The sequence below is a fragment of the Astatotilapia calliptera genome, chromosome 14, assembly GCF_964374335.1.
Source record: "Astatotilapia calliptera chromosome 14, fAstCal68.1, whole genome shotgun sequence".
NCBI classification, from domain to species: Eukaryota; Metazoa; Chordata; class Actinopteri; order Cichliformes; family Cichlidae; genus Astatotilapia; species Astatotilapia calliptera.
The window spans coordinates 13,419,972-13,641,352 of NC_137435.1; the positions used below are offsets into that span (position 1 = coordinate 13,419,972).

At 40.2% G+C, this 221,381-nt stretch overlaps 7 protein-coding genes, 1 long non-coding RNA gene and 1 pseudogene across 27 annotated transcripts; 6 read left to right on the forward strand and 3 right to left on the reverse strand.

Annotated features, from left to right (window-relative positions):
- Positions 1–23,285: 23,285 nt before the first annotated feature.
- Positions 23,286–92,711, forward strand: LOC113035891 (roundabout homolog 2). 4 transcript variants are annotated; one of them, XM_026191741.2, is made up of 26 exons: positions 23,286–24,056; positions 35,766–36,092; positions 54,507–54,664; positions 56,686–56,806; positions 56,883–57,024; positions 60,294–60,421; positions 63,861–63,985; positions 66,226–66,397; positions 66,853–67,058; positions 71,774–71,855; positions 72,092–72,257; positions 77,405–77,571; positions 77,917–78,038; positions 78,250–78,466; positions 80,299–80,417; positions 81,309–81,486; positions 82,730–82,948; positions 83,896–83,938; positions 84,033–84,169; positions 84,237–84,539; positions 87,102–87,240; positions 89,038–89,360; positions 89,561–89,677; positions 90,062–90,232; positions 90,551–90,672; positions 92,089–92,711. In XM_026191741.2, exons 1-26 carry the CDS (start codon positions 24,002–24,004, stop codon positions 92,098–92,100), a joined length of 4,071 nt encoding a protein of 1,356 aa, XP_026047526.2. In that variant the 5' UTR covers positions 23,286–24,001; the 3' UTR covers positions 92,101–92,711. The 4 variants fall into 4 exon arrangements, with proteins under 4 accessions (XP_026047526.2, XP_026047527.2, XP_026047528.2 ...); XM_026191742.2 differs by having other exon boundaries at positions 23,287–24,056; positions 56,886–57,024; XM_026191743.2 differs by having other exon boundaries at positions 23,292–24,056; positions 84,252–84,539.
- An 8,818-nt stretch (positions 92,712–101,529) lies between these two features.
- Positions 101,530–104,513, forward strand: lim2.3 (lens intrinsic membrane protein 2.3). 2 transcript variants are annotated; one of them, XM_026192834.2, is made up of 5 exons: positions 101,530–101,764; positions 102,408–102,600; positions 103,862–104,011; positions 104,100–104,234; positions 104,310–104,513. In XM_026192834.2, the coding sequence occupies exons 2-5, from the start codon at positions 102,426–102,428 to the stop codon at positions 104,369–104,371; spliced, it is 522 nt and encodes a 173-aa protein (XP_026048619.1). In that variant the 5' UTR covers positions 101,530–101,764; positions 102,408–102,425; the 3' UTR covers positions 104,372–104,513. The 2 variants fall into 2 exon arrangements, with proteins under 2 accessions (XP_026048619.1, XP_026048620.1); XM_026192835.2 differs by having other exon boundaries at positions 101,576–101,764; positions 102,412–102,600.
- A 255-nt stretch (positions 104,514–104,768) lies between these two features.
- Positions 104,769–109,455, reverse strand: hspa8b (heat shock protein family A (Hsp70) member 8b). 2 transcript variants are annotated; one of them, XM_080288878.1, is made up of 9 exons: positions 109,314–109,455; positions 107,633–107,842; positions 107,344–107,549; positions 106,997–107,149; positions 106,325–106,880; positions 106,006–106,208; positions 105,716–105,914; positions 105,403–105,635; positions 104,769–105,310 (listed from the first exon to the last, which is right to left on the reverse strand). In XM_080288878.1, the coding sequence occupies exons 2-9, from the start codon at positions 107,835–107,837 to the stop codon at positions 105,125–105,127; spliced, it is 1,941 nt and encodes a 646-aa protein (XP_080145004.1). In that variant the 5' UTR covers positions 107,838–107,842; positions 109,314–109,455; the 3' UTR covers positions 104,769–105,124. The 2 variants fall into 2 exon arrangements, with proteins under 2 accessions (XP_080145004.1, XP_080145005.1); XM_080288879.1 differs by having other exon boundaries at positions 109,227–109,348.
- A 7,067-nt stretch (positions 109,456–116,522) lies between these two features.
- On the forward strand, positions 116,523–120,333 carry LOC113036756 (zona pellucida-like domain-containing protein 1). Its single transcript, XM_026193219.2, has 10 exons — positions 116,523–116,662; positions 117,167–117,282; positions 117,380–117,606; positions 117,705–117,889; positions 118,014–118,086; positions 118,166–118,263; positions 118,342–118,422; positions 118,534–118,705; positions 118,815–118,917; positions 119,686–120,333. The coding sequence occupies exons 1-10, from the start codon at positions 116,649–116,651 to the stop codon at positions 119,763–119,765; spliced, it is 1,149 nt and encodes a 382-aa protein (XP_026049004.1). The 5' UTR covers positions 116,523–116,648; the 3' UTR covers positions 119,766–120,333.
- LOC113036584 (zona pellucida-like domain-containing protein 1) lies at positions 119,921–122,277 on the forward strand (annotated as a pseudogene).
- A 4,619-nt stretch (positions 122,278–126,896) lies between these two features.
- Positions 126,897–144,127, reverse strand: sytl2b (synaptotagmin-like 2b). 4 transcript variants are annotated; one of them, XM_026192381.2, is made up of 20 exons: positions 143,976–144,126; positions 142,560–142,712; positions 140,945–141,108; positions 140,527–140,638; positions 139,505–139,553; positions 139,308–139,410; positions 138,816–139,221; positions 138,529–138,734; positions 134,628–137,117; positions 133,285–133,398; positions 133,153–133,203; positions 132,764–132,858; positions 132,556–132,672; positions 131,415–131,584; positions 130,868–130,970; positions 130,606–130,767; positions 130,328–130,412; positions 128,533–128,635; positions 128,237–128,442; positions 126,897–127,673 (listed from the first exon to the last, which is right to left on the reverse strand). In XM_026192381.2, the coding sequence occupies exons 1-20, from the start codon at positions 144,020–144,022 to the stop codon at positions 127,525–127,527; spliced, it is 5,085 nt and encodes a 1,694-aa protein (XP_026048166.2). In that variant the 5' UTR covers positions 144,023–144,126; the 3' UTR covers positions 126,897–127,524. The 4 variants fall into 4 exon arrangements, with proteins under 4 accessions (XP_026048166.2, XP_026048168.2, XP_026048167.2 ...); XM_026192383.2 differs by having other exon boundaries at positions 143,877–144,016; XM_026192382.2 differs by lacking the exon at positions 133,153–133,203 and having other exon boundaries at positions 143,976–144,127.
- Positions 140,548–142,114, forward strand: LOC145420112 (uncharacterized). The gene is made up of 2 exons (XR_013901406.1): positions 140,548–140,653; positions 141,931–142,114. It is a non-coding gene; the product is annotated as an uncharacterized LOC145420112 (long non-coding RNA).
- A 1,852-nt stretch (positions 144,128–145,979) lies between the features above and the next one.
- picalmb (phosphatidylinositol binding clathrin assembly protein b) lies at positions 145,980–172,287 on the reverse strand. Of its 12 annotated transcripts, none has more exons than XR_013901400.1 (24): positions 172,038–172,185; positions 171,296–171,957; positions 166,514–166,656; positions 166,309–166,384; positions 166,116–166,218; positions 164,496–164,589; positions 164,174–164,285; positions 163,959–164,065; positions 163,830–163,871; positions 162,675–162,760; positions 162,431–162,554; positions 162,181–162,314; positions 155,881–155,981; positions 155,553–155,705; positions 155,104–155,187; positions 153,273–153,365; positions 152,933–153,043; positions 151,183–151,299; positions 151,045–151,075; positions 150,823–150,922; positions 149,782–149,841; positions 149,308–149,412; positions 148,814–149,013; positions 145,980–147,390 (listed from the first exon to the last, which is right to left on the reverse strand). XR_013901400.1 is itself a non-coding variant. In XM_080288880.1 (24 exons), the coding sequence occupies exons 2-23, from the start codon at positions 171,423–171,425 to the stop codon at positions 148,827–148,829; spliced, it is 2,199 nt and encodes a 732-aa protein (XP_080145006.1). In that variant the 5' UTR covers positions 171,426–171,957; positions 172,038–172,182; the 3' UTR covers positions 145,980–147,390; positions 148,814–148,826. The 12 variants fall into 12 exon arrangements, 6 of the variants coding, with proteins under 6 accessions (XP_080145006.1, XP_080145007.1, XP_080145011.1 ...); XM_080288880.1 differs by having other exon boundaries at positions 148,814–148,919; positions 172,038–172,182; XR_013901401.1 differs by lacking the exon at positions 155,104–155,187 and having other exon boundaries at positions 172,038–172,184.
- A 12,215-nt stretch (positions 172,288–184,502) lies between these two features.
- Positions 184,503–189,084, forward strand: zpld1b (zona pellucida-like domain containing 1b). Its single transcript, XM_026193083.2, has 10 exons — positions 184,503–184,859; positions 185,488–185,708; positions 185,819–186,000; positions 186,379–186,451; positions 187,021–187,118; positions 187,416–187,496; positions 187,682–187,853; positions 187,937–188,039; positions 188,236–188,265; positions 188,455–189,084. Exons 1-10 carry the CDS (start codon positions 184,721–184,723, stop codon positions 188,628–188,630), a joined length of 1,275 nt encoding a protein of 424 aa, XP_026048868.2. The 5' UTR covers positions 184,503–184,720; the 3' UTR covers positions 188,631–189,084.
- Positions 189,085–221,381: the final 32,297 nt, after the last annotated feature.

Consider the following 221,381-nt stretch of genomic DNA (forward strand, 5'->3'; position numbering starts at 1 on the left):
CTCTGTTAGACTGAGATCTGGTGAGTGTGGAGGCCATTTGAGTACAGTGAACTCATTTTCATGTTCAAGAAAACAGTTTGAGATGATCCGGGCTAAATGACAATGGTGTGTTCCTGAAAGCATCTATCAGAGGATGGGTACACTGTAGTCATAAATGGTCAGCGGCAATACTCAGGTGTTTAAATGATGCTGAGCCTGTCCTCTGAATATTATAGCTAGAACTGAGACTCATCATATAAGGAAACATTTTTCCAGTCTTGTTGTTTAATTTTGCTGAGCCCAAGTGAACAGGCTTCCTGTTCTAAGATGGGTTGCTGTAGCCCATCTGCTTCAAGGTTTGGCATGTTGTGCATTCTGGCATGCTTTTGTCCATACCTTGGCTGTAACAAGTAGTTATTTGAATAACTGTTGCCTTCCTATCAATTTGAAGCAGTCTGGTCATTCTCTGATGCCAAACAAGATATTCTCACCGGTTATGTCATGTTCAAAGTTGCTTAAATCACATATTTACCTCCCATTCTGATGCTCGCTTTGAACTTCAGGTCCTCCTGAACATGCCTAACTCCACTGAGTTGCTGCCATGTATTTAGCTGATTAGATATTTGGATTAATGAGCCACTGAACACGTGTACCTATCAAAAACGTCCGATTGGTGTCTGTGCAAACATACAATTCACCCCACTGAATATCAAGCCAGACTAAATTAACTACTAGCCTCAGAAATTCTTGGTGTGACGATGACTGACGAAACTGATCACACTCTCACCACTGAGGGATCTTATCTTGAGTGCAGTGACAGCTGAAAACCACCACATCAAGCCTCAAGTCATATTTTATGAACTATACAGCGTATTATTCTTTCATATCACCAAAAGCCACAATGACACTCAAGGAATATGTTGGACTGAAAAGAATCAAACCAGCCTAAAAAAATAAGGTCATATACACTATAATGTTTTCTTCCTTAACAGTCTGTTAAAAGATTTAAAAGCGGGTTTGCAAAAGCAACGAGAAATGTCAAACTTTAATGAAAGAGGGATTGTCTGCATTTGTTTCATCCAGTTTCCCCCGTAAATGGACCGAAAACTTTCTCTGCCCTGCACAGGATAAAAATGCAGAAAACCGACATGCTGTCGCAAAAGCAGAAACATTAGGAAACAAACTGCACAAGCCGCATGGCCTTCATGGCCCCCCGTCTGAGTGAAAGTCTGTATTTGACAGGTGTGGTCAGACGTGTGCTTTGCCACACTCGAAACTGCAGAAGCGTGGCCTCACACACACTGACACATGCTGGTAAATCTCTGCAGCGAGGTCAGAAGTCCAACAACTACAATGTTTCACAATGGTATGAAGGGGTAATTCATGAAATTACAACAAAATGCCTGCGTAAATCAGCGTTATCTCTGGTTAGGTTGCTACAAATTTATTTCCTATTTAGACATGTAGCAGATGTGAATTGACTTGGAGTTACTCTATATTAATCTGACAGCCGTTCACTGTGCCTGCAGGTGCATAGTGGGGGTTTAAAACTCTTTCAATAAAAACAGATTAATACAGCAGTGAGCGTGAACCTAAACAGTAAAGCTACATCAGAGAAGAAGAGTGAGTTCACTACGAGCAACATTTTTCCCGTTAGCCATAGACTGATTTGATATAAACATGTTGATTACAGCAGTTGCAAGTAAATCCTAACAAGTTCTGGTGGCATGCCTGGTCTTGTAACACTGAAAAAATAATAATGTCCTCACAGGAACTTTTACACAGATCCATTTAAATGTAATTCCCACTCATTCATCATGTATTATTTCATGCATTACAAGGTCTAATTCAGAGCAGAATCGCGTGTCACAGGTGAGTGTTGCACAAAGTCTACCCAGCCACTTCTACAGGAGTAATGTAATGTGGTCACAGACCCAAGCTGTTCTCACAATAAATGCATTACCAGGTGAAATATTCATGCAGGTGGGTCAATGTGTTGCATTTTTAATGGAATATAATGGATTTATTACATGATATTAAGCTCTGTGATATCACTCCATCATCTTAGCATGCACCAAGGTTCACCAGTAAACACGCTTGATGGGCGGCACAGCTCATTCAAAGGCTGAAACATGTTTGTGTTGTTTTGGTTTTTAATTTATTTTCGTCTGTCATACAGGAAGTTAGACACCTGATTTATTTATGTGCTTCTCATATTGCAGAGTCTGTTGTCCTCCCTCTGTTGGATCTACTGAAAACCCTTTGTGAGTGCCATCTTATCCATACAGAATACACACGTACAGTACGATTCAGTGCTATTCAGCCTGACACAGAAGTCTATTTAAAATGTGTTGGTGGCCTCATCCCATGATTCACTGAGCGTTTCTTCTTCTTTCACCTTTATTCCACCTACTGTTTATATTTACATACCACTCTGCATTTAATCAGTAGTTATTATTAATCTCCTACTCCTATTGCTACTACCTGTAACTAGTTCTGCTGGCAGTTTCTTCCTGTTTAAGGGGAGTTTTTCCTTCCAGCTATCGCCAAAGGAGTTGCTCATAAGGGGTCTTGAGGGGGTCTCTAAGATTGTTGGGGTTTTTGACTGCACCTTGAGGCAGGTGTTGTGATTTGGCAGCATTATAAATAAAACTGAATTGAACTGAGATTAATTCAACTAAAGTTTTTATTTTTGTTGATGTAGTAGTTACGATATTAAGATATTTACAAACTGGTTTTACACCAGCCTGAGTTGAGTATTAACTGCAGACTTTTATGTTCACGTTGTGTGTCAGTGAGTGGGAAAGATGTAGAAATCATAGACGCATCAGAAAAAATCGATGTAGCTGTCATGTGTGAGTAATTGATTCTGGTGTGAAAGAAGCACTGGTACGAAACTGCACAGCTTGCATGTTAAAGCATACAGTTCCCCTTCAATGAGCAACATTTCCAGTGGGTCAGATACATTTTAGACCTTAATTCAGCAAAAATGTTGGACGACTCCCACACCTGTGCTTCCATGCAGTGTGTGCACGTGATAAATGGCTGCACAAAAGACCCTGAAATGACAGAATCTAATCTTGGCTGGCGTTTAGTCCGAGAAATATTTCTATGGTTGATTTGTGTCTCTTTCTGTGGCTATCTATATGAGGAAATTTCCTCCCGACAGTTTCCCTCAATGTGTCCATTGTTAAGACTGTCAGAGGTGCTGCTATCTCGCTGCCAGGTTGAGAAAACGGGCTTAGCCTTGACTGTACACTTCTAGATCACATGACTGGACATCTTTGCACTTTGCTCTCCTCGGAGACTGTAAAACACTATATGATGGATTGCTTGGATTTCTACAAAGTGTTCAGGGCAGCTGAGTCTTTTGTGCCACCCAGTGGAGAACACCCAGAACACAGGAGCAGCGCCTCTGTGTGTTTACTCATCGCCTCTACCTTTTTTGGCTGGAGGAAAAAATAAAAGCATGGACAGGTCAGCAGTCCCTCACAGGGCTTATACAGATTGACAGACAATCTTTCAGGCTCATGTTTGTACCTGTTGGCAGTTTTTAGTGTCAGGTCCTGACCTGAATGTCTGTGGACAAACACCCAGAGGAAATCCACGTGACAGCACGCTGAGAACATGTCCTCTTAGAAAAGGCCACAGCAGGGATTCCGCCTATTGACTTTATTGTTAATTCACAGTCTTTGACCACTGAAACTTCACTTTATATCCTACTCACAGAAGAAGACTTTAATGCCATGAAGTATTTTTAACAGAAATCAGTGGGCTGAAGGTGCTGTTCTTGATTTTATTTTGATCTTTGGTTTAATCATATTTCATTCTAACAGGGTTTGGTGTCTATTAAGATTACAGTGCTGTGTCAGTAAGAGTGGGTGGTTTTATTTTATTTCAACCAGAGCAAATCAAATCTCAGCTTTAATATAGATCTCATTCCCAGGCTAATGCATAGTCTGTCACTGTCAATAAAGCAGATAGAAGTCTTGCATATAAAACTTCACCTAACACAAAAGTATAAGCATCAAATATAATTCAGCTACCTAATGCAAACATGTAGAAGTGCTGTATATATTACCGGAATATTATTACTATTAGTGATCAGTAAAAAATTTTGTCCACAATAAATAGCTTTAAAATTAAAAATGTAATATAGTAATAATAACAATGCTATAAAATGTGGTAGAGCAGAAGCATAAATATCCTGCCTCCCACTTTTTGACCTTATCATTTAAATGTTGCAGCGGAAACTGAGACTCATCATTTTCATGTTTCTATTGTCCAATCTATTGTGACTCATTGATAACTGTAGCCTCAGTTTCCTGTACTTGGCTAATACATGTGGCACCCAGTGTGGTCCCCTGATGCTTTAAAGGTTCATTATGCTTTTTCAATCAGAGATACTCTTCTGCATCTACGTTTGTTGTAACAAGTTTGGGCTAATATTGCCTTTCTATCAGCTTGAAGCAGTCTTGCCATTTTCCACTGATCTCTGGCATCCACAAGGCATTTTTGCACAAAGAACTGCCACTCACTGGAAATTTCCTCTTTTCTGGACCATTCTCTGTAAAGTCTAGAAAATCCCACTAGATTAGCAGTTTTGGAAATATTTAGAGCAGCCTGGCACCAACGACCATGTTCAAATTCACTTAAATCAACTTCTTCCACATTCTGTTGCTCGATTTGAACTTTAAACACGTCTAAATGTTTTGAGTTGCTGCCACATGACTAGATGATTGCATATTTCTATTGAGAAACAGATGAACAGGCATACTTAATGAAGTGACCAATGAATGCATTTAATATAAATTATTGTAAAATGCAAAGTAAGTTTTTGCTGAAGGAGCCTGAACCTTCCACATTATGAAAAACCTAAAATAATGTTAGCTAGTTAGCATTATTTATCACAGACTTCAAATTTTTATATTAAAAACGGAATCTGATCTCCATCAGCTAAAATTAAAACGCTCTCTGGCATCGCTCTTTTTTCTAAAGTGCAAAACTGAAAAGTTGTTTATCTCACCTCAACACTTTGTGGCCTTGATGTGATTTGTAGAAATAGTTATGACTGATGAAAGCAAGCATTTCATTGGTGGCAGATCTGAAGAATAAGAGTCTGAAACCAACACTGGTTTCTCAAACCTGCCAATTTCTGTAAGTGTGTATGTACTAAATAAAGTTAGCATTAGAGCTAAATGCTAACATTATCATGACAACATGCACAGTGCTGTTGCTAACGCTAACTCAAATATTAAAGCACGCAAAGAGGCATTTACATATTTCAGGACTAAAACACCCAGTTAAGGCTGTTTAATGAGCTAAGTGTATAAAATAGGACAGAAGACAGCAGTGTTTCCATCTGATAAAACAGTGCATCCACAGTGTAAATAAAAGGCTCTCTTGCCTTTGAATATTTTTATTTAAAATGAGCATATATAGCATTTGGACAATTGACATTTGGGGAGCAGGAAATGTGCATTTTAAGTTCCTCGAATAGCATCTGAAATAATTCAAGCCCTGTGAAAGAGTCTAATGTTTCTATAGCATTTCATGCTCCACATTAACCCCGGCCTCAAATCAGAGAGAAAACAAATATGCAAATGCTTTCTAGATCCACACATAATCAAATTTACAGTTTAGTATCGCTGATAATACATTTGTTCTTTACCCCTCTGCGATGCTGTTGACTTATTGTGTTATGCTGTGTCACATTCACTGCATGTCGTGGCTTAATTTCTATTTCCCCAACTAAAACGGGATCTTACAGATCTTTGAACATTTCCGTGGAGCAGCTTTGGCCTCCTTATATGTCCTGATAGAGAAGCGGCTTTTCATTGATAACTGCTTTTCTGACAACCCTCTGCCCATGCTGCAATTTTATTTGAAAATGAATAAATAAAGATAATGATAATAGCTTTTTGAGGGATGTGATATTTCGAAGAATGGCATTAAATCCACCTACACTAGATCTTTGTATACACAGACAATGGTTACTTCAATGACCTTTTCAACAGCCAGGCCTTCATAAAATGAAAGCAACACTTTAATTTGTGCTGCATAGGTAACTTTTAACATCTCCCCACACTAAAAGCAGAGACATTTAAGAAACATTACTTTATACTGTGCCTCCAATCAGCCTAATTGTTATGCTCGTCAGCAATAGTCCACACTTTCTTTAGCTAGCAGCTGCTTTTTCATCCTCTTTCTGTCCTGACCATGTATGTACCTGCCTTTTTCTGTTTGTTGAGCCACTTAAGATTGACCTATGATTCATTCAAGAAAAAAAAGGTCCTAACTCGAGGGATAAACGGGTATTGTGGTAAACATAACAGGCATCTTAGCACAAAACCAATATATCTTTAGGCAGGTTGTTACCAGCAGCCTGTGGCAAAAACTACATCATTTGTTCTCTGATTCCCAAAAAGCTATTATCTGAAAACCTGCTATATTTTTAGACAACAGGACAAGTGGAGGACAAACGAATAAGTGTCCATAGTAAATGAACAGCATCTGAAAACTATTTTAATTCAGGAACAGGAAAATAACACCTGACACAGGACCTGAGAGATGCATCTAACCTTATCAGATACATTGTCAGTGGAAGGCTGGCTGTCAAGAAGCCACTTATAAAGAAGGAAAACAGGACGAAAACACTGATGTATGCCAAATATTTCATGGATCAGTCATGGATTGACCTCCCTAGAAATTACAAGAAAGCTTGCCTGAGAGTGTTCAGGTTGTGCTGAAGAATAAAGGTGGTCATACCAAATATTTCAAGCTTGTTAGGATTGTAAAAGCTCAGTTTTTTCCTTAAATACTGTATTTCTGTGCTTTTTTACACATTTTTAAAAAATAAACTGCTCCACTTATTTCCCATTTTCCAAGCAAATATTAAAAAAAACAAAGAGTGGCACAGCTCTGTACATTTGCATACAAAGACTAACTCCTCCTTTGTTCCCGATAACATGCTGGAAACATCAGAGTGTAGAGATGACAGGAGTTTGAGGAATTCTCACTGTTAGAGCTATTAGTTTACTGTGGACATCGACTGCTTCCCTCCTACATTTCCATTAAAAATGTATGAGTCACAGTGACAAGCTCATATTGTGCAGCCTGGACACAGCACTCTAACAGAAGCTGTGTGTGTGTGTTTGTGTGTGTGAAGCTGGATGTCTGCCACAGGTTTTCTGATATGAACCCTGAGTATAATAGGCCCTCTATCATTTATCACTCTTTATCGTCACTACAGAGAAGATTAGATTTTGACGAGCATACAGAATATACAAAATGACCTTGTTTGAGCCGGAGACATGCATCTAAGTTTTGTTTTTGTGTTTTTTTCCCTCCAAAGGGAGATAATACAGTTCTACTTGTGCAGCACAGTGTCTCACATTCCCAACCCTTCTCTGTAAGTTTGAATGTGCAATTTACATTAATTGTAGTCAGAAGTAAGTCTACTGTAATGTGAGTCAGGAAAGTCATGCTGTGAAAGTGCACCATCCTTGTTCAGTTTCTCTCCAAAGGCTGAAAACATTCTGATTTAATCTTAATAGGCAATTTGCTTCATGCTAGCAGTGCATCTGTTTGAGCTCTCCCTGTGATGCCGCACGTGTCAGAGAGCCTGAAATAAAACAAATGCTCCTATCTGAGACTCGCCTTCCTAACACTGAACCCAAATCTGTTCCTTCAAAGTATTTCCTTCAGACTAGATTAAACTCCAGGGGTAACAAAAACAGCACATAAAGACATTCCTAATATGAGAACTGCCCTCTGAGCTTTGTCAATTGTACTCTGAGTCAATTAAAATGTCTGTCCTTTACAGCAGCCCCTTCTTAATAACTTCTATCTGAAAGTTGCTGGCAGTGAGCTGAGATAGATAGAAAAAAGTGCACTCGCTGTACATGTCGATACAATACTGGGCAAAATGACACATTTCAGTACAGATGCTGCTTGTGCAATGGGAGGAGAAGTCTCTGAAAGAGCCCAATTTTCTGTTTTTTCTTTTGTGAAAAAATAAAAGAGTGATTGTTTGAGGAAAGAAGGAGACACGCTGTCACAGTATCAAAAACCTGGGCTTATTATGTGTCATTATTTTCTCAATTAGACTATTACATACCTAATCATTTGGTCTATAACATTGTGTCATAAAATGGTTAAAGGAATCTGTGCAGCTTCTGAGTATCATGAGATAAAAAACTACATGTTTAAATGTTTTGTTTTGTTTGACCAAAACCCAAATAACTACACTGTAAAAAAATTGTAATATAAAAGTGTTTTTACTGTGTATTTTACAGTTTTATATTGTTTTTTTAAGAATATCATTAAATTTACATAAATAGACTGTGATTTTACATTTCAAGTGTAAATTAACGTAAAATCACTGTAAATGTAATAAAACACAATTTTCTTGTTTTTTAAATGTATTTGTCTGTACATATGCATATTTAGATTGTCAAAATACATTCACAAATGTATCATAATTTCACAAATATTTGTCTGTTATTTGAAAGATTAAATTCAAATGTAATGCTATGGAAAAATATATAAAATCAAAATTTTTTTACATCAAATAATTATTATTATCATTGTTATTTAGGGCGATCGTGGCTCAAGAGTTGGCAGTTCGCCTTGTAATCAGAAGGTTGCCGGTTCGAGCCCCGGCTTGGACAGTCTGGGTCGTTGTGTCCTTGGGCAAGACACTTCACCTACCACCTACTGGTGATGGCCAGAGGGGCCGATGGTGCGATATGGCAGCCTTGCCTCTGTCAGTCTGCCCCAGGGCAGCTGTGGCTACAACTGTAGCTTGCCTCCACCAGTGTGTGAATGTGAGAGTGAATGAATAGTGGCATTGTAAAGCGCTTTGAGGGTCTCGAAAAGCGCTATATAAATGCAATCCATTATTATTTAAACCAACTGTATATTTCTGTACATTTAAGTATTATTATTCATATTGCTGCATTCATTGACCTTGTTTATAGGTAATTTCATTGTTTGATCACATTAAAATGTTCCTACTTTAATATTTAAAAGCACTTGAAAAAGGCAAAATCCCATGTACAATTAGGGCAACAAACTGTATTGTCATTACTGAAAATAACCGTATTTTTATGAGAAAGTTATTTTCTGTTATTTTCTGGTATTAAAATAACACCCAGCTGCTGGAATATTACTGTTTTTTTAGGATTTTTTTTTTTACAGTGTACAGTTTACTGTTGCACAAATGAAGAACAGCTATAGATGCTCTGGAAGCCGTTTTGTTTCCTGTATTTACAACTAAAAATTGCCTTTGTTAGCACTTTGTTTGCTGCACATTCATGATCTCTCCTGTGGACCTTATCCTAAAGGTGCTCTATTAGATTGAAGCCTGGTGACTGTGTAGGTCATTTGAGTACACTGAACTCACTGTCATGTTCAAGAAATCAGTCTGAGATTATCTGACCTTTGTGACTTAGTGTGTTATCCTGCTGGAAGCAGCCATCAGAAGATGGCGACAGCAGCAATACTCAGGTAGGTTGTAGATACTTAGTTAGTACTAAGAAGCCAGAAAACATCCCTTACACCAATACTTCTATAACATTATTCAGCCAGAGAACAGCTCCTCATGGGTATTTTCTCCTTTTGAGAGTAATGTCTGTAATCCTTAGAGATGATTGGGTGGGAAGATTCCAATATCTCTCAATCCAGCCTATTAAATCCCATTTTCTCCCAATTCTGATTCTCAGTTTGAGCTTCAAAATGTTGTTGTCTAAATGCTCTGACATGCTGCCGTGTGATTGGCTGATTTTATATTAGTTAACAAACAGATGAATAGGTGTAACTAATGAAGTGGCTATGTAAGACCAACTAAATTTCAGTGCATTATTTGTTTCCAGTATGCTGCAATGCATGTTTGATTCTTTATACTAGGAACTGCTGAGCAGAACCTTCGTTGGCCTATAATGAAATAAATCAAAATTCAATATGTCAACACTTTGCTTTTCCCCCAGTTTTTCAAGCGATTTTTGCACATCTATCCACTCGGATGTTACGTTGCGCATGTGCTGTTGTAAAAAAAGTTTCTGTTTGGTGGTTCTTCCTTGTAGGTGATGTTTGTGTATCATAACCGTACAGCAGAAAAGTGCCCCACAGTGTATTACCTAAGCCATCGTGCAGTTCCTTTATAGATGTTTTCATGATCTTGCAGATTTTGGCATCCACAGCTCACATTGTTTTTGCTTTCTCTGTTTCAAACATTGGAAATTTCATGTTGAAAGCACTGCGGTGACTTTTAATATCCTCTCCCTGAATTATAGGGATCGGTTTTTCAGATCCTTGGTCAGTTAGCACATGGTTATCGACTGTTACCACAAGCTTTGAAAAATCTGCTCCTTCTTAATGATAATTCATGACCTGCTTTACTACCTGCTTTTAATTGCTAATGAATTAAATTAAAATTTGTTTTTTAATGTATGCTTGCTGCAGGGTTTCTATGTAGTTCTTTTTCACTCATCAAAAGTAAATTGATCTGATGGCCAAGCTTCTGTGATTATTGAACTGTAAGAAATATTCTGATATAAATCATGCAAATTAATGTGATACAAAAATGCCAAATGCAATGCAAGCTTAAAGCAATAAAAGTAACAAACCCCCCCAATAATGATAAAATGTACATAACTCTCAAAAACCAAAGAAAACTAACTGTTAAAATTACATCTTCAAATTTTTATAACATTTTTATGGCTTCACATTCACATTACTGTTACATTACTAAAACATGGATATATTTAAGATCCATTGTTCATAATTTTGTTCCCAAAATGATAGAATTGTAAGTAATTCTATCAGTTTACTTTGAATAAGTCAGTTTCTCCATTTTCTAATTAAGTGATAATGAAAATCTGTTGGTAGCATCTCTGCTGTTGTTTCCTGCATGCACGCATGCTGATATTTATTGATGCCTCTGGGTTTTGTGAGCAGATTATTAATTTCCCAATAATGAGATATTCTTAGAAGGGACATTTGACAACTAGTGCAAGCATGGAAACCAATCAGAGCTGTAGCAGTGCTGGTACCTCGGTGAGATTATGCAGCCTCCGTGTCAAAGAAAACAGGTGCACTTATGAATTGAGGCCAGCAGAGGACTCCCCTGAGCCTCTGCTGGAATCAGCTGCTGCTTAGTGTGCACTCTGAAAAGACCCTTTCCTCCCTTTTGTTGTTTATTCTTTCACTCCTTCGTGAGCCTTGTTGCACAAGGTCATTGTTGGCTTCACACAACTGCTGCAGAAAACACACAAAAAAGAAAAACAGAGAAAAACATGTCCACGCACAGCACATGGTGTGTGTTTTATATCTGGCAAATGTATTACATATTACATATGTGATACACTGACAGTATTATCACTGTGAAACATGGTGGAGAAGCAAGACTTGAGGCCCGTGATGCAATCTGGCAGATGAGATAAATGGGCTCTCAAATATAAGTGGCAATTACATGAGAGTTCTATTTGTACCAAGCAATCAGTGGCTGAAGATCTGGAAACTGAGAACACTTTTTTCCCTTCATTTCTGCAAATATCAGATTCAGTAGATACTGTTAAGTGGAGCTCATCGAATCTAGTCTGCGTTTCACAATCCCGTAAAACAAGTTACATTTTAATTGCTTTTCCATAAAACATGATTTCCCCTAAAACAACAGGAAAAAACTTACACTGCAAACTGCTGTCTGAGCCCCTGAATATGTATATAACAAAAAGCTCAGAACCACGTATGTTATCGTATGTTATGGCGGGACGTTTGTGACAGAAATGAGGCGCTGATGATGTGAATTTTAAGCTGTAAATATGCATGCATGGATGTATGGATTACAGCTTGTGTAGCAACAGAGATAAGACAAGGAGATGGAGCCAATTTTCTGCCTGGAAAAGAAAGATATAAATGCAGACATTTTTATTTTTACTTGAGAAAAATAGACCAATTTTTGACTACTACTTACATTATTTTGGTCTGTATACATTCAGTTTATTTGCCTATATATTCCAACTACTATAGCTTCTCTCCCAGCGTCCCTTTGCTCTGTAAGCAGATCCAATCAATGAATTGAAACATGCCAAAAACAACCCTTTTTCTCCAGCAAGTTTCTGCTGTTAATCAACCTGCTGACCTGTAATCTTCTGACTTGGAGACATCCCAAGGTTGGTTTTTCGTGTTACTTATTTAAAAAAAAATAACTTCAACACATCATAATTTGTGTTTAAGAGATACTTCTGGAGTGATAAACACGAACTGTTCTCACCTTTACCTTGAAACGATCAACCGAATGAATAAACTACTGAGAATTCACTTGACTCATTCTGGTAAAAGACGCAGATTTACTCCCCACCGTATATTCTTGGGTAAAGCTTAAATTTAAAGGTTGAATTTTTTTTTGTAGTTAGAAGAAAACATTCACAATGAAAGCAAGTTTGTTTTCGGTACATCTTTGTTGCATCTTTGCATAATAATAAACACAGTACTAACCACGATGAAAGTTAATTTGATTGAGCCCCCTGTAAAAACTGAGAGATGGATGTGCTTAGAGTGATTCAAAGCTCCAAGAGGAGCAGCTACAAGTTCTTCCTGATGTATATTTACAGCCTTTAATCAATGTGATGTTATGCAGTCATATACAAAAGAAGCTTTCACAGGACTCGACGCGGTTCTTAGAAAAGTTTCTCTCTGATTCAGTTGCTTGTAGAACCACGTTTAGCACCAATAATCTGAAGTAATTGTGTTCTGTGTGATTTCATCAGTCTCTCACATCGTTGCAGAGGAATTTTCGCCCACTCTTCTTTATAAAGTTGCTTCAGTTCATTGAAGATTGTTGGTATTCGTTTATGCACAGCTCTCGCACGACAACATTTCAATCAGGCTCAGGTCTTTGATCATGGGTCATTGCAGGAACGTGATTTTCATCCATTCTGTTGTAGATTTACTGCCCGTGCATGTGATCGTTGTTGCTGTTGGACAGGCTCACATTTGACTCTTGAGGAGCTCATGGTTGACTCAGTGACTGCGAGGTGCCCAGATCCTGTGTCTGCAAAACAAACCCTCCAAAGGACCTTGTTCCAGACGTCTTGTGGTTTGTTCAGTGACTTTGCAAATCTAATCTAACGGTTTCTCCTGCCAACCCATGTGAACAAGTCATACTTCCGCAGTCTTTTTCTTTTCGTGCTGTTGTTTTAAGATTTATCTCTTGGGATTTCTGCAGTTTGTCTGAGCGTCACATGGGTGAATTTTCTGGGACATCCACTCTTGGAAAAGTAGCATTCACTTACACCTGAATGCTAGAGATCAGCAAACTCCCAAAACCTCTGCGTTTATACAGGTGCTCACACTTCAAGTCAAGTGATTAGCTGGCAGATTTTGGCTGCCTCTGACACTCTTAATTCCTATGGAAGCAGTAGATCTGCACTTAGCTTTTTCCCCACAGAGTCCTGGGAAAGCCTTCTTTTTTAAACAGGACTGTGGTTGTTAAATCCGCCCCATCACGTGACACAAGCTGTGTTGAAATCAATTTTCGTAAGTTCAAACAACTAACAAAATTCAGTAAATAGATGAATCAAATAATCCGATAAATCAAATAAACCGGAAATTAAATACGACTGAGGCTTGAGCAAACAAACCATCTTAATGAAGCTGAAAGAACCAACAAAACTACACTGTCAGTGCTTCGTTTAATTAAGCCAGAAGAATGGCACAACATCAAATTTTCACGCAGCTTTTTTGCTCATGTTTTTTATGTTTAGCTGATAAGTTGCATCTTTTAGTAAAACTAACGTCCAACAGATTCTAATGTGGATCCCCAGTAAATCAAAATTATGAGCTGGTAACCGAATCTCCTCCTAATATGAAAGTCATTAAAGGAGCAGTAATGAATTAATAAGTAAGACTTATGAGCTGGTAATTCGACTTTATTTGTTTTCATAAAGACTAACTTTTAATCTATTTAGGCATTATAAGAGTTCTGATGGAGAAGATGTGACTACTGGGAAAGACAATTATTTAAAGTGAAGGCAGCACACTGCAAATTATTGATCTCTGCAGTGCCTGTCTGTCATTCTGTCTGAAGTGCATGAATGATGGCTTGGGATTAAAAATACATGTTAAATGAGCAGATAGAAGCTGTAACATTCATCACACAGTGCACTGTACTGTAAGCAGCCGCATGCAGGCTCCTTTTATATAAGCTTATCAGATGCAGCAGGAGCCAGGGCTCCTCCAGGGCTCTTCCAGCCACGTGCTCAGTTCAAACCACTCTAAAACAATATAATGTGACAGCACCATTTAAGAGCGTGACAAAGGGGGAGCCACGTTGCCATGTATTGCTCCCTCTGCTGGTCAGGGTCGCAGCAGATTTAAGAAGACAAAAAAAAGCTCTTGAGTCAAATGTTGGTGCAGTAGTAGCTGCTTACCTTTGCACTCTGGTGCATTGAATGTAAATGACTTTCTGCTGTTGGCCCCGTGCTGCTGTGACACTCAGCCTATAAATAAACTCTACAGTCCCCCCGGCTATTTTCTCACACACACATACACACACCGGGGAAACAAAACCCCTGCTCCTGTGACTAATGAAATCTGCTGACAAGATATCTTAGCAGGTCAGCAGCTAGAGGACCCTCGATCATGTAAAAAGAGATAAGAGGAGCTTAATTAGTGGCAGCGAATGGGATCCAAACATCCTGAGAGGGATGTCAGCTTTTATCAGCAAGATTCGAGATTTTTCTTTTTTTTTTGGTAAGTGCTGTGGCTGCTGCGAAAGTGAAACAGTATGGAGTTTGTCATAATGAGATGGAGCCAGACGGTGATCAGAGCCACATAAGGTCAGAGCCGGGGGGGTGGTGAGAGGCCGACAGCTGAATCTCACATTCTTCACCGCAGTTAGACAGACTGCCACATCCCACCATCTGTACCTCCCTGTACTGTCAGCACGCACATATACACACATATACTCACACATATACACACACACCTACAGCAAAAGGGAAAAAAAGACCAAGTGTCACCTTAAATCCTGCTTAATCCTAAAAGGGGAAAAAAGATACTGAGTAGAAAGAAAAGAAAAGACCCCCTTGTTGAGTGTTACAAGGATTAACACGCACATATATACACACACAATCTTGGGAAATCTATCTATCTATCTATCTATCTATCTATTAGGGGTGCAACGATACTCGTATCGATATTGAACCGTTCGATACAGTGCTTTCAGTTCGGTACGCATATGTATCGAACAATACAACATTTTTAATTTATTTCATCAACTTTCCTTCTGACGATGCTGTCTGTGTTGAGAGCTCAGTGGATCTCCGTTCGACTACTCTGCCTAGGCTGCACTGTCGAGCGCAGATCCACTGAGCACAGCGCAAGCTAGCAAGACAGAAGCTAAGCTCATTGCAACATGGCAAATTGAACCTCCCCCACCCTCATTCAGATCTGGCCTTTGGAACTATTTTGGTCTTCATGTGAAGTATGACCCTTACGGAGCCCCGCAGGGGACATAGGAGAAAAAGAAAATTAAGACGGACTTTTGCGAGATCTCGCAAAACTAACTCGGGATCTTGCAAAAGTTTTGCGAGATCTCGCAAAACAAACTCGGGATCTCGCAAAAGTTGAATTCCAACAATGGCGGCAGCTACTTAGTTGCAATATTACTCTTTCTGGGTCACAAAATACACTTTTAAGATATTTTGAGGCATGAATGTAGTTGTGTAAACGTCAGATATCTGCTCGGTTTACAAGACATCACATATTTGCAAAAGTGCTCCGACGTTTTCGGAGATCTGACACCCACCATCTTGAAGCTAACGGGAGGTTGAGACCTACTACAGCCGGGAGGAACACCGCTCTCCCGGCACATCGTGCCTTGACCTCCCGGTTGGCCTCCGAAGAATGCGAGATCCCGAGTTTGTTTTGCGAGATCTCGCAAAAGTCCGTCTTAATTTTTTTCTTAATTTTTTTTTCTCCCATGTCCCTTGCGGGGCTCCATAGACCCTGAAGGTAAGCGCGTCATGGACAAAAGTAAAACAGTATGTTGGATGTGCCACGCAATGCTCAATTTGTGGGAACTAGTGCGTTAGCGCAGTTAGCTTGTTAACGTGTTGACGCCGTCCAGCCCCATGCACGGGGCGATCCGCGGTAGCTCGTTAACTGAGATTTGCCGTGTTGTGGCATTAACGTCATTTCAGATTAACGCTGACAGAACTAGTGGGAACAAAATTAATATGACTGCACATTTACGCCGACATCATCTTAGTGCAAAGACAAGTGGAAGCAGACAAAAACAACAAGCACGCATGCTACAAACTTTACCCGAGTCGTTTAGACAGCCGTTAGCACATGATTCTCCTTATGGGGACATGATATGTTTAATATGCTGCTGAGAATATAGCCCAGAAGAAGAGTATAGTATAGCTTTTATTTTGGAAAGAGCCATTTCTCTGTAATAAACTCTCTTTTCCAAAGATGAGGGATTTCTCGATCAGATAGATTTATTATTTTATCCCTTTGTTGTTTCAGCAACATTAAATTTAAAAACTGTACTTTTGAGTTAAAATATATATTTATAATTTTAATAAATGACAAATTAAAAAAGCATGAACATTTTTTGTATCGAAAAAATATCGAACCTTGACACCAAAGTATCGAACCGAAACAAACCGTGAATTTTGTGTATCGTTGCACCCCTACTAACTATCTATCTATCTATCTATCTATCTGTCTGTCTGTCTGTCTGTCTGTCTGTCTGTCTGTCTAACTGTATATGAGTGTGTTAGAACAACAAGTTCTTCAAAACTTAAGCTAATAAAATAATCTTACATTAATCTTACATTAACTTTGACTTTAAAAACTCATAATTAACACCTGGCACCATTGTAAAAGTTCCCATCAAGTTCTCCCCATACTTTTTGAGTTTTTGACGCTGTCTGCGTGACTCCTTTTTTGTTTTACAGTTTTTCTCGATTGGTTTGGCTCATTTCTTGAAACCGTGGACAAATCTCCAAACCACCTTGCAATTGTTCACAACAGAATGTCATTTCTCATTGGTTTTATCAAATTGCAAATGCTTTAGTACATGTCTCAAGTGACTCTGTGCTTCTTTTCAAATGATTATGTACAAGTAGCTACAGTTAGCACAATGAGCCCACATTTAGCACATTTTCCAAATAAATAGATCTTGGTGATCTAAACTGATTAGTTGATTTTTCAGTGAAATGGTCACTCACTCCAAAACATATCAGCATGGTTTCAGTGTGTAAGTCATCATATGCACAATTGTCTGTTCAACTGTCAAAATTAGTCAGAGATATAATACCATGAAAGTATGTCTTGGAACATTTGATAAAGTTACGACAGTACTTGACAATCAATCAGGTGAAAGTAGAACTAACGAAGGAGCAGTTTCCCACATCTCAGATGACCATGAAACAGATTTACGGGGTACCATTTGAGAGAAACTGACGGAGTGAAAGGGCTGCGGTACCAGTATGTGCATGTAAGTCAACTACTGGTTGTCTATCATTGTAACACTATTACAGTAAGACATGGTTACCACTGTTTTTTTGTTTTGCGTTATCCTTTTTACCTTCAGAATCCAGCTTTGTGTGACTAGAGCATTTTGCCTAGAAATTGTCTTCAGTTGTCCACTCCCTGTTTTTACAGTACTTTAGATCCTCCCTGCAGTATCTGTCTCTACTTGACTGATTAGATTTATTTCTATTCTATTGTAGAGAATAATGGCATTAGAAGGCAACGAAACCCCTCACATCCTAGTGTTCGTTGATGAAGCTGGCTTCAACCTGGCCAAAGGTCGAAGGCGTGGCCGTAACATCATTGGCCACCGAGCCACTGTGGATGTCCCAGGCCAGCGAGGAGCAAATATAACAATGTGTGCCGCCATATCAGAAAGAGATGTGGCCACACACATTCCCAGTTTAGGGCCCTACAATACGCAAAAGCTCCTCAATTTTTTGGACCACCTTTATACTGATCTGATCCCAGAAAATGAGAGGTGAAGAAGGACCTCAGCTACCACATTATGTCTGTCACGGCTGCCGAGGCGAGCCGTGTGGAGTTGGAAGAAGGACCCAAGATGCAGGCAGTGGATGAGATACCGGTGGTTTTATTTACAGAGGTGTAGTGGCAAACAAACAGTGGGGCATAACAAATAACTAAAGACACCTAAACTGGGAGAACTAAAAATAACAGACCTGGGAGCATATGACAACGGGATGAGAAGCAGAGAGACGCAGACGACGAACAGGACACCGTGGAACACAGGGCAACAGACTGACACGGCGTTACACAGACAAACCGGCAACAGGCTGGAGAACACACAGGGCTTAAATACACACACCAGTAATCAGGGGATGAGAGACAGGAGGGCAACACAGCTGGGAGGAATCTGAGCTGACGGGACAGGGGAAACGTAAACTGAGCACACTCACATATGACACAGACCTTCACAATAAAACAGGAAACTCAGACACATGGAACCAGACAAGACATTGAACTAAACAGACAGATTCACAAACAGATGGGGTGACACCATAGACAGACAGATACAGACGCGGACTCAGAGGCAGACTGAATATAACACATAGAACTTAAACAATCATCATCAAGAAAATGATAACGAACTAAAAGCGCTGGGTCACCGACCCAGGACCATGACAGTGTCATTGTGTGGGATAATGTGAACTTCCACCACGACCCACGCATCAGAACCTGGTTCACCACCCATCCCCGGATGCTGATGGAGTTTCTTCCACCTTACTCTCCTTTCCTAAATTGAGGGTTTTTCTTTTCAGCTTGGAGGTGGAGGGTGTATGAGCATCAGGCTCAAGACCAGAGGGCCCTGCTGCATGCAATGGATGCTGCATGTGAGGACATCACAGGGGATCAATGTAGGGGATGGTTGAGACCTTCACGCCGTTTCTTCCCTCGCTGCATCGCAAGGGAAAATATCCGTTATGATATGGATGAGAATTTATGGCCTGACAGTGAGCAGCGCGTCGATGGCCAGGGGGATGAGGATGGTGGCCAGGAAGGAGAGGGTGACAATGGCGACCACTGAAAATATTACTGTACTATAGTTCTGAAACCTTATTTACAGTATGGTAGGCTAGAGTTCTTTTTGTTTTTTTTTGTTTTTTGTTTGTGTTTATAACTGTTCACATTTACAGAATCCTGCATATGTTTTCTTTTCACAGTATGTTCTCTAATGTTAACATTTCTTTGTACGGATAAGTATGTTTACAGTTTCCTTGAGTATGAGTGGTTTACTGGAGGCTGATTTTACTGTAACATCTTTTAGTTTTATTCATAGTGGTATTCTGTTGCTAGACCTGTGCCTCAGTGACAGAACGTCTAAGCATTTTGACTTGCAGTGCTTAAACAATGCCAAAGGTATAATGCATTTTGGGGGCATTGACTATTTATATGAGAAGGATATTTAGTTTTGACACATGGATAAACTCTTTTGGGAGAGGTGTGAGCTTTTGCAGGGGATCCATGGTGTTGTGCTAAACCATCCAGGTTATTTTGACAAAAGCACTAAATGAATGCACATGTGCCAAGGCAATTGAGAAGGATCTGTGCTATTTTGACTGTACTGACCTTTTATATGGGAAAGGAATCTGCTTTTGAAGCATGGACGAAGAGTTTGGGGAAGGATATTTGATTTTGCTAGTGAGCTATACTGTTGGGCAGAACTGTAAGACTGTTTGGCCAAATGACCTTATGGTTTTGAGATTGTCATCTCGGTTTCAAGAAATGACCCAAACCAATCGAGAAAAACTGTAATATCAGTGGTCACACATAATTCATTCAAATTTTCTTTTTCACATTTTCCCCAAAATTTTGTTGTAATTACAACACATTCAAACAGAAACCCGGCCAGTGTCGAACGTTATTGTTGAATGAGCTCCACGACCTTCTGAACACAATAGGTGCAACACTCTCTCCCACAGCATCTGCTCCTTTAATTGAAATGTTTCAAAGCTGAGCTGATCAGCAGGCATGTACAAATAACTACAGCCTTGGCTGAATGTCTAATGACTATCACTGATTATTCACTAATGCGCTGAAAAACAAACTGATTCATAAGAACTCCGATTTAATGAAAGATGCACAAACAAGTAAAACAGGGGAGTTTCGGAAGTACTCCTGTATTATCTTTGCATGTTCACAAAGGAGAAAGGAAAACATCAAAGACACAACTCTAACTACATCTAAGCAGAATGTTGTTAATCGGGTCAGCATTATTTACTGATGACTTCTCTGAGGTTTTCCACGGAAAATAAGATCTTTATTTCCACCTGATACCTCCAGGACTCTGGCCACTCTCTTGTTGAGATGCCTCTGTGTTATACCTACTTCGCCATTGTGGCCCTTAATAAGGTCCACACTTCCACAGAAGCAGAGATCGAATCTATTGTGGGGCCCCTCTTTGTCTCCTGCCATGCAACAGACATCTGGACCCCCTCTTCTGTTGCACAATTTCCAGTCCTATTGAAAGGGACAAAGGAAAGCAGGCATCAAGCATCCAAAAGTCACTCTCAATCATGCTGGACTTTCACAACCTGACATGAGCACAATGAGGTGGAGGGAGATGAAGCAACAGCACCGAGGAATGGGTCTGGGCCCCGCCCCAAGGGAGCTGTTTGTGTCCAGAGCTCCCTGAGAGAAAGACCCCGGCCAAACTCTAGAGGCTACAGCAGGGCCAGATTGTGGAAGAGTGGGTGTGAAACAGCAGCTGCTGAACAAATCTCGACATGAGGGAGTGGATGACAAACAGCAAGACTGAGATGATGTGAAGTGGAGAGGACGCAGGACATGTTAGCACACACGGTTGACGCTCTCTGTCATCATTATCAGCCTCAGCAGCAGCGACAGTGATGATGAAAGTGAGAGAGTGATTATGGCTGTGCTGAGGTGTTGGAGTGATTACGGATAAACAATGGCAGTTGTCGCGAATTCAGATTGTTACTTCTATGTCGGAAGCACCTCTCATTAGGGGCTTTATAGCAAAAGGGGAAAATGCACAAGCAAGCATGAGGAACAAGTTTCATCTTTGTGAGCCTCCAGAAACTGAGACTCATGCATGTGAAGTGTCAAGAAAAAGGAACTAATAAAGTGAATACAACAACTAGTGGCTAAAAATGACTCAAATATCAATTTAATAGGTGATAATAGAAATGAAAAAACTCAATTTAAGTTTTAATCATTAAAAACTTTACCTCACTGACACTGTTTTGGTGTCACTTTAAAGGAAAACAGAGCCTTTTACTTGAATAAATTTAGCTTTTATTGAGGTTGAGGAAACTTAAAATAGCATTGTGCAGAGCATGGAGTCACAAATCAGTGTTCCTGAGCAAGACTCTGAATCCCAAAATGCTTTTATGTCCATGTCTGCCCAGACTCTTATAACATCTGTAGTGATGACTGATAAATAATTAAGTTAATGTTAGGCGGCATGGTGCAGTGGTGTGGTTAGAGCACGGTCTGGGCTTGAATCCACCTGGTGCTGAGCCTCTTCTGTGTGGATTTTTCATGTTCTGCCGGTACCTTGTTCTCCCACGCTTCCTCCCACAGTCCAAAAATATCCATGTTAGGTTACAGGCTGATTCTAAATCGTCTGTAGGTGTAAATGGTTGTCTGTCTCTCTGTGTTTGCCCTGTAATAGACTACCATCTGGTCCAGGTTGTATCCCTGGATGGAAGTTGATGGAAAACAAAAGTGCCAAAATTAGAAACATCCTGAATCAGATTTATGAAAAACTATTCTACTGTATTTAGGGCTATTGTCCTAAAAGCTCCCTGAAAAGCCTTAAGTTGATTCAACACACTGAAGTACACAGAGTACTAATGGAAGCTAGAAAGAGAGATCATATTTCTCTCTTATTATTGTCTCGTCATTGGCTCCCAGTTAAGCCCAGATTTAACTTGAAAATCCTTTTCCCCGCATACAAAATCTTAGATGATCAGACAGTATCATATCTTAAAGACCTCAGAGTATCATATGGTCCCAACAGAGCGCTTCCTTCTCAGAGAGCAGGCTTCTTGCGGTTCCTAGTTTCTAAAAGTAGAACAAACTACCAGGCTCCTCTCTCCAGCTCCCAGTTTGGGTTCAGGAGACAGACACCCTGTCTACTACTAAAATGATGTCTGGATGGCCGGATCAGGTGGCCATGAAACATCCCTTAGTTATTCTGCTGTAGTCTCTGCTTCTGCTGAGGACCCATGACGCTCTGAGTATTTTCCTCCACTTTCCTCTTATTATTTTCACAACTTCATGTCAGTAACTGCTGTAGTCTGTCCTTTTTCTATTTATCATCTCTCTGTCATCAGCGAAATCTTTTCTCTTAATCTCAGACTGCTCCTGCACCCACTGTACCGTTTGGGCTTGATTTTCTTGGAGATTTCTTCCTGTGAAAAAGGACTTCTTCCTTCCCACTGTCCTCAAGTGCTAGCTCAGTAGAGATGGTCTGATTGGCGGTGTTTCTTGTGTAACATTGGTCTATATATGTCTTTATCTTTCAATATAAAGTGCTGCTCGATGACTGTGGCTGTGAACTAAAACTAAATAAATAAAACTGAATTTAACTTGTCCTGCTGTTACCAAGTTACCGCACGGATTAAATGACCAGAAAAGCGTCAACACTTCAGCACTTTATCCTGGGATGTTGATCTAAAAATGTCTGTAGTTTTTCATAGATTATTGAGCTGCAGCCAAAATTAATTTTTATTACTAAAGGAACTTTTGACCTGAATCACCAAAATTAAAGGAAGTTATATCTTCCAGGTCCAAGTATTTGTTTGTTACAAATTTGAGGACATTTTTATTCAGGCGTTAAAGAGATGGATGGACTCACAAGTCAAAAATGCAATGCAGTTCTGGCCAAGCTATGCTGATGCCAAGGCATTAAAAATCCCCATATTTGCCATGTAACTTATTCTACTGAGAGTTTAGATCTTGGAATCTGAACATTAAGTCTAGGATTTACCCTCTAACCCACTCGTTCTGGTTCTCAACCTTTTTGTGTGACCCTGAAATTGTAATGCTGCCCTACATTACAACCCAAGAGCATTTCTATTGGCTTACATTAATATTAGACATAAAACCACCTTTAAGATCTTCACATTATTAGCCATAATTAGTTTTCAGTATTTTTGTCATTAGCCAATATAGACATTAAAAGCACACCCTTTACCTGAAACACAAGTATCATTTCTAATAAAAGTGACTTCCACACTGACGCTTATACTACCACAGTTCATAATAAGACCAGCAGCTGTGCCCCTTCTGCAAGTTTTATTTCACGCTCCCGTCCTGTGAGTACACTTTGAGAGCGCAGATGTCGTGTCTGTCTCTTTAAAACACAGACTCCTGGAGGTTGGCGAGGATTGTTGCGGATCTGGGAGTGCGCAGCTCGGCTCGGCATGTTCAGCGCTTCATATTCGCTCAAACTGACGCTGCAACCCGCAAGTGCCCGACTCTGAGCAGAGGAAGAGGAGAGGAATTGTTTTATTTATGACCGGGCTAAATATATTTAAGCCTCCCCACCCCCTCTTTTTTATTTTATTTTTTTTGTTTTTTTTGTTTTGTTTTCGGCAGCAGCAGAGGGAGCATCTTAGGAAGAAGTCGCTGTGCGTGTGAGCGACCATGCGGACACTAAGAAGTGATGCTGCTGAGTTTTGTTATTAGGTTTCTCCTCCCGGGCGGTGCTGATGCTGATGCTGATCCTGCTGCTGTCATGGGTTCCTGGGAGTGACATCAAAGTTTTTTTTCGGGCTGATCTCAAACGTTTGAATATTCCAGCTGAGACTTCGTTTTCAAAGCCATCAGCTCGGCCAGTTTTCTTTAGTAAAATCCGTTTTTTCTTTTCTTTTCTTTTCTTTTCTTTTTTCCATGACTGGAGTTTTGGTTTAACTGATCATTTTGACGCTGAGTCCCTCAAGAGAGCTGCAGACTCCGGCGGATTTGGCACCGGGAGAGTGAGGAGATGAACGTTGCCAATTTACTACTAGTGACTGTCTCCTTCGTCAGCGTTTCTTCAGGTAAAACGATGTTAATTCTACAAAAGTCTCGTATAACTGGCTCTTTCTCACACGCACACGTGCACGCGCACTAACAGCTCATATGGCGTGACTGCCTCCTAGTTGTGCTTGGCTTTTCTTATCGTGTTTTCTGTCCCTCCAGATGGGTGTAGATGTTGTGTTTAGCTTCATTTCAAACACCCCTACAGCTGTGGGAACTGAACACATCCTCCCCAACAACAGATGGATTTTAAACTGGAAATGTCACATGTGCATTCATTTTTATTTCATTATTTTAATACCACCGATGAATGCCAGCAAGACTCTCATGTTCTCAGTGTCCCCTTGGTCCCTGAAGTGGCCACACAGCGAAACCATTAGACCACAGCAGAGGTCAAAAGAAGCTCCACTCAAGCAAAAGCGAAACCATTAAACTCTCACTTTTAATCCAGCTGTGAGCGCAGAAATTGTGAGGGGTAGTGCAATAACCTGACAAGCCACCACCCTCCAGGCGTGCTTATAGAGGCGCACACACATTACCAAAGATGCTTTTAAAAGATCATTTTTGATTACCTTTGACAAAAGGATTATATTTTAATCGTTGCTCTAGTAACAGCTTAAATTTCCAAGCCTTAATCCAAAGCATAAATAAAAGCAGGGCTCAGAAAAAAAAAACAATTCATGAGAGTGCAGATGTTTTGTTTTGTTTTTTCATTCTCAATGGGGCTAAAAAAATTTAATGTTAAGGAAATTAAATTTCGACTCAGTGGACATGAAAGGAAATAAATCTCTCTTGATTAAATGATGTATTTACATTTTAGACCAAAGCCTCATTAATACTGGATTTGCACAGCCAGTGGAAACACTGATATTTTAGAGTTCAAAGAAAGATTAAAAAAAATACACAGACAGTTCTGGAATTATTTAAACTAGACCTCCAAAGGGATCCAGTGGTGCTGCTGTAGAACTTTTTGTTGTATAGTTTACTTGGATGGCTTCACTGACAGTTTGTGACACTGATGTTATTCAGGATTATATTCGATTTAATAACTGGACTCAAAGATGGTTAATCCTGAAAACAGTCCTCAGAAAACTTTTAGAGTTAATGATGGAAACATTTAAAACCCTTGTGTACAGTTGCAACAATGTCTACACATATCCCCAAAATTACGTGCAGAGAAAATGCTTCACAGGAAACTTTTTGTTGCTTTTTTGACAAAAATGATTATTAAGCCTTTAAAGTAACACATTCAGTTTGGTTTACAACATCTGTTTGAATCATTATGACGTCACAGGCCTAGAGACTGGTTGGCAACCTCCAGTTACAAAGAAGAAGAAGAAAAAATACGTGTTCTTATTTAGTGATTGGTTGCTGAAGGTTACTGACTGTAGCAAAAGGGCGTGCTGCATCAAAATCCTCCAAACAATTGCTTTGGTTACTAGCAAACTGCCACATTCATTAGTTAGCATGGAAGAAGCTAACTTATTTGCAAAGACTTGCTTTGAAGGCAAATGTTTTCCGTCTCTTGGTTGGTGACTGTTTGCAAACAAGTCGTCATCTTCCCTGCAAGCACAAAATTCCTCTTTGCAACCAATTTCACCTCGCCATTTATAGCAACCACTCACCTGTCTATACATTTTTAACTAATCACCTGTTGTTTTGTTTAGTTCTGACCAACTCTGGGGGGTAAAGGATTTGTCTTCTGCTGCTAAACTGTGCTTGCACGCTTGTTTATGGTGGCAAGTTATAGCACCCAGGGGTTTTACTCGCATTGCTGGTAAATGTTAAAGTTTTGGGCCATAAAACCAAGCGCAGCTCTATTTTACAATGTCTTCAGTCATAAACAAAAAAAATTGCTTCAAACCCTGAGCTCTTTAACCCCAGTAACTTTGCTTGCAACCCACATTGCTTCATTATTGTAAACTGGAACCACCTCTGAACATTAAAGGTACTTCTCAACACCCACACCATCTGCCCACATCTATTGATCTGGAGTGGGTATTTCCTCTTGTCCCGCCTCTACGATACAGCGTGTTCCCATATGTATTTTCATAAAAGCATTCGTGAAAAGGATTCGAACAGGCTTCATGACTCCTGCTTGAACCGCGCTCAGACAAAAACACCACCGGTACACACAGCCTAGCAGTTTTTCACAAAGCCTCCGTGTGATTGCGAACAACAATGGCCTGCCTCACAATGTGCATGTAATTCAGCCCAGCAGCTCGCCTCTCACGCAGACATGCAAACCGAACCTCAATTAATAGACTTCAATACGTCTCATTGAAATTTCTGTTATCTCGAGCTGTATTCAGACTCAGCTGTTGTGGTGCTTGCTGCAGAACTAATCGATGCTAAACAATCCTTAGCTGGTGATTTGTGTCCGCTCCGATCCCTGCGGTCATTACTTAGCGACAAATGTGGCTCAGGGCTGACTAAAGCTTCCTATAGTACTTCTTGATAAAAAGAACACAGATGATGAAACCACTGCAGAGGGGAGGTAGTCGTCTAATGTGCCACAGCCTCGAGTCATGTTGCCGGATGCTGATGATGTCCCACTTCTGGTACAGTGGCTGATGACATCATTTAGAGTTTAGATGATGGAAGAGGAGGACGGTTGCTAAACAAAGGCTTCAGTTCTCAGTCTGATGCCAGAAGAAAATCAAACCCGACTCATCGGCTTTGAAATGTAGTCTGCTGTGACATGTTATCACCCTCCCGCAGAGATTACTTGGCAATGTCACAAGAACTCCTTGAATGTTTTGGCCCTTTTAAGTATGTAAATGAATTGAAATGAGAAAAAAAAGAAAAGAAAAAGACATGAGTGAATTTCAGCAGACAGCCACGAGCCCCAGCTACAAGCTGCCAGCCTTCTGCTGCTGTCTCACTTTAACTTTCGTGTAAAGTTCGCCTCTGAGCTTTCTGCAGGTTGTGTTTCTGTTTTTGTTTTTCCCACCAGATATAAAGCTGTGAGCTGAGACAGGTCCAGGTGTTTTCGTGTGTGTGTGTTTAACTCCGAGCCTGGGTGTTGATAAAAGGCTCTGAGATATGAAGCAAAACAGGACGTCCCCTCGGTGTCTCTGTTGTTTTCACACATTAGCATGACTGCAGTACACTTCTGCCCCTGGGGAGGATGCGGGGTTAATATTTGTAAATACTAATTAATGAAAGCAGCCCCCAGCCTTATGAAACACCACAGCTAGGAGCCAAGAAACGCCAGATATAGCCCGAATAACCAGCTTGTAAAATGCAATCGTGATCTCCCTCTCAGCTCCTACCCGGCTTACTTTGCGTGTTAGATGAGGCAGAGATGTAGGAGACGCCTTGAGCAAACATGTGGGCGTGTGTCAGAGAGAGAGAATTAGGACCAATGCAATAACTTGTCTATCAGATCTGCCTGTGGCATTAATGAGCTTTCATTAAACTGTGGTTGCACGCTTTCTCTGGATTTCTTTCTCGGTTTTTTGTTTTTTCCTTTTCTTTGTGTATAAAAGACATCAGTTGCAGTTATTACAATTATTCCATCTAATCATCATGGATGATTCATCACGGATCATCAGTTCATAACGAGTTAAATCTGTATCAGCTCTAAATCTGCTTAGATTTTTTTTAATACCACTGAAAAGAAAACAAAAAATCCTGCATGAATTTATGTTGTGTGTTGCAGATACTGGACATGATAACACTCACAAACCACTTTTTTAGGTACGCCTGTTTAACTGCTCAGTAATATAAATATCCAATCAGCCAATCACATGGCAGAAACTGTGCATTTAGGCACAGCTTAAGATGTCCTGCAGTATAGTTCTGTTTATATGGCATCAAGTAACAACAACAGTCACCTCAAGGCACTTTATATTGTAAGGTAAAGAGAAAATCCCAACTATCAAATGATCAGAATGGGGAAGAAATGTGATTTAAGTGACTTTGAAGGTGGCATGTTTCTAGGTGCCAGACATGCTGGCCTGAGTATTTCAGAAACAACCGTCTCGAGGGTTTACAGAGGATGGTCAGAAAAAGAGAAAATATCCAGCGAGTGGCAGTTCTCTGGGTGAAAATGCCTTATTGATGTTAGAGGTCAGAAGCGAATGGCCAAACTGCTTTGAGCTGCTGGGAAGACAACAGCAAGTCAAATAACCACTCGTTACAACCAAGGCAGACGAGGAGCGTCTCCGAACGCACAACATGACAACCCTTGAAGCATGTGGGCTATATTGCTAACCCCAAGAACTTCCAACAGCTCAAGTAAAACCAGGTTACTTGAATGTATGGTGCTATTGTGGTTATTGCTAAAATTAGCCTGTTTTATCATATTTACTTAAGGTAGAACTTAATTAATATTCTGAGAAATGACACTTTGACACCCCGAAGGGTTCAGGTTTCAGGTCAGTGCGTACATGTGTCGTAAATGTTTCGCAGCTGCACTGGGCTGTCTTTTTCAGGAAAACAAAGCTTTAAGCTCCACTGTCAGCAGTGTTACTTTGTAATACGTCAGTAATGGCATTACATTTCTGTTTAATGCACTAATGTCAGGCAACACTGCTCCTAAATTAAGTAATCATATTACAGTTACTCCATCCATTTTTTTGCCTGGTTACCAGAAAAGCAGTTTCAGCAGAGATGCTCAGACCCCCGCACCAGAGGGACATAATCTCTCCAGCATGATAAAAACCTAATGTGCCTTTATGTGTACACACACATGCACATAACCTTTAATTTTCTGTGCATAGGTACAAACATTACAAACTGTACTCTGACTTTTTCCACATATACAAGTTGTTTTTATAGGCCAGAAGCCTGGGGTGGGGGAAGTCATAAGGTCAACAAAAGTCCAGTCTGCAATGTCTCAAGATTTTCTCCATCACTAAAGAAAATCTTCTCATCCAAGCAATAACACGACGCACAGTGAGATAAATGTGCGCACCTCTGACATTGCGAGACAAAATCTTTGTTGCCGTCATCCGCAAGCAAACACAGAGAACTTCATCTTACGGAGCTTTTTCAAAAGCTGCTGTTCATGTGTGGGCAAAAAAGCCAGGCTGTAATCCACCATCCACTTCTGCAAAAACTGCATCAAAGCTTCCCAAACACCAAGCTACTGACAGAAAACCCCCGATGCAAAGTGATGCTCCACATTTGAGCGTGCCAGTGCCATAACCCGAAGCTTGGTTTTTGAAAGGGTAACAAAAGCTACGATGAACCGGCTTACAGCACCACACCTGGTTTAACATGAGTGGTGGTGGTTTGTGGGCTTGTTTTTGCTGACTTTGCTGTTGGTTTGTGGTGACTTTAAAGAAGGATCAATTTTGAATGGATTTATGCTGATCCGTGGCCATATATAACATCAAAGTGTCTGAGACTTCCGTGGCAGTGCAAGATAATGTCACAAGTAGTGAAACAAATTACTCTCTACAGGCAGTAGATAACTTTTATGCAAAACCGCAATGTTCTTTTTAAAAAATAAATAAATAACAAAACTGAGACTGAATATTGGACCCTAAGTGTAAATAGGCACACTTTTCAATATTTTTAAGAGCTGATTATAAATAAATGACCATAAGGATACTGATACGGCCGATATTTATTGAAGCGTTTCATTTAAGAGCGAAAATATCTTTTTTCATGTTGAAGTGTAAACATGTATCAGATGGAATTTACTGCATTTCTCTCTGTAAAGCACCTCTTGCTCTGATACATTTGTGTGTTTACCGGTTAGCCTTGAGAGTATTACAGAGTGTGATAACCTTGCAGGGGGGCGGCACACTCTCGTTTAAATAAAGCTCCCGTCATATTGGACGTCAGCTCAAGGTTGACTGCCATTCACGCTTATGGCTCAACTTACCTCCGCATTGCCCCTCATGCTTGCAGAAGTTAACATGTTTAAAAGCTTCTCATTGATTCGTCCGCTCTGACGCCGCAGCGCAGCGATGAAACGCGTTTAGTGGCTACAGGGGGCCTAACAAGGTTTTGTTTTCTGCTTTAACTTACAATTGAGGGTTGCTGGATCAACATGCACGTTAAATTGGATATTTCACCAGTGTGGAGCTGATATCTGCCGGTGTCCTGTTGATTTTAGCTGTACTTTCTGCTGAGAGCTTTAACCCTCGGTTCTTTAAAATAGCTGCTCTCATAAATGGGAGTCTGTGCACTAAATGCTGCAACAGACTCATGTCAAAGCTTTGCATTTTCTGTGCTTATTTTAAAAGTCTGCCATACAGCGTGCTTAGCCAGTGCACTTTCTAACTTGTTCATCTCTTGTAAATTAAGTCATTTCACACCAGGATGCGCCAAATTAAAAATTTTCACACAAATCAAGTCACACTCTAAATTCCCCTATGCACTCGGAGATCTCCGAGGACCTGCTGGCTCCAATGTGCCGTGTTTATGATCCGACTAAAAACATACCTTCTCTGAGGTCCCCATTATCAGCGGTGACATTTATTTTTCCACGACACAAACAGGTTGACAGAGTTTCTTTTTTTGCCGAAAGGTGCTTTCAACCGCCGCACCGCAATCTTCTTGTCACGAGGCAAACGTTGCTGTGAAAGTATTGTTTCTCACAAAGAAAATGTGCTGCTGTCATGCTCATAGCGGCGTAGACTTTTCACTGATTGCACACTTGTCGCGGGAGCAGGTTGCTGCTTGTCACTTTGGCCACCTGAAGCTGTTTTGCTGTTATTTTTCTGCTTTGACGAGACTATTTTGTCTGTAACACATCAGCATGGTGCCACGCTGATTCTGTTATCTGTAGTAAGTGCCCGTTGACTCTTATTAATAATACCAAAGCTGGCTTTGGTTGGAAAACGTTGCCTCTAATGCACTTTAAGACACAGCTGGGCTGAGTTTCCCAAAATGAAAGCACTGAATTTGATTTCAGGATTTTGAAAAGTATCCTATTCAAATATGAGAAAACGAAGACAAAGATTTGTCACAGTGACATTTGGCTATTCAAATCAACTGAATGGGGCGAGGGCACAGTGAGTACAAGGACAGCTCAACATTGCAGAATAGAGAGCTTTAACTACGGTATTATACACTCACAATAAAGGGATTGAAATGACCCCTGTTAACAGTTGATAGCATTATTAATGGCAGACGGATGGCTTTATGCAGTAGGCGAAATGATGAGGTAATCGCTGAGATTAGCTGGTATTACTGTAAATATACATAATGTCATTTGTCTGTATTAATCTGACTTCTTATCTGTTCTTCTTGGAGACATAATTGTAGATATTCACAGAAATAAACGGCTCCAAGAGTTTTTGTTATTAGCAAAGCTTTATTTAGTTTAGATAATATTAGATGAGACTTCATCACCCCGAAGGAGCTTTGTCTTGAACACAAAATTAGAAATACATAGGGCACTCATTCAACATCAAAATGTCCTCTGCAAGAGAGGTCCCGTGTGCATCTGTTCCCATGCCACGATCCATCAAAATGACAAATATTATACACATAAGCGTGTCCCACAGAGGAAAAAACGTGTTCCACTCAAACTGCATTAAAGAAAGCATTAAAGCTGCACCGATATATTATTGATGTGAAGAGTGGATGTGCAAAAGGGTCACTCTTAGTGAGAAACCCACTGAGAATCACCAGCCAACAGCACACTTCCTCTCAACATGTTCAGCTCATTGTTTAGCTCTCCTGTCCACAGTGTTGTACAGTTCATATCAGCCAACAGTTTTTACCAAAAATGCTCTTTTTCATAAACCTGCCAAGTACCGTACTGAGTGATTGATGCTGCTAGCAACTAGCTGCAGAACAAAACGGGGCATCTTGTAGCTGATGAGCCAGTGCGCGATTTCACTCCAGAGGTGGTGAACAAAAACGGAGCATAAAGGATGTTTTGACTTGTGTCTGTCAAGTGAGCTTTGTTCTATAACTTCAGGATTTATTAAGAGTTACTTGTCACATGTTAAAGTTGCATATACCAACATTAGATGTCATTTTCCTTGCTCTCTCTAATTTTCCAATACAGTTTGAGTTTGCTTTGAAAGTGCACAGAGTTCATCCGTCCATGTTTGATTAAATTGAAGGTCTGTCTTTTATTAAAGATTTGCCTTCAACAATAATTGAACAGTAAACAGTAGAATTTAATAGTTCGTGTTAGCAGAGACGGGTCTTCCAGCGGAATCTGCATGAATATTGAAGATACTCATATTGTCTAGACGGAGGAATAATCACACGTGGGGCATCGGCTTTTCACCGGAACAACACTTAGTTTTTATTATTGAACTCTCGCGTGCACTCTGCAGCATAACAGGAAGCATCCTTTCAAAATAAAATCACAACAGATGACAACGAGGGCATACCTATTAACTAGCTCAACACCCCCACTTGCACTCACGTTGTCAGCTTTACATGCATTCCAAAAGAAACAGTTTTTCTTTACTATTTGTTTACACTCCAAACATATATTTCTCAAACTTCAATAACTTCCCCTTTGTTGCTGGCTTTGTCATAACATCGGCCACCATCAGACCTGTCGGACAATACTCCAATATCAAATTTCCAGCATTAACTGTTGATCTCACAAAATGATATTTGATATCGATATGCTTACACCTCTGTCTGTTAACAGGATTCTTTGCCAATGCAATAGTCCCTTGATTGTCCTCAAAAATCTTTGGCGGTCTCTTTTGATGCTCATACATGCTTTGCAACAGTTGTGTCAAGTACAAACATTCTTGTGTTGTTGCTGCCAAAGCTATGTACTCTGCTTCACAAGTTGACAAGGCAACAGTTGGCTGCTTCTTTGTTCGCCATGACACCAAAGTACCTCCTTCATTCAGGCTTACCTGTAGTACTCCTCCTGTCAGTCACATCCGCAGCCCAGTCTGAGTCACTGTGACCTTGTACTCTCAAATCTTTGTCACTTTTCCTGTAGCACAATGTCTTGTCTTTTGATTGTTTCAGGTACCTTAGAACATGTTTCACAGTAGTCCAATGTTCCACAGCTGGTTCTTTGAAGTGCTGTGACAGCTTACTTACAACAAAACTCAAATCTGGTCGTGTGCAAGAGGTCAAGTAAATAAGGCTACCTACTGCCTCTCTGTACATTCTGACATTGTTCATTTTCTCAGCATCATCATTGTAGTTCAACCTTTGTTCACAAGGAGTTGATCTTGGTTTACAGTCTTGCATTTGAAATCTTTCCAGTATGTTTTCTACATATCTCTCTTGTAACATTTTTACACAATCTTGGGTTTGCTCAAAATCAATACCAAGAAAATGTTTGAGTTTCCCCATATCTTTCATTTTGAATCTTGCAGTTAGCATTTCCTTCACAGTTTTCAAAACCCTTTCATCACTGGCTGCAATAATAATATCATCAACCCATATGATCATGATCACTTTTTCTTTTCCTGTTTTCCTTGTGTAAACACAATGATCTACAGGACTCTGCATGAAACCGTTCTCTATCAAATAGTCATGTAATGTCAGTATCTGGTTCCTGTGAACTGGTACTGGGGCTTTCCCTGTTCACGTTTGGTCTCTCCCTCACCTGTATGTCTTCATCCTCAGATGTCGTATCAGTTTGTGTTTGCTTTTCCTCATTGTGTTTGGTTACAAACTTAACCAGCCTAAACTTTTGCACTTTGGCGCTGTCTGGGAAATAAACCTTGTATGCTGGACTGTTTTTGTTGTAGCCTACAAAAATCCCTTTTGTACACTTAGAATCCAGCTTACCCTTGTTTTGCTTGTAAGCATAACAAGCAAAACATATATGTATATATATATATATATATATATATATATATATATATATATATATATATATATATATATATATATATATATATATATATCCTTTGAAATGGCTCTTAATCTAATCAGAATCCATTGTTTCCATAATGATGGAAATCTGGCCGGTCGTTTCAGTCGCACGTACACTCTACCAGCTTGACTTGGAGAGATGCTGTGCTCTATGGGCCCAAAATTACGGAAGCGTGAGGAACACGGAGGAAGCTTGGAATTTATTTTTTGATATATGCACCACTGAGCAACTCGTGTTCAAATAACTGAGGCACCATCTTGTCATCAATGCAACATGCACCTGAACCCGTGGATGTGGAAAGGTGGAATCTATTCAAATATGCTTGCACTACGCGGTGCCGGTTTAAGGGTTTTGTTTTGCTTTTTTTTTTTTTTTTTAAACAAGAGTTACTCATTAAAAGTGCCTCAGCAGTAGAGCTTGGCCTTTTACTGCTTTGACCTTTACTTTATGATTTATATTTCCACCTCAGTTGAAATGCAGCACTGAGCTCCTGGGACCTCTTTTAAGAAGTCTGGTCTCTCTCAAGTACATGTATACATAGTGCTTTTTAAAAATAAAATAAAATGCAGTTATCACTCAAGAGGAAGTGAGCACAGAGTGATGTAACTGTATTACATGATCTGGGATTAGAAATCCTTTATGTGCTTGCAAACAAGGTTCAACACCAGGACATCGCTGGGCTGCAGATCCTCCCTTTATCAAATATTGTTCCAATGTCTCAGTTTCAATATAATATATATTATCCTGTGTATAATATAACAATATAATATATGTAAACAAAGTGTGTTTTCGCATCAGTACTCAGTAAAGGTGCCATATCTTATTTTAATGGCTCTGCTAGCATTCATCCACATCCGCATTAGTGTTTTGAGCTGTCCTGGTTTGTGACCCTGGCGCTGCGAGTGCTCGGATCGCGCTTTAGATGTTTACTTCAGGTTTGTGCCATAGCAGCGACTTCAGCCCATGAAAAAAAACACAACAACCATAAATCTGCTTATAGCTAAAAGTGAGGATTTATCCTGAAGCCTCCTGATTTAAGTGTAATGTAGCAGCAGCATGTGTGTCATTAGGTTAGGTCCTGTCTGTTCCTCTCCAATGATAATGTAGGATTTCCATGCAGTCTAGATTATGTGCTAAGAATAATGCCTCAGAAAGAGCAGCACAATAATCAGTGGCACAGTGACCATTTCATTTTCTCTCTTTCTTTCTGCCTTTTTTTGTGGTTGGGGGAACTTGAGCGGCAGACCATCTGCTCCTCAGAACCGAACTAAAAGCGGAAGTCTTTTGAATTATTCATTTTTTAAAACGAAGCACATTGTTAGACATTTGGTCGTGGTCTAAAAGCTTACCTTGGGTCCTGAAGAAGTGTGACTTTCTCTCACAACCGAGCGAAGATAGTAATGGATCCCCCAGAGAGAAGGGGATATGGGAGTTATCTAAGTATGTCAGTCTGCGTAGCTTCTTCCTTTAACTTTAGTCTTTTTCCTTCAAATGCAAAGACCTTGTCTTATACTCAACGTTCAGCCAGCTATCATCTCTACCACTATCATGCCTGACACAGAGATTGGCTATTACCATATCATATGGCTGATTGAATCCTCTGTGCTGCCGGTGGCTTTGCTGGTGGCTTTCTCTGCAGCGTATGTACACTGTGTCCTGCTGTTTAGAGAATATAGAAAGAGCAGATAGATGTCAAATTGATTTATTTATCTGAAACGCACAGGTTGTTGTTGTTGTGGGAAAATGTAGCATCTTACTTTGAACTTCAAACAGAGATTACTGATGATTTTCCCCTTCACCACACAAATTTATCAAGCATCTCCGAAAGAAGCTTTTTCTCTCCTTTCAAAAAGGTTTTGCTTTTGTCTGTCCTCTCACAAAGAAACTGTTTCCATGAATGACAGCAGGTCATCCCGATAGATAACATCTCACCTTCATCTCGGCTTCACAGGGTCTCGGCCGCGTTTTGAAGACAGCCCGCCGCGGATTGCGGAGGACCCCTCGGATTTGATTGTCTCCAAGGGGGAGCCTGCCACCCTCAACTGCAAGGCAGAGGGCCGCCCCATCCCCAGCATTGAATGGTACAAAGATGGTGAACGTGTGGAGACAGACAAAGATGACCCGCGTTCTCACCGCATGCTCCTGCCCAGCGGCTCCCTTTTCTTCTTGCGCATCGTGCACGGCCGACGGAGCAAACCAGACGAGGGCGTTTACACCTGTGTGGCCCGCAACTACCTGGGAGAGGCCATTAGTCGCAACGCTTCACTGGAAGTTGCCGGTAAGGCCTTGTGTTATCGATCATCGTGCTAACAGTGTTTGTGGTTCCTTTTGCATTATATCTTGATATGTATGTTATGTGTACACAGATGCCTCACAGTTGTGTCCCAGATCTTTTTGCAGCTGCCTGCCAACTTTGTGGAGGTTTACTGGAGAAGTGGTGCTTAAAAATAATGACATGAAATACACAGACAGTAGGAAGCGACTTCTAAAAATATTGAGGTGTAGCTAAAATCAGTGATAAGCAATGGCCTGTGGATTCGTCCTTATTTTTTGGCTACTTTGGCAACAGTGATGCAATTTGTCTTGAAGTCTGTGTGTGTTAGTTGTTTAATAGCACTTTTAGAAGAGGCAGGCATGCAATCATTTTGTGCCACATTAGGCAGCTTAGCTACTATCCATAAATATTAAGATATAACAATACACAACACATGAAAATAATTTCAGTTTTTGGAAGTGAAACTGTGGTATATAATGTAATGGGTGCAGCTGAGTGTGGATGCTGACCATAGTTAGTGGAGTTTGTGACATTTCATCTTTAATCAAACATCTGGATTTATTGAATGATGCATCTGTGGCTCCATTCTGCACTATTGTGTCGACCAAAATCTCCACAGATGCAAAACTGTTTATTACACATTTGCTAAAAAGAAGGCAAACTCAGTCACCCATTGCGGCTGATGAAGCTTCAGTCCCCCAACTCCGTACTCATCTGCAGAACAACACCCATCTTTGACAGCTCGTTCTTTGGCTGCAGCTTGCACTGTTTCTGCATAACTGCATAAAATGTGTTTTATTAGTGCTGTTATCAGTGAAAAATGTGCCTTCAAAAAATATTAGCAAATGTTATATTTGATAGTAGCAGTAGTACGGTTTTTCTTTATTGTATTTTTCATTTCATGATGTGTAAAATGTTTTCTGCCTGGGCTGCGGGCAGGTAAATTCATCTTTACGAAGCCACGCTGTTGTGATGTGAATTTCAGCATTGTCCTTAAAAGTTTTTGAAAAGATTTCCCTGGAAAAGACGTTGTCTTGATGAGTGCATCTGTTGTTCTAAAAGCTGTATCATTCCATCGCAAATCAGCAAATTTTTAGAATTTTCTCCAAGTTGCGCAAAAAATTCTATTCTCCAAAGATTAAACATTTATAATAAGCACTGTGAATTTCCAGCTCCACACCTCAAACACTCTTTAAGACATATTCTTTTGAAAAATGCTCAGTTGACCCACACCACAAGGCAAACATCTAAACATTTATAAGAGCCTGCACATTTCTGCAACAAATCTTTGGACACCTGAAGCCAAGATAAACTTGTACCTGAATGATGGGAAGAGAAAAGCATGAAGGAGGCAAACGGCTCATTATGCGAAGCATATCGCATCATCTGTCAAACATGATGGGGGAGACGTGACTGCACGGGTATGTATGGCTCCCAGTGGAACCGAGTCACCGGTGTTTATGGATGCTGTGACTGCTGATAGAAGCAGCAGGATGAATTCTGTAGTGTACAGGGATATACTCTCTGCTCAGATTCAGCCAAATGACCTTCATCCGAGATTAAGAACAACTATTATATTTTACATTTTTTTGAGTTTCTTCAGTTACTTTTGAGTCTCTGAAAAACAAAAGATTTTTTTTTAATCACTTGAATCAAAGTTGAAAGTTTGCGCTTCAATCAGATCTTGATTGCTTAATTTAGAACAGTGTAGTTGTGTACGGAGGCCAACATTACAAAAAAGTGCAATTATCTGCTCACTTACGGAGATGAATGTAACTGTTCAGGAGATGCATGGTTGTATGTTTGCCATGCTTCTTATACTCTGACACTATTGTGTCTACAGATCACTGTGAATGAGACTTTTGTCTGAGAGCCGAAGCGCCCAGAACCATCAAGGAGGTCATCACGTTTCTCACTCCTTTTTTTTGTGAGACCTCACCATTTAGAGGAATTAATCCAAAAAAAAAAAAAAAAAAAATTACAATACGTATGATTATGTGTACAAACATTATAATTGTATGTGATAGAATTAGAGAAATTGGTACGTACTAAAGTCAGTCTCCTAATAAAGCATTTCTGGGTTGATAAATACTATTATAAAGGGTGTTTGTAGCTGATTTCAGCCTGGCATGGTTCCTGTAACGTGGCTTTGAATTGTGCTTCTGTTGGTTTTCAAAGTGCAAGGTCCCCGCAGCTTCTCAAACAATTGTGACTGAAATTAGCAGCACTGATTGGCCATTTTGGTAATTGCAAGCAAGCATACACCCAGCATGACCCATGGAGCCAAATTTTAGGAAATAATGCCAGGCTGACATAAATTATGCTTTGATAAAATAAGATCATTATGTTGCTATAGTTCAAGTCTACAAACTACTTAAGGAAAACCTGAGCCAAAAAAATAAAAAAATGTAGATAATCATTATTTGCTAATTACTCTCCCTCCCTTTTCTGTCTTAATGGATTTAACATTTAGTGAAGGAAATGCCAGAAAATTCCCCATTACAATTTCCTAAATCTAAGTTCACGTCTTCAAATGTCATTTTGTCAAACTCCTCATATTTGAGCAATCGGAAGTGGTGAAATATGAGGATTTTTACAGCCGATACAGAAGATAAGGCATTACTCATCTTTTCTGTTGGGGCTGCACTGATAAATGTTTATGTCGGCTGTACTGGACTTCTCTGTGGCAGTTAGATTGCCATCTCCTCACCTCAGAGTCAGTGTGTACAAACAAGATCAGGAGAGTATGCCTTTAAAGCTTTGTTATTTGTTAGCTTGCTGCTGAGCAGTACAGAGTGTGAGCTTCCTCATCTGTTGGTGGAAGTGCACTGAAGTAGAAAAAAAGACTCCCTCATGGAGCCGTGTCTGTTATTTTTTCTCCCCCGTCCAGGACACGTGCCATTGTCTTCCCCCTCTCCTCGTTGCGCCGGCGTGGCTCGGCCCTGGGCTGAACTGCGGCTCTCTTTGGCACGAGAATATGGATTAGTCAGTGGGTTGATTAGGGGAAGGAGCCTAACAGATTAGCAAGGTTGAATTGTCCTCGTTAAAAAACACAAAACAGCAATTTGAGCAAGGCCTTATCTGCCTCCATACTGAGGCTTCTTTTCCAGCAGTGTGTGTGTGTGAGCGCTCACGGCTGGCTGACCTCATCTGTGGCTTGGGTCCAAAAATAGGGACAGCCTCCTCAGATATCCTGCATATTGACAACCATAAGTGTCTGCAAGTAATGCAGATATCCAAGCTGGGAGGAGATATAAGGCTGTCATATTGCCTCTTTTGAGTTGCTGATAATAAATGTAGCTTTGTGTGCTGCTGATTACAGTGCAGTCATACTGGTGAAGGGATGATTCACCTGCAGGCACCGAGTGACTAACAGTATTAATAAGTGCCTGTTTTGCTCTAATCTCAGTGCCTGCAGCCTACCAGGGCATATGCTAGGACAGCATGATGGTGGTCTTGGATTCCCCCTCCCGTCTGTGTGAGGTTGTGCTGACTGTGGGGTAAATAGTGACCCAATTAGCACTGGCATCGGGGGCGGGGGGAGTCTGCAGTGTTAATGAGAGGCCAGTTTTAAGCTGGTGGCCTTGCAGAAATGTGTGTCGGTTGTGGCTCGGTGGCAGGAGTCTGAGAGACAACAGGTGGGAGGAGGAAGAGCTTAAACCTCCCACTGAGCAGAAATGAATACTGATGCATCTGTGTGAATGCTGCAGCTCAGAACAGGGAGCAGGAGTGCTGACACTAACCTGGTTTTCACCACATTAATTACTCATTTATTGCCGGTGAATGATGCATAATGCATTTGGCTGCATGACTAAGACTTTTATCTGTAGTGCACTAGCCACATGCCGTACTTTTGCTTGAACTACTTGGGCAAATTGTTCTTATTCCTCTGAACTGCAGGGTGTCATGGATAACTGTAGGGCTCGAAGACTTGTAGAAGCCCACGTGAATCATATTTGGAAACATTTTTGGAACGTAAGCCACATTTTTTCAGAGCACCACTGCTACAAATTAAATTCTAGCTGATCACAGAAAACTAAATTAGAGATGCTTAACATTGTGCCCATTGTTTCATCTTTCTGTTCATTCACACTGATACGTTTAAATTCTTTCACAGAAGTATTTGTTTGCTGACACTGGGGTGAAGCACATTTCCATTTTATTATTTTTCCACATTTTTTCCGCTGTGGTTGGTTTCATTCATGCAATGCTTCTTCCCAGGGGAAACCATGGATGTGTTAAGAGAGCTGACTATGGGCGCGACCCAGTGGCAGGGTACATATCACATGGGCTAAAAAGCCCTTAGGAACAGAATTGCTGGTTCAGGGCCTAGCGGCTTCTAACTGCATGTCATTTCCCTGCTCTCTTGTCTGTCAGTCTCTGCTGTGCACGGTCAAATAAAGACTAAAGGCTGCCAAAAACATGTAAAATAATAAAAAAGACAGCTAATAATTTGCTGTCACTCACCAATTTGCATTTTATGTGGGCGACATTTCTTTCCAGAGTGTCACAAATTGAATAACTGAATTTAATTATTTCTTAGCATAACGCTCTTTAGATAGTTTAGTTTGAAGGTTGGTTTGAAATGGTTCAGGGACTGATATTTTGCCCATCTGTTCTGCAGTCAAATTAGGGAAGACTATGGTTGGAGCCTGTGGTTGTGGCCAATGAACTTGTGATATTGTTACTTTTAAAATGATGGCTTTGAAGTTTGGGACCAGGTGTGCAATTACATGGAGTCAGGTGCTGTCTTCAGAACAACTTTGTGATCAAGTCAGTGTGCCATCAATTTGCAAATGAATGGGTTAAAGTTGGCATAAACTGTGAAAATCCAATGAAAATTGCAAATCCGTTGTTGTCTACATGCACAGAAATAGACCCTGTGCACGAAAAAATGCTAACTTCCCATTTTAAGACTGGATGTAGGGTTGTACATTTCCGGTAGCTTTATTTTGCGGTCAATCACTACTGCGAAGATGGACTCCAAAATCATGTCCAAAACACGAAAACTGAAAGATCGCGTTAAGGTACGAAGAGCAGAGGTGGGAACACTCACCACTGCTGTGTCATAAAAAAATCAAATGATCAATTTTGACGATTGAAGCGTGTAGATCGATTGGTTGTTTACATCACTCAACATAAGCAGAATTGCGTTACAAAATGAGAAGACACATTGTCCAGATTCAGAAGCACATCTCTGTATAGTGACAGTTCTTATGATTTAAACAGGCAAATGTTCAGCATTCAAACTACAGGTGAACAATAGTCAAATGTTTCTCCCGTTATGTCGATATCAGCTAGCCAAGAACACACTTAACACAGCATTTTTTTTAACAGCTCATTGTGTTCTGCGTCCTGATCAGCTGCAGACCACTGTCCATCTCCTCTGTGCCGGCTCTCCTGTACAGTACAGAATCGCTACATCGATCGCTGATTCATTGATTCATTAATGATTCATTGACGTTGAATTCTCTCGCAGCTGCTTTATTCCGTGTTCTGGAACTGAAAACAGGGTTTGATCTTTGGTTTCATTCTATAATACTGGACTTATTTTTCTACAAAGTTTTGAACTTTAGAGTTTTAAACAAGAGAGAAAAGTGTGAAAATGTTCATGCCTGTCTGAGAAAAGTGTATTAAGTGTGTAGTGAGGGACTTTACGGTCTTAAAACATCTAATTGTAAAAAATAAAGTTGGCTACTTTGCGGATTTCACCTATCGCTGGTTATTTTTAGAACATAACACCCGCGATAAACGAGGGACCACTGTATACAAACGCTGAGAAATATAAAATTTGAATCCTTTTTCTCTTTTGTTCTGAGGGGCGGGGGAAAATATCGACACATCGACGAACATCATCTACAGATATATTCGGTAAATGCCCAAGACATCTTGAGAAATGTAAATCGCCGCTTGATTCATCCATTTGGTTGATTTGTTTTGGAAAAACCGACCGTAAACAAGGAGCGAATATCACACCTGAAACGAAGCGCTCTACAGGAGTTTCCCCACTGGAAGTAGCTTATGCCAAGGTGCACATAATCTATTCACATTCCCTACTATGAGTACAAATTTGAAATAGAAATTCATAAATTCCTCAACAAATACTGAGTAGTTGCTACAGGATGGCAATTTAACTGAAAAATGATGTAGGCTTTACTTTCATATTGAGATTTTGCAGACATGTGACCACGTGACTAAATGAGTATTCTGCAGCTGGTTGCAACTGATGGGACAGAGACAGAGTGCACTGAAACATGTCCACTAGAGGGGAAAACATAACAACATTAGTGAAATCTATTTGCACTGAGATACAAACGTTTCTGTGTGAGCTGTGCTAAGAAGCTATCTTAGCAGGCTATGCTAGCAGTTAGAAACTAATGCTAGCAAATATCTATCGAACAATTGTGTAACAGCAGCAGTTCTGAAACCGAGGCTGAAATCTCCTTATAAATGTGTCGTTGTTCCAGTTTTTCATTTGTTAAAAAACCTTTCTATAACTAAGCTGTTAATACTTAGTTAAAGCATGCTAGTGTTGTATGTTTTAATGTTTAAACATTGTTTTGCTAATGAGTAAACTGGAAATGCAACAGGATAATGGATTTTAATCTCGATCCTATTTTGATCAGTTGATCAGTAAAAAGATTTTTCTCCATATTTAGCTCATCCGGTCGAGGCTCCATCCACCCACAGTTAATAAGAATTGCTACTGCTCCTGTAGCATTGGTCAGAATCTAATCAAACTTGCACATAGTGATCACTTAATAGGTATTCACCAAAATATTGCTCAAGGTCAAGGTAACATTTAGTTGCAGTAACTTGTGAATTATAATGGATTTTGAGCCTAGTACATCACTGACGTGTGTTCTGGTCCTTATTCAGCCTCTAATTTTAGAAGCAGTGTGTGAATGATGGCTCAGAAATGAAGGCATGTACTCCAACATGATTTGGAGAATCAGCTATAAGTGGTGTGCTCTTAAAATGTTAAAATAATTTCCCTGCTAGAACTACTAAAACCGAAGTTTGGATATACAATTAAAGACTTAGCTTTTCAATTTGACACCTTTTGAAAACTGTTCGGGGTCATTACCCCATTGTTGTTGTTGCAGTACTTTCCAGTAGAAGAAAAAGGCCTGATCACATTAGCTACTAGCCATTTTAAGATGTAACAGGTTTTCTTTGCAGAGCTCATGTTTCCACAGAAACTCTAAGAAAGAGGTTTCTATAGTAGAACACTTGAAGTTGTGGCCCTCGGGCCTCCGGCCTCTGGGCCTGCGGCTCGGTTCACTCTGGCACAGCTGGCTGCTGGCAGAGCTGGCGGGCACGCCACTGCAGCCCCCTCTGGCTTCTGCTCCATGGCTACTGGGTGACCCCTCATCTGGGGCTCTTTCCAGGAGGGTGGCATGGATGCCCCTCCGGTGGTCCTCCTTGGGCTCTCACGCTCTGGGGCCTCTGGATGTCTGGAGGCTGGATCTCCTCCATGCCTGCACTGTTAAAAAAACGGTAATATTCCAGCAGCTGGGGTGCCAAAATACTACCGTAAAATAACAGAAAATAACTTTCCCATGAAAATATGGTTATTTTCAGTAATGAAAATAGAGTTTGTTGCGCTAATTTTACATGGGATTCTGCCTTTTCTGCCATATTGCACCATCAGCCCTTCTGGCCATCACCAGTAGGTGAAGAGTCTTGACCACGGACACAATACCGAGAGTGTCCGAGCCGGGGCTCGAACTGCCAACTCTTGAGCCACAATCGCCCTAAATAGCAATGATAATAATACTTATGTGATGTAACACAAGCTTATAGGAATCATGTTATATACTTTTCCATAGCATTACATTTGAATTCAACAGTTCGATCTTTCAAATAACGGACAAATATTTGTGAAATCATGATACATTTCTGAATGTATTTTAACAATCTAAATATGCATATGTACAAAAAATATATTTACAAAATGTTATGTTATGTTATGTTGATGTTATGTTATTTTACCTTTGACATGTAAAATCACAGTCTACTTATGTAAATTTAATGATATTCTAGAAAGACAGTACAAAACTGTAAAATATACAGTAAGATACTTTGACATTACGGTACTATTTTTTGGAACAGTGTGCTTCATGCCCTGGGGGACAGGGCTATAGCTCCCTACATCCTCTAGCAGACCATTACATGGGGAAACCTTTTGAATACAAGCGCTCTGATCCACACAGGTGTGCACACGGGTGTTCACTGTTCATAGACATAAACTACACCTTTATTGGCTGCTATTTCCAAGCACATTATGTGCTGTCGGTCCTGCTTGCTACACAACAACATTCAATATTTAGTATTTACTGCTATTTACACTTAGCTAGATTAACGTGATGGTGTTGTGTTTAGTATGTTTCTCTGTTTTTTGTTTTTTTTGCTTGTTTTCTCTTCTTTTTCTCTCAACAGGTGATCCAGGAGATTTTTTTTTCCTCTTTCCCTTTTTAAGTGCCCTTTCTCACTGTCCCTCTTCCCTTCTGTTTTTCTTTTCCTTCATCTTTCAATCTCCCTTTCCTATCCCTCAGTCATGTCTGTCCCGTCTGTAACAACTGAAAATAAAATAAAATAAACAATAACAACAAAGGTTGATCAAATGGACCAATACGGCAAGGCCGTGATGATCCATTTGGCAAAGTAAATCCATTGGGTATCCTTGGATTTGGACAAAACCTGGACCCAACTGTTCTGTCTAATTACAGGCCCATCTCAAAGCTTCCTTTTCTATCTAAAGTTTTGGAGAAAGTGGTCTATCTACAGTTGCAGGCACACCTCGATTCTAATATGATCTCAGAAAAATTTCAATCTGGTTTTAAATCATTACATAGCACTGAGACAGCACTTTTAAGGATTTTTAACGATATTCTCTTAACTATGGATTCTGGCAGCCCTGCTGCCCTTTTACTGTTGGACTTGTCAGCAGCTTTTGACACGGTTGACCACGACATCCTGTTATCACGGCTAGAATCGCATGCTGGCCTAAAAGGATCTGCCCTTCAGTGGTTTCGCTCCTACTTGACAGAAAGGTTCTTTTATGTCAATATGGGCCCCCACAACTCCAAATTAGCTCCTCTTAAATACGGCGTTCCTCAAGGCTCTATTTTGGGTCCCGCCCTCTTCGCACTCTATTTGCTGCCATTGGGCTCCATCTTCTCGCGGTACAGCATTTCATTTCATTGCTTTGCGGATGTTCTACAGATTTATCTACCTTTAAAATCAGGATCAGATCAACCGCAGCTCTTATTACGCTGCCTTGACGACGTTAAACAGTGGTTATCATTAAATTTTTTACAGCTAAACGAAAACAAAACTGAGGTTGTCATTTTTGGCAATTTCAATCATATCGACAGCACGTTGGGTACCCTCTCCTCGTATTGTAAAACACATGTAAAAAAACCTCGGAGTTTACATTGATGGTTCTTTTAAATTGAATAAGCAGGTGAGTGCAGTAGTTCAGTCCTGTTTTTTTCAGCTAAGACAGCTAGCCAGGATAAAGCCATACCTTCCGGCTGACGTCTTCGAGCGCATCATCCACCTTTTTCTTACTTGCAGATTGGACTACTGCAATTCATTGTATTATGGCCTAGATCATGCCACCATCCATCGCCTTCAGATGGTTCAAAATGCTGCTGCTCGCCTGCTAACCGGTACCAAACGGAGAGAGCATATAACCCCAATTTTAGCCTCTTTACACTGGCTCCCTGTCCCCTACAGGATCCAATTTAAACTCTTACTTTTTGTTTTTAAGTCACTCAACGCCCGAGCACCCCCCTACTTGTCAGAGCTCCTCTCTGCCTATGCTCCAGGAAAACCCACGAGATCTAGTTCAAAACTATTGTTGTCCATTCCACGGACTAACCTCAAATCTCGTGGTGATAGATCCTTCTCTGTGGCAGGTCCCAGACTTTGGAATAGTCTCCCCTTTAATATTAGATCTGCTCAAACTCTTGAGCAATTTAAATCTTTACTAAAGACACACTTTTACGCTCTGGCTTTTAACACATTATGACCCAAGCATTTTGGATTTATCTGAATTAGTTAGTATTGTTTCAATTCTTCTATTTTATTGTTTCTATTGTTATTATTGTATTACACTGTAGTTTTTAATTTTATTGTTATTGTTAAGCACTTTGTGCAGCATCGGCTGTTGGAAATGTGCTATATAAATAAATCTGACCTTGACCTTGACCTTGTTGGTCTTCAGACAACAATTCTGACAGCTGAAGAACCAAATGGGATAGGCAAAAAAAAAAAAGGAAAAAAAAGAAGAAGTTGTGGCCTTGATTCACACAAAAGAGATGAATATGTAAAGTGTAGCAGAAATGACTGCTGGCTTCACTGAACCATGAGATCTATCCATAATTCATTAAAATTATCTAAAAATTTAGAGTTCTGTCTTCAGGACTATTCCTATTTGATGCAAATTTGCTGTTTAAGTAATTATTTTTATATTATACTATGCATTTTTTGCACCTGTGGTCCAGAAGTTATGGTTTTTGTGTAGCTGCTGTTGCTCTCTTCCAGAGTACCTTGTAGTAAGGAACGTGCACAGCTGCGAAATGCCAACAGCAGTCATAATTCTGCCTTTTTTCCGTCTCTTTTCACCGTAGTGCTGCCAGTAACCGGCTGCCTTGCCTGCCTGTTGAAAAACCAGAATAATGAGACGGTAGGAGTGGACTGAAATCCATTCCCTTATTCTTCCAAAGGGGAAAAACAAGGGGGGGGGGGGGGGGGTAGTAGTTGTGCCTATTTAGAAATCATGAATGTGAATGTCTGGCTGTCTCGGCAAGGAGAAAGTCACATGGTGTGCCAGGATTAGAATAAAGTAGGACAAATAAAAAAATAAAACTTGCTTAAAAGGCTTTAGAGCCAGATGTTCCTCTTACTCCTGATGAGGGATTATGAAGGAATCAAAGTTCTGCTTGCATCTTGCTTCTTGGCTTCTCCTGCTTTCTGTTTTCCTTTCAGCATAAAGAATGTGCAGGTATTATCTCTGATGAATACAGTTTATAGAATATTTGTTTTTTGGTGCATGAAATCAGTCAGGCTAAATTTTAATATGCAGTTGTGCAAATATGAACCACTGGCATGATTTATATGAATCCTGTCAGGGATTACTAATATTGCAAAAATGTCTTCACTCAGTGCCGATTTGTAATTGAAACAGCATTGCATTTTTGGAAAATGGAAGGATTCATGACCAAGTCTTTGTCATAATGGCTGTTTGCCCTGGAGTGCCTTCTCATCACCCATCAACACCATCAGACAATGGGTGGATTAAAGCAATCTCTCTTCGCTGTAGGCAAAGTCTCCATTAGCTATGACAGGGCAGTATCACAGCAATGGGATTAGACCACCTCCCTAACGGCTTTTCTGCTCTCCGGAATAAAAGAACAATCGAAGTCAAGCAGCGGGTCGTCTGCAACTCTCCGAAATGTGCGCTTGCTGCTGACCTTTTACCCTTCTGTCCACCCTCCCTACCTGTCAGCCATGAAAACACAGAGCTAGTTGTGCGTTCACACATCTGTCAAGGCCAATGCTGTCTACTGTGTCTCCTTCCCACACTCGCTGTCACCTCATGTTTTGCACAAAACCTCTGCAGATTCCCCCCCCCCCCCCCCCCCACTCTCCTGTCTCTCACACTCACGCGTCATGTGTTGCTTTTTTTCAGCCGCTGCGTATAAAGAATCCATGGACTGCTAGTCATCCATATACAATATGCAATACAAAGGCATTTTCATATGATTAATCGCTATTGTTCATGTTTCCAAAAAAACATTAACAGATGGCCTTTCTGCAGTGTTTAGCTCTCATCTGCTCAAGTCTATAATATCACTTAAAAATCAAGTGATGAATATTTTCGGGGAGATTAAGTCTCTTAATCTGTATATCCCTGAAATATTAAAGTAGTTGAAATGAACGGGCGCTCCTGGAATACTCAGCACATAAAAGAATATACCACCAAAAGTCATTTAGGTCTGCTTTTGTATTGTCTAAGCTGACAGAAAGTGCCTTGGGGAATATGAGGATTTGTCTGAGCAGAGGCAGGGTCAACTCTTAACTGCCCTGCAGTAACCACACTGCTTGTCTGAGCCCAGTGTGAATGGATAGAGGAGAGAGTGTGGGGCCTGGTTTGGAAGATTGCTTGCTAGACCCAGTCGCATTATGTCTGAGAAGTTATATTAGGGACAGCAGCCCCTCAGGAGATGCGGTTCATCTGTGTTTCTGAAGAAGTTTGTCGATTTCGTGGTGGGACCGTCATTGCATACAAACATCCATGGGAAACTGTTTGGCATGGCAGCCTTTAAAGTCAGAGCAAGGAAGGATCACATTAACTTGAACTTCAAAGAACATTTCGGAGCTTGTGTTGTAGTGTTTGGGGGTAATGATGGCAGAAATTCTGCTCTCTGGCGTTCGTTTCGACCCTCAAATGTCCCACTTTCTGTGAGACTGTGCCTGGGGACTCTAGGACTTAAATGCTAAAGGTGTGTACGTGCATGGGCTTTCTGTGCGAACTCATGTCTGTGTGTGTGTGTGTGTGCATATGTACAGTTCAGGGATTAGCTCCTTGCCCATAACTTTTTCACTTCAGTCACTGTGGCAGTGAAACAAAGGCCTCAGTGCTCCTATCTCACCAGGCCTTGCAGACTGAAGTCTAAAAATAATGCAGCACTTTCAATTAGCCCTTCAGCTCTGCAAAGCATTTCAAATATGCAGCCAAGTGAGCAGCTTCAGGGTTATTTGATGAACAGACTGTTGTAAGAAATATCGTTTTTGGTTGTACTCCATCCATTTTAATATCTTAGAAAACCCAGACATATTCTGTGAGTAGTTTTCAATTCACGCTGATTGCTTTTAGTCAGTGGTGGGATTGGTAATTTGTTTATTGAACACAAATGAGCTCACTCGTACGCCTCAGAATTTGTTCAGTTTACTGCATTTTTAAGCAGTAGACTCAGACCAAAGGTTGTCATGATGCCAGTATTTCAAAGTCGTTGCTGATACCAAAGAAAATACTTGATACCATTGTCAATACCACATAGGAGTGGGAAAAAAGAATACCATCTTTGATCTGATTGCTCTTAGCAATACCAGAGGTACCAAGGTGAGGTGCTCCAACCTGAAGTTGTGCCTTTTTTCAGCTTCATGGACATGAATAATAACTTTTTATGTAATTGAACACAAATTTATAAGTAATGCATTTCAATAGGAAACATGTTTTGTGTCAGAAGCAGGTTTCCAGAAGCAGCCGAGAGATGATTGCATGGCAGCAAGGGAAAAAAAAGTTTTAAACGAAGTGAAAACGTATTGTATTTTTCTAAATCTAACCAAATCGTTTAACAGCTAAACTTAACCGAACTGCACATTTGTTAAAAAAAAAGTATGACTTGAACTTATGTAACAGGCATGAAAGCCAACAGAGCTTACTCCTCCACCAAACATCCAACCACTAAATGTGGACTCTTTTTTTTGCCTTTTAATGAGTACATATGAAACTATACTGATGTTCAGGGGACACAAAATAATTGGGAAATTCATGTTGAGGAACACGAAAACAAAATTCAAACAGCACAATTAAAAAACATAATGATCATGACTAGATCGCGACCTGCCACAGACCATGCCCTGCAGCAGGATATTGTGCCCAGGCCACACTGGCAGAGTGCTGCAGACCTTTCTGGATCAAGAGCAAAGTTAGTCCCTATATGCTTCCTATCCAAGATGCTGGGTTGGTGCACTAATAAGAGGCAGACACAACCAATGATCCACAGCCGTAAGCTGCACTCATCCAGGAATGAAGAGCGACAACAGAGCCAACTTGTAGGGCAGGGATAGCTCAGTAGGTAGAGTGGTTGCCCCATGATCGGAAGGTCGGGGGTTCGATTCCCCTTAACAGCTACCCTGAGGTACCCCTGAGCAAGGTACCGTCCCTACACACTGCTCCCCGGGCGCCCAATGGCTGCCCACTGCTTCACTGAGTGAATGGGTTAAATGCAGAGAGCAATTTCCCCACGGGGCTCAATAAAAGTACAATAATGTACACACTTTCTTCTTCTTCTTCTTGTACATACCTCATATTAAACACCATGTATATATTGTATCTACACATATGATAGTTTTGGTCTATATATAATATTGTGTTTCTTTCTTTGTGTTTGGTTTTGCTGAAGTTCCCAAATGTTGTGTTGGGAATTTTGTGGAGGGTATTTTTCTTTGTAGCAGATCTTTGGTCCGTGGATACATAAAGAGCTTCTGTACCGCATTGATTGACTGTGAATAATAATTAGTATATCACTGATGGTAAATGAGAAATTTGATGATTTCAAAGGGGTCAGAAGTCTTAATTTCCAAAAGACTTCTCACTTCAAATCTCGTAGCATGAAACAAAAAGAAATTGGGGGAAAAAAATGATTTCAGTCGGTAAAGAGGGTAAACTTCCTCTTTGTTTTCAATGCAATTTAGTTACAATACAGCCTGAGTTAAAGAGAGATGGGCAGAGAAGGTAAATGAATTGACTGTCTGGCACTTGACTAAGTATTGAATATTTATTGCTGATTACCCCAAGACAATCGTGCCTGTTGAACAAGAGTGAGAAATGATTTTCCGTCTTTAAACAGCTGCGATAAAGTGATTTCAAATGAGATTTTATTCAAGCCCAGTGGATCTGAATATTGATGCTGTATTAAAAGGCCAGGGCTACCATGTCAACACGGACCTGTCAGGCATGCTGGTGGATAATTAATGTTGCATAGATTTAGTCAGGTACTCAGAGTAATTGGCTGAGAATAAACTAAGTGCAAGTCGATTTAAGGTGGCTTACAGAAATGTCACAATTCTCAGTGACTAAAGACGCCACTAGCTTCCATATGCCACTTTCTGCAGCTCAACAGTTTACAGTGAAAACCAGTTTTATTGGAAATTTAAAGTTCTGCCAATCTTAATTTTCACACAAGTGAAAAAAGCTGCAAGTCATTTCAGATTAAAGAAATTAATATTTTAATATAATTTCTTTTTTAAAAACACACATAATGATATTTCGTTAAGAAGCTGTTGAATAACAAGGTATGCTTATTTTAGGTCCAGACTGAAACATATTTATTCTGCAAGTTAATAAACCAGAAGCAATCTATAAAAACACAGAGAAAAGCAACTTTTAGCTCTGCAAGTTTGTTTTGGCAGATCCTTACACTAGCTGCCCTTCATGACACAACCCCAAAGGGATTTGTGTCTTTTCTTCTTGAATTCTTGAATTACTTTTTGCTTGTTAAGTGAATGTGTGAACTACTACTACTATGGAGCCACTCATGCAAAAAATAACAGGAGTAGAAAAAGATTGCAAAAGTGTTATGCTATAATTCTGAACAAATGAAAAAAAAAAACACCTTGAAAAGTATTAATTTAACAATCCAAGAGGCAAAATATTTTCAACCGAGATAAGAGGGTTTTAGTATTCTAATAGTGGGATTGCAAATACTTACAAATGACCAAAGGTTTTTGAAATAACCTCTAAAAAAGCAAGAGATTAGCTCTGATATGCAAGTGATGGCCACTGGGATATTATGTTCTCTTGACTTGCAGCAGGCAAACTTATTACTTAGTGTTTCCTCTACCATTGCATCAGAGTTAAGGATGTGTGACCCCCTGACAACCACCAGTGGTTTACTCGTGGATGTCAACCACCTAATGAATGGAGACTTTAAACCTAATGAATATAACCAATGATGCTACCAGTGCTCGACACTCAACTTTAACTGTATGTTGACCAGTAACGCCGTTACTTTTTTTCAGTAACGAGTAATCTAACTAATTACTATTCCTATCGTTACAGTTAGTAACAAGAAAATGCTGTCCGTTACTGTTTTTCAACCGCATCTTATATCAGTTGCACGGAAGTAGCTGTAAGTAATCTGGGCGCTACAGCTTTAAGCTGCTGCGCGCGCTCCCGCGGACGGTAATCACGATCACTGTCTAGCACAACACCTGGAGCTAAGGGGGCAAAACAGTCGCATGAGTGCTGCTGTTTGACTGAGGAAGAATAAAGTAGTCGGCCAGTCACATGACCACTTAAAGACAAAGCAACAAGGTGATATATACCAGTTTTTAAATTGTGTTTTGAGATGTGAGAGATTTGTGATGTTTAGCGTGTTTGGAGTGTGTAGTTAATGTGTTGTCTTGTGTAGTTAGTGTGTAGTGTTGTAGATAGTTTTGTGTTGTGTGTCAGAACAATGAGGCAACTGCTGTCTCCAGGTAGAAACAGGAGGAGTGATACACTTTGCTGCTGTCAGACCTGCAGGCTGTGATGTTCTCCTTTACAGTGGACAGAAATTATTTTTTGGAGTGGCACAAATAATTTGTGTGGCATCTTATTGAATGCAGAACAGCTGATTGTTCTGTAAATAGTTTGAAATGGTTATTTTAAAAAAGGGTAAAAAGTTAATGGATGCAAATAACTTTGTTTGCAAAACATGCATATGATTTTAAAATTGACAATTTATATTTGTATTTAAAGTTATGAAATATGATTCATTAAACATGTTTGTGGTTGTTACAGTAAAAATATAACCTTTTCTACTCGGATTTTATGTTTTTTGTCTGATTTTAGATCAGTTGTGTTAGTACAGTGTGTCAAAATGAAAACTGTAAATTCAGACACGTGAGGTTGTGCTGAAAAGAATGATACCAAACAGGGCAAAGTAAATAGTTTTTAAAGGTAAAATGTGGAGGGAAAATCAAAAGTAGTGAAAAATGGCCAAGTATACCCTGGACCCCAGAGGGTTAAACGTTTTTTTTTTTTAAAGTAACGCAATAGTTATTTTTCAAGTAATTAATTACTTTTAGAATATTGTAACTCAGTTACTAACTCAGTTATTTTTTGAAGACGTAACTAGTAACTATAATTACCTTTTCAAAGTAACTTGCCCAACACTGATGTTGACACTTATTTTGAAAAAGCTATAAGCAAGTTTTTATCAATTGTGACTCAAAGGCAGAGGTGAGTAATTAATTTTCCCAAGGGGCCTAATTGTAACATCGACTAGCAGTTTATAAATAGAACCAAATAATATTGAGCAGCATTGAATTCAGCTTATTAGTGCAGCCCTCCACAGCAGTGCCAGTTTCTCATGTGGCCCCTTGAGAAAATGATTTGGGAAAATTGGCCACCCCTACTCTAAGGTAAATTTGGGCTTTCATTGCTGGAGTGTTGGCTAAACTTGCCAAAATCAATAACCCTAACCCTAAGTGCAGGGCAGAGCCAGAAATAGCCCGATATTCAGAAGAAGGCTCTTATCATTGATGAGTCAGCCACAGCAGACATTCAGAGAACATCAGTTCTTAGCACTTGATTGGAGCAAGTGAACTCACATTTCTTTTTTTTACACTTGTTTTGCCTTGTAAAGACTTAAAAAAAAAACCTTTCCAAATGTCTCGCTTGGCCAGCAGAGAGGTGTTAAATGATTTGTGTTTGGTCTGTTACAAAGGCAGTCATTGAGTGAAGATTGGCAGAAAAGCCCAAGATCTTTTATCTTTGCATCTCAGAAAGATCGATGAAATATTCATTACCGTGTAAAAGCAGACCGATTGATTATACTGGAATAATACACTTTGGTTCAGAAAGGATCCTGTAGGAGTGTGTCTATTGAAAATGCGAGCCTGTCAATTCAGTTCAATTGTACAGCAGGTCTCTTGAGAGTGTTCAGTTCGCAGCTCTCACTGAGGCTTTCATCTGTCAATCACAGCACAAGATTAGAAGATATCAGAGGTCGCCGTGTCAAAGTTCTGTCGTCATCCACAGGGTGGCGGGAGCTCAAACTTTAGAAATGACACGAGCGGAAAGGCTTTGCTCGGTCGGTGCTGATTTCTCTTGACTCAGAGATGTGCTGAAGATTTGTAAGATAGCTCTTGAATCAGAGACACAATCCTCTCGTTGATTCAGAGGCACTATTTCTTCTTTCTCTCCCCTGCACACGGGCTAAATTATGAATGTGCTGTTATTTGTTTACTCCATGTTGGAATGAGAGATGTGCATTATTCATCTGTTCTGACAGGAGAGACATCAGAGTAGGATGCAGGCTTTAAAACCAAGCACAGACTAACAAGGACAATGCTGGGGATGTAAGCAGTCAGGCACATGCAGACACAATAATTGACTTTCTCTATAAAAAAAAAAAACGTGTTCAGAAAACTCTCAGCAGAAAAATGGTTCACCTGGGAGAAAGCAGCCTTAATTACTTCCAAGACAAATTGGTGCTTCATTTGTTGATACTGGTTATATGGCTGTGTGCCTGTTTGCTGATCTGTGAGTCTGATTTCCAGTCTTTGTTTTAAATACATTACTCATACAGGGCCTTCTGAAGCTAATTAGATTTCTTTGTGTTTTCTTTTTAGTCCTGAGAGATGATTTCCGGCAGGCCCCGAGTGACGTGGTGGTAGCTGCCGGTGAGCCTGCTGTGTTGGAGTGTGTACCTCCACGAGGTCACCCCGAGCCCACCGTGTCCTGGAAACGCAACAACGTCCGAGTCAGCACCAAAGATGAGCGCGTCACTGTAAGTTCAACAATCATTAGAAAAAACGTTCATTTTTTGCGAAAAATACAGCGATTTGTAAACCCGATAAACTCCACTGCATTAATCTTTACATCTCTGGATCATCTCAAAAATCAAGACCTCAGAGGTCAAAGTAGGCATAGCTGGTAACCTAAACCTAACCATATATTTGGGAGAAAGCCAAAATTTACTTTCTTTTGTAAATATTTTTTGATCTGTGTAAGTAAGAATGATGATTTTCTTTGTTCTCTGATTGCAAAGACTTTGGGGAGTGACTAAAGAAAACAAAATTTTAAGCTTGTGTGCCTAGGGTTAGAGTTCTGCCCATCACCAATGATGACTCAGACCTCAAACGGTTAACCAGTTTTAAGTTGGATGCAGTCTCACCTCTGGTAAAAATCTCACTCCAGAATGTTTTCAGTTGTCCTGCTAAACAAACAACCAAAAACATCATACCAACCTCCCTGGCAGAAGAGGTAGAGGAAGATGGATGTCTGTTTTTTGGATTTTGTCATCAGACAGTGATCACGAGGGGCTGCGCGGACATCTCAAAATTATGATGATTGAACATGTGCCCCAGGCGGTGGATTTCAGGTGGCCTTCAAAGCTAATAGATCCAATCTTTCCTGCATGTCCTGAGCCTGTCTCGGGGTCTCCTCCCTTTAGGACACGCTTCAACCACCTCATCTAATCAGATGCCTAAACCACTTTAACTGGCTCTTTTTGGAGGAGTAGCGGCTCTACCCTGAGCCTCTCCCAAATGACAGAGCTCCTAAATATTGGGGAGGAGGGATTGGTATATCCACGAGAAAGAAAGACGTACCTGTGGGCTGTCCTGTGGGCCACCAGCTGAAGGAGGAGTCATAGGAGTTTGGTGCTTTGTGGATCAGGTGGCAGCCAGAGGCACAGTGATCGGATCCTTGTTACTTTCTTACTGATTCGTTTATTATAGACCTGCTGTAGTTTCCAATTCCTAACATCCATGATCAATAATTCTGGATATAAATCCAATGAAAACCAACATCGAACTGTGCTTAATAATGGCCATAGCCTTTATACATGAAGTGTGATAAATATTATTGGTCTGTGCTGTGAGGCTCAATTGTTGCCAAAAACTATTAAAAATACAATAGAGACCTACATTTGAAATGAACACGATCCCTGAAGTTTATTTTGAGTTAATCCCACATACTCTCTAGTGATGTGAGTACTTTGCAGTGCTCCAAATGCGTATGAATCCATCTCTGAAAATAGTTCACAAAGGTACAGTTTCACTTCTGACTGAGTCACACTTAATTAAAATCTGTCTTTCATTATTTTACTTAAAAAATTAAAAAAGCAATAAACATCTGTGATTTATTACAGAGTCACTACAGACTGCAAAGGTAGACTTTGAGTACCTGGGGTAGGAATAAGTTGAAATTTTAAGGTTAAAGAGGTTTTCAAAAAGGAAAATGACCAAACAAAATTAATTTAAACTTTAACATGTACAACTGTGAGCAAAGACCTGTGTGGATAGATTCTGGTTTGTCTTTCTTTCCTCAGGACTGATAAATATTCCCTCAAATGGTCTAGAAAAACTCTGTTGTACAGGTGGGAGAGATATCAATTCAGACTGACAACAGTTTCTGTTGACTATCATTTAATGCGGACACCTTCGTACGCTGCAGAGCGTAAAGTGTCTCTGATTCTGCTGTCGCTTTTCTTCTGTCCTCTCATGTGTAAAAACAACAGCTGGACACAATCTCTGGTTGCTGAAAAATAGATTTGGAACTGTGAGAAGTCACAGGCGGATGAAAGATATTGTTTACGTCAGTAGCTCAAGCAGGAGCTTTAAACTGAACTTAATTTCAAGTAAATCTGTGCTGAGAACCTCAAGCATAAGAATGTAGGTAGAAAATAAACATCACAGCAACGTATACACGTACACCTACAGTGACTCATACAGTGTTTTGAATATGAGCGATTAATGATCTTTGCATCAGTGCAAACATAACTAAACGTGCCATTGTGTTTTTCAGATGCGTGGTGGCAAACTGATGATCTCTCACACCAGGAAGAGCGATGCAGGCATGTACGTCTGCGTGGGCAGTAACATGGTTGGAGAGAGGGACAGTGATCCTGCAGAGCTGGTGGTGTATGGTGAGGTTCAAACAGTTACGTAGTCAGTCCTTCGAAGAGCATAAAGTGGTCATGTTTAAAGGCATCTGTTGTCTAGCAGAGCGCCCCGTGTTGGTGCGAAGGCCTGTTAACCAGGTGGTCATGGAGGAAGAGACTGTTGACTTTCTATGTGAGGTCCACGGGGATCCTGCTCCTACTGTGCGATGGCGGCGAGAAGAAGGAGAGCTTCCCCGCGGGAGGTGAGCTGATGGGCATGACCGCAGACAAATAGAGAGACAGACTGTTGATGCACACACAGCCTGAGAGCACTCTTGTGTTAACACACGTGCCCCAGAAAACGTAAATATGTGCAGGAGCTGTTTATTAACTCATGTCTTTCTGTCACATATCACACCCGCATCACATCGCACTTCTGAGGCAGCAGCGCGCCTTCTCCCTCAGACTGATTCCACCTCGCAGCCATAATGAACACATCGAGAAATCATTCCTACCGTTCTCTATAAAACCGTATAACACCGTTCATTTTGTGACAGGTGATCACACCAGTCAGGCATAAGATCCCAAACAGATTTTTGTATTATGTCTTCATGCAGCTGTTTTCTCAGATTTATAGTGTTCATATTATTTATGAACACCTCTCTCTTACAAGTCATTCCTACTTTTACTCTCTTTAGCAATCTCTCTTTAGCAATTTTGTTTTTAATCACTCTTTTTTTAATCTATCTATCTATCTATCTATCTATCTATCTATCTATCTATCTATCTATCTATCTATCTATCTATCTATCTATCTATCTATCTATCTATCTATCTATCTATCTATCTATCTATCTATCTATCTATCTAGACTAAATACATGACTATTTGGACAATTGCAATTTTTGTAACTATATCTGCACACCACCACAGTGGCTTTTAAATCAAACTATCAAGCTGTGATTGAACTGCAGGTTTTCAGCTTTGATTCAACAGGATTGACAAAAGTACTGAATTAAGTGTTTAGGAATTAAAACTTCTCCAGTTTTCAGAGGCTGGATCATTTACTGACAAGCATTTCCATGGCCACATGAGGCCGGCTCTGTTGTTATACCATCAAAAATTAAGCAGTTAAAAGTCCTGGAATTGATTCCAAGTAATGATATTGCATTTGGTATCTTTTCACTGGAACTATCAACATGAGAGCCAAAGAGATGTGTATCCAAGTGAAGGAAGGCAAAGTTTTAAAAAAACAAAATAAATCAGAATAAGAGAGACAGCAAAAACTTTAGCAGTGGCCAGATCAACATTCTGCTACATTCTTTAAAAAAAACTGGCCACCTTAGAAATACTAAATGGACTGAAAGACCACAGATGGAACTGAAAAATTACTTCCCTGAAAATCCAACTAAATCAAAAGGTAGACTGTCCATGTCAAGTTTGCAATGAGATGCCTTTGTGAATGGAAATACAGAGAACAATAAACCACTGGTTACACTCAACAGGAAGAGCAGCAAGGCCAGATTAGACTCTGAAAAAATTATTTGGACAGATGAAGCCGAGATGTATCAGAATGACCGGACGAGAAAAGTATGAAGAAGCATACTTTGGCGGTCTGATCCAGCGTACCACATCATCTGTCAAACATGGTGGAGGCAGTGTTAAGGCATAGGCCCGTATACCTGCCAGTGGAAACATCACTAATGTTTACTGATGATGTGAGCGCTGCTAGAAGTAGCAGGATGAATTCTTACGTGTACAGAGATATACTTTCTGCTCAGATTCAGCCAAATGCTGCAAAACTGGTTGGGCCGCACTTCACAGTACAAATGAATACTAGTCTAAAGCATACTGCAAAAACAGCCCAAGAGGTTCTCAAGCCAAAGAAATGGGATAATGTTCAATGGCTAAGTCAGCCATTTGATCCCAATCCAACACAGCGTGCTTTTCAGTTACTGAAGACAGAAACAAAGGCAGAAAGACCCACAAACAAGCAGCGAGTGTAGGCGGCTGCAGGAAAGGCCTGGCAGAGCATCTTAAGGGAGGAAACACAGCGTTTGGCGGTGACCATGAAATCTAGACTTTAGTTTGTCACATTAATTCTGAGCCTCTGAAAAAAGTGGATTTTGTGTAAAAACCAGTTTTAATTCTTGATCAGTTTGTGTTAAACGCCTTGAATTAGTGATGAAAGTCTGTACTTTAGTCACATCTTGTTTCAAAACTTCATAAAAAATGAAAAGACTGCAAGAATTTAATGGAGAGAAGTTTCATGCTTTCTTATGGTAATGGCGCTATAATAATCATTTTTAGCCAAAACTGATAAATAATTCTATTATTTTGAAACTTAACAGCTTAATGACTTAAACAGCAGAGATATGAACTTCACATAAAGAATTTTCACATTTTATGTAGATATAATTTTACTTACTTATTTTCAATTTAGTGAGTTAATGCAGTCCTGCTCCACAATGGCTGCTGCTGTTAGAGTCTTTTACAGATTACAGCTTAATTTGAAGCTTGTGATAGCAGCCACTAAAGGGATGTGTTACTGGAAATGGGGGAAAGCTAACTGGCTTTGACTATTTTCCAACAGTTTCACAAAACTGTGTCAAACATATGGCCCTTGATTTATTAATTATTATATTCTTATATTGAACATGACCTGCACACACTGGGGATTGTAGCAAAATGTGATAGTCGGTAATATTTCATAAATGAATAAATATTCATATTAAGTATGACAGGTCTGTGATTTTTCTGTGAATTGGGAAGTCTTACTTTAAACTTGGTGATCCCTGCATAAGCCTGGTGTAAGAGTCTTTATAGAGACATTTTAAAATGCTACTCATATACGTCTCATTAAACGTGTCCATATACTGTATTATCCATTAATGGGAGACCAAATGCTTAAATGTATGTCCTGAACAATTTTGGCAAAACCTGCACAAAAAGCAAAGTCACGGTGACTGCGGTGTAAGAGTTTATTTGTCCACTTGGCAACAGGATGATGAAGATTGTTGTTTCATGTTTGCAAAGAGCCTTTCTGTCTTTCATCTTTTTCCATTTCATGTCTTCCTTTGGTTGCTCACTGATCCATGAAATAAATGGAATTTAAGCAGATTTTACTCTTTGTGTTTCAGTAATTGTACGCCTTGCGTAGACAAAGAGAGTTACACTGTACATAATATAAATAATTCTGCTCTGTCTTTATATTTAATCTACTGCCCGTACAAAACCAAGTGAAAAATCCTTCGATGTGTTGAGGTAATCTCATTTCTTTCTAATTGATTTTCATCAGTTTCAGTCATTTTCCTGGAGCCTGTGACAATATCTAAAGCAGATAAGACACATTGTTCCACCGGTTTCAAGATAATGCCACCTGATAGCAAAGAAATCCTTCTAAGGACAAGAAATTCCATTACCCCAAACCACTGGCAGAATTTTTCACTTTGTGGAGATTATTATGGTTACTTATTTATTTATTTTGCTATGCATCCGCCAGATCTTTCATTAACTCGCTTTTTATTCACAGGTTTGAAATCCGCAACGGCAACAACCTCCGTTTGTTCCGCGTGAAAGAGCAGGATGAAGGGACGTATACCTGCACATCAGAGAACAGTGTGGGCAAGACGGAGGCTTCAGCCATGCTGCAGGTGCACGGTGAGAAGCACATCATGCATATTGTATACAAACTCACACACACACATATACACACTCACACACTTAGACATGCATAAAAAAGCTCTCAATTCAGGGCCATTTTCACGTATAAGGTAGAGTCACATGGCAGCTGCATCATGCAAAGCCTGTTCCCACTTGATGTCCAACGCTCACTGTGTTATATCAGTCCCTGTCCAGCGGTGCTGCCAGGAGCTTATGCTAAACCGTATGGATTACGCCATTTGACAGATGTTTGGAAGATGTGTGGGTTAACTCACTGCCAGAGAGCAGTCTCAATATTAATAAGACATGACTCCCCCACCTCCTCTCTTCCTGTCTCTTTATCTCCCTCCTCCCTCCTCGTCCTTTTCACTCACTCGGTGTCTTGGTTTAAATAGTCTCAGACGACTTCATCCGCTAATGCCTTTTTCAGTGTAAATGAAATCCGAACCAAGCGGTTTTCTGTTCACACTTTTCTGTTTTGTTTCTTTGTGCTTTTACATGCTATACTTTCCGTTTAGTTGCTCAGCGTTTCATCCATCTCATTAATTCTCCATCTCTCTCCGTTTCAAACTCTATCATCATTCCGGTCGGCCGGCTCTGTGAGTTCACTTTCCATCTAATTCTTCTCCACAGAAGGGCATTTATGTTGCTCATTTGTCTAGAAAAAAATATTTTCTGTATGACGTTCTTAATGGTTTTTAAAAGCAACTATAAATGCCTAATGGTGTAAATGAGTTCCTCCATTAGGTACTGACATGTTGACAACATGCCTGTTGCTGCAGTCAGGCATTAAGTAAGCCCCAGACACAGTGACTTAATGTACAGCAGATTAAGGACTCCTATCAAACACACATCTGCTGTGTTGAGAAGAGTGTAGCACCATAGTTTCTAAATCCTTCTCTCTTTTGCAGCTGGAGGAGTTCAAAATGCAGCTGAAAGGCTTTTAATTACAACTAAACTGAGGCTGAAATAACAACGTATTTGACCTCATCCATTATTACAGAGCACTTAAACTAATATTCTATCATTAGACTTAGTACTAGCAATATGTTTGGTGGAGATGCATCAAGCTTTTGACCATCAAGATCACAATTACCTTGATATTTATTGTGCTTTTGTCAAGCGCCTAATTTGGGTCAAGTTTCAAAAACAGTGTTGCCTACATTTCCCACAATACTCCTCAAACTCCAACTTTTTTATGAATTTGTTTTTTTGTGTAAGCTTCTAATTTTGGCCTTTAGTCAAGATAAGACTGATGGCATCAATATGACATCATTAGGCTTATTTTCTCAATAAATCAGGTCCAGATCAAACTCACCTTCTTATTTCTGCTTTATAAAACCCCAGTAAAGGACACACAGTACTTGCAAAAGGTACCCTTCATGTCTTTATATTTAGCTTTGAAAGAGCCAGATTTTCCTGTAATATTTTGAAAGTGGTCTTGTGCATCAGTTCTCCAGGCTTTCTGAAGGTCATTCAAGGGTTTTCTTTGGACACTGGTTGATTTTTCAATCATTTTCAGCCCAGTCCTTGGAACTGACCAAGAAAGAAGCACCTTAACACTGACCTATGAATCATTTAAGTGCAGAAAAAGACATCAAACTCAAGGAAACCAACCACATGTCTGCACAGAGATTTTGAAGAACCGATTTCAAATAGTATCTTTAGGCACTTTGCTGCTTGCAACCTGCTGCAAAAACACATTACGTCTTGTCATGTCTTTATGTGAATTTAGGAAAAATGGCAAAGATAGCAAAGACTGACAGGCATAAAATAGAATTTTTGCACCAACAAGCTGGCTGGCAACACAGTGCTGGAGATTTAAAAATAGATTTAAACCAGTTGAACTATCATGTTTCAGCTAGACAACAGTAACACACAGTTAAATCTCTAATTGGGACATAAAGCCAAGAGCTCATATTCCCAATATCCTTTCTCCCAGACGGACTACTTTGCACCAGCTGCTAGACTTCTAACTAAAACAGGACTTACAGAATTAAACTGATATACATTGCAAATCTTATTCAAAATCTACATAAAATCTTTAAAATGGTTTAGAGTCACTTTAAGACTCCATGATAAAAAACAGCCACAAGTAGCGCCAAAGTGAATATGAAATAAATGAGAGCAATCTTGTGCTATATGTGACTAACACATCAGATCTGCTGAAAGACATTATAACATCTGAAGAAAGAGAAAAAAAACTTCACAGAAAGATCATCACAACACTATAATGATAAAAGATGTTCTGCGGCTGGGAAAATGCTCTCGGTGAGAATATTAAGACACGACACAGATGACTCAGTTGTCTTGTGTATTGAGCCAAATATGCATTTGTGCGCCCTAATACAAGTGTGTGTGTGTGTGTTTGTGTGTGCAGCTACATATGCACCATATGCACTATGCAGAGATTTGTAGAGAGGATGCATCCAGGCTAGAGAAGCTTCCCATTTGGTGGGAAGTGAGAGCCAATTATTCAGGCGGGGGCAGAATGCAGTGGTCAGTGTAAATCTACAGAGGATGTGATGATGTGGATAACATGGTGATCTGACCCAAGCTGGAAATTGGCAGCTCTTCTCAGACCTTTCCCAAAATAACTCAGTAAATGTCATCAGAATGACGCTGGCTTTTGCTGCCATGATTTTCTTTCATCCCCCCCCCGCCCCCCATTTTTCTCTTTAAGAGGACATGGAGGTGATTTTTCTCATTAAGGACGAGAGGGTGATAATGATGAGTATGTAGCAACAGATCAAAAAACTCAGAAGGTCAAAGAAAAGACTCTTAAATCTCACTCGTTAACAGCTAACGAGCGCTTTATCGATCCAGCTCGGGGTTAACAGCGGTTTTGGAAAATAACTAAACCGAGAGACGTTCAGTATTTCAATATCATTACGTTTTATAGATCCACTTTATTATATTACTTTATTTTACTTCACTACATTTACTTGGCAACTGTTTGCTTCCTTCCTGCTTCATTAAGCAACTTAGGTCTTCAGAGTTCCTCTTTGGCAGTTTCTCATCCTGGCTTCCAAATCGAATATATATTTAAAACTGGTTCAAGCAGCTACAACTGCTTAGAAGCAGTTTGTTTGCTGCTGTGAAAATAATGTGCCGAATACAGCGAATCAGCAAGTATGCGCCCTTATGGATGGCACAAAGAGTAAGAAACTACCATTTTGCTGTGTTTGCATTCCTAAGGAAAAGGGGGAAGTAAAGAAATATTGTTGCTATAGTGTTGGCGTCTTTAAAATGGTTTGCCATATTGGATTCAGAATGGTTCCTTCCCATTCAAATTAAATGAACACTTTCCCACTGATAAATTATAGAGGAGAAAATTGGGTTGGCTTTTCAGCAGAAAGGGAGCGTTCATAAAGCAGGCCATTTCATGCACAAGTATGACTTTTAATGGGTGGTCACACTCCTCCTTCTCTTCCAGTACCACCTCAGATTGCTACAAAGCCCCGAGACCAGATTGCCACCCAGGGGAGGAGCATCACCTTCCAATGCGGCACCACGGGAAACCCTCCACCTGCCATCTTCTGGCAGAAAGAGGGCAGCCAGGTAAGAGGCTGGAGCAAAGCACAAGGCGCTCTCTAATGCTAAATACTGCAGCAGCAGAGACATCCAGGACACCAAATGAGTGAATATAAATACATTTGCTCCCCTAACAAGCCCGGGCTTGCTCTTCATGAGCACTTGGCGCATTCTTTGTAAACTTTACTTCAAGTATTCTTTATCACATCAATAGTCAAGAGTTTCACACCTTCTTTGTTTAAAAGGCGAGAACGACTCACCACAATGTGAGCAGGTTTTTTTGTCTGATTTAATCTTACTTTTTCTGACACCTCTTTTTTAGAGTTGCCCACATTGATCAAGACACATTTTTCCAGGCGAAATAAGCGAGAGGCGAGCGAGATAATGCAGCACATTTGCATTTGGCTCAGAGATATGCGCAGAGACAAAGTGTTGGAAGACATTGCGTTGGCGAGAAATCTTTCTCCTGTTTGCGTGCCACTCTGGTTTTGGGGGAGTCGACAGGAGAGGGAAGAGAAAGTAGAAGAGACTGAAAGAGGGCTTCCGGGAAGCACACCAGGTGTGGAAATTGCTTCTTCAGGCCAGGATTGCAGACGAATGCTGCCCTCCTTCCACATTATTCCTGACCACAAATGCCATGTTGCTTAATGGCAGCTGGGTTCACTGACTCAGGAGTGGAGGAGAAGCTTCAGGTGTTTTCGGAAAGGTTCCACAGAGCAAACAGGAAGTTGAGCTACTGATTTTGTGAATAAGCTTCAGTCGGCAGGATAGGTTGATGCCTTGCTTGGCTGTTTGTAGGGCTTTTTGCTGTATATGTGGGATTATCTGTAGCCTTATAACCTCGGTCCCTCCACTGGAGTCTAAGCCTCTTAGAGGAAATGAAATGGATGGCTGAATGGATTGATGCATCCCTCCCCCTTGTTCCCATCCATCTCACTTACAGGAAAACAAGATGGGATAGCTATAAAATGTCAGTTTCACAGGCATCATCCCCCCCAAAAAAACAACACAACAACCAGAGTCTTTCAGGGTTTTTTCTTTTTTCAAATGTGAGATTATCATTAGAAGTTAATAGTTTGAGCCCCGGATTCGGGTGAAAACATGTAAAATAATGTGTCAAAACTAATTTGACAACAGTTTTACTTTAATGATTTATTAATTCTTTACACAATTCATCAACTAAAAGTAAGGATCCACAGCTCATCTCTGGGAGGATGTAATTAATGGAAGATGTACTAATTAGCAGTAAAAGTACAAGCAGAGCTGAGTCTGATGGGAATGTCATTAGCTTTGCAGGTTTTTATTCATTAGGCACGGCGACAAATTTCATTTTGATCTTATGGTGGTGTTGCATGAGAAGTTACAGGATCACCAAATAATAATAACTAATCTGGAGCTGCACATGAATATCTGTAATATTTTTCAGGGACTTGAGTCCATGAGTTATTCGTTTAAGGTGGGATCATAAATTCATTTTGAATTCAATTTGATTCCGTTAATTCACAACAACAGTGGCTTCGAGGCACTTTATATTGTAAAAAAAAAAGGACTTATAATAATACAGAGAAAACACCAACAATCCGATGACCCCCCCTATGAGCAAACACTTGGTGACCATGGGAAGGTGAAGCTCTTGAATCTTACCTGACTTAAATGTGGCCAGTGCTCCACTTCAAGGTCACCTCCATCAGCACCTCTGGGACACTTTCAAATGTGCTGCTATTTTTAGAGTTCTCCAAAATCTAAAACGTGGAGCGATATAAGTCCTGATGTGTCCAAGCCTGAATGTGGTGCACAGGGTGAGGAGTGGGATATCAGTGTGTGTGTGTTTTTTTTAAACTTTTTTGGCAATGTTAGTGAGGTTGTCCTGGAGTGTATGAGAAGAACATTGGCAAAAGAAAAATCTGAACTGCAGTACATGCTTTTGTGCATGACTCAAAGAGAAAGAATGAAGCTTCCACAGACTGATCTAAAAATAAAACATATGCTTTTGATGAGTGGATTTCTGGGAATTTGTGATTGCGGCTGAACATAGCCTTTTAAATATGATGCTTTGGCTTTGTTTTTCAGTTTTATTTGCGTCCACATTAAAGTTTTCCTTAGACACAACCAGCCATTTCAAACAGCCAATTTGAGCTGCAGGAAATTGCGACTAAAATTGTTCTAGTCCTATTTCCTTTTCTATAAACTTACTCAAATAGCTGAGGTAAATGATTTGACAATAAAAACATTGATTTACTTTTTGCTGCATGCATTTTTCTGTTTAGATGTTGTTGTTCCCCGGCCAGCCGCCTTCCCAGTCTGGTCGTTACTCTGTTTCCATGAATGGAGAGCTGACCATCACAGATGTCCACCCTGAGGACTCGGGCTTTTATATCTGCCAGGCCATCAGTGTAGCAGGAAGTGTTCTGACCAAGGCACTGCTGGAGGTGGAGGGAGGTAAGACCTCAATAGGTACAGTTACTTTTAAACCTGAGGGGTTGATTCTTTGTTCTGCACCATCAGCTAATGAGGGGAAAACATATTAATTACTTAGTAGGTGCACAACAATGAGGCTCATGCAGACAGAGACGGTGCGCAGTTAGAGACCCCATGCTGGATGAGCAATGAATTGAAGGCTTAATGTTTTCCCACAGGCAGCTTGTAAGCACCAGATTTAAGCTTTCTTTTACTCCTTATACAGCCTATTGTTTTCTGCTTACTAAGCATCTTAAGTATTTTTACCCTTTGCTCTCCAGCTGCTGGCGACTTTATAAAGCCGTCCTTCCTGCAGACCTTTTATATGCCTTCCTAATGTTATCTGTCCGTCTTGACTTTTCTGCACTGTGATCTAATTGGAACAAGGATATCACCCCTAACATAATACTCCGCCTCTTCTTCACTCAAACTGGCAGGTCCTTCAGGTCGTATCCCGCCAATCATTCGCCAAGGCCCAGCCAATCAGACCGTATCTCGGGGTGCAACGGCACAGCTCTATTGCCGTGTAAATGGAGGTACATCAGTCGAGATTTCATGGGAGAAGGACGGAGAGAGACTTCAGGGAAATACACCTCAACTGACCTTGATGGAAAATGGCACGTTGCAAATCGCAGACGTAAAGGTGTGTATGTGTTTGGGTGTGTGCGGATGAGGCATTTGTTGGAAAGGGCACGTAACAAGTGACTTCTGAAAGGCAGTTGCTCTTAAATGGAAGGAGCGGAAGGAAAGACGGAGTGTGCACGGAAAGATGGAAATTATATATAAAAAAAAAACTGTGGAGAATAAAATACCTGTGTGATCTCTGACTGTCTGTCACCTTCCCCGCAGCCCTCATAGTAACCCATTTCTTCCTCATTTCCATCAGCAATTCCATTTCTGTTTGTAAAATTAAAGTGAGTCTGAGTTAAAAAGACCAATCTCTCTAAGGCGGTGCGTATCTCTCCAGTGTAATTATGTGCTCATGCGGTGTGTAATTGTAATGTTAATGAAGGTGCTTGTTTGTAAATGCTAATGTGTTCTGCTTTGATGGAAGAGCAGTCAGAAACCCCTTTGTGCTATAACCCCACCTGGAGGTCAGCGAGCCTGTGCAGGACAGAGCAAAGGCAGCATCATTTACATTAATTGACTGGCGATAGATGATTCATCATCTAACCGGCTTTTAATTAAATCTCCTGGCTGGAATGTGCTTATTCACGTCCTCCTTCATCCTTTTTCTCAGCAGTGGTGCTCAGCTAACTTGGAGCATTAAGGTTTGGTCCGGTGCACCGCTGAGGCAGGGGAAATCTGCCATGCCAATGTGCTCAATGGAACAGAAGAGATGCATTAGTGTGGCATCAAGGGGTTGACAAAGGGGGGGAAAATGGGGACACGGAGATGATGAGTGAGGGACTAAATATATTTACCCTGCTGCTGCCCAACCCACCATCAATATTTTAGCTGTAGTTGGAGTCATCTGAAGAAGTTCACCTGCCCACAAGCTGTGCGGTCTGTCAGCCAGAGGTCAACACTGCGGTGGATGATCTCATACGGTCTGAGGATAGTTCCAGCAGACTGGCTCTCAGCCAGGACACGGCCAGAGCGAACAGCAAGCGTATCAGTGAAGCATGCAGGCACATACTGTACACTTCATAACATAAAAAGAAGGTCGGGTGGGGCGTAGTGTCACTCGGTGACAGTTGCTTAATGTGGATGGAGTGTGCGTGGCTTGCATTTAATTGCACAAACATGGCTGCTTAATTGGGTCCAGTTTCACCTGGAGCTTAAAGGTATAAGTGCCAATTTTTACATTTTTTAAATATTTTTTAAAACGTGTTTTTGCTTTTTTGTAGCAAACCTTTAAATATGCCTTTTGAATAATTTATTGAAGCGTAGGAGCTTAAAGCTGAACAACAGTTGCAAGCAGGTCTAGCATTTTAAATTTGTCAGCGGCATTATCGTATTTTTATCTTAACAATAATTCAAATGTCTGCGCGTGCTGTGAGAAAGGCTGGCTCTTGTGACGGAGCTGAAATTTATTAAAATTATCACCTTATTCTGCAGCTGCACTCAACTCTGAAGATAATCTTTTTTTGGGTGTCTTTCACTGTGTTAACTGTGCTGGTTGCGTCTCACTGCTCTCATCAGCATCTCGCACTCGTTGTCAGTGAAAATGCACCAAATGGCAGACACCTCCAAATAAGCGTTGATGTGCTACGTAACCGATGGTTGCAGACATCACAGAGAAGTGTGTTGTATGCGTTTATAATGTCATCGCTAATATAACGACACGTATGAGTTGTTTACTGCTCGCTTCTTATTTAAATGCTTTTGCAGGCTGAAGTGAGACACTTAATAGTTTCCTCACAAAAATGTCCAAAACAACTGATAGAAAGATCTGCATTTATATTTTGGTACTAATTAGACTCTAGTACAATTGCTGTAATGATTTCCAGCGGAGGGTCAGCTCACCTCGCAGAAAAACAGCACATTATGTGAGAAATACAGCATTAACAATGAAAGAATAATTATCTGGGTTTAAATGAAGCAGCCCTCTCAAGGACATTAATATTCTGTGTATAATTATAAAACTGCTCTTCACAGAGCATCGAATGGACATCATTATGAAATTTCAGTCAGGCAACTATCATTTGCAATAAATTATTGCATCAACTGAAAGAGCATATAAGTGGGCAGTTGGGGTCACCCAGGAAGTCCCGGAGACCGTGGTTTCTGCGGTTTTCGCTCATTCTTTAGTTTAGCTTTCAATCACTTTGGTTTTTGTTCGCTGTTTGGTCAGATTTAGGCACCATCCTCTTGATCAGACTTAGGAACTGTTTGTGTTAAAAGCTCTCTGCTTGTATCGCAGGACTGAAGCCAAAGAAGAAAAAAGACTGCAGCGGTTTTGACTATGTGGCAGCATTTAACATCGTAGGAGTTACAGTGATCACACTGCTCAGTAAAAACTCTTGCTAACATCTATTAATCCTAAATAAATACATCCTACATAAGATATCTTGTTATTCTGATGTCATCAGAATTTAATCACAGTCTTGTAATAGTTGATGTCGGACACAACACAGCATATAATGCTTCTTTTGGCTGCTCCCTTATTCACAAGGGGTCATCACAGCAGGTAGCTCAGCATGTTTGATTTGGCGGATTCTAATGACAGATGCCCTTCCCCACAAGGATTTGTGTCTCCGCCCAAAATCTGATCACAGATCTTTAACTTGGTTGGCAGATGCATAAAGCGCTACTGCACTGAGCCAATGCACAAGCAATATATAATTAATCACTGCTATTTTCATCACATAAGCAAATAAACACTATTACACCAATAACGATCACTGTAGCCATTATTTATGATCATTTTGTTGTGATGCAAAACTATTAATTGCTAAAGTTGTTCTAATTAAAGCTAAAGCTACTTTCAGCTGCTCCCTCATTTGTAAGGGGTCGCCACAGCGGGTAATTCTGCATGTTTGATTTGGCAGATTTTCCCGCCAGATGCTCGTCTTGATGCGGCCCCAAAGAGAGACACAGCAACACATTAACTAAAGTTGTTTAAACTCTCGATTTATTAGCTATTAAGAACTAATGCTTTCTCAAGTGAGAGATTGTTACTGACATAAAATGTTTAGCAAATTCAGTGTAAGGTTTATGCCATCAAAATCATTCTTTTTATGTTTCTGTAATAGTTAGTCTGCCAGAACATACAAAATGACATTTTGCTAAAATATAATTACCATAATAATCTAATTATTTGGGGGGTTTTTTCAAAAAGGAGAAAATTATAGGAAAGCACATTGCTATTTATTGATTAAAATGCAAAATTACATTTATTCATTTTATTCATGAAAAGAAAAACTATATTTATAGTGGCTGAATGTTACTTTTGATTAATTTTTGACTTTGTTGGCTCAAATTTGGTAAATTAGATTCGAAATCGCATCAAAGTTAAAACTGTTTAAGTCTTTCCTTTTAAGCTGTGATGAGTTAGATAAAGAGAGGTCACTTGGAAAAAAATGAACATGATTTATTAAGATACAGAATTTGATTAACAAGCTGTGTGGCGATTAGACTCTGATAAACCATCACAGCAGGATGGTTTATCCGAACAATGATAGGAATTATGATAGGACTCCACTAGAGTATAGCTGAGGGTGAAGATGAAGATGGAGGCGTGGATGGGGCGCTGAGTGACCAGGGTGAGGTAGAGATGGGGGAGGAGGAGGTGGGCTGCAAGGGCCTGAAAGGCAGAGTGACAGAAGATCGCTGAGATTTAAAGTACGCTGACAGAGACATGATTGGCTCTTAAGAGACATGCAAGAAAATGATTGGACTAGATGGACTATAGCGATGCTGGCATTGAATTTGACACTGTGGGAAAGAGGAAGTGATGTAATAGACCCAGGAAAGCAGGCAGATGAGTGATTACTGATATTACTCACACATAAGCTTCATTATAATGTTAAATTCCCCTAAAAAGGTAAAGTTACAAAAAAAGTGTTGATGAAAGAGAGATGAAGGCAAAATATGAAAGTAAAGCTTTTGATTAATAATTAAACAGACAGAGATGGACGAGCTGCTATCCAACTCAAAAGAAGAGAAACATAGCAAAGCCCAGGAGTCACTAAACAAAAGCACAAATTAAAAAGGTTAATGACCAACAACACAAACAGCTCACGAGCTTCAAAACCAAAAAAGCCTCTCTAGCACTGGAGCTCTCTTCTCTCTGGTCTTAAGTACTTTGGCTCAATAGCTGAGTAGAGTCAGTTGCACGAAAGTGGGTGGCATCTACTACTGAAGAAAGAACAAGACACAGCGCCAAGGTCAAAATCACAGCAGGCCCGTAGCAACAGTTAGAGCGTGCTGTCTGCAAGCTCCTCGCTCCCTGCAGTATTTACATGTAGCAACAGGGCAGAGATGAGTATGAATCACCCTTGGAGCTTACAGGTGGATGTTGGGGTGGTGAAGGGGTTGAAAGAGCAGGTAATGATGCGGGGTAGCAGCAGTGACACGCTACATTTACAGCTTAAACAAACCAATAAGGGAGGATGAGTTTGGTGTGTGATGTATGAAAAGCTGTGCAACTCAAGCTGCCTGAACTAGCTTGCAGGCTTAGCTTCTTTATTTTTGATTTACTTCACTACTGCTGTGGTGGATGCTATGGCTAGCTCATGCCTTATATAACTTCTTCTATGTATGAAACTGCTTTTTGACATGTCGTAAAAGTCTAGTGGAGTAGAAGCATAAAATGAAAATTAGCAGAAATTGCTGAAAAAGTGAAAGTGTTTGTGGCATTTATTGTGTTATTTTTTTTCAAGTCTGTCTCAAATGCTGACTGCTGTTTAACAGGACACGGACTCGGGTATGTACACGTGCGTGGTTTCCAGCACCACAGGAGAGTCGAGCTGGAGTGGGATGTTGACTGTCAGAGGTACTTAGACTGAAACTCGCCACAGTCTCTCTGTCTGTTACACTTCACACTCTGTCACTCCTCAACTACACCTCCTTTCCCAAGAAACTACTTAGTCTGCCAGTGTTCTTCATAGGAGCACAATCTGTAGCTTCCACAAGACAAAGTACAGTTTGAGATAAAATGTTAATCAAACTTAGCCCACTGATATGATGTAATTATGTTTTTTTTGTGTGTGTGTGTTTCTGTAATGAAAGATGGAGGTTCTTCAGTGTCCAGAGCTTCTGAGTTCATCCAGCTTCCAGGACCTCCACAGAAGCCTGTCATAACAGAGGTGACCAAAAACACAGTCACCCTCACCTGGCAGTCCAATCCCCATGAAGGCGGGGCCGCTGTCACCTCCTACATTATCGAAGCCTTCAGGTGAGTTTTCAAAACAGGAGCATACTTTAGTTTTTCAGTCTTTTGTGGACTTGTCTCAGTTTATCTGAAATTTCTAGATCACAGCAAATACAGGCTAACTATCCATCCATCCATCCATCCATCCATCCATCCATCCATCCATCCATCCCTCCACATTAAACTAAATGCAAAAACAAAGCTCTGGTCAAATGTAAAACACGACAAAGCTTTTTAAAAATGTGTTATAGTAGTAAAGCTTATTAATAACTTTTTGCTTTGCTGTACATAGATTTAAACCCTTAATAATGGTGAATTTCCTCTGCTTAACCATTTCCACTCTCAGATCTTCTTCTTCTTGTCTCACAGACATTGTCTCTATTTGTACCCTTCACTAAATCTGGTCTGAAAAGAAACATGACTGACCAAAGTCTCTCATCATGGGTTAGATTTTCTAAAACCTCAAATCAGAGGAAAGGCAGAAATCTTTTTCACACTCAGTCCTCTTTGAAAAAAAAAAAACTGCTGAAAGGTTTTTATGCTTTTTGATGATGTTGGGGTTTTTTGTCCAGTAATGGTCACATGTTGACTTGCTGAGGTCAGGTCTATATTGAGTCAGAATGTCATTAATAGAAGATGAAGAAAGACCATGAAAAACTACTGGTGCTACCAGACGCTTTAACAAGTGTAACTGGTGAAATGTGTTTTAAAGCTCTAAATCCTTATACTGGTAGCTTTGCCTCTGCACTCCACTATAACAGATTATAGTGGTAGAAATACAGACTTTCAGCTTTAATTCAAAAGGTTTCACAAAAACTGTTTAGTAGTTACAGACATTTTCATATATAGAGTCCCCAATTTTCAGAGGCACACGATTAACTGCACTGACGAGCAGTTTCGTGGCAAAGTGAGGCCTGTTCCCTTGTTACTTCGTGGCAAATGAAGTCATGTGAAGTTCATTAAAAGTGTAATTATATTTGTATTTTCTACATTTGGCTGTAATTTTGATTATGAGGCCTGAAGAGATTTTAGTGCAAGTTAAGGCTATTACTGGATGGAACCCCACCCCCACCCACCCAAAATAAACCAATTAGAGACAGCAAAAACTTTTGGAGTGCCCAAATCCACTTCTTTTTCTTACGGCTGCTTCCTTTCGAGGTTGTCACAGCAGATAATCTCCCTCCCTGTCCCCAACAGCGCTCTGCATGTCCGTTTTACTGCATGCATAAATCTTCTTTGTGGTCTTCCTCTTCCTCCTGCATGATAGCTCCATATGCAACATCCTTTGTCAAATATATCCATTATTCCCCTCTGCACATGTCCAAACCATCTGAGCATTGCCCCTCTAACTTTGTCTTCCAACCGCTGAGGTGAGCCGAGCTGTCCCTCTGATGTACTCACTTGTCATCCCAGTCACGCCTAAGAAAAATCAACTATGCCACCTCCAGCTTGGCCTCCTGTCTCCAAATCATACATCATAGACGGTCTTATTACCATCTTGTTAACCTTCCCTTTTACACTTGCTGCTATCCATCTGTCACAAATCACTAAAGACAGCTAAAATGAGTGATGACAGAATTATTTCCATGGTTAAGAAAAAACAAAAACAAATTACAAACACTTTCGATGTGGTAGCTTTATCATTGCTGACAACCAAAAGACGCCCTCATGAATGGAAATACAAAGTTTACAACAAGGTTCAAGCCAGAGGTTAGACTGAATATTTAAAAAGACTACAAACCTTTCTAAGAAATTCAAATGAACCAGAATGAGGGGAAAAGAAAAAAATTGCAAAAGAGAGAACAGGTCACGATCCGACGTGACATCACCTGTCAAACATAGTGGAGGCAATGTCATGGGCGTGTATGGCTAACAGTGAAACTGGATCACTGATGTTTATTGATGATGTGACTGCTGACCAAAGTAGCAGGATGAATACAGGTGATGGACACAGGGCTATACTCTGTGCTCAGATTCAGGCAAATTCAAATGGAGAAATGGAAAACTCTTCAATGGCAGAGAGACCCACAAACAAGGACAAACTGAAAGGAGCTGCAGTAGAACACATATTATTTTGGGTTTTGAATTTTATCTACTTAATTTATTTATTACCGTAATATACTGTCTTCCTGACTTAAAGTTAAACAGGCAGCCTCGACTTAACTTTCCACCCTTGATAAAGGTCTCACTGTCTGACTGACTCTTCCCAGATAATGAAGTCTTCTTCATTTAGACTCATTAGACTTTGGAAATGACTCATCTCTGCCTGAGGGAGAGACACTTCTGTTACCACACGTTGCAAAGTGAAACCCACCACATCAGTGTTTAGCCGCGGCTTTTCCGAGGAGAGCCATAGCAGCCCTAACAACCAACTAGAGTCCTGAGCGAGACAGGGAGAGTGAAAGAGGAGACAATTACTGCAGTGGTCAGCTTGGCAGCTCTGTCCTGTCCTGGGGCAATGGCAGGAGGGGATGTGAGCCGAGCTGGAAGTTCACTCATTATAGAAACAGGACGGGGGGTACAGAAAAAGTGTATAGACACAAACATGCACGCACACGAGCACGCATATATTTCTTTCTGTGCAGGCAGAAAGCTCAGTCTGGCACACTTGCACACAGAGCTGATAAAAATCCATTCAGTGCTACACGCTCCAACTCCAATGAGTTGTTTGTTTTTGTGGATCAGAAGGAACAAAGAAAGAAACACTTTTATGATTGCAGTATGCCTTTTTATACCAAACATAGCAAGAGTTATGTTTTTGATTTTAAAAGGGAGGCAGTCTAGATGGAGTATTTACTACATAAATGCAGCAGTTACATTTTCCTTTTTCACTGAAAACAAAACCACAAAAAAAGGTTAAAAAAAAAAAAGAAATGCGAGTCTTAAATGGCAAAACTGTTTCTCTGGAGAACATTTGTTGAGAAAAAAGCCACAGAAGAAAGGAGAAAAAGCTGTGACCTGCTTGATGTAATTGCCTCGCCATTTCCTCCTCCATGGAGTTGAGGAAAATGTTAAACTGCACTCATGCTGCTTGATAGTGCCCGTACCTGCACAGCATAAAGCTGTTGTATCCTCGCCGGGCTCATTCAGTAGTCATCATTATAACCTGCTGCAATTAAAGACGGAATAAAACTTTGTTAGCAAGCTGAGAGAAGCAGCTATGAGGGTTTTTTTTTCTTCCAATGAACAGAAACTCGTGAATCCAAGAAGCGACTGGTGATTTCTTTAATTTGTTTGCTCATTCAACAGAGGCTGCTGAAACATTTCTTGTTCACGTGCCTGCTGAGCGTCAAGCGAGAAGATTGATATCTGTTCATTTAATATGGGGCTGCAGCCAGAAGAAGATTAGCACTGATTTGCATTAAGACTGTGGTGTCAGTTTTCTATTTTAGTTTTCTTTTTAGGAGATTAGAAGAAATTATTCACTGTTTTCCATTTTAAATATCACAGAGGGAGGGGGGTTGGAGCCTATCCCAGCTGTCATTGGGTGATAGTCGGGGTACTCCCTGGGTAGTCTATCATAGGATTAAAATACAGACACAGACAACCCTTCACAGCCATACTTGCAGCCAAGTTTTATTCACCGATTAACCTAACACATGTGTTATTTTACTGTGGGAGGAAGCTGGAGTAGGCAAGCACATGAAAACCACACAGATTCAAACACAGAACCGCTTTGCTGTGAGCCATCAGTGCTAACCACTGCAGCACTGTAAAGAAATGCACTTAAGATCCCATGTTGCCTTCAGAACTGCCTTAATTCTTCATGGCAGAGATTGAACACGGTGCTGGGAACATTCCTCTGAGATTTTGGTCCTTATTGACATGATAGCGTCACACAGTCACTGCGGAATAAATCTCCTGTTGGGTAGTGACAGTACTCAGGCAGGCTGTGGTGTTTAAACAATGTTCAGTTGGTACTAAGGGGCCACCAGCAGCAGCCTGAACCATTGATACAGTACAAGGCAGGATGATCAGTCCTGTCATGATGTTTATGTAAAATTCTGTCTCTACCATCCAAATGTTGCAGGAGAAACTGAGCCCCAGACAACACTTATCTACTCATTTTGTCCACTTTAATTTCCTGTTTTTTAGCAGTAGTGGAACCTGCTGTGGTCTTCTGCTGCTGCAGCTAATCTGCTTCGATGTTCAGAGAGGCACTTCTGCATGGTTGTAACAAGTGTTTATTTGAGTTAGTGTTGGCACCCTGGCTGTTATCCTGTGATCTCTGACATCAGCAAGATATTTTCGCGTAGAGAACTGCCGCTTACTAGATATTTTATCTTCTTCAGACCATTCCCTGAAAAACAATAGTAATCCCAGCTCGTCTGGCACCAACAAGCATACGATATTTAAGGTCACTTATATCACCTTTCTTCCTCATTCTCTTGTTTGGCTTGAACCTTAGCACATCATCTCGACCTTATCTCCATGCAGAACAGCTTTTACTTACTGCTTTGTGATTGGCTAATTGGATATTTTTAAGAATAGGTGTACTTAATAAAATAAGTGTATCTAAAGTATATCTAAAAAAAATAGATATGAAACTGCTTAAAAGAGATTTAACTTTTTTTTTTTGCATTTTTGTTATTTTCTTTCTTCTGACAAAATAATTTACCATTTAATTAAGAAGAGAAAAAAACAGCTATGGCTCATATTTATAGCTTTCTTTCTCCGGGTTATTTCTATTCTTGCTTTGAGATATCACACTTCATTTTCTTATGCTCGCAAGATAAAAAAATGTATTTACCCCTTAATGAGGGTGACTACCGTAACTGCAGTTGCCATATTTCCTAAGTATGCAAAATTCAGATCTCTCCTGACATCTCTCCTGGCTGCTCTACTTTCATCTGTCTGTGCAATTAGGGCATGAGCAGAAGAGCTGTGATCAAGCCTATTACCTTGTTATCTCATGGTAACACGACAGATAACGAGAGAGAAAAGAAGCATCTCTTGAAGCTGTTTATTGTAGTCCTCGCGCCAACTTTACATGCAGTTATCCGAACTCTTTCAGGCAGCAAACACGCTCCCGATAAAGACTTGACCTACCCTTTAAGTCATGTTCACACACTCTTGTTTTGATCTCAGTCGTTCACTCTGACAGTCAGATCTTCATCACAAGAAATTCAATTTTAAGATAGTCGTTTTCTTTGACGTTATCCGTCTTGCAGCCAATCAGTGGGCAGTACCTGGCAGACCGTAGCGGACCATGTGAAGCAGGAGAGGCACACTGTTGTCGGACTCTTCCCCAACACCGTTTATCTCTTTATCGTCAGAGCAGTCAACTCATACGGCCTCAGCGACCCCAGTCCGATCTCCGAGCCTGTCAGGACACAGGGTGAGTTACATAAGATGAAAGACAAAAAAATCCTTTTTTGATGTAATGGTTTTCATTAGATTCTTCACAGTTCAGTCTTGGTTTCAGTTTCCATGAGGCAGTATATTTTAGATACTGGATGTAGAGCTGAGGCAGAGATAATGTGCTACATGCTTTGGAAAAATAAAACTTGCTTTGCATGTGCAGTCTCAAAACTAATTGCTTTCTCAGTGTGATGCTCTTCTGCCGGGAGCAATGTTGAATTTCATCAAAAAGTTGTTCCCTGCTTTTGCTGAATTTCTGCTATTCAGCTGTTTTGTTTTCATGTTGCCAGGCTGGACTGATTAGATTTCTTTGCTGTCTTAGATGGGAGTCCGACTGAACAGGGAGTGGACCACAGACAGGTGCAGAGAGAGCTGGGAGAGGTGTCTGTCTACCTGCAGAAGCCGATGGTTCTGTCTCCTACGAGCGCCAAGATTTCTTGGAGTGTGAGATTAATACTGATGGGTTTCAAAGTCAGCTTGTAATGTGTGGAGGACAGGCTAATCTCCAAACATTAGCTTCAGAAACTCTGCTCAGCATTATATGACGCCAATAGATCAACGTGTAGAGAAACAGCTGGTTACGCTTCCCTGCTTTTGATAACTGATTTAAATGTGAGACCATGTTTTTGTGCTTTTTGTCTTCCACCTTCTTTAGGTTGCCCGTCAGTCACGGTACGTTCAGGGTTACCGTATATTTTATCGAACGATTGGCAGCTCCTGGCTGGTCCAAGATGTGGAGGCCACATCTGACTACAGTACCATCTTAGCAGATCTGCACAGTGGTACCGAGTACGAGGTCAAGATCCGGCCTTACTTCAATGAGTTACAAGGGCATGACAGCCTCATGGTTCTCCTGCGTACCTCGGAGGAGGGTAAGGAATGTGTATTAATAACCTAATCAGTAGCAAGTAATGCTAACTAGTAGTAAGCAAGTACAGTACTGTGCAAAAGTCTTAAGACACCCCACAGTTCTTTATGTTTGCACAGCAGCCAAACTCTATTGTACTTTTTCTAAGTGGTCTTGACTAATAATCCTTTCTCAAGGTCTTTCACAGTTTTTCTTTGGACATTAGCTGCTTTCTAACTCAGTCCAGTCCTTGTACCTGAGCATGTTCAGAGCTTATTAAGCCACTTATTCATTGACTCATTCAAGCATAAAAAAGGCACTGAACTCAAAGAATGAGCCATAACTTTGGAAAGAACCAATTTTTTACTGTATTTTCATGCACTTGGTTATTAGCGGCCTGTTGCAAAAACCTATACAGATCTACATCAGAGGGAGAGTATCTGAAAGCTATGTCCTTATGAGACTGAAAAAAATATCCAGACCTGACATAGGACCCAGAAAATGCATCTCAACCTTCAGTTGATCGCTGAAGCCTCGTCCCAAATGGTCTCAGTGGAAGGTTGGCTGTCAAAATGCCATTTTTAAGGAAGAGAAAAAATGAGAAAAGGCTGAGCTGTGCCAAATTACACAAGAACTGAAAACCAGCGGAGACGTCTTATGGAGCAAAGAATCCAAATTTACTTTTTTTTTTTTGTTCAAATCATCGGTTTATACAGAGGATGTCAGGAAAGAGGTTAATGTGGACAGAAATCTGTAGAGGCTCTGTCATTACTTGGGGCTGCATTTCAGCCAGTGGTGTTGGGAATCTTGTCAAAATTGATGGAATTATGAACATGGATGGAAGTACCATCAGATTTTGATCTACATATCAATATCGTGTGGAAATTAAATCAGAAGACTACTTAATGAAATTAAAAGAAATCTTGCCTAACAGAGTTCAGGCTGTGTTGAAGAATAAAGGTCTTCATTCCAAATGTTGACTTTCAGGCTTGATACAATTTTACAAACTCTGTTTCTGTCTTATATTTTACTCAGTTGCTGCACCTGTTTTTCATTTTCCCAGCAAAAATGTTGAAAAAATTAGGAATGGCTCATGGCTTCCGGACAGTAGCATATGTGTTTAAACAAATTTGAGATACCAGTTAAATCCTGTTTTGTTTCTTTGTAGTCGATGTGAAGCAACAGCCAGCAGCTTAGCTTTGCATAGAAACTGGAAATAACAATAGTTAGCCTGGACTCAAAAACTCATAGATAGAGGTTTAATAAAAAGTGGTTAGTATTATGTTAGTTTAGGAGCTTTAGAGGTATGATTTTAACCATAATCTCTAGATCAAGCCGCTTGTGTCCAGCTTTTGTTGAGCAAGGTGAAGGACTGCTGCCAAGAAAGTAAAATAACATGTTTCCTTCCAAAACTGATTAAAGCTCTTTCATTTATTATGAACTATTTTTTATTTATAATATTTAGTCACATTTATCAATGTGGAGGGATTTATTAGTTACACAGTTTAAAGTGCTTTAGATGAGGCAAAGAAATCCTTTAAAAACAGTATTTTTCCAGTGGAGTTAGATTATCAGACAACAAAGGAATGAATGAGTTCTAATTAATTTAGCAAAAAATCTGAAATAACCTCCTAATTTTGAAAAATAAAGACACTGTTTAATTTTCTTATATAGAATGCTTATAAATAAGTAATTAAGGATTATTTTCTTTCAGGTTTTTCTAGTTTCTATAAATTATATCTGTTATTTGCAGGAAATTGTGCAGGAATTATGGACCTGTAAACACAGTCTTATCACAGCTCTGGTATGTATTAATAACTATAGTAACATCTCATTTTTTCTTATCTCTGTTTGCAGTTTTGTGTGCCCCTCCACAGGCTGTATCAGTGGTGCAGCTCACCAACAGCACCAGTATCAGCGTGTCCTGGGAGCCGCCGCCTCATAATATTCAGAGCGGCATAATTAGAGAGTACAAGGTGAGGCCGCATTTTACTGTTTGTCTTCTTCTCTGGTGTTTATTTCTGTTGTTAAGCTCGTCAGTAAAGCAAATTGTTCTTTCGATTTGCATCTGTGTGCAGGCATTACTCAGTGTTTCCTAGGTTTGGTTGTTTAGATGCTTGTGAAAAACACAGATTTTAATGAACAATTAGTAATTAGTCATTGCCTTTTATGTGTTGCCAGTACTTGCGATGCTGCTCGGTTTTGTGTCATCAGATTCTCGGCTGAACAGTCACCATCCCTGTCATCTGTTAGCTCTGTGAAAAAAAACAGAGTTCTCATTATCTGTCTCTTAGAATGAGCGCAACACTGATTACTAATCATCAGGCTGCTTATGCAGAGCGTGGAAAAAAACATCAAAATAGAACATGGAGTACTATTGTTTTGATTCCCTCTCGCTGTCTTGTGTCTACACGTAGACAGTTATGAGTCTGATCATGAGAATCCATATTCTTCTGAATGTGTGATGGATCATCAGCCAAAGGCAGGGATCATATTTAATCCCCTTAAATATTTCAATTTCTCAGAAATACACCCAATATTTTGTTCAAGCCCTCAAAGGCTGACGTAAGAAAATATTGCACGGTATTACCTGACACATTTTCATTGTAACTCCCAGTGTCTTCATCACAAATGCTCTATAGGAGATTTAGAATAAATAAAAGGTTTACTCAGTGTTGATGAATGTGGACAGGTGTGGGGATTATGGCAGAGGTGGTGCGAAGTCTTGGAAGGGAAGATTTTACATACTAAGCACTCCTTGTACCTGTTGCTTATATCCTATGGATAGTAGTCTTGTACCATTGTAGAGCAACTTTCATGTGCGAGTTGCCTAAATTGTGAGGACCTTAAACTTTGGTGTCACACAGGTCTGGTGTCTGGGCAGCGGCGTTGAGCAGGAGAACCAAATAAACCGAACCGTGGATGGAGCAGTCCTGTCCATCCTGCTGACGGGCCTGCTGCCTGAAGTCCGTTACACCGTGATGGTGGCTGCTGTCACCAGCCTGGGTGTGGGCGCTCAGAGTCCGCCTGTCAGCCTGCTTCTCAGTGAGTCAGTCAAACTGTTACAGTTACTACACACGCCGAAATATGCCAAGACGCACTCTGCAAGCTGACTTTACCACATGTAAAATGTGTATGTGGAGAGTTGACTGCGCTGCATGAATACGATTAAAGCTGGTGCATCACCAACACTAACTTTTGCAGGTGTTTGTCACGAATTTGAGTCAGTAGTTGTGATTGCATAATAAGTTTGCCATTTATTTTGTTTAGTTTTGTGTCTCTGTGGCTCTGCTTTTTAATTTACTTGGCTATATTAGTCACATAGTCAGAGAAGATGTGTTGCTTCCAAAGAACATGTTTTGCTTCCAGTGTTTCCTGAAATGTTTTTCTTTTACTTGTAACCCTTTTACAGAAAACATGGGAAACTTACCTATTTGAGTTATTGATGAAAGTTAGGTGAGATCTTCTCACTTCTTCTGTTGGATCTAACTTGGCTTATCAAAAAGTCTAAAAACACCAAAGGTGGAAAAACTAGCATGTCTTCTATGTCTTGTTTAATCCGTACCAACACAAGTTACAGTTTTATGATACAGTCAAACTAGGGAAAGATAATTTACAACCTAAAATAATTGCAACCATGTGTAGTGAACTTGGGACTCTCCACCAGAGCAACAGATTTTAAGCCCTATGGGAGTGTCCGACAAGAGGGTCATGGACCCCCTATTGATCCTCTACCTAATCACACGAGCCAAGGTGTTAAAACAGGTGTGGGTCACAGACAGCCAAGGTTTCGGGTGAATCCACTGTGAAACCTGGCCCCACCCTATTTCCTGAGGTCAAATGGCCCAGGATGTGAGTGGGCGTTAAGGCATCTGGGAAAGGATCTCAAAACTGGATTATAGATGGCAGACTAATTATATATGGCTAAGATAAACTGCTTGTAAGTTGTAACTTTCCACCTGTTGTTCCTTTGGGGCGTCTCCGGCACATCTCCTAATGCGTGTCTGTGCAGGCAGGAAGTATGTCCACAAATAAAATCAATATAACTTCCTTCACGTTTAACCAGTTTTCAAGTGCTTTAATGCCCCAATTTGATCCTAATCCCCTCGACTGTGCTGGCCCATTAAAAGAAGAATTTACTCAGTTTACTATTTAATCACCCTGAATGATATGTGAGGAAACAAAACCATTTAAAAAGCTTGTTTTTTTTCTACTCTGAAGTGACTGACAGCTCTCTGCTTTGGCTGTGTATCATGTGGCTCCATTAACTGGATCGCTTCTCTTTCAGCTCCCCCGCTTGAGAAGACTTCAACGACCGTGACTAAGGGCGATGACCTCAGCATAGCAGAGCAGATCACAAGCGTCATCCTCCAGCCAGCCTTCATCGCTGGGCTGGGTGTGGCTGCGTGGTTGGTGCTGATGGGCTTCAGCGGGTGGCTATACTGTCGCCACCGAAGGAGGAAGCAGCTGGGACACTATACCACATCCTTCGCATACACCCCAGCAGGTGAGGGGGGGAGGAGGGATTAACTATGACTTACTTACCTGCTTTAGGTAGAGAAAAAAAAGTAAAAAGCAGGAGAGGTTATCGTCACAGGACTCGAGATGATTTGATGAACCCTGTCACAGACGACTCATTATGTAACGGAGACATAAAAGAGAAAAAAAGACGCAAACCATCAGATTTTGTTTTCATCCAATGACAGTGACAAAGTTCTTAATAGACCTCCGGGGATATCTGGAGCAGTGATGAATGTTTTCAATTTTAGTTTGTACTTTGCAAAGCGATGCCTGCACTTTAATCGCATATTCAGTTAATTAAAATATATTTATTCCCACTGGGTAGTCTTCATGGCAGGAGCAAAGGGAAAAAAAGAAAAAAAAACCCTCAAGAGACACTCTGAAGCATATGTAAAAAGCTCAGCGCACACTTTACTTGATGCCCTTTGGCTCAGAAGCACACAGCACATCAGTTCTCAGTTCTTGTCTGACTTTGAGATGTATTTGCTCAATAATGGCTCAAGGCCTTAGGAGCAAATATGCAATTTAATTTTCGCATTAATATTTCATAATGTTGCATGTATGTCTTTCACTTTATGGTATGGATTTCTTTATTTAATTAAAAATGGATTTTAACCATCCCTAACTCCAGATACAGCAGCAGAAAAATGACATCTGCATTTTTATGTATTGCAGGCATACGCTATATAGATCTGCTGTGTTCCTCTTGGTGTATGTAGGTCAACAGTGCACCCTCATAAAATATCAATTCAAATCTGCTTTCTTAAACCCCCGTGTGGGATAAACTGTTTATTTGGTTATGGAGCATGATAATTCGGTCCAAAACATCTTTATCTTTCAGTGGCTCTTTGGGAAAAAAGGGGCTTAAAGCAAAAGCTTTATCTTCTTTGCTGTTTTCCAAATTTATAACTTTGCTCTTTTTTCCTCTTGCAGTTGGCTTCGCTCACAGTGAGGGATCAGGAATCATTAATGGAGGGTAAACTCTACGTTATGATTTGATTCATCAGATGATTAGTGTCACTGTGTGTTTCATAGAAGCAGTATTGATATAATCTCATCTTTCTTCCCAGGCCTGGCTTGTTGGGATCAAATATGGGCAACTACCCCTGGCTGGCAGACTCTTGGCCCACTCCAAACCTCACTCACAACAGCAAAGACTCGGTCAACTGCTGCTCTGGCAAACTGGATTCAGAGAGATATTACAACAGTAAGAGCTCTCTGATGTGAAATGCTAGAGTGCTGAATAAAAGATTGTCCTTGTTAATGTAACATAGTCATTTGCTGTGCAGCTGTTGGGATCATAAACTACCCAAACCAGTCAGAGAAGCACAGCGCGGCGTCCAACGACAGTCCCATCTACAGCACCATCAACACAACGGCTGAAGACGACCTCCTGGCGTACTACGACACCTACTCGAGCACGTCCTACAACAAGGGTCCAGACCCTTACAGCAGCAACCCAATACTGTCAAACAGTGGGTTTGGAGGTCTGGAGCAGGACCTGGATCATTGGACCATAAAGTCTGGTCACTCTGGATCTGAATACGCCAAGCTTCAGTACAGCAAGAAGAGCAATGGTAAGAATTTTGTGGAAGCGGAAAAGATCAAAAAATGTATCTTTGGACAGCTTAACTGGAAATGTCTGTCTGGCTCTTTATACGCAGTCATGAGAAAAATAATTTTCTGTAGTTGTGGTTATGGCATCATTATGCTTCTTGAAAATCTGTTGAGACGGTTAATGACCATTTGAAAATCACACATTCATTTAATTTTGCGGGAAAGAAAACACCTGTTCTGTTATTCAAAATGGATCATTTGTAACCACCTTAACCTTTTTAAGATGTTTTAATTACGAGATTGCACAGTAATGAGATCTTTTCTTGGACGATATAGAACGACATGATTACACGGGAAGGTCTGCATTCATCTTTTTTCATTTTCTGAACGCACTGCAGTTCCATAGTAATAAGTTAACTTCATAAAACTGTGTAGACTTGTGATTACGTGTAACAATCTGAGACGTTGCTTGTGTAATTACATTTATTAGAGCTGCCTTTTTTTTCTGTAGCTTGACATTGGCCAATAGTGCTTTGTTTTATAGATAGTTTATATGGCTGCCATAGTGCAATGTTTTCATCTCTTTTCTTATATGCAAGTGTTGTAACCACCTACAACACGTATACTTCCACCCACATGTGAAAGCTTGGGCAGCTTCATTAACTCACATATGATATATACAGGGAGTGCAGAATTATTAGGCAAATGAGTATTTTGTCCACATCATCCTCTTCATGCATGTTGTCTTACTCCAAGCTGTATAGGCTCGAAAGCCTACTACCAATTAAGCATATTAGGTGATGTGCATCTCTGTAATGAGAAGGGGTGTGGTCTAATGACATCAACACCCTATATCAGGTGTGCATAATTATTAGGCAACGTCCTTTCCTTTGGCAAAATGGGTCAAAAGAAGGACTTGACAGGCTCAGAAAAGTCAAAAATAGTGAGATATCTTGCAGAGGGATGCAGCAGTCTCAAAATTGCAAAGCTTCTGAAGCGTGATCATCGAACAATCAAGCGTTTCATTCAAAATAGTCAACAGGGTCGCAAGAAGCGTGTGGAAAAACCAAGGCGCAAAATAACTGCCCATGAACTGAGAAAAGTCAAGCGTGCAGCTGCCAAGATGCCACTTGCCACCAGTTTGGCCATATTTCAGAGCTGCAACATCACTGGAGTGCCCAAAAGCACAAGGTGTGCAATACTCAGAGACATGGCCAAGGTAAGAAAGGCTGAAAGACGACCACCACTGAACAAGACACACAAGCTGAAACGTCAAGACTGGGCCAAGAAATATCTCAAGACTGGTTTTTCTAAGGTTTTATGGACTGATGAAATGAGAGTGAGTCTTGATGGGCCAGATGGATGGGCCCGTGGCTGGATTGGTAAAGGGCAGAGAGCTCCAGTCCGACTCAGACGCCAGCAAGGTGGAGGTGGAGTACTGGTTTGGGCTGGTATCATCAAAGATGAGCTTGTGGGGCCTTTTCGGGTTGAGGATGGAGTCAAGCTCAACTCCCAGTCCTACTGCCAGTTTCTGGAAGACACCTTCTTCAAGCAGTGGTACAGGAAGAAGTCTGCATCCTTCAAGAAAAACATGATTTTCATGCAGGACAATGCTCCATCACACGCGTCCAAGTACTCCACAGCGTGGCTGGCAAGAAAGGGTATAAAAGAAGAAAAACTAATGACATGGCCTCCTTGTTCACCTGATCTGAACCCCATTGAGAACCTGTGGTCCATCATCAAATGTGAGATTTACAAGGAGGGAAAACAGTACACCTCTCTGAACAGTGTCTGGGAGGCTGTGGTTGCTGCTGCACGCAATGTTGATGGTGAACAGATCAAAACACTGACAGAATCCATGGATGGCAGGCTTTTGAGTGTCCTTGCAAAGAAAGGTGGCTATATTGGTCGCTGATTTGTTTTTGAATGTCAGAAATGTATATTTGCGAATGTGGAGATGTTATATTGGTTTCACTGGTAAAAATAAATAATTGAAATGGGTATATAGTTGTTTTTTGTTAAGTTGCCTAATTATTATGCACAGTAATAGTCACCTGCACACACAGATATCCCCCTAAAATAGCTAAAACTAAAAACAACTAAAAACTACTTCCAAAAACATTCAGCTTTGATATTAATGAGTTTTTTGGGTTCATTGAGAACATGGTTGTTGTTCAATAATAAAATTATTCCTCAAAAATACAACTTGCCTAATAATTCTGCACTCCCTGTACTTAAATGCCCTTTTATATCCAATATCCTGGGCTTTGAATTGGCTTATTGAAAGGTGCTTTGTGAATAAGCCTGCCATGCTCTGAAACTTTGAAACATACTGTGTGAATGGAAAGGTATGCGGAGGTTAAGTGCTTCATTCCTTTTGATATCCAGTGATTCTACAGAAGCTTAAGGTGCCCTTGAAGATATAAAATGGTCAGTAAAAGGAAAATTCTTTGAGGCGCTAACAGCTGTGGACACAGAAAGGACGTATTTAAAAACCTTTACTTAGCAAGCAGTTTGAGCTTTAGTGTGGAAACGAGTAACACAACGATTATGGCTCACACATTGTTTGGGGTTTTTTTTAGACAAACTGGTAAAGCAGAGGTCTACTGGGACATCATCCAAGTCAGGTCCTCTCACCTGGGTGGATGTCTTGTCTCTACCTCTTCCCACCAATAAAGATGGACACCATACAAAAACACACAAAGAAGATGAGCAGCACAGGTGAGACAAATCACTGCACTGTTAAATGTCAGGTTGTTGTTAAGGCCACTTCTTTACCCCCCTCCAAGAACAGTGGCATTTATTTTTGTGTGATCAGTCAGTTTATTTTTAGCATGGAGGCCTCTGCCTTCACCTATATGACAGAGGCAGTTAAGGCAGATGGATATCAAAACTGCCCTAGAACTGTGCTGTGACTGCCAAGCAAAACTTGAGTGAAGTTTGGAGTCTGGGGAGTTTTCACATTAACAGCTGTGTCTGCGGGCAGTGAGTAGATCGTGCTTTGGGGCTGCAGAAGGGAGCGTCCACTCTAACTAGTTCTGACAGATTAGATTGCGGACATATCGGAGGGCTGGTCTGACTGTGCCGTGTCTTTCCTAACGACATTAGCCACCATCTGACAGGGTGGATTAGTACTTTGCCTTTTCAATGACACATCGTTCATTAAATTAGCCCTGACGGCATTGAAGTGACAACAGAAATTATGGAGGTGGCTCTGGTCTTCGGGAATGCTACACTGGACTTGAAATTAGGTTATTATTTTTTTAATATATATTATTATTGAAGGGTCTTTAAGTTGCAGTATAAAGCGCCTTGAGGTGACTGTTGTTGTGATTTGGTGCTATATAAATAAAACTGAATTGATTTGAATATTTTTTATATATATAGTAGTGTTAGTGGTATTTCTGTGCACAGTTATTGGAAGTATCTCAACACCAGATGTTTGTTTTGACATGTTACAAGCTTGTGTGATCTAGCAGCTTGACATTTGTGTGTTTTAGTTTGCAGATTATCACAAAATCCTCATAGACGGAAAAATCAACAAGTAAACGCACGCATCTGTAGTAGCTGTAAGCGCAAAACACTAATTATATGTTTAAAGTCTAAAATCTTGGCTCATTTCAGCTTCTTTTCTCAACATGCTGGTCTGTGAAGCCTCTGCTATGAGGAAAAAAGTAAACAGTGAATTTAAAAAAAAATGTTGTTTTCCATAATTTGTTCAGTTTCTAACGATCCCACTTCAACAAAAGTAAGGCTGGCATTAAGTTCTAAATGAGCTGATATTTTACTTATAAGTTCAAACATACCGAATGTTTGAACTTAGTTGTCTGTGTGAATAAAATGCAGGTTCATGGGAGTAAAAAAACATTACATTGCTTTTGTTTTTCTGTCGCCACAGCAGGTAGCTTTACATCTCTGATTGTTTAATACTGTGCGGTACTTTGTAAAAGTCTTGAGTCATCCTTCCTTTCTAAACTGCTGGCTTTCTGGAGGGTTTTCAAAGGTTTTTGGTTTTTTACCGTGGCGTGTTTCAGACTACTCCTTGTACCTGACCACTTTCAAAGCAACGTTTTTTGGTTGCTTGGTGCTTGCCACAACTCAAACGAGAACTTGAATGGACTAATGAACCCAAAGAAGAGAGGCACAACAGTGAGTGTCTACAGCCATCTTTAAAACATGGTGGACACTCTGTCATGGGTTGGAGCATTCCAGCCAGTGGTGTTGGAGATATTGTCAAAATTGATGGAATTATGAACACAGAAAATTATCATCAGCCTTTTATCAACCATCTAATACCATCCTGGCAAATTATAAAGAGATAAAGGGTGGCTCAAGACTTTTGCACAAAACCGTATGATACTTAAAATATTCAGTAAAACATGATTAGTTTAAACTGATGACACGGATTGGTGGTTAGTTCAGCCATTCACTCACATCTGGACTGTTGTTTATAAGCTAGTTTTTATATGTGGTAATTTCCTCAAAGATGCACACTCACTGCCTTCTCTTGTCCCTTAGCTCTGAGGAGGAGGACGATGACTGGTGTCCTCCTCTGCCAGCCAGAACCTACCTGATGGACACTTCCAGGGAGGAACTCCCCAGACTGCCCTCTAAACCAGATGAGCTGTCCTACACTGCAACTTTGACATCTCCCCACCAGCAAGATGCATCCAAGCCTAATGACAGTCCACGGCTGCAGCATTTTGACCTCTTGGCACGTCACCACTTGGTCTCCCAGTCTAACCCCGATCTGTTTACCAACATGAAGGCCCAGGATGGCAGTGAGGTATACCGCACTAGCCAGTGGGTAGATGATTTCAAGGGGGAAAGCCTTGGTAAAGGTCAGTTTGAATTCAGCTTAATGCTTCACAGCATCCACACACAACCACATAGTGTCATGTATAATTTAGTTTATGATGTAACTAAACGGAGAGAATTTGTACACGAAAATCATGTTGCATTTATTCAGAGTGGCGCTCAGCGTTTCTTAGTTTTCCCTGTTCGTGTTCCTGAGGATGACATCAGTGTTCTTTCCCGTCAGGACAATTTCCTGTTACAGCTGCAGAGTCGAGCCCCACAGCCCCGGCGCACAGATCCAAGAGTAAGAAGAAAACGCCCAAGGATGGACCAAACAAGAGAGATCTGCAGAGTGAAGCAGGTATGATGTGCTCCACCGCATGCTTCTAATTTCTGTTTTAGGCTGGAAAAACGAATGAGGCATATTAACCACTCTGGCAGCTTGGCTCTCTGGAGTGCTCTGTTAGAGTGTTCGGTCACCAATTAAGACTGTGTATAAAAATGATTGTAGCCTCCAGATCTGAAAAGAGAAGCCAGTGAGGAAGTGGCTCAAATGTGAATTCTTTCTAGTGGCCAGCAGGGGGCGAGTCTCACAGGTTCAAAAAGAAGACAGTGGTATCCTCTCATCTAACTCTTGGCAAGAAAGCAATTAAGCGTCTTTTCCCCAAAATGTCAAACTATTTCTTTAAAGTCAAAATACTCTGTTTATTTATTTTTTTAATCATCAATTATCAATCATGCGCAGAGTTCCCCCCTCCACCGGCTCCTCTCCGCACAGATGACTCCCTGCAGCTCTTGGCTGATGTGTTGAGCCGCAGTCGAGCAGACAAAGAGGGGAGTGACTCACCCACTCTACAGAAGAGGGGAGAACATTTCTCACCCGAAAGGAGAGGATCTACAAAGTGGTTATCGCAGGGTAAGCACATAATGCAGCATCCTGGAGCATCATTCAGCAAAAAGATAAAAGAGCAACATCTGTCTTTGCATCGCATGCCGCCTAGCTTCAACAGCTGGACCTCAACTGATATGTATTAATGTTATTGTGATGCTCCATGCAAATCCCTTTGGGCTGAGAAAGAAACAACTGCCACCGAATGTTTGCACACTTATCATCCCATAGTCAAGCAGCCTTGCTTTTAGTAGCAGGGGGTCTATTTGCACTGTGCTCCATCACTCTGGGTTTAACCTATATAAATACAGCTGTGACTTTGAGTTATCTGTTTGTCATCTGCAGATGAGAATGTAATCCCGTACGGACAGTCAAGCATCGTGCCCAACGTCCAGACGTCAAACTACGGGTCCCTTGGTGGAGGAGTGTTTCAGCAACCATCTAGTGCTGGTCTTAGGAGAAATGAGGTACACTGGGGCTGAAACCACTGAACAGACATAGCCTTTATAATGTGGTGCACAGTCCGTTCAACAGCAACCTGAGGGCAGGCTGAGACAGTGAATGGCAAAAGTTTACTGCAGGTTTTAGAGGAGAGATACAAATAGTTATCTAAAACTCAAAAAAGTACTGCAGTTTCTCAGGAAAATCTCTGAATCCAAAGTAGAAGTATATATCTATAAATGTGGTGATTTTTAAACAACCTAAAAAAGACCTACAGACAGGTGAATAGATACAGTTGAAATAATTCTATGCTTTACCAATGAGTATGCAACGCACTCATTCCCTGAAATCTGTCTTTTTCTAATTAAAGTCGCTATCTTTAGGCTTAAAAGTTTAGCCTGTTTGTTGTTTGCTCAGTCACAGCCCTAGAGACTGCGTGACTGAGCTCTGACAGCCACAGGTCACTAGGGAAAAAACCTCTCTGTGATTGCTCCCGTAGTTTGCATAGCTAACTAACTGTGAACAGCATGACACAAACTAAAAATGCAGAATGTTTGCCTTCAAAGTTACAGTTGCACTTTTTTTTAAAACATCGTGGTTGCATAGACAGAATAAAAGATGGATGTGGCTCCAGTGATGTCATCCTTGAGATTATCGTTTTTACCGATGTGACAAAGAGGAGTAGTCTGGCTGTGAAACTGCTTGCTCATTGGGTCAAACACAAGTTTCTTTCCAGTTTCACTGCCACTCAGTGTGCAGACGTGTGACTGTCTGCTAGCTACTAAAGAAATTACAAGAAGGTTTTTGGTTGCGGCTAATTTCACTTTGTGACTGCCAGCAATCACTGGCCAACAGAAATGAATCAGGGGACACACATTTTTCCCAAACGACCAAGAGGTTTGCCAACTGGTCTCTAGTCCTGTGTGAGTGAGGCCTTAATTGTAAGGAGTGTGGTGAAGTTGAAGTGCCCAAATATAATCCTCTTACTTTCTAGCCATCCCCCTGCCTGGTATGTCCACAATCACTTTTCAAATCTCATTTTCGGAGCATGATTTGGTGCCTGTTATTGAGATATGATTCAATATATCTGGTGTATTTTTTTTTTTTCAGCGTCTTTGGGAATAAAATGTAATATAGTTGGGAACATTTAAGAAATACATCTAAAAAAAACACAATGTCATCTGAGTTATTGTTTTTGGGATTCCTCAAAGTATATTAATTTTAGCAATTTGTCTTTTTTAAACAGTTTTTTAAAGAATGAGCAGTTTTCATGCACTACCCACTAAACAACTGCAGATAAAATATCATATATAGCCTCAGCTTTCAAAAAGATCATTCAATCATTCAGGCTCGTGCTTGTTGTAAACTGTATTTAAATGATGCTGATCTGTGCAGTCATACACTGTTGTCCCATTAATCTTTGTTGTGTCTTTTCTTTCCAGAATCTCATGTAGACAGTCGCCGATTACGCCATGTGACACCGTCCATTTTTCCTCCCTGATTTCCCGTCTTTGCGAACCATCAATCTGTTGCCATGGTATCTGCTGAAAAACTGAAGACAAAAGGGAACGTGTCGAGGCTTGCCATCTGCCTTTTCACAAACTATTTCTATTCTTTTTTTTTTAATCTTATTTTATTGGTTTAATCTTTATTTTTTGTGATTTCCGTTACTCCTCCTCTGTGTATATAGACATCTTTCCAATTTTTTTAAAAGATATGGTTAAATATATTACAAAAATCTGCAGATCTGCGGGAAAATATTGTATTTTTAACAAATTGTGGGGGTGGGTAGGGTTGAATCCAAGTATTACATTGTTGTACAGCTGATTATTGAATGTATCTTCTGTTTACTCCTGAACCATCAAACCATACTGATGGGAGACGTCACGAGGCAGATAATGTGCTAATAACCCATCATGTCGGTGTGCGTGCGCGTGCATGTGTGTTGTGTTTGTGTGTGCTACTGTTTTTTCTGTAATCTTTGTGTGACTGTGTACCGTGGTACTCCTGTAGATCACCGGTGTGTTCATTTTTAAACCGACCAATAAAGCATTTGTTAGAAAAACGTTTCCATCTATCTCTGAGTTATACTGAATGATGGTGATCTGTGCACACTCGGCCCTCTTTATGTGCACACATGAGTGAGCGTTGATTTAATGCCGTATTTTTGCTTTTCGATAACGATATCCACAGTCATCATTAAAGAGTCACCAAACTGTGTTTAACGGCCAAACTCATAATGAGTATTTGGTAGCGAAAGATCAAAATAAAAACCTTATTAAATCCAAGCGAGTCTGAGGGGTTCATATGAGACAAGAAATTTACCATGAAGTTAAAAAGCTATGCTAAATCAAGCATGTAAATTATTAATTAAACAGCACACATTTTCTAAATGTTTAAGTGGAATGAAATGTGTGCCTTCTTTTGTTCTTTCTCTCCAGGACGCAGGAGCTTTGCTGTGTGATACAATAGTATCCCGAGAAGACTGCTGCTGTGAATTGGCTTTGTGCAAATAAAATAAATTATTAACACCTGCAAAGCTTCTCCTCACCTGTATGTTGTGTTTTACTTAAATTAGTACATCTCAGCAGTACTAACACAGTAAACTGAGGTGGTAAACAGTAATATATGCACTAATCAATAAATAACAATACGCTTGCATTTAGTTTAAAGCCGCTAATATGGGAATGTTTGTGAATGTTTATCTTCAAGATTACCTTTTTGATCAAACTTATAGGTGGAGCTGGATTGTGGGACTCTCAACCATTCTTGGTACAGCCACTGTAGAAAAAAAAGAGGTTTGGGAGCACAATAACCACAATAACCAAAATTATTGCAGCGGTGTGAAATGAACTTGATCTCACTGCCTTTGAAATGGTTGATTGAAAAATGGGGATCAGGTTTGTGCGACTACTCTTAGTTGATGCCTTTAAATAACTGTGGAGCATCAAGATGATGACAGAACAGCAACAAGATTGCATGGGATCCATTTAACAGTTACATGAAATCTGTTTGTGGTATTATGGCAATTGACATCTGTTGCTGTCTACGTGCACAGAAATTTGCATTAATGTGAATTCTGCAAAGCAATGTAACTGCAAAGTAACACAGACCACTTATTTTTATGTAGTCTATGAATATTACCAATTAGGGACCAGCTGAGTCAAGTCCCCAATTGCCAATAGACACGTTGCAGATAGGTTATGTTCATCGGTATAGTCTGACTCAGTGAATGTGTTGGCAATCCGTCTGCATTTATAAATAAGATGGCAATTAGTCGCAAACTTCTCCAATCTGCCTGAGAGCAACTGCAGTCGGTCCAAGTTAGACTGTAATTGTTTACACAGAGGTTGCTTCCCACCAGGCGACCTGTGCAACCTCCAATCAAAAATGATATCCCATGAGCATGCAACACCCTCAGCCTCTGGGTAAACAGTTGGTCACTGCAAGTATTTGCAAAATGCAGTAACCAACAGCACCTGCCGACTTTTCCTAGTTCCTTGGAGGTTACTGCCCTACTTTTTCTCTAGTGTGACTAGGCCAGTAATTATGGCTGTAGGCTCAGGCCACTGGAGGAACTCCAGTGCACTGAGAATTTCTTAACTCCCTTTGTTTTCCCTATGAGGCTGCTGCATGTCATTAACATGTTGTGTGGTGTGCATTATTGTCCTGTTTGCTATATGTTGTCTCTTTATGCTTCTCTTACCTCTTCATTCAGTCAGTTCCTGTTAAAGGACAGTTCTTTCTCCCCACTGCTGCCAAGTGCTTGCTGACTGAATTCAATTGTTCTCAATTTAGCCTTGTTTATACACACCTAATACTTAACAACAGTCCTCTCAAGGTTCCTTGGAAGTCTATAGATTGCTGGGCTGACCTTGTGAACGATAAAAATAAATTCGAACCAAACTGAAAGAAATCCTCTTGGACTTTGTATGTTTAAATAATGATTGATAACGATTAAAGACACCCTGAATAATTTAAACACAACCATTTTGTAATGCAAGCAATGTGATCAGGAGAAGGTTTTAAAGAGCAGAGTGAGGAAAAAGGAAAATGGCGAAATGTCCCTGAGGTTTGAATGAACTTGGATATTGTTATATCATGCTCCCTGTAAAATGTCTAATACTACACTGTGTGTGATTTGATGCCTTCTACGGATTGCAGTATTCTGAAAATGCCTGTTTTTGAATGCGGTTTAATGAGCGGAGGAAGCCTTCATCTTTCTGTATGTCTCCTGAAACGTGACAGCAGCGAGATATAAAAGGCTTTTCCTCGTGTCTGCACCGTCAGCTGCTGCATGTGCCTCTTTTGTGCAGATCTTATTAGTGGAAGCACTACAGTGTTTTGGCAGGGAGACAGTGGATGGCGTGGAAAGCGAGTTGGACTCCATTGCCTTCGGCAAATACACGCTGGGTCCCACCAGGCTAGGATGATAATGGTAATCCGATGCAATTTGAAGAGGTTATGCAATTTAGAAGGGTTTGACAAATTTATGCTTTTAGCCCTGTTGCGTGGATTAGGGTCTGTGTGGTTTGCTGACCCCTCCCACACGCACACAGGCTCAGTTTGTAAAAGAGACCACTTCACATGTATCTAAAAATGTACAACATTAGGTCGACAGTAGATTTGTCATTTTTAGCTGTAGAACGATACTTTCCCTTGTTGGAAATGTAGTTCTCTCTTCTCGTCTATATAAAAAAGTGCACATGCATGATAACTACAATATGAACAACTGGAAATTGGAGCACAAAGTGGCTGTGATGTACGAGCAAAAGTAACCCGTCTTGAATAGGGACTGAAGATGAATTTGAAGAAGCTTTCCCAGAGTAAGGTAAAAACAGTTTAAGTGTTTAGACCTGTTCATGCATCAATGTGTACACAACAGAGTGCTTTAGTTAACAATAGCAAACACTATTTTTTGTATAGGGGATTTTTAATATGTGAAGGGCAATAGTAAAAATCCAATCAATGTGGGATTAATTGTCATCTGCAGGCGCACATCATGTATTTGAAGTAAGGACCCAAAAGCGGACAGTAGGACTAAATTTAGCCAAAGCAAACCACATTTTAAGGCTGCACAAAATCAAACAAAACACAAAACAAAAGGCAAAGACTTTCACTAACACTAAACTGGGAAGAAACTAAACACTAAGGATGTGAAACATGAAACCTGAAGCTGAGAACGTGGAACATGGATGAGACACATTGGGGGAGAACTAACGATCTGGCAGAGGACAAGAGGAGACTGGGAAGAGACACTGAGTGATGAGAGCGAAAAAGACAGCTTAGCAACGAGACAAGACTGACTTCACAGGGAGGCATCAATGACTAACACAGGAAACAAGACACAAGAGGATGGGGAACAATGAGGGAGGAATTATTCTAACACAATGTATAACAGAAGAAGACTAAATATACCAAGGGGAGAACTACAAGAAACAATATACACATTACACAACCGTAGGATTCATAAGCAAACAAAACTAGAAAACCCACTAAACTCAAAACACTGGGTCACAGACCCGGGACTATGACATTAATACATTAACCTTACTTACTGTATGGAGCATTGGATACCCAAACTGCAATGTAAACCTAATATAGGTAGGTAAGTTAGTGTGCATTTAAGAGAAAATTAAGAGTACAGCACATTGGTATATTTCTGTAAGTCAAAATGCAGCTAATGAGTCAGTGTTTGGTGCAAGATTAAATAAAATGCACCACCTAGTGGTAATAACTGAGTCAAGCATGTGATGGCCTTTGACTCAGTTATTACTCAGTTACTATTATACTATTTACCTTTTCCTTTACATGGTTCCCAGTAAATGCTCGAGAACTTAAATGTGTGAATGCTTTTTGTGAAATTAGGATTAAATTCAGAGCAGGTCCACTTGTATTTATAGCAACTAAAAGTACAGACATATTAGCTTGTTGTCCTTTGAAGCTCATTGTCAAGGGGGATATGAAGATAACTGCTGCTGTGCTACTTGATTGAAGATGTCACAGCAGCAGACATGTTAGTACCAACACATTTAACATGGGTTCAACCTTTGAGTTTTATAGATTGCATTAAAACCTAAATTTGCTCTGAATAAACATAAATATGTTAAAAGGGGTTTGCGTAAACCATAATAAAATGATTGAAATGCAAACAATCCTCAAACAAAATATTTCATAAATGGATTTTATCCTATTCTTGTGCTACCAGTGGTCCTGTGCAGGCCAAGCTCACTAATGAACAATGCTGAACCAGGCTGCTGAACCAGGCTGCTGAATCCATTTTCATTGTGTACACCTGTGTGTGCTCTAAATGACCTTTATGGAAATAACCAGTGACTCTGACTAAAGAAATTAAATAACCACCTTTACATAAACTCCACCCACTTATTTTCTTACACATTATGCTTAAATAAATTCCATCATTGTTCAGCATGACTCAAACTATTAACTACTGTTAATTAACTACTATTGTCATGTTTTTATAGCTCTGTTATGTGGGGTTAAACACGATTTGGATACACCAGATGGGACAGAGCTGAGATTGATATAAAATATGATTCAGTTTGAGGAAGTTAAATTGTTTAGATCTTTTTTATTATCTTATGTATTTTATCTTGTTTATTGTTAGAGAGATTGTGCTGAGTTTTTAAGAATTTAGGCGTCTCCTCATGGGCCTAAATCTACATGTACATATCACAGTGTGACAGTTTCCCTCCTGTCCTTATAAAAAAAGTTCAAAGGTTGTGTTTTTTTATTGTGTTGTGAATAAGAACTCTGCCTCCTGACATCTGACCCACGTTAACTCATGGACTGAACATACACACACACACACAATGGACAACTGTACCCTCAAACACACAATAATAACATGGACTGAACCACCACTCACAACCACTAGCACTTTATATAGCCTCTGTAGAAATTATCCACACCCTCACTTACCTTAACTGCACTACTGTATAGCCCTGTGTAAACAATCATTCTGTACATACGATAATTTTTAACCCTACAACTGTTTACAACTTGCATAGTTCCCATTTCTGTATAGCTGTATATCTCAGATTCCTGTAAAGTTATTTATTTCATATTCTGTATAGTTTTTCATATTTATATCCTGTCCATATCCTGTACATAGCTTGTACTCACTACAGCCTGTACATACTTATAGTTATAGAATATTCACAACATGCTTCATACCGTGTACATTATAACATACCATAATAGACCCATTTCTGTAATATACTTACATATCTATATTATTGCTAATATATATTGTAATATATCTATATCACTAAGCACTTCTGGATGGATGCAAACTGCATTTCGTTGCCCTGTACCTGTGCATGTGCAATGACAATAAAGTTGAATTCTATTCTATTCTATTCTATTCTAAGTAACCGTACCAATAAATAATTAGTTGTGTGCTACGTTAACGTCTGCCTTCACTCTTTCCACATTGGACACTTGCTAGGTGTAACTCTTGTTTGTCTTTTCTGAACTGAGTGGTTTCTGTCATATTTCAGACCTGCCTCCAGAACAAAGTGACTCGGTGTGCATCACAAGTTATTAAGGGTGGCTACGCCTAACTGGAGAACCCACTGGAAAAAGCCTGAGACCTATTTTGCTTTTTGGCCTTCATTCGATACTGAGGCGTCAAAACACACCATCAACGATACAGGAAAGGAAGAGCTAAGACAAGAAATATGCCAGACTTGGAATGACTTTGCTTTGCTTTACTTATTTATTCCAAACTCTTGGAAAACAAACTCTTCATAATTGACCCTCTGATTGTGCTCCTGATTAGAAACTCATCTGTCCTGACTCTTTCAACAGTAACACCTTTTCGTATAGAATATGCTACACTATCAAGCAACCGAATGAAATATTAATTTCTGACACGCAACCCTCTCTTTTACAGCCCGCTCTTTCTGCCAGGTGCTACAGCAAAGATAAACCACTTGTGCTGCAGCTTCTTCACCCACATTATACAGTTTTATTAGCCACACTCATCACGCTTTCACGCCAACTGCATCCATATGGTCCAGCAATTTATTTTGTTTATTTCATCTATAATTAAATGAATTCCTCTGGGCTCGCTAGTGCTAAATATATATATATATACATATATATATATATATATAAAAAAAAAAAAAAAAACACCCAGCACGCCCCTGCGGGCGGTTTATCCTTCAAGCTCGGGTCCTCTACCAGAGGCCTGGGAGCTTGAGGGTCCTGCGCAGTATCTTAGCTGTTCCCAGGACTGCGCTCTTCTGGACAGAGATCTCCGATGTTATTCCCGGGATCTGCTGGAGCCACTCGCCTAGCTTGGGAGTCACCGCACCTAGTGCTCCGATTACCACGGGGACCACCGTTACCTTCACCCTCCACATCCTCTCGAGCTCTTCTCTGAGCCCTTGGTATTTCTCCAGCTTCTCGTGTTCCTTCTTCCTGATATTGCTGTCATTCGGAACCGCTACATCGATCACTACGGCCGTCTTCTTCTGTTTGTCTACCACCACTATGTCCGGTTGGTTAGCCACCACCATTTTGTCCGTCTGTATCTGGAAGTCCCACAGGATCTTAGCTCGGTCATTCTCCACCACCCTTGGGGGCATCTCCCATTTTGACCTCGGGACTTCTAGGTTATACTCGGCACAGATGTTCCTGTACACTATGCCGGCCACTTGGTTATGGCGTTCCATGTATGCCTTGCCTGCTAGCATCTTGCACCCTGCTGTTATGTGCTGGATTGTCTCTGGGGCATCTTTACACAGCCTGCACCTGGGGTCTTGCCTGGTGTGATAGACCCCAGCCTCTATGGATCTTGTACTCAGAGCTTGTTCTTGTGCTGCCATGATTAGTGCCTCTGTGCTGTCTTTCAGTCCAGCTTTGTCCAGCCTCTATCTGCCGGTGGTACATACCGTGCAGGGGCCTGTCCTTCCATGATGGTTCCTCGTCTCCCTCCTCTTTCTTGGGTTTCTGCTGCCTGAGGTATTCACTGAGCACTCGGTCAGTTGGGGCCATCTTCCCAATGTATTCTTGGATGTTCCTTGTCTCATCCTGGACTGTGGTGCTGACACTCACCAGTCCCCGGCCCCCTTCCTTCCGCTTAGCGTACAGCCTCAGGGTGCTGGACTTGGGGTGAAACCCTCCATGCATGGTCAGGAGCTTTCTTGTCTTTATGTCAGTGGCTTCTATCTCCTCCTTTGGCCAGCCTATTACCCCAGCAGGGTACCTGATCACGGGCAGGGCGTATGTGTTGATGGCCCGGATCTTGTTCTTACCATTCAGCTGACTCCTCAGGACTTGCCTGACCCTCTGCAGGTACTTGGTGGTTGCAGCCTTTCTAGCGGCCTCTTCATGGTTCCCATTTGCCTGCGGGATCCCCAGGTACTTGTAACTGTCCTCTATGTCTGCAATGTTGCCTTCTGGTAGTTCAATCCCCTCAGTTCTGACTACCTTCCCTCTCTTTGTTACCATCCGACTACACTTCTCCAGTCCGAACGACATTCCAATGTCATTGCTGTATAGCCTGGTAGTGTGGATCAGTGAATCGATGTCTCGTTCACTCTTGGCATACAGCTTGATGTCATCCATGTACAGGAGGTGGCTGACAACTGCTCCGTTCCGTAGTCGGTATCCGTAGCCAGTCTTGTTAATGATCTCACTGAGGGGGTTCAGGCCTATGCAGAACAGCAGTGGGGACAGAGCATCTCCTTGGTAGATCCCGCACTTGATGGTAACTTGTGCTATGGGCTTGGAGTTGGCCTCTAGTGTTGTATGCCACATCCCCATTGAGTTCCTGATGAAGGCTCTTAGGGTCCCATTGATCTTGTACAATTCTAGGCATTCCAGTATCCAGCTGTGGGGCATTGAGTCATAGGCCTTCTTGTAATCAATCCAGGCAGTGCACAGGTTGGTCAGTCTGGTCTTGCAGTCTCGGCTGATTGTTCTGTCTACCAGTAGCTGGTGTTTTGCACCTCTGGTATTCTTGCCAATTCCTTTCTGTGTCCCGCTCATGTATTGACCCATGTGCCTGTTCATCTTAGCCGATATGATGCCTGACAGGAGCTTCCATGTAGTACTGAGGCAGGTTATTGGTCGGTAGTTGGAGGGGACCGGTCCCTTCTTGGGGTCCTTGGGGATCAGGACCGTCCGGCCTTCAGTTAGCCATTCCGGGTGTCTCTCGTTAACTAGCAGCTGGTTCATTTGTGCTGCCAGACGCTCGTGGAGTGCAGTCAGCTTCTTCAGCCAGTAGGCGTGAACCATGTCGGGCCCTGGTGCTGTCCAACTCTTCATACTGGAGACCCTTTCTTGGATATCTGCCACTGTGATGGTTACTGGACCCTGTTCAGGGAGGTCGCTGTGGTCTGCCCTCAGATCCACTAGCCACTGAGCATTGCCGTTATAGATATATATATATATATATATATATATATATATATATATATATATATATATATATATATATATATATGTGTGTGTGTGTATATAAATTTATTTAGATGATCATAATTTGTACTTTCAACATTTTAGTGGAACTAAAATGATGATGAGATGGTTGATTTATCATCTATGTTATGAGCCTTATAAAAGTTTTTGTGAGTTGTACAATTTGAATTTTATGAAAGTCTATATTGAAGAGAGAAAGAGCCCAATATTTATTAAAAACAAAACTTTAACATGTGAATAATGGGCAAAATGATTTACCAAAGTCACATTACATAATTCAACACTGCAGAGGATTCTGTTTCTACATTTTGCACTATGTTAAATAATCTCTCTTTCAACAGTACTATGGTTGAGCAGCGCAGGCCACGGGTTTGCTGTGTATGGTTGTGGAGCATTTTGAATTAAAAGCCCTGTGTCATCAGTATTGCTGAGATGTGCGCAGCGCTTTAACGGTTTTGTATTTTCAGCAGATTCCCTAAAACACAAAACTCATCCTCTGTGATTGGTTGTGGCTCAGCATGCTCCATTGTTCCGTCAGCCCGTTTGTTCGCTTGGTTTCCTATGCACAAACAAAACTTTCCTGCCATCCTGGGCAATATTGGGCTCCTCCGTGCTTTGACAACCCGAATTATTGGAATCTCTGACTTTTTCTAAGGGGAAAAAGAGGTATGTGATCAATATGGAAACACAGTGCAATTAACTGTATTTTGTATGGAATAAGAAAGTCCTTTTTAGTGTTGTTTGAATTAAGTTCAGTGGGTGAATCCTTGCTTCTCTTAAATTTCACTTCAATTAAATTTAAAACAGAGTGGAAAAGCCCACTTTATATAAAATATTTAAACAATATGCCATGTGTTACGGATGCACCACTGAATCTAGATGGAATAAAATTCCCGAGCTCGTGTGCATCATTTACACACTGTTCACTGTACCATGTTTGGCAGACTTGGGTATAATTTAACATAAATATATCTGGCTTTGAAAAATGTTTAGCAGCCCTGCATGTGCTTTTAAAGATATAGACACTTCCTGATGCAGCAGAGTTAGAGGTTAATGATTTGTCAGATTGAGCCTGCTGCTTGTTCATGTCTTATAAGACGGTTCTTTTTTTCTTTTTCATATATATGCAATCAGATCTGTCGATAGCTCCAGCATCGCATTTGTGGCATGCCGCTGAATGTATTTAGATATTGTTTTATTCATGCCCACTGTTACTCCTCTCTGTAACAGGAAGTACTTGCTCTAATTGGTATAGCCGGGGCTCAGATGTGGTGGTGAGGCCTTGACCTGTTTTTTGTCTACGTGTCAGTCAGTGTTTTTTGGCAGGATGTACAGCTTCATGGGAGGTGGGTTGTTCTGTGCCGGAGTTGGAAACATACTCCTCATTGTCTCCACGGCAACTGACTACTGGATGCAGTATCGGCACTCCAGCAATTACATGCACCAGGGCCTGTGGCGGTACTGTGTGCCTGGGAAATGCATGACACATACAGACAGTATTGGTAAGACCTGCTGGTTGTCTTACACTGCATGTCTACAGACAGGCTTACCCTCATTAATACGTCTTAGTTGGCTCACAATTAGTCCAGAACCTTGATCAACACTGGAATACTTCCCCTCTCTTCTTTATGAGTATGGAGAACCAAAACTTCCAAAATAAAATAAAATAATATACTTTGGTGTTACAAAAAACGATGAAAAAAAAAAAATTTCTTTGTTATTTAATCAATATATTTTGTTAGTTCCAATTTTCACTATGGTTACTCCCTTTAGGTTCATGGGTAGGGATGACTGAAACTTAAAAACCCAATCTGAAAAACAAACAAAACCAAAATGTAAAAATAAAAATTAATTAATCAATAAAATGAATAAATGACTCACTGACTGAAAAATATCACAGTAGATGAAAAAATAATACATATAGCCATTAACTAATTGTAAAATGCCAAAACATTTATGCTTTAAATAGCACCAGCAATTATTTATCTCTAAAATTAAGTGGTTAATAACATTTATTAATGAATATAGATACATTCATTTTAAAAACATTTCCCCTTTCCTTTTTACCTCTGTTTGCATAAATATAAAATTATTTGACTTTGAAACCCACCCTGAGAAAACATCACATCTACACTTCTTTATGTGCACTCATAAAAGCGTGCACAGTCCAGACAAACTGCTTTATTTGTTGGCAAACATTTCTGAACCTAGTGTTGATCGACAAATAAAAAAACTCCCTGAACCCACAACATATTTTGATGTTTGGTAATAAAGTAGGAATGCGGGGAGTGATGTAAAAAGAGCATTAAAAGTAAGGGAACTATTTCAAAATTGAAAATAATATAATAAAGACGCGAAAGGCTTGCATTGAATTATTTATTCATTTATTTCTGGCTTTGGCACTTTCAGTCCTCCATACAGGGGGACTGCGAAATTGTGCTTCCACCTCAAGTAGGTTGCGAGTCACACTAGTGGCACAGATGTTATTAGGAAATCTATTTTTGGTGGGGAGCCTGTGTGTGAGATTTCTTCATATGCTTTTATTTGCACCAGCAACACAACATAAAACAGCTTTCCATTTTCTCTCTTACTTCATCACATTTTTTGACATGCTCTAGATGGCAAGCTAGATCTGTCTCCTACATTAGGACAAGCACAAATACAGGCAACATATAACTTCACAAACTGAATGTGTAACAAAGAATAAACATACTTCTAAAGTCTGCATTTATTAAGTCTGGCCTGTCTCACTCTGGCTCACAGCATACTGGGATGCCACCCGGGCCTTCATGATCCTTTCCCTGCTGGCTTGTTTCATTGGCATTGTGATTGGCGTCATGGCCTTCATCCACTACTCCTCCTTCGACGGGTTTGACAAGACATTTGCAGCTGGCATCCTCTTCTTTATCTCCTGTGAGCTCCTCACATGCAGTCATATAAAAGCTTTCCTGGTATAGCAGAGAATTAGCACCTCCGGTACTTACGCTATCTTTTTGTGCAGGCTTCTTTGTGTTGCTGGCGATGGCTGTGTACACAGGGGTGACGGTGAACTACTACGGCAAACGTTATGGCAGCTGGCGATTCTCCTGGTCCTATATAATGGGCTGGGTGGCAGTGGTGCTCACGTTCTTCTCAGGTTTGGATCTCATGATGCTTTAAGTGTTATGTGTTTTTTATTTTTAACTGAACTATTTACCCTACCCTGTTTCAGGTATCTTCTACATGTGTGCCTACCGGATGCACGAATGCCCAAGAAACTCTAACTCGCGCTGACCTGCCGAACACTTCAACATATGTTCTCACACGTGTACCAGCAATGGTCCATAACCTGCGACCAAGAGGAACCAATACACCCCCATGAACTTTCCAACATCTTAAGTAGTCACGACTAAGCAAAATAAATGAGAAAAATGTTGTTGCCTGTCTTGTCTCTGCTCTATTATTGTGCACACTATCAGGACCAGCAAATAAACTTTGATGGTAAACTACCCACAAAAACACAAAGGAAGCCTTGAAAAACTACAAGCATGTCTGCTTAGTCATCGGCTTTGATGCAGTTTCAGATTTAAACATGCAGGCTGAAAGCCATGCCTGAGAAAACACTCCATAGTGCTGCTCAATTTCACAGAAAAGCTTTGAGGCAATAAATAAATGACTCGGAAATCATGAAAATATTTCATTTGGTTTAATTTAGCTAATCGTTGTGCAATAAACAACAGTTTTAGCTTCATATATCAACCCAGAAAAACACTGGGAATGCAAATGTGAACTAAACTCAAAGGAACTTCACTTCCAAGAGAAACTGTTAATCAATAAAGTCACAGTGCAGATACAGCCTTAAGCCTGGCATACAAAACAAAGTTAAAAAAAAAAGAAGAAGAAAAAAGTCAAAACAGTCAACAGAGAATGGAAGTTAATGGTTTTGAGTATTTACATAATACTGCGATAACATGAATGGTGTTACTCTCACACGAACGTTTCAAGAACAAAGGGAACAGGCTCATGCACATCTGTTCAAGCTGCGGCTTAGTCGACCTCCTCGATGGTGGGGCCGGAGGATCCTCCTCCTCCAGGAGCAGCACCACCCCCGGGGAAGCCGCCAGGCATGCCCCCTGGAACCCCACCTGCACTTTGGTACAGCTTGGTCATGATGGGGTTGCACAGCTTCTCCAGCTCTTTCTGCTGATGTTCAAACTCATCTTTTTCTGCCGTCTGTAGAGAAGTAACAAGAGGGAGTCAAATGCAAGTTTATTCTGAGCATTTGTTTTCAAGGTTTCTAATCACAGTTCAGCACAAACTCATACCTGGTTTCTATCCAGCCAGCTGATGACCTCGTTACATTTATCCAAAATCTTCTGTTTGTCTTCGTCGCTGATCTTGCCCTTTAGCTTCTCATCCTCCACAGCGGACTTCATGTTGAAGGCGTAAGACTCCAGACCGTTCTTGGCAGAGACCTTCTGTCTTTGCACGTCGTCCTCAGCTTTGTACTTCTCAGCTTCCTGGACCATGCGCTCGATGTCCTCTTTGCTCAAGCGACCTGAGTAGCAGAGCAATAAGATGGCTTAAATGCAAAGAACTCGATTTTCACAATCTGGATACAGTTCACTTCCTAGTTACCTTTGTCATTGGTGATTGTGATCTTGTTCTCCTTGCCGGTGCTCTTGTCGACTGCAGACACATTCATAATGCCGTTGGCGTCGATATCGAATGTCACCTCAATCTGTGGAACCCCACGTGGGGCTGGCGGGATTCCGGTGAGCTCAAATTTCCCCAAGAGGTTGTTGTCTTTTGTCATCGCTCTTTCACCCTCAAACACCTGATGACAAAACATCAAAAAAGCATTTTCAATGTTTCAGTCTTACATTTTAGTAAACAAATGGAAGAGGGGACTGAGGTTGTAGTTTTACCTGAATGAGCACACCAGGCTGGTTGTCTGAATAGGTGGTAAAGGTTTGGGTCTGCTTTGTGGGGATTGTGGTGTTTCTCTTGATCAGCACAGTCATGACTCCTCCAGCAGTCTCGATGCCCAGAGACAAGGGGGTCACATCCAGCAGCAGGAGATCCTGCACATTCTCAGATTTGTCACCTGCCAAGATGGCTGCCTGCACAGCTGCAGAAAAAAAAAAGAAAAAAGAAAAGTGAAATCAAGTTTTAAAATGTTGCTCATTAGTAGCTCTGTAGTGCAAGACAGTTGTTGTTCTATTTCTAAGCACACAGGGGCCATACCTGCACCGTAGGCCACTGCCTCATCAGGGTTAATGCTCTTATTGAGTTCCTTCCCATTGAAGAAATCTTGCAAGAGCTTCTGGATCTTAGGAATACGAGTAGAACCCCCCACTAGCACAATGTCATGGATTTGGGCCTTATCCATCTTGGCATCACGGAGAGCCTTTTCCACAGGCTCCAGGGTTCCTCGGAACAGATCTGCGTTCAGCTCCTCAAACCGGGCTCTGGTGATGGAGGTGTAGAAATCGATGCCCTCGTACAGAGAGTCAATTTCAATGCTAGCCTGAGTGCTGGATGACAGGGTGCGCTTGGCCCTCTCACATGCCGTGCGCAGACGACGCACCGCCCTCTTGTTGTCGCTAATGTCTTTCTTGTACTTGCGTTTGAACTCGGAGATGAAGTGGTTCACCATGCGGTTGTCAAAGTCTTCACCGCCCAAGTGAGTGTCACCCGCTGTGGACTTCACTTCAAAGATGCCGTCTTCAATTGTCAGGATCGAGACGTCAAATGTGCCGCCGCCCAGATCGAAGATGAGAACATTTCTCTCTGATCCAACCTAAAAATGTAGCATTTAATCGTAATTTGTAGATTGTGGATTTACTACATTTTTATTTTTTTTTATTCAGACAAACTTTAGGGCTTTCTACACAACATCAAAAAACTCTAGCATACCTTTTTGTCCAGGCCATAGGCAATGGCAGCAGCGGTGGGCTCATTGATGATACGAAGGACATTAAGCCCAGAAATGGTCCCTGCATCTTTGGTGGCCTGGCGCTGAGAGTCGTTGAAGTAGGCAGGCACAGTCACTACGACACTTGTTACCGTCTGGAAATTTTAATAAGACTATCAATGAGAACTGTGATGAGCAGGTTTTTTTTAGTTGATTTTAAACCAGGAGGTATCTAGGCTGTAAAAGTAAACATGACACAAGCAGTGAAGTCTGCTGTTGACATTTCTGTGTCTTGCTGGGAAAGAGAGACTTAAAATAAAAGATTATAAATCTTTTTGCTCAGAAGTACCTTGCCAAGGTATGCTTCTGCAATCTCCTTCATTTTAAGCAGCACCATGGAGGAGATCTCCTCTGGGTAAAACGTCTTGGCCTCACCCTTGTATTCCACCTTTACTTTGGGTCGTGAAGCATCATTGATCACTGTAAAGGGCCAATGTTTCATGTCTGACTGGACAACGCTGTCATCAAACCGGCGTCCAATGAGACGTTTGGCATCTGGGAAGCAATAAAGGATTAATACGCAGAAACATCAAAGCTCATCTTCTATTCTTGAATTTTCTAGGGGGAAAAAAGCATACCAAATATTGTGTTGTTTGGGTTCAAGGCCACTTGGTTCTTGGCTGCATCCCCAATCAGCCTCTCTGTGTCAGTGAATGCAACATAGCTGGGTGTAGTCCTGTTTCCCTGGTCATTGGCAATGATTTCCACTTTGCCATGCTGAAAAACTCCAACACAGGAGTAGGTAGTGCCCAGGTCAATACCAACTGCTGGTCCCTTGGACATGGTTCCTGAGAATAAGATCATTATTTATAGTTGTTAATCACAGACTGGCACTAAAGTGACAGTGTGGATATGTGGCAGATGAGTAACTTAAGCTCTAAGCACTGGTGGGGTGGGGATACCATGATGCACTCTTGTAGTATGGGGTAATGAGGTTATTATCAGAGTCTGAGCTGTTCAAACAAATGGTTTCAGTGAAAGTTAAGTCCACCACACCTGTTACTAGGCCTCCTCCTTTCTGAGAACTTGGTATTAAGTGCCTTTATTACATTAACAAGGAACGACAGGAAAGCATGGGCCTCTTCCAAGAATAAGGTATTTGGACACCTATAATCAAAATCAAAATTTTTATCTCTGTGTTTTTAGTGTGCAGACTGCTGTTGGTCTAACAAGAATGCGCCATCCAAAATCACCTCTAGTGGCCATTACAAGACACTAATATTCTATATTCTGTTTTATAATCTCAAAAATATAAACTACAAAAGGGATTCTCTATCAATACATTTCTGAGTGAAACTATGTGGAAAATGTTGGGAAAACAGCTAAATAGGAAAGGCCATGTTTACTGTTGCTACAGTAGCAGATTACCAACACACTGTAATGATACCCTAATCTTAAACCACATGGGAGGTCATTATAACAAACTTTTCATGCCAGTGGGTGGCTGGGTTCCTCCTGTGGGGCATGCTGCCAGTAGTGGTGCAGCAGAAATGTGGAGACTGGCAGTTTGATAAGAGCCAGGGCTTTATGGCTTGGGTTAGCAAAAAGTAGAGCTGATTGATATATAAATATATTTGGACTGTGATTAACAGTGGGTTGATTTTAGCTATGCTTTATTACAGTCCGCATGAACATTCCTATATTGATAAAGATAATGACGGGTAGGTTTTAGCTTGCATTCTTAATTTGCAAAATATGACAACTTATACAGGTGCTTGCTTTGGATAATGCAAAGCAACTTTATTTGCAAATTGCACTGACTCTTGTTTATACTGATGTGCTTCGCTAACACTGTTTATGGACACTGCATTGCATTTGTTTTGGGAGTGATGATGGGAAAGAGTGACTGTGCAGCAGCAAGTACATGCCAGTCTATCAGCAGCAGTGCGAGTGGGCGTGCCCTTTCATTCTTCAGAAGCCTGCGAACTTTCTGGATCTTTCTTCCCACTTTATGTAACTTTAACGCATATTAGAAACTTCATCCCGACCGTTTTGAGTAAGACGGAACATGCAGCAGCAGTAGCAGTTTATACCTGTTGTTTGTCATTTTAACTGTCAAGCATCTTATCGGTTAAGCTACACTTAACATGCATACTTAAGGATGTGTGGCAGTAAGATAAACCTAATAACAAAACAACAGCAAAAAAAAGCACCAACTAGCTTAGATGTTACCTTAAAACACTGCAGCCGTTAATGATGTTAACGTGACGCTAACCACTTGACGTCAGCATGCCACACGCTTCTCCTCTCTATACTCACCTCTGTTGTTTTCCTACTGTGGCGCAGGTTGCCTTTGCCCTGAGTGACTGGGTGTGACGGGTCCTGATCCCCGGTATCAGTCAGTAGTGTGTGTGTATGTGTGTGGGAGCGGCCGGACCTCCTCAATATCATTCCCACTCCGAACTCTCTAGAACACAGGAGGAGCGATGCTGGCCAATCCTCTCCCGTCAGTTTCAACTGCCTCGACCAGCGGTCCAATTAAAAATACCGTCAGCAGATTTCCAAAGCAGTTGCTATCAGGAAAATACAGAGAATGAAAAAAAAAAACTAAAGTTGAAGTTTCGTTTCTAGCAATTACTAGCAAACTCACTGAGGAGAATGATCCAGCAGTGCCAAACAGTTTCTGGATTATTCCACAGGTTCCCGCCTCAGGTACTCCTGAAGGAGTTATTTTGATTGAGTGAGTTACCTGATATGGCGACCTGGGCAAAAGTGACCTTGTAGGCAGCTTTTCCCTCTTTGTTCATTGTGGAAAATTTGCTAGATTTAAGCACACAAACTTGCTATCTGTAGTCTTTGTGTCATTATAAAATCTTTCGGCGTTACAAATATTTCTTGGATTCAGTTATACCTAATTCAGCCATTCACACCAACTGCTTAATTTCACTGCTTAATTTCACTGGTTGATTTTGCAGCATTTAACTTTTCAAAGCAAGCTTAATTTTTAGATCCTAAAAAACAGATCTGACCAGACCATTGCATTAAACTTGATTTAGACTTCTCAAGGAAAGCTGTCATTGACTCATGAGGAGGTACTCTTCAGGTTGTGTGGAAGGTTACAGCAAAGGGTTAAAAGGAGTTTCCAGTTACATCATAGGAAGCATAGTTTATTAGACATTAGGCAACAAGTGCACTTGTTGCTCAAAAAGCACACCAGTACTATATACACAAATTGTGAAATACTACCATTTTACCTCAGACGCACAGCTAGGCACTGCTCTGTAGTGGTGCGCTACTGCGATCTGATACTAAGCGAATACTTGGCCAGTATTGCCAATACCAATACGGATACTTCTAACTTATAAAAGTAGCTTATGTAGAGAACAATGTGTCATGACTTATGAAATGAATCATCATCAGTTTTTTAGATTCTATAGACATTTTAATGACCACTAAATAACAACAATATTGACAATTGATCAATCCATCCACCTCTACTGCTCCAGATGAATAGGCGCTCTGAAGTTATTTCTGCCTCCTCAGATGTGGTCCCCACTCTGCCACCAAGAGTTCAAACTACCCCACTGGCATACTGATATATGTATGAAATCTGCTGTGATACAGCTTCAACTCCTGGATGAAACAATGAATTTCCCCTGCTGCTGCATTCTCTTTTTCTTACTTTTCCTGTTTAGAAACATCAATACCTGCTCATCATCACTCTATGTCAACTTTGGGGGACAAATTTTCCCCCAAAGTACAATGTGTATATATGCTACATGACAAGGTCAACATTTCTTTCCCCTCTCATAACCACAGACACAGAACATGCAACACAATGCAACCTATACATACACCAGTACAATTACACAATACAGTAATACGATTATGCTTGCAGCTCATAATGTTTATTATATATATATACATTTAGAATCAGAACCTTACATAAACCTGAAGGAGTCAAATACATTTTAAAAATCTTTTGGCGTCTTTTTGGCACTGTATTTAAAGTTTTAATTGGTTTTGCACCTGCTGCCACAGGATCATTAAAGTCTGCTTCCCAATCATTCTAGACCTGCAGCCCAAGCTTATTTCAAAAGGGGCATCTTTGCTGACCTTGCACCAAGATTCTGGAATGATTTCCCAAGTGACCTCAGAAATACATCAACCTTGACTGCCTTTTTTTCCAAGCTTTTGAAAGCATTTGTTTTAGGAGTCTAGGCTGTGGTTGTGGTATTTTATGTAAATAGTATGCATGTGCATAGCAAGAATTTTTAATAATTAAAATATAATAGTTCCTAAAGTCCAGCTGCCACATAGTTCAGTTTCAATGTCCATAAGTGACAGGTGCCCCTTAAAATGTTGTCCTTAATTATTTTCCTGTCATCTTGAACATTTCAAGAGGACCATTCTCCTTGTTTTAGTTTAGTTTTACTTAACTAGAATAAGTTTGGTCTCAGTGCTGGAGTCCTTATCTGAACAGGAGGAGTGCACAGCTTATCAGAGGGCCTTATTGTCTCCAGGGTCCTGGGCATGTGTCCACTTTGCCCACATAACAACACAGTGTCCTGTATCTAGTTTATATAAGCCAGTTACATAAGCCAAAAATATGTGGCTCGTTAATGGATGAGATTGTCACAGAAACCTGAACTTGATTACCTGATAGAAGAGCAATTAGCAATAGTTAAGAATAGTTAACGTCTTGCATGAGCTCTTAAAAACAAAAACAAAATAACAAACCCTTCAAAGTATTGCATGTATTTAAGAGGGAGTTAGGAAGTTGAATTAAAGTAAAATACAAAGCACCAATAAACTACAATAATACTACTCATATCTGGTCTTCAGATCTGGTCACCCTACTGCAATGTTGGATTCATCGAAAGAGCTGTCACTCAGTTCCACAGGCAGTTTTTCCACTTGACTTACACTCACACTATTAAATCCCCCGTTGCCCAAAAAGCCTTTTCCTAATAAACCACAATGAGAAACTCTGTCAGTAAAGTGCACACAGGACACCTTTGGCTTAAATGTTTTTATTCTGAGTCTGTGAGCTGAGCAGAAAATCCCTGTGGATACTATGACCCAAGACCAGATGGTCTTAAAACACAGCAGAAAACATAGAAACTAGAAGAAGTTCTGAGGTGATGTGTCATTTCATATTCAAGTTTTTTAAAGTTCTCATTAAAGGTAACCGTTTTTAAGTTTGTTAAGGGGGAGGTATTTATTTTTACACACAAATTTTGAAGTAGGTGACATCAAGTTAGTACTATTTAATCATTTGATTAAAAATCATCATAAAACTAAGTATTTTAAAACTATATTCACCTGGTGGGTAGAGTTTACAAATTATACATTTGCATAGAAAACACATGGTGACTTTACATTATCTTCCAGCTCTTAACAGTATATACAGTCATGGTAAGAAAAAAAAACAAGCACACCCATTCTCATTCATTTCTGAGGTTTTGAATTGAACATGCCAGGTTCTGGTTCAGTGACATGTCTGAAAATGAGGTAAAAACAAAACACGACATATAACATCATGTCATTCATTTATTTAACAAACCCTAATCCAAAATGCACAAGTAGTGTGTATAGAACCACCATCAGCCAGAATAATAACCAAACTACATTCTGATTTGTTGGTGTTCCAACCGACCAGACACAGTGGTGGGTAAGAAGGAGAGGAAGACCACAATTGTGATAAATTCCCAGCTGATAGCAATGTGAAGATGTTTTCTTTTTCAGACATTCTGTTGTAGATTTGGTCTGTGATTCAATTTCATTCAAGCTTTAGCTGTCGGACACATGGTCTCACCTTTGACTCTAGAATAATTTTCATTTGTTTTGAAAGTTTTTCATTTATGAATAATGTCTCTCACTGTAAAATTACCTTATAACTCTTCCTATACTGATGGAAAGCAACAGTTATCAACTAAGATCATTGCTGATGTCTTTCCTCATTGACATTGAGTCAACACACAACTGAATGCTTTAGTCCAAAGAAGTGCCAAAACACCTGCTTTTATAGAGGTGGTCGTACTTGCACATGCTCAATTAATCAAGTACATGTGATTCGCGGCATCTAGCTGCTACTTATTGTCTTAATTCGACTCTCTTAATGGAAGCAGAAAGAGTGTCCTTGTAGTTTTCCACTCACTGCTTCTGCATTTTGATTTATTTTCTGTTAAAAAAATAATGACAGTATAATATGGCATTTTGAATGTTAATCTGAGGTTGTATTTAACTAATTAACTAATGATAAAGACCAGGTGCTCTAAATGCTAATATTACATTTTGTTTTTCTTCTGGAAGAAGTTTATTTTTGTTTGTTTTTTAACATTGTAGTATGCTGTGGTACGATTAGTAAGTACAATTAGTAAGTACGATTAGTAAGTAAATATCAGAAAGTGAAAGAATGTTACTCTTTGCAGTCTGTGAAGTACAGACTGAACCAGAAAGCATTCGCTTAACCATGTGCTATTGCTAAATAAGTATTAAGGACATAGCTGGAGGCTTCCTCTAAAGTACACAACCTGAACCAACACCCAAAATTTATGTGAGAACAGACACTGAGATCAGGGTGTAGTTCTTAAAAATGCACAAGTGGGTCACAGATAATCAAGCTTTATAAAAAAATAATGGTAAAAAAATCCTGGGGTTGGTTTACCAGTACAGTATGAGGTAGTGCTGTGCTCTGATATGACCTTTTAAACAAAAAAAGGACACCTCCTGTGTTACAAAAATGTTATGATACTGCTCAGGTGTTGCATATATTCATGGCTTTGCAATAAAGCAGGGAGTAACTGCAGTCAGTAGGTGTGGTACTAAACGATTCAATGCTTTTAGATTAATTTTACCCTATAAAGTTACAATTATAAAGAAAATATAGAAACTGTGAAACTGTCATTAAAAATAGAAGTAATCAATTTATTTGCATTTTGAAAATCATGTAAATCATGTCAAATCAGACACATAATAAAAAATATAATTTTTTTTTCCATTTCTATATTTATACAATATAACCTCCAGGATGTATGTCATTGACTGTTTAGGGCACATCCTGCAACAAGCTACACAAAATTTATGCCTGTAACAAAGTGTATCCGTATGCTTCCATCAGTATCACAAGCATGGGATATAGAAGCTATACAAAAATAAGGTAATGTTACATATATATTTTACTTATATTTTCTATAACATAATTCAAGGTATGCACTGTTAGGGACAGTATACAATTCTTTGGGACAAGGTTAACAACTTCACACATAACACTGACAAAAAGAAAAATGATTATATTTTAGTGATCTGCATAGACATATTTTAAATTCAAAGTCCATGTGTTAAAAAGACATTCTAAGTAATTATAAGCATTACATTTAATTTATTTATTTATTTTTTACCATAAATCTGAATGTTAAATAACAATTAGTGTGGACCCAGTGGACAAAAATACCTTGCTTGTTCCATTAAAGCAAAAACAAGCATGAAAAGCATGACAAATGTAGCGTTTTGTATTAGAGGAAATGGAAATGTGTTACAGCCCAAGTTGAAGTATAAATGCATTCTTATATAAAGTAAACACATTTTACAACAATTTAAATGTGATTATTGCAACCAAAGCCTGTGTGAACTTCATCACTGGGATCAACTTTATCAAGACCAGCTCATTTAAATTGGTATTATTTGCCTTAAAATGCAATTGTGTGACACCGGTAAACCCAGTTTTACCATCTGATAGTGGCTGACCCATTTAAGAAGACAATATGAAATGAAAGTAAATCAACTTTGACTTAGATTTTTAGAAATCTGTCAAGTTCCCAACAGCTAACACATAGTTTAAGCTGAAAGGTAAAGTGTGGACCAACAAGCGGACCATCAGTGAACATCCCAGGCTCTGATTGACCAGGTAATACTAGTAAATGTATGTACTACCCTGTCATATATGGATCCTACTGATCTGACCTGACTCACTACTCCTAAAATACTGTTCAGAATTTAATCTAACATACAATCAGTGATCACCTAAAGGGTCTTCATCCAAACTGCGCTTAAAGTCTGATGATCTGCATACTTGCACTGCTACGTCCATGATAAGCTAGGTGTAGAATCTATGCGTCACACCTAAACGCACTATATGTGTCTTTGTTTGTTTTTCCCATAAAGCATGTATCCTCAGGTTACTAATCGCCAGGGATCCCTTGGCTGTGCTTCCGAAAATATTGTTTGCTCATTTTCAGTGTGTCCCTTTGTTGTATTTTTTTTTAGTTTTTAGAGAATCAGATACAGATTAAGATTTGTTTCATAATCAAGTATCACAGCAATCATACTTTTATTACTGAAACTGAGCCCGTTTTACAGAAACAACTTGAGTGTCACAGACTTACAGACAATCGCACTCTTTTAGAACAACCTATTTTTGAGGACAGTTCCTATTGCAAATCTGCCACAGGCCTGAACCAGGTTAATAGTTTTTCCCAAGGGGTCCAGGTTTTCACCTAGCAATGCCTTGAGTAACACTGATGGTGTTGCTTGCAGACAAATGCTTTTTTTTCACAACAAAGAAGAGATTATAACCGGCATTTGACATTAGATCCCTGTAAAGTAATCTTTCTCAGGTTGTCCCTTCATGTTGTATTATGGTGGTGTTCTTTGGGGACTCGGGAGTCCCTTTCGTGTCTTGATGCTTCACAAAAGACCTTGGTTTTCCTCTGAGATAGGTGTGTCTTTAAGTTAGAGACTGTACACAACAGTGCTGAACGTTCTATTTTCAGTTTAGCGCCTGAGGCCAAAACAAAAAACGACCCATTACAAAACTCTGACGACAGTTACTTCTGTTTTTATCACATTATAAGATCTCCACGAACTTGTGATCAAATCACTGATCATGGCTTTTCAGACACCTTTGAAAACAGAATGTTATTTGTTTGTATATGTTTCCTAGGCAACACGTACTCCGCTTATACCCAAGACAGCAATTAAGTGTTTTTCAAATCCATAAATGTATTAATTTAAAATAGATCATATATGTTACGTTATGTTAAACAGCACAGTTTAATGAGTCTTTATACAACATGTTGACACTCCTACCAAATCCTATAGTGCAGTTTGTTTTTTGGCTATGAAACTAAATATGATGTTTCACTTCAGATAAAAAAAAGATGAAATTAATAAAATAACCAAATTAATATAACAAGAACACAAGGTGATACCATAGGTGATACTATAATTCCTTGGCATAAATGTCAACATTTTAATAAAGAAAGTGTATCGGATGATTTTAATTAATAGACTAACTTTATTATGTGGAACTTAAATTAAAGGGCAGCATAATATGCAATAGTGCCACTGCTAATGAAGTAAAAGTCTGACATTATGGTGCCTGAAGATGCAGTATTCCATTTGTTATTGTTGTCAAAATAAGCCAGAGCTCGATGTTCAATTCTACACAATCCTAAAAATACTTTGATGATATTTTCTTCAAGATCAAAATGTATTTTAAAAGAAGAAGCCAAAATGATTTGAAAAAAAGAAGATATTCATGTTCAAGGCTCAGTGTTCAGGTTACACTATTGTCTTCCATCACCCGCCCCTGTGGGGACAACGGTATAAATAGGATCTGGAATCTGGAAGCTGAGAGGAAGAAGACCCCAGATGAAGGCTTATCGGTGAGTCTCACAATTTAAAAAAAAAAAAAAAAATCTATTTATGAAAATTATTCAAATTAATGTGTCTGCATCAGGAAAAATATTTTTATGTATTAGCAGAGAAAAATATTAATTGTAAAAGTTAAACCTGAGAAATATTGAGTGTATTGTGAGTATTTTGAGATGTTTTTGTACTGAGACAGCATGATGAATGTGTCTATGCAGAATACAATTACTTTTTAATCATCTCAACTATGAATGTGCTATCAATTTGATGTTAATGAACTTGACTGAAAATTTATTCTGTTTTTCCTCTCAAGTGGCTGCTTACTGTGTGTTGTACAATAGCCTTAAGAAACTAATACCTCTGTAAGCTTTGCCCTGGAGGGAGGTTACCCTGTTGTTTTTGACACAGAAAAGAAATCTGTCCATTTTTGAAGAGTTTTTTTTTTCTTCCCAAAAACACTTTTTGTTAAAAGAAAATGGTGAATGCCTTATTCTCATTGTTTTGGTGTTTTCTCACAGGTCCACACTGAGAACAATGAAGCTGCTCCTTCTTCTATTCCAGCTTGGCCTAATTTTGAGGGCTGATGCTCAGACACCAGATGCTTGTGCTTTAAGTCCTACAAACAGAGCTCCAGGTTTGTATCATCATTTTCTGCAGCATGTTCTCCAGTTTAAAAAAACTCTTAAACTTCCAGTAATTTGTTCTAAATATTTTTATTTTTCCTCTCCTAGAGAACTCTGACATATCCGTGACCTGCGGCACTGAGAATATGGACTTGAGCATCTACCTTTGCCCGATATACAATGCTTTTTACAACGAGTCCCTGATGGTCCTCAATAATCAGATCACCAATTCTAGATGTTATGGGACAGCTGACTTCATTGCCGTCCCACCAAGATTAAGATTCAGCTTTCCCATAAATACAACCTCTCTATCTTTCTGCAATAATAATTTTGAGGTAACCTATGCAATAGCTTTTTGCTGCAGATTTATAATACATTTTTAAAATACATTTATTGTACGCTGTCAAGTTAAAAACTACTTCTCTGTCAACAGATAACCACTCAAGTTGGGACTGGGCAGTTTTCTGACTTTTCAAATGTCCAGTTCGTCAACATCTCTGGCACTGTTACTTCTATAGACCCCGCTGCGGGCACGATCACCTACAGGCCCCAGATCCTGTATAAGTTCTCCTGCAAATACCCCATGCAATATCTGCTCAACAACACAAACTTGGCTGTGTGAGTATGTAATGCCACATGCAAAAGATATGTGCACAAATGTATCTGTTATATTAAAAGCATAAAAAATAATAATAAAATGAAATAAAAGCATAATATGATTGTCTTTTTTTATCAACTACAGATCTGGTGTGACTCTGGCCATAAAAGACAACAATGGCACCTTTCTCAGCACACTGAGTATACAACTCTACAGAGTAAGACCCTTTAAAACTTTTGGAAGATTACCAAAAAACTTTTCAAACTCAGTTACTCAGTTACTTTTCTGTGGAACAGGATCAACAGTACCAACAGATCTTAACCATCCCAGAAACAGGACTTGACTTGAAGACGAAGATTTATGTTTCAGTGAAAGCCACCAATCTAACAAAGAAGTAAGCTTTAACTATTTACATTAGACTGGCTGCGTTAACAGAAAAGACCCATAAAAAAATCTCTGTCTGTCCCCAAAGGTTCAATGTGCTGCTGGACAGATGCTTTGCAACAACAAGTCCATATCCCACGCAAAGCACCTCTTATGATCTGTTTGTGGGGTGAGTTATACAAATGTAACCACAATTCATCTAATCATTGACATACACTGAAACTCATTTCAAGCGAGCCCCTGAAACCTTCTCAAGTGCATGTATTTTGTTTCACTTTAGGTGTACACGGGATGCACAGACTGTGGTGGAACAAAACGGAGTGTCACATACTGCAACCTTCAACTTTGAGGCCTTCAGATTTGTGGAGCACAAAAATCGGACAGTTTCTGCTTTCTACCTGCACTGTGTCACCAGACTCTGTGAGACATCCACATGTAGCTCATTGCTGCCTGTGAGTGGAAGTGACTTGTTTTTACCAGACATCTTGAAAGAATTCATTTTTTTTTGTATTACTAAGATAAATAAAATGTATTTTGTTTGTCTTTGTTTATTTTCGATAGAACTGTGGCACCCCCCGAATTAGGAGAAAGAGAGAGGTGGAGACCGTGTCGAGCAATGCTACAATCACCTCTCCCATCATAGTCGTGGGCAACCAGAAAACTGGTATGTGTTTAGAACAAATTGCAATAAAATATGTATTCTTGTGTTATTATCCTTTTATGCCGCTTAATAAAGATTATTTTTCACCTGATCAAATCTGACAATACAGCTAGTGGATGAAAACAGAGGATTACATTAAATTACAATTAATAGATTAATATTTTTGCGCAATGTAAAAAAAAAATTGTGCTGTCAGCATTAATCTCGTTAAAATGACGGTAACGCGGCAAATCTCCGTTAGCGAGTTAGCCCCGTGTCCGCGCTAACTCGCTAACGGAGATTTGCCGTGTTAATGCGGTTATGGCGTTAACGTCATTTTAACGAGATTAACGCTGACACAATTTTTTAAAAAATTATCAAAACTTAGTCTTTGATGGTAGATTTTGGTTACCCTGTCGAGTCTGAACCAAGTTATTTCTCCTCTGTTTTCAGGCTTTATGCTAAGCTGCCTGCATAGCCTGAATGCACCTAGCATCAGTTTATGAGATTTCTAGTGTGTTTTCAGTTTTCTAGTGTGACTTTTTTCAGAAAAGCAACTAAGCAATTCTTTTTCAACAGCACAATAAGCTTGAAATCTATCCATTTCTGACCATGACTTTTGATTCACTTTTACAGGAGAAGATCAAAATTCTGACGTATGACATTTCTGTGTTAGTGTGTACAAATTTATTCTGAAAGGGTTACTTATTCTGTCTGTAATAAGCAATGCTGACTCATTAGATATACAATGTTTTAATACCTTAATGCTTTTCTCTTTTCCTGTTCACAAAGGTGTGAATAATGGGGGCAGCTACAATGGGCCTCTGGTGGCTGTCATCATGTGTTTCGCCATATTTTCAGCACTGCCCTGACCGTTCACACTGGGATGTACATCGGGCGCAGAAAGAGAAAGTTCTAATATCTTCTGACTCAGAGTGGAGTCCTTTTACCGATCTCCCAAACTGCTAGTGCAGTATTTCATCATCTACAATGCATGGTCATTATACAGTAGATAATAAAACAGGTCATGGGGAACAATAGTAAGGAACAGTGCATGGTCTTTTTCATATTTCTATGTAGCTTTTCCATTTCACAAACATATTACATGGTGGTCGGTGGTTATCTAAGCATGCAACTTCAGTATAAATCATATAGTTTGTTAATGGGGAGATAAGGGCTCAGAATAATTTAAAATAACTGTGTATGGCAAATAAATGATTTGAACCAGGTTGTCAAGAGTCTTATTGATAAGGAATGATGGCACCTTGAAATCAATGACAATGAACTTTTAAATGATTTTTGAGTTGAGAATGGTGAAAAAAGTAGCTGCTCATGCTACATTGTTTGTTTTTTTCTTCTTTTTGCTGCCTGTTATTGCATAACAGACAGCAGAGGGAGCTAATATGTTGATGTTAAATAATAAATACTTGTTGACATTTATCAAGTTGCATATTTGTGTCGTCCTTATAGATCTAAACATCTTTCTATATCCCTGACTATTGTTATTATTATTATTATCTCCCAAATCGCTTCATTCACAATTTTAAGTGTGGAAGAAGGATACTGAGTATGTTTCTGAGAGAGTCATTTAAAACGGCGTATATTCACAGACCAGCAACAGCAGATATTTTGATGCCTCAGAACAGCAGATACAAGTCTTGTGCATAAAATACAAATAAAAGTAGAGACTTACTCCACCATTCATTTTGTTTTAACAGTCTTTTTGGGTTTCTGTCAACTCCAGAAACAAGTATATGGCATTGTAGCTGCTAAATGTTTGTTTATCAGGTAACTGTAGGCTTTGTGCAGCAAGCATAATGAGAGTTCTCTAGTTTAAAACCATTCTCAATCTTCCACCGACTTGATTGAAATCTTTTATTTTTCCTCTCCCAGAGAACTCAGATGTATCTGTGACCTGCGGGCCTGAGCACATAGACCTGAGCATCTACCTTTGCCCGATGTACAATGCTTTTTACAACGAGTCCTGGGTGGTCCTCAATAATCAGACAAATAATCCTAAATGTTATGGGACTGCTGACTTCACTGTTGACCCACCAAGATTAAGATTCAGCTTTCCAATAAATCAAATTCTCTCTCTTTCTGCGGTAATAATATTGAGGTAACCTATATAATAGTTTTTACTTCAGTTTTAATTTTTTAACAAATTTATTGAAAGCTGTCATGCTAAAACATATTTCTCCATCAACAGATAAGCAGTCATATTAGGAGTGGACAGTTTTCAGACTTCTCATATGTCCAGTACGTCACTGTCTTTGGCACTGTTACTTCTATAGACCGCGTTGCGGGCATGATCACCTACAGGCCCCAGATCCGGTACAATTTCTCCTGCACATACCGGATGAAATATCTGTTCAACAACACCAAACTGAGTGTGTGAGTATGCCATGTGACGCACAGAGTAATACCTGCAAACTGAATCTGTCATACTCTAAAATAATATGTTTATTTGGTTGAATGCAGATCTGGTGGGACTTCAAGTATAAAATCCAACGATGGTAGATTATTCAACATGCTGAGTCTGCAGCTCTACAAAGTAATCTTTAAAATCTTTTAGAATTAACTAGAATATTAAAAAAAATACTTTTAAAACTTCATTTTCTCTATTAATTTTCCCTGGAACAGGACAAACAGTACCAAGAGATCTTAACTATCCCAGAAACAGGACTTGAAGTGAAGACAAAGATTTATGTTGAAGTGAAAGCCATCAATCTAAAAGACAGGCAAGTTTTAAAATTTACATTAATAACTTTTTTTTTTTAATTGTCTTTTTTTTAAAAAAACTCTCTGTTTGTTCTCAAAGGTTCAATGTGCTGCTGGAATGATGCTTTGCAACAACAAGTCCAAGTCCAATGCAAAGCGGCCATTATGGCCTGTTTGTGTGGTGAGTGAGATAAATGTAATATGTACCCATTTACACACTGACACATTTCAAGCTTTCTCAAGTACATGTTTATTATTTTACTAGGTATACACGGGATGCGCAAACTATGGTGGAGATCAATGGGGTGTCGCAAAAGGCGCTTTTCTCCTTTGAAGCCTTCAGATTGGTGGACAATGAGTATGAGACAGTTTCCACTTTCTATTTGCTTTGTGTCACCAGACTCTGTGAGGTGTCTAAACGTCGCTCGTTACTGTCTGTAAGTTCACTTCATAGACTTTGATCTTTAAAATATTATGTCTTTAACTTTTGCTCAGTTCTGTGAACATTTCCATTACCTGTTTGAAGATTGTTTTGCAGTTTTTCATGTTTTTGACAGAAATTTGGATCTTCTGAGAGACTGTGCAAGAGAAAGGTCAACAAATACGTGTCAGAGAGCACTATAGTAACTTCACCTGCCATCCACGTGAGAAGCCAGAGGAGGAAAGCAATGACACTTGTGTTGAGTAGCATAGGTATGCTTTCGTACTTGGCAGTAAATAACAGCACAAACATAAAAGGAAACAAAGTAGAAGATAGACAGTATTATATATGTTAATATATACATTTACAATATTTTGGGGGTAAATTAACCCTCTGAAGGCTCAGTCGTGAGCATTCAGATTCATTCATTCAAGCTTCACATTATGAATCCATTCCAAACAGTCAGAATTAAATTAAAAAATTGTCATTTTTTAGACCCGTTAGGCTGCTGTATGTTTTCTTATCACAGTTGCATCCTTTTGATTCTAACTAATTCTAACAAATTTATGCGATAACAGCAAGAATTCAAAGCTTTATAGCCACTCTGTTTCAAAACAGGCCAAAACCTCTGAATACACATTTTTGCTTCACTTCATAATTGTTCTGTTTTCTTAGTAATGCATTTTTTAAATGTATTTTTAGTTGTATAATTTTATAAATGCAAGAAAAACATTGTTAACACATTTATAATAGATTGTGTGCCCTGTATTGTTAGGCTCAAGCATGTTTTGAGGCTAATTTTCTTTCTCTTTTTTTTGCAGTTTTGTTTTTGGCTCTTTTGATTTTAGATCAAAAGTTAATTTTTCTTTTAAAAGCAAAATTAGCTTTAAAACGAACCAGTTAATTAACATTACTGGTGTTCTTTCCTTTAGATTTTTCTGTAGATCTGCCAGCTGACTCAGTCTTTGATGCTAAGAATCTGTGTTGAATGTGATGTGTGAAGTTGCACAACTCATAAAATGGTCATGTAGGTTTAATTGAAATGGATGAATTCATTGTTGAGGACTTTTAGATCACGACAAACATCAAACTGAGCACAGAGCAGAAGATATTTTCTGAACCGTTATGAGCTTGTTCCATGGAAAGTGCTCTGATTGGACAATTTGATGCACTTCATTTAATTAACCAGAAATTTCTAACACAAATTTAGAAAAAACATAACCACTAAATCACTCTGGTCCAGTATATTGAAACCAAAAAGAAAGGGAAAGGTCCAATTGCACAAGTTTATTTTAATATGTCATAAAATTGTACAAATTTTTTGTTACAATAGTACAAAAATCCAGGCATTCGTTTATAATGTTAATAATTACATGTATGTTTATTCACATGTGAAAAAGTTATGTTTGAATACTATTAGACCCTTAACCCTACAGTGAGGGCTTTGTTTGCTCTGCTCTGCCCTGTCGGAGGCACTTTGCTGCTATTGTTTGGTCCACTTGGCGTCTTAAATGGAAGCGTTTAGTGTAAATCAGTACCATGTTGTTCTGAATCGTGACCTTTTCCTCAAATAAAACAAAGCTCATCTGATGGGAGTGGTTACCTCTAATGGTGACAATACCTCCATTCGTAGTGCACATATCAAATGATGGGAAATGCATGCGATGTCCTTTGTTACTGAATACCAACGCAATTTCACATCTATGGGAGGAATACGTTTTGAAAGAAAAGTGTTAAATTGCTTGCAAAGAATTATACCTAAGAATCAGTGTCACTGCGTATTAAAGCTGTATGACCAAACATCTTTTAAAAAGTCTTTTAAGCTTTATATTAGTGTCTTTTATTTGTTGCCGGCTTGTGTTTGCATATGTTCATATCTGCACCGTATATACATGTGTATCTGTATTTACGTGTATGTACAGTCTCTATTTACACATGTATCACCTTAGTTCAGTAACATTTTTTATGTGTTTTGTGGTAATAGCTCATTGGTTTAGCTGACCAAATCAGCTCCTTTAGACTCTGACCTCCTGCATCTGGAGCATTCGAGAAAATATCTAACTGCAAATCATCTTCAGCCAGTTTGCTTCACAGCTAAACTTGTAACGGTGATACATCATTACTTCCTGAATGTACCAGATGCTGGCCAATCAGCTTCTCCACCTTAACCAATCATAGGCGCATACTACAAAGCTAGTTGGACTTCTTTGCACTAGATCAACCTAAAACTACAGTGTTAGGTATCATCACAGTGGCATTGTCTCTTTGTTAACCTGAGCTTTCGGCTTCAGGGTCCGTGCGCATCCACATATTGTTTGATTCTTCCTCTGCATAAAATAGAACAGTTGAAATAGAGCTCTAATGCAGGGTGTATAGGTGCATCCTTTATGTTTTAAACAGTGAAGCATAAACGAGATAAGACATAAAACCATGACAGGAAGTAGAAGACATGCTAACAAGTACTCAGTTTTTTTTTTTAGGTTTTAAAGATGATTTGGTGTAGGAAAAGTTGGTTTGATATCCGATATCCTGACATTTTGATGTGAATATGATCAAAAGAAGCTCCACATACAAGTTCTCAGAAACACTGTTAAACTCCAATCACATTTGATATCATAAAATATAGTTGGGCTTGAAAAACTATTTATTAGTTTATTTATTTGGCACAGCTTTAAAGACAACTCTCTCCTTATGTCTTGTCCTCAATTTGCATGTATGGTGAGAGGGATTTACAGGAACTGAAGATGTATGAACTGAGAAAAGAGGCGAGAGAAGTCTAGAAGTCATGCCTACATAGTCTTAGTTACTCTTTACCACCTCGGGCGCAGCCTTTTCTCTGAAAATCCACTCTTCTAACTGTATGTACCTGTAATGTTTTGCTTTGACAAAAGCCAACAAACCCCCCATGGGCCTCTTTCCCTTTAAATATGCAACATTTTTCAGTATAAAAATGCAAGTCCTGATGTTTTTTGTGTTTTTCCTCATACAGATTCTCCATTGTTGAAGCGCAAAAGGATCCCTGTAATGCTTGTAACTGTGTGCAGTGTCATCATAACTGTTTTGCTGTCCATTTGAAAAACAGTCATTCCATTATGTCCCCCAGTCATGAAGGAATATTGATTAAAAATATGTAATGCTGAAAAAAAGAAATGTCAGTTTGGTCAGCCATTATTTAGGCTCAATATTTACTGCAGTTTGAAGATAATAGTTCATATTTTATGCATTGGAAAAAAATATTTAGTGCAACTTTTTTAGCAGTTGGATTACATTGAATTCAATGTTAAATGTTCCATATTATAAACTGGGGTTGGAAAATAAGGAATATTATTTTAACTTTCTTGCTGTTAACAAAATGACAAAACAACAACAACAAAGGTTTACCTGCTGATGTGCATACTGCTCTGTACGCGTCTGTCCTGTATGTAGGTTTAGAATATTAACCCGTTTCAACATTTGCAGGTAATTTGTCAGAAACATCAAGAGAAGTTAAAGTTTATTGACGGTGGATCCAAAACAAAAGTTAATCTATGAACAAGTTAACCTGACATTTATTCAGCATGAGAAAATGTAACTTTGTTGCCAAACCACTCAACTTGAGCTGAGCCTCTGAAATACTCCTTTCCATGTCCTTCCCGGTCACTTTAAATGAATATCTTGACATCATCCCAGCCTCCTGTCTTTTTTATCAGTGCCACCGTCTCCAAACCATACATCATATCTGTCCTTCTGTCACAAATCACTGCTGATGCTCGTCTCCACCCACTCACCCAGTTCTGCTACTTCATTGTTACACCTGCTTCTGTCGTGTTCCTGGGTCTGTTGACCCAGCGTTTTGAGTTTTAGTTTATTTGGATGTTATGTTTAAGTTCTGTAGGGTAGCTAAGTTCATTTGTTTATTAGTTTCTCTTTGTGTTTTCTACCCCTGTATTTAAGTTTCCCTCTCCCTGTTTCATGCTGCGTGTCTTATGTTGTCAAGTTTATATTGTCTTGTCCGCGTCTCATGTTTCCTGTTTTATTTTGAAGGTCTGTGTCCTATGTCAGTGTAGTCAGCTTTGCTTCCTTTGTCTTGTTATGTCTAGTGTCAGCTGTTTCCCCATGTGTTTCCACTTCCCCTAATTACCCTTGTGTGTATTTAGTCTGTGTTTCTGTTCATTCTTTGTTAGGTTGTCTGTTGTTCACGCCTTGTTCGCCATGCCATGGTTCATGTTGTTTGTTTAGTTCTCCCAGTTTAGGTTAATCTTAGTTTTATTTCAGTTTGCCTTGCCCTTTGTTTGTACCTTTTTTACCAGCCTCATTAAACAGCTCGCTTTTTGTTAATTCAAGTTTTGTTCCACGCTCTATTTTGTCTGCATTTTGGGTCCTCTGCGTCACTCCATACAGTCTGCCTCTGCCAGACCATGACAGCTTCCCTCTTATCGATGCGTATACCCTCTCTCGCTTCAACTGACCTTTATTCCTTGTTTCTCCAGCGCATACCTACACCTCTGTAGGACTCCACATCACATAAGCTAATTCTCTACATTTAAAGCTACTTTTAAAATCCCTACTACCACCTCTATACACCAACCTTTCCTTCTCTCTCACTGCCTCCAAGCACCCGCCACCCCACTCCTCCTCCTTTGGTTTTGTCCAACAGTAGCATAGAGTTTACACAAAATACCTTCACTGACAACCCTCCACATTTATCTGAGCCTGGGACCGGCAGTAGAAGTGCACTGGCTTGTTGTCATCTGTAACGGTTGTACAAAAACAGTTGAGATATTTCAGAGCTCAACAAAAAACACTAAGAAAAACCTGCTGTTAAATGTTAAATTTCTTATAATTTACTGAACAATTAAAAAAGACAGACTTGTTCAAATGATCTGTATTAAATGTCTTTTATTGCACTTGTGGTTAATATAATTAACACGGCACTTTAACAGTTCATCACACGTGAGATCTGTCTTTGGATTGAATTATATTTTTGAAAATACTGTCAATAATTGTTAGTCCAAGAAGCCATGTTTTCTGAAGACTCAGCTAAGTAAACAAAGGCTATATTGGCACTTCCAGGTGATATAACATTGATAACTTGTGGTATATACTAAGTGTAAGTTCTTCCAAATAACAATACAAATAAAAAATACCCAGTGTCTTATTAATGTTCGGCAAAAGACCAGGTGAAAGTGATGTTACTGTGTCGCATTAGAACAGAACAAACAACTTTAAGGTGCTGGAATTATAAAAATAATGTCGGCATTGGTCGATCCTCTTCTTAATTCTCATAGCTGTGTAAGAATATGAGTCTAAAAACAAAACTCACCCTCCAGAGGTTTCTCTAACTGTTCATACCACCTTTATGCTGGGTGGCCCACAGGTTTCTGTAAAATTTCTGCCAAACTGATGACTCCAGTGTTTCACTCCGCTGCCTTTCATTTATTTTTAAACTTTGAAATGTAAAAGCAGTTTTACTTTATACTCGTCTGTAATCTCGTCACAGTTTGAGATATTTATTTGAAAGCGGTTTTTGCAGAGTTCAGCATTCTCAGCGGGAGTACGGCTTCCACCCATTCATTCGGGGTAGCCATCATGCGCTCCCACAGCGCCACCTCATAAGGACTCGAGTCCATCCAGTCCACCACTGCTCCGTAACTTCTGCCTACAGAGAGAGAGAGAGACAAAAAAAGCACCAAAAAAATAAATAAAAATCATCTTTCCAGCATGAAACTGTTAAATTTCTTAGAATAATTAGCTCTTATCTACATCATATAAAGCCTTTGTTTTCTTTCTACACACTTTGATCTAGAAACACTACTCACATTATGTCATTCTGTTTTTGAAAATTACATTCTGCACACTTTTATGTTTCGCAGACTATAAAGGCTGTGCATGCAACCAGCCAACAAGAATGATCAAAGCATTGAAGATTAAAGACATTTCACATATATATATACTAAAATGAGCAAGTCTTACTGCTTTCACTCATAATGTAAACATCAAAGCTCCAATAACTTCACAACAGCTGGAAACTTTGTCTATCCCATCTAACAGAGGTTGTCTTCATGATGTCTACACGACTGAAAGCACCGAGCTGATACCATGTGTCGCCAATACAATATTTGCATTTGCAGTGCTTGAACAGGTGTACCTAATGAAGCGGCCGCTGAGTGTATCTCATCAGGTTGCGTATTTTCATAAGTACTTCTTCCATCAGTAGCCTACCTGTTCCAGTCCCCAGCCTCAGGCCCCCCAGCAGGTTGCTTGCGAGCCTGTCTCGGTCCCACACAGTGAGCTCCACGCATGCCTCTGTTAGATCAGCCTCTCTGATGCCATCATACACCATCGTGTGGTTAAACACCGGATCCACCGTCCTCCGCAGCACACGCGTCTTCTGGCGACTTTTCCTGCTCGTGTCTGGCAGGACGAAGCTTCAAATGAGCGGGCAGAAGAAAACATGTCGTGACTAATACAGAAGAACCCCTTAAATAACTAACTTGAGATGAATCAGCTGTGCATACCACTTTACATATGGGTCGATGGTAGCCCTGATTAGAGGCAGGTTCTTGCATTCTTTCACCCAAATGTGAATCTCTCCAGTGCTGCAACTGTCTTTAGCTACACCTTTAAAGAAAATGACATTACATTTTTATGACTCTGGTATTTCTACACAAGTATAAGACTGAACTTAAAAACTAAAACATACTGCAGTAAGGGAGGTTAATACATAACATTTTATTACTGGATTTAAATGATGCTTTTCTTTCCTGCTTTTATTTAACTGGTAATCTAGGTTGATTCTTGCACACACTTTGTACAGTGATAGTCAGCTATAGTGCTGTGAAAAAGTATTTACTGTGCACGATTTCTTTGGTTTGTTACATATTTGTCATATTTGTTAAACGTTTCAGATCAAACACATTTTAAATATTAGACAAATATAACCCAAGGAAATACAAAATGCAGTTTTTACTCCTCTGCTGCAAAAGGCTGATGGGATATTGTCATCACCCTTCTGGGCGAGTTTACCAACCTACCTGGCAAAGTAATTACACCCCTAAATCTAATAACTAGTTCTGGCACCCGTGTCAGCAAGAACTGCAATCGAGCGTTTGTGATAACTGGTAATAAGCCTTTCATATCACTGTGGAGGAATTCAGGCTCGTTCGTCTTTGCAGAATTGTTTTAAGCAAGCCACAGTTGAAGGTTTTAAAGCATGAAAAGGCTTTTAAGGTCACACCAATCAGATTTAAGTCCAAACTTTGGCTAGGTCACTCAAAACAAAGAGTTCCTTAAGAACTCCACCTTTATACTCATACATGATTAAAAGTTCAAAATAATTCTTATTTATCGTTCACATTACATGGTTTGTTTGTTTTTAGATGGGCAGGTGTCAACTTTCATCATTTTAAGAAAAAACAGAAGCACTGTGAAAAATATCTCCATCCAGATTAAAAACATCAAGCATTTGGTGATGTAGAAATCTTGGCCAATCAGAAGCCAAGCGGAAGGCTTGAGTTTTACATTTGACTCAAGAGTGAGGTTCAACTTCTCCTAAACATCAGGGGAAACACTGACATCCATATTCTATTCATGCAACTGCAGATATTAAAATCTTGCCTTTAATAATAATAATAATGGATTGGATTTATATAGCGCTTTTCAAGGCACCCAAAGCGCTTTACAATACCACTATTCATTCACTCTCACATTCATACACTGGTGGAGGCAGCTACAGTTGTAGCCACAGCTGCCCTGGGGCAGACTGACAGAAGCGAGGCTGCCATATCGCGCCATCGGCCAACACCAGTAGGCAAGTAGGGTAAAGTGTCTTGCCCAAAGACACAACGACCAGGACAGAGAGCCCAGGGATCGAACCGGCGACCTTCCGGTTACAGATGCGATTCCCAACCCCCTGAGCCACGGTCGCCCCTTTGTCTGCCACTGCAGGAAATCGCCTCATATAAAACAAATGATGTGTTGTGCAGTCTGATGTCAGAAAAGGAAAAAAGGCACATGCCTTTGACGTTATAGGACAAAATCTGTTTCCTCGCACAGAAGGAAATGCAGAGTATGAAAATCTTCAGCCAAAAAAAGTTTTTCAAAAGTCAAAATGCAAAGAAAAATACCCATGTATGTGAGGACAGGGTGTTACACAAGTCTTTTTTAACACGTCTCCCTTTAACCCGACTTTCTTCTGATTGGCTCTATGTCAGAATAACAGAAGCTTTGACAAACAGGTGAGAGAGGCTGCTGTGCTACTGTAAACAATACTGCTAATCTAATATAAAAAACAGAGGAGGATTACTTGCAGACCTTCGCTGTGGATGATCTGTGGCAGGAAACGTATGGCTAGTTTCATCTCTCCTCGGTCATTTGATGGCGCTAGCGTGGGCGTCGTCTAAGACACGGGAGACATTACATAAACACCCAAAAACGTCATCATGTGACAGCTGATATAACCAACTCAAACAAGACTCTGGAAAATAAATGAGCGGACGGACCACATTCTCCAGATAAACCGGCTTTTATGCGATGAGAAAACAATGTCGCAGATAAAGAAGCCTTTGTGTGTGTTTATCTTTTTTTCTTACCCTGGCTTTCAGGGCTAAGTAGTTCATCTGGGTGTGGTCAAAGTCCCACTTAGACAGCTCCACGTCTACCTCGCCCAGGAAACTGTTCTTGCCAAACGTGTCATGATGCCAAACAGAAAGAATGAGTGTCTGGGTCCTGAGATACTCCATGCGAACTCGATACTGGGAGGATAGGAAAGAGCAGGGCGCTTTTATTTGCTGTCAGGCAAGATTTACGGTGTGGGAATATTTGTGTGTTGGTAAAATATCCACATATTCTTACTCTGAGGATCTCGTTAAAAGTCGGGTTTAACGTCTTCTTTTTTACCGATGTTTTCCTCTTTCCGAGATTAGCTTTATCGGGCGCCAGGTAGCTCTTGACATACCTTAAAAGGAAAGAAAACAAATCTTACAGAATATATGGAGGAAGTAGTCACAGTTAGTGGCCAAAAATGGGCTAAAATGAATAATAACTTTTGTGTGATATGGTGACAGAATATAGTAGAAATGGATAAATACAATAAGTTAAGAAAAAAAACAAACTTTCTTATACTTCAAGTTTCTAGTGAAAGCTGAGGAAACATCATGAACCACATGTACTGTTGTTCTGACCTTGCCACTTTGCTATATTGCAGGTAAATGCTAGTGCTATAGTGGCTACAGCCATCTCTTATATACAGTCAATACTCTGTATATGCCCCTCTTTATTATTTTACAGTGACTTAAAAGAAACCTGGAGTCCTTTTTTGGTGGGGACAGGTGAAAACATGATGCAGGAATATCACGTTTCCTTTCATTGGTTTATAATCTAGTATGGAAGTAGCACTCACGGATCTGAGCGGCCCCTTTTCGGGTCTACAGCAGCCAAGTCTCGGCACTCGGCCACAAAAATATGAAACTCTCTGAGCCGCTGGACGTAGTTGATGGAGAACTGGATGCTTCCCTGGACCTCCACATTCGCAAAGTCTGCACTGTACATGGTCATCACACTTCCACTTAGCTGAAAGCATACGCAAACATGAAGATAAACATTGTTTATTATAAAACAAAGCAGAAGACGGTCTGATGCATGCATGTTTGAGCTTTTGGTTATTGAGTTTTATTGTGCAGCAGGTACAGACGGAGAAGGAATGTGTGAGGTACAAACAGTGACCGGAGTTCTTGTTAGTGCACTTTTCTATACTTTGACCTGATCAGTGCTACAAACCTTAGCGCTGGAAAGTTGCTGTGAACTGCACTAAGGTGTGGGGAGGATTCAAATTTATTTTAGAGCTATCAGTTTTCTCCTTTAAAATCATCTCTATGGATAAGCTTTAAAAAAAGCCCTACTTGACAAACCTCATATCTCACTCAGCATTTCAGTATTTGTTGCTCCAGGGCTCACTGGAGCCTCCTAAGGCCTGAGAAGTGGTAAAATCACAACAAAATTTAAATTTACGCTTGATTAAAAGTGTTCACTAATGAAGATTTGGCTGAAGACCAACTTTGTTTAGCTAATGCACATCTGCTCACGTCTGGTTAGCCTCCCACTGTTCAGCTGAGGTGCAGTGCACAGATGCTTGGCAGCTTTGGGATCTTTCTGATTCTGGCTGTCATCCCGACATGGGGGCAGTGGTGGTAGAAACATTTATTTATGTCAGTATCAATACAACTGGAGATATTCTACTTCACATAATATTCAAAGTATAAGAAAACTGATGATTAATGCTCATATTAAACAAAGTTTACAAAAGAATGAGGTCAGTGTATCACTGTAGGCCACGACATGTTGGCGGCTGTGCCAGCAATAGCATGAATGCTAAGTGGAATGCAGCCTTCAGTACACCTGTATTGTTAATTTAAAGCTTTTGTTGTGGAAAAAGGTTTCTCTAGTTCAGCTTAAAGCCAAGAAGCAGCGCAGTTAAAGTGAGAGATAAGTGAATGGGAAAAATGCGCATGCAAAGCGATGCATTCTGCTGTGTATAAACATACAGAAGACACAGACGGCCTGCCAGAAGAGATGGTGAGGTTAGACATTGAGCTGCCCATTATTAGTCTTTCTCGGGGGTAACTGTCCTCGCAGGTGGAGTCAGTGGTTTCGCCAGGATCCTACAACACAGACAGCAAACAAAGCTCTGTGCTCGAAGATGCAGTGCAGGCTTTTTTCTACAGGACTAAAAGATGCAAGAAGTCATTTTACCTCCTTCTGTAAGAATGAAGGAACTGATTTGCTCATCTTCTTCAGGTGGTCTGGATCCGAAAATAAGGCCGAGGAGGGTGATGCGATAACAGAAGCTAGAGCGTGGTTAGTTGGGAAGCAGAAGATTAAAATACTGATTAAATTTCCGCTATGATCGCAAGAAAATGTATATCCTCCGGAGACCCAGCCTAATTATGCATGTCCTCTGTAGTAGACACAAAAATCAGAGAAAAAGTTAAACTGAGAGATACTTTTTTCCCTTGGTTCTCAGAAGGATAAAATAAGATAAGTATTTGTCTTATCATGTCTCGCATAAAGTTCCTAATGTTGTAAATCTGCTCAACATTTGGCAATAAAATCCTTTCTGAAAGGAAAAAGGCAGTTTCTACCATCGTTAACGCGCCTGAGGTCAGAAGTTGAGTCCTGTCTTCTTTCTTGTCCTTGGAGAAACAGAATTACAGTCATCTCAAATTGTGTCTACAAATGGAAGATTCGGGCTTTAGCATTGAGAACATGCTCACGTGGTGATAATGATGCGGTGATATCCTCCATACTTTTAGCCAGATTTTTGGGCCGTGCTTCTGCTCGCCGCAGTGCTTTCCTTACAGGATTTTGGTCACAGTCATCATTTTCACCTGCAATCAGCGGAAAACGCTCTGATTAACTGATTAATGGTCTTGAAAGCTGAGAAAGCACCATGAAGCAAATTAAGGGCACTGATTAATGGCTGTCGTCTGGATCCTGGATGCGTGGAGGAAACTTTTAGACTTGACAAAAGGTATAAATAAGGTTTATCTATTCTTATTTGAATGATAAATAGTCTGAAATATTTTTAAACTGTTCTAGGAAAAAAAACCCAGAAGCATGTGAAAAATGGCAATCACAGTATCCCACTACAGTGTTTTTCGGTTAACGGCATTGCAATGCAAAGACAAGAGGCTAATCTGCTAATCTTTGATCAGCTGATTATTGCAGCTCCATTTACTTTGAATCCACAAATGAAAATCGAAGTATTTGAAGTTTGAGGTTTACAATGAGGTAATAATGAAAATACAAAAGAAAAGAAATTAACCTTTAAACAATTCAAGGTTTGAGGTTTGAAGAATACTATATAGCACTATAAAACTACTGTTGGTGAAATGTTGTTTTGTTTTTGCTTTTTAATTAAGTTACCCAGCCCACAAATTAAACACAGACAGCTGACTGCAGGTACACAGTCTGTTTACTGAGATTTGCTGTTGCCAACACAGATAACCCGACACGGACACAATGTCAAGGACACAGCTGGATCCAAGCCATGATGACAAACTGTATCGGAGTGTACACACAGGAGTACGACCTACACAAAACAGCTGTTGAAAAAAATTAGATTGATATTTGCGATGAATGGGAGGGATGCTCGTTTATTTATTTTCTGGTTTATTTTATGCAAACTAATTCATTTCAATTTCTTTAAATGTTTCCAGCAACCCACTGGTACTATTTGCAGATGTCACCCATAGGTTGCTACGGATCACCTGACGCGAGGATAATCCATCTTCAAACAATCCCGGGCCACCTTGGATTTACTGTAATTTACATGAGCACACCTGGTCTGCGATGCGTCTCTCTGAAGCAGGGACTGCTGGTTGTATTCTACTTATAGACAGTCTCTGTCTGGGCTATTCAAATGACCCATTTCAAAAGGTAACGATATCACAAGGTCATAGCAGTTGCAGTGCACTGTTCAACCACTATTTTCTCAAGCATAACTGTAGCTGAAGGAAAGAAAAAAACACTTTATGAGGACATGTATTTTAGAGAGAAGTTCTTGTTTTGAGTTGCAGTAGAAAGTAAAAACATCAGATTGAAAACTGGTGCTTACGATTTGAACTGTTTCTCGAGTTGGACCAGGTTTCTGACGTGCTGCTCACAGAGGACTCCTGGCCAGTGTCTGAGCTGCTGTAGTTTGCCCACAGGGGGCGTTGACTCATCTTGTTGACCTTCCTGCTGTATCGCTCCTCAGAGCTAACCGGTGTGCTGGCCCTCACCGGCCCAGTCAGATCCAGTTCATACCCAGATTTGCCCTCTGACCCCTCGTCCTTCACGGCCGGAGCGAGTGAGGTGTGGACGCTGGTCTTATCCGTCATCCCCAGGTAGTGCCGGTAGTCTCTAGGAACAAAGGCGCGTGCTCGTGGAGTCAGAGCCTCCGTTTCCTCTGATCGTCTCGGCACTATAGCTTTCTCAGGGTTCTGCCTTTGCTTTCTGCTCTGAGAGTGAACAGGGCTGACATCCATTTTCAGTTTGCTTTGATCTTTTTCATCGGGAATGCTCAAAGCGAACATGCTGGTGGCGCGGCGCATAGAATTACCCCGACTGCTCGAACAACCAAAGCTGTCTTTTCTGCTCTTAGGAATACGACTCTCTTTTCCTGAGCTGTTTTGTGGTTTTGAAGTTTTCTCCTCTCTGCTGGAATCTTTTGAGCTCTTTCTGGACAATCTTTGTTGGCCTGACTCAGTTGAGTTATAATTAGGTGGGTTGTTTTTGCCATCACCCAGTGCTCTGGACCCAGAGCCCGTCTGTCTGTCATGTGGCGACTTTGATCGATTCAGAGGAGGTGGAGATGATTTCATCACGGCTGGTCTTGTTTTCTCGACAGCAGAGGATAGTCTGTAAATCTCTGGATCAACAACCTTTACGTCCTGAGACGACAGCTGAGCACTTATTCCCTCTTTCCTTTTGGGGCTTTTGGGTTTGTCAAAGGAAAATGATCCCTTGGAGTCTGATGTGGCCTCATCCCAGAACTCGCGTAGAGTGTTAAACTGGGCCCGGCTTGTGCCGAGGCTCGGAGACAGCTTGTCTATTCTCTGATTCAGCGGCATAATAGAAAAATTTTGATGATTTTTGTCATAGTTTTCATCGTCACTGCCTGACTCATTGCCAATTGACCTCAGGTCATATTCTGATTTTGTGAATCTTTTATTCAGTTTCGCCTGATTTGCTCCACGAGCCACCTTACCATCTCCGAAAGCTCTAGGTTTGCCGGTATAAAACATGGGCTTGTTCCTCTCCTGCTCCCAGAAGGATTTGAGCTGCTTTATTCGCTCTGCAGTGCTTTCTTGGTTTTGCAACGCCTGCCTATTTAGATGAGGACTGTTAGTCCTGTCTTTATTGGATGAGTCCTCTTTTCTTTTTGGAGACATGCTCGAATGAATGCTTTTATCCTCACCTGAACCTCTTTGAATTTGTGCTTTTGTGGTGATCTGCACATCATTCCCAGGTTGCTTATAGTCCATGTACACATTGTTTCTGGTTAAACAGAGCTTCTCAGAATCCAGGCTGGCCCTTGTTAGAAGGTCTGTATCCAGCTGAGACACGGGGAGACTTTTTGAGAGCTCTTCTGGCAGCAGGACTTCTCTTGGTTCAGAAAAGCTGTCAGGTTTGATTAAAAAGATGCTCTCAGACTCTGGACTGATGGCCGTCCTTGCCGGTGCTCTTGTTGTGCAAAAAACCTCAGCATCTGAACCTCTTCTCTCACTGGACAGCAACATCAAATAATCTGACTTGTATGTTGAATCATCATTACCCTCTTGGGGCAAATTAATCACCAGATTGTCTGCTTGCTGGTGGTTATTTAAATGAACACTCTCTCCTACATCTGTAGTGATTAGCAGCTGCTGCTCTCTTTCATCACTTGGATTTGAAGCGTATTTATCATAAATCTCATTCCCGCTGTATATTCCAGGAACCAACGCCATATCAGACCCTTTCTCTGTCGTCAGCTGAGCAGATTTTTGACCTTTGTCGCCAGACGAGACCGACTTCCCAATGAGTATTTTAGGGCCTGTATTGCTTTTCTCCCAGAACGACTTCAGATGAGATATTTTAGGTGGTTGGCTTTCATCGGCATCGTCTTTCACATCTTGTGAATGCATTCTCTCTCTGGTACCCGTCTTCACCTCCTCTTGTGATTCAATCACTTCCTTGCTGCCTCTTCTGTCAGCGGCTCTAAGCTCTTTGTCATTGTTGATCTGTCTTTGTAAATGATTCCTCTTTGTTTCAAGCGTTTCCTTTTTCCTGTCACTTATCATATCCACAACATCTTTCGACAATAAATCCTCAGCTCTTAATCTACTAACTTCCACATGTTTGTCAGGGCTCTTTGTAACCACTGGATCGTCTGAATTTAGCCAATCGCTGCTGTCCGTGCTGCGGCTGAACCACTCCAGCACCTTTGCAATGGATTCCTCATCCTCACCAGTGGGACTGGTGGCCTGAGTGGATAGCTTAAACACATTTGCATGATTTGACCTCTGGGTTTGCTGATGAGACTTATCAACGAAGTTGAGATCATAGGATACAGGGAGATCTGGATCTAAAAAGCAACGTGGGGAAATAGAATTAGATACTTGGCTCTACTTCAATAAGCGGCGGGATTACAACATCAATTTAATGAATAAATAAAACAGTATTAGTGTACAAGGTGTGACCAAAGAGCGCTACAACCCACTGAGGAAAAAGCATTTCTGACTTCAATTTCAGCTCTCTGCCCTTCAAGGTCTTCTCCTTGTTCACCTCTGGACTTATTCCAGCACTCCTGTGTTTTTAAAGTCACTCTACAGAAGTCAAGTTCTAATCACTTGTCACTGTGATGCTTGCTGGATCTCCTGAAGTTTTGACACATTAAGTTAAGTTTAAAGGCCCCCAAAGGTTCTGACCTTCAAATTTCTCATCTTTAAGTTGGTGGGAGCCGAATTTGTCTCTTTCTTTTATCTGTTATAAGCCGGTGCAATGTTCTCCTTCGGCTGCCCTGGTACATTACAGGAGAGTTCAACATTGACTCACTAAATTCACAGCACACAGTAGAGAAAATGTGAAAAACAAAGCAAAACACTGACTCTCTCTCAGATAAGCTCCTAATTTGATGTGTCGCCTTCAAGTTTAGACTCTCCTTCACCGGTGATGATCGCCGGCATGAATGTCGGGTTACCTTAAACCTGAATTTGAGGTTAAATTTCTGGTGAAATCACAGATGTGTGAGTGCATGAGGAGTGCTTGCGTACTGTAGGAGTGCTGGAAGCTTGCAGAGGCGGAAAATAAGATGACCCTGAAGGGGAAATGGACCTCATATAGCAGTATAACTTTGCGGTGTTGCTATATTGATGGCAGTGTGATTTCATATTTAGTCTAAAGTAAAACATTTTAACAACATTTTAAGAGGGTGATAAAACTTGCTGACCTTAGCAAACCCTCGATTTTTCATTCAGGCGATCGCCCCTTTTAATTGTGTCTTATATTTGTTTTATTGCCCAATACATTCAGATAATCTTATTTTCCTAATTATGGTTTAGAGCTCATTCTTGAATCTTAGTACTTAAATATTCAAATGGTGAATATTGTGTTTATTATACTTGCTACAAATCAGTATGTTAGATAGTCGTCCACAGTGGAGTTAAATTGGATTTGCTGGAATTACGATATATTATCTTCTGTTACATTTTTGGACATTGGCTGAAGTGGGGAAAAAAAAAAAGATTAATCGTCTGTCTGTAGCAGACAAACAGAGGAAAATACCAGAATGGAAGATACACTCGGGGTCACAAGATAAATAAAAGATGAAGAATGAAAAAACAATATTTCCCCCCAAAAAATGTCAGTTTTTCAGACTTTTCTCTGATTTTATTCTTTTTTTTTTAAACTTTCACCTCTTTTCATCTCCTCCAATCCTTGAAAGAGGAATACATGCCTGAAAGCCCTGCCCTGTCGTACCTTGTTACTGAACTTACCCACAATGTTTTGGGGCAAACTCAGCTCCTCCTGCCTCATCGCTGGCCCCACACGGCTGTTGTTTTCTTTGTCCTGAATGTTGGTGGTAGGCAGCGTGACAAAATTCAAAGGTGGAAGCTCTCTTTGAGGTTGGTCATCTCGTTCTTCACTCCTCTGCGATGGTCCCGTCTCAGTGGACGCATCACTTCTTGTGTATCTGGACACTCTGAAAATATACAGGTTGTGAGTTACAGTGGAAGGATGCAAACGTTTAATTACAGGTTCCCAGTATAAGTTTCCCACTGACCTGTCTCTTGTTATAGAAGCTGGGTTTCTCTGTCTTTCCAGACTTGAATTGGAGGAAACCTGAGAGTTGTCACACAGTGACTGCAAGGAGTTTTCATCTGCAGATGTGGATGACCGGGCTACCTGATTAGACACTGCACTTCTTTGAGGCATTTCATCTTGGCTCTTCAGGCCAGACTGATTAGAGCTCCCGCTGGATCCCCGCTGCAGCCTCCGTCGTGGTGTAGGAATAATCCCCGCTGACCCCGGCTGAGCATCCAACCCCAGGCCGTTGCTTTCAGACGGACTGAGAGGACGTCTGGAGAGAAAGGTCCTCTTCTTTGGCACTGGCCTAAAACCTACAGAGGAGCCCTCTGATGTCTGATTGGCCTCACCTGCTGGGTGATTCTTCAGTGGAGAGACGGGCTCTGAGGACAGAAAAGATAAGAGGCTCACTGCGGGATACCCTCAGATAGCCCCGCAAAGATCTGTATGTTCAAATTTCAGTTCAGACCTGTCTCCAGTGACTCCTGGTCTCGACTGGCTGACAGGTAATGATTATTTTCAGGAGGCTCAACAACAACAAGGGAAGCACGGTTAAAAGGGTTATGCCTCGGCTTGAAGACAGAAAAGAATGAAATGCGCTGTTAACTCTACAACAGGAAAAAAGAAATGGAAAGAAGAAAGTCCAGCCTGTTTTTCAACACGTACCATTCTCGGGGAACGAATCCCTGAACTTTGATTCTCTTTTTCTGCATCACTGGGAAAAAAGAATAAAAAAAAAAAAATGGGTGTATTTTTAATCTAATATGTAAACAACACCGTGCATGACTGGGACTCGCGACAGTAAAGAGTAATGACATTAAAGAAGCAAAAGATGTCTGCCCATCCAAACCACCCAAACATCAAAGGAGCAAACATATGAGACAACACTTGCGACATGTCTATGTTGTGGCTGAATTAAATTAATCTAATGCAATTCATTTAAATGCGTTTAAATCTCATGTGATGTAACGAAGCAATGGGAAATAAATGCACTGCAAACCAACACTGTCAGAGTGCAAATACCTGAGAGGGGCTAAGTCAAATATTGACTGCACTATAACAGAAGTGTGCTGAATGTGTGGCACAAAGTGACTTCACTACACAGTCAACTGTGTGACTAATCCAGTCTTATATTAACAAAAGGTCTTACAATAAAAAACAATCTTCTCATTCAAATTAGAACCACAGGATAGGACGATCCTGACATTTTTTTTTTGCATAACTTAATTTCAAACATAACAACAACATCTCGTAATGTCCCAATCGGAGTAATTGCTCTGAGAGTTTTATCGAGTTAAACACTTTGCCCAGAAGGTACAGTAGCCGCTGCCTGGCTATAAAACAGATGTATTCCTTGTCAGCACCACCTATGTTTACACAGGCTGAGTCACAAGACTCCGAGTACATATTCACACTGACAGGGTGACGAGAGAGATAAACAGAGCTGGTTCAGCCTCAAGTGATAATATCAGTGTCTGGTTCGCGGTCTGTTTCTCGAGTCACAGTGAAGCTGGTACTGGTATCAGATCGATATTAGCACGGCAGGATCAATACTTGTAATTTTTTTATATACAGTTTGTTTTGGACATCATTGAATAGACCTCAAACATGAGAAATGCCTGAACCTTTTTGTGTTGACATAATAACATTTGCAGTATTGCACAGCACTATAGGAAACAACTGCTTACCTAATCTGCTGTGGCTGCTCTGCTTCCAGCTGTCTGGCAGGTTTCAGTGGAGGAACAATGTCTGAAGCTCGACTGCTCGCGACCTTGGGTCTGTCAAGTCTAAGAGAACCATCTGCAGGAGAGAGAGGTTTGGAAAAGTCTGTGAATAACAACACTGTCCAGGTTGATGAAGCAGAATAATTCTGATTTTCACCACACGTTGAGAGGGAATTCTTTCCTGGCCTCATTTCTGACCTCAGCACTCTGTATGTATTTACCTCCGAAAGGCTAAAACATTTAAATCCAGCAGATCAGTAAAATCTGTACTTGCCTCTGTTGTGATAACAGGGTGCTGTGGTCAAAAAGAGGAAAAGTTTTTTTCCCCTGAGCACGAAATGTGCATTTAAACCTCTTAGCGAACAGTGCAGAATGAGCAGACCTAAACTAGCCGCTTTTCCTTGTTTCATGGAAGCCAGAATGATTTCCGAGCCGTGGATCTTGTCCCTGTGTCTGCGTGACTTGGCCTCGTAAAACCACTCTCCTGTCAGGTACTTCAGTTTAGCGTCAGACTGGGAGGTATTGTTTACTATGTCCTCCAGTTTCCTGTTAGGATATAATAAAAAGAATAAAATAGACATACACAAAAGAGAAATGAAGTGAAAACGCTCAAGTGGAGAGGTTTTTTCTGTATAATTTCTAGTTCTTTTATGCAGTGTGTTAATCCTAGCTGAGTGGCACGTCTTGCTGAATGGCTACAGACACAAAAAAGAGCAAAAGCGAGACAATGCTCGCTTTCGGTTGCACTGAATGAAAAATCTGACACCATTTTAATTCACTTTGAGCAGGACTAACCTGCAAATATGGGGTGAAATACAAAGCCAAGAGCGCAGAAAGGACAGACAAACTCCCAAAAATCTTTTAAAGGTGTTCACAATGCAATCAACATAACACAAATTCTCTTTTGTGTTTTTAATCGTGTGAAGCATTTTTCAGATTTAAGCTTAAGCTAATGATAAGCTTCTGATTTTACTGTGCAGGAATTCGGAAAACATTTCCATCAACTTTAAATTGAATCAAAGAGGGAACAAAAAAATTCCTCCGCCTTGAGCTGACTGCTCCAACTCATCTTTCCTCCTTCACAGAGGAACTCGGTGGTCATGTGAAAAAAGGGTAGCACATTATTACAGACTGTTGGCTTAATCCTTTTACACTAGACTGGCCGAGACACAGTGAGCATTCAGCCCCCCGCTGATGGAAAAAGTCAGGCCGGCCAATTGCATTAAGGCCACAACAAAAAGCACGCTGTTTGATGGCATTCTCGATTTTTGAAAATGAAATCAAAACAGGGTACACAGCATCGGGGATTTTTGATAGTTTGCACGCATGGTTGCAATTTGAAAGACGAAGTGTGCACTTTTGTTTCAGGACATGGGAGAGGCCAGAGAAGATGTGAGCTTCTTGTTTGTCTTCACACACCCTGAATATGCACAGTGAGGAAGTTCTGACCCCGCCCGAAGGTGCTAAGACGACAGGGAAACAGCAGATGTCAATTGTTTTAAAAGTCCTAAAAAGATATGACCAAATTAAACTTCTTTTCCCCATCACGTTCGACACTCTTGATGCATCTCCCATCACTGAGGCCTTTAAGGGTTTCTATTCCTGTCCATCAGACCAGCATGATCCTCTCCCACGTGTGGACTTGGCTGTAATCTAATTGCTCATCTCACATTGAGGTTTCTCAGCTACGGAGGCAGCGTCTGTGTCCAGCCAAGCTGTTACTGTGTTATTGGATTATGAGCAGACAAATATTATTTTGACGATCCGACAAAGGCCTCTTCTCACAGAACGGGTGACAGAGGGACTTGGGAGTTCTTATTAAATCAATAAAATGACATTAGCTCAACAACATGACATTAACTTAAGAGTCAGCCCAAAATGTCTCAGCGCATGTCAAGAACAGAGCCAAGCAGCGACACGCGAGTAAACAGTGGCTTAAAGGACGCCCAAAAATATGACTTCATATCGTCATACGTGACTGAGACTCAAATTTCAACCTGACTCTCTCCTCCTCTGCCTTCTTCAGTTCAGCATCCCTCTTCAGCACCGTCATGATCATCGCCTGCTCCTCCTCCGTCAGGTGGCTCAGGTCTATCATGGTTCCTTCTCCTGCTTTTCTCAGCGGACAGGTGTGGAAATGGTTGCTGGTTCTGTCAAAGTATACAGCAGTTAATTCAGATCCTGTAAAGTTCTCAAAGTTTAGAGCTGTACCCTTAACTCTTTACCCCTTGAAGGACTACCAGCAGTGACACCTAGAAGCTCTTCTCTGATCTAAGTGGTTTCTTTAATATTTCAGGTCTGCTTATAGAACAAAATGACTGGGTTTGCATTAGAAGTTAATGAGGGTGGTCACTGTCTATGCAGCAGGCTTCTCATTAAGAGTGACGTGGAGCCCATTTTTTCCAATTTAAACCAGAAGCCGGTCCAGTATTTAAAGCAATGAAAATAATTCCATTAGAGGAGTTATTGTTAAAGCTGTAGCTCCTATATTTTCTACTTTACCCAAGTATATAGCTGCCTTAAGCTGCTTTAAACTTCTAGTGCACTGCTATGGTTCTATCATGTGACTGATGGAGGTTTAACAAGGTTTACACAGAAGGTTAAACCTACAAAACCATCAATATTAAAGATCAAATCAGGGGCTCCTGTTATTTTTTGGCTTGTATGTAGTTTCATAGTCACATCTTATAGAAGCTCACACAGTGAATTTCTGGATATTGAATATGGGAACTTTTTTGAAGAAGGAGGTCAGGTTGGAAAGTAAGCAGCTCCTTAACCACGGGAACAGCTGCTTACACACTGATGCTATTGATATAAGCAAGTCATATATATTAATGAGCCACAGGCACGTATTTACTGTTACTCTAATAAGTACCCAAATTATGTTTAGAGTAATAAGGGTGCCTGAGAAAAAAATATTCTATCAGTAGTGCTAAACTTTAGCTGGTGTGCTCTTTTTTATATAAAAAAGTTTATCAAGCGAAAGAGATGCTGATACTTTAACACTAAACTTTGACATCTGGACAGTAACGCGAGGAATCGTCTGGTCTTTGTGCAGCTGATGATTCCTTCAGAGATAACCAGCAACAGGGCGGACGCAAAAGTTTTCTTTGGCTGAGCAAACTTAAGCACATGAACGTTTCATAGAGTAAAAAATGGTTTTAAATGAAGCACACCTGAGAAGTCTCATGTTAACCTATTAACGTGAGTGGCAGAGGTTTACCTTAAATCTCCAGAGAGTGTCACTTCCTTTCTTTCCACTTCAAACTCAACAAGTGTAAAACATCGTTTGTTTGTGTTTTATATTTGCCTACCTTACAGGACACCTGAGGACTTCTCACAGCCCGCTTCTGTCTTTCCCATCTTCATGTTTTACAAAAAAAAGAGAATCACACGGGAAATAAAGTTTTTACCTCCTCCACAGGTCTCCTGCTGCTGGATGCGCCGGATCTCCGGACATGCGCGTGGGAGGGGGCGGACTCAGAGCGCGTGCATGGGGAGGATCTGATGAGCATGAGCTGCAGTTTTTAATTTGACTTTCAGTAACTATATAAATATTTATTTTTATTTAGTGAATGTCTGGGTGTTTCATGTCAAATTCAAGCTTTAATTTTAACTGATCTAACACTTAAATATAAATGAATTATGCAGTCAGTGGTGTAATGCCAGGTAGTGTCCAGCAGGTGTCTCCAGTTTACACACGTTGACATCATCGGTCTGTTTGACAAAAGGGTGTGAGCATCCTCACGGGCAGGCGAGGCTCTAGGACAGCCCAAACCTCAAATACAAGCTTACAGCAAGGCACTGTTTTCCCTTCCGCCTGCACTCTGAATGCTGTGAAATTATTTGGAGTAAGCAGACCATAAATATTCCCACGGTGACCCTGATGTGGTTTCAGGGCACAGCCACAGTTTCAACACCTGAGTCCTTCCTGGTTTCATGTTTTCAGCTTAGGAAGAGCACAAATAAAAACGGTTGGAAAGTGAACTGTGACATAAGCTGCACAAAAATCCTGTTATAGGTTTTATATTTGAATAGCTCATGAATTGTGCTGATTTTATTTAGGTCTAATACATTTTAGACTCTGACTTCTCTAGTCAGCAAATTAAACCTTAGTCTACGGAATATTTTTCCCTTTATCATTTAACCGTCTTGTGACCCCTACAGCAAAAAACAAAACAACTGTCCTGAACCAAAGACCTTAAAAATCTTTGGCAACTGGTTAGTAACCATGTGACTATGTTGTCTACTAAAGCAGGATGTCATCTGCTGGATAAGATCCTTCAGGTGAGTCTCTGATCTTAAAGATAAAGTAGACAGAAACCCATAAAGGAAACACTCTCCCCTCTGTTTTAAGTGCCTTCCATCAGAGCAGCTGAGGGTGTATACATGTGGTCTAAAAAACAGCCTCACGTAGGATCACTACTCAGCTTTCCTGTTTGATGGCCTTGTGTTTAACTCATCAAGCCCTCTCCCTCATCCCAAGCAGCAATTTACTGAATGGCCATTTGTTGACTGGCTTCAGAAGCAAGTTGATGTCCACAGACTTCTAATGAGCGTGTTTACAACCTGGAATAAAAAACCCATTATAGTCTCAATGTTAAATTCTCTTCTTCACAAAACCTTTAGAAGTGTGCATCTTTTTATAAACCTACTAAAATAGACTTTAGGAATTAATGATAACTACTAGGGACATGACGGTTCACAGGACAGATGTTAATCTGCAGTGTTTAACCCTTAATCCTACAAGAAACCATATTCAGCAGACTCAGATTGGCCTCCCAGTTGAGATCAGGATATCCCACAAATAGTGATGTAGCATCCCAATCCTACTACAGCACGGGTGGGCAATTCATTTTCCCCAAAGCCACACCAATGAGTTCACAGAGATTCAAATTTATACTGAGCAGAACTGAGTTTAGTTTATCCATGTGGTCCTCCACACCATTCCTAGTGCATGCAGCCCCCTGGAAAAATAATCTCCCAACCCTGCAAGGTGTGATCAACATAAAAATTTAATGTCAAAAGCTACAAATTCTTTTAATATCTTCCAATTAGACTTAAGGGTTGAAAGACAGTCAAACTGGAGAGTAAATTTGTTTCTATTAGTATGTTACTATGATTTAAGTATAGACTGTATATGAAAGATTGATTGATTTTTTTGGAGCCAGATGTGAGCATATTGGATGAAAGGCCAGTGATACAACCATAAAGCGCTAACATGTGTTTTTGCTAATTAGAGCCAATTAAAATACCTGATTTTCACTCACTAAAGCCGAAAAACTTCTTGGAACACACTGCGCCCACACAAGATTCAGCACGTAATTTAGTGACAGCCTGTTGTGTGAAAACGTGCTATAATCCAGTGCTATCAGGTAAACCGCTTCAACTATTAACTAGCAAAACATAAACAAGAGTTTGTGGAAGCTGCTCTTTATTTGAAAAAGAAAAGAAAAGACTTCAGTCATTGTCTGCTACACGTTCTAATTACATAAAGAAAACATCTGCGGAGACAAACGCAGAGAATATCCTGAATCAAACTTAGGTAGAGTCAAATTTGATTGAATTGCTTTCATATTTCATACATCTTTCAACGTTTGCGTTCAAAGAACAGTCAGGTTTTATATACACAGAGCACCGATCAACAGTGCGTCTCCTCTGCCACCCTGCCCTCGGGATCTTTTATACAATTAATTTACAACTAATCTGCGACTCTTTCCCCTCCACTGGACACGCCATCCGCCCTCCCACCCCCGCCCCCTCTCACTGAGGAACTGCAGTGTGGAAAGATGTGTGCAACATGAAGACAACTCGTTCACATTCAGAGTAAAGGCAGCCTTGATTACAGTCAGTGAGTCAATGGCATGCCAAGCTTAAAGCAAATGGAGCCCACCACCCAGTGCGACGCCTCAGATTCGTGGATGAAGTGTTATTTTTTTGTTTTTTTGTTTGGTTTTTTCCAACTAGTCAGAAAAACTGATCCATTGCAAAGTAAAACCCTAGGCACAGAATCAACTATATACTGTTAACTGACTTGTACTCTAACCCCTGCTCTTTAATTACAACGGGGACTGTGAAGTCCTTCACCTAGTAGAAAATTTTCTTAACACAAAAAGAATATTTAGTGCTCTATCATTCCGCTTAATAGGTGTCATTTATATAATAGCTATTTTTTTTTAACTCTATCTCTTAATGATAGTCTGAGATCCTTGTTTAATGCTGAAGCACTCCCACGTGTTCTGTAGTTTTTACATTATTATTATTTTTTTCCCCCCAATCTTAAACCAATAATCATAAATAAATACAAACAACACACAAGGAATGTCTACTGTAAACACGGTAAAAAAGACAAAAACTAAACAGGTGTAAACGTCATTAGCATCACTACTTAGTGACAGTTAAATAACCGTAGGGAATAGATGACTGATGACTGGATCAAGAAAGGGAAGGACTGCTCTACTTTCCCTTCCACTCCCTCCCCTCTGAACATCAACCCTTTATATCCAACCACAGCATGTCCAAATACATCAACATTTAAGTTTCTCAGCACCCAAAACTATCTTTACAGATTACACTGTAAAACGGATAAGGAGTCCTCTTAAGGGGTGGGTGGGTTAGACAGCAGCATCACTCGACGTCTCGGACAAGTTATAGAATAATGGGTGTGAGCTATCGCCAAACGTCATCTGGACATTGTTAGCATGGTTTCTGACAGTCGCTGCACCATTGTGTGAATGTTTCTCTGAAGACTGCAACGAGGACAAAGTTTTGCTGCTTGGGTGCTTTCATCTTCCAAGAGTCACTTCCTTCAAATTACATGAACTGCATCTGCAAGAAAAGGTCATGCACAATGTTAGAAACTCACTAAAATGCCTGCAGACATAATCCAGTCCAGCAACTGTTAACAGTCAAAACCTTACACTGATATATCCTGGCAGTGATAACAAGTAAGAGAGGAGCATTCTCTCTTAGGTCCAGTCGCATAGGCCCTTAAGACCAGTTGATGACTGGCTGCTTGGGAAAACCCAAGTGGTTGCTGAAGTTTGCTAGGTGAAATCTGTTGAAAAGAGGGTGCTGCTCCAAAAAACCCCTCCTTGCATCGATCACTGACAGATTGCCATGGTCATCTGTAGTTTGGATGGTAGATCCTGAGCTGTCAACTGCTCACCCAGTGGAAGTCAAACTGGGAAATGTGACAAACTGGAAACAGACCATTCACAACTTTTGCCTTACTGTTGAATCCAAGAGCAGCATCTTTCATCCAAACTGCAAGTAACCAAAGCAATCGAAAGGAGATTGGCAACCAGTTTCATCTTGCAACTAACAACAACCACTTGCCAAATGGTCGGGGGATGAATATTTCTTTATCCAGGTTGTTACTGATTAGTCTCTAGGCCTATGTGACTGGGACCTTAAATTAACCCAAAATCTTCATATCTAGGAGTCTTAACACTGTTAACCATGAACCAGCCTGTTCATGAGCACATTCGCCAACGACAGCACCATGAATACAAAGAGCATTCAAATTTATGCCGAAGTGTTTCTTAAGGGCAGGACTTGTTGTTTTTAGACTTCCAGAGTACAAAAACAAACAAAAAAAGGTACAGAAATTGTTAGCAGCGTTGAACTTCTCCTAATTTAAGCTACAGTAGTTAACAGAATTAGGTCCACCATTAATTAGTGTGGTTACACTACAATAATAGAAACTTGATGGAAATTAGTCTGACAACTGTGAAATTCAGATTAGTGGCTAAATCCCACATAGTTGTTAATTTCTATTACGCTATCTGCTAACGCCATCATTTCAAACACAATGTTTGTTTCTCACATAAAATAAAACACTCTATTTGGATCATGATGATTAATTTAATTTCTCTAATACATGGATATAACATTAGCTTCATTAGCAGCTACTGCTTACGTAGGTTTCTGATAGCAAAATGAGACATTTATCATTAGTATATATATATGTTAGGTCAGAGCTTAGCAAACATGCTGTTAGTTCACCAATGTCTACACAGTTCAGAGAAAACAGGTTTGAGCAACATGTGGTGATAGTGGATGAACTAGGGGTTAGAATGAGTATGGCTAAATCTGTCAATAAGGCAAGCAATCTGAGCAACACCACGTTAACATTAGTAAAAAGCAATACATCTAATCAGATGGATTTATACTGAATACAAATTAAACAAATGGATAACTGGACATGCAAAGCATGCAGGTGCATCCACAAGCAAAGAGCATGATGTACCTAAAGAGATGCTCTACAAGAAATCCTTGAGAGAGAGGTGTGCAAACGGGTCCTGTCCAGGGGCTCGGAGAGGACTCTGGCTGGAAGGACTAGAGGCTGCAGAGGGCTATTTCAGGGAGAAATACAGGAGGTAGGAGGACCAGAGGAGAAGTCAGAGTCAGTACAGAGACTGAAGGAGGGATGAGATTAGTCTGGAGAAGCTGTGATGTATGAGAGAAGGGTTAATTAAAAAAAAAAGAAAAAAGGCTTTTTTTTTGGAACAGGGAGTCAAAACAAGGGAGATGATTCACAGTTTTTGTCCCATTCAGCTCTACAGAGTGAAGGGTTCATTTGTTAAAACTGTCATCATCCTCAGCAATATCACACTGACAACAAAACTTACAGTGACTAATCATGGTGCACATCACAGCACAATGGATACACCAGTTTACTCAACCTGATAACTGTGCAAACTTTACTGTGCATCAACCCGGAGCAAACTAACGTGCACCCACCTGAGCACTAGACACAGAGCTAAAGGGGTTGGGTGGCCTCATGACCGGCTGGGAGTACATCATGGTAGGCGGATTCATCATCCCCATAGAGCCCATTTGTGGAGGCTGCAGCAAGTTAAACATCAATTTCAGAGGGGTCAGTAGTGAGCACAAACAACACAATCACATCATCCTGAATCTCTCAGATCTATCTGCTGATGAAAACTGAATATTAATATTTATAGACTGAATTAAATAAAAACTACTGAGAACTCACCTCTCACTTTACTTATCAGCCTTGAGAATACTTACATCAGCAAACAATGAGTCACTTGACCCACTTTAAGTGCATTTAATTAATTCTCCAAGTGATAAAGAGCACGGGAAATATTTATCTAACAAGCTGATTTGACAACTTCCTGAATGGATATCCAGCTTATTTTTCTTTCACACTTCAAACGAAATGAGTTTTACAGAAGCTTTACACGTACTTACCATGCCATATCCCATCATGCCTGTGGGTGTGGTGGCAGGGAAGGCCATGATCGACGGAGGCTGAGGAGACACAAACAGGTCAGGTAAGACAAGGCAAGGCAACAACATTAAATGTGACAGCCACGGTGACAGGGGTACAAAGGTCGCGACTCAACAGCTGGTCTAGCTCCTTTTTAATTACCTCCTCCTTGTCAGTGCACGCTGATTCTTTACTTTTCATATTGCAAAATATGGAGCGCAACAAATGGAAACCTTTGAGGCTTTGACAAAATTAAACGATGGTTACTTTATGAGCAGATAAAAACCTCTACTCCCACGACAATAACGTGCAGCAACTCTTTGTTTTCCAGCACTAATGTCTGCCATCTAAAGCCCTCCAGGGCTTGTTAAGCTCCACTGATTGTGCGAAACGTTCATTAAAAGAATCCTGAACAACATAGCTTTACACTGCTGTAATTTTGATTCACCTCAACAATGGGTTTGAAATAAAGCAATCAACATTTGATTGAAGTGCAGACTTTCAGCTTTAATTCAAGGAGCTTAACACAAGTATTGTATTAATGTGGCTGTGGTAAAGACCTGACGATGCATCTCAAGGGAGGAAACTCAGCATTTTGCTTGATTTAGCATCAAAGTATTTCAAATAATGCCCATATCTTTATGTTAATTTGTCCAATTACTCTGAACCTATTAAAAATGGACTTAATTCGTTAAAACCGTGATTAAAAGCTGAGGACTTGCCCTTCAATCACAGCCTCATCACTTTACTTCAAACCCATTAAGCTGTTGTGCAGAACCAAATTACCAAAACTGTGCCTTTGTCCAAATATATATATATATGTGTGTATCTGACTACAGACAGTTATAGACTGTTTAAAGCACCAGTACCTGTTCCAAGGTTCTGTTTATAGCTATGGATGTAATTAGTAACAGATTTTGAGTTTATGTAAGAGAACCCAGATGTTCTGGTTTCATGTCAGCTCTCTATTTGACAGCAGAATAAGAGCAAAAAATCTGCAGTGAAAAGTTTGTTTGTGTCACCATGGAGACAGGGTTCCAGGTCGTAGTTGGCGCCGCCTTGGGCTGCCAGTTGGTGCCGCCGGTCATCCTCTTCTCCCCTGGCTGGCTCCAGTGGATGTCACTGCGGATTAACACAGCCAATGTTAGCGCCAGCCCTTAAGTGGCCCGAGAGCACAGAGCCGCTGAAGCGCACGTGCGCATACACACACACGCACACACACAGAGCGACGAAGCATCACTTACTTCTTCATCGTGCCATTTCCAATGCCGAGGTCTGAAAAAGGAAATACAACGAGCAGCTGTTAGCCTGCAAATGTTTCCCCCCCCTTTAATGAACACGTGCTTTAATTAGAGCAGCTAAAAGCAAAGCATCACACTCACTGCCCACAAGGTTGGCCAGGGAGGAGTCAAGGTCATCTGACACCAACTTCTCTGGCTGCTGATTGGACGGCTGGTTAGAGCCGGCAAGAGTCGGTTTCAGGATACCCCCAGTAATATCTGACAAGACAGAACAGAGGACTGGCTCAGAAAAGAAAAGATATTCGTCACAATGTAATAATGACAAAGACCGTCCGTAACAAACACTTAGAACTGGGGCTTATTTTCTTATTATAAATTCTATTTTTCATGAATTTTAATCCTTCTGTGCCAGCTGACACAGTATTACCTTTTTCGTTAATCTAGTAAATATAAAATTACTACAAATGCGACTAACGTACCTCCAGTGTTATTAAAAAAAAAAAAAAAAAGACACTTTTATTCATTTGGATTTTTGTTTTCAGCCCTTTAGCTCAGTTTTTGGCTTCTACCTATTCCTGAAAAAAAAGATATGGCCACAGCTGACAACATCTGAAATCATTAAAGTTCCTGCAACACTTGTATTATACCAGAACTAACAAGTATCCAGCAGCCGTGATCAGGGTCCCTTTATCCTCTTTTCCATGCACACCTTGGCGTCAGCTGCCAGCGGTATGGCACCAGCTAGTAGCTAATTAATATGATGTTTCTCTGCAGTTTGGTGTTGCCAGATAGCTTCAAGTGACATTTAGAGATTTTAAAAAAGAAAGAAAAGAAAACAGTTGCTTGTTTGGGCCAAAAACAGCGCTATGAGGGCAGAAAAGGGCGAACCAAAACAGTTTACAATGCCGATTACGAGTTCTGCAGTTTTCTCCCCCAAGCAAAACATATTATGTTAGCAGCATCTGCTTTAAAGAAATTAAAGTAACCACTAACAACGTGTGAAATAGTGGGTTTTTTCTTCTTGAGCGATTCAAAAAGAAAAAAACACCAATAAGTGCTAGAGGTGTGTGCCTGTTTCGGACTGAATATATAAATGAAAAGGATATAATGGTCTGTATGTTATGTGGTTTATTCCTTCTTATAAAACAAAGGTGCCATTTTTGTTTAGAGTGCATTGATAATCACTCTCTAATCCTTTCAGGGTTTTCTGGAAACTGTTTTCATTCTCTGTTCAAACAGATGATTTGAAGAGATTGAATTTGTTATTTCATCATTGAAATTCTGCACATTCAGTAAGTCATCAGTGTTTAAAACACTTCTTAAAATCAATTATACCCACCAATTTACTACGAGTGAAAATTTTTCTTAGCCTAACTCTGATTTGAGGTCTATCATCTGTCAGTTTCTTCACTATATGCAGTTTTTTGGCTGCTTGCAGACACACAGACAGTGTGGGGTAAAAATAACCCAGAAGAAAAACAACAGTATGTTCCTGCATTGGCGACTTGCAAGATGGGGCTGAGAGCTGCAGGTGTTTCAGCTCAAGGGAGGAGCTGAAACACCTGACGTCCTGACGTCAGGACCAGACACAGCTATCTAAAGCAAATAACATGACTTAGTGCAGTTCTAAATAGCAAGATTTCTCTGTTTTTCTTCAAGCAACTACAGCTAAAATAAATGGTAGAAAAAACAAAACATTAATGTGGTCCACTATCTTTCAGATATTTCCTCCCCCTTTTCGTGAGGAAAAAAAAAAAAACTTTCTTCAGCTAAGTCAAGGACTGTTTTTGATCCATCATCTGCAAACTATAATTAAGCACTGTCTGCCTTACAAAGAGACAAAAAGCTATGGCACTGGTATTGCCAGTTCACTTGAATGTGAAATCCTTACCATCAGAATTGAGGCTACTGCTGCCTGTGGCTTTGGCTCCAAAAACTGACTCAAAGTCCACTTGCAGTCCCCCCGCTGATGGCTGTGGAGGGGCCTGTGGTGTTGAGTATCCTTCAGAGAGATGAAAGAGAAGAGTGCTGTAGTTACACAGTTACAAGATGAGAAATACTCTAAAAACTGACCACGGCCTGGACCCAAGGTTTCTGCACCAGCACTTCTAACTACAGAAATTCTAGACATTTGAACACAGAGCAGAATAACACAGCTTCCTCTACAGGATGGGGAAAAAAAGCATTGATCTACTGATGAATGAGGCAGAGAGATGCCTTCAGTACTCTACCTCTGAATAGACCTGCTACAGAAGAGGGCTCAGTGGGGAAGGGAGCCTGATGTGGGAGGTGCTGGGCAATGGACACTGGACCACAGAAGGAGTCTGACACGCCACAGGAAGCAAGAAGAACACAAAGAAAAGAAAGACAGGAAGAAAGAAAGTATTTCAAGGCCAGGCCGAGAGACATGGAGGAAGTGACAGCAATATTACATAAAGAAAGACGAGAGCTAACATGTACAAAAGTTATTAAACTCTTAAGCAAAATTTGAGGTGGATATGTACCGCAGCAACCCAAAGGCAAGCATTAAAGGAATAGTTTGACATTTTGGAGATTAATACTAATTGATCAGACTAGCATATGTTACACTTAGCTTAACATGAAAACTGAAAATAGGTGGACACCTAAAGAAAATGGCTGGTGGTAGATCGGATCAGCTGGAGGAACATTATATTTTGATTGGCAGTTGTTCCTGTCAAGCAAGTAATGCAGCTGTGAGCATTCACAAAAGGTCACATGGCAGCTAGCTTGGTCAGACTTTGCTAAATAGCTTGCTTAATGTCAAACTGTTTTGCTGCTGATGAGAAGCATGAACCAGTGAATTATTATTATTTATTTTTTTTACACTGATTGAAAAGACCAATAGTTTCTGCATGTTTTGAAAACCCACATAAAAGAAATGGCTTTTAAATATTTAAGGAAAAAGTCTCAAAGCTCAAAATAACATTACACAAGGCTTTTGACTAAATCCTAGTCCTTTAACCAGGCAGAGAGTATCAACAAAACTGTGATACTGTAAAGAAGTACCAGAGTTTTGGTTGGCTCACGCTGCAGTCTGAGGGGATTTACAGTAGTATTATTTCTGAGTGACACACTGACTAAAAGAGTTCAAACTGTCTACATTTTGACATAAACTCAAGTGACTTTGAACGTGACATGGTTGTTAGTGCCGACAGGCTAGTCTGAGCATTTCACAAACTGCTGATCTGTTGCAATTTTCCCACACTATCTCTAGGGTTTACAGAGCACATCAGGTGCCACTCCTGCCAGCTAAGAACACAAATCTACAGTTTGCACAGCTTCACAAAAACTGAACAAGACTGGAAAAATGTTGCCTGGCCATACCTGACCATACCAATATTCAGTTGGTATGGTCAGAATTGAGCATAAACATGAAAGGATGGATCCATTCTGCCTTGTATCAACAGTTCAGGCTGGTAGTAGTGATGCAATTGTGTAGAGGATTTTTCCTGGCACACTTCAGGCCCCTTAACACCAACTGAGCATCATTTCATCACCTGCTGCTGACTACATCCACCCCTTTACAATCACAGTGTACCTGACTTCTGATTGCCGCTTCCACTAGCATAATGGGTTATAGCTCAAATGATCTCAAACTTGTTTCTTGAATAGTTAAGTTGGTTAATGAGTTAAGTGTATTCAAATGACCTCCATAGTCACCAGACCAACCCAACACAATATACTTAAGATGTGGTGGAACAAGAGAGTTGCATCATGGATGTGCTTCAATAAATTTGCAGCAACAGTGTGATGCTACCAGGTCAAAATGGCCCCAAATCACTAAGGAACAGCTCCAGAGCAACGCTGTCACAGTCACTGATCCAACCCAGCAACCTAACCAAACCTAACCCTAATTTAACAAATATTACCATTTGTTAAAATATTTTCCCAAAATGTCAGACCTTTCCTTTAACACAAGTTTCTGCCTATATTTCTACCATGGATGACAAAATAATGGCTCTTTGGGGGAGGGAGGGGGATTTGCATAGGATCCTATGTTTGCCAGGAAACATAGGCTGTGATGGGGAGCCATCATAGTACCTGAGATGGAGTGCTCTATCCGCACTGTGCGTTTGTAATTGGTTGAAACGGATGAGTTTGTGTCAATAAAGGGATTGTAACGATCTGGAGAATCAAAAATAGTGTTGGTAAAAGAAGAACATATTTCCACTTAAAGCTCTAAGGCATCTTTGCACTACAATGTAACACCAAACTTCATTAAAAGAGCCCAAACTACCTCCATAGCAGGACATGGAGGACCCTGTTTGGTACATGAGAGGCACAAAGAGGCTAAGAAGCTAACGTAATTTGAGCTTGAGCTTAGAACAGGAAGACAGGAAGAGAGAACTGAGATGTGTATAAGCAGACAGGTAATCAACATTCAAACTAAACCAGCAGAGGGAAAACATGCAGGCTAATCATGCTTATAAGAAGCTACACAGAAATGAACAAGCACGACAAGACTTCTGAGAAACAAAATGATTTGTTACCACCAAACACTTCATGACCAGATGTCCTAGAGGAAAAGCTAACACCGTCTGAAGACACGACAGGTAAGTGAGTGGCATCGACAACGAGTTTTGAGAGGAAAGGGTTAAGGTTTGGCATGGAATCATCTCCAGCTTCAGTAGACGTGAAAGGATCTATGCGGGCAGAAGAAAGAGAGAGAGAGACAGAAAAGCAAAAGACAGAAGAAAGTGAAGAGCAGAGGAAGATGTGGGATTCAGAGTCAGACAACAACAAGAGGAAAGCATGCAGAACAAATAAAGTCCAGAAGCAGATGTTGGTTGGAACGTGATGGGAGAGGCGACAGTTCACCTGCCCATGCTGTCGCTGCTGGAAGCCCTGTGGTGCCTGATTGCATGGAGGGCTGGAAAGTAGGCTGCAGGTCAAAAAGGTCGCTCTCCATCTTCACTGCACTGTGGACAGAAGAAAAAAGCCTGGTAAACAAATCCATAATACAGCCCCGGAAACTGCTTGATTATAGTGTTTATCCTGGTCTCTTCTGACAGATAACCATTTGGAGTTAATGGCCGAAAAGGCTGCTCTAGTGGGGAAGGTGTTACGTTCCCCCCGAAAGGGTCTAGGCATGTGAGTGAGGGGACCAGTAACAAATGAGTCCAGAACAGAATGAAAGGAAAACAGACCAGTGTTTTCAGTAAATAAAATAGTCTTTATTATAGATCATCTTAACATAAAGAGCCGGCAACGCCGTTTTACCAATAACACTTGGAAAAAGAGAAAAAGGGTTGCAACAACAAAGAACACAACAACCAAACAAACTCCACACCACGAGGAGGTACTTCCAGGGGCCCACAAGCTCACCCTGTCACTAACAGCAGCTGGCTTTACTGCTGCCAAGGCCCACAAGCCCACACTACTCACGCAAAGCAGCTATGCTGTTTCCACAACTCCACACTTTGAGCAGGCTAACCACACACAACGCAGAGACACCAGAGAACACCCCACCCTGTTCACAGCTCATCCCCAGCTTATATGACCTCCGAGAGGTGATTGCTGACTGGGCCCAGGTGGTAAATGAGTCCAATGAGCAGCAGCTGTGTCCTGGGGAGAGAGAAGAGCAAGAGAGAGACGGGGGGTGGAGCAAAAGAGGAGGAGGCGGAGAAAAACACCACGCCCACACAAGGGCAGTATCAGGAGGCCCAGCTAGGGCCGTAACACCCCCTCCCATAAATACAAACCAGTGGTTTGTCATAGAACGTCCTACCCAGCTTTTAAACATATCACCTACCATCCACCATAATAACGGTTAGGCATACCCTGCCGAATCTGCCAAGACCTTTTTGATGGGTTGAAAACACTGCACGGGGTTGGCTCAAGTCCCTCAACATAGTGTCCCAAATGACAGCCAAATGTTTTTTGAGCCATCACATATGGAGAACCCATCAGGCAGCTAGAAGGCCTTACAGCAACACTTCTCTGACGCTTCTTCGCTAGGTCATGGCAAAAGGCATGCTGGTTAGCCAGAGGTGCAGGTTGAAATGGTTGTGTCACACACAATCTATCACACTGTAGGTCAGCTGGACCCGAGAGACCGTCATCAGGTGGCAGATTACAATTAGTTGATCTCTGACAGTGACCAAATGACACCACTGAGCAATTATGCTCCAACTGTTGCCTAGGACTGGCAACTTTGTCGGTTTGTGAACCACAGTTCACTCTTTTGAAAGCAGATCGATTTTGCTTTGAGTTTGCTTTCAAACAGTGAGCAACCAGGTGGCCAGGTTTGTGGCAGAAGAAACAGAGCTTTGTTTTGGCTCTTGAAACCACGCCTGTATCGGCTTTGTTAGCTGGCACACTCCTAACTCTCAAGACTGACTGTTTCTGTTTGTAGGCTCCACAATTTGCTATTAAATGGCCAGACTTTAAACAAAAAAAACACTTTCGTTTCACACTGGAATGGGACACAAGTACCTCACCCTTTCGGTACTGTGTAGCTGGCACATCACTAACCTTCACTGGGGCATCGCGCCGGTCATACCTACTGACACTGGTTTTATGGACGAGCGCGAACTCATCAGCCAGCGTCGCAGCCTGCTGTAGCGAGGAAACCTGTTCATTAATATATACCGCGATGCGCTCAGCAATGCAGTTCTTAAATTCCTCTATGAGCATTAGTTCCCGGATCGAAGCCAGGTCAGTGGCTTTGCAGGCCGCACACCACCGATCGAAAAGAACACCTTTTTCCCTGGCGAAATCAAGATAGGACTGACCCTGACCTCTTCTCAACCCACGGAAACACTGCCTATAGGCTTCTGGGACCAGCCCATAAGCCAGCAGGATAGCACTTTTCAACTTGTCATAGTCCAAGCTGTCCTCAGCTGACAACGAGGAACAAACTTCTTGAGCCTTACCCGCCAGCTTACATTGGAGCAAAATGGCCCACGAATCCCGTGGCCAGTGCAAGGCCGTGGCTATTTGTTCAAACGACTCGAAGTAGCTGTTGACCTCAGTGTCACGGAACATCGGAACCAGACGACTGTTTTTCCCTACGTCAAACGGGGTGTCTGCCTGACGAATGGAGGCAGTCGGAGGAAGGGAAACCTGCCGGAGTTCCAGCTGTCGCAACCTCACAGCTGTCTCTGCCTCCACCTCCACCTTCATCAGCTCAACCTCCCTAGCCCTAGCCAGTTCCGCGTCCAAACGCCTAAGCTCTAGCTCCCTTTTCAGCTGGAACTCTCTCTCACGCTGCTCCTTCTCCAGCTGGAGACGAGCCAGACGGACACGGAGTTTAGCATCCAGCCTCGAGCCTTCACTTGATTCAATGGAGAGGGGTTCGAAGCGAAGCACTGTCATGGGTTTGTCCTCAGGCAGCCCCTGATCAACAGGTGTCGACACCAATGGACCTACAGCTTGAGCTGGCGCCTGCAGAACGGGCTGAGACGCTGCACGACGCTCACCCTTAAACACTGCAATATCAAAGGTAGCCATTGACTCTAAAACAAAAACTACCTGAGGCTAACAATAACAACAAAGAAGCACCACCTCCAATACACAAATGAGAAACAGGCGGGAAAAGCGTGGCCACAGGTTAACCAATAAATAAAAATACCGCCAACCCTCTCCCCAGACCTGCCTACTAAAATCTTAGCCTAGTTAGCTTCTGGAGTGTACCAGGCTCGAGGCAACTTTAAAGGCTAAGCGTCAAGTGCACAAAGCACCGACAAGCCTACCCCCGACAGGGAACTAATCCCCACCCGGGATTACTCCGAAAATAATAAAGGAAAAATAAAAAATGAGTGCCTGAAGGAGGAGCTTACGCTCAGCTAGACACTCCCCTTTGCTAACTGGAGAGAGAGCGCAGCAGATACCATACAACTAAACAAGCCACCGGCAAACAACTCACTAAAACTCAATTGTTGTTCCTTCCATTCATATCCCGGACGAGCCCCCACTTTGTTACGTTCCCCCCGAAAGGGTCTAGGCATGTGAGTGAGGGGACCAGTAACAAATGAGTCCAGAACAGAATGAAAGGAAAACAGACCAGTGTTTTCAGTAAATAAAATAGTCTTTATTATAGATCATCTTAACATAAAGAGCCGGCAACGCCGTTTTACCAATAACACTTGGAAAAAGAGAAAAAGGGTTGCAACAACAAAGAACACAACAACCAAACAAACTCCACACCACGAGGAGGTACTTCCAGGGGCCCACAAGCTCACCCTGTCACTAACAGCAGCTGGCTTTACTGCTGCCAAGGCCCACAAGCCCACACTACTCACGCAAAGCAGCTATGCTGTTTCCACAACTCCACACTTTGAGCAGGCTAACCACACACAACGCAGAGACACCAGAGAACACCCCACCCTGTTCACAGCTCATCCCCAGCTTATATGACCTCCGAGAGGTGATTGCTGACTGGGCCCAGGTGGTAAATGAGTCCAATGAGCAGCAGCTGTGTCCTGGGGAGAGAGAAGAGCAAGAGAGAGACGGGGGGTGGAGCAAAAGAGGAGGAGGCGGAGAAAAACACCACGCCCACACAAGGGCAGTATCAGGAGGCCCAGCTAGGGCCGTAACACCCCCTCCCATAAATACAAACCAGTGGTTTGTCATAGAACGTCCTACCCAGCTTTTAAACATATCACCTACCATCCACCATAATAACGGTTAGGCATACCCTGCCGAATCTGCCAAGACCTTTTTGATGGGTTGAAAACACTGCACGGGGTTGGCTCAAGTCCCTCAACATAGTGTCCCAAATGACAGCCAAATGTTTTTTGAGCCATCACATATGGAGAACCCATCAGGCAGCTAGAAGGCCTTACAGCAACACTTCTCTGACGCTTCTTCGCTAGGTCATGGCAAAAGGCATGCTGGTTAGCCAGAGGTGCAGGTTGAAATGGTTGTGTCACACACAATCTATCACACTGTAGGTCAGCTGGACCCGAGAGACCGTCATCAGGTGGCAGATTACAATTAGTTGATCTCTGACAGTGACCAAATGACACCACTGAGCAATTATGCTCCAACTGTTGCCTAGGACTGGCAACTTTGTCGGTTTGTGAACCACAGTTCACTCTTTTGAAAGCAGATCGATTTTGCTTTGAGTTTGCTTTCAAACAGTGAGCAACCAGGTGGCCAGGTTTGTGGCAGAAGAAACAGAGCTTTGTTTTGGCTCTTGAAACCACGCCTGTATCGGCTTTGTTAGCTGGCACACTCCTAACTCTCAAGACTGACTGTTTCTGTTTGTAGGCTCCACAATTTGCTATTAAATGGCCAGACTTTAAACAAAAAAAACACTTTCGTTTCACACTGGAATGGGACACAAGTACCTCACCCTTTCGGTACTGTGTAGCTGGCACATCACTAACCTTCACTGGGGCATCGCGCCGGTCATACCTACTGACACTGGTTTTATGGACGAGCGCGAACTCATCAGCCAGCGTCGCAGCCTGCTGTAGCGAGGAAACCTGTTCATTAATATATACCGCGATGCGCTCAGCAATGCAGTTCTTAAATTCCTCTATGAGCATTAGTTCCCGGATCGAAGCCAGGTCAGTGGCTTTGCAGGCCGCACACCACCGATCGAAAAGAACACCTTTTTCCCTGGCGAAATCAAGATAGGACTGACCCTGACCTCTTCTCAACCCACGGAAACACTGCCTATAGGCTTCTGGGACCAGCCCATAAGCCAGCAGGATAGCACTTTTCAACTTGTCATAGTCCAAGCTGTCCTCAGCTGACAACGAGGAACAAACTTCTTGAGCCTTACCCGCCAGCTTACATTGGAGCAAAATGGCCCACGAATCCCGTGGCCAGTGCAAGGCCGTGGCTATTTGTTCAAACGACTCGAAGTAGCTGTTGACCTCAGAAGGGTTAATCTTTTTTGTTTCTAAATCAAATATTATGCTTTCATAGCTCTTGTCATATTTAAATGTACACATTGAGCAAAATCACTTTAATAAAACTTTTACTTTGTCATGTGGCTCCCTGATCCAGAAATACATCATCTTATACCACCAACCACCATTAGTATATTATTTTAATATAGAAGCATGTGTTTTCCAACCAGAAGTCTCTCCCTTAAGCTTTTCAGTGTAAATACACTCACTTGCTACTTTATTGGGTACACCTGCTCAGTTGCTCATTAACGCAAGTATATAATCAGTCAATTTCATGGCAGCAATTCAATTCATTGAGGCACGTAGACAAGGTCAAAACAACCTGCTGAAGTTCAAATCGAGCATTACAATATTTCAATGAGCGGCAGTTCCTGGGGCAAAAATGCCTCGTTGATGTTAGAGGTCAGAGGAAGAAGGCAGCAGTAACCTGAATAACCACTCACTACAACTACAGTATGCAGAAGAGCATCTCTGTGCACAGATGGGCTACAGGTAGTAGAAGACCACACCAAGTGCAATTGACGCTGTTCTTAAGCTAAGAACAGGAAACTGAGGCTAAAATTTGCATGTTTCAGAAGACTGAAAAACATTTGTTGTTCAGGAAGTCTTGATTTCTGTTGTAACATTCAGATGGTGAGGTCAGAATTAAGTGTAAACATGAAAGCATGCATTCATCCTGCCTTGGTTAAGTCAGGTGGTGGAGATGTAATGGTGTGGGGACATTTTCTTGGCACACTTTGTGCCTATTTGCACTAACGGAGTGTCACTTAGATGCCACCGCCTACCTGAATATTATTGTTGACCATGTCTGTCCCTTTATGACAACAGTGTACTCATTTTCTAATGGCTGCTTCTAGCGCCAATGTGATAATAAACTGACTACACCTCTGGGTTACAGACTGCAGCTGTAGAAGAGGAAGCATTATGAAGGGTGAAACGTACCCGTTATCCTTTCCCTGGGCACACGGTGAGATCATGTAATTTTTTGAATGATCACCAGTCTCAAACCCAAAATCAAGAAAACCAACAAAATACTTTTCAGCTGATTAATAAACTGCTTCAGCTATCTCACATGTACATCCTCTCATGTCATTACTAGCATGAGCATCTCATCGTGACTGTTTGATACCTTCTTCTGCAACGACAATGCTGGCAAAGGTTCCCTACATGTCCTAATTACTCACAATTTTATATGTTATAAATTAGTTACTGAAGCGCTTTCTTTTCAAGTACAAAATATAGATCTAAGCAGTACCCATTGGAGCAGCTGGGTGTAGAGAAGAGATCAATGGCTGGTGCTGTGCTGATAGTGCCCCCAGTGGTGGAGATTGGTGATGTATCAGTCGTGGCAAATGAAGGCCTCTTGGAGAGCTCTTTAAGCCTTTGTTCCTGATGAGTAATGAAGTCCAGTCAAAAAAAAAAAAAAAAAAAAAGCCAACGCTGGGGAGATTTAATGCATGCCACGTGAAATAATGTTTCATTTTTCGTTTCAAAAATGCATTAACCTTGAGAGCTTTGAGTCGAGCCTGTTCCTCCTCGAGAGCCGCCTGCTTCTCTCGCTCATCGACTTTAGTGAAAGACATCCCTGTGCTGGCCAGTGATGACACAGCATTGGACAGAGTGCTGGCCCTGCAGGGAAACAAATTCACACCAGATGCAGTGCAGCACAGATAAGTCAGTATGACTGATCTAATATAAATGTTGAGGTAGTTGCTGTGATCCAAGGCAAATATAAGAGGATTTATATACCTGCTGGCTGCAGTGGAATCTTTGACCTTTTTGCCCTCTAAAGAGGCCAAGTGTTGCTCTAGAGCTTCGAGAAGGCTACTAGGAGCCTGTCGTGACAGAGAACATAGAGTCAGTGACTTCCTGAGACAGAAAATGTAGTCTACATAGACATGAAGACCATAAAAGACAGTGGTGAGCAACCAAGATGGAGTACAAAACACCACACCATGAAAACTCAGGTGTAGACAGCCAATTTATGTCTTTGATCTGCACGTTTTTGGTAGCTTTGGGCTATTAGTTACCCACCACTGATCGATAACTACATTCCAGCCAAAGAGCTACTTTGGATGAGAGTAACATCTGTGTGGGATGACGTACAGCACCACAACACTTTCAGCAACCCGGCCGTTGTTGAAGTGGCGGTGTCTAAGCACAACGGGGCAGCCATTTTACAGGAGATGAGCTATGCTTGCTTACACCTCAATAACATGACCAAAAGTGAACAGAATTTTACCACGGCGAGTGTTTTTTCCTTCAACTGTTTTTCACCACGATGTAGGAGACAGAGTCAGAGCAGAGGCATGCAAAAAGACAACACTGAGGCAAGTCACGGACATAGAAGAAGAAGAGTGGAATGATAGTACTTACACAAACTGTGAACTAAAGTGGAAAGATAAGGGGAAAATACAGAATATAAAGGTGGTGACAGTGAGAGGAAAGGCTTCTTAGCTGCAGTTTTTCGGGGGTAAATTATTTATGTAAAACTGGTCCCCCAGACGAGCACAACAGTGTGCACAGTTTACTGTAAATTATGAAACATCTGCCACTATGCAGGCTTCAACTATAGTGTGAGGACTCCACACCTTTATTTACTGTCAGAAGAATTAGAAGAAGGTACTGGGGGCAAGAAGAAAAGAAGGAGATTCAGAAGAGGAAGAAAGAGGATAGGGAACTGGAAAAGAGGACCGCCTCCTCTGGCAGACATGCGCCCAAGAAGGAAATCATGCAAAGTGCCTAATTGTAAATAAAATGTGAGCCGAGTATACTATATTCTAGTCTATCAAGGACAATGCTGAATCAAAAAAAGAAAAAAAAAGCAGTTAGAGCTGGCAGTAACAGAAAGAAAAGAAAAGTCTTCCTAATAAGAGTGGAAACCTCAGGTTTTCTGACGCTTACCTGTGAAAGGTCTGGAATGTCTCCTCGATCGATTCCCACCTGCTGTTAGAAAGAAAGAGCGAGTTGTGTTTGCTTCCCTGCACTCACGACAGCAGGAGCATTTGTGGAGATAAATGTCGTCTAATTTACCTCTGCTACTTTCAGGAATTCTGATATCCGGGTCATTCGAGTGAGGAACTTCTTGTAGATGTCCAGACCTTCTTTGCACTGAGTCTTCTTCATGTCAAAGTATTTCTCTGTTTGGTTATATATAAAAAAAAAGAAAAAAAAACATTGTATTTACTTGTAATGGCCAACAACAGCACAGGATTTACAAAGACAAGGTGAGTCCGCAAAGGTCTTACCAAGCAGGTTGATAATGCCTTCATTATAAGCAGCAAAGAGCCGGATGGAGTCTTTGAAGAGCAGCATGAAGGCTGCATTGATGACTCCATTAGTCAGCTCGTTGGCATTGACCTGAGGGAAAGCAATCAGCCGAGACATTTATCTTTAAAGCTTCTGCACAGCGATTTGTTGCCACACAAAAAACAAAAAGTCTGCTTCTGAATTAGGGAAATACAGCAGTCTCGGTGCACTCTGCACACTCCAGATGAGCAGCTTCTTACTACACGAGCTGCAGAACCACGGGGGGGGGGGGGGGGGGGGGGGGCTTCACCTTAAACTCACATTGAAATCGAGAAGGGCGTCCATCTGGTTCTGAATAATGGGGATAGTCTTCAGCAGCTTCTCTGTATTCATGGTCCTCATTACGCCGTCCACTCTGTGTGGACACACGCAGAGTCGGAGCAGGCGAGGGCAACGAGGAGAGGAGAGATGGGGAAGCAAACAGTGCAGATATTAAAACAGACTGACTTATGGGTTTACACTGATGATAGTGCTGCAAATAGTTACTGATAAATCTGTCAGCAGGCTCTAAAATGTCAAAAACAAAACAGAACAGGAAAATGTTGCTGTAATTTGTCACAGCTGAAGGGGAGATCAATCTGAAGCCTAGAGATTTTCAGTTAACCTCCTAAGACCCAAACTCTTCCATGGCATGCATTTTTAATTTCTCTTTGATATTTGGGCATATTGGGGCATATGAATGTAAAAACAAAGAATTACCAATTTTTTTTTTTTTACCTTATTTTTGTTTTTAAGAAAAATAAGCGCCACATATGAGGATATTCGTTTAAAATTTTGATAGAACAGTAGCAGTAAAATGTCCTCGTAAGAGGATATCAGGCCCTTGTAGTGCAAAATTGAGTATTTTGGTCTATCCATCCATCCATTCGCTTCCGCTTATCCTTTTCAGGGGCGCTGGAGCCTATCCCAGCTGTCATAGGGCGAGAGGCGGGGTACACCTTGGACAGGTCGCCAGTCTGTCGCAGGGCTAACACACAGGGACAGACAACCATTCGCACTCACATTCACGCGCACATTCACACCTAGTGGTAATTTGGATTATCCGATTAACCTATCCCCACAAGCTGCATGTCTTTGGACGGTGGGAGGAAGCCGGAGTACCCGGAGGAAACCCACGCGAACACGGGGAGAACATGCAAACTCCTCACAGAAAGACTTGATGTTGGAATTGAACTCAGGACCTTCTTGCTGTGCGGCAACAGTGCTAACCACCTTGCCACCGTGCTTTTGGTCTAAATAACCCAAAATGTGATGTCCACATATGTGGACGCCAGGTCCTAGGAGGTTAAACATACACAGCTTCAAAAAGTTGTTTTAAAAAATTTAAAATTGAAATCTTTATACTGGAGAAGCCAGAACAAGCAGTACCATTTAGCACAAAGCTCTATTGTCCAGCAAACTGAGTGTCATGTTCCTCCATTACAACAACAAAAAGTATATACTAAACTTTATTTGGAAAACAAATTACAGACGAATTACAACAGGTCTGTTAACTCTGCTGTGGAAGTATAAAAATGCTCAACAATTAATCTTTTGTGAATCAACTGATTAATTTATCATTTGCTATTTGACTCTATGTAATTTTTAAAAAATGGGTTATTACTATTAATTTGATACAAGTTCTGCTGAGACGGCTTAACAGTCAAAAATGCAAAAAAAGAGCCAATTTAGACAGTTTAGACAACGTATTTAAAGACCTCTCTGAGCCGTGAGTAACTGATCACTATATTTCACTATTTGATGAATTAAAACAACCCAGCTTTAGTCACAATGAGCATTATTATTTGCTTCAGATGTAAACATTCTTTCTTTAAACATATTTAAAGGGAAAGCAAGTTTACAGCTTTTATTGTAGAATAGGAAATCGGTTTCAGTGCTCACCCGCGTTTAACTTTTGTGAAGTCAAAGGCAACCTGTCTGTATGAAACTGCTTTCTCATTCAGGTATCGACTATACCTCCTGATGAATGTAGACATGTCATAGCCTGGAACGCAAGACAGGAGGTGACAAATAAGCATTTATCACAATTTACGTATTTTGTTGAAACTTCCACGATAAGAACAAAAAACGTTACCTTGTAATCCACTTTTGTCCAAGAAGTTACTGAGGTTGAAAAGTGTATTCCTTGAAGCCAAATACTGGACAAAACGCTGCAGGAGGCGTGACAACAGTTAAGGCAACATCACTAATTGGTGAAACAGACACTCAAATATTCTGCCATTAAAGTGGAACCAGTTCATTGGCTTGGATCGTAATGGGAATGGGATCAAGTGTCTCACCTCGTTACCGTAGACCATGAGGTGGTGTGTAGTGATGAGGGATTTAAACACAACCACCCAGCTGGTGTTGGTGGTCCTCTCAAACAGCGAGTCAGCCAGTTGGGGAATGTTCACGTTCATCTCGTTGGTGCAATGAATCAAATCTTAAAACAAAAGAGATTTCATACAGTTAAATTACAGTTTTTAATAACTGGAGGCTGTCCAGTGTTGTCTACTGCAGTCTGAATGAGGCATTTTACTGCTTTTTATGGCTTATCTGAAGCTCCACTGTTCTGACCTGTGGCCTGAGATCCCAACAGCTCCCATTTGTCCGCTGATTTAGATGCATATTATGCCAACAAACATTGAATAATGTTCATCAGGAATCCATTCCCAGTGTATCATTTTTTTTGTCAGACAGGCCTTATGTTGAACCAGCAAACAGACCAACACCTGCCGCTGTCTACTGTGACAAATTAGAAACTAACAACAGATGCGCAAACTTAAAACTGGTCTCCGGTGTTCATCTAATTTCCATGTTTTCCAAAGCAGGTCACTGTGCTCACAGTAGTTCAACTTGTTCACCTGTTAACCCCAACGCTGGCAAATAATCCCAAAAATTGCGACACAGGCTAATTCACATTACTACGTTTTGTGCTGGCGATCAGTCGAGACAAAACTGAAAATGGTGAAGGACGACTGTTCAAAATTATCTAAAAATGCTGTAAAGACCAACTATGTTACTGATGTTTTCTAATCTAACACAACACCATCAGCTTAACAGAAAACACCATTGATAATACTATAAAATACAATCAGCTAGGACACTGTAAATGATAAACTGTTAAGAAACTGTCCAACATATGTGGATAACAGAATTATCATTTGCCAAACAAATGTGACCAACAGCTCTAAAATCTGAGTATTTCCCATCTCGTTTAGTCATTTTACAGTTTAATTTCATATTGTTGGACATAAAATAGGTGAATATTTGATCACAAATCTCCAAGTCCAATACGTGCACCTAAAAAATTATACTGCGTTGTTGATCTCTGTATTATTAATGGCAGCTCTGGTGCTGTTTCCTCTAACATCTGCCAAGCTTTTTTCTGCTTCACATAAAGTCTATGCAGTTAATTAAACAATCACACCAGTAACTTACAGATCAGGTAGTAACAAAAGGTTCTTGTAGTCCTGAAGTCCTGCTATTATTCTATCCAAAATCCTCTGGAGCAGTGAGGTAAATTGGCCAAATAAGGGTATTTAAGAAAAGCGGTTTTCCACATAAAATCTGCATGATAATGACTAAATCATCATACTGTTGTTTGAGTACAATCAGGGATCACTGCAGCAGAAACCTGAAACTAATCTAGCTTATTACTGGCAGCAAACCACCCTTCTATCAGACCAGTATAAAGTGCAGGGCATAAGATGTTAACCATACATGTTCTGTCCCACTTCCTCTGATCATATGCTCTCCCCGCACCCATATGCTGGTTGAATGATACTACTCGAAGCAGCCGAGTACATCAGTGCTAATGACCCTGCCATTCACAGAAGCGATCAGACTGAAGAGGTAATTGGGCCTCCATTTCTGTCCTATATTTGACTTTTCAAAAGGCGGGGGACTCTAAGTAGGACAGGATAACCTTCCACAGAAGCAGCAGCAGAGAAGTTAGCATGGGTGGCTGAACTGCCCAGAGAAGAAAACGACGACAGAGAGGAGACGAGGCAGGAGGAGGAGGAAGAAGATGGGGGAGGAGGATGCACTGACAGCACTGTCATGTTATAATCAGCCTGCTAAATGTCCACAGTGGCTGACATGAACGATTTCTAAGTGAATCAATTCACAAGACACAAATGTATTCATGTAACTGTCATGACAATGAGTGATGCCACTGAACTGTGCATTAAAAATAAATCCGCATTTAGTCCTCATTATGCAGTTTAAATCCATGTAACGACAATCAATGCAGGATCAGCTAGAACGTGTTAAAAACAGGGCTTTATTTATAAGAATATTTATAATAGAGAATAATTATTTGCTGCTAGTTTATTTTATCTTGGAAAAAAAATTGAGAGAGAGAGACTATGCGAGCACAATGATATAAAAGAGTATTTTTATAACACTGATTTGTGCCTGTGACCCAGAAATCAGTCTTAGTGTGTCATCTTAAACATGCCTTTAGTCCTAAAATGCATCAGAGTGAGGACAGAGCAACTAAGAGAAAGGAGGCTTTCCACAGGAGCTATAAGACAGGATATAAATGATGAATTAGTTACTTATTGTGATAACTTAAAAAAACAACAATGACAAAAATGTAAATGTGTGTAAATTCTTCCACCATGTTTTGACTGATCATTGTGAACTTTTTAATACTGATCTGACATGTTTCATAAAATAAAGTTACATTTTGGCCCATTGACTCAGCGTCACTCGTTCCTCACCTCCACTACTCAAACTAAGCAGTCACTCAGGTACTAATAGCAATAACTAACAGAATTTATTGATTAACTGAATAACAAAATTAATTATCAACTACTCTGCAGATCCTCTGCACACTCTGCTATTGAATTCCCCATCTTTACTTAAATGTGACTTTAAAGTAAAGGTTGAGGTTTAAACTATGAGACACCTTTTTTCTTTTCTTTTTTTTTTTTAAAATTTCTGGCATTTTGTGGATCAAACTGTTAATGAGTCCATGAGTCTATGTTAATGATGTCTACTTAAAGCTGATTATGATTACCAGTCAGACAGTGTCACATAAGAGGTGGCTATCAGACTTTGGACTTTTATTTATGAAGCACCTGTATAGTTTTAATAGATTCAAAGTTCAGCTACACTACAAGCTACATTCATACACTTGATTTTTACTACTGTGCACTTTGAGCTCTTCTTCCATTCCACATACGCACATACTGCCGAGTGCATCAGAGTATTGAAAACTGACAAAACTGAACATTTGGTTGTCCTGTTTACTTTTTCCTTTGATGAAAGAAGTGCCGATTTCATTAACAATGATGCGGACTGTAGAAAAACTTCTATTACATCTGCATTAAACTGAATGATATTTGACATTTGAGAACTTCGACTTTCTTCTTACACTTGAAAACCTCCATTAAAAAAAGGTGTCTGCTATATCCAGATTTAAGGACAACCTAAAAAAATAAAACATTTACAGACTACAGCTTCTCAAATGTGTTTTCAGTCTCTACAATAGGCCGCATAAATGATCAGATCCCTATAATGTTCCCTCTGCATGCATCTGGAGCCTGAAACACTCGACTACACACACACACACACACACACACACACACACACACACACACACACACACACACACACACACACACACACACACACACACACACCTTTACTGTCATTAGTCATGTGTTTTAAAACTTTGTGAAATATGTGAATCTGAAAGAATTCTGAGGATTATACAGATTAAAATTTACAGATATTAAGCTAACTGTAGCTTCTTTTACTCGTAACGCACTTTTTAAAAAGCACCACATGTATCGTTCTGGTGTGTCTCCAGTCATTCACAGTACTTTCAACTCTCTAGTGAAAGTAATCCTCCTAAACTTACTCAAAATGCAGAAAATTTGTGTCAAAATGGAGATTAAAAATTGAGAAAACATAAGTAAGCCTGCCAACCCAGACAACCGACCTTTCTTAAGTGTCAACATACAATAAGAGGGCCTTGTGGCATTATGTACGCACACACATACAGGTTGTCCTGTGTGTGCTGAGACGCATCTCAGTCACGCTGGATTTATGGCTTCTGTTGGGATCAGTCCAACAGTGTATGACTCTGCCAACTTTCACTCATGTCACCTCAGGGGAGTCGTCTGAGCAGAACAACAGGTGTGGAACCTGCAGCTTTACCATCAACCCAAAATACTCACCACAGTTTTAGCTTCTTGAGTCCAAAAACCACTGTGCTGGGTTAGCAGCCTTGAACATGGTAGATAAATATACAATCCCCCCTCCCTCCACACACACACACTGAACTCTTATGAAGACACAGGGCCTTCATAAAACCATGTTCATTGCTTTAATTTCTGTGGATCAAAATGCAGAAAAATATTACCGCTGCATCTTTAAGTACACACAAGCAGTGACCCCTCTGATGTACTCATAAGTCAGAGGAGGGTTTAAGCCCCTGTGCCTGCGTCAGGGTGCATATGTATTCTTGTCATAGATGTGTCATGTACTGTCCGTGTCCTTTAAGGTACTCCAGGCACAAACTGTGATTTTTCTTTTTTGCTCCTTCAGTGTCACCTCAGTGTATCAGCAGGTATCAAATTACTCACTCACTCCACTAAAGATGAGAGCATTCCTGGAAATGTTGTGCAAGGGCCCACAGCTTCCTGATATATTTTGTAAGGATTTTCTGTATGAAGCAGCAGTCACATAAGCGAATTACGGCTATAATTTCAAGCTATGAGTAAATATAGGAAGTAGTGGGAGCTAAAAGAAAAAAAAGCTAGGTTTACAGCAACTTATATGGAAAACGAAAAGGCTAAATTAACTGTAAGCATAAATAAAGGCTGTCAATCTTAAGATTCCGTAATTACGTTCAAAACTATTTCAAGAAGGCCTGTGGTCAGTGTTTAAACAATATAACTAATCTCCCTGTCATGAGCAAGCGCTAGCATCTTAGCCTACGTAGCCTGTGCTAAAGGCTTTGAGGCCTAATAGCTCAGCTATCGATATAGCTTAGCTTAGTTTCCACTGGGAAGAAAATTCAGTGGTGGTTTTACCCCAAAACCCGTGTGGTGTTTAAAGATACTCACAATCCAGATGTTTCTTTTTCGGGCCCATTATTTCGTGCGTGGTGGCCTTGCATACTGTTTTCGACACGGCGGATCCCGTTACACTGTGCTGGGCTGCAGTTATCCTGTCCGTAATGCTCTGCCCCGACATCTTCGCTTCCAGTCAGTGCAACAAAAGGCTGTCAAAATATGAGGCTCGTCTGGGTTTGCCTTCAGATATGAGCTCGTACGAAAACAATAACAACAGCAAAAAATTAATAAACCCTCCACCTCCTCCTACACCGCTACCTCACCGGACCCCCCCCGCTTCACCCAGCTTGGTGGAAATGAAAATCAGAACTAAGGCTATGGCAGGCGCAGACCGAGGGAGGGCGGAATAATAAAGACAAGCGAAAAATGACAACAACAATAAAAAAAAATGTTCGGTAGTTTATGTATTGTTGTGCCGCTCGGCTCCGTCCAGAATCAGTCAGTTTTTAAGGATGCCGTGATTGCAAGGTCCACTCGCTGACTCACTCGACCCGGATCTCAGCCTCGCTCTCATCCCGATGTGGCACACCAGATCCCTGCGTCTCTCCGCTCGCCTGCCCGCCTGCCTGCCTGCCTCCGCCGCTCCTCCTTCTCCTCCGCCTCCTCCCGCCGATGTCGCCGCCGCCACCGTCGGTCGGCTTTACAAGCTAGGACTGAAAAAGAGACCACTGAGGAGGGGAAATGGCGGGCCTGCTTTCCTCTTTTCTGTTATGAAGTGGGGAAAAATACTTACACACGACACACTGTGCTGCAGATCCTGAGTCAGATTTGCCTCCTCAGACACGCCACTAGGTCCGCTGCCGTGCAGGTGTGTACAAACTGATCGCAGACCAGCTGAAATAAAGCAGATAGGTTCAGTCAGTGAGGCCTGGATGTCGAGATGAAGCCTGTATTTTGATTGAGGACAGGAGTGTGCAGTGAGAGTTGGACTTTTGTGTTTTCAATATGTACACACTTCAAAGGAATTACTAATACTGAGTTTGAAAAAATACATGTGATTTTAATTTATTTAAAAAAATTTAATGGCCAGTAGGATAAGCAGACCTCCCATTTACATACTTTTCCTGATTTAAACTTAAATGTAGTTTCCTGTTTCGTTTTGGTGTGAAAAGAAGAAGTGGATAGAATTTTATTTTCTCAGAAACTGTTATTATTCCCTGTAAATAATAACGATCAAGTTCCAGTGTGTAAAAATGTGTGATTGCATTAGCAAAAGTGTGGCTTTGGTTTGCTAGAGCAAGCATTTTCCCCAGGAATGGCTGTGAGGCACAATGAGCCCAAGGCTTCATGGTAGGTTGAACGGGTGGTTTATCTTACTCCAGAACACAGCGACTGAACAGTTTTAAACTTGTTATGATAACTTCCTCCAGTCCTTGAGAAATTCCCATTATCACTGCTGAGTGACAATCGCCTCATTTATCTGTCTGGTCAACGTGGACTTGTCGCTAAGGCTAGCCATCCTGTCTCCTTAACAGGGGTTTGTTATTTACACACATCCTCAACCTTTACAGTGAAACATACTGAACTAAATAACATCAGTAAATCATAACAGTAAGTAAGGTTGCAACATTATTAAGAAATGAAGAAAAATTCTACACAAATATCCAATCCAACTTTATTTATAGAGCACTTTAAAACAACATGGTTGACCAAAGTGCTTTCCATTAAAAAACAGTGATAAAAATTAAAAACCATACAAGATATTTAGTAGTTCACATGTAGTATTATTCAGTTCATTTTTATTTTATTTTCTGTGCCAATTCATAACAACAACCGCCCCAGGTGCTTTCATATTGAAAGGAAGAGTCCTCCAGAAGAACCAGGCTCAAGGAGGGACCACGCCATCTGCTGTGACTGGTTGATGGAGAGAAAGGAGAGTGGGAGGAGATGAGGACAGAACACAAACTGTGGGGGAGAGTAGATGAAAGTGAATGGCATGCAGATGTGCTATAACCAACAGGAATGAAAAGAGAGTTGTGGAGAAGTGCTCAGTGCATGATGGGAGGTCCCTCAGCAGCCTGAGCTTAAAGGAGCATAACTAGGGGATTGTTCTAGGCCACCTTATCCAGCCCTAACTATAAACTTTATCAGAAAGGAAAGTCTTAAGCTTAATCTTAAAAATAGAGCGGGTGTCTGTCTCCTGAACCCAAACTAAGAGCTGGTTCCATTTGGACAGGGGCCTGATAGCTGAAGGCTACCATGCTATTTTTGGAAACTTCAGTAAGCCTGCACACTGAGAGTGAAGTGTTTTCTTATGGGATAATACAGTCCTACAAGGTCTTTAAGATATGACACGGCCTGATCATTCAGGACTTTTGTATGTATCTCTCTTTCTACACCCTGTTAGTTCTCTCACTGTAGCATTTTGTAGTTATTGAGTAGTCACAAATGTGTGAACTAGTTTTTCAACATCCCTCTGAGACAGAGCTCTAATTTTGGTAGCAATATACAGATGAAAAAAGGCATTTGTGGATGTTTATTTGGTTTATGTTGAAGGACAAAAAAGGTCCCTAAAAGTAGCACTGTAGGCCCAGGTAATGTCATCAGTACAACACCTTCACTTTTATCACAAACCCTGACTCACTCTCCCTGCTTTCCTGTCTACTCTTCACTGTGCCATCTAATAAAGGCAAAAAGGCACTAGTAATAATATTTGTAGTAATAGTAGATGGATAATATAGATGATACAAAATTAACTAATAGTTTTGCCTTCATAAATAAAACTGACATAAATGACTGAGTACTATTTGCATAGCAGTGGAAATGTATACAGGGTTTAATAATAATATAATATGTATAATGTAAAAATTACTGGGTCTAGAATATAACCCTGTAGAACTGCAGGAATTGTGTGTGTGAAAGAGATTATCAGTTACATGAACAAACTAGACTCTAACTACTGTTGTAACTTGTTGTGCCAATTTTGTACATCACTCTCAATCAATTAAATGTCAGAAATCACTTCACTATCTTAGGCCATAATGAGGATGGACTCTAGATCCTGGCTGAAATTCTTCAGCTAGAGCATTACTTTGCAAATAATCATATAGCTTACCACAACTCTTATAAGTGATCATTTTCAAAATAAAAGCAAGGAAATCAGTCTGTAATTAGCTAAGACACTTGGATCAAGTAAAGGGTTTGTAAATAATGTTTTAATTGGATTATAACCGTGTCATATGTAGCCTACTGATAAAGGTGAACTGATCATATTTAAAATTGTGGCAGTGGTTAATTGTAAGACTTCTGTGAGCAGTTGTTATGCCATCTCAGATAAAATAAGGAGAGCAGACAGGGGCTCCCCACCATTTTTCCTAATCTGGATACCAGCATATATGTCTTTCTCAATAAGTCCTTTTTTGAAATTTTGAATAGATAAAAAGGTTTGCTGTCATGACAAGCAGGCAGTTAATAGTGCATGCTGAAAGTACAGTGAAATCGCACAAAAGTGTCATTCAATAAAAGACTTCAACATTTATTAGATAATTAATTATTAATATTTTCATTTAAAGTTAAAAAGCTAAAAAAAAAAAGGGTTACCCTGCATTCACTTTACTGACTTGAAAAATGTTCATAAACCAAAAACATTCACTGTTTTTACAACTAGGTTGATGTGTACAGAAGCTGTTCATTTTAGGTGTTTACACTGTTGAGTTTGGAAAGGAAACATTCATTCTGGTCCAGTAAAAATGTCAAAATCGTGACTTCAGACTTAATACTGTGTCTGTCTTTGAAATGAATTGGTCGGGTATTTTTTGTACACAGACGTAAAAATGGCAAACGTATATTTTTTGAATTACCTGAAATGTTTGATAACAGTGTACTGAGATGCCTCACGTAGTCTGAAAGACGCTAGTATTTTCATAACCTTTAATAAAGTGTCCTTACAAAAGAGTCAGTATTTTCTTTTAGGCAGTGTGACCTTTTTCCAGTGTGACTCTCATCATTCATTTATGATAAACAGATTGCTCACTCTGAGATAAACATGTAAATATGTTCCAGTGGTCAGAGGTTAACAGTAATTTCCTGCTGACCATAATCCTCACTGTCTTACATGTAAGTTCAGGTGTTTTCTTCTCTGGATGCTAGTTATAAGAGTTCAGACACCATGATACATGGCCCTTTTCATAGTACTTTTCTGTGAGATGGGTGGTGGGTTGAAGCATTGTCCTTTTATATAGTAAGATGTCAATGAGGAAACATTTCAGCCCTCAAGCATCAAAGCTATTTAAATTACTAAAATGAATAAGTGTGATCATTTAAGGCCCCATTATACTATAATGTTTCTATTTTTCACAGCACAGAAACTGCCCCCATAGAGATGGTAATTGACCTCAGACCTCACATACTAACGTAAGTCACTAATAAGGTTGCTGTCCTCATTTTAAGCACAACCTTTGACACAGCTGATAATGCACTCTTCACTGGGCAGGTTTTTCTGATAATGTTCTCAAATAATTCCAATGCTTCATCACTTGTAGAGATCAAGTATCAAACATACATGTCATTTTATGCGGTGTACCACTGGATAGAATTCTGGGCCCACTGCATTTTTCATTATACATGGCGGCTTTATGGCAGATAGTGCTGGGAATAGGGAAACATGGCTATTTTTAACCTAAATTAACAGTCAGATGACTGCAAATGTTTTAGTAAAAACTTAATGAGCATAAAATGGAAATGATTTTAATTGGCCTGAAAGCCAAATGCAATCAGCTCATACATTAGAGAGATTAACTGACAAGGTATAACCACAAGTTAGGGATCTTTGAGTTATTTTAAGATTCTAACTTAAATATTGCCAATATGTGACTCCTTCCACAACTCTGAAAAACATGTTCATACATTCATCTCTAGCTTACTGGACTACTGCATCGAAGTTTTACTGGATTTCTTTAAAAGACTATCAATAGGGTGCAGTTTATGCAGTAGTCTACTGCAAGATTATTAAGTTAAATGAGTAACAAAGAGCACATGAGTTCAGTTTTAGCAGAGCTACACTGGCATCCAATATCCTGCACTTGATTTTAAAGCACTCTTACTTGGATATATAATCTTAAATCATCTTGGATCATCTTGGATCATCTTACATTTCTCACAGTCTGACACTTTACATTACAAAAACACATTTTAATTGACTTTTAATTAGTGTTTTGACTTTAATAAATTGATTTGTTGTGCTTTTCATCATTCCTCTGTACAGCTGTACCTGCTGGTGATTTAATCCATGTTCAGAGATGCAGAGGATAAGCATATTTTTTCAGTAATATCATATCAGCTTCCTGCTTCAATTACTTCCATGTTTGTTTGTTTCCATATACCTGTGACAGATATTGAAAAAAATGTTCTGATATGTTTAATTATGGTTTCCAATGATTTTTATTTAAAAAGGAGTTAACCCAACTTTTCTTTGATCTAAGTATGAAATATCTGCCTCAAGGTGTCTGCAGCAGTATATTTTGTTACTCTTGGCCTCTTAGCCATTGTTCAATATAATCCATTTTAATAGATTTAAAGTGATGTAGCTATTAAGTAATGTACAATAATCAAAACATAAACGTAAGTAAAATTTAAGATTTGTAATTGCTTATAGCATTTGGGTTTGGATGTGCTGAGGTCTATCCTAAAGGCAGTCCTAGTCACATCAGAGGGCAACATGCTAACATGGACCACTCTCTGGGGCCTTGCAGGCCATTAAAGCTGGGTCATGTGGTCACTCTTGTCTCTTCCATCCATCCACTCTGATTCAACCTCATTTCCTGCAACAACTCCAAACACGACACACATGCACACTGTTTGTGTTTCTGTGATTTCCACAGTACCTCTTTGCTTTGTGTTGGAGTTTTAATAAACTAAGCAAATCTGTCACATCCTTTGAGCCACATTTTGACAGCAGGGTTTTTTTTCCCATTAGACAGCCTGATTCAACATTAAACTGATGAGATTTTTTTTTTTTTGTTACAGACTTGATATTTCATGTGTTTATTGACATTATTTATTGAAATTCACTTGCAACGTTCTGCAAGAATGAATCTACTCAATCTACATTTGTAGACGGGAGATGAGAAATCGATCAAATGAGAAAAGAAAACCACAAATAGATGAATATAATAAAGGTAATAAAGGGGTTGCATCATTAGAGTTTGTTTGCTTCATGGAAATAGGACATTTCCATGTACCTCCTTCATACTGCACTTTATCTTGGTCCAGTCCAGTTCCATTTCTTTTGGATAACCAGAAGAATATTTAATAATCCTGAATGTCAATAATCACTGTTATTTACTCCCATTACTGCAGTCTAGAGCTCATTTTCAGCAATCTCCCTAAAATGTTGTTTATAGGAAGAGAGACTTCTGTCCAGATGCTCTGTGCCTCGAGAATCAACAATTCCCTCTGGCTTCTTTCACTGACATTTGGGATAAAAATATAAATCTTACTTTGATTAATGGAAATCTGGTCTTATCTTGCAGAAATATTGTGTTTGTTTTCATTTACTATTTAATGAATATGCTTAAAATGTTGAGAAGCCCATATATCAAACTCCATATCTAGCAATGATGCTGTAAAGTTGTCTATCAATGTTGCACCTATGAAAGCTGTAAGTTACCCTGAATGCTAAATACAAGAAATTAAATGTTTTTGGTAACTTATTTTACCTTTAAAAAAGTCAGAACCAAGACTGAGAGCTCTGTAGCACATATGTCATTCGAAGATAAATATATTTTCTAATCCAAATTCAGGTTCAAATTCAATTCTTAGGAGGCACAGGGCTGACAAAGAAGGAAGAAAGAAATCAGCATGAGAAATCGGATTATTTTATTAGAAATAAATATAGTGAAAAATGTGGAAAATTATTTAATGTGAGTAAGTGGTCAAGGTGACTGGGGCTGGTGCCACCCCATTCCCTATCTGGTCACACCTCTGTATAGATTATCCGTGTTGCTGTGAAAGACTAGACTCACAAAAATGATTTAGGAGGCACCAATGTTTTCTTGTTGATTGTAAGTATAGTATCACAGCTTGAGCAGTTAAGAATGTGGTTGCACAGATTATTACTATTATATTAAAACAGCAAAAAATCCCTGAATTTTCTTCAAAAGTGACTTAGTGGAGCTCTAAATGTGCTTAACTTTGTGTTTAGAAAAACAAATAAGTACATGTGTAGTTTCCAATTACCTGGGTTCTGAGTCTGTACATATACTATAAAAAAAGTAATGTGCTTTTCTTTATGATCATTTTGTGTTGTATGCAAAGGAACTCTTTATAATATTCGACTTGTATTGTTTTGCTCATCTTTGCTTTTTTAACATGTTTTTACCTGTAGTTGCTGTGCAAAATTATTATTATTATCATTACTATGTTCAGTACTACAGGACTGTGTTCCCACAACAACATAAAGCTAATGATATTTCTGGTTTGCACTAGCAAAATCTTTAAATATGAGTACCTTTAATATATACACACTGTGCTGTGTTTAAAACATCTCCTGCTCTCCCCTACTTCTCATGTGTCTCAGTTACTCACTACTCTGGGCCTAATCATGCATGCCACTGATTACACAGAAACCTTTAAAATACTAAACGCAATCTTTTGACCAACTCACACAATAAAACTCATAACAACATAAAAATCTGATAATATCTGGAAACTGGGCATAACTAAAAAGGAGACTGGATAGTCCCTTTCACGCATTTTTATTCAAATGAGCATTTATCTATATGCAGTGCGCCACAGAGACCACTAGGGAGCAGCACAGAGCCATGATTCTGACCAAACATGAAGTCTGTAGTGTTGGTGTTTAAGGATTTTGTATGCCTGGTAAATGATGAATTGTTTTAACCACATAAAATTCAAATTTATGACTAATTAATGTGGCTGAACTTCATTAATACGTATAATAACAGGACGGATTACTTAGGTCTTCCCTTCAGTTTCACTGTGATGTATATCAATGTGCTTTATATTAATGACTGATTATGAAATAAGCTTGATGTTTAATCTGGAATATCTCCTGAATTAAATTATATTTTGGGGTATTTACAAGTGGAAACATAAATAAAAGACTAAAAAAGACCTGCGCTTTCCTCTGAGTGATATCCTTGACAAGGTCATGATGGTGGAAAGCAGTGCTCCTCACGTATTGTTCTCTAAATATGGGGCTGAGATTCATATGTAAACAATAATTCATCCTGGAGTTATCCCACCCCACTGGGGACTTTTCCCATTTTCAGCCAAACAAAGGAAACGGACAAAAGCCTCTGTAAACATATCCTCACATAAAAACTTGCCGTCAGTGAGATGACTTCCACAGACAAGCTCTTAATCATCTGTATTAGCAGAGAGTTATAAATAATCATTGGCTAGTTTCTTTCTTTCTTTTTTTCATCTGTACTATAAGTCACGTTTTTAATCACGCATTATGAACCTGTCCATCTGCTGTTGTCAAAAAATAAAGATTTTTCCTGGCTTTGGCAAACATTACTCACCGAGGATCAAATCGCAGCAGGGCCTTTGATGAAGGCTTCACTTTCCTGCCTGCGTTAAAACTGGAGCATCAGATTACAGCCGCACTCTCACAGGTTTTGTGCTTCAGCCCAGATTGTGTGATTTAGATGTCTGTTTGTTGAGTCTGGGTGTTTCAGGCTGATCAGATAGACGCGGCTCTATCAGGCAGATCTAAGTTTGGCAGGCGGTCCCGAGCCATTAAAAGTTTCTGGACATGGTGACCTGAAGAAATCATTCGCAAAGCTCATGAGGGCTGCACAGAAAATCGTGGTTTTATGGCAAGGATCAGAAAGTTCATTGATGTTTAACAAAGAATGATTTTGATGCCAGATTTGAAGAAAACCAGCAACCATGTATTTCCACACACTGGTGAGAGATATTTCGTTTAATCTTGCATCTTTAAGAAAGAATTGTACTGAACGCACAGTGTACTGGCTAAATAGGTCATCTGCTGGGTGGGATTTGTAACAAAACACAAAAAAAAGCAGGATACGTGGGCATCTGATCTTGTTTTGCTCAGAATTCATATTGTATTTCAGCACTACCTTATCAGAAAGGCAGGGGGGATAGCAAACATGTGCAGCAAGCTGTGTAGGGCTGTGAGTCTGGATCTGACACATAAAACCACAGAGCAGGATGTGCCTGAACCAGGTGACATACATTACATGTCTTAGACGACAGTAACAATATTAGGGGCAGGAAGGGAATAACAATCAAAGCATATAATGTTTCAATGAGCTCATGCAAAAAAAGATTGAATGAATAAATCTAATGCTTTGATATACAGTCAGTAAAAAAAACAAGTATACTCTTTATTTGTGTCAGGACAGTACAGCAAATCACTCTGGTCCTAAGCAGGTGTAAAAATAGGTAACTACAACACCCGATGAACTACAAAATATGACATATTACAACGTGTCATCATTTGTTTAATAAAAACTGAAACAAAATGCCAAAGCAGGGGATAAAAAGCTGAGGACACGCTTACTGTTTCCATATGAATTAAAAGGGTGCCAGGTGCTGGTAATTAAATGCAACTGATTAATTGCTCACCAGTGAATCTGAGCACCTCTATAAAAGCAGAAGTTTTGGTTTGTTGGTCTGGAGCATTCAGGTGTGGGCTAGCAAAATGCCAAGGAGGAAAGATATCAGCAGTGATCTTACAGCAGCGATCAATCAGGGAGTGGTTATAAGGTCATTACCAAACTATTTAAAGTCCATCATTCTACAAGTGAGAAAGATTATTCACAATCGGAAAACACTGAAGACTGTTGCCAATCTTGACAGCAGTGAACATCCCAGCAAACTGACCCCAAGGTCAGACCGTACAATGCTCAAAGAAAGTTCATGACAGTGCAATTCAAAAAAGACTGAACAAGTGTGGTTCGTTTGGAAGGGTTTCTAAAATAAAAAGCATGGCAGTAGAGCTTGGATTTGCAAAGCTATAGCTGAAGAAACCACAAGACTTCTGGAACAATGGACAGACAAGAAACACAAGTGGAGATGTTTGGATATAGTGTATCGAACCACGTTTAGTGAGAGCCAAATAGCAGATCGGGCACGATGGTGTAGGGGTGATTTAAGCGTGTTTTGAAGCTACAGAACCTGGGAATCGTGCAGCGATTGAGTCGACAATGAACACCTCTGTATACCAAAGTATTCTAGTGTCAAATGTGAGGCCATCTGTGTGACAGCTAAACCTTGGCTGAAAATGGGTCATGCAAAAGGCCAATGATCCCAAGCACAGCAGCAAATCTACACAAAGAATTGCTGAAAAAGAAAAGAATCAAGGTTTTGCAAACCTCGGTGAACTGAAGTCATGTTGTAAAGAAGAGTGGGCCAAAATTCCTCTACATCGATGTGAGAGACTGATAAAGTCAAACAGAAGCAAAAAAATATCATTGAAAGTTATTGCTGCTTCTACAAGCTATTGGATCATAGGGATGTATTTAGTTATTCACACAATGCATCTTAATTTTGTTTTTGTTTTTATTATGAGATATGAAACATATGAATTTCCCTCTGGGATCAATAAAGTTATTCTCATTCTTATTGTTATTAAAGAACTAGTTGCACAGTGTAATATGTCATGTTGCTCTCAGTTTGTATTTACTTTGATGATTTACTTTACCATGACTGTGTATGCATATTTCTTATTAAATGTAGTCTATTATAATTTTACCCAGACCATTAGATTGATACAAATCAAAAATAATACCTGGACAAAATATTTTTTTTTCCACATAATCTTTTTTTTTTTTTTTTTTTTTTTTGTGAAACTCAGTTTGTTGTAGTCAAGGATTTATTTAAAGGCTCTTAAAACTAAAAATGTAAAAACTACAATTAAAAATACTGCCAGAGCCAGTGAACAGTCAGAGAGTTTCAGAGTTGTGGACAGTGGGCAGAGAGGGGAGATCTGAGAAGCGAGAGCGGGGCTGACGTGCAGTGATTGCATGCATTGGTTTGCTTGGCCGGGAATTGAACACTTGATGCTCACGGCATTTGGGCTCAGGTGATATGACCACAGGTCAATCACACAGTTCTCTTTATTTAAACAAAACAATAAAATCATCCCTGGAGTAACATTGAAATGATCTATGTTACCACACGGTATGCCATCAACACAACTTCCCTTTCCACTTGTGATGCCAGGACATCCCAGATATCCCCACTCAGGACTCAGGCCACTAATGATAAATAATTTCGAATTTCTATAGCATTTTTCTACTCAGAGCACTCAAAGTACTTTTTTTCTTTTTTACCACAGGCCACATTCATGCTGCACTTTATCCTATGCCTTCAAGCACTTTCCAACTATCATGCACACTCCGTGGGCAACTTGGAGGCTAGAACACTTTGACATGCAGACCGGGTAGACTGGTGGATGTTGTTAGCATGAAAAGAGGGTATTGAAATGATTGATTTACCCATCGAAAAGCTTGTGACTAATATGCTTCCAAGAATTTGTATCCAAAATAATTTTTCAAAGTGTTTCTGAGACTCCAGGACAAGTAATGTCCTGTTTAGAACATTTCTGTTTCAGGGAACTGCACGAGCATGAATTTTATAAGCAACTTTCAGCAATCTTAAGCATGTGACTGTTTCAAGGCCCTTCAGACACCACTGAAGGTGCTTTAATTCCACATCTGTTTGTTTGTCATTACTCAGAGAAAGGAATGAGGACAGCAGGGTACAGAAAAGTTTATTTCTGCTCATCTAAAAAGCAATGAAACTATTTGCTTTGAGATATTTGGCCCTTTTTTTTCCTCTACAGGAAAGACACAGATGGAAAAGAAATAATATGAATGAAAAATAGAAAATTGTTGTCACTTTGTTCATAAACTACAGCAAACCAGACTTACATTGATTGTCTGACAAACGAGTCACAAATTGGATTAAGTTTTAAGCAATTTCTTCTCTGTGCCTTGTTCATAGGTATTTTACAGTCTGCCAATAATCCAATATACCAACTTTCCTATTAACCAATTCCATGAATGCATCAAAACCGAGCATTCTGAAAAATAAAACATATTGTAAAGCTTATTGAGTTCCTTTATTTATATCCACATAAACATTAGGACAAAGTGAGCTGCATATTTGCACAGAGTGAAATGTTCCTCGATAACGGTGAAAATGGGCAGATCTGCTGCCAATACCCACTAAACACCAAATCCAATAATCAAAATATTTCCCAAAAAATGCTGTAGTTACAGCTGTCGTGAAAAATTATACATATTTTAAGTTGTTTTTCCATATTTGTGACCCATTTGTATAAATTCATGCTTTCCACAGGCTTGGACTGAGCTCAGCAGCATCACAGAAGACTCAAGCAACACTCTCTTACACCTCTTTAAATTTGAGTAGATCATTTTAAAAGGTCAAGGAACTTCAGAAGAAGAAGTTTTTTTGTGTTATGCTACAAGTGCGACATAATAATGTTTTGTTAGATGGACTGCAGTAAAATCCAAGGTGAGCGGGTTATCTCGAGGCAGAGAAACACGGCATAAAAGCACATGCTAGAGTCCACTTTTTCCTTCTGCAATGCTGAAAGCACTGTGCCGTAGCTGTACCACTGAATGCCTTTACTCTAAGTGATGTCTTGTGCATCACAATTACCCACACACAGCCCTGCATCAGACCGTGAGTTGACTTTTATGTTGATGTGAATGTGGGCCGCAGCAGGAGCCGATGACAGCATAATTCCTGAGCTGGGCCCCCCCTGCTGAGGCTCGCCGTTTGTGTGATCTGACAGACAGAGATCAGACTGTGGAGAGATGAGTGGAAACCCTCTGAGTACGCTCAGGTTTCTTGGCATGGTGAAAAGATTTGTCCAGTCCATTCAGATCTGATGGAGTTTCCCATATTCTGCACCGCAGCTGGTTTTTGTCGAGGTATCTTTGTCATCTGTGCACACACAAGAGATACATGTGAGGCTGACGCTGTGTTTAGTTTAGGTACTCTGTGCCACTAGAGCTGCATGCCACAGAGTTGAACTTTTCTCTCATCGCTAACCAGGTGAAGAGGGGTTCCAGCCAATTACTTTGGAAAAGGCAGGAGACAGGTAAACAGGTGTGGAAAAATAATAGATGTGGGGGTGGACGGAGGGGGGGTTGTGGGGTTGGGGGGGTGGGATGAAATGAGCCGCAAAGAGGGGTGACCTCAGTTTAAAAGGGGTTGGGTAATGGAGGCATTAGACCAACATGAGCAACTGAGGTAAAAGGGTGCAGGGGGAGCAGAACAAGAAGGATTAGGGGACGTGGGGAAAGAAGGCTGAACTACTTTGATAGAGGTCAAACCGTGGAGCAGTCAGGAAACAACAGGCATTGTTTTTGAACATCTAATTTTGAGATAAGTGCTGTTTCTTAACACGTACCTGAGGAATGTGGCTAATGCAGTGGTGACCTTCTGAAGATGACAGCGGACAAACCTCTCTTAGGCGCGGAAATGACACGAATGGGTTTTATCTTCCTGCTCCTGAGTAACGCCGCGTCAGTCTCCACACAGTTTAATGGATACAACTGCGATGCCAACTACCACAGCAGGTTTCCAGGTGAGAATCCTCCCCAGCAGGTTCTCTCTTTGCCGTCCACACACGTCTGCCAACAGGTGTGGAACACGATAGATCTATGAGCAGCAAAAGTAGCAGCCACATTAAAATGAGCACAAATAGTTCTGGTAGGGTGAAGCTTTTTTTACTGATGGCGTTTCTAATAACGTTTATTTCCTTATTGAGAGTTAATATTGAGGACGATAAAGTTATATCTTTATATTTAGATAGATCATCAAAATACCTTTCTGCCTATCTAAGCTGGAAGCTTCATTTATAGTTAAAAAAACATGTGAACCACATAAATAATTTAATGCATTGAATATTTTAATTACAATGTTTATGGCCCTATTATGACAAACATTTCCTGGATACAGACATTTTGAGGCAATCTCCTGCTATGATCTACAAAATTACACTAGATTGATTTACCTGACTGATTTTGCCTCCACAGAGCTCGGTTAGTAATTTCATACTTTAAAATTCCTGTACAAAAGTGAATAAAAGTCTTAATTAGAAAAATGTGTAACTTCTGCCTTGCATGAACCGGCATGTCTTGATTTTTATCTTGATTTCAAATATTACATTGCCAACTTTTCTCTCTGAACCTTCGTCTCCCGCCTTCCTCCAGGTGAAAGGGACATCAGCGTGTACTGCGGGGTTCAGACCATCACTTTGAAGATCAACTTCTGTCCTGTTCTCTTCTCCGGCTACACCGACGCAGATTTGGCCCTCAACGGCCATCACAGCGAAGCCCAGTGTCGCGGCTTCATCAACAACAACACTTTCCCCACAGCACTTCTGTTCAGCATCAGCCTCAGCACTTTGGAGGCCTGCGGCAACAGTCTGGTGGTAAAGAATACTCGAGCACTGCGCATGGCTTTATTCTAATCAATAATCAGCTTCATCATGTTGTGTATTGACGTTGGAGCAAAGTGACTGGCTGATGTTTCTCTCTGCAGGTCAGCACAGCCTACGGGCCCACTGCCTATGGGAACATGTCTCTTGTACAAATTGGGAATATATCAGGCTACATCGACACCCCTGACCCACCAACTATAATCAGCTATCTGCCTGGTTTGTTGTATAAATTCAGTTGCAGCTACCCGCTGGAGTACCTGGTCAATAACTCACAGCTGGCATCGTGAGTTTCTGCCAAAGCATCCATCAGTGTCCAAAAGAGAGCTGCACCTTGCAGGAGTTGCTTTGCAGAGTTAATCCTGAAAGGCTGGCTTTAAGATATATTCATTTAATTAGATTCACTTATAGCTTTCAAAAACGGTGCTAACAATTAAATTCCCAGTTTAAAAGCTTCAGTGACTTTGTGCCTCACAGTATTTTTTCAAACCATTAATTTTATTATTCACATCTATTATTCACATATATTATTCTCTGACATTCGTAAATCAGACAAGTATATAAATAAAAGCGCAGCTGATTTATAACTGTACTAAATCGAAACCTCTGCTCCCGAAATGTTATTTATTAAGCCAAGGCTCACAAAGGCTCCGTCTCTCCACAGATCCTCTGCAGCTGTGTCTGTCAAAGACAGCAACGGTACTTTTGTGAGCACGCTCAGTATGATCCTGTACAATGTGAGTACAAAGCAGCGCTGGAATAAAAATATATTTCCATTTCTAGCTTAAGAGGTGCAGAGGAATTCATATGAAACAAAATAGACATTAGAACTGGCACATGACTGGATGAGCATGTTTGGTTTGTTTTAGTGCCTCAGTTCGATGTTCATATAACATCTTTTAATGTCTTTTAATAATCAGTGCTGAGTATTTTCACTGTTTCCAACTAACTCCATGAAAACAACAAAAGTTGGTTTTCTGTAATAGCCCATGTATTTTTCCACCAACAACAATATTCCACAAAAGGTTTGCGATGTAATCCTGTTTAAAATCACACTGCTTAGAATACTCTGTACTTACTTTAAACAACATAATCACCGTGTTGCATATAATTGTGCTCCTTCTTTAACAATTAATGTCACATATGCTTGTTTGGCTACAGACCTGTGCAAAAATTGCTCTGGACAGCAGAAAAATAGCAAAACTATAGAATAACACCAGCTATGTAAAGACTGATTCAATGTCTTCATTTGCTTTATGCCACATTTTGAGAGAACAATCAACTTTTCTTTTTCTTTTTTCTCCAGGATTCAGCATACAATCAGCCTCTCTCTATCCCCATGGCTGGACTGGCTCTGAAAACCAGAGTATTTGCTGCTGTGAAAGCCACAAACTTAGACAAACGGTACCGCACAAAACCCAGCTATTCACTATTGAATTTCCATAATTTTCACGTCATAGATGTGCAAGACTCTTTACCATAACAAACCTATTACTGCAGCAGAAAGGATATTTTAAATATAGTTCTCCACAGCATCTTTCCCGCTATCATTTTTACAGATTTACTCCTCTTTTCTTTGCTTTGCCTACATTCATTATGCTATTATGTTATTATTCTTCATGAAGGCGCCAGGCTGCAGTTTTCTCATGTGCAGTTGGATCTCTATCCTCCATCCCATCTCACAGTTTTGTCTCTTTGCAGGTGGAACATTTTGATGGACTACTGTTACACAACCCCCTCAGGGAATCCTAATGATGAACTCCGCTATGACCTTTTCTTTGGGTAAATCTCGTGTTTTTTTTCTGCTTCAAGATAATGACTCGATACCACAAAAGGGAGTCATTACCTATTCAGGTTCTCCACATGGCTTATCCTCATTGAATGCCACGTTTTCTCTTCCTAAAGAGTTCTTAAGGGTACTCATAGACATTAAATCTAGCATTTCTGCTGGGTCTGCTTCCATACAGTTGCTATAAAGATCCCCAGACGACAGTTTTGGAGAACGGGAAGAGCCAGATGGGCCGTTTTTCCTTTGAGGTTTTCCGTTTTGTTAAACATAGGCACCAGAAGATGTCGACTGTGTTTTTGCACTGCGTCACCAAGCTTTGCCGGGCCGATGACTGCATCATGTTAATGCCTGTAAGAGTGAAAATCTCCGTTTGTGACTCACCACCTGTTTCCTCACCTCACTGAGGACTGAAATCTGACGATGTGATTGGCAGATCTGTGGGCGGCGGCGCAAAAGGGAAGAGGAGACCCCTGATTCCATGGCAGCAGCATCAGGGAACGCCATCCTCTCTGCCGGTCCAATCATCACCAGGAGTGGTATGAACTATAAACCCACTTTTACTGGAATAGTTTTGAGAGACATGCTGCTTTGCTTTCATGCTGAGAGTGCAGCAATCCAGTCAAAATAAGAAGCAACAGCCTGAAATGTCAAACTGCTAATTTAAAGCTGATTTCAATTAGGACTGCTGAAGTAAAAATGAATCCAATAAGCGCTTTAAAAATTGCTTTACAGATGAAACTCCCGTCAACAACTCCCAGCTCGGTAAGTGCCATTACGCAATGTTGTGAAACATAAAAGTGTTGTAAACTATCATGACAGCAGATTCCCTTTGAAATGACTGTTTACAGCAAACCCTCTTCTGTTCCTGCAAGGGAAAGACTCGGGCTCAGCTCGTGGTAAAAACCTCATCCGAGAGCTTGTTTTCAGTTTCTTTCCCTTTCCATCTTCCAGCCTCTGGAGATCTCTCCCATTCAATGAACCCAGTGACCAGTGCTCTGATCTCAGGTGTGGTCATCCTGAGTGTGGTCAGTGTGTGCTTCTTCCTGCTGTTGCTCCACTTCCTGCTGAAGCCCCGCCCCCCCGCGACAACTGCAGCCTCAGGTGTTTGGAATCCAAGCTTTAAATAAACATCTGCATGTTGTGCAACATGTGTATCATTTAAGGTGTTGTATATTTATTGCGTTCAATACCTCAGAATGTTTCATCTTTTGTGGGTTTGCATAATAATCGTGTTTAGAAAATGTTGCATTTAATGACTCCATATTTTTTCTCTTTCTTTCCATTTTTGTAACCAGTATATGTATCAAATCACAGATTAGAGACGCCATTGTTTTTTTGGTCTTTGTTTTCCTGTGAAATGTTATAGTATTCAAACCCTGTACAATATCAAAAGGAAATAGTGAGTGAATTCAAGCAGGTGGATTTCTTGATCTGTTTTTGAATTCAGCTTCCAGTTTCTGTTTGCATTCAAGTTTTAAATATACGTTTGTGGTGGATATAAATTCTGATTTTAAAATAAAAACAATAAAACTAAAAAAAAAAAAAGACAAGTAAAATAATCATTTTAAGATTAAAAAAAAAGTGTCTATTCTGAGTGTTTGAGGTTTCGGTGCGCTCTAACCTGTTCCTAGGATTATGCTCTTCTGGACAGAGACCGGTGATGTTGCCCCTGGGATCTGCTGGAGACACTGTTCAAGTTTCTGGGTTACAGCTCCTAATACTCCTACTGGGACCACTCAGTCCCTGACACTTCTTTATTTTCTCATGCTCCCTCTAACTGCTGTTGCTATCTGCTGGAAATTCCACATGTATCAAAACTGTGGTTTATATATGTGTATGCATGTGTGTGTGTGTTCTGTGTGCGTTTGTGTCTGTGTTATGCATCTCCAATGATTAGCTGTTGATGTCTGATGTTGCCTGCAACTGAATATATGTAGCTTTGCTTTGTTTGAAAGTAAATAGATCACTTAAAGAGCACTTCTGAAGCTAAGAATTCACTCTGAAGTTTAAGAGACTTGTTTTTTCAAACGCACACTAACAGAAATTTTAAACCACAACCAGATAGATACAGATTACCTTTCGACAGGCTAGCTGCATTTTTTTTCAGTCTTAGCTCTTCTTGACTGTCATTTCACAAAATTGTCACCAAAGATATACAAAAGTGGTATTTACCTCCTCATCTCTCTACTTCTGTTGAACTACTTCTGTGATAAGCAACCCATCTATGATCAGCTGATAATAATGCAGGTTCACTCACTCACCTCTCTCAAAGCTCTGAGGATTTAAATTTATTTTAGTTTAAAACATTTCCTAAAACATTGATGAAGCCCGTGAAAATGAAACAACCTATTACATCTGAGGGATTAAGCATGTACGTCTGTGTATATGGACATTCTGACACTTTTCATGAGCAGTAAATTTATTACTAATTAGATAACTAGTTGACTATAGCCAATGCTGACCTTGGTCTGAACATCTGTGTATCCATGGGTTTGAACAATACAAACATAGAAAAAAAAAAGTATAAAAAATGTGTGTGTGTCTGTGTCGGGATTGTGTGTGTGTGTGGCAAAAAATGTGGCCTTGGATACAGTCAGAGCAGCCACAAATGTGGTAATGAGTATTCACCTGTGTTTATAATAGAATTCAGTGGACATACTGATGGGCTTCTTATGGTCTATCACTGATTTATCAGCACCAGTGTGCAGACATTGTATTATTTTTAAATAACGCAGGAAAATGCACTATGGGTATTTCAGAGAAAGTAAAATAATATGAATTTAAGACAGAATATAGCTGATCTATTTATATTAGATTTCTTTGAATTGGCCCCCCAAAAAACAGAATAATCAGGGTCTACCTTATTTGTCCATCACAAACGTGTCAGATACAGCGATCAAGGTCAAGCTCATAAATGGGTGTGGTCCTACCCTTGAGTACTTCCCAATAAATGAGCTAAAACTGGTGTAATCCAATCACACAATGATCTCTAGTTCACTGTTTCCTCCTTAATATCTTATGTTTTATAAATGTTGCTTATATGTGTGAAGTAAAGATAATATTTTTGATATACTGCAGGTCTCAACAGAATCTTTTCCACTATCACTTTTACATATTTACTTCTTTTTTCTTTGTTTTGCCTACATTCATTATGCCATTATGTTATTATTCTACATGAAGGCGCCAGTCTGCAGCGTTCTCATGTGCAGTTGGATCTCTATCCTTCATCCCATCTCACAGTTTTGTCTCTTTGCAGGTGCAGCATCTTGATGGATTACTGTTACACAGACCCCTCAGGGAATCCTAATGATGAACTCCGTTATGACCTTTTCTTTGGATAAATCCTGCCTTTTTCCCCCTTCAAGATAATGACTCGATAAACCACAAAAGGGAGTCATTATCTATTCAACTTCTCCACATGGCTTACCCTCATGAATGCTTCTTCTTTCTTCTTCATAAGGCATAAACCCATCAGCTTCTTTGCGACCACCTGCCTAATATTGTGTGGGTCCACCTCGCGCCTCCAGAACAGCTGTGATCCATCAGGGTATGGACACAGGACCGTTGGGGGTGTCCTGTGGTCATGGAACTTGGGTCCTCCATAGAGACTTGTATCCCACAAGTCTCTATGGATTAGGTCTGGGGAGTTTGAAGACTAGGCTGGTGCTCTGAGTTCCTGTTTTTACGGTATAGCATCCTGATAAGGTAGGCTGCTGCTCTGGAGTGGTATCATTGCTTCACTCATAAGTGAGTGTTTTGGTGGGTAGTACATGGCAAAGTAATATTAATGTTTCAGAGCATAGTGTTGTAATGAGAGGGTCAGATTTGTGTGTTGTAGTAGTAGTAATCATCACTGTGGACACAAGTGCTTGTCCAATAGAAATATAAAGCTACAGTCAGTAGCCATTTAACTGAAGCTACAGACTGTGCTTTCGTTCAGCTGTTCATCCACCAGCACTTCCAGTTCTCTGATAGATCTAAACTTGTGTAAAAACTAAAACCAGGGGTTGACATATTTTAATTACCTGAAGTACATTTTAAAAACTTTTAAAAAACAGATAATCTCAGTTCTCCAGGCTTCTCGAAGGACATCCTGAGGTCTTCTTTGAACTCACTGTTGATCCTCTCTCCTGAGCTCATCTGTACATATTGATGATGATTTGAACTAAAATTTTCTAAATTGCACTCATCACTCCATAAGACCTGCTGTCACTGATTTTCAGTCCAGTTCTTCTGTAATTTTCTGTACTTTTCTCCCTTCTTGCCAGCCACTCTTCACACTGAGACCATTTCTTCAACAAACAGTAGATGGATCAATTTAGAAGCCAGATGCATCTTTCAGGTCCTGTGTCAGGTATTTGCTGGATTTTTTCCTATTTTTTTAAGAACATGACTTTCAGATGTTGCTCATCTGCTGTAGTTAGTTTGTCAGGCCTGCCACTTCTTATTTTGTCCTCCAGTTTTCTCAGTTTTTTAAAGATACGCTGCACACCATGCAGAGATGTGCCAACGGGTCTTTGGGAATCAAGTTGTTAGAGCAAAAACACTATTTTATGTCTGTCAAACTGTGTTATCTTTGGTATTTTTTGGAGCTTCGGCTAAAGGAATGGGAACAAATTATGTGTTTTTGTAACCACCTGCTAGTAACAAAGTGCCTTAAGACACTGTTTAAAATGAGTTGTTTACTAAGTTGTCTGTTATGTGTAGACACAACAGGTTCATCCCTTAGTTTGGTGCCTTTTTTATACTTGAATTAATAATAGGTTCATGAGGATATTCCATAATACTGGATGAAGAGAACAACAATTATTAATCAGAAATACTCAAATTCGCTAATCTAGTGAATTTTGACGTTTATTGATTTATACATAATTAGTTCAACCTACTTCCTGAAAATATTATGTTTTTTTCCTTCACATTTTTGCTCAAAGTTACATTTAAAATATCCTTGTATCTGTGCAAAACTCAAAAGATGTTGCATGTGTGTATGTGGAGTGAAGTAGTGGAACAGAATGAGCACAGAACATGTCCCAGCATGACTCCGTTTAAAATGCAGTGCAAAGTTTTTGCAGGAGGAAGCAGGGCTTTCAGTGTATGTGTGTGTATATCTGTAAATATGTGCATCTCTTGATGTGTACTGAGGGTATAAAACCAAATACATGTAACAAATTTTAAGGTATGATTTAATAAAGCATACAGCACAAACAGGAAGAAGAGGATTATATATTAATAGTGGGTTTAACCAATCATCCACTTTCTCTCCTTTTTGCACAGGTTGTTTATTAAGATTATTATGATAACATTTTTTGTATCTTTTGTTTAATTTTTTCTTGTTCTTGTATTATTTTAACATATTTAAAATAATTCCACAGCAATTAATACTCAGCAGGTTAGTTTTAAATGGCTTAACAACCACATGAAAATAATCAGGTACAGGGATTGAATTTAAAATGAGTGAAAAAGAAGCAAAAATCCAGAGAAAAACCTTGAAGAACCTTCAGAAAGCCTGGAAAACTATTGTTCAAGAACACTTTAAAAAACTAGTCTGGCTCCTTCGAACAAAATACTAAGAAATGAGGGGCGGCTCAGTATCTTTGCACAGTATACATGGTGCCATGTTCCTATGAAACTAGCAAAATAAAATAAATCTGTGGGGAATTTAAACAAGCATGTTAAGTTACTGGCAATGTTCCTTCTAATTTTTCATGTGTCTGAGTGAACACACAAACTCCCTGAGCAGTCCCTTGGACCACTGTGAGCAACATTAGATGTGAGCACTGTGGTCAGGCCAGCATCGAATCCATCCAAGTTACATGGTTTATTAAAATAATCAAATTACAGCATTTATGTTAGACTACTTTTAATTAACTGCTTTATCCCACTTATAATGAAAATTTAAAAAATTCTTGTTCATGACTTATGTAGTATGTTAACACTGGAAGTAAAAATAACTTGAACTCCAATTTTGAAAACAAAGCTTTCTTTTTCTTTTTCTTTTCTTTTTTTAAATTTTATTTTATAAAGCTCTGACTTGTATTATGAGTCTGTAGTCTGGGAGAGAGTCCTGTAACTCTCTGTCTGCAAAATACAGCATATAATGACCAATGTTGGGCCATTAATTATATAGTTACTTCTTCAAAAAAGTAACAGAGTTTTGCAAGCAGGTTTTTTGCAGCTGTTGACCTAAAAAATGCAGCCAAGGGTTTTTTTAAATAAACATTTTAAACTATTTACAGAACAATCAGCTGTTCTGCATCAAATTTGATGCCACACAAATTAATTCTGCCACTCCAAAAAATAATGTCTGTCCACTATGAGATAAAGGAGAACAACAGCCTGATACCTGCAGGCCTGACAACAGGAGATGTATCACTCCTGTAACACCTGTAACATTCATTTTTGGTGTTGTTTTTGCTCACAGGCGTTGAGTGCTTTTGAGCGTTTTCCTCATAAAACGCAGTTTTTACCGTTTCTTCCCACAGTAAATATAAACAATGATAATATTCAGGAAGATAACCAAACATTGCATCTAATTTTATCATAACTTTGGTTTTACGTGGCCTATCAACACAACTTAAAAACTGGTATAAAGTCCACACTTTTTCCGGCAGTTGTTCCATCTGTCCTACCCTTCACGACTTCATGACTAAAAACAGGAATGTTCTTATTGTCTTCTTCGCTATTAGCATCTATCTGGGAATTTTCCTCATGTTGTGACCTTGCAGGTTTCCAGTCTCATGGAAATGAGCAAAATACAAGGTACTGCCAGGGCTCATTTGACGACCGCCAGAATTAATCTCTCAGATTTTTTGCAGTATTGATTTTCCTTTTCGGTGACCTACGTGAATGTCTGCTGGCAGCAGCGGAATCTCACGTGTCGTGCTCTGAGGCTGTGTTTGTGATCTGCACGGCTCAGCTGCATTCACCGCTCTTTATCACCCTAATCCCTCATTTCAACAGCCATTTTGTGATGTATTCAGCAACTACAATGTCTGCAGATAACTGTATGAGATGAGTAAATGCTATCATCCCCCTCTCAGTTTACCATCAGTGATAATTGATTAAGCCCACCTCCTAAAATGGAAATGAGGCTGAGATACGGCTTTGAATTTTGAAGCCAAGTTCAGGTGAGTCATGAGCGAATAAAATGTATTTAGAAAAGATCTGGGGAATATAAATAAGGGAGTGCACTGGCGAGAGGACGGCGAAGAAAGCAAAGAAAGACTCTTTTTGCATGTTTAAGCAATAATATGTCCTTCCTGTCTGTGCAACGTGGTTTCCACACTAAATATACAGCATTGAACCAGAGACTGACAAAAGACACCCATCGATCATCTCGACTATGATCACAGGGTTCTCTTCCCAGGTGGCTCGCCTTACAAGATCTGATTTCTAAATGTCCTTTATTTATTTATTATTTATATTTTCCATTTAAGTTTTAAAAATGATTTTAAAGATGAAACACCCACAAAGCTGATAAATGTCTCTTACTTCTGTCTTATGACTGTCAACCTAACTGATGTGGGTGCTAATAATGACAACTCACGAGAATTTAAAGCGACTACAAAAGATCCTCTGTGACATTCTCCTCTAATTAAAGCTAATTCAGACAACACAGAAGAATACAGGTTCTCTTTTTTCTATTGTGTTTGAGATCCCAGCAGATCAGAAACCAAACATCTTTATTTTAGTTCCATACGAGGGAGCACAGGGCCTGTGCAAAGGAATACAGCCTTATGGACATTATTTAAACATGTAACTTTAAAGGCCAGTGCGCTGGGTTTCATCATTAGCCTCTAGGAAACGACCACAGAACCGGAGAAAGTGAACTGTTTGCACAAAATAATGCAATCCCTGGCTTTGACCTCGTTTCCGTTGAATCCCGAAGCAATGTTGGGACCACAAAACAGTCGACTACCAGCTATACACAGCTTTATACATTGTTATCATAAATAAGCAAGGAGATAGCAGGTGTAAGATCCAGGCAACGATGTCTATTTGATTGACAGCTGTGGATTAAGCATCTATTTTTAAGTGTGAATCACCTTTGTGCACTTACAGAGGTTTTCCAGATTGTGCTGGATATTCAGTGCATGAATTTGCTCTTTTCATATCATCTCTGTTTGCTGAAGCTTTTTCACAAAACTTCATAGAAGGCAGAGTGGTGAGATGGCTTTATTAATCCCCCTCGTCCCGATATCCCCGTGCACTTGTGGCAAAGGTGGCCTTAGCCAATCTGCAAGTAGATAAAATATAGTAGTAGATAATTAGTAGATAAAATATACATATACCTCCAGTAATGTCTTCTTGTCACAATTGGTAGAGTTCATTTAAATAGCAATTTTTCAATAGGACTGGGGTTGTAACTTTGGGAAGGCCATCCCTGAAGCTTTATGTTAGCGTGCTTTAGCCATTCCAAAACCAGTTTTGATGTGTGTTTGGGATCATCGTCCTGCTGGACAGCCAAGTTTCTACCATCTAGCTGTTAATTTGAGGAGAAGTTGAAGAGCTTTGAGGTAGTTCTCCTTCTTCAATATTCCATCCACAAACAGTCCCAGAGCATGATGCTGCTACCACCATGTTTGAAACAACTGATGCGGTGTTTCAAACAAGCCAGTTGTTATTGTGATCAAATAGCGCCACCTTTGTTGCATCTGACCATAAAATCTGTTCGCATTTTGACCTGGGCCTGAAATAACCTTGCTCCTCCTCTCTCACAGATACAGGCTTCATGCTGCCCACTGGTTCAAATTCAAATTTATTTGTCACGTACACAGTCATACACAGTACGATATGTAGTGAAATGCTTGATTCTGCTTGGAAATGCTTGGTTCACCAAGTTAATTCACTCAATGTACAATAAACAGTTAAAAGAAATTATCAAAAGCCTGGAATTACTTTGATATTCATGCCTGCGAGTGGATGTAAACCTCTGACCACAACTGTATTTACACCACAGTGAAAGTTTACTAATCGTGAACCACATCCAGGACCATATGCTGGACACCTCGGTGACACCTCCTGTTCTAACATTCAGAATCAGAATACTTTATTGATCCCTAGAGGAAATTATGTTGGTTACAGTGCTCCAGTACAAACAGTAACAAAAACAGACAATACAAGGAGTAAGAAATAGCACAATATATACAATACATACATATCACTTACTAATAAATATCTGAATAAGAAAGAAGAGCGTGTGCAAAAAGGGTGTAGCTATTGCAGTATACAGTGTGTTAGGTGGATGAGTTGTACAGGGAGATGGCCACAGGCAAGAATGATTCCCTGTGTCGTTCAGTGGTGCTTTTTGGTAATCTCAGTCTCTCACTGAACGTGCTCCTGTGGCCAGCCAGCACGTCACGGAGTGGGTGGGAGGAATTATCCAACATCGTCTTTATCTTGGACAACATTTGCCTCTCCATCACCACCCTAAGAGAGGCCAGCTCTATCCCCACAACATTGCTGGCCTTGTGGATCAGTTCATTGAGTCTGTTAGCATCAGCAACCCTCAACCTGCTGCCCCGGCTTCCCCATCACAGAATGAAATGCATTTGGAAGTAACTTCTTGGTGAGTATTGCATCAATGATGTGTCCTAGATTCAAGTCTTAAGGGATGGTGATCATGGAGCTTTCAAACCTGAACAGAGGAGAGTCGGAGCAGATTTAAGGATCTAAAAGGGTATGTGAGTGTTTTGGACTGTGCAAGAGCACTCCAGGAAGAAAAATTCAACCTGACACACACACACACACACACACACACACACACACACACACACACACACACACACACACACACACACACACGCAACTCAAGTCCTGACTTAATATAACAGATGCATGCACCCACCCAGCCAGTCACCCTCCTCTCTGATGAAAATGAGAAAGTTAAGAGAGCTGTTCTACTTCCTTGATGTGATTTCATCACTGCAGCTTGCTGTGTGAGAGATGTTGGCTAACATTTATTTTTAACCATTTTTTGAAAAAATCATGTTTCTATTAAATAATATAACGGGGGTGGATCCCTCAACCCAAGCATCAGACCACCTTTACACTGAAGACCGCAAGTATTACTACTCCTCTGCTTACCTGCTGGAATATATAATCAATAACAACCAGGTAGATGTGTAAGTGTACAGTTATAAGAACTGGGCTAAAAAAATGGTCTTCCTTCCTTGTAGGTCCTCTGTTTCTGTGAAAGACGACAATGGGAGCTTCATCGGCAGCCGCAGCATGTCCTTGTGCCGGGTGCCAACCTACACCTCTCACACACTATACTGTTCTACCTGCGATAAACTGTAACTTTGGGAGATTAATGGCTTGCAGCAGTTCTTTTAATCTTCTCTTCCTTTTCGAGGGTATAAATTACACCACGCCACTTGTCATACCACCTCTGGGCATGGAACTAAAAACAATTGTGCACGTGCAGGTGGCTGCATCCACCATGACATTGCTGTAAGAACCTTAGAGCAACTCTGCAGCCTCTCTTTGTCTGATTTAGACCTGTGTTTATAAAACCTAGAAGTTAATTTACTGAAGTACTGCACTTCAGCACAGCTGTGAAATGCTTTACTTGAGTTATTCAGTTTTATTCTACTTTATACAACTTCTACATTTCACAGGGGAACACTGCATTGTTTACTCTCGCCATTGCACTTAGCTAACTTTTGTATTTTCAGAGTAATATTTTACTACTAGGGCAGCTGTAATTCAATATAAAGTGCATAGAATAAAGCCCAGTATGAATGTGTGCATGAATATGGCTTGTGAGCGAAGAAAAGCTTTGAGTGGTAATAAGACCATAAAAGCATAACATTATTATTACACTATTATTATGTTAGACTGAAGTGGATGGTGCGATTCCTTATAAAAGCCATTGTGTGGCTGTAGGAGCCCATTATAAGTGAAACGTTTTCTCTCTAAGCTGCTTCACTTGGATTCATTTAAGTAACCGTTTGAGGGCCAAACATATTTTAGAGGTAAAATAAGAAGAATAAGAGGTAAAACAAATATATGCAGTGACCCGTTGGCGGGAGAGTACCCCTCATGATGGTAGCAAATAGTCAAAACTACTAAATTGTGCAAATTTCATTTTGATAGATCAATAAATGTACTGAAATTGTCAGTGCTGGGGTTGCCACTCAAAAAAAGGAAAAAAAAAAAAAGCATTTTATATTACTCGTTACTTTTTTCAAAGTTTATGCTGTACATTAATTACATACCTTAGAAAGTAAATTATTACTCTAACTGTTACATTACTCTTACAGTACTGTGTTGGGGTCACCATTCACTCAGCTTGAACATCATTCAGGGTTCTTGGCTAGCTTTTTGTTAGCATGCTGTCTGTGGAGATGCTCAGTGAGAGCTGAAGGTGTGTTAGCCATGTTATGCAGGCGCGTCTGTGTGTTGCCATTGCACTTTTATCTTTTCGTGCAGTAAAAATAAAACTAATATCCACATCTCCACTCCCCAAAAGCTGGAGATCACTCAACATTTTCCTCCATTAGAGAAACAAAGTGAAATCAGTTGATTGTGGCGGAAGCACAGAGAAAGGAAATATATTTGTTTGATTTTTTCTCTTTCTGTTTTCTCTGCACCTTTAGTGGGATTTGGAATGCCAACATTTTTGTTACTTTGTCGGTAATAGAGTGTTTTTACATTTTTTGCATTTTATGCGTCTTAATACTTTATTCAGCTCCGGAAATGTTGCTGCCAAGATTTCATAACTAAAGTAAACTAATAATAACTAATAATGAACAACAGCTCACAAGGGATCGCAAAATTACAATTAGCGGAAATGATTCATGCCTTAAATGAAAAAAAACAAAGACTAAGTTTACATGACTTGAGAGGTACTTTCAGCTGCTCCCTTATTTCCCAGAGGTTCACTACTGCAGATGGATCCACATATTTGATTTGGCACACATTTTATACCGGATGCCCTTCCCGATACAAGCATCCCATTTATCTGGGCTGGGAACAAGCACTGGGAGTACACTATCTTCTAAGGATAGAAGGCTTGTGTTTCCTTCCAGTCTTAAACTGGGGATCCTTCATGTATAATAATAATAATAATAATAATAATAATAATAATGGATTGCATTTATATTTCGTTTTTCAGGGCTCTCAAAGTGCTTTAGAGTTCCACTATTCATTCACTCTCACATTCACACACTGGTGGAGGCAAGCTACAGTTGTAGCCACAGCTGCCCTGGGATAGACTGACAGAAACAAGGCTGCCATATCGCTGGCCATCACCAGTAGGCGGCAGGTGAAGTGGCTTGCCCAAGGACACAAGTAACGACCAAGACTGTCCGAGCCGGGGCTCGAACCGGCAACCTTCCGGTTACAAGCCGAACTGCCAACTCTTTGAGCCACGATCGCCCTGCTGTGGTTGTGTTGTGTTGCTCACTACACTCAAAACGTACTCTACTTATTATTCTCTTCCAGCAAACACATCAAGAGACCTGATTATAAATATGTCTTTGACAATAAACATGCAGAAAAATATATTAGCTATAATGGCAACAGGGCAAAATACAGCAGTAATTTGAATACAACTGCAAAACATCATTATTCTGAGTGGTTCAAATCCAGTTACGTGCTAGGATTGCCCAATGCAAGTTAGCCAATCATTTTTTCAGTTTTCATTTTAATGTATGTTAATTCACTCAAAACATACCTCAGCAGGAACCTCTGCTTCTATCCTGCAGCCATTCAAGATTTACTAAGACTTTAACTTAATCTCTTTTAATTGTGCAGTTATCTTTAAGCCTTATTTAGCTGTAATTTTTTTTTCAAGCAGAAACAAAAGGCAAGACTGAAGGATTATTTATATCTTTCATTTACAGTAAGCGTTCAATTTCAGTTTTAGTATAGCCTGTATATAAAACAGGGACGTAGCCACTGTGGAACTTATTGGTGTGTGAAACTGAGTGGATAATTTTTTTCCATCTTGGTGTTTTGATAGTGGACAAGAAATCATTGTTTGGTATGGACTTGTCAATCTGTCATGTAACCAGCGTGAGGCAGGCAGAGAGTGGACAGAATGTAAAACTAAAAACCAGCTTTAAAAAAAATACAACAAAAGGCAAAATATAAAACCTAAGCGGGACAGGAACGGACAGACAGACTGCACCATGAGAGAGAACAGAGGGGGACGCAGACAATATTTAGACAGGGGGGTGATTAAGGGAAGAGGAGACACATGGGAACACAGCTGAACTGAATCATAACTAACGAGACAGGGGAAGCAAAAATAAAACAGGAAATAACACACACACACACACTGAGACTCATACATGTGAACCTGACACTGGGACTGGGGATAAAAAGACATGGAGACACGAGAGACTTTCCTGGAATTCAGTCATGGCTCTAACATAAGAAAATATGCGTAAAAATGCTTTTTTATTCCCCATACTATCATGGTTAGTAATTGTCAGCAAGATCAGACATGAGAGTAACAGCTTCTGTTTCAGTAACAGCCGCTAACAGCAACAAAAACAGCATCGCTAACCAGCCGCTCAGGAATCAAAAGCTCAGTATATCACCTCAGTATCACTGTCACTAGACAGAAATGAGCTTTGTCGACTCATCAACCTCACACTGGACTCCTTTGACAAAGTTTTGCAGCTTTCCCAATAGTAAATTTACTCTGCTCAGGGAAGCAGTGAGCTAACAGCCTACTACAGATAACTGTGAAGTGTTTGAGTTTTTTTCAAGTGTTGACATTATTCAGACACTTTAACATATAATGAGTAAAAATAATGTATACTTTACAGTCAGTTTTGGCAGTGGCATAAAGTTTGTTTTACATGCACTTTTGATTCTTCAGTTTTTATTTGTTGTTTTTGCACATTTTTACGACGCGGTGAATAATAATCATGAGGGTTTCATAGGTTTTGACCTCTTTTATTGGCAAATTAAAAAAACAAACAAACTTTGTTTCAGCCGTGGTGCCATTCCCAAAACTTTTAGCCACACTATAGAAGAAACTTGCTGGCTGTCCACGACCATTATATGGTGGCCCTGAAAGGTTAAACGCACTTCAACACCAGCAAGTACAAAAATGCACAAACAAACACCAGAAAAACTCATAAAACGACTCACAAAACACAAATGAAGAGAGAAAAGCTGCAGAGGTGGCAAGCTAACAGTTAATGGCTAATAGCAATCTGCTTCTTAAAGGTGTCTCAGTCCTTTGCGTGTCTTTGTTTCGTTGTGTTTTTTGTGTTTTTGTAGCATTTTTCTCTTTGCTGGTGTTTTCTTGGTGCTGGTGCATTTGACCTCTCAGGGCCACCGTACCATCATGGGCTACAAAGGGTTATGGCTTAGCCTACAAGGGGTCTTCATTCCTTCTGTTGCCTCTAACACTAACTATAATTTATTTATTTTATAGAATAAGACCTGAAACTACAGATTGAGACCGTGAACTCTTTAGCGGAGTCTTTATGAGTCTTGAAGTGAGTGTTTTTCTACACAGTCGCCTTATTTTTGCATCCAGAGGAGTCTCCCCCTGCTGGTTAGCAGATTTATTGGCCTCACTTGTTAGACTCAGAATATACATTTACATTTTTAATGCAATCTGTGGATGTTGGCAATGCATTCTGAAGAAGGTGAATAAGTTGTTTGAAAAAGAAAAGTCTCCAATCATTAGACTGTCTGAGGATCTCACCTGTAACCTGGAATCTCTGACCCAATTCTTTCTCTACAGGTATCTTTTTCTTCTTGTTTGGTACAACGCCTCCATCTCCATCCTGTGGAACTGGCTCCCTTTTCGTAACTTGAATTTCTTTCATTCCTCTAAGATTTGATAATGAGCTGTGTTTCTGAGTCCAGCAGCTACTTAAAAATTTACACATGCCTTCAGGTTTTTTCTTCCTTCTGTGTAATAAGCAAAGCACAGCTACCTAAATCCTAAGGGAGCTGTAGTCTTAATTTTATCTCCCTCCCATTCATTAATACAGTGCCTGTAGCTACCTGTGTTAGGTGTAATTGGGACACTTGCAAGCTTCACCTTTTATTGAAAGGTGCTCCATTGATGAGCTGACTACCACGCTGGAGAATGAAGATAGCCAGAAGGCTCGCTTCTGCTTCCCAGTGTTCCACTTCATTGAGCAACAGAATGAGACCATCTCCACCTGCTATCTGCACTGCATCACCCGACTCTGCGAGTGCACTTCCTGCAGCACCTTCAAGGTAGGAGGGTAGCGTATGAATTTCAAGCAGAAATCTCCAATTCAGGCCAGATCCCCAGCTCATATCTCCACATATGGCCTGATCCACAGCAATGCCAGAGGAAGAGGCGGAGCATGAGGAGCACAGGGAGCACAGTGGTCCAGGAGGGCATCGCCAAGCCGTCTGTGCTCACAGTGGCTATAAGAACCGTATGTTTGTCTTTCTTTTTCTGCAGATTTCAGACGGTGCATCTAAAAGCGATCCTCAAATACGCCACAAAGACATGAATAACATTCGGGTGGTAGAGCTCTGTATCATTAAAGGCTCAGTTTGACGTTTTGAGAAATGCTGTTCACCTCCTTGCTCAAAGTTTAATGAGAAGACATACTACGCTCACCCATTTTTTATGTTGAACTGAGCTAACGATCTGCACATACACTGTGACTGTACAAGTTTAACACTGGTATCGATACTCTGATCCGCCTCCAGCACTGAGGTGGATGCCTGTTGAGGGGCCTAAATGGAGAAAAAATAACAATGACTATAAAACAAAACACAGAAAATCATTCACAGAATTCATTATGAGCAAAGGAGAACAGATAAAAGGTTATAAAACCTATGATAAGGACGAATAGTCTGACTCCTACCTTCAATCAGTGTTTCGCTTTTGGCAAATGTGTAGTTTGAAACATGGCAAAAAAAAGAATAGAAGCTCATTACACCTTTATGATATTTCTTCTGGTTTCCCTTTTCTCCTGTAATTTAATTTTTCTCTCCAATATTTTGATAATTATAATATTGTGTCTCTCATAATGAAATATTGATGTTTCCCATCTTTCTTGCAGCCATTCTCTCCAAAGAAGAGGCTAAGTGTGTTATGTATTAACTCGACACCAATGAGAGCAGCTATTCACAAAGTTTTTTACTAATTAGATTCCTCCAGAAATGAAAGGACTTTCTTATCTGCAGCGAGTCATGTCATCGTCTCTTGTCTGCTGAAATAAAAGCACCCCACAATGGCGTCCCTCTCATTTGTGCACAGCGCTGTCTGGTGGACGGTCTGATGGAAAGGGCGCATCTTTTGCCCTGGGAATGGTCGCTGCTCTACTCACTGTGGCACGGCTGGTAGCCATTTTGATGGTGGCATCTTTTTTTTTTATTGAAAATTGAAGCGGCTGAGCTAGCAGCAGCACATAATATTGATGAACAGAGGTCAGTGCAGGGTAAACGACATGATGAGTTTGACAGGGTGACATTCACATACGAGTGGAGGTGTGTAATGTATATATGTAAGACTTAATCAAAGTGATTGATTGGAGCACTCGCTCAATCCTTCAGAGTATTTCGAGCTATGAAAGGTGAAGTCTGAGTAATTGTCAAAAGACAGAAAGAAGCTCAGCTGTCATCATTTTTGTGAAACATACTTGTTTGAGGAAGAGGGTGGAGTAATGAATGTAATATTTTTTGGTTCATCACTGAGTTTTAGCAGCATTGTTATCTGAATTCAACAAACCCTTCTTTTTTCCAGAGGCTTTAAGTTAAACTACTCAACTGGTCATTAACACAAATGTCGAATCAGCCAATCACATGGCAGCAACTTATGTAGACATCATCAAGATGACCTGCTGAAGTTCAAGGCTAGCAACAGAAGGAGGAAGAAAGGTGAGCGATTTTGAATGTGGCATGGTTGTTGGCACCAGATGGGTTGATCCAATATTTGAGGAGAATGACCCGACTGCTTCAAACTGATAGGAAGGTACAGTAACTCAAACAGCTCATTATAACCAGGATGTGCAAAAGAGCATCTCTGAATGTAGAAAAGATGGGCTGCAGCAGCAGAAGACCACACCTCGTGGCACTCCTGTCAGCTGAGAACAGGAACCTGAGGCTACAATTCACATGGGGACAGAAGACTGAAAACATGTTTCCAAGTCTAATTAGTTTTATTTCTGCTGTAACATTCAGATGGCAGGATCAGAATTTGGCCTAAAGATCATAAAAACTTGGATTCGTCCTGCCTTGCTTCAACGCCTGTGGCTGGTGGTGGTGTAATGATGTGGGGGATATTTTCTTGACACACTCTGGAATTCTTAGTACCAACTCAGCATCGTTTAAACGCCATCCCTTCATGACCGCAGTGTGTGCATCTTCTGCTGGCTGCTTTCTGCTCCCTGCACGATAATGTGTCATCTCACAGAGCTCAAATCATGTCAAACTGGTTTCTTGAACATGACACTGAGTTCACCGTACTCGAATGGCTAGTCCCAATCCGGTAGAGCAACTTTGGGACATGGTGAAACTGGAGATTTGCATCATGAATATGTTGCTGACACATCTGCACCAACTGTGTGATGCTATCATGTTAATATGGACCAAAATATCTGAGGAATGTTTCCAGTACTTCATTGAATCTATGAGATAAGGAATTAAGGCAGCTCTAAAAGCAAAAGTGGGTCCAACCCAGTACTAGCAAGGTATACAGCGAGTATATCTTCAGCACACAGACATTTCCTGGCAACAAAGTGAATAAACATATTTTTCCATAATGTGAGGGGGGTCCTCTACTATTTATCTGGCATAGCAAAAAAACAGAAAAGGCAGCTATAAGTTAGCATTGCTACATTCCTGTCTCGCATTTAATTTGCCTTACTGTCAACATGCAAATAATCTTTGATTTAAACACTCGGCTTCTTGTTTATTTGGCGAGCAGTTCATAGATAAAAGTCTACACAACTGGAACACGGACGACACGCAGTGAACTGCACATGATGTATTTCTAATAATCTTCTAATTCCAAACCTGCGTGTGATGGTTTTACACTCAGCATAGATTCGCTCACGCAAGCCAGCTCTGATGCACTGCTAAATAAGTACAACGTTACATTCCAGACTACAAGGGATAATTAAATGATAAAAGTATCGCACAAAAGAGAAGAAGTGGGCATATATGGTTATTTATCAGCTGTTTCTATGGTGTATTCCTGAAAAAAATTAATTTAGTTATACTTGCAATACAGTATCTTCAGAAGGTGATTTGTTACTGATGTGTATATTTGAGTCAATTTTCCATGCATGGATTATTACTATTAAAGCTTACAGTGTTATCGGAGGCATACGATAGAAGTGCTGTGTTAGACTGCATCTTACGGTCTGCATGAAACAATTCCTGACATACACGAAGGCTTTGGATGTCTTGAGTTCAAGGAAATGAAAAGGATTAATGCATTAAACTGAGTAAAACTGGCACACATACTTTTTGCTGTTTTATAACTGGAGGCATGTGGATCGTACACAAGAAACGAATCCCAGTATTTGAAATTTATGCTGTCAGGAATTTCCTTCGGTCTAACGTTTGATGTGCACAGAAGATAAAAGAAAGTTTGTTTTGAGGTTTGCAGGGTGATGCTTTTGTAATGGTCCACCACTAGAGGGTGTCTAATCACCATTTTTTTTCCTAATCTCTTTTTTTAAGGCTCTACTGTTTACTTGTCAACAGTGGCTTTAATTAATACATTTTGAGCACAGGAATATCCAGGATAGAGGATTTAGATCGGATTAGCCTTCGTAGATCCCCACAATCTTAACTTTTCGCCACATCTCTTAAAAATAAATTATTTTGGCTTTCAGAAAACCAGAGAAATCTACAGGCTCTCTGTTTTTCTGGCCATGATCGGCGAGAGATCGATTTCTGAAAAGTGAAACGTCTTCCCATGTACACCATAAAAAGAACAAGCAAAGCAATCAGCTGACTTGACAAACGATCTAATTAGGAGTTGCAGTATTGTTAAGTAGGCCATGACAAACCTCACGACAAGACGACCCACTTTGAAGCATGAGGGGGATAAATCAGCTGAGCTGGAAGGCAGTGCTCCATTACCACTGCAGTAACTGTATGTTCAGGATAAATCTCCCATTTATGAGTTCCCTGTAATTTAATTAAACCAACAGGGATAAACGTGTGCTCTGTTGCTCTCTAATGGTGTGGACATTAACCTTTGAATCCAGCTGCTTTGCCCTCTAAAATGTTAATAGCCGCGGGGGATGAGCAGCAGCTAGAAATCTGTATTGCACTTCCATATGTTGCTCATGACAATGCACATTTTAATCACCTTTTCTTTAAAGTCATGTTGCAGTGCATCTCTAAAGGGAGTGTTTTTTTGTTGTCTCTCATTCTTTTTGCTAGTTTTGTTTTTTTTAAATCTGTCTGCTGTGTCTGAGGATTTGGGCTCTTTATTATAGACCTTTGCGTTTTGGCCAGTTTTGTCCTCAGCTGAAAGAATAATTGTCCTGTCATTTCCATTCTAATTAATATGCATATGAGTCTGTCTGTAGGCTATACATTAGGCTTAGCAGACAGCGCAATCATAAAAAATTGATGGACCAGCTGCAATTTAGGACGAGAAGACTCGTGCAACATGAAGACTGCTGGAATATGATGACTTTGAATAAACAGTGTCAGAGTCTTGCTAATAGGATGACATGATGCGTTAATGTGCTAACAGAAAATAAAACTGGATTTCTTTTCTTGTCAAGGCAGAAGAAATATAAAATACTTCAGCAAGATAACACCGGACTGCTGAGGAGGCGAAATCAAACTGGAAGGTCCAGCTGTTCCATTAACCTTTTGTAATGAAGCAGAAGAGATGTGAAACTTGGTGAAATGTAATGTCGAACGTTGAGAGGAAGAAGAACCGTGAGCGAACAGGACAGCAATCCTTCAGCAGTAAATCCTCTGTGTCTTTATATGAATTTTTCAACATCTGAAGAAATACAGTAATTGGGTTTCTTGCTGAGAACTTGATGAACTATTACTCGCATACCTGAACTAACAGCCGTGCTGGGGTTCCTCAGCGTAACAAAATCCACCTATCAGCTTCTCTAATTATACCTTTATGTCTTAATTTGGTTGTGTCATTAAAAATAGTCTTGCACACAATCTCTTGTAAAAACTTAATGGATTTTGTTACCTTTTGTTATCTTTGGAGCCATGCTAATCCCCATTTTCACCAGTCTTTGTGCTCGGCTTAAAGCTAAGCTAACTCTCTGGGCTTCAGCTTAGCAGTAGCTAACAGACAAATGTAACAGTGGTGTCAGTTTAACTGTTTGCACATTTTAGTGGGGTGGTCAAATGGCCTTAACGGAAGACTTTTTATGCAATCCCATTTTCCAAGATCCCACTGATAATTTGAAAACGGCACTAATATGAAGGAGCATGGTAACAGCCATAGCTGGAGGAAGGTGTTTCAGGTAGATGGTGCTATGGGGATGACACTATGTGTTATGGTGCAGGCAGGGTTGGGGTGGTTTGTCTCTTTCTAAAGTTTATCTCTGAAAGTCTCAGGTGGAGGGCTACCTTCCTAGACTGCCTGCTCCAGGCGATCTCATCAAGCTCTTGACATTTAGAGGTCAGAAGGCACTGCCGTTCTCCACCTGTTCCGTAAACCAGTTCACCTGGATTCCTACCATCCTGAGAAATTTTGCAATCACCACAGGCCAGTCTTGCCTCAACTGGTCAACTGTTCTGAGTACGTGCAAAGTAAAGCGCTCACCTGCACTCCACCTGCCTGTTTGCTCTCCACCTTCCTGCCTGCTAGCCGTTTACATCTCCAGGGACTCTGTTCAAGAAACAGACAAATACACAGAGTTCACAAATATTGCAAGATGTTCAGCCAGTCTTAACTTCATTCTCTGGCAGGGCTCCTGGTTGCATTCCCGCTAAAAAAGTAGTCTTCTTGAGCAGGTGACCTGCTTTCCATAAACACTCCTGTTTCTCAGTAAACTTAGTAAAACTGCCATCAGCGTGTTGAGTCTGATTCCTGAGTCCAATTTGAGCTCTCTCTCAGCACTCTCAGCACCCATATAAATAGGAGCTTTATAAGTTATTTATGCTGTGAAATGTACATCAGCTATACATGCTTTCCTTTATGACTGTGGTCAAACACTTTGATGGTAAAAAAAATAAAATATTGGTCTTTGAAAACAATCATCTAACAAAACATTCAAATAGACACTTTGCACTCACAGGAAAGCCGATAACCATCCACACCTTTACCGTCGTAACTGACAGCGAAGACAGCTCAGCACCTCAGTCTTTAGCATAACACACCCAAACATTGTTATTTCAAGGCAAAACTGGTTGTTATCTGCCGATAACAAGCTCGCCACAAAAAACATTCATCACCAACTCTGCTCTAGCAGTTGTGAAATACAGATTTTTTCTAGAAGACGAGACAACGAGAGAAGGATTTCTGTACTCACAATCAAAGTGAGGATATTCTATCAGTGATAATAAGTAATTATGATGTAATGGTTATTTAAGGTGACTGTATGATGTTAGAGGCCGAAAAACTGGCATTACTCTAGTGCTGATACTCCAAAATTGCTCTTTTACTTTTTCACTCTTATGGAACTTTTCATTATGTTGGGCTAACAGTGAACTTTAGCTCGGTGCTCACTTGCCAGCAAAGAAATGCATCACACGTGTGTATTGTAGGTGCTGCTGTTATGATGATACTGATGTTCTGCTGGGTTTGGGTGTTTTTCATGTACTTACTGAGAAGTTTTTACTGCCATTTACTTACTGTTTACAATGACTCCAGTGACTACATTGTAGTCAAAGGCATGACTAACCTAAGCAAACATTCAAACCAAACATTGTTCTAACAAACATGAACAACTATCAAGTTCTTGTTTCAGGACCCAAATTAATTTCTCCAGTTGCTTTCTTAAGATTATTGCACAATCACATTTTTATTTTTTACAGCCAGTCTTATCACTATGCATCAGTAATTAGCTTCAACTAAAGACAGACCTAGCTAGCATATGTCCCTGTTTCACAGGCCTAGAGACCAGTCAGCAATCCCCTGTCAACCTCTGGTCGATAAAACTGGTTGGCAAGTGGTTCCTGGAGGTTGGTGGAAATTTCTAGGCAACGTTGTTTGCAAAGAGGTATATGGTGCTGCTCTGACAACTTCTTTGCAACAGCTTTGACGTGCTAGCAATGTGCTGCTGGAAAATGTTGACCAAATACTCACTGAGTGGCAGTAAAACTTTGTGATGCAAACCAGAAATAGAGAACATTCACCTTCAAAGTAAAAGTTGCACCTTTTGGTGTGTGTGTAAGCCACAACTTTTACTTTGAAACTAAATATTTTCACAATATACAATTACCAGTTCATGCTGCACTTTTTTAGGTTTCACTAATACCCGACTAGTAGTTTAGCAAGTGTTTGCAGACAAGTTGGCATCTTTCATAGGCTTCAGTCACACTACAGCAACCTGCTAGTACCAGACCAATAACAAGAAGGTTTTTGATGCAGCACCTTCTTTGTATCTAGTTGTATTAAGTGAATGCCAGAAATCTTCGCCAGCCGCTGAATGTTCTCTGTTTGGAGTTTGTGTGACACTATACGGTTTTACTACCAGTTGGGGAGTAGTTGGCAACTATTTGCAGACAGGTCAGTGTGTTCCATGCAAAGTATGGACAATTACAGCCACAGACCAAAGAAATCACAAGAAGAGTGTTAGTGAAGCACCCCTACATCTATCCGATTTTATCAAGCAACCACAAGTATCCTCCAGCATCCAACTGTTTGTGGAATACATATTTTTTCCCAGCTAACAGTGGTTTCTAGCAAGTTGCTAACTTATTACTAGGCCTTGGTGAATTGAATAAGTCATTTAAAAGCTTTCAGAGTCAGATTTCTCCATTTCTTCTACTGTTATGTCTCATTTTGACAGCAGCTTCACATTTGATGAACAAATATATGCTGCTGTCATAGCTAGTTTCTCCCAAGTGAGGTCCCTTGCAAAGGCTCTTTCTCTCTTTTTCTTTTCAATCCTTTATTTCATCCAAGCTTGACTATTGCATTAGGGTTTTTTTTTTAGAAACAGCAACTCTGTGCTTTCTTGTCTGCAACTTGTCTCCTGACAGGCACACATAGGCCAGCCCATGCAACCCTTGTTTTAGCTTCTTTGCACCGGCTCTTGATAAGTTTTAGAATCAATTTTAAGATTTTATTCTTTGTTTTTAACTCGTGAAATAGACAGACACCTTCATACCTTTCTGACCTTCCAAGTACACTCCTAAAAGCTAATTGAGGTTAACTGACCAGATGCTCTGATTGTACCAAGAGGTAGATCAAAGCATTGAGGAGATCAGGCCTTTGCTGTAGCTGCTTCTAAAGTTCGGGACAGCCAGCCGCTTGAACGTAGGATCTCAACAACACTTTACATCTTCAAAACCCGTTTGAAAACTCATTTCTATTCTTTGGCATTTAAGCCAAACTGAGTCTTGACAGTTGTTTTTTTATCTGTCAGTTTTTTTGTGCTACTTTTATTGTTTTATTCTTTTAGTTCTACAGCACTTTGGTCAGCGCTTGTTTTTTTAAAAAAAAAGATGTGCATATAAATAAATTGACTTGACTTGACTCACATAATGACAACTTTCTCCTGGTTTACATTACTAAGCTTCAGGTAGTGAACAGACATGAAAATGACAGTCTTATCTAACAATGTATTGATACAATATGTAATAATATAATAATAAACAGTCTAACTCTCTGCAGTAAAGCAAATAGCTTGGTGAAGTGTATTCTTAAGGTATGTCTTTTATTTATTGGCTTATCTTTTTCATGGTTATTAATGAGTAGTTTTGCTGTTCGTGAGATTTAGTTTGAATTATTGTTGCAGGTTTTGTTTGTTTTGTTATTTTTTATGTTTATTCTTGCATTTCTGACTTTGGTTAGAATAGTTGTTCTGTTTTCATCTCACTCGTTCCAGTATTACTATACTATTACTACTTTCTTTTTTTTCATTTCAAATCCATCTCCGGAGTCTGTGTTTATGTCCTCCGCCTCTGCTACACTCCAAAACATGACATTTAGAGGTCTGTATATGCAGCAAGTTGTTGTATACATTTGACGGAGTAGTCTCCCTCTTTCTTTTGAGATTATGCTACACATCTTGCTATCTCCTGCTTAGCCTTAACAAATAATGTCACCAAATTATGATAAGGTGGTCTGACTTTTTTTTCGCTGAGCAAGAATGTGAAGAATCCTTTGATGTTCAGTGGTATAATAAAACCAAGCAAACATGATGTCTTATATCAGCTAAAGTGTATTCTTCAGTGTAATAAAATGAGAATCTAAAAGATATTTCCTAAGATTTTACACAAAATCCAAACATATTTAAAGGTCTTTCCAAAAACGTCAGAGGCTTTAGGGAGCTGCATAAAATCTGATAAACTGATTGAAATCACTTGAGTCAGCATCAGCTGGGGTGAAGACTACAAGTCGAAAAAGAGGGAAAAAAATGTGAGGATGTGCAGTTAGAAAGAAGAGAGCTTACCAAGCCTCTGTAGACCTCTCCTCTTTTCTTGAGACTCGCAGCTCGAGGCTACATGTGCTACTACGAGTGTAACACGCATGGATCTGCTTGTGATTTAAACAAGAACCTGAGGTTTCTTCAGTCTGCAGCTAGTATTTATGTGATACAATGTGAATGCAGCATATGCCCAAGTGTAGCACAGCATCAGTGCAATGTGTCGGGTGTGTGTGGGTCAGTGGTAGTCCAATTAGTGCTGAGAGCCAGACCGGACACACTACTCACTCACTGTTGAGCCTTAAGGGGGTATTGTGGGATAAATCCAGCAACGATCTATGCTGGTGCCCATTTCACCATAAATGTTCTACAAGACCAGATTACTTCCAATCATCGATCGGTGCAAAATATGAGACAAAAAGATAAACCAAAAGCAGTGGGGAAAAGTCTCAGGCGTCATGAAGACAGTTTGATTGGCAGGTAGCTGGAAGCATTATATGTGATCTGTGAGCATGAAAGCTTAAGACTCTTATTAGCATTAATTTTCAAAAGTAAATGTAGAGCTTTAGAGACAGACTTATAAGTCTAGAAAGAAGTGCTTGACGGGTGTAAATTAGGGGATAGAGAGTAAACTTAGAGCCAATCACATTCCAGTTAGTTCAGCTCAGTTAAATGCCAACAATAAAATTAGTTGTGAGAACACATTCAAACGAGAACAAGAAAAGTGTGATTCACTCTTATTAAAATTAGTACCAAAATATCTTTTCCGAATGTGTTTCAATCCGAGGATTTGACGAGCTTCTTCGGTTTAAATGAGCGCAATCAGAAACTCTGATTGCCAAAATGAGCAATGGAAAAAAGGTCATGACACAAAGTGGTGGTGATTGTTCACTCGAGCAACATATTTGGACGTTTTAAAGCTAAATGTAACGACTCTGCTATCCTTGAAAAACACTGGAAGCTGAAGAAGCATGTGCTGGCGACTTACCTTGCTTTTGCCTTCAGAGCTACCTCAGCTCTTCTTGAAACACATTCATCAAGGTGTTGGAAACATTACTCTGAGATTTTAGTCCATATTGACATGATAGTTGCTGCTGATTTGTTGGCTGCACATTCATGATGTGAATCTCCCATTCTACCCCAGAGGTGCTCTGTTGGACTGTTGAGACCATTTGAATTAAAAAATTATTGCCATGTACAGGCTCAAATCAAATCACTTTTATTGTCACATCACATGTGCAGGTACACTGGTACAGTACATGTGAGTGAAATTCTTGTGTGCGAGCTTCACAAGCAAGAGAGGTGTGCAAACATACAATACTATAAGAACAAGCAAAATATAAGAATGGCTAAATCTGAGAGTTATATGAATAAATATATGTACAATATAAGAGTGTATGCATATTACTGAATGTGTATACTAAATATGTATATCTACGTGTGTGTATATATGTATATATACATATTTTACAAATTAAATAGAGTAAACAATAAAAAAAAAAGTAAAATATACAGAGGTTGGTAGTTGGATATAGAGATTGAAAATGTGACGTCATTCAGGGGTAAACCCGCAAAGGATTCTGGGAACTCGTGGCAAGAGGTACTAGCGCACGCAGGCTTTCAATTGAAATCAGTCACACAGCGATAAAAAGAAACACAAAAAATGGCAAGAAGCTGTTGTATTATTAACTGCAATAGCCGGTCGCATGACAGCCACGGGAAGCCGACGGGTAAAGAGATCGGTTGTTATCGGATTACGTCGTTGAAGAGAAATTGTTCGAGCCATGTTTCCGAAGTAACAAAGACACGACTGGATTGCAGCCATTCAAAGATCAAATATAACGTCCTAGAACCCTCCAGCTCACAGGTTAGTCTGCTCCAAGCATTTCCACAAAGGTCAGTCTGCTGTTGTAGTTAATGCGTCATTTTTCTTAACATAATTGGTGATATAGGTTACAAGCAAGTCTGGCGCTGAACAGAAATTGTCGCGCTATGCTCCTTTGTTTATTGTGCATAAATAGTGAATTGTCCTGACACAATATTGCGTTTCGCTTCTGTTATTATGGTACATTGACAAAAACATATACTTTTATTCACAGGATAAAACAGGTTTTTTGTATCACTAATTGCCCAGTACGATTACAGCATACAGTATTATTGTCACTGCTACATTTCTGTGATGCTACCAGAAATTATTTCTACTACTAAATAATTACCATTGAGCTCAAAGGTCCTATTAATAAACGGTTAAGGAATGTGTATTTATGACGACGATTTGTGAGACTGGTAAACTTATGATACCTACGATGGTCTTTCGTTCTACACGGTGCATTTCAAGGTCCTGCACCCATCCGCCGGTAAACTGTACCTGAACTTGTTGCAGTGACCTGAAGTTACTAAACTTCACGAGTGTGTGCACTCACTCCAAGAACCGTATAATTATAAATATGAGCGTGGTGAAAGTTGGGCAGCACGCTAACATCTTTTGTCCCTCTGTGTGCTCGTAAGGATCTAACACTTTCACTAGTTTGATTTTTTTCCTCGTATCTTTTCTTTAACTTTTCATTAAGTCTATCTTTGTATGGACCGGCATTGTTCTCCTTCGTTTTGTACATACCTTTTTGGGGGGGCAAAGAAAAAGCAAGAATTTATTGGAACCGAAGAATGAATGTTTTGCGGTGCTGCAAATGCTTGCATTTGATGCAGGTACTTGGATTGTTTTGCCATGAGTTACCGGCATGCAATGCGCGAAAGTCACGTGGTCTGTCAATCTCTATTGTGGAAAAAAAAGTGGTATTTATATACAGTATGGAGTGGATAATGTTGAAGTTCCAGTAGTGAAGGTGAGGTGTCTATGACGTGTTCAGCAGTCTGATGGCCTGATGGAAAAAGCTGTCTCTCAGTCTGCTGGTACGGGACCGGATGCTGCAGAACCTCCTTCCTGATGGAAGCAGTCTGAACAGTTTATGGCTGGGGTGACTGGAGTCCTTGATGATCCTCCCCGCTTTCCTCAGGCACCGCTTCCTGTAGATGTCCTGAAGGGAGGGAAGCTCACCTCCAATTATCCGTTCAGAGCACTGCAGGGCTCGCAAAATCGCTAGCCCGACGTCCTGGGGCTAGCGATTTTTCCAGTCGGGCTACCAAAATCTATCTCTGCCCTGCCCGTCGGGCTATTGTAGGAAGGAAAAATATATGTCAATGCTTTTGCATTCTTTCAGAAATGTAGCTGGGTAATTATGTCATTGGCATCGGTGAGCCACTGTCAATATGTGACATATTGAAATCGCGTTTGAATTTGCGCTTGTTTTTTGCTTTCACTTTGCAATCGCGCGAACTGTGTATAGAGAGCGACAGCACTGATTGGTGAGTGATGATAATTTGCGCACCAATTCCTCTGACATCGTCTTATTAATCGTTAGCTTACTATGCAAACATGACAAGTGAAATCTTGCACAACTTGTCTCTTACCCGTGACTTCAGCGGAAATTTCAAATTCAGGATCTGACACAGACTGATTCATGTCCTACACAGTTCTTACAAGTTCATAGACATTTCTGTTCAATTAGAACCAAGTATTTGAGTTGATGATTGTAATTTTTATACAATGTTGTAATTTGTTTTTCAACAATTTTTTGATTAATGTTTTGTTTCCTTTACAATATTATGCTTTAATGTATAATATTGTAAAGTAAACAAAACAGGAAACAAAACATCAATCAAAAAATTGCTCTCTTTTTTTATTCGGGCTACTTACATTTATTTTGGGCTACCAAAAACTGAAGAGTCCCTGCCCGAAGGGCTACCAAAGATTTTGAAATTTTGAGAGCCCTGCACCGCACTACTTTCTGGAGAGCTTTGTGGTTGTAGGCGGTGCTGTTGCCGTACCAGGTGGTGATGCATCCAGTGAGGATGCTCTGCAGTTTCCTGTCCAGCTTCGAGGGAACGACGGTATTGAATGCTGAGCTGTAATCTACAAACGGCATTCTCACATACGTGTCTCTCTTCTCCAGGTGCGAGAGGGCAGTATGTAGTGTCAGGGCTATGGTATCATCAGCAGACCTGTTGTGGCGGTATGCAAACTGTAGAGGGTCCAGTCTGAAGTCATTTAAACTTTATGACATGAAACATTATACTGCTGGAAGCAGAGATCAGAAGCTGAGGTCATAAAGGTGTCACAATCTGGCGAGGGCAGACTGTATGAATTGATGAGAAGTACCCAAAACGCAGACTCCAAGGAACAGGGAACAAAACTTGAATGTTAACAGAAAGCGAGCCGTTTAATGAGGCTGGTAAAAGGTACAAACAAAAGGCAAGGCAAACTAAAGCAAAATTAACACAAACCTAAACTGGGCAAGGGAGACTTAACAGGGGTTGGAAGACACAAGGGGAATCTAATAACAAATGAAATAGAAAAAATAATGAGCTTAACCATATACTATAAACATCAAAATAAACTCAAACTCAAAACACTGGGTCATAAGACCCAGGATCGTGACAAAAGGGATGAAAACGGTCAGCAACAACATTCATTCTTCTAACAATGTTCAACTGGTACAAAGGGGCCTGAGTTGTTCCAAGAAAATATCCTCCACACCATTACACAACAAAAGTCTAAACTGTCAGTGATGAATTATTTCATGTAGTTTAGTCCAAATACTGACGCTACAGCTCAAATGTTGCATCAAAAATTGAGACTGCTCAGACAGGGCAGCGTTTTTCCAATCGACTGTCGTCCAGTTTTGGTAAACTTGTGCAAATTGTGACCTCAGTTTCTTGTTCTTAGCCAACAGGAGTGGCTCCCTCCACTGCTGTAGCCCAGCTGCTTCAAAGTTTGTTATGTTGTGCTCTTCTGCATACCACAGTTGTAATGAGTGGTTACTGTTGCTCTACCTAACAAATTAGCGGGTGAGTCTATATCCATAACCCTGAGTTGTTCCGTCTAAAAGAGCAGCACAGTTTTATTGTAAGTTAATACCAAAGACACAGTCGTTACTACTGTAAGTGAACCAAAAAAAAAAAAGGGAGACAAACATGCAGGGTGTTTAGTATTTTAAGCTGATTTAATAGAAAGAAAAGGCCATAATATTTTCTTTTACTTAATTATGGATTCTTTTTCTTTCTATTGTTTGTTTTTTGTTTTGCTTTGGGTTCTTTTTTGGGCTCTGACATGTCACAAATAAATAGGCTGGGACATATCATGTACCACTATTTCAAAAATAATAGAAAATAGCTGTACACGTAATAATAATTGAATAATTGATGGATCTGTTTTGTCCTCACCAACTCCTGAAAAACATAAGTAGCTGCTGAATTCTCCACCATCACCAGTTCATAACCCCATCTTCTGTTTAGTCCCAGGCAGGGTTTTCAGAGCTTGTTTTGCTGAGAAGTCTGCAGATAAAAACATTATTACAGGAGTGACAGCAAATCCAACCAGATCGCTATATCTGAACAATAAAATGCGTTAAATTGCTCTGCAGAGCTGAAGAAGACCGCAGAGGGACAGATCTTTCATGCCATGCATTGTTACTTGATCCACTGAACTTTAAATACTATTGTCTGTGTCTTCAGCACCTCATTACTCAGTGCATCAGGTAAAATTACAAGAAGGTGCAGGTCTTTGGTGTGCTGACTGAAGACAAACAGATTAGCGGCTTTTGGTGTGCAAACAGCTAAAATATCACATCCCCATTGAAAAGGCTGAATGAAACTATTCTGAATGAGCGGATGCCATACCTGTTAAAATCCTCTCAAAGGTTTTTCGGGACTTCTAGATTATCAGCATATGCATCCTTTACACCTGGCGAGCACAAAAACAACACTGGCCGCCCATGAGAAGTATTAACCGATGCCTGTGCCCGACCACTCCAGACTCCCTAAAAGCATCAGAAAATTCGCTCTGTGAGTTCAGTTGAGTTGAGTTTAAAGCTCTCAGAGTTAGAGCCCATTATCTGTTATTTTCTTCCTTATTGCAATTTCAATTCAGAATCATTTCATTGCCTGCATTTGGATATACCATTGTTGTGTCTTGAATAAATTGCCCGAAAAGTGAAAAAGGCCAGCATCACCTTGTCCCACTTCATCTTAACTTATTTGTCAAGCTGTCCATCATCCTTTCAACAGGGGGGCTCCTTGTTAATGATTGATGCGGCACCTCTTAATGTGATGGATGAATCGCCTGCCGCGTGATGGGACGGGGGTGAGTCACCCACCCACGCTCCCCTCCCCCGCTGTCCACAAACCACTACTGCTTTCAATCTAGAGGGAGACGCACGCCTTGTGTCCATCCACGCAGGAACAAAGAGACATTCAATTTAAGCCCCATCAATAATGTACAGCCGAGGAGGGCCTTTAGCTAAAGAAGCCCCGTAAAAGCTGGGTCACTGTAATGGTGAAGCAATACTTTCTGACTGGTTTATTATCTCCGGATCCCTACGCTGAGTCGTGTACAGTATTATTTTATTTATTGTAGGCAGGATCCCTGTGATGTCTGAGAGCCCTCTTGAGCTGCTTTGTTTCTCTGGAGGCTGGAGCTTGGGTGCTGGAGAATATGTCAAAAGCAAGATAAGAAGAGTGCCACAGTTTTTGATTTATCACCCATGTCATATATTTGCACACGCTGCCAGTAAAAGGGAAATATGCATGCTTTAAGTAGAAGCTGGACATAAGCATGACTGTGTATAAAATGTGACACTTTGAGAGGTTTTTTTGTTGTTATATATTTATATTAAAACTATAAAGACACAGCGTGACAAGAGAGAAAAGACAATAAAAGAAACAGAAAATGGAGCACGAAACAATCCAGCCTAATAAAATAAAAATGACAGAAAAACAAGGCTGTAAAAACAAGCTGCAGACAAAAGAAGTTATCTCTGATCTCGTCATTACAGAGTTGAGTCTGACACTCGGAAACAGCCCACGTATGGCACTCAGACTATGCGCAGCGTCTAATGGCTAGGCCAAAGGTCAGGGTCATAGCTTGAGGATAAGCAGAGATGTGTTTGGAAGCCAATCAATATCCATCCTGAAATGGAAAAGGAAGCAACACCAGTTACTCTCTGGCTGGGTGTGATCGTCTTTCTGGCTGCCACTTCAAATTCTTGCTTAAATGCTTTTACACTAAAATGCTATGATATATTCAGAACGGGGTAAATGACTTTGCAAGGCTTTGTTTATGACCCAGTGTTCCCTAAATAATAAATGTGTTATAACACAATAATTATTAAAGTTGCTATTTTAAGAGGACAAATTCATGCAGGAACATCAAAGTCTTGAACTCTGTTGGCAGCAATCTGGTGTACCTTGTGAAATCGGAGACACTAGAAGACAGTTTTTAGCTAGTTGGAGGAATAAATGTCATCAGTGCAGCTGGCAGTATTAGTGCTAGCTGTCAGTAGCAGTAGACTTTAACTTGATATGAATTCTAGATCCATTGTTGCTTTACTGATAAAGGTCACATCATCTCAATCTTAGGATAATTGTCACATTCCATGCAAAAGAGTTTAGTATTACATGTAATCAAAGTCTAAAAGTCTAAGCATTTGCAAACTGCAGCAGCAAACACAAGAATGACAGGCAAAGGACTAATTTTCATCATTTTCAGGAAGTGCACTGTTTATGACAACACAAGCCCCTGAATATTCAGCCAGAAAACTAGTAACTATGTAGTGTAGATAATATGTAAATGTCGTAATCAAAGTCTCACAACTGAAACATCAGGAAATGTTAACATGTTTAAGTGGTGCAGATTTCGTATTTATCATTCTTAGCCTTAAAGTTTAACATGCTAGCATGCACTGATTAGCGTTATACACAAAATACAAGTGGCATGTTGTGGTTAGCACCATTGCCTCCACCATCCTGGTTGGGGTTGGGGCCCTAACATTTTTGAAAATGGATGAGTGGATAGATGGATGGACAAGTGCTTTAAGTTTTGCAATAGTAAAATAGTTACTGAAGCAAAGGTTGGCTTCATCTTTGGGGACCATAAATATGTGAATCACACTGAGCTGAAGTCATGAACAAAATCTAAAGACTGGACCATGTTCTTGGTAGAGCTATGTGGATAAAAAAGAACTAGCTTATGACATTTGTAACAATTATGATACAGATTGCTAAAAGCATGTTCACTTTTCTCTATATTAGGCCTCAACATTCAGTTTTAAAGTTAGGAAAGACAGTAGGCATCGTTTCAGATGTGTCTTTGTTACTTGCATCAAAACATCCAGCTGTATCACCTCGGTAAGACTTGAAGGTGAGGCTACAGCTTTGACTCTTGTGGCTAAAGGATAACACATCACAGAAAACAGAAACTGACCGCAAAGAGCCCCCCTGCTGTGCCTTTTTTTCAACTGGAAAGAAGTAAAATTTCCAGTACCAATAGAGAAAATAAAACTACTTTAAAAGAGTTTGATAGCAGCACAAGGTTTTCCGGCTTTACTCACATGAGTAGTGGTGTCAAAAGCCATAGGAAGGTGTAGAATGACCAAAGCAGGTGTTTTTCCTCTGTCACCTGCTAAAAGAATGTAATTTAGTGCTTTCATAAAGTTTAAAAGCCTGTCCAACACTTCTGCCAGCTGAATGCAATCAGCTGATTAGCAATTAGGTTTTCAAGGAGCATGAGTGAAGCTGGCCCTCGTCGTGCTTAAAGACTGAATGAGAGCTTTACACTGGCTCGACATTTGAGCATTGACCTGGAATAAACCTTCATAATAGGTTTCCTGGTGGCCAAAAGCAGCTGGAACCTTTTTTGTATGACATGGTTATTTTTCCCCTCATTTTTTTCTTTGTTACCATCAAAAGAATGAAATCATTCCCACAAGATGTTTTTGCACTGGGTAGTTAGGCTCAAGCAGCGGTCACACCTGTTCACATGAAGGAATCTGTAGCCCATTTTAGCCCCTCTGTCAGCCTGAGACCAGCTTAGAGGACAGAGGGCAGGGGACAAGCAGCACTTACACAAACAACTGCATCCCCCTCGAACAATACAAATGCCCTTCGACACTACTGGCTGAGATGGGCAGCTTTGCCCCCAATCCATCTGTGGCCACTGGGGAGCCTGTGGGGATCATGGTTCATAATTCATAGAAGCAGCCAGACATCCAGAGAGAGACAACCCTATGCTTGCCAGGATGAACCAGCCCCTTTTCATTATGCATTGGATCTCCGACTTCAAGACTCAGAAAGCAAACGTTGAATGCTCTGATTTTTCTTTTTTTTTTAGGCCTGTGCATGTGGGTTATTAGCTTAGTCAGATATGCACACACACACACAGTCCCTGTGCTGGCAGTGTATACAGAATATATAGTAATTGCATAAATTCCAGAGTGAAGTTGACTCTACTTAGTGTTTGCATAGGTCAGTGATTAAGCTAGAGAACTC

Bases quoted from the DNA above. Each gene is read 5' to 3' on its own strand.
- LOC113035891 (XM_026191741.2), top strand. From the start codon at position 24,002: ATGAACGTTGCCAATTTACTACTAGTGACTGTCTCCTTCGTCAGCGTT. The intron at 71,856-72,091 runs GTACTTAGACTG...CTGTAATGAAAG, and splicing joins TGGGATGTTGACTGTCAGAG to ATGGAGGTTCTTCAGTGTCC. The intron at 78,467-80,298 runs GTAAGGAATGTG...CTCTGTTTGCAG, and splicing joins CCTGCGTACCTCGGAGGAGG to TTTTGTGTGCCCCTCCACAG.
- lim2.3 (XM_026192834.2), top strand. From the start codon at position 102,426: ATGTACAGCTTCATGGGAGGTGGGTTGTTCTGTGCCGGAGTTGGAAAC. The intron at 102,601-103,861 runs GTAAGACCTGCT...TCTGGCTCACAG, and splicing joins GACACATACAGACAGTATTG to CATACTGGGATGCCACCCGG. The intron at 104,012-104,099 runs GTGAGCTCCTCA...CTTTTTGTGCAG, and splicing joins CATCCTCTTCTTTATCTCCT to GCTTCTTTGTGTTGCTGGCG.
- hspa8b (XM_080288878.1), bottom strand. From the start codon at position 107,837: ATGTCCAAGGGACCAGCAGTTGGTATTGACCTGGGCACTACCTACTCC. The intron at 107,550-107,632 runs GTATGCTTTTTT...ATTGCTTCCCAG, and splicing joins CCCAAACAACACAATATTTG to ATGCCAAACGTCTCATTGGA. The intron at 106,209-106,324 runs GTATGGCCCCTG...TTTTTTCTGCAG, and splicing joins GGCAGTGGCCTACGGTGCAG to CTGTGCAGGCAGCCATCTTG.
- LOC113036756 (XM_026193219.2), top strand. The intron at 117,283-117,379 runs GTTTGTATCATC...TTCCTCTCCTAG, and splicing joins TCCTACAAACAGAGCTCCAG to AGAACTCTGACATATCCGTG. The intron at 118,264-118,341 runs GTAAGCTTTAAC...CTGTCCCCAAAG, and splicing joins GCCACCAATCTAACAAAGAA to GTTCAATGTGCTGCTGGACA.
- sytl2b (XM_026192381.2), bottom strand. From the start codon at position 144,022: ATGTCCGGAGATCCGGCGCATCCAGCAGCAGGAGACCTGTGGAGGAG. The intron at 141,109-142,559 runs GTTGAAATTTGA...ATATCCTAACAG, and splicing joins GCAGAGGAGGAGAGAGTCAG to GAAACTGGAGGACATAGTAA. The intron at 133,399-134,627 runs GTAAGCACCAGT...CGCTGATTGCAG, and splicing joins CTCGAGAAACAGTTCAAATC to GTGAAAATGATGACTGTGAC.
- picalmb (XM_080288880.1), bottom strand. From the start codon at position 171,425: ATGTCGGGGCAGAGCATTACGGACAGGATAACTGCAGCCCAGCACAGT. The intron at 166,385-166,513 runs GTGAGACACTTG...CGCCTCCTGCAG, and splicing joins TCATGGTCTACGGTAACGAG to CGTTTTGTCCAGTATTTGGC. The intron at 153,366-155,103 runs GTACTATGATGG...GTGGCGTGTCAG, and splicing joins GATAGAGCACTCCATCTCAG to ACTCCTTCTGTGGTCCAGTG.
- zpld1b (XM_026193083.2), top strand. From the start codon at position 184,721: ATGACAGCGGACAAACCTCTCTTAGGCGCGGAAATGACACGAATGGGT. The intron at 185,709-185,818 runs GTAAAGAATACT...TTCTCTCTGCAG, and splicing joins CCTGCGGCAACAGTCTGGTG to GTCAGCACAGCCTACGGGCC. The intron at 188,266-188,454 runs GTAAGTGCCATT...TCCATCTTCCAG, and splicing joins CGTCAACAACTCCCAGCTCG to CCTCTGGAGATCTCTCCCAT.